Source organism: Botrytis byssoidea (genome assembly GCF_014898295.1).
Source record: "Botrytis byssoidea strain MUCL 94 chromosome Unknown BBYS_020, whole genome shotgun sequence".
Classification (NCBI taxonomy): Eukaryota; Fungi; Ascomycota; class Leotiomycetes; order Helotiales; family Sclerotiniaceae; genus Botrytis; species Botrytis byssoidea.
The window spans coordinates 515123-779532 of NW_024065861.1; the positions used below are offsets into that span (position 1 = coordinate 515123).

The window sequence follows — 264410 nt, forward strand, 5'->3', positions numbered from 1 at the left end:
CTAGGAATCAAGTGCGCTGCTTGTTGATAATGAGCTCGAGATGAGAGGGAAGTAAGGAGATTTGGAATTTGGATGATTCAGATCTGCTTAAGTCGAGTTCGTGTGATATAGTGATGTGGATTTGGATTTTAGATTTGATATTCAGATTCATGAAGAGAGCAGAGATAGGAAGGGTATCTTCTGTTTGCCTGCTAATATATCTATTTAGTACTTGTTGATTGATCTCAATTCATATTAACCTTTCTATTATTGTGGTATTCGTTACTATATTCCAATTTCGCACGAATCGGTGTATTTAAATTCTCTTTACTTTTCTCTCAAGGCTTGGGAGAAACTACGGAATCCTATCGATTTCCTTTCCCTTCCTTCTTTTCTCCTTCATTTAGAAAACATACTGATTATCCCTCCTCCACCAAGATGAGAAGGCTTGATCAAGTAATTTATGTATGCAGAAAAACACCATGATATCAATTCCTATATATGAAGTTATACTTCTCATTTGTCTCCTTCCTTCTACTCCCCCGAGCAGCTTCAATCTACTAAATCCTATCGATTTCTCTTTCTCCTTTCTCCTACCTCTCTCTTCTACAGATGAGATAGATAATTCTTAATTCCTGAGCCCTAAGATGACTCTTAGAAAGATCAAGAGGGGAAGGGAGGGCCTTCAAATATACAGATACTAAGTACCGCTATCCAGGTATATCGACTCACTCTCAACATCCTAATGCTCACATCCACATGCATTGGCAGCTCTGGATGATATCAGAGTCAATATACTGATTGATTGACTAGCTGAATACTTATTCATGATCTCTTTTTTTTATTTAATTTTATCCGTCCAGAGATTTTGATGCTTTGTTCCTGAATGTTGCGAATGGCCTTCGAGGTAACGACACCTTGGATATGAGTTCAGATGTCTAGACTCGAGATCTCATTGATATGTTGATATTTAGCATTCATTGTGTTAAAATTGGGTTGAAGAACAGATATAGATTATGTGAGATAGGACTACAAATCGAGAGCTTGTATTCGATGGCATTAAAGTGATGATTGTATTATGTAAAATAGATTCGAATGTTCAATATATGGTGTTCAAGATTCGTTCGAAGAGTGATATTCAGATAATGCCTAACACTCTTCTGTACTCTATCTACCTACCTAGTACCAAGATATCATGAAGGCTTAGAAGTTTAATACAGTCAGAGGCGAGAAGTAGAGAAGGGCTCGGTTTTATAATAGTAGAATATCTTTTGATCTTTTGATCTTCTCATCTACAAATCAAGACTCGCATCCTGAACCGTTACCTACATCTTCATCTCTATCTCCATCTCTGTTTTTATCATCTTTTCCATTTCTATTCTTATTTCCATTTTTATCTACATCTCCCATATATATCTTTATCTGCATTTCAAAACTTTCCCTCTTATACACAACATCTATCTCCCTATTGAAAATACAACTCTACAGAACAAAAGACTCAGCCCCCTCACTCCTCACTCCTCTTTACATCTATCTGAAATTATGAAGTACATTTTACCAATCAATCATATTTACTCAGATAGCTTCAAAGCAATGATGTTGGTATCACCTCGGTGGTGATTATGACGTCTTCATGATAGGTATACTGTATTGATTGACATTGTGTCTAAACTGTTCTAGGTTCTAGAGCTACGAAAGCTGGGTACATGCAATACGTGCGTGCGCTAGTGAACTAGGGCTCACATGCGTATATTCACTCGTATTGCAACAAACACAATTTCGCACAGAGAATAGATATCTATTTGTCTAAATTCGATTTCATCTTTCCGCTAAGAACTAGCCTTGAAAATGATACAGTATCTGAGCGTACCTCGATACTACTTTCGAGATTCAATAATAGATCTGAATATAACCGAGATAGGAGGCCATTTTCTAAACTTCAAGGCTTAAGGCTCTAGAGAGTTGTATATATACAGAAATGATAACACTGTACATCTTTTCTCACTCTTCATCTCTCTCTCAGGAATGAAAACTTAAAGAGATGAAAGACAGGTTCCGTATTAGTATACTTACACTTGTTTCGATATCACATACTTCTTCCTCCTATCTAGTTTTTATATTACCATAACCCCCCGCTACATAATATAAGCTTGATACCACATTACATTTGGAAGAAAAGTAATAAGTGCACACATCATCCCTCAACCATTCAACCCCTATAAACTCCCAAACTTCTAATCCACTCCAACTCACCTTTCGAACTCAGATTCATTTTCAATCGTGCCTGCAAACGAAAACTGAAGAGAAAAGTCCTCTAACACCTTCCCTCTCCCTCTTCGCTTCTCTCTTCTACTGTAATTCCATCTATCTTATAGACATCTTGTAAGGAATCTCTCTCCCCCAACCTTCTCCCTCTCCACCATTCAAGAATCCAATCTTATACATAATACATCATACATCAGCACCACAATCAACAAACATCTACAACTATTGGAGTAGACACTTTATGACCTTCCTGCATCTCGACCCTACAACATATAATTTTATTTCATCTTCATATCTCTCATCCCCTTAGCAAAATCTAAATAGCATGAATCATATCCAGTACCATATTATCTTCACTAACCCGTAATATAGTGATATCAAATACCAACAACAACATTCCAACAATCATCAATCATCAAGCATCAACTAACTGACCGATTAAGTGTTTAATCTCAATATCTTCATATGCGTGAATAAATAAGTAAGTAGATATTCTATAATTATATACAGTAAATATGGAATAACTTAACTCACCAGCCCACTTATTTATTCATCCACCGAGCTACCTATCCCTTTCTCCAGCATTCTCAGCCTCCTCTTTCTTTCCTTACAAGCACTAAACTAAACTAAACTCACCAGCTAAACCGAGCGATTCTCAGTCCTCCCCCTCCCCCTCCCACACTCAAGCCCTAAGCACAAAACCCCTTCTCTTTCCGCACAAATATCACATCTACACCATCAAAATTCAAGACTAGACCGTCAAGTTCAAGATATATATAGTATTGATACTAGTATGTAGACATCTAATTTCCATCTCCAGCTATCTCTCGAGCACATATACATAATACATACATATATCAAGATTTTCATATCTCATCTCATCTTATATTGTATCAATAGACCAAACCGTTTGAAGTGGTATATCATGTATTAGATATTCGATAATCAAGAACCATCTATCATCCATTATTCAATGTCTACCATCCATCTCACACCTCACACCTTAAACCTCAGCTTTAATCTCAATCTCAACCTCACACCTTAATCCCTACTTCTCAACCTTAAACCCTAATCCCAACCCTAACCCTAAGCACAAGAATTAGCACTTCTATATCCCTACCTATGTACCTATGTACCTATCTACCCCGTCAAATGACTTTATTTAGATAGAAAGAAGACTTTGAATGTCTCTATTAAGCAATCAACCAATCAATCAATTTCAATTATCTAACTCCATTCCCCTACCTAAATACTTAATTAATAACCAACCAGCCAGTCAATCAACCAACCAACCAATCATTCGTTCCTCCATTCCTCATTCCCTCCCTCCCTCCCTCCATCTAATCTACTCTTCCCTCCAAGGATTCAATCATTCATTTACTCACAGAATATGAAATATATATGAATATAAACACACACACACACATTCACAAACACAACCACAAACTGTCATCAAAAATAATCAGAATCAAATATCAAATATCGCATTCAACTTCAACTTCAACTTCAAAAACTTCACCATCATCAACATAAAGCATAAGCATACATACATATATATATATACATACCCCCTTGCGCCCCCCAGCAGATTTCATTAGTAACATAATCGACAATCGAAATTCACGCTAAAGCTAGGTAGGTATCTCGCAAGAGACTCTCAATCAGTTAAATCGAAGACAAAAGAACCTTATGGTAAACTGTAGGTAGGTAGGTAGTAGACTAATTTGCTTTTCTCGAGTCATATAAAGACTCCTATCGATCCTGCGACTGAAACAGTGACAGTGAGAATACCAAAATAAAAGATCGCCCATGGATGCTATGATGCTAAAAGTACAGAAGGTGTAGTATTTTGTGTGACGAGGAAGAAAAACTTCGCTTTGTAAATGAATTTTGGAATTACATCAGTTTGTGAGTAATGAGTACTAAGGGAGATAAGTAAGGACCTTGAGAAAGGATCGTGGTGATAATTTCGGTATGTTGATGAACTATCTACCAGGCGCCGACTTCGAAATTTTCCTTGACGAAGGTTAGCAATGTCTTGAATGAAAAAGAAAAAAGTGCAGAATTACCTCTGGGAAGTATGTAGTAACGACTGTACGATCTGCGAATTTCCTACCCGCGAGGGCCTTGAGAGCCTTTCCTGCTGAGTCTGGTGTGTCAAACTTCACAAAGATCTTACCAACCCCAGTTGACTGTCTACTGCCACCAGTTGGTCTTGGGACTTTCATTTCCAGAACTTTGCCATATTTCTCGCATTCTTCCTTTACATCTTCGCAGATTTCTAAGTGATTGATCAGTAAACATTCAAATAGATGAACAATTAAAACTTACCCTCGTAATCTTCATTATCAATGAGTTCTTCAGGAGTAACCATGTTGAGTAATTGTAACACTCTGCCATTTTCGAGATCCTGTGATGTAGTACCAGCAAGCATAGACATAGCATTGACGCTCATCTCCAAACCAGATACTTGGGTGTTACCAATGCTAGCTCTCTGAACTTTGAGATGCTTATCACCAAGTTCCATACCATTAAGACCCTCAACAGCAATATCTGTTGCAGCAGGATCCACATATTCACAGAAAGCAATTCCCTAAACCATGTTAGTATCTGGTTGAGAACATATAATAGTAAACTTACTCGTGATTCATCTGTATTGCTATCTTTGACCAAGACGAAAGCCTTCAACTCTCCGAAAGATACCAATAGCTCTGTAACTTGCTCATCATTCAAATATTGAGGAATATTAGTAACACTGATTTTGTTTTGAGTATCAGCTACAACATTAGAAATTACACCTGGCTCGAATGGTGTTTCATCAGTAACTGCTGGTACAATGTAATCTTTTGGACGACGAATGGAAAGACCTCGGGTATCTGCGGAGCCATTTCCTGTTTCCATATGGTCATTGCCATCCATGGTAATTCCGTCCAATGCTAAAGCAACAGTAGCATCAGATTGTGTTTTGAATTCAAGTAAAGCAAATGAGCCATCTTTCGAAACTTGTGCTGAGATTAAAGGATCAGAACCCTCTATGACGTTCAATCCATTAAGCTGAAGATTGAAGAAACTAACAATAGTCTCTTCCTTGGTATCAGCAGGAATGTTATGAACAAGGAGACGTTTTGATTGTCTGGAGTTTGAAGGTTTGAGGGCTGCGTTAGTGACTTGTCCACTAGGTTGTGCCATGAAAGCTTGTAGCTTGCTTGGATCCATGGGTTGTTGTCGTGGTGCTCCTGGAAGTGGGAACATGCCCGAAAGTTTAGCTTGCTCAGCAGTAACATTCTCATATCCTGGCGGTTTGATATCCCATTGTGTCAATCTCCTCTTGCGCTCCAAAACTGACACAACATCCGTCAAATCTGGTGTGGGCTCTCTCTTCTTTGGTGGGGGGGTTGGACTCTTGTCTCGCTTTGCGGCTCGTTGAGCTGCGAATCCTCCGTCGGCATCTCCACGATCTCCACGATCTCTTCGGTCGCCTCGATCACCACCCCTTCTACCACCTCCGCCACCACGTCTATCGTCGAATAAATCTCTGTTGTCTCTGCGCGGCGGTCTTTCATCATCGTCCCTTCTAGCATCTCGTCTTGCTGCTCCACGATCTCTATCCCACTCTCTCTCGCCACCACCACCTCTTCTTTCCCTGCCGGAATACCTATCTTCACGTTCCCGCTCTCTGTATTCGCGACTCGTTGAGTAAGAATCCGCACCCCGTGAATCTAATTCTCCATCGCGGCGAGAATTTCTGGAGCCTCGATGTCCTGGAGAGCGCGAGCGTCTTCGATCTCTATCACCACCACGTCGGTCATCTCGGGACTTTATTTTCCATATGTTAGATAAATTGACCTTGAAATAATTGATGAAGCATTCTTACATGATAATCTCTAGACGAACCATGTCGATCTGTTGATGCTTTCTTGTCAGTAGTAGCTCCATCTTCCCGTTTAGGTTTTGTCGTTGAAGGTGCCATGCCTCTTGATGAATAAGTATCGCCGTTCATATTGTTAATTGCGATCCAGAATATTTTTTCGGAAAAAAATTGAATGCGTGCGATTTTGATTGTGGTTGATTGACAAGCTCAAATCCGAGGTGGAATTTTTGTAGAAGCTGTCGCGAATCTCATTCGAATTTCGCGCTAAGATTAGAAACGTTGCTCCTGTAAAGCGCGCCAAGGTGGATTTCACCCAACCCCCATGAAATCACAATCGCTTTCTCACAATGGGCAATTTAAGGATCTCAGAATGGAGGAAGCTTCCAGTGAGTTTGGCAGAGCTTTGTATAGATACTACATTACGTTGTGGACAATCTTTTCGGTGGAAGAAAGCTGTAGGTGAAGATCATTGGTACGTGACTCTCCTTCTTGTACTGTAGTTGAAAGAAAGGGGGTTAATGTCGAGTAGGTTTTGTACACTACATGGCCGTATAATATCTCTTAAACAGGACTCAACTCATCTTCACTATCGCACAATATTTCCTGAGATCAAAGTTGCTTTGAATCATCAGCCTTTAGTAAAGAAGGAAAAGCTTGAAGATGAGGATGACACAGAATCTTTACTTCGGCATTACTTGAACCTTTCACCAAACTTGACTGAATTGTATGAACAATGGTCTTTAGTCGATCCAAATTTCAAGAAAAGAGCACCTAAGTTTACAGGAGTTCGTATTCTCAAACAAGATGCTTGGGAGGCTTTGGTAGGTTTTATTTGCAGCAGCAACAATAATATTATAAGAATTTCTCAAATGGTATGTTTCTGATCTCAGGATTTCGATGATCTTATTAATCATTCTAATTTAGGTCAATAATTTGTGTTTACATTATGGCCCCCTAATAGGACATATTGATGATCAGCCATTCCATGACTTCCCACAACCTGAAGCCTTAATTGGTCCTGGAGTAGAGTCACATCTCCGCGTTCTAGGCTTTGGGTATCGAGCAAAGTACATTGCCCAAACAGCATCAATTGTGGCATCGAAGCCAAAAGGCTGGCTCGAAAGTCTTCGCAATCCAGAGACTTTTGACGTACCCTTTGAAGGGAAACTTCCCGCAGGAGGACGTCCTGGGTATAGAAAAGCACATGAAGAGCTTCTCGAGCTTCAAGGTGTGGGTCCAAAAGTAGCTGATTGCGTTTGCTTGATGGGCTTGGGGTGGGGAGAGGCGGTCCCTGTGGACACTCACGTTTGGCAAATTGCTCAAAGGGACTACAAATTTGGAAAAGGAAAACATAAGAGTCTTACCAAAGCTACATACGATGCGATTGGTGATCATTTTAGAGGGTTGTGGGGTAAAGAGGCTGGCTGGGCGCACTCAGTCTTGTTCGCGGCGGATTTGAAAGCATTTTCTGATAAACTTGTCAGCAAGGTCGAAGTTAAAGTTGATGAGCTTGAGATCAAGCAGGAGAATGGGGATGTGCTGGAGAAGAAAGTGACAGTCAAGCGAGAGTATCCACCAGAAGAGATGGATTTGAAAGAGGAAGAGAAAGTAGTGATCAAGCGCGAAGGAGTTACGGAGGAACTCGAAATCAAGGATGAAGTAAAAGTTTTTGAGCCATCGGCAAGAAGTGTCAGAGCGAAGAGGAGGAAATTGTAAGCATTCGGAAGCTGTATAATTTGTACAACAAATGTAAACCATATCAGATTGGACACAGATACTTTTCATTAGATTAAGGAACTTTGCTATAGAAATTCAGCACACATAAACACAGTCCAACTATCAATTCGTTGTTTCAGAAGCTCTTGGACATTTCCAAGGTCGTCTGCTAGCTCACAATGGCCTTTCATCTGATAACTTTTTGCGTGTTTGTTTGAATATCAATGTCACTTTTTTTCCCGAAGCTCGGATCATAAATGACCCCTGTCTCAGCATTGAGCAGCAGCAGCAACCTCCCCACTTCCACATCATTTCCAGACTGGTACTGCCCGCCGACACTATGGGATGGCTAGATTTTTCTTCAAAATCCAAGAAGGAAGAAAAAAATGACACTCGGTCCTCCTTCTCATGGGGCGACAATCTCAATGCCACGGACTGGCAGCATTACACGGATCCGCGAACCTTGATACCGACCATTTTGTTGACCACCACCATTTTAGTTTCCACGCGCTTCTATCGCTCTTATTTACGTCGCATTCCTGAAGCTGCATATATTCGACCCGGATTCTTCAGGAAGAGGAGTTTATTTGGAACGGTCACGAGAGTGGGCGATGCGGATAATTTTCACCTTTTTCACACGCCTGGTGGGAGGCTGGCGGGCTGGGGATGGATGCCCGGCCGCAAGCAGTTACCCGAGGGAAAGGATTTGAAGAACAAGACGGTAGGATTCACACACTGTTGTGTTGGCGTATCGCAATTTTCACGAGCTAACCAATCCTCAGATCCACGTTCGAATCGCCGGCATCGACGCACCCGAAGGAGCGCATTTTGGGAAACCGGCGCAACCTTTTTCCGCCGAAGCGCTGATCTGGCTGCGGAAATATATTCAGAATCGACGCGTGCGCGCGTACATTTACAAACGCGACCAGTATGATCGGGTGGTGGCTACAGTGTGGGTGCGGCGATTTCTCGTGCGCAAGGATGTGGGAAGGGAGATGTTGCGGGCGGGCATGGCTACGGTGTATGAGGCGAAGATGGGAGCGGAATTCGGAGACTTCGAGGCACAGTATCGCGCGATTGAAGAAGAGGCCAAGAGGAAGAAACTGGGTATGTGGTCGGGGAAGAAAAAGGATTACGAAAGCCCAAGAGATTATAAGACCCGCACGGCGGATGCAGCAAATATGATGAAATGAAAGAGGGAGGGAGGGAAGGAAGAAGCATGATAGATTATTATAGATACCCCGTATATTGTTTATTCATCGGTTTATTGAGAAGATGAATGAATGAAAGAAATTTGAGTTTTGGTATTATTGTTATCATTACCTAGTATTAATAGTAGACAATTGATATAGATGTTGAGATGGATATTGTAGAATGTTCTTTTAAAGGGGTAAAATGATTAATGGAATGAATGAATGAATGAATGAATGATTGACAGAACAAAGGTAAAGGTTGAAATAAATACCTACCAACCTAGTACATGACATTTAATTTTGAAGGATGATTTATTGGGAAGGGATAAACCTGAACCATCATAAGATTCTTTATGCGTAGGTCGTAGGTAGTAGGTATCATCTGAGAAGTATTTATCCTCAGGCAGGCAGGCAATGTTTGTAACAAGCATTGGAGACAGTTTTATATCTATTGATGTTTGAGAAGTTGGGGATCTATTTGGTTGCTGGGTAGGAAGAGAGAGGGAAATTCCAGCATTCCATTCTTAAGAATAGATCCATAGCAACCTGACTAATAATAATAATAATAAGTGAAGAATGTAAGATCTTACTACTGCACAGCATAACATAATGTGTTGTGAGTACCTACTACTGCATGCCTCACACGTGCCTAGGTAATCAACAGTATCATACAGTATCATACAGTATCACACAGTAGATTCATGCGGAAGCAATTAAATGTTTCTCACACAAATCAATGTTGCATATCTTCATAAATGGTGACGACCTAGATCTTTATTTAATCTATTCATAGTTCTCTTCGTAGTTTCTCATTATACGATATTACGAGTTCAGTGGAGAATCAAATCAATCCAATAAATCAAAAGCAAAAGCTTATTGAAGAAGTGTCTCCCCAATCACACGGAGCATTTGAATCCCTTTTAGGAAAGTAGAGAGATGGGATGTGCCTTGATAGTTTCATCATCATCTGAAAATGTACAATAATGAGATCCCTAGTCATAATAATAATAATCAGTGCTATGCTCAGCATCCAAGCCATTCAGACTCTGTGCTCATCCATCCATCCATCTCCCTCGTCTTCTCATCTTCCCACCATTCCCCAAATGTTCTTTTACTCCTAAGTGGTACCAACCATCAGAAAAAAGTCAACTCTGTCAATTTCTATTTTCCGTACACTCACGCCCACACTCACACTCACTCACACTCACTTTAGTCGTCACTCGTTTTTTCTCATTCTGCAAATCAGAAACACTGTCTTTTCTTATCAGAACTCTCTTTTCTCGCGTGTCGTGTTTTTAATCAATCGATCTTGTTGTTCTTGATCCTGTCCTATCCTGTCCTATCCTGTCCTGTCCTGTCCTGTCACTGCTGGCTGCCCAAACATTGTACGATACCGGTACGTGTCACAATTTCTGCCCCTGTTTATGCCTGGCCCGTTTGCCCAAAAATGCAGTGCTGCGCTTTATTCACATTCACATATGCAAGAGAAAAGGAAAAAGAGACACCGAGAACCAGGGTCCAAGATGGAGATAGGATACCTAGCTACAACAGAACTAACTTCTCTCTCTCTTCTATTTTGAAGCACAACAGAATCTCAAGTATCAAGTTCAATCAATTCATCGTCAACCATACACTCATTTTTCAACATACACCATACACTTCACATACACCTTCACGTATACACGCAGTCGATCGTAACGGTATTCATCCAGTACACTTTTCTTTTTAACGTTTTTAACCGTTCTCGTATCATCCACCCACCAGATTCACCCACCACCATTGGATTCAAATCCGCCATCAATCAGCCTTCAATTTGAACAACCAATCTCAATCTCGCTTGGCATCCTTTACACAGCAATTCTGCCCCAAGACAACACTCCACCAAACTTCCCAACTAGTTTCACAGACTGCGCAATCCAATCGAGCGATAATAATACCGGCATATGCCACCAACCACATAACATCATTCAAAAAAAGAAAGAAACAGACGTTTGATAGATCATCTCCCTCCCTTACAGACTGATCTCTAAATTTTCACGCACAATCGTTGAGAAAGAGATTGATTTTATCAACGACCACCGACCAAGGAGGATTATCCTAACAATAACCGCCCGTTTATTAGTTTGAAATTGGTTCCTGGTTCCTGAACACCCGAGGCTCACCATTCACAAAGCTGGTACAAAAAAAAAAGTTAATCCCATACTTAATCTCTCTCATTAGCCCAATACGCGAATCTAGTCTCATCCAATCAAGTCGACTTACCTTTTCTGTCTGTGAGTGAGATTACTGTCTATCACTTTAGATTCCTTCGACTCCATTCCACCTTTAAACACCAACACAACACAACACAACCCTACGCTCGTTATATGCTTTGATAGACGGAATATCAATTCTCTAATATATCCACGCAAGAAGAATTTTCCATTGATTTATACACCATACCAGAGGACAATTAAATGGCTTAAGCGTTGCGCGTCAAGTCAATGCAATTATTCACGAAAGTGGAGGAGGAGAAGCCATCGAGCTTTTAATTCTCACGATTTTTGCGACACGAATAATCACTTATTAATAACTTTTAGAGGGGAACAGCAATGAGGTTCTCATCATGGCTGAATCCATCAGCTAGGAATTCGCCATCCATAATAGCCTTCTCTTCTTTACTGACCTTAACGCCATTAACGACTGCCATCACTTTTCAACCGGCTCCATCCGCCAACCTCGATCTTTCGAATTTGGGACGTGTAGGACTGGGTGGAGATTTTGATGGTATTTCGCTATACAAATACGTCGGTCAAAACGAAGATGGCTACAATACTACCACCCAATCCGTTATGGTACGCTTTCCAACGGGTGAATTCGATTCCTTGGCATCGGCCGACGCTTCAATCGCAGCCATGTGTCCGTACGTCAAATCGGATGGGACACTCATGGGGGTAGTAATTGGAGGTAACTTTACGAGCTTAGGAAATGTGGAATCGCAAGGTATTGCATTGTTCAATTCAAATACATCGGCAATCACTGCACTCCCTGGATTATCGGGGTCAGTTTCGGCACTCTTATGCGACGAGACCACAAATGCAGTCTACATTGGAGGTTACTTTGATTCTACAAATTCTTCAAACGTAATCAAGTTGGTGGACAACACCTTGGTCGCCCTACCTTTCTCTGGATTTAACGGTCGGGTCAATTCGATCTCGAAGGCGTCGAACGGAAACATCATCTTTGGGGGAACTTTCACAGGACTTGGAAATTCTACTGCAACTATTACCAGCAAACCTAGTAATGCAACTGATCAGCAAATTGTCAACATTTCTGGCGCCAACATCACAAGCAGTGGCACAGCCACAACTACGGGCTTTGACGATCCAACAAACATTGTTTGCAAGACTAATGGTGTCGATGGCTCTGGAAATACTTGGTTATTGGAGGATGATACTGCTGGCTGGTGGAAAGCTACGTTTGGTTTTGGCTTCCAGCCTACCAAGTTGAGACTACGGAATACGCACCAAGGTGGTCGAGGTACCAAAACTTGGAGATATACGGCTCAGCCAATAAACGGTATCATGAACTTTACTTACATCGATCCAGCTACAGGTGCTAATGCAACATGTACATCGGAATGCCCTTTGAGCAACAATGCTAGTATTCCATATCAGGACTTTCACTTTGTGAATTCGGTTGGTATGGATGCTTTTCAGATTGATATCTCTGCTTGGTACGGCAGTGGAGGTGGCCTGAATGGCATTGAGTTATTCCAGGATGACATTTTTTCCTATGCTATTAACGATTTCAATGAGCCTACCTGTGCTTCTTTATCAACTGCGTCAAACACAACATCGACCGGCCCTTGGACCATCAGTCCCTCATTTCAAAGTGATGCAGAGTACCTCACTGGAAAATTTACAGCAGATACAGCAAGCTCAGCTTCTGTGGTATTCTACCCTGATATCAGAGAGTCGGGCAACTACACAGTGAAAATGTACACCCCTGGATGCATTCAAGATAGTACATGTACAAGCAGAGGCTCTGTTGTTGTAAATGGAAGTGTGGCTAGTGACGCTTCTAGCACTTCCGCAACCTTCGGCTCGCCCATTACCCTCTTCCAATCTAATGACTACGACAAGTATGATCAAGTATACTCTGGTTACATCGAAGCTGCTAGTAATACCTTCCGCCCTTCAATCACCCTCACTCCAAGTGGTCAGATCCCTGGAAATTCAGAGAACTTTACTATTGTAGCTCAGCGAGTTGGCTTCATCTTGAACAACGCGACTAGCACAGGATTAAATGGTCTTTTCGAATTCGACCCAAGCCAAAGTGTCATCAATACTTCCGATTTCCACAACAATACGATCGATCAAGCTGGTATGAAGCTCAATACCGGTGCTGAGGTCAACGTTGTTGTAACTTCTGGCGACACTATCTTCGTTGGTGGTAATTTTTCCACAACAGGATACGAAAACGTATTCTCAATTTCAGACTCTGGTCCTAACTCATTAGATTCTAGAGGATTAAACGGAGAGGTCCTTACTATGCTCCTTGAAGACTCAACCCTATACGTTGCAGGAAACTTCAGCAGTAACTCAGGCTCAACGACTACTGCAGGTTTGAACAACATCGCCGCTTATGATATCAAGCAGAATAAATGGAGTGCACTAGGAGCCGGTGTCAATGGAAAGGTCACATCGGTGGTACCAATATCATTGAATATTACCGCTAACAAACCCGAGAATGTCATTACCTTGACTGGAGATTTTAACCAGCTCATTGCATTTGGAAGCAATTCTTCAGTTTCAGTTTCTGGTTTTGTCATTTGGGTACCCTCACATGACAATTGGTTACAAAATCTTGATATTGCGGCAATGTCTATTAACGGTCAACTCACCGCCGCGGTAAATGCTTCCGGCGACGCCATCTTTGCTGGTTCGCTCTCATCTTCGCAACTCAGCGCCAATGGAATAGTTTCTCTCGCATCAGGACTAAGCCCGTTCCCCGTCAAAATTCAAGCAACTCAAGCGCAGTCTACATCGACCTTATCGAAAAGAAACACTGCTAGCCAAAATGTTAGTGGTGTTGTGACTGGACTCTTCTACGAGAATGGCTCACGCAATGTTACAATTCTCGGTGGTCATTTCACAGCAACTTCTACCAATGGTACCGACGTTAATAACCTTGTCTTCATTGATGGCGCGAATGACAACACTGTCACTGGACTCGGATCTCAAATCGACGCAGATTCTACCTTCCGTGCATTGGCTATAAAAGATGACATGCTTTATGCTGGGGGCTCTGTTACCGGGACTGTTAATGGAGGACAAATTAATGGTCTTATCTCATACAATCTCAAGACTTCGACATTTTCATCACAGACACCAGCTCTCGGCGGAAACTCGGTTGTTGTCAACGACATCGCGGTGAGGACGAAGACTGGTGATTTATATGTTGGTGGAAGTTTCACTCGAGCCGGATCATTAGATTGCCCAGGTGTTTGCCTATTCACAGCGTCTGCATCTCAATGGAATCGACCAGGAACAAATCTTGAAGGTACTGTCAATACTATGCTCTGGGCTAGCGATACCTCTCTTATTGTAGGCGGGTCATTGTCAGTCGACGGCGCCAATGTATCCGTAGCGATTTACGACACCAAGGCTCAAACATGGGCCACCGCTACTGGCGCAGAGAATATTCCAGGCACAGTAACATCTCTTGTCCCAGCCACTAGTGACATTTCAGAGTATTGGGTAGCTGGTACTGCAAAAAATGGCTCAGCTTTCATTATGAAATATGATGGTAAAAACTGGCTCTCGGTTGGGGACGTATTTGAAAGTGGTTCAGTCATTCGTGGTCTTCAAATGATGCCTCTTTCATCAAATCATGACAGCTCTGATCTTGTTCCTTCCAATCAGATTTTGATGCTTACAGGTGCTATGGTGTTACCAACCTTTGGTAATGTCTCGGCAGTTCTCTTCAATGGAACCACCTTTCAACCTTTTGCTCTCACAAGCAGTACCTCGAATACCGGAGGTAGTCTGTCACATATTTTCTCACAAGAAAATAACTTCTTCAAATCATCAGGTAAGTAATGACGATGAAAATTTATTGGACAAATTTCTAACACCATTTTAGGCGGTCACCTTGCAGTTGGCTTGGTCGTACTTATCGCTTTAGCGATTTCTCTCGCATTAATATTCCTTATAGTTGTTGCAGGTGTACTTGCAGAACGTATCAGAAGAAAACGTGAGGGTTACATGCCTGCACCAACAAATAGTTACGACCGAAATAATGGAATGTCAAGAATTCCTCCACAACAACTATTCAGTTCCCTTGGTCAAGGTCGAACCGCAGCCGAAAAAGCACCCATGATTTGAGATGACAGTATTATGACGGCGTCAATGGGAGGGAAGGGGCTTGGTTTAAAGGCGTTCTGGATAGGCTAATATGCCTTTCATTATTTTTCTTTCATTGTTCATTGTTTCAGCATACCCATTTGGAGTTTTACATATCAAAGTGATGCATTTATTGCTCCATGGAGCGATCCGCTTTGCTTTCTTAATTTTTCGGCAATTATGCAAATCCAGCGGCGTCACCCGTTTCTTTCTATTTTCGCATTACAGCCAAGCTTAATGTTTTTACACCAAAACTCTTCGGACATATCACAACACAACTCGAAATCTTTTTCTCATTACTCCTACTTTGTACAAAGATAAAAGAAAACAACAAAATCTGCAGTCACCGACACAAAGGCTGCGAGAAATGGAATTAGCGTGGAATTGATTTTTTTTATTTCTTTTGAAGAATAGCAAGCGAGATTGTTGAAGCAAATCTTGATACCTTTCTACGTGGTTACAAGCGCCTAGTGTATGGACTTTTCATTTCGCATGTGTAGAGGCGAAAATGAGGAAGCAACATACATAAGGCTTGATAGTAATGTTTTAAAATTATACCTTTTTATTTTCCTTTTTTACTTTGTTTTTTTTTCGGTGAGAAGTGGAAGATGAAATGAAGGAATTGATTTCCCAGGAAAGAGAATCAGGGAGGGAAGCGATGAATTTAAGGAGAGAGAAGAGGAGAACCGAAAGAAAAGTTGATGAAGATAGCGAAGATAGTGAAGAAATAAAAATCATATAATTATGAAATTTTCATGAATGAATGGTGATGGTTGTGAATAGTAGTTATGTCGTTGGTAATTGCGCATGTGCTCTGATTGCTTGGTATATGTATGTATATATGTATGTAAAAATGCATAAAGTATTGAGTTCTTTGAACTTTTGTTATAGATTTGATGGGGTGGATGGGGTGGAAGATGGAACTCTGTTGTGGTTTTTGTTGTGTTGATTTAGTGTTTGGGTTGGAGAGGGTAGTTGGAGTTTGATTAGAGGTTAGTGGGTTATTGTATAATTGTTATATAAATGAGTAGATGAATAGATAAGTAGGTAGATAGATAAATAAATAGATAGATAGAAAAGTAAATAGAAAAATAGATAGAAAGATAGATGAATAAATAGATGAGTAGATAGGTGGATAAATAGATAGATAGGTGAGTAGATTGTTTTTTATTTGATATTTTGGAATAGGTAGGTCTATGTTTGTGTTTGTAATTGAGGTTGAGGTTGAGGTTATTTGGGAAGAGAAGGGAGAGTGAGGGGAGGGGATATGAAAGGAAAGGAAAGTGGTATGTATAAGGAAGGGAGAGTAAGGGAGGGGAAGGGAGGGGATGGGGGAGAGGAAGTAAATATAAGTCTGTTAGATAGGTTTTGGTGAGGAGAGAGATGAGAGAGATGAGAGAGAAAGAGATTTCAACTAGTAAACTCAATGATAAATTTAATAATAATTATATTATATGGTTGACCTCTTCTTCTTCTTCTTCTTCTTCTTTGTTATAATATAGTATAGCAACGGACTTGAAAAATAAATAATTAGGAAAGGAGAAAGGGGGGCCGGAGGGGGGATGTAAAGATTAGTGTAGTAATCTTAAAGAATAGAATAGTGCAGTATATAGGTAGTTATAATAGACAACGGTTATAATATAATATAATCACATTATATTCATAGCTATAATATATATATAAAACAAATTAGATAAATACCTATCTTTTGGGGGGGGGGAGCGAGTTTTTTGCGAACTTTTGTTGAGGAGGAGGAGGGGGAGGAGGAGGATGCGATGCTTGTGATGCGCTTGCTGTTTGTGGGGTTGTGGGGTTGTGGTGGATGGTGGATGTGGGAGTTGGGAATTGGGAGTTGGAAGTGGATGCTGGATGTTGGGAGTTGGATGCTGGATGGTGTGGGTTGATTGATAGAAAAATACTTGTCTTTACAGGTGAAAAGTGTTGGTTTTCGTAGAGGATTGGAGGGGGCTGTTTGAAGGAATGATTGCTTCTGTATGGGTATGTATGTATATATCTGTATATAGTATCATAACCCCTCTTCTCAAATTCCGAACCAAGAAAAATATCTCAAAGTGCGCTCACTCACTTTCTTCTTTCTCAGTATTCGTGATAATAGAATCCACAGGCGCCACATAACGCATAGTCAACTTCATCTCATTCTGTATCTGTCTTTTTAATACTTGCTAGTTTTAATTAGGTAGTGAAAGTAAGGTTATAGTTTTTGCTGGGGTGGGAATGGGAAGATGGTATAGATATGGCGGATCTGGGGATGGATGTATAGATAGATGTGATGATGTAATGATGTTTTTGGTGATGGTATCGCGTGGATATTTTGGAAAGGGGTTGTAGGTTTATTGCTTGGATGATGTTTTTGGGCGGGCGGGCTTTCGGGTTTGTTTGTTTGTTTGTTTGTTTTGTGGATTGGATTGAATAGGTGTACATGAGTTTATGGGAGGGATTGTAGAATTCATGTGATAGTATATATCCATCTTAGGAGGAATATTATATATATACCCTCCTATTTCCTTTTCGTAGTGATAAGCGACAAGTCAAAGAAGACAAGCAGAACCCACACTCGATACTGAAATCTTCACAAAATGATTTTCACCACGGGTATAACATTCGTGAAATCTAATATTGAATCTCGAATGTTTAAATCAAAGCTATATAATGGGTGTTGAATTGCTGAACGCAGGCAGAATCTACATTGATGTTAAATGCCGAACATCCGGCACATCTCAGTGATCGGGCTGTGATATGATATGAGTGAGCCCATCGGATATGCTATAGAATATCTGAATACCTAGATACTGTAGAATAAACTCTAATTAGATGCTTCCAATCTACAAAAAATGAAGATAGCAATAGCCATTTTCCCCCTAGGAAGCTCTTGAGTTTGAAATATCGACGAAATCAAACTTCTCATTTCAATATCTGAAGATTGCACACTCGCAAAAAAAACATGAGTGAGTAAACTCTTCCTCTGGTTCTTGTAGTAAAATGCTGCCTTTACTTTTGTTCTTGATAAATTTCATAGAACACATACATGGTGGCCCATTTTAACGCGCATCTTGAGAGTCATCTTGAGAGTCATCTTGAGAGTCATCTTGAGAGTCATCTTGAGACTGATCGTCCTTGCTTGGAAAGAATGATGGTAAAAATTCGATTTACAATATCTATCTTGGTAATCAAAATGAAAATTTTCGATAGTCCAAGATATTCTATCCCGATGTACTGTTTTCAACTTTCTCCCCTGTAGGAGAGATAGATCCTCCGAGCGACTCCCGATTCATCCACGAGATTTCCTTGCTTCCCTCCATTTCTAACAGCTGAAGACGAAATGTAGCCCGAACCAAAATAATCGAATCTAGCGGTTTACTATCCAAAGTGATTCACGACAAGTTCATTAAAAGCGATTCAATAAGCTTGAATTCCGAGGAGTCGTCGTATTTCTACAGAAGGTATTTAAGTTCTACTCCGGAAGAGCCAGATTCTAGACATGCAGAGAACAAATATTTCTCAAATCTAACAGTGTCGGGTTTTCAATATTTTGAACGGAATTCTAGTTTCTCATGGAAGCTATCCTGACTGATTCTGATACTATTTGAGGGTCAAAGTTTTCATTACCACCATAGATAGATTTAGCTACGTTATATCTTCATCATGTTATAGGCTTCTATTCTATTCTTCTGTCCGAAAAGATGCAATTAATGGTGAAGGTAAATGAGAGAATTTGAAAGTATCTATTAGGCACTAAAAAGACTTTTCCTAATTGCCTTCGCCTTCAAATAATGACGATACAATCATTCCTTCGAGGATAGGATCTACACCCTACTGTCACACAGAGAAACAAACTCATTTTATGACTTGAAGTGATCAATTTGACTTTTCGCAATGTGGGAGAGATTCCCTGATATTTGCCAGTCCACCAAAAACTAGCTGGCCTCCTATAATTTTGACCTCCGGGTAACAGTGTTCGTGAACATGAGAACAATACACCGTCTGGAGTCTGGAGAATTGAATTGGAAAGTCGATGAATATATAGGTATCGGAAGCATGATGCTGGTATTTATCGCATATTCAGATACTCGATAAATGCGGAAAACCAGCGTTCAATCTTGTATTTTTGGTGAAGATTAGACAGTTAATAATTGGTTGTGAGTAGGTAGTTGAACGTGTATATATCAGCCTGTAATTGCTATGAGCGAAAGAAAGTATCTCCACGCTACGCTTTTCATGAGACTGTGTGAACAGAACCATGCTTCTCAGTACCTCCACTAAAGGGTTTCATAGTGATCGAAAAGTAAATTATGCATACTGTTTATTTTGGTAATGGTTCGACACAAGTAAGGCCTTTGAAAATAATAACCAGAATGTGTGGAATATCACTCCCATCATTGCACAGTCCCAACCCTTTTCTCATCAAGTTCGAAGGTGTTGGCTATCATAGGAATGAGTTTTGTTACTTCAGAGCTACAAAGTGTAAACTCCTCAAACTTTAGTCTCGTTCACATCAAAAACGAATTTGATAGGCAGTGAACACCTTATAATGACAGAGGAATAAACACAGCTCGCTGCTCGAAGACTGAGGTTTGGTATATTGTTATGCAATTCGCACGACCAAGCGGGCGGCATTCCATGCAACCTGCCAACGTTTCGGTAATTGTGAGGCTCTTGTATTATGCTATTCATAGAATATATGAATATGTGCCTTCCGAAAATGTTACTGTGGAGGTTATAAGAGCATATTCAACAATCTACAAAGATCACAGGTTACTTCGTGTGCCCAAAGTATGGTTTTAAGTAAGATGAAAGATTCAATGAATTATGCTATGCTGCTACAGCCAAAAGAAATCCCTGTAATCTGCAGCGCAAGATGAAGTAAAGAAAGTCTCAGGTTGTAAGCGCTTCCAATTACTATTGACAAGTGCTTTCTCTCTGGATGGTGAGTTTCAGATATCATGCTATGAGGAAAGATAGAATTTTGGCAGTGCATTTCACCTCAATACATCACCCTCTATGTCCGGTATAGTAATTTTACGCAAAAAAAAAAAGATTTTGCTGACTACCACTATCCATTGCATGAACGTCGCTTCACTTCAAATGCAACGTTAACTATTACATAAACGTCAAATTCGCCGGACACAGTCTGGAGTACTTTCAGTCTCGGATACCAAGCAATCCGACAACCGCAATTGCAATCTAACAGCAATAGTTTATGCATTATCAATACTAGCTGACGACGCCTGCTCTCGTATGGCCCCTTTCCCAACATGTGCCAACCCCTCTTGAGGAGAAGTACCTTCTCTATGTATGTATGCATGTATGTATGAAATTGTTCTACAGTTCTCAAATACCATGCACTGAGGCATTGGAGAGTATACTTGAGGATTGTATATAATTGAAGCACATAAACTAATATCAATGCAGAAAGTGCATTTGTACAATATGTAACCTTCAATTCTGAAACAAAGTTGGAGTCTGACAGCAATGTTCTGGAAGAAAGGAAACGGGAGGATAAAACCAGTCGGTACAATGGAAATGGATGAACGGATGGAGGAAAGGCTCTTCCGCCCTTCACGGCATCCCCGCACTCAGGATGCATTCACCCCAAATTTTCATTTACCAATAAACTTGGGTAGCATTTGCATTTATTATTCGACCCAGCAAAAGAGCACCAAGACTTCTCTCCAGAGAAAACAAAAAAAGAAGCGAATGCGCATCGTGCCACTTGCACTGTTGAAATTTTACTTGGTATCGAACACAGAGACTACCCGAATGACGTTGAATAACGGCCTGCAAACCAAATGCCAAATACTAACTGAAAACCCGACGATCGGGTGATCCCTAGGTCTCCTTCTGAGATGTATTCGGACCTTCTGCTGTTGTGTAACATACTAGGCAGTTGGTACTGGGTATTGTTATTGGTATGCCATTGCCATAAAGCGAATCAATTTGTAAATTACCCATCCGAATTCAAGTTCAACCAACAAACATGCGAGAGAAGCTTCCAAAAGTCGCCTTGTTTATGGAGCACAAGGACTGCTGGTAAAAGAAACAAGACAGGGAAATCGCAAACGAGTTTATTCCCCACAAAACGACCGTATTCTAATAACGTCCCGTCCGAAGGAAGAGAAGTTTGGGGTTCAAAGCACAAGGTTACAGTATAGTGTCAACCGTAGATGGTTAATGATCCGTCCCGAATATTCTCGAAGGATCCTATACCTTCATTTTTTGGGGGGATTGTAACATGAATTCGGCAATTGCGCTCCAAAGGAATTTGTTGTTGTTTTTCTCCAGCTCCCGTCGTACGTACAATTTTTAGATGAAAGCCACCCATTACGATGAGATGGGACATAGGCAAAAAAAAAATCAAAAAAAAATCGTGGGGACATGTACGCAGTGAATTTTGGCCAATTGATGAATGATATCTGCAGTGCGTCTATCTGCATCTCAAATATTATATCGGACGGCACAAAATGAAGCTTACATTCGGCGTGAGCACACTTATGCAGGAACACCTTGGTGATTGAGACGTACTGCGAGTCATCCAATCAAATTGCAGATGATGCACAGTGTACATGAAAACAATAATAAAGAACTTCATAGGTGGTAACACCTTTGCTGCTGTATTGTATGTAGGCCGTATCACCAACATTTGGATCGAGTAACTTTTCCTCAACGAACTCAGTCAACTCATTGTAACGTGAGATGAAGGATGAAGGATACTTATATGCCAAGACTCGAAACAGGAAAGTTTCCAGAAGCAGTAACAAAAACGCGTAATCAATTCATGGATTTCCCACACCTGAAGAGATGCACATCGATCACATTCTCCAAGTATCTTGGTACCTATCAATCCACCGCGCCCATCTGCAGTTTTCACGCGGAGCACACACAGTAGCTTCTATGCAAACATTCGGAGACTGTAAGATTATCATCCTATGCATATCTCACCTTAGTACCCGCCTCCGGATTCAATTCATTTCAAATTCCAAGCCCGCCCAGGGGCAAATAGACCAGCTTACACGGGTCGGTGGTAAGGCTAGAATGGTAACTTCCATCCGGCATTGACGTGCCTGTAGCCTATAAATATGGAATACTACCACACCACACGCAATCGCAAAAATATGCGAAGCCTTCAGAGCTTAGTGTTGTAAGGGTTTCAGGCATGAAAAGGTGGGAATGTTACATACGAATGTACGATGTAGTAGATAATGTATACAGAGTATGATTGAAACGAAGTTGAACGATAACATTGGTAGCGATAGCAATATTCGGTCTTAATTCGGTTAGTCTCATTGTAAGGTTACTAGCTCTCTGGCTTGAGACAACTTCACACAACAGCATTGAAATCGTCCACTGTCTAAACCCCAGCTTGCTGTACAATGTTTTTGGATTGCATCTAGATTCTAGATTCCACCCATCCCAGATGACATAACATAACACTACAAACTATCCATCTACCCCTCTTCCTTCGCCCCGTAACCCGTTTCCCCCGTTTTCTTCTTCTCGGGGAAAACAGGCAAAGAACCCACAGCCTACAAACTACCAACAAACAAACAAATAAACGATAACAGTAAGCTGACTTTACAACGGTATCTACCGTCCGTAGCCGTAAGTCCGGGGTTTCGCACTGGTTCTTCCGGTCATACTGTTAGAATTTCCCCTGATTCCTGACACAGATGAGTACCAATGAAATGTCGCATAACGCATTATCGTTTACAGATGATGAAAAGAAGGAAAATAGAGCGAGAAGTATCTACGAGGCTGACTGATATGTACATACCTCGAAGTATAAAAAAGCCTCGCACAAGACGTGGTGTAATTTTCGGTAGCGATTGATAGATATACGAATATTCCTGGTGATATGATCTGACGGTCACAGCTGGGGTCACAGCTAACACTGACAGGCAGATACTATATGAAAGCCATGCATGAATGAACGTGGAAATCACGACATAAACGAACACTTGGGTCCAGCTCATGGCGTCTGGCTACATCGCATTCCAGCACGACGAGCAAGCACCCACGACAGGCCTCATACGTACGAACCTGCCGTTCGTCTCACTCGCATCATTCTAGTATCATAAGATTTTCGCATGTTCGAGTCAAATACCATGGCGAAGAAGACAATGTTTACCTCACCAGTTCAGAAACGCTTCACGTAGTGAGTTCGCGTGCAGTGAATGTAACCTTAAAATTCTCCTGTTTATCCGCTTGAGACGCTATTTTCTCACCTTCCTAGGTATATTCTCACCTAAACCATCCTAGTGGATATATCTGCACGATCCCTGAGATCTATATCACCTTCAGGGAATAGTGTTAGCTCTCGCCTGTTCAGGATATATTCTCTACAAATGTGTGACTTTGTACCGAGACTTATGTATGGCGTGAGGGATTGATAAATTTGGATGTACTAACGTATATACCTAGTAATAGATTCGAGTCTCGAGCCGTTCCAAGCAGTCGGGTCGGAGTCTCGGTCGTGATCTTGATTTCTGGACAGAGCTGCAGAGTACATATTTACATATGTATCATTTGGGATGTTATCCGATGCAATGCGGATGATGTTATGTTGGAATTGATGGTGAAGCCAGAATGAGATAGATATAGGAGGTCAGTGCGTCTGTCATATCTCATTTTGAATCCTGATACAATGACAGCATAAACCTTTAGCGGTCATTCAACTGGTTTGTTGGTTTGTAACATGGAGTGAGGCATCAAAAGGAATTTGAGCCTAAGCGTTGTTATAGTTAGTCTTCAAATCCGTAGGGCTTAGCTGTTACAACGGCTGTGTGATATGTTCTAAAAAAACATTGCTTCTAGAAGTGGGAGGTTGTAGATACTCCGTAGACGAGGAACTGGTTCGTGAACTTTCAGTATAATAGCGAGAAATCGTCATCTAGCGGAAAGGTGAAGCAAAATCAGTTTGAAATACTTATGATTCAGGAATATCGATGAAGAGCAATTATGGAGTTAGGCTGAAGATGCAGAGGGAGTTTCTGCACTGTTTTTTTCTTCCATCAGACAGTGGGTTAGCGCATTTTCCTTGATAGTAGAAATTACTCTTCATTCTCAGTTCGCGATTGGGAGGATAATAACAATCTTATACACAGAAAGCTAGCATGACATTCGGAGGAAGGCTGAGGGGGCACAGTCTAGATAGGCGAAGATAAAATTGCCGCGAGAACGTTGTAGGCAAGAAAATCGAGTTCCTGTAAAATTAGCAATGTAAATATTACCAAATATTATGGTATATCGTCACAGTGCTCAAAGGGTCTTATGAAGGTTCTGTAGCGTGAGGGCCGATGTGATGTGTCTGAAACTACCTATTGATACAAGCCGGCGAGAATTTGATCCGTGAGAAATCTTCATGAGCTTCTATTGCATGAACAATGTCCATGTTTCCAAAAGAACGAGGATGACGAAAATCACGAAAATCACACATGAACGATAGATCACCGCGTAAGACAAAGAAGGTCAAACCAAGGGAGTCTCCACTACCACGTGCTCGTGACGAGCGTGTACAATTCCTGTTCATCCTACAAGCTTTAATGGGATTTTTATAGACAGATAAGAATGAGTGGTATGACAATCAAGGGGAGTTTGTACCCAAGAAGTTTATTTGCAATGCAAAAAAGTATGGGGTATTGCAGGAAACCAGGTACCTACTCGTAGCACAGATATTAATTCTGTACTTGCAGTTGTTTTGCGCTGGGATTAAACGAGCTGGTTTTGAGGGCCATCTAAGCGGCGATGTACGCAGTGACCACACCTGTTTTTTTTGTATGCGAAATGAGCATTTATCAAAACCTGAAGCCGATATGCGACGTAGAGATTCAGAATTCAGCCAGACAGAGATTCAATCTGCCTTGCATCAAATAACTTCCTCAAATATAAATCAAAATTTTGGAAAATGACTTTCTATTCGAGTCAAGATTGATAAACATAATCGAGGACCGGCCCCGCAGCATAGATTCCCAAAGTGGATGACGGTATAAAAAGGAGGATCTTTTCGGAGATGTTGGACGATCATTGCCACTTAAAACAGATCCCTCTGCAGGTGCTTGATGGATTAGTTGACACTACGGATCCAGAATTCAAGAGTAATCCCTTCGCGGCAGCAATATCATTCATGCTATTACGCTTGTACGATGGCTAACAGACGTCAGCTTCGGCGTCAAAGTCACAACCAACAGTACATTGAATATGAGATGTCGTTGTGATATCAACTTTGGCGGATAGAGGCGTGGGGATGGTCGTAAAGAATTCAGCCTCTCAGCATGCTGAACAGCAATTTTTCCAAAGCAGCGGGGTTCTCCGGTACCTGGTATGACGGACTGGACTATTTCATTTACATTAGCTTCAAACCAATCATTAGCTTCAGGGCACTGTGGGACCGTAAGCAACAGTTTGCTTGCCTCCACTACTTTTCCAGACCCGATCCTGCCGATGTGCAGATGATTATGTAAATGTAAACATAAACGAGAGCACTTCCTTTTTCGACTTTGTCGATTTTCTATCCTTTGGATGAGACTTGACGTTGATGTGTTTGCATGGTGGATGGCTGGCTGATAATTTATGATTTCATTATGACTGACTTTGCCTCTCCGTCGTTTTGCATGATACTTAAGCCACTCTGCCCAGCCTCATTGCGTGGACAAAAAGTGGAAGTTTGTGGCAAGATCGCGGGTCGATTCCAACAAAATGTACACGAATTCTAGGGGGACTAGAAAAATACGGTACAGTAATTAAGAGTGACCTTTCGTATGGTGTGTTTGAGTGAGACGGCACGATATTGTGCCAAATATCAAATGTACCTAGCCTGTTTTGGTACATCATGTTCTAGTACGCACTACACGGTGGCTTCTTTGCTTCCATACATATTAAATTCGCCGGTAGAAGAAATCCATGGGAAGACGTGACTTTGACAATACAAGGAACTCTTGCCATATATATCGCCGGGCTTGAACCTTCCGTTCTCGTTGGCGTTGTTTCCAATTGGGAAGTCCAATCGCATGATTTCAGACCCACCTGTCAACATTAAGTCAACAGCTTTCGAATCGACATTGCCTTCAGGTATCTAGGTTATCCAAGTCTTCTCGTGTTTATTAGATACTTTACGGTCTTAGTACAAAGTATGATATATTCGAGTATCAAAGTTTTAAAATCGTCGGATCCTCAATTCCAAATTAAAAATTCGAGGTCGCGACTCGCTTCTTGTTCAGTGGACCTTTGGGGTAGCACGATCTCCCAAACTTTGTTTAAGCAAATATGATCTTTTTCTTTCCGAGCCAAGACCACATCTACTGCATTAGAATTCTCCTACAGTAGATCATCGATCGGATAACCTATAACAAAACTGTTGTGATATTGATCAAGGGTTGTAACATAAATGATGATGAAATACGACCTTACGCGCGACCTTTGGACCTGCATATATGTTTACACATCTGCAATTAGTTGAGGCAATGTGTGTGGGTGGGCAAGTGAGTGAGTGGACTGCGGAATACGTTAGTTGGTATCTAGCAAATTTGTGTAGGCCTAGTTGTAAGCTTGTGCCTGTAAGCGAAAAGGGTGTATTACCTCCTAGCAAATTGCGGAGTTCTAATTGAGGGGGAAGAGGGGGCCACGGCTCGGTATAGGAAAGACGAAAAGAAAATTGAAATCAGTTGTTGATGATGACTACCTATAAACAGCGCAATTTGGAATACATAGTCAAGTAAACAACGCCTCCCCCTCGCAAATCCTTGTGGTGGCTTTCTTTATCAACGCTCTTCTGGTTCGGTTGGGTTGGGTTGGATTCAATTGAATTCAATTCAATTCATTTTCTTTCTTGGGCATTTCTTCCTCGCCCGTGCCAATTATAACTTATATCTTAGAACAGTCAACAATAAACCAATAACCTGATCATCCAATGGTATCAATTAGCCATGGAGAAAAGACCTAATGTGGATAAGTCAGGAGTGGATCCCCCGGAGACGCAAGTTGCAAGGTGACCTGGTCATCGTATCCATGCAAAGGCAATCAACTTACCACACTCTCACACCCAATGATTCAGCTTGTTGGCCGAGATTTTCTTAGACACAGGGAAAAAAATACCCATCACCAGTATTTCTCCAAAACTTTCTCAACCACTCTTCAGCTTGCCAATTGGCAACCTCCTCCCAAATGTATCCTTTCTCTCCGATAACCCAGGAATACTATATCCCTTGTTTAAATATTGTAATATCGTGCCTTTACACGCAAATCTTTTCTTCCAATCAAATCTGCAAGGTGGATCTATATCCTAATCCGGCCAACCACTAGTTGATACTCAAGACTTCATCCGCGTCTTTTGCTGGCCGGAACACCATCTTCTCACAGGGATTCGTCCTACCGTCCCTTCAAGGAAGGCATAAGGAAAGACCAATCCTGGCTCATCGTGGAGCCAGAGGACCATCATGGGCAAGACCCTCGCGTGCGTCCCAAGCTACGAGACTCCACCTATGGTACTCAGACTGCACTTATGTCGCCTTATACATATGCAGGCTTGTATTCCCCATTCTATCCATTTGGATCGGTTTCTATTTTTCTCATCTCTGTATCATACACAAACGTTCCAGTTCCAGTTCCATTTTTGAATTCTTTCTGCTTTCTAGATATCATCTGAAGTATTGTCAAAGCACCTGGCGATGGCCTTATGAAACTCTTCCAGTACTATATATCACGGACCTACGCACCACCGAGCGTTCAAACATACTAGACTTTCCCATCACTGGTTTCGTAATATACCACATGACGATTACAAACGTTTAACTTCCAAAAGTATATGACAGCTGAAGAACGCCACAGCATATAGTGTTTTTACGCTTCCTGTCCGTCCATTGATATACGGCCGGTCCGGTGTGACAATCGGGAAAGTTCACCCACCCGGCTGCCGTCATTTTCAATCGATTTGCTGTTCCTCTATTACGATTGTTGATTCTCATCTCCATGATGAGTGGCTCTAATGCGACAGTTTTTGGCCAGGGCAGGTGTCCAGCGCCGTTCCTTGACGCAGATCTCTTCCCATCGACGGGTGGTTGTACGTCTTGCATGTTCTCCGGTCCATTTCACCATGCTGACAACATATAGTTACCGATGGGAGATTTTGCTCTCCCACCTTGGGGGTCTTTTGCTGCTTGCCATGTCCACAGACTGAATGGCTTTACGGTGAAAGCATCAACACCCTCACCAACTCTGCAAATTGGGTCAGTGTAGCGGCGATGGTATGTTCTATATACTTGTTGATATGCTTCGCATTTCTGCCAGTCGAGAAGACCCATAGGCACTACCTCAGTATCTGCTTGGTCATTGCTACAGTTTTGATGCAGGTGAGTCACTAGTCCCCGTGCCTTCTATCAGCCATTTCCTAACATATGTCGCCAAAAGTTGGGTTTCATTATACCATTAAGCGCAAAACCCGATCAATGCTATAACGCGATTACCCCGAACGATATGAGCACTAACTTTACTTGTGCAATCTCCGGCGCATTCATAATGGCTGGAGGCTGGTGTGGTGTAATGTGGGTCTTCTTAAGGTCCCTCGCCTTACATCTCCAGATCTGTTGGCAGGTGATAATTGGAAAGTCATTTATGTGGGGAGCTCTTGCTACTGGATGGGGGATACCGGCCATTGCATTATGTTTTGGAATGATCTTTAGTGGTGTTTCCTTCCGATTTGGAGATACTTGCCATATAAATCACGAGAACAGTTTAGCGGACTTCTGGATTCCTCTTCTAATATTCTCTGGCGCCACCGTTATCATCCAGTTCGTTACTTTCGGTTACTGCATCAAAGTGTATCTTTCATCCCTCGCAGACAGTTCCAACACCACGGAAAATTCAGGAGTTCTGCCTTCGTACACTAACAGTGTACGCACTGTCTCACCACGACAAGCATATCGCCGAGTTCGCCGAGTGATTGAGTTACAATGGAGAGGTATCGCTATTGTACTAGTGATTATCGCCGATGTCGCATTCTTTGCGATCGTGTTTGTCTTCATGGATAATTTGCAAACAAATATCCTCAAGGATCCTACCGATGCCGAGAAGCAGTGGTTAACTTGTTTGGTGCAAACTGGTGGAGGTAAAGAAGAGTGTTTACCTTTAACAAAATCTCTAGTTGTGAACGAGGCCGCCGTTGGTGCGGTCCTTGTCATGCTATCCGTAAGTTCTCCCCATTGCCATCGTTATTTTACTCAAGTGCTAATATGACTTAGTTCAATGGCTTCTGGGCAGCAATATTCTTGGGAAGAAAGGCAATGATTACAGGCTGGTATGAAATGTACCGTGGAAAGATAAAGCCCAACAATGAATTCGTCAGCGCCGATGTTCACGCCTTTAAAGATCCCAGGTCATACGAAATGCTTAGCAAGGATCGGGATCAACGTGATAGCAAAAACATGGAGGCATGCGAAACTCCAGACGCCGTCACTCCAATTTCACCCGTTCGAAAAAGTGGTCGAGAAACACCAGACTACTTTGGCAGAGAAGCAAGATATAAATCACCGTCACGTTCATTTTCCAAACCCCATCCACCACAATCATGGGATTCAACCACAACATATGCTCCACCAATGAATTCAAACACGAACAAATTCTGATATGGGTTTGACATTTATATTTTATTTATTTTCAAGCATTTTTTGGCGATGTTTCATACAGTCCCTTGCGAAGGGTCAAACAGGAGTTTGGTGGCTTGGCGACTCGGCGGCTTTGCTAGGCCATGGAGCTAGAAGAAATAGAGAGCTCGGCTCGTCACCCACCCCACGCGGGATGAAAAGACTTTGGATAGTCACCCACATGAATCAAGTCAGAATACAAAAAGGACGAAACCTGGAACAAAACCTTTTTCCTTTGTCCAAGAAAAGGCCGGTCGGGTACGAAAGGGCTCCGGCCGGGTGGATAGAATCATGGAGGGGGATGGGGTATAATGTGTTTACAATACCCATATACCCATTCATAAGCCGAAATGGCCATCGAACTTACTGATTCGAGGGTACTAATACTGCTGCAGTTGTAGTAGGTATACATAGAGATCTCGGATTAGGCATGGGATATATCCCGCCTATGTAATGACGATCTGTACTTTATTAGTAGTGTTTGTATGTATTATGATGACATCAAATAGAAAATATCTAAACCAATTATCTGACTATTTCATTCCTGTTTGTACTGTGCTGGATCATGATGTGTATGTATTCTTCTGATGGCGCTGGGTATCCCTGGTGAAGTCAAGTCCACAACATCCAATAGGAGCCAAATATCTTTAAGCTCGTGGTTTGCTTAAGTCGCTAGATACTGTTGAACCATAGCATCATCAGTATTCGTACAACTTCCCTAATTCTTGAGTCCCACAAGACCCTAGGTCTTCACACATATAAGCCTCCACTCTCCTTAGCATGTCATTTCCATATAAGAGAGGAGCTAGTCCAAGCCCGATATCATCAGAAACCAGATGATGGATCTTGTTTGCATTTCATAACGAGGGTTCAGTACTGGCCAATCACGAGAGACAGTGAGTAGTGCAGATGAAAAGAAAATCTTGATCATATACTTGAGTATAACCTATGCAGACCCGTCTTTTCGTGGTTTTCTAGCGAAAATCCCGCTTCCGCATCAAGATTCATAGCAGCACATCTACGATTCCTTTAGATATCTTAAGGTGGGTTTAGATTCTTTGAAATTGTATTCTAAGCAAGGATTTCTTCTCAAGGCTCAGAAGTTGGAGTTTGATTCCTCATTTCTAATAGACTTTGCTGTACCCACGTGCCTGATCAGGAGAGTCCGAAAGCCTTGAATCAAGCTTGAGATTGTAATGATCGGTGCCTCGGAATGGATACTATATCTATCTACTATCTACTTGGAATTTTCGCCTTTGTCTCCGCTCTAGACTCAATAGATAACAATGTCAATTTTTCAATTGGAAACTTGACTTACGTCCTCATACAACCAGAAAATTCACAATCACACAAGATCCTCATTCTCACCAGTCAGATACTCCCTCCATTCCCCTACCCCCTTCTTCTACATTGCCCAGTCTAACCCCCCTCACAAAGTCCGTCAACCCATTCGCTTATTCAAAATGCGACCTGAGTCCAAAAGAACATACTTCGCATCCAAACTCGAGCTACTCTAATCTGTATCTATACGCTTCTTTCTTTGTCAATATAGGTAGTGATAACAAGAGCATTATTCAGAAAGAATCAACTGATGTTACTGTAGATGCGTAGATGAAGAGATCTGCAACAAGTGAGTGGGACACACATGATTAGCTTCTTATTTTGCTGGAGGGACGTGGGCAATCTTGAAGTGAAGAAAGGCCAAATGATTTGGCCATGGTGTGTTAGAAATAGAAATGTGTTGAAATATCATGATATGTCGAAAAATTACTACGCGAGAGTATCTTAAAGGGTTCAATCGATGTGAAAAGGTATGAATTAACCTCTTTCTCCATTTACTCATCTATTCTCACACCCACTAGATCCTCAAATTTACCTTCTTGAGATCTGGCCTTATGCTGAATTATTTCTCTCTCGCATTCAATACTCCATTAGGCTAAAACAGAAAGATTTTAAAAGTGCTCTTGACGGAAGCGCTCCTTGCAGGTCTTTATAATTCGCGGGGTTGGCTGACGAATCGAATTCGTTGGTAATTTTTTTTATACAAAATTATCGATGTTGAGAATTAGCATCAGGAGAACTAGAAGGAAATCAAGGAAAGGGTGTCATGGAAGATAGAGCGGAGGAAGGTTAGGAGAAGGGAGGTCACTATTTGGTTATGAAGTGTGTGACTGTGTTAGATTGGGAAGGTAACCTGAGAAGAGAGTTGTTGCCAGGACGAACAATTGACAAATTAGGGAACGGGTTTGTTGGCTGAATGTGATGACTTTAAAGTAATCACTCGTGAACATGATCTGCACTGATGAAAAGGTCCAACAAGCTTATAAAAGTGCTCACGCAGATATCTATTAGAACCTTGATAGAAATATATGAAGGTTGCACGCAAACGATCTGGTAGGATACAACACTGTGACTAGGTACTGAATGAAATTGCTTGGTTGACGGCGAGAGAATTCCACACCAATCAGATTGATTCCATACACTCCAATGAAGTCATGCGGGATGAAGTGAAGCAAATCACTGAATCGAGAAAGATCACACATGACGATAAAATAGATAGATAGCATCGCAAGCCATTGAAAAACAGTATTGTATTCTATATAAAAGAGGATAGGAGTTTTTCCTCTTGCCAACTAAGCATCACGCCACTTGGAGAAGTACACTATTCTTAATATCCAAATCCATTTCGTAAACCTACCTATACCGTGAGTGAATAGCATGACTAGCAATATCACATGTAAAATGTCATCAATCTAGGCTGAGCATGGTCGTGGGATTGGATTGGCACATTGCTGCTGGACGAAAATAAAATCTTTCATAGGCATCTCTGATATCCACCAGACCTGACATGCTTCCCAAGATTGTCGACTTTTGCGATGCGAAAAATTGGTTTATGAGAAAGTGTTCTATTTTAAGGTTAGTTACGGATCGTATATAAATATAAGATATCATAAAAAAGTAACAACCGAGAAGGTTATTCAGATGTTCAGTTAGTTCATTGTCCCCTCCGCAGAGGGTCCTAAAACAAGAGGTACCAGAAAAATAGTAAAAAGAAATATCATCATTGTGTCTTCTCGGTCGATTGTAAATGGAAAGGGAATCTCTTACATTTAAATAATAGCGCAACACCATTGAATGTTCCAATAGATAGTACAAAAGATGAGGCTGATCCCCAATCAGTTATGATGATTTGATCATGACTTCTGTTGGTGAATCAAAATTGTTGTCGGGAAAGATAAAAAGCTCTGAACTTAAGAAATTTCTTATGATGTCCAGATTGCGCTAGTCAATATTAAGTCTAGCATAGAAAACATCAGCTCTTAGCGTAAGCTAAGCGACGAACAATCCACACACATAATTTTGCGACGACGGAACATTTTCAAATCTTTAACACCTCTCGACAATCTCAATCTAACGACCAGTTTAATCACCGTCGACAAATACCGCAAAAATGGGTCGTCTTCACTCCAACGGAAAGGGAATATCTTCCTCTGCTCTCCCATACTCCCGCGCTCCTCCTTCGTGGCTCAAGACCACCCCAGAGCAAGTCGTTGACCAAATCTGCAAGCTTGCCAAGAAGGGTGCTGCTCCTTCCCAAATCGGTGTTGTCTTGAGAGATTCTCACGGTATTGCTCAAGTCAAGGTTGTTACTGGTATGTTAATTTCCTCGTTCTGCAATTGATGCGGGCTGGATTTTTGTTCAAGAGAAATACGAATGCTAACATTTTTACTTCTACAGGTAACAAGATTCTTAGAATCCTCAAGTCCAACGGTACGATATCCAATATTACATGAATAGTTCCATATATGCCATCATTGGATTATAGTACATCCTTGATGTGTCAATTTATATCTTTACAAACGCCTCTGCTTGGTCATAGACTGACAGAGTGACAAAATAGGCCTTGCCCCAGAGATCCCAGAGGACCTTTACATGTTGATCAAGAAGGTTCGTTCAATTCTATCCTCGTAGCTGACGTTAAGTTATACTAATCCATTAAATCTAGGCCGTCGCTGTCCGCAAGCATCTCGAGCGTAACCGCAAGGACAAGGACTCCAAGTTCCGTTTGATTCTCATTGAATCCCGTATCCACCGTCTCTCCCGTTACTACAAGACCGTTGGTGTTCTCCCACCAACCTGGAGATACGAGAGTGCCACTGCCAGCACCATGGTCGCATAAAAAGTCTCATCATGACAAAATGGATATGGAGTTGGGGTGTGGACATAATTGCATCACGAATTATACTACTTTCTTGAGAAGGAGTACTGCTATATTGGCATAAAAACTAAATAGCAAATTAAATATTAAGAAATACTTCCAGCGCCAGCCTTGTTCTCAATTATTGTCCAATTATTTTAACGTGATATTTCACTCCTTGAACGCCCATCTTAACATGATTTTGATGTGCCTAGGGGTATTGTATCTAAAGTCCATCTATTTTTAATTCCCTCCTTCCAACTCCTTAGATTTTGATAATAAAAATTCTCCTAATACTCGTAAAGGATCTTTTGGTCTATTAAGAAATGATTGTTAGTTTATACGCACCGTGAGAGATTCCTGTCGGGCAGCAGATTCAAGGTACATACTGGTCCTTGGCTAATAGTTTCATGCCCTCTAATAAACTTCCCGTAACAGTCTGATTCAAATAAACCCGTGCCGGCGCTCCATGCACACTTGCTTCAGTTGGCAACGATGGCCCCGTATCAGGATGTTGGCTAGTAGCTCTCGAAGAATTTTCCTTCTCTGCATTCCCATTTACCTTCGGTACTGGCGTACTTGTACGCGCAGGAACGGGCGCTGGAGAAGCTGTTTCGCGATTTACGTTCGCAGACGAAGTGGAAGCTTGATGCGAGGGAGGTAAAATGGGTGAATGAGAATGTATTTGCGATTGAGTTTGAGCAGTGGGTGGAAGAATTGCAGCGGCTGGAGACTGTGAAAGAGTTGTATGAGTAAGTATAGAGAATTCTAGGGCAGAAGACAGTCGCGAGAGGAAACGTCCAATTGAATCTGAAGCATGGGAGGAAGGAGAAAATGGAGGGATGGGTGGAGGATAAGGGTCTGGGGGAAGTATAAGGCATACTGCAGGTCTATGAAGAGGCGCATCTTCCATAACCACATCGCGTGTTGCGCCCGGCATTTGGAGGACGCCGGAGGATGTGGATGAGGGAGGTGTTGAGGACGATTGTGTTTGCATCGCGAGTTGATAGGTATGCGCGGCTGAACTGATGCTGGGTGTGCTATGAGGGTTGATTTCGGATGATGGCGTTTCGGGTTGCGACATGCTGGATGTGGAGTTAGGTGTGGATTTATGAAGGTTTGGGTATAGGTTTATGTCGCTATGATTGGATTGTGTAATTGGGTAGAGGAGAATTGCTTTCTGCCAAAGCGGTGAATGACGTACCGTAGCTGGTAACGTGCTCAGGCGTATATTGGAATGGTTGACGCGCTTGAAGACGCGGATGTAAGATACGTTCTTGCCATAAAATTATATGGGATGGATGAAGTACTTCTGTATACAAAACGTTCGGTATAATGGCACTCGAAGAAATTAAGAACACTAATCGCAACGTTATGCTACATCGAAAAACTCAACGTAAGATACCGCAAGACTTTAAAGATAAATTGTTGCCACCTTCAAAGCGTTTGAAAACTGCGGAGAGTATAGATGGTGATGATCTTAGTTCTCGGTGTCCTTCGGATGAAGATGAATCATTACCTTTATCCCCACGAATCCGAAGTCCAATTCAATTCAGAAGTACGGAAATTCCTGATTCGGAAGATGAAGCGGAAGATGAAGCAGATCAGATTGTGGCTCCCAGAGTGACGGAATTGGAGAGTGCGTTGCCACCAGTTGTTATTAGTAAGAATGCAATTGCTGAATATGAAGCAATGCGTGCCGAAAATGAAAATCTTCCAGATGATCTCAAAGTGAGGTTGGCTGGGAGGACTTGGGAGAGGGGTAAAAGTAGTATTTATAGTGATGCTTTCAATCTTGCACTGGAAACTGTGTTAGAGGATGAAGGGCATCTATTCGATGAGAAGGAAATGGAAGTTTTCAAGGAATGGAGAGAATTGGAATATGAAGCTCAATATTTGTAAGGCCCGATTATTATCTCTAAATTATAACTTTTGAGAGCTAACGAACATAGGTATGTACGTCTTTTCTTACGAAAAACTTCAGCATGGCATCGTATAAACCGTTTGGGTTATCATGGAGATTTGACGGATGTTTCTGCAGCTTCGAAAGTTCTGCAATCTACCCGAGTATTACCAGTATCAACCGCAACAATTCAAGTCAATCCAGCAGAGTTGGGACCTCCCGAAGGAACTGTCCTTGGAGACTCGTTGACTTTTGCTGATTCGTCAGAAGATCAGATCAAAACCTTAGATGAGGCATTATCCCTATTGAACCTTGATGAACTAAAGAGCTTAGCAAAAGAACTCAAGGTTCAAGGAAAAAATAAAGCTGATATACTAAAAGCACTTCGCGAAACAAGTCAAAGGCAGGCTGGACTCGGTTATGTTGGGTTGAAAAGAGCCGACAGTGCTTCTAAATCAAACCCTACGACTCCAGATGGATCGATTCCCGAGGAAGAAGATGACAGTCTTGATCATATGAACAGAGATGTTCATTTTCTCAGAAAGATCATGGCTATCACAGGACCTTGTATACGACTTTCACTACCAGCTTTAAACTTATTCGAACGAGTCCATCTCGTCTTCTACAGATCAACTGAATGGACCGATAAATCTCTAACCACCATCATTCTTGCCAGAATATCCCGCCGTAATTTCCCCTCCTATATTGTCTCACGATCAACCAACATCTTTCCCACCCGCTCCACCCTCCTCGAATTTGAAGCCTCAATTCGAACGCAGTACCGCGTCGACAACATTCTCGATGGACATCCACGCAAGTCCGACCTAGACCGAGTTCTTGAAACTTTCGAAGCCATATATCCCCGTTGGAAAATTCTCCTGGCAGAAGAACAACGCAAAGAAGACTCCATATATGAAAGTGGAGAGGGTGGCTACCTTCGTCGATTTTCTCCAGCATGGGTCTATACACGCATTGTGCATAAAGCCCTCTACGTACTCGGACGATTCAAGTCCCACGAGAAGGAATACGCTTTACTCATTGAACTCCTTTCTCAAAAGCTTTTTCATTCAGCACGAAGGGGTGCGTGGTATCAACGCAAAGCTCTTCTAGAAGAACACTATATGTATACTCTCCTCCCAACCCCAGGAATCAAGAATCCAGAACAGCAAAAACGTCATTGGAAACGCATTTCGCTCAAAACATGTGAGCAAGGTCTTCAAGATCGACATTGTCATACTATCTACCACTACGACTTACAGAAACGTATCCGTAAACTCGAGAAGACACTCAAGATCCCTAAGAGAGAAAAGCACGATTTTGAGCATGTTCTTCTCTCTAAACCCATCGAAACAACTATTCAAGGAATTCAGATCAAAAAGTCGTATCTCACACCTACAACTCTCCGACGTAAATCTAGCGCACCCAATGGATTTGAAGAGAGACAACGCAGTACCAAAACCATTTGGTTAGATGAATATGAATCACTATCAAACGCATCCGAATGTTCCGTTGAACAATTAACTCTAAGTTACTATCGCAGCCTCGGGTTTCGCGGCTATCACTCTGAAGGTGGCATTCTACGCACTTTATTCGCATACCTCTTTTTCGACATCCTATTTCTTTACATCCCCAATGTATTTCAGACAGAATACCAAACTTGCCCTCTAGACCTACACACCGAGTCATTCTATGAAGCTCGAGCGTCGGAAATCAATCATCGAATTGTGGAGATTGAGAATGGAATGGCAGCAGATATCATAAGGAGGGTTTGGGAGAGGGAAGGGGAGAGAAAGACGTGTGTAGTGGGTTTGAAGTGGGAGTTCGAGAGGCAGGACTTGGAGGGGATCGTGGAGGCTTTTGGGAGTGGGTTGGGGAAGGTGATGAGGGTTATGGCGGAGGAGTATCGGGTAAGAGGGGGTGGAGTACCGGATTTGTTTTTATGGGATGATGGAGTGGAGGATGAGTCAACGCAACAAGAGCCGGTGAAAAAGGAACTAGAAGAAGAGCAAGATATCAAGATCGAAGACCCTGAAAATGTTGGGGAGGAAAAGAAAGAGCCGCAAGTGGAGAATGAGTCCAAAAATGAGCCACAAGACACCATCAAAAGGAGAAGAAAACAAGAAGTACTCTTCGTAGAAGTCAAAAGCGAGAATGATAGACTAAGCGATACGCAAAGAATGTGGATACATGTACTTCTAGGGGCGGGGATCAGGGTTGAGCTTTGCAATGTGGTCGCGAGGGAGGTGAGGGTCATTGATGCTGAATAAGGGATAAGGAGGAGTAAGGAATTGATTTGGTCTGGTTTTGACGGGGTGAACTGGACGAATGGGATGGATAGAATGGACGGTAGTTGGTGAAAATTTAGTAGGTTCAGGCGGTATAATACCTAGCTAATGTGATTTCAATTGAAGATTTGCCTTCTTAGTGTTCCTGTTCTGACGAATCAAGCCTGGTATCACGTATCTCGGATTCTTTCACTACTATCTATAGTCTCTCATACCTCAGTACTAATTAACGTGGCGTTTCCGTAATAGTTTCCACCTACATCTCCTTTGTCTTCTGTAAGTGCAGTCTACGTATTACTCCATACTTAAAAAGTACACTGAAAAGTCTTCAGGTCGCGGATGGAGCCTGTTATATTATTATTGTGGATTTTTTTGGCCAGGAATTTGGTTCGGAAATTGGCAGACCAGGCGATCAATGGGAAGATCTTATTGACGCACTGGAAGATGAAGGAGAAAATGAAAACAAGCTCTCTATACATACCTCTAACAAACATATTATTATCGGAAGCGTTCTACACAACATGACTTTCTTTCGTCCATAATTGAAATATGCTGATCTGTTGACTCTACCGAGTACTTTAAGAGGAATCAGACGAAGTAAAATCTGAGTAGGATACATCTTGCTCTAGTACAATTCAATCACGTGCAAAATGTACTCAGAACTTTCTCTAAACATCCAATTCATCCTGCACCAATTTAATTCTCACCCCATTCCCATTCTCCACCGCCATCCTAAACTGTTCCGTCCAAGGTCTCGAATCCCGACTTTCCATTTTCGAGGACTTCTGCATTACTCTCACAATAATATATGCCGAGTCAATAAAAACCATCTGCTGAGCAGGGCAAATGCGCGGCCCCCCTGAAAATGGAAGGTATTCCCAAGTTGGTTGCAAGGTCTCCCATCTCTCGGGACGAAAATTATCGACATCGTTGCCCCAGTAGCTTTTGTCGCGATGTAATGCGTGGATATCACATGTAATATTACTACTCTTTCTGATCAGGAAGGGGGCCTTACCGTCAGGGCCACCGCCAAGTGGTAAAACGGTGTCTTTGTGGCACACTCGTCGTAGAAATCCTGCGGTGGGGTGAAGACGGAGACCTGGTGAAGATGATTGATTAGACTGGATCTTACGTTGCTAGAAAATAGCAAGAATCTGGGAATCTTTGAACGACACCAAGCAAGAAACAAATATACATACTTTCATTAAACACGTATCGTAAGTTCTTCATTGACTTAAGAATTTCGAAGCTCAGCGCCTGTCCGGTCGTCGCAGCGAGTACTTCTCTCCGCAGTTTATCCCATCGATGCGCATCACGAGCCAGATGAAGAAAGATATCGCTAACAGCTATCCCCGTCGCATCGTGAGCGGGAATAAATACATGGAAAAGTTGATAGCGTAAATCCACCGGATCTTGTGTCTCCTTTGCCATTTCGTTCAAGAGTACATAATGTTTTTGAGCGGTACTCTCATTTTCCTCTTCCGTATTCTCTGCACTCTTCTGACTCTCCAGAACCCGAGAGACGTGTTTGTCAATATAGGCATGCACTTTCCCGAAAGCCTTTTTCCACTCGATATCTCGACCGCGAATGAATTTCAGCTTGCCGAGCATCATTTGTGCGCCGAGACCACGCATGGTCATATCGAATGCATTGAGGAATTCTCGAGCATCGAAGGGGGCATTTGGGGATTGAGATTCTACCGATTCACCGAACAGGAATTCGGTGGAGACATCCAGAAACTTGGAAATAGTCAGTCAAACCAAGCAGATAATGGTAAGCCGACCATGACAAAACGAACAATAACAAGGAAATATGCACCATACCAAATTCTTCGTAAGCGGTTGCAAATCAACCGTCGAGTCATCACGCGGAAGAAGATCCAAAAACCGCGCGACGTGTTTCTCCAGAGCGGCAAAATTAGAAATCTCAGTCCTCGCAAACGTGGGTCTTACGAGCGAACGCGAGCGTTGCCATATCTTCCCATCCGCGGTAAAGATTCCCTGAGCCTCCAGCGATCCACCCCCTTTCTCCGGCTTAACCTTCACCTTTCCGAAACTCCCAAACGAAAGCGCGAGGACCGTTTTGATGTTTTCGGATTCGCAGGTGTGAATAACCGGTGTTCCCCAGGAGTTGCTCTGGAAGGTTTTCCCATACGTGGCGTATAGCTCTCGGTTTGTCTGGAGCACTTTTCCAGTTTTCATCGCTGCGCCCATCTTGAAGAACAAATCGAGGCCGAGAAGCGGATCCTTGTGTGGATATATCCTTGGCTGCATGCAGCCATTTTTGCGTTCGAGGTCTGTAATGGTAAGATATTCAGAGAGTTTCTTGTATAGATACACGGTGATCAATATTCCTGTAGTCACTAGAGCTAGATAGGTGGTAGTCCTCATGATTAGGACTGTTCATTGAGAGTTTGATGGTGAGACGATTTCAATATCAAGTCTTGAGAGAACTTTGTGGATGACAAGTTTAAAGTTCCTTCGCCTTGCTTTATCGCCATCATGATATGATCTACCAACATGTTGGAATTATATTAATGTTAGGAAGGATTCGTCCTATCTTATCTAAGGACTTTGGATCATTGGGCTGCGGCACATGTTGAGAGCGGTTGGAACTGCTTTTTTCGATAAAAGGGGATTGATACTTGCTATTGGACTGATGGACAAGCAAGCTCAGCCCTTTTATGTTTCGCGCTACAAGTTGGCATTGGCATGCAGAGTTTTAAAGCACACAAATCTAGCACAGTGAATCTCTATCTATGCTCGAGCTGTCTTAGTGCCTTTGGCTCAACGGGATGATAGAATTCGCGGTGTAGCCTGCATAAGCGACACAGGTCGACAACGGCGGGCAAGCCTTCAAGATCACGATTTTGTGTTGCAAATCAAACAATAACGAGAAATTTTCCACAGAAATAAATCTTTATATATTATTCAAGGACGTGAATCCGAATCCGGTACGTGACCATTACTTCATATAGGAAAGGCCTGACCAGTCATCCAACATCCTGCTAACCCCATAATTTTATCATCATATCCAAGCACTCGTGGTATCAAAACGACCAAAAAAGTAACCAATCCAAAAACAAAAACGTCAAAAATCCCCAATATTTAAGCCACAACCCCAGTATCCCTACCTCCTCTTTCCTCAAACGCCTCTCTCGCTTTGACATTTGCCACTGCGCTCTGGAACGCACTCGTAAGGTCGACGTGGAATAATGGTCTATTGAGACCGGTAACGACAGCCGTTCTCGACCTCGTGACGTTTTTCGACACAGCTTTCAAATCACTACCACTTCCACTCTCACTATCACCTCTAATTTGATTTCCATTTCTCAGATCCCGTTCGCGCGTTCGCTGTTCCTTGATTTCTTTTTCGTTGGTTTCAGCTTCTGCTGCTGCTGCCGCACTATCTTGACCTCCCATTTCCGCAACCGAGAAAATCGGCTTCCAACGGTGTGATCCTTCTTCCTCGGGAGTTGGGTATCCGAATCCAGCGGCAACGAGAGCACGCTTGGTCCAGCGGTTATTGATAGAGGTGAAATGCCAGTCTACGACTGAAGGGGATGCATAAGTATCCAGTTGATTGCGGACATCGATGAGTTGTTGGATGGAGGTTATATCGACATTGTTAACGGAGCTGAAGTCGAGGATGATAGCTTTGAGGGTAGGGCGGTCGCTATGATCTTCAGGAGCTTTACCGCGGCGTGGACCGGGGTCATTCCATGGGCGATCACCAGGACGAGCGTAATGGTTAGGGTTGGTTCGACGGGTTGTTGCGAAGATTGTATTGGTAAGGTGGTCGAGATAGTGATTGGCGTTTGGATAGTTAAATCCTTCTGAGAATCGATATATGAAGATGCCAGGATAAGGTGTTTGAACATCAACTTCTGGATTAGTTCCATCACCGTGGTCAAAAGGAAGGAAGACTGTTCGAGATCCAGAATCTTCGAATTGAGTGGCATCAGATTTTGGGAAAGTGCCATTGTCGACCAAAGGTGCTGATCTATATTCGGCAATTTCACCCCCGATCGAAGTAACCTTGACTTTACCAAGAAAGCGTCCTCTAGCCTTAATAATTCGGAAAATGAGAACGGCGAATGAAACGCAAATGGTTACGTAGATACCATCTTCAATAGTGGTAAAAACGGTAACAATGACACCTGCGAAGAAAATCGGAACCTCGAGAGGGGATACACGCCAGAATTGATAGACAGTATTTGGGGGTGTGATGAGATCTCCGACAGCGTGAATAATGACTGCAGACAAAGCTGCACTTGGAATGTAAAAGAAGACTGCCGTAAGTGCGTAGATAGCAAGAAGAACGATGACAGCGGTTATGACACCAGCGAATGGAGTTCTGACACCAGCCTTCGATTTGATAGCTGTACGAGAGAAAGAACCAGTAACTGGATAACCACCAAGAAAAGCGCCAAAGATGTTGGTGACACCAATAGCTACCATCTCCTGAGATGGGTTGATAACATAGTTGTTGACACGTCCGAAAGATTTCGAAATTGCGATGTGCTCGATAAGGAGAACGATGACAGTGGCTGGTAAATCCCCTACAAAGACGTTGATGATCGAAGAGTTGACTTCTGGCACGGCAGCATTTTGAAATCCTCGTGGAACTTTACCGAGAATTTTGAAGAGTGGCTTTTTGCGATGATGCATGTTTACAAGCCAACTAACCAATGTGTATAACAAAATAACAAATACGGTTCGAAGAGTTGCGGCGAAGAAAAATGTTCTTTTGTGGTTTGGGAACTTCTTAGCTCCATAATTACAAGCCTAAAAATGATAATTAGTAATGATCAAGGTGTTAGCAGAGGTTCACAACTTACAGCTCTAAGCGCATATAACAGGAAAAGGGCTGTCAAGCCGATGGCTGCATCAAGTTTTGTATTGGGAAGACCCTTCAATGTGTTGATCACAACCTTATAGGTTGAAGCTCTAGAGCTGAAGCCTGTGATACCCATCAACGTTGGAACTTGTCCAACAGCAATGTTGATAGCGGAGCCAGTCATGAATGCCGAAATTGAAGTAAGGGAAATCAAATCAACAATCCAACCGCATCGAATAAGTCCGATAAAAGCAATGATGCAACCAGCAATTACAGCCAAACAAGATGCAATGACATGGCCAGGAACGTCAGGGTGAGTGACAGCAGCTTTCACCAAGATTTGACCAACGAGAGTCGACATGACAGCAACAGGTCCGATAGTGATATCCTTTGACGTAGCGAAAAACCAGTAAACAAGAACTCCCATGAAAGATGAGTAAAGACCAAATTGAGGTTCGAGCTCAGCGAGGGTAGCATAAGCCATACCCTGAGGTACGACGACAGCACCGATAGTAATACCTGATCAACGTTAACAATCAGACCCATTGGAAAGTACTCGGTACTACTCACCAGCTACCAAATCTCCAAATAACCATTGCAAATTATAGCATCCAATCCAACTTAAAAATGGAAATAGCGAGCGGCCATAAGCGGCGAGATCGTGTCGGTTTGGAAGGGTATCCTGGATCCATTCTAAACTTCGAGGTTCTTCCTCTACGAATGTATCGGCTGTTTGAATGGAAAAGACTGACTCTCCTCGTAAAATCTCCTGATTGTTGAGTTCATCGCGATAGTTGAGTTTGATACCGAGGACCTTAGCCAGTCCATGGCCAACTTTGGTAGCAGCCATTGTGGTAAAAAGCAACTTGGCTGTGAAACCTGAGATAGCGGAAGATTAAGTGGACAAAAAAGGCTATTCCGCAAAGGGTGGGTGTCAGTAGATCTGACCTGACAGATATGACAAGGCGATCTGCAAGTTACTCCCAGATGGTTATCCAAGAATCTGTAACTTTATGAGCGGATGCAGGGCTGATATAGCCGTATCTGCTCCCAGAAAGCCGGGTCGATATCAGATGATTTTGTATCTGACAATTGAAGAAAAATGTGATTTAATAAAAAGTAAAACTGTCTGACATCGGAACTATTCAAATGCAGGTCGAGAGCTGGAATAGATAGTGCAGCTTCTAATTGTAAAAAAGAGGCTTTTGTTCTCGAAAGACTTGAAAAGGTAAGACGTGATCCAAGAGTGGCATTCAGCAATTGACCTCTTTGAAATTTGGGGGTGCGCCACCAATGTATTGCGTGCTCGTGGATGAATAAGATGGAAGAGAGAAGAGCAAAGGAAACGACCAGGTAAATAAGTGAATCCCTGTGTGTAACCTTAGGCTGATCCGGAATTTGGAGCCTTTTGAATTGAAATACTTTGGTAGTAGACGTCAAGCCAAGTATAACGGGCTTGCAAATTCTTCGAATTTGGGGGTTTTAATATTGTACTACTGTGAAGCTAGAAAGACTTGCGGGAGATTTGTCTCGAAATGGAAGAGGATATTCGTGGTGACGGGATCGTGCTGGAGAGATGACATTAGTTGACAAGGGTACAATATAAAGTGGTTTGATGGATGTATATCTAAAAATGGTGAGAGTATCTACTTATGGTAATACTCCAATAATAATTATTAAGAATGGGTTTGGTATGTATTTTAATTGGTATTCTCTAAATTTCTAGAATTCGATTTTCTGGTTATGGGGACGTGGAGATGGCAGTCGCGGATGGCTACTCTTTCTTGATACAACAGGGTAGGGAGTATCCTACATACAACTTTGAGATGTATCGAGACTCAAGATTCAAGATTCGAAAAGAGGTACTGTAGGTACTCTGAACTCTAGAAAAAGCCCTTCAATCTCCAAGGGACCAAGGGTATACGTTCGAACCTCAATTCACAATCAAATGTCTTAAATTGATTTGGGTGTAAACGTAACCACACTTATTCGGTGTACGAATAATATGGGGAAGTCATTTATCAGGGGGATTAGAAATACACTCTGGCCATTTCTCTAGCCATCTCTTTACCTATTTCTTCTCAGAGCGGAGTTCTTCTCTACTATAAAATTCTTTTCTTTTCATAGGCAGTCTCGGTAGTATACTTGGTACTGTCCTGTCAGTCTATTTCATGGCAAAGTTGATCTAGTGTTACATGTACCACATTTTAGTGGATATGTCATCATCATTACCATTGTTACCATAATTATGCTTTCTTTACCCCGATCCTAATTTGGTTGAACACAGAGTTTCCGCCTAGATCTTCCGTTCAAAACCCCAAGCAGAGCAAGGAACCAAGGGAGACCAAGGGAAATGGGGACAGCTCTTTGTGAATCCGGAACAAAATAAATGGACTTGTAGTGGATGAAGTGGGCGAGGTGGGAATATTTTCAACATGTCGACGTATTTGCCGAGCACGCAATTCGCTAAAATTGATCTAGTTTTTCGAAATTATAAATTAGTGTCAAGCGAAGATGAAGGAGATAGATCTCCAGGGACCAAAAGAAGACAAAGGAAAACATTAAAAAAAAGCTTTCTTTATATCTGGAATCTTGGAAATTCGAACAGCTGAAAACTCTATTGCATACATTATCCAATCATTGGCGGCAAGGAATAAAGAGAAAAGGGGTAGATTGAATGAACAAATGAACAAATGAACAAATGACCCATTGATATGGCGTTTCTCATTGATTTCCTTGTGAGGCTATTGTATAGTATAGGGAATAGAAAAAGATCAGCTCTTCAGGATTTTTGATAATTTCACAAAGCTGTCCCTTTCAAGCAGTAGATTCGGCTATGGCCACGCAAGGGTAGCTCAAACCTTGTTCATGCAAGTTGCAGCACGCGGATTATCCATTGGGAAATCTCCACCCAATGACCGTTTTGCTTCATGATGCAATGGGAGGGATGAAGATCGCAATCCGATAAGATGCGATAAGAATGAAAAGAGGCTTGAAAAGCTCCGAGACATCATAATAATTTCAAGATTTTGGAGGCTTGAAAGGCTTGGAGGCTTAAAAGCTAATGTTTCTGAGCTGAGATCTATGTTGTAAATGGGATGGAGTGCAAAATTGTATTTTGATTATTGAAGATTGAGACCACCAGACTGGAGATAGTATCTTTCTTTCCCTTACCAACAAGAACCCGCGGAGATGAGGATGAAGGAACCTCCCGTCAGCCAAATGTCTTGGGAAATACAATATGAGTTAGTCCTGACAATAGGGACTGCGCATGGAGCGTTTGAAGCGTTTGGAGCTGATAAAAAAGTATTCACTGCGTCGATGAGAGATTATTGTCGAGAAAGATTTCAAAATCCGATCAAGCTCCTTCTTCTTGCCTCCAGATTTCCAAGATTTGAGGACTCGCGTCGAAGTGGAGAATTGATTGAATATCACATGATATGATCACGTGCTAGTATTTGCATGCGGCCTTGCGCGGTCCTCCATCCCTTGTCGACATGTTGTTGGCTTGAAGTTTAAGCAGAAAGACGTTGAGAAGGATATCATTGTCATTCTACTTCAATCAACATCTGAACAAAGTGTTGACAATATCGTTGCAGGTTTGTACATTAGGTAGGTAGCTTTTTTATGGTTGTCGTAAGTTATGTACCTGTGTACCTGTGTTATCACGAAAATTCGCGGTTTACCAGCCACGGCTTCACTTGAACCACACTTCACACTTCATTCACCCTTCACCCTTCACTTCATTCTTCATCCTTCACATTTCAAACTTCGCTCAGACTTCTGCTGACATGACAACAACTCAATTTGATAATCTGATAACAGACAGTACAATAGAAAATAGAACGATACCATACCTAGGTACTTCATGCGATTGATTGTATTCACATAATCATATTCACCATTTTGGATCTCAAGAACAAATAATCGAATTTATTTATTACTATCACTCCATCCGTATCCTTAAATCCCAATTCAACAAATAATGCGATAGCAAAATGGCATCTTCATCCCCCACCAAAGACGCATTTCAATTTCCTACGCTGGCCCCTCCTAATCATTCTGTCCTCAATCCGCCAGCATCTCCCCGCCGAGCTTTAAGAAGATTACAGTCCGCGCACACTCTAGGTTCATCATTCAATCAACCATCCCTGATCTCACAGCAACATAAGCAAGCTTTGCAAAAGATTATTCCGCCCGTGCCAAAAGATGCCACACAATCTTCAACTACAACTCATTCCAGAGCAAGATCCAATAGTGATGTCACGAATATAGTCCCAGTCCCAACTTCTTCGATGAGGCGCCCTACATCAAACAGAAAACTTACCGCGACAGAAAGTATGTCGTTAGACCGTCTACTTAGAGAGGGCCCCCCCGATGGAGATATAATTGGAAGTTTGGAGAGTATGAGATTGAAGATATTGGATCAAGGGGTTAAGAGTGATAGCGATGGAATGGTTTGTCAATTCCTCCCTCTACTCTACCACTTCTGCTAATAGATACTTATTTGTCAATAGTCCTCTTTGCGCATCTACATCTGGCTCATATTACTCAATGCACCTACTCTTGAAACCGACGCATATCTCTCTCTGATCCATCGCGGTGCATCTCCCGCATATTCCAAAATTCGAAATGATACCTTTCGAACTCTAGCCACCGATCCTCTTTTTCGACGTCGAGTCAGTGAAGCAAGCTTAATCCGACTTTTAAATGCAGTAGCATGGAGATTACACGATGCGAAAGAGGCGCGAGCAGAATACCGAAATATACAGAATAGGCAGATTATGGAGGCGGCTATTCAAGGTTCTCCGGAACGAGGCCCATCATCACCCAGTATGAGATCTAGAGCTCGTGCTCTGACTTTAACAACGGAAGGTTCTGATGTCGGGGCTGGGGAACCGGGTACATATGTTCAAGGCATGAATGTACTCGCTGCACCCTTTCTCTATGCTGCTCGTAGCGAATCTGAAGCATTTGCTGCTTTTCATCGCTTCATAACAACCGAAGTTCCTGGTTATGTGAGAGGTGCTATGGATGGTGTTCATAAAGGACTCGCATTAGTGGATAAAGTTCTAGCTATTGTTGATCCAAAATTGAGTCTGTATCTGATTGGAAAGGGTATGAGTGCAGAAATTTATGCTTTCCCTTCAGTACTCACTCTATGCGCATGTACCCCTCCATTACCCGAGGTACTTCGTCTTTGGGATTTCTTATTTGCTTATGGTGCTCACCTCAATATTCTTTGTATTGTGGCACAACTTGTTATTCTCAGGCATTCAATAATGAGTTCTCCTAGGTAAGTTCTGGGTTTTGCTTCTACTAGACATGAATTCAACTAACAAAAATCAAAGTCCTACAAAGATTCTCAGATCTTTCCCTCCTTTACAAGCGGATACCATTAAAGAAGTTACACTTACTATCATCAAGAAAATTCCGGATGATGTTTATGCGGAAATCGTTTCGCATGCTAAATGATTTATTCACATGCATGGCTGGCGGCGTTGTACATTGCATTGGATGACAAAAGTGAAAGTTTGAGATGAGCTGAATGATTGCTATATGTACGAATGATATCATGATATAGCTATGTTTTGAGAAGCAAATGATCAATTGGTTGGATTGGATTGCATGAGGCTGGTTTGGGGTTGCTCGGTCTAGGGGGTTCTGGGTTGGATGAATGGGTACGAATATAAATACGGATATGAATTAATGATATTGGAGGGGAAGTAATTTTCTCAAGTATATCAAGCTTGAGTGTAATATGTTTAATTGTATACCTACCTCTGTTTGAAATTTTATTGATGGGGTGATCTTCGTTTTTCTCCTATTTGAAACCCTGTCCCTGGTGGCTATGCGAATGTACAATGTAGCTTCTTCAAAACTCATCCTCCTTCCCTTACCCAATAACTCATATTCGACTTTGAGATTTCCAGAGTGGAAGATTGAGTGAGTGATATTGAATATGGATATTGAATATGGGAGGATGTGTTGAATTGTATGAACTGCATTATTATGCAGAGAAATGTGTTCATCCGCATCACATACTCATGCATTTTTAAATGCTACATGGAACTGATATATATAAGTCAGCCATCTCCTCTCTCGACTCTGCAATACTTTTCTCATATTCCTCTTCTCACAATCCCATCCCATCCCATCTTATCGTCTCCAGAAGACCAGAAGCAAAAAAGAAGAACAATGCAAACAAACTCACCATGTCAGCCCCACTCGTCCCCTTTCTCAAAAACCCTATACTGTCCGCAAATTCCTTCGTCTCTCTAAATGCCTAAGTTTCAAATCTCACATTAGCCCCAAAATTCTTCCATCTCCCTCCCCATCTATAGACTCCCACCGGTGTATCAAAATCGGCCTCAATTTTCCAAGACCAGGAAAGGAAACAATAAAGCAACAAATGAATACCCACCATATGAGCCTCCTTACTCTCCCACCCTAACATTATAATCAAAGCTCTCCCCTTTTCTTCCTCCATCGCCTCTTTATTCTTAGCGATCTTCTCAATTACCTCTCCCGAATCTATCACGCCAAGAAATCCTGCAATTTTTTTTTCTGAGTGAAGTTTGCGGATTGCTGTTTTGAAGTTTTCTACTCCCTGTTTGCTTTTCTTAGTCCTCTACTTGATCTACTTCTCATTCTCTCATTCTCTCATCCTCGCTCTTCTTTCAATTTGTCGAAAATTGGATTTAGATTTGGATGGAGACAACAAATGTTACATGTAACAAAAAACACCACATACCTCAAGAAAAACATCCTCCACATTAAAAAACGTAGCGACTTCCATGACACCCCCCTTCTGCCCCGCACTTCCTTTTGCAATAGCGTCCACGACATCCAATTTACTTGCGTGTATGATTTCCACACTTCCCATAATCGGCTGCAGATTTTCTAAAAAGGCGGGGTAGGCTGGCGAATCCATAAAGGCTTTGTGGGGAGCGAGGGATGTCCAGTCTTTGGATTGGGGGTTAGTATAGATATATGTATATAGATTTGGACGTGTGTACGAAGATTATGGGAAATTCGAGTGGAAGGGATAGATATGCAGAAAATGAAGAGCAAACAGCAAGTGAAAGGAAAATTCCCAACACAGTTAAAATCAGTAAAAGAATCAATAATAGGGGGAGTCAAACCAATACACCAAATCAACACTCCATCATCCTCCAATGTACCGCCATAGTAAGAATTTGTACATCCTTTTTGGGCCGCAATTGTATCTAGAGTTTCACGCCCTATATTGATTATATCTGATTAGTCTTGTTCTTTGAACTCCATCCGTCCGTCCTTCCATTCGCCCCTTCATCCATCTATCCGTTCCATCAAGCCGAATTCAAACTGTGAAAAGTGTGAATCCAAGAAAGCCCGCAGACTCAATTGTTTCCCCTCCTATCTTTATCCCTATTCCTCTCATTCCAAACCGGATTCAACACACTCGTGATCACTCATCTCTCATACTTAGATCCACCCCCATCCACAACCAGCTGTGCAGGTATTTCATCCCCAATACCATCCCCAACTCCAACCCCCACCCCAAGCAAAAGAAAAGACACTTACAAATCCTCGCCGCCTCTTCCGCCTCTTCCGCTTCTCCCTCCCCCTCCCCTTCCAAATCCCCTCCCCCTATCTCCCCTCTCAACCCAATCCTCACCATTTCCGTGACCGGCCCATCAAACTCAGGCCCACTAACCACCGACCGCATAGCCATTTCGACACTACTTCCTTATTCCCTAACTTACGTATCTACAATTGAACCTGCTATATCCCCAACACGTTTATCCACAAACCCTCTCGTACTCGTCTGTATGTATATCCCAGGTCGTCCAAGTCGTCCAGGTAATCCAAGTGAAGACAAAGTATCGGAATCGAAATCGAACCCGAAATAGAAATCAGGAATAAGGACAGAATTTTGTACTCAATATATCTATACCAGGAGTTATACGATAGATAACAAATGATAAATAGCTATAGTGAGAGACGAACCACCAACTAACATAGGTATTTGAAGTCTTCCCTTACCTAGCCTAGGTACCTACCTAGGTACTTGCTTACCCCACCCAACACGAACACGGCACTTATGATGTCAGCCAGCAGCTCAGATCACATAAACTCCTAAACTTTGATTTCCAAACTCACTCACTATCTCCTAAAGCTTCACAGTAGCTCCCACAAATCAACATCTTATTGTCAAATCATCAAGTCGATGGATGCTATTGCATACGGCAAAATATCACACACGAGTTCACTAAACTAAATACAACACAGCACAGCACACAATTAGTAATCCAAACATCACCAAATCACAAATCCATCCCCAGCTATGTATAAATCATCATCATTCCATCTCACCTGACCTCACCTCAATTTCAAATGCGTCTCCAATCCCACAAATACAATCAAAAGAACCTCAAATCATAAAATAACAATTTTTCACAATTCATATCACCTTAGCCTATCATGCATCATGCATCGTGATTTTCCTTGCATACCAATTTTCCCTATTAGCATCTCTCCCATCATTCTCGTTTCCATGCACTTGATTTCCCATACCAATCGCGGGTCAGATTCCCATCAATCAATCAATCAGGATCTCATTCTCCCGTCATTAACTTTCTTTTATCAATTGCCTAGAGAGATCTTTTCACTCCTAAGGGAAATATACGCCATGAAAAAGCAAGCAAGCCACCATTCCGCCAACCAGGCCACTAACATCCATAAAAAGATTCATTTCTGATTGTTAATAACACATATTGCCAAAGGAATTCCTTTCCCTTGCCCATATCTAAACCTTTCCATATATCAATTTAAATTTAGCTTGAAGCTCTGTGACGTTCACTCTCTAGCCTTGAGTAGAGCATGTATCTATTCATGTATTAGTAATATGAAAATAAGGTTGAAAAAAGAGGAAACTTACAAAGCCATCTGATTACACTCTGCTGTTCCTGTAATTGTAACCAGTCTCTCATTTGAATTATCTTGAGGCTCATTGATCTTAATGACACTACCACTGAGTTGTCTGATTTCATTAATCTTGGCACCACCTTTACCAATTATAGCTCCAACCATATCATTTGGAATGAAGATTTGTTGTGTTAAGGGTTGACCCGGGATAGCACCTGGCATAGGTTGACCTTGTGGGCCAGTAGCACCATGTGGTTGAGGAACAGCGTGGCCAGCTTGTGGTTGTTGTGGACCCACTCCACCATACCCGCCAACGGCTGGAGAAGCGTGTCCACCGTAATGTGCAGCAGCAGCTGGCTGTTGGTGAGGTGCTTGCCCTTGACCGTATGGTTGGGCATAGCTGTTTCCAGGAGTATGGTGAGATCCACGGTCAGAACGACGATGGTTGTCAGGGTGACCATAGTTTCCACCAGCTGGTTGTGGAACATATGGAACAACCTGCATACCACCTGGGACCACACCTGCAGGTCCACCGCTTCTTGATGCATAGGCAGATGCAGCGGGACCGCCAAATCTCTCTGTCAATTGTTCAAACAATGTGCTTCCCACATAATAGGTTGCAATGTGGACGGCATCTGCGACGCCAAGAACAACAAGTGATCTCTCGGTTGAAAGTGGAAGGTACGAATCGGAAGCATTCAAACGAGCCCCTGAAGCTTCTTGGATCTCTTTGATCCGAACACCACCTTTACCAATTATAGAACCAATCAAAATATGTGGAATAAGAAGGCGAAGAGGGTATGTCTTCGAGGTTGAGTCCGAAGGAGCTTCGAGAGGTTCATTGTTCAATGTTCGAATTATCAAACCAAATGCCTACAAATAATTAGTCATATTTCTCCAAATGTCAAAACGGGCAAACGTACCTTAGCTACTGCATCAACAACACCACTGACAGTCAAAATTCTTTCCACTGCTCCCTTTTGATAATCGCTGACTGTACATTTTGCACCAGAAAGCTTTCGGACCAAGGAAACATTTTCCCCTCCCTTGCCAATGACGGTAGCAGCTTCGGCACTTGTAATAACGGATCGAACGTGTATCCATCCACTTTCGTCGTGTGGGAGAGCATTTCCAGAGGAAGTGCCTTCGGTTTTAGTAGGAACCGTTGTTTGGATTGGTTGTGTTGCTTCAGTAGTAGGAGCGTCAACGACCTCGGTATCTCCCTGAGCATCCTTTACTTCTTCTTTTATTCCATTGGCTTCATCAGGTTTCGCATCTCCATTTGGATTGGTGAGGACTGGGAGCTCAGTTTCAATGACAGATGGTTTCTTTTCTGAATCATCTTCACCCTTTACAATCTTATCTAAAGCAGGACGCTTGGCATCTGGTTGATCGCTTGGTGCAGAAGGGGATGATGGGTCCTCGAGAGGACGTTTTGTGGATTGTGTAGGAGCTGTTGTAGGTGAGGCCGACATTTTCGTTTGCTATTTGGTTAATCTCTTCTCTTGTATTTGTTTCACTTTGAGTTGAATAGTGATCGGAACGGGATTGGAAGATAAGTCAAATGACTATTTGGATTGATCGCTGTTTTATGTACACCAGAAGAGTCTTCGAAGGAAAACGTGCTGGTGTTGGGGTCGGAGGAAGCAGGGAATGGAGCGTGTGCTTTGACGGGGACTGCGAATAAGAGAAGATGTGTCGATAGGGGAGGAAGCAGATGTGGTGTAAAACAACAACTTGTAATAGATCTGCAAACTCTGGAAAGGGATTTTCTTGGAAGTTGGAAGGAGGGCGAGTAGTTTCTGTGATTGTGATGGATGTGAGGGCTTTGGAGGTGAAGATAACTGATTTTGAAGAATCCTCTTATTTTTGGGGAAGAAAAAAGCAGTATTAGGGACCTATCCTCAAACCTTAAGCTTTTCCACCAACGATTCCAAGTTATCGTTGTCTTAATGCTTTTTTTTTTAAAGTACTGGTTTGCGTTCCCAGTTTTCAATTCCGATGATTGTTTAGTTTGCTGCGTGTTGATCGGAAGTTGCAGGAGACGGAAATGGTGATGGAGATGGAGAAGCGACAAAGAGTAGATGGAGGTGAAATTCGAAGAGGTTGAAAATCGCGTAGATCTTTATTTCCCGAGGATGGTGGTTTACGTAGATAGCTTGAGCGACTTAATTGAAGAAGTCGTTCTGATGATGAAGAGGATGATATTTCAATGAAGAAAAGGAAGGGGAAGGAGAAGATGATGTCTTTAAAATACCTAGGTAGATAATTCAAAAGAAAGTAGCAAGCAAGAAAGAACCTTACGCGGTACTGGGGCGGTAGATCTGATGCGAGGGAAGCTCCACTAGCGTAAAAAAGTTGTGCTGCTTGGTCTGAGGCCTTTTTGGTGAGGAGGTCTCACGTGGGTACCTTAGGTAGGTAGGTATGAATGAATGCTTGCACAAAAAAATATGTATTTATGTATTTATGCCTGAGGTTCAATTTTGATATTTTCAAGGTTCCAAGGTTACCTACCTCTACCCAGGTATGTATATCAATCAACCTTACATCAACTTCATACGTAGCAGAATTTATAGTAATGCGGCAGTAACTTCACCTCATTCATAAAATTGCAAGAAACAATACAATTTGATATTCAGCTGGTTTACGAGTCAAGACTTCAATCTATTAACCAAGTAATACTTCACTCCTGCATCTTTGACATAATTCAATTACCCTTTTCGGCCCGCTCCTTTTCTTCAAAATAGAAACTGGTCTGCTTGTCACGTCTTAATATATCCGTGCACATATAAAATCAAAGCAATGCACGTGTTTTTTGGCTGTCAAATCGAAACACGCTACATTTCAATCTCTGCTCCTTGTCTCAAGTTGCTGTCGATCGAGAATTGAATGAGATAGTTCAAATGACCAATTAAGACAAGGTCAATAACTTGTCAAGATTCAAACTCACCACCCTTTACCCACTCCATTTACCATGGATATCGATCAAGACCCTCCTCGAATCTCCGCTGCATATACAACGCGTCTCGACCAAACTCTCCAAGATCTTCAAGATCGAGTCAAGGAGCAAGAAGCCGCACTTGCAAAGGTGAGTTTCCACTCCCTACCATATCGAGTTTCTAAAAATCTCCAGCTAATCATCCACCTTAGCTCCGAGCAAAAACCTCAATCCACATATCTTCCGGCCCATCACCAGACCCCAAAACCCACCTCCACCAACTCCGTGCTCTGAAACACGCCTACGATACCCTCTCCACCACATCCCCCTACCTCCCACCTCCCAAATCCGTCCTTCCCGCTCTCCTCGCCCACCGCACCACCACATCCTGCATCCAAGAAACCCAAGAATGCATAACCACCAGCTCACATGACCTCTCCACCACCACCATGCTCCTCCAAAAGGAAAAATCCGACCACCAAGATGTCCTCTCCATCCAGTCCGCGCTCCAATCGCGCATTTCCGCCCTCACAACCCAACTCACGCAACAAACGCAGAAATCCCCCTCCCAAATCTTTTCCGAGTTGCAATCCTCCTTCCAAACAGGCAAAACACACTACGACACCGAAACCGGCAATCTAATCCGCGCATTCAATTCCTTCATTGATGCATACCTCGCATCCATGCTCGCCGCCGAAGAACTCGGCGGCCCCATCGTAGGGGAAATGCTCTCCATCACTCCACAAACCCTCATCGCCGGTTTTAGCACGCAGGGAAAACCCAAAAAGCCAAAGGAAAACCCGAACATGGATAAACGCCAGCGTCGCATCGATGAAATCTGGGGTCCCAAACCTCCTCTCGACCAAGATGACGACGAGGAAGAAGAAGAAGAATGGGACGAAACACGTGCCGCCGCAGCTGAAATGCGTGAATTGGCCGAACAGCTGTTGAACGGATTATTAGAAGCCGATGAGAATGGCTCGGATGGATATGTCACGCTCGAGAGAGATAGTGCAGCGGCGAGATTCTTGGTCAGAAGCAAAGTTGCGCAGTATCATTTCAAGGATGCGAGGAAATTGAAGCTGATCGATTTCGAAAAGGATATTGTTTGAATGGTTATCTTTCTAGTAGTATAGATACCCATCCTTATTTAGATTACTAAATTACTACCTCACCTCGCCAATCTCATACCTACCTACTTACGTAGGTATCTACCCTTCGATCATGATAGATAATCTATTCTATTCTATCATATTCCCTCTCGCTTCTCACGTCTTACTTCTCACTTCTCACATCCCGCCTATGGCCTCTCGCCTCTCAAAACCAACAACAAATGGTCAGAAAAATGAATGAAGAGATGAATGAATAGATGAATAGATAGATGAATAGATAGATGAATAATTAAGTAGATAGAAGTTTGATAAGAAAGAGTTGTCCATTCGTAGGATCTGATAAATCACTTTTGATGATTAAGATACACATTTCTACTAGTTTGATAGTATTAGTTCACAGCAACATTAAGAAGTACTGAGTGGAATTGTTTGATATCTATCTAAAACCAGACCTTGATATACTTCTTCTTATCTCTTCTTATCCATCAAGAGCACTAACTGTAATAAACCAAAATGGGTATCTGTATTTAACTCCACTCTAACTTCCCATACTCCATATTCATTATTTGTATTTCATATCATCGTAGAGACATTTACCTCTCAATTTTGCTCCGAGCCCATCACTCCCTTTCTTCTAGTTCTTCTACTTCATCCCCTCAAATTCATAAAACTCTACTGTTTCTCCTGGACACCAAAACTTTTCCACATACGTGGAAGAAGATCTCTATCTCTGTAGTCCGAGTAAATCAGCTCTCTACATTTCTCAGTGTTGGTATCCCACTTCAACTTATCCACGTCAAAAGCTGCATCCCATTCTCGAATTAATTTCTGGACCTCCGCTTTGTGTTTTTGAACGCAGCTTTCGTGATCAGAAGATGATTTGTCCGCTGTAGCTGATTGTATATTTTGAAGACCGCGTACTGCTGATAACCAAAAATTGAAAGGCTCTATACAAGTATTGGCATATTGGTTGTGGAAAGCCGAACCACGGTCATTCAAGATCCTATAAACTTGATTCTCGCCAGTCTTGTCCGCGCCAATCAGCAGTTTGATTTCGCTTTTTGGCGCTCCATATATCGTATCGAGAAGGATGTCAAAATAGTCGGGATATGTATCTGCTAGCTTCATCACTGTTGCTAAATCAGTTAGATGTGCCGATTGATTTCGTCTCTTTCTGATGTTTTCCATCCACGATGGCACAGATATCTTCTGCCTGGTGCTCTCCATGATACACGCCATCTTCCACAGTTTCTTTCTCATATTGATTGTCTCTCCCTCATATCTTGACGCCTTCTCTGTTTCCAATCTCTCTGTCTTCAGAAGACAGAGATTCAAGTCTCTTCTCAACTCTTCTGAGTTTCTTTTTGACTCTTGTGAGTCTCTTTTTGACTCTTCTGAGTCTCTTTTTGACTTCTCAATATCTGCTTTCATGCTGTTTATTTTTTCTTCGAATGTGAGGTTCTTTTTCTCGTAAAGGATGGGATTGTTTGTGATTATCTTCTCGTGTGTGATGGTATCTCTGTGCTCAACCAATTCCATCATATCTATTTGTTCCTTGACCTTTGGGTTGATCGATTCAAAACGACCCTTTCCAAATAGTCCGAGGTCTTCGTGGCCGAGAGGAATGCTTCCTAGGAGATGATAGTTTACATCTGTTTGATCCTACAACTATTGTTAGCGAAGTACAACTTGTGTGATTATACAGCAAAGTTGATCTTTGCTGAATATAGAATTCGAGGGGTTTGTGCTAAGTGAGTATCAAAGATTTTCATTGGAGAATCATAGAGAGGTACCAACATGTTTAAGATTGGATCGTCTTTGTGTATTGTGGAAACCATTGAAAAGTGGTCTACAACTGATGACTGATTTGTTGAAGAGTGCACCCGAGATGGATGAACTCCAAAGATTTTTTCGGATCATCCTTTTGATACAGGAATGAGGAAAGCACTGGTCTAGAATGTATAATCTAGAAACAGAGGGTGACGATGAGGCAGTGGTGTTTTTGGAATACTGGTGATGGTAATGGTAATAGTAATAAGTGTAAGTGATCCTGATGAAATATTCAAGTTCTTTATTTGGAAGGTAAAGGTTGATCTAGACCCTTCAAAACTCTCGAGCCATCCATGAGGCTGAGCCTTTAGCCGACAAGCACGCTAGGGAGGTACTGTATCTTATCAAACTACCTACCTAGGCTCGCTAGGTACTCATCAAACCGTAGTAAACAAAGCTGCGTATATTATGCAAGTCCCCTCTTATTATCGACCTATAAGAAACATTTATTAACAGCCCTCCAAAAATTGGGTATATGTAAAGAAACTGTATCCTGCATGAACCTTTCACTGATGGCAAGATACATGTCAACTTTCAGATCTATTGGTTTGCTCTAATATCTGGGTAAAGGACGGAATGTACGTCAAGGAGTCTCTTTATCAATACGACAAGACAAGCGTTGATGCAAGATTGTTGATAACGAAATGGATGTCACCTTCGGGATTTATCTGTCTCCAGCTTCAGATTGGATAATATATCCGATGGTATTGCATGATAATTGGAGAAGAAGTTCTCTACAAGCTTGTCTGTGTTTTATTCTGATTCTAGTACTAGATTTGAGCATCCTGTCTTCTCGCTCTCGATACATATACATACCTCAGGGGTGTGGGATCCCCTCGTGTTCTTTTATTTTGTCCTCGTCGCTTTATTAGGATTCTGATTCTATATAAGTACCATCTCCTCGTTTGTACTGATCGAGCATATACTCCAGGCCCTTGATGATATTTAGACTAGCTATATTTTGGGCACCTTATACTCTTCATCATAATATTTCAAGTGTTTGTACGTTACACATCTTGTATTTAGATGTACTTCCTCTAGTACTTCCAGGACTTCTGGTGTAAAGCGAAAATACAGCTATGTTAATAACAATGCCTTTCCAATCATTGGCTCGAAATATTCTATCAGAGTACTAGATATTGCTTCCAGTAACATTGAATCAAACTTCTGAGGTTGATTATGTGTGGCTGAAACCTTTCGGATGTGTAACTAGTCGAATTAAGAATGAGTCGATAGACGCAATAATTCTTTTGGAACTGCAAAATAACATCTCCATTGGGCATCAAACCCCGTAATAAATTCTGATGTATCATGGATTTTATAAAGAACGAAGAGTCACAACATCACAACAATCTAGTGGTAGAGATCTACACACATGTATTTCCAAATTCGGTTCCTTGAAATGACGTCAAACTGGCTCGGCAATCTAATCCCAATCGGTGAGATGAGATGTGCAACAAATCCATCCAGAACCAAGCCTAAGCTCCCGAAACTCCCTACCCAGCCTCGAGCTAGCCTAGATACCGGTAGGTTTGCAGTCGAGAAAGTAGCAGAAAGAACATACATATTTGAAAGTGGATTAATAAATGCAATTCAATTCTTGCCCTCAAATCTAACAAAGAACGCCCAAAATCTTTGCATGACTTCACAATCCATATATACTAAGGCAGAGTTCTCTGCGAGTACTAAACTGCCTTGATTCTCGCCAATGATCTTAATCTTCCTGGATCCATGATAGTTGTAGCCTATATCAGCCAGCTGCCCTAAGAACTGACTAATCCATGATGCCTCCATGGCAGCTTTGCACAAACCGTAGTACTCTGACACAGTGAATCTCAACCTTCATGCCAGGTTTGTAACACCATGTTGTGTTTTCATTCGTTTGTCCATAAGTCGAACTGCCTTCTTTGCACCTCCTTTTCCTCGTGTGTAAATATTGTGCGCTTACGAATGTCTTCGCCTGTAAATAATATCACATATTTGTAATTATCGAAATCTGTTGGGTGAATGTTGATGATGTAAACATTTATATATTCGAAAGGGTGTGTTGTGTGATTATTGATTGTCTTTCTCTTTGTTTGATGGGATTCCAGCTCGTATGGTTCGCAGATCTCAGGCTCCTCCTTACAGCAATCTGCCAAATCCTTTTCAGGAAGACATCTAATAAGATTTTGTATCTTTTTAATATTCCTAGACGAAAAATAACCGAATAAATGATACTAAGCCTTCATTGGCTCTGTAGTTGTAATTGTTACATATGGGATGGCGTGGAAATATAATCTATATCTTTAATACGTCTTGCATTTGAGTGAAAAGACTGTGACCAATTTGGAACAGAATATCTTTGTTCTTATTGTATGCAAAGCTTGTATTGTTATTATCATCCTCGCTTAATTAGATGTACCAACTGCTTTTTTAGAATTTAGAATCAAAGTACAACTTGATAAAAAGATCAGCGAAATGAAGAATTTCAAGTAGTAGTATAACAGGGTTAACCGAGTCGTTTAACGGTATACATTCCAACACAACGGATCTCATTCCAATAAGTACGATCAGCTCATTTGTAGATATAAGTATAAGACCATTTGCTTATCTAGAAGACAATATTTAATGAGTCATAAAATCGTCTTTGTCTACATATAGTGTGCCTATGCACCTGTATTGTAGAATCATGTACAGCGTTGACGAAGATACCAAACCCCTCTTCGTGCCGCGATCTTCTCATCAGTTACAGCGGTTGAATTTTGAGTTGTAGATGTAATATTTCCAAGTGCTGTTCATATGTGTATTATAGAATCCCTCGCGACAATGGCGACGATTATATCTCCACAACGGTGATCGAAATCTTGGGGTTACATCGATCAGGTGATGGACGGTGTAACGGATATCAATGTTGACGTGGAAGATTATAAAGTGTGAAGTGTGAAAGCACTACTTACTATTCCAAGACAATCAAATCTCATCACAGGCTTCTTATATTATCAACACAAAATGTCGCTAGGAAATCAAGTAGTCTATTAAAAAGATAATGAACTCGAAGTATTGGAAAGGCAAAAGTAAGAGCTAGATATAAAGATTAAAAGATATAAACAGAGACAAGCTGTCAAAATATACAAACGAAAATCTGGAGCAAAACAGAGTAAAGAGAAAAGATTGGAAATTAATCGAAAACAATGATATACTCGCCTCATCCAAAAAGCCCCCAAAAAGTTCCTCAATGCCCCACAATTATCAGACGATGCGATCAAATGTTTACGCAGAAGATTTGAGAGTCGAATAATAGAGTTGGATACATATCAAACACGAATAGCGAAAGTTGGCCTTGATATATTGGATTGAGGTACAATTATAAGAGGTTCTACATCGAACAAACAAGATGAAGTAGCCCTTTTTTTGAATCCTGATACTTTTGCTGTATGGTTGAACAACAATGATATAAACTCCTTGAGAACAATCGTTCTGAGGGGTTTTAGTTTATATGAATTCCCAAATCGCGAAAACTTCCGGTAAAGACTTTCAGTTCTGACTACGACAGATCAGAAAGAGATCAAGATCGATGTCCAAGTTACAGACCCCGAAGGACATCTAATAACGAAGCCACTATAATGGGAGATTGTAAAACAGCTCTATCAGAAAAGTATAGTCGATGAAGCAGCAGAACTCATAAATATGCCGAATTTGTCGACTCCAATTCATGACGTAATTCGATTACCATCAAAGATCCAGTCTCGCATGGGCTTTCTCTCTGAAGTTATCGATCTAGCAGATCTTAAGAGACGGGGGAGCAATGTGATGGAATACCATGCGGACATTGAATGCGATCTCAACTTTACGATCCACGCTTCGCCGGGCTCAATATCGGCATGACATATGGAAAGAATGGGTTACATAAGTATTTTTTTGATGCAAGGCAATCCAGGGGATTACAAATTGTGGTCAATTGCAGAAATTGGACATCTGAGCCCGGAAAGGCAGAAGGCTATTTGGGAAGACTTTGGTCGGTCAGGAGCAGGATGGCAGCCGCCGTCAGATGTAAAGATCATGGTATATGAGCTGCAACCGAATGATGCTATACTCATGATGCCAGGAACTATACATGCTCCCATGACTCCTACGCTTTGTCTGCTATCCGGAATGATATGTTATCACGAGAAGCTATTGGCTCGATCGTTTGAGGTGATAGATTTCCTGAATCGCTATCCGGATGCTACAAATGAGGATCTACCTATACAATATCTAGAGATTATTCCTATTATATTGAGTTTGGTTAAAAAAGAACCTGAAATATACAGAATTTCGGATCTCAATGACTTCAAACGAATCTGTTCCGAAACTATTGCTCGGATTAGGAAGCATTCGAAACATTAGATTGAAATCTAGTGGGAATTTGAAGTGAGTTGGCGTGGAAAGCTGCGAAGTCCTTCCCCCAACCCAATCCAGATCTTCCCCTCCTCTCCTCTCCTCTCCTCTCCCAGACCCCAAAATTCATCATTTCCGAAAAAAAAAAAGGTATCCTTGATTTCGCGAGGAACTCCACCCACGCCAGACACTCGGATTTTGAGCTGAACAATATGAGCCTTCGGAAGCAAAAGCAATAGAGTAGGATCTACAGGAGACGTCGGTAGATATACCGTATGCGGCTTCGATATAAAAACATTGTCAACATCGTCAACATCGGTGCTTTTATATGGTGTTTCGGGGTGGGGGAAAGCATACCGAGGGAAAAGTACACAGCAGAATGTACACGACATCGACTACTATCTAATAATTCGAATGATAAAACAAAAGCGAAATTTGAATTCAATAAGAAATTCTTGAAAATATTAGGTAATCTATTAACAACAAGTCTGAAGAAGTAATATTCAATGAAATCAGCCTCACGCTAACGTTCGACACATATGTATATACATACATATATACGATATATAAATGGTACACAGTACACAGAACACACACAAGATCCATACATCTGGACTACACTAAACTACACTACACCCACTACACCCACTCCACCGACCCCCCTTCACCCCATCCACTCTATCCAGCGATCCCTCCAGCCCCCTCCTATTTTCAAATTTTCCTCCTTTCAAACCATCCATTGAGAGGAATCCCAAACCTAACCTGAACGCCTAGCCCGCCCATATAATGAATCAGACTACTAGAAGTGGTATGTGCAACAAACGCCTTACATGAAACGAAACACGAACGAGTAAAGCAGAATCATTAATGTACCAACAGTCCCCTTTTCCCTAGGTATTTTCACTTTTCTCCGCCGTGAAGAAGCAGAAAAAAAGACAGACACAAGAAATGCTTAAAAGAAGATGAAGAAGATGAAGAAGAAGAAGAAGAAGAAGAAGAAGAAAGAAGAAAAAAAAAAACTCAAAGAAAACCCCTCAAATATTTATCTTGCCTCCATGGAAGCCTTTCCCTAAATATCAACAGTATCCATACCAAGCTCCACTAGCACTTCATATCTTTCCATGAATCTCACTTAGTCCTCCCGAAAATATGTCTCTTATGACCCTCCTTTCCACCCTTTTTTCCATTTGGCGAACCACTGACATCGTCCTTTCCATCATCATTGTATTTGGATTTGTAGATCCTGTTTTGCGTTAGACATGTTCAATATTTGATCAACTTTAAGTCCAATATCTTTGTGCTTGCACCCGCAGATATCGCATTTTAGATGTGGAGGAGAAGAAACATACCAACTATTCCCAATCATACTAATCCCCTTACTTTCCGCTGCCCGATAAAATTTGGCACTCTTCTTAAGGTCCTTTTTACACCCCACTCCCTGCGCGTAACAAAATCCCGCCTCAGCTAAAGCATCGCCATCACCCCAAGCTATTCAAAATATTAGTACCTTGTCTCAAATTCTCCTTGCACCACCTCAAAACCGGGATAAAACTCACATCCAGCAATCTCAAAGCATCTCAAAGCGAGGACTTTGTCCTGTTCAATACCCCAACCATTCATATGACTGACTCCCAATTCATAAATACTCAGCGCAAATTGGGCCTTTCTAGTTTTCCTTTCCAAAACATCGACGGCTTTTCCATCCTTTGCCGTATCCTCATCATCAGCAACCTCAAGGCTAGCCGAATCCGCAGCTTTTCTCAACCAAGCTACACCTTCTCTCTGATTAGGTCGCATACCCCAACCATGTCTACAAGCGAGTGCATAGAGAAGCATACCCGTAGGGTGATTCTGCCTGGCTGCAAGACGTAGATGATAGGTCGATTTGGTAAGAGAACCAGCTTCATGATACTCGATAGCTTTCGCAACATGTTCTTCTCCAGACATTTCAGCCGATGGAGCCAGTGAATGTTGCGATCGAGCTTTTATTGTAGTATTTGAAGAGGCAATTGATGGTGCGCGGTTGTCCTTGTGCGCTTTATCTTTATGTAAGGTAGGGGGTGCGTCGAATGGTGATGGAAGATGACTAGGATCTGTTAAACTTCTTCCTCTCTCGGCCAATGTTGTGGGTTCCGAGCCTTGCTCTAGGGAAGGACGTAACTGTGAGATATCCGGTCTGGAAGAAGTCGATGGTCGAGATGGAGGTGATGGCGGAGGTCCACCTTCAATCGGTTGATTATTGCCCAGGAATGCAGGGGGTTGTTGCTCAAAGACGAATTGAGCTTGTGGTTGACCTTCTTGAAAAATTGCCGAATTTCTTTGTAACATCTTGCCTCTAGGTAAATTAAACGTCGAGTATACATAAGATGGTGCAGCTCCCTCACTAAGAAGGTTGTGATCCGGAAATCCTTCACTATGCATACTCACAGGAGTATGAGCAGTATCGTCCGTAAGAATAAATGAGGGCTGGCTGTCAGAAGATGCCTGTCGGGAAGGTATTGTTGGTTTGTCTTCCATTGGGTGATTACTAGATCTACTAATTGGCCGAGAGAAGTTGAATGCAGGTCTGGGTAGGTGTGTATGGTCTACAGAATAGTCGGAGCTCACAGATGGAGATCGTGGTACTGAGGAGTTGAAAGAAGGTGAGTTTGGTGTACTCGACATGGCACTTGTTGAAGATAGTTTGCGTTGAGGAGAGTCGTGGGATAGTGAGTGGTCATCATCTGAGCTCTCCATTGACATAGATCTGGAACTAGGAGCTCTTTGCGCGAATGGTGCTCGTGGTGGTGCCAAAGCTCTTGGACCATAACCGCCTACAGCTAACGAGCCGTCGGGGCCTCTAAGTGCTCGCTGGCGCATCGATTCTTGGCTAGGTCGAGATGGGGCATCGGAGGGAGATCGGCCGGGTCTGGGTGAACGTGGCCCTCTATATGGACCGTCTGAAGGAGATCGACCTGGCCTACCCATACGTTGCTGAGGAGCAGAGGGCGAACGTTCAGGCCTAAGTGCTCGATCATTGTGAGGGCCAGATGGTGAACGACCCGGTCTAGGTGATCTTCCAGGCCCATTTTGGGGAGCAGAAGGAGAACGCTCTGGTCTAAGATTGTTACGCCCCTGATGTGGAGCTGAAGGCGAACGAGATGGCTGCGGAGACAAACGTCCCCGATACGGGGCATCAGATGGTGACCTTCCAGGTCTGTGTTGAAGTTGACGAGGATCTTGATCCATGGGCGCTGGCGAAAGATCCCTCCTAGCTCCAAACATGCTCTGTGGTTCCTTCGGAGTCGGACTTGGGGGCGGTCTTCTGCCTCGAAATCCTTCTTCCTTCTCTGGAATTACATCGAATGCTGGAGTATCTGGAATCTTTCCCACCTCAGGATGCACCGAAATTGGCCTAAACATGGGTGCCTCGACCTCTGTTAATTGTTGTCCCGGGCCAGCAGAAGCAGGTGATTCTGTAGGAGACAATTGGGCCAGAGGAGAATCTGCAAGTCTTTCGGCAGAGGCAGATCGTAAACTTCCGAGTCGAGATTGGCCGAGAGAGTTCGCGATTGTCAGTGGTGGCAGACGACTTATGCGCTTTCCTCCATTCGTACTTTCGTTCAACTGTCTGGCCAAGAGTCGACTTTGCGCCGCGAATGCATCCAAGGGTGAAAGTTCGGGTGGAATATCTCCAGCTACGTGTAAACGGGGAGAAGGTAATGAGCGCAGTGACGGGGATGGTAACCCATTACTGCTACTACCCATTGCCCCATACGATTGTGACCGGAGGTCAATGAAATTGGGTCTGCTAGCCATATCGCCGGTTGGTGGATGACTTCCTATGTCCAAATTGTTCTATCCTTCCCATGAGTTTGTAGATAATTTCCAGAAATCTTGTGTTGTATTTTGTAATCAATGTGCGATCCTTTGTTGGTATTGTATTGTTGATTCACAGTAGCGAAGACGTTGTGGCTGCAGTAGAGGTGATCAAGGGAACATCAAACGTTTGAGAGATGTTAGTGAATGAGGAGGAGGCGCAGTCAAAGTTCTCGTAAAATGTTGGGTCTGGAGCTGGTAGATGTGGATTCGAATATATGCGATAATGTAAGGAGATGGTGACGGGCCGTGTACGATAAGTTTTGGAAGTTCCAAAGAATCCAATGTTTGAGAGTCGAAAGTCGAAAGTTGAAAGTCGAAAGTTGAAAGTCGAAAGAGCGAAGTCGTTAAGAAAAAGTTCAGAAATGACAAATGGTATTGTATTGAATGGGTATGTAGGTATTGAAGTGAACCGAATTGAATTGAATTGAATTGAATTGAATCGTACCAGTAAAATGAAGGAGTGAATTAGCGTTTATGATTTGGACGTAACGCAAGTTAAAATGAATGTATTTCGAATGAGCAAATTTGAGATCTGAGATCTGAGATTGGAGATTGGAGGCTGGAGGTTGGATTGATTGATTGATTGATTGATTGATTGATTGATTGACTGAATGAATGAATGGGGATCTTGTTGTCTTTTATTATTATTGATAAACTTTTGGCGATAGTATTCAACAACGAGAGAGAGAGAGAGAAAGAGAGAGAGAGAGAGATGTTGCAGAATGAATGATTAGAATAGATACGATAATAATGTATGTAATAATTCTTTCTCGCTGCAGTTTCGAACAAGCATCATTTGTAGAATCCTCTTGCCGTTGGTAATTTCCTCTTTTTTTTTTCTTCTTTTTTTTTCTTTCTTTGGGGTTTCCCTATTATCCCCCCTCAATCTGTTGTGATCCCCGATATGCACGAAAGAATTGACCAAATAGATTGCTGGCCTTTAAGGGATATTGTATTGTGGAGTTGCCCCTTGATGAAGAAGACTTTGATGATATGTGGAAGATGCAAATAACAACATAAAAATCAAAGTTAATGGCGAATTGAGGAAAAGAAGATAGAAGAGAAAAGAGAGAAGAGGGTCCAATGATCAAACGAATCTTTCTCGTATCACGATGATTAGTCGCCGTGAGGGTAAGATATGTTCTTACTATGGCTAGAAGAGTAGATGGAATGAAAAGAAGTAGAAGAAGGTATTGGCCAGGCCATTCATAGCAACGCTTGGCAGATCATAAAAGAACAAAAGATATGTATGGATGTATGGATGTATGGATGTATGGATGTATGGATGTATGGATGTATGGATGTATGGGTGGATGGGTGGATGAACGTGTGTGACGGTAAAGAGTGAAAGGTACGAGTCGAAGGGTAGAAGATTCAAGAAGGGTGGAGGGAATACGGATAAAATGCAAGGCAAGGTAAGGAAGGTCAGGTCAGGTCAGGTCAGGTCAGGTAGGTCGAGTAAGATACTAGAAAGCCAAGCCAAGGGAAAGAGAAAGAAATTTCCCATATAGCAACAAACGGGAATCTCTCTCCTTTCCTCGACTTTTACTGGCGTTGATGTATGTAGGTGGTCATAATAATCAAATAATCACACAGTCACGATGAGAAGGAAAAATTAAAGGATATCACGAGAACGAGAAGGACGAAAAGAAAAAGAAAAAGGAAAAGAAGAAAAAAAAGAAAGCGATGCCAGGAACAGAAAGTTCACATATAAGTTATAACCTCCCTCCCATCTAGGTCTTTATATTAAATCGATCCACTTCATCTACCCGCTGTTACTTTAAAACCTAGGGAACTGTGAACTAGAAGGAGATGATGCTAATAATAAAACAAATCATCACTCTCTCCCCCCCCATCAGACATCTCATTCCGTCGTTCCCATTCGTCACATTTCCCCTAGCTGGAGGTCCATGATCCAATCATCTACTCAATTCAATATCGAATCACCTTAAATTTCTAACATGTGGAGTTGAAACTACGACTACCTACCTAGCTATCTAGTATCTACTGAGTACCATCTCCGCCACATACATAGTACACTGTACACACGCAGGGAAGAGCTATAGAGGTCTGAAGAAACTGATTTAATCATGATCATAATAAGGGGGTCACGACTGGGGAATCAATACTCACGAGGAAGCTCACGAGGAGATTCACAAGGATGACTAATGCTCACTAGGAACAATGGTAGAAAAACGCCATAGCATAGGGGTTAAAAGCTTTTTGATGTGCAGTTTCTATACCTACCTACCTAGCACGTGCCTAGGTGCATACCACACACAATAATATATCGTATCGTATCTGTACCGGAGTATTTATCTAGCGAGCTGCAGTTTTTTTTCTCTGGCACCATATCGTACATATCTCGTATTCATACCAGAGTTTTCTGATTTCATTACTTTGGTATACTTGTAACGTCCATTAGCCACCCATCTAATTCTTCACTAGAGCTTCAGATACGATATGATATGTGTCTAGACTCTGGAGCTGTAAATACGATACGATACGATGCGATATCCATCCAGAACTTCAAATACAATCACCGACTTCAAACCAATAGAATTATTCTGCCCATACCAATTGATCCGAGCTAACGAAGGCGGTATAACATAACTTATTCCATGGACCATTGTAAAACGATATGTCAGATCTTACTACCTAGGTAGTTCAATACTCCATCCATGCCAAAACTTCAAATACGATATCATCGACTATAAACCAGATATCCATAGAAACACCCATCTAATTCTTCACCACACTTCAGATACGACACCATATCTCTTATCCTATCACAACATCCCCAATCCCATTTCCATCCCTATTCATATATATCACACACATACTCCCATAAATCATCCCCATTATATCATCAATCCCATCTCATCCCATCTCATCTCACTCCGAATCTCATACCTCCTTCTCGCACTTCCCCAATTTCTATGTATAAAATTATAGATATACATTACATTACATTAATCTATTACTAGGTACATCCGTCTGTTTTCTTCTCTACTACATATACATATACCTAGTAGATACCTATATATACACACAGTATAACCTATCAACCCATCATCCATCATCCATCATCCATCAACCATCCATTTCCCCAGATTCAGGGCCCATCCTTCCATCCATCCAATCACAATCATCTCACACCAATCCCACAATCCCTGTCCTGTGCAAATATAACACAACACCAGATAACATATTATATCATTAATACCAAACCGCTCTCCTTTCCAATACTCCAATACCACAATATCACAAAACTACAAATTGAAAGTTATAACTAACAGCCTTCCCATTATCCCCCGCCCATCATGCATCATCCATTATCCATTATCCTCTTCCACCTACCTACCTACTTCCCCAACCTCAACCTCAAACCCCAGAATCTCGCACCCATAACCCTCATACTTCATATCACATCACCTCACTCCAGAACCCCGTATTAAAAGTCTACTGACTGATTGACTGACTGTCCTGACTGACTACCTACTACATAAACATAAACATAAACATAAACAGAGAGCTACCTGCTACCTATTACCTATTATCAATATACACTCACTATACACACAATTCACTATCCACTCACTTAACTCAACTCAGCTGACTATAATTAAAACCTCTCCCCTTCCCCCTTTCCACAAAAAGAGGGCGAAAGGGGGGGGAAGGGGAAGGGGAAGGGGAGGAGTGCAGAAAACAAAAACAAGAAGAAATAGAAAAATAGCAATAGAATTGAGGATTACAAATCAAATCAAATCACTGGGTAATATCTCAGAATCAATCGTTATTGCTATCATCTATCTATCTATCTATATCTATATCTATATCTATATCTAAATACACACTCTCTCTCCAATCCAATCCAATCCAATCCAATCCCAATCCACTCTACCCTTTAGATACTACCTACCTATCTATCAGACAAATAGAAACCTACCCGCACAAACAATAAAACAAATACGCATCTATCAGAAGCCATCCATCTTACCTCATCCCACTTCATCCCCCCCCATCCCCTCTCCCCATCCTGAAACCCATCAACAATATCACACCCAAACCCAACCCCAACCCAAACCCTTCCATTTCCAATATCTGATACATACCTACACATACACGCATACGCATCCATACACCACACATCCACAAACTCCACCCAAGAACCGGGTTTCTTCCCCGTCCCGTCCCGTACCTCCCCTCCCCTCCCGTACGTTTCAAAATTCAAGCCAGCCATTCATAAAACTTCACATGCATCCACAATATAATATCTCCTCAAAATCTCACAAACAATGATGGAAGAATTTTAATATTCGCTGCCTCCAAAAAAAAAAAGTAAAAAAGATAGTAATTGCCTATATTCAATGTACATAGCCTCTCTCCCATCCCTCTAAACTCCAATACCCGATGCCCAGCTCCCAAGAACGCAAAAATAGTCACAGATCTCCGACTACAGATTCTTTGATTGCATCTTTCTTAATCTAGTGGCGCCTTCATATACACCACGGTCTACGGCCGCCGCGACGGTTAATGTACCTCCGACAATTGCACAGAGACCTGTCAAGAAGCCTGCTAATGTCTTGGTTCGCTCTTCCTTATTGATGACCTTCATGGGTGAGATATCCTGGGTATAATCAGTAGCTGAGTGGATTAACATATCATGGAGAACTTACATATGAAAAGAAAACACCTGGGATTCCACCACGTGCATGTAACTTTTCCTTGTGGCCTTCAGCGGAATCATCACCACCATTGAGACTTCGGCGATGGCTAGTAACAGAGTACTGATGAGTTTCAACACTTCCGTCTTCAGAATGTCCATAAGCTCCAATATCCACGCTTGCGTCATGTGGTCTGCTATTGTAGTTGGTTTCCCAGCCAAGAGGAAGGTATGAAGTTGAAACAACCTTTACAAAGTACATGAAGTTGTAAGCAGCCTCGTGGGTAATTTGTTCCGTGTTGTCGAGAGGGTTCAAGTGATGATTGGTCCATGGGATAATAGAATCTGAGCCCAACTTCTTGAAAACTTCTTCTGGAAGCTCTGGTCCAAATCTAAGAGAATGGATTTGATGAGAAAATACGTGACCCCCGGGGACAGGTGTATCGAAGAAATTGTTGAGGTCGTGAACATGCATATTTCCGTTGGTAAAACTGCGACCAGGAGCAATGTGGAAATTTCCAATGACCTTGTTTACCCGGAGACCACCTTCAATGCGACATCCTTCTTTGCGTTGCGAATCCAAGCGTTCGCCATAATGTTCACGCTCACATTGTTCGACATTTTCTCCTCGGCCAAAAGCCCATGAAACTGACGCATATGCTTCTCGTACTTCGTCACATGTATTACAGCAGCCTGGCTTTTGCGCATTTGAAGGAGGGGTAGCACCGTAACATGGACCGCAGTAATTCGGATCAAGATGAGTTGCTGAATCTTCGGCATTATGGCTACATGATATCAGTCATGACTCAGGAGTTACGATGGTGAAATACATACAGATCCAAGGCTTTGATATCAATGACTTTACCTCCTTCTTCTTGGGGACCCAGTCGAACCTTCTTAACTCCGTGCATAACACCAACTTGCTGTTCTCCGGAAACATCCATTACGTCCAGCGTGAGAAGTTCGCAAGGAATTTTTGGAAAAGTAATGTTCAAATGAATTTCCATCTTTTCACCTGCAGAGAGAAATAATGATTAGTTTCCATTTCATGGATCTCACAAATCTCAAGTATAACACACCTCTTCCCTTGTCAACTACAAGCTCAGGATGTACTGTTATCCTCCTGTAATCCGCCCATTCTCCAAATGCCAGATACAAGACGATTAGCAATGAAGCTATCGTTACAATTCCTCCTGAAGTTGTGCGCACTCTTGCTTCATCGACCGTTTTAGTAAAGGCATCTAGCCTTGTAAACCTAGATTTCGCAGGCATTTTCGCTGGATGTTGTAAAAAGTTGTATTATTGTTGTGTTGGGCGGAGTAGCCTTGCGGCGTGGGAAATTGAGTTTGGAGGATCTTTCAGAAATACATAAATCAAGTAGATGATTCGAATAATTTTCAATTAGAGTGTAGGAACGCAAAAACGAATGAAGGATCGATCATATAAGAGCTTCTTTTTTCAAAAAGGCCACCGGCAAAAGCATCCAATGTGATTTCAGAGAGAATATGTAAGTAAGAAGTTATTTTTAATTTTGGAAAACTCTCAGTCCTTCAAGTCTCAGTCAATCAATCGCATTTTCAATTGAGGACAGCTTTCCATTGAATGGATTGCTCTCGGTCGGGTTGTTTTAGTCCGGCCCCTCTTGTGTGCACTTTCAAATCTAACCCATGTTCATGCAGGGAAAACTACGCGTAACACAGACACAATTATGGTTCAAAGCTTTGAAAGGTCAATTCGAGAATTGTCTGGGAGAATTGTCTGAGTCAAATGCACAGATATAGAAAGAGAGAGAATGCAAAAAATACGATATGATACTGGGTATGTTTGATATGAACTTATTAGTATGATACCTTTCTCTTCTCAGATAACGGAATCATGACCACCTAATATGTTCTACGGGTACCTGCTGGATTGAGATACCTACTTCGTAGATAGTTGTCGCCTGAGGCATAATATGTGCGGCCGCATGTGGCAGCTTCAGCATCAGTAGTTTTATGAAATTTTGGGTGAGGCTGAGTTATAAATAGAGGGGTCAAATAATGAAGCATTCTTGTATCGAATTGAACGAATGTTGAATATCTACAGAAGTATTTTCTATGAAGAAACTTGTTTCAGAGTAAATAGTAATAAGACCAGTACGGTTGATATCAGTAGGTACTGACTCATCACTCACGAATCATCTGTACACTTGCAGTATTACCTTCCCAGGTACCTAGTAGGCAGAACCTTAAATCAAGGCTGGGCAGCAAATCCACGATTTGTGACTTCAGCCCTGCTTATGTCATCATTGAAGAACTTCTTAATCTTCTTCTTGCTAGCAACTTCTCTTTATCCCAACAAACCTTCTTTCTTTGAATATCACCATCAACTTCAACCAGAATTATTTAAAACAATAGAACCGAGATTCCTTTAGACCGTCGTTTCTACTGAATCAAATCGATTGCGATAAATCTTCATCCCTTCTACGAAACATCCACCACTCTTTAGAAAAAAATCGCATCTTCAAGATACGTCATAACAATTAGCAACAATCTTCTTGCACACTTTGCGACTTCTAATATTTAACCAACATTGCAAATTCAAATACGACTCTTATAATCATAACGACTTCGAGATGATGAACCGAACATCAGCGCCTCCTAGAGGTCCGCGGAACTCATCTTCAAGTACACGAGGTGGTGGTCGCGTGGGTGGTGGTGGTATCACAAAGCGACGAGCTGGTCCTATTCGAGTCGATAAAGATGGAGACTTAGATATGGATACTACGACAGGCGCAAACGGTCGCAAAGGGGGGAAGGGTGCTATCGGAAGCTCTGTTCCAACTGGACCACGCGGACATGGACGAGGAGGTGCAAGAAATACTGGCCGTGGCGGCGGAAGACTCGACGTCACACGAAATCCGCAGGCCATCCTTCGAGGAATGGGATCGCAATCGCAACAAGCCAACGTATTGGTTACTCTCTGGATCAAAGGATTGAAGGGAAGTAAAGCAGCTTCAAATAGTGACCAAGGCCTTTCGTCCCTAGTATCATTTCTCGAACGCAAGGCCACAGCATTGGACTCCAAATCGAAGAGAAGTATAAGAGTTAAAAAGGTACGTTTTTATCGCCATGATTTCGGGATCACGAGTTCCACTGCGCTGTCGCCGTAATTTTTCGCTCTTGTCATGTCAAGTTCACTACAACGAGTCGAGAATTGACACTTTCGCTTTACCACCTCATGATCCCGGTCGACTTCAAGGTTATCTATACTTTGCTAACCCTCGAATAGTCACACAAGAAAGGTGACATCGTTGTTATCTCAGTTGCGCCGGAGGACGTAGCCTCTATTATGAAGTTGGATGGTTTCGCATTTGCTGGATCGACAATTGGCGTACAAGATAGCGAGCCATCGAAGACATCGGAGAAGGCAGAGTCTGAGGAGGCTCGGTTGACTCGAGAGAAGATCCAAGGAATTCTTGCAGCTCGATACGATCCCAACCTTAAGCTTTTAAATCTCTCGGCTTTGGGACAAGACGAGCAGTTGAAGCAGATGGGAATGTTTGAAGATAACACTCTTGTCTCGAAGCTTTTCCCAGTTTTGATGGTCATCTGCGACAAATTATTCACCACTCCACAAGCTAAGAAGGATGCCATAGTAAGTGTCACTTTGACCGACAACTCATTGGTTGATCTTTCAAACGTCACCTCTTTAGCTTCAACATTTCCAGACTTAAAGAACCTGGATCTTTCCAGAAATCAGTTTGCCGATCTGGAATCCCTGAGATTATGGCGCTGGAAATTCCGTCACCTTGAAAACCTAGTCTTGTCGGGAAATCCTATAGAAACCCTGGTTCCAGATTACGCAACCGATATTGTACGCTGGTTCCCAGAACTTCAACAGTTGAGTGGTGTTCAGGTCAGAAGTGTTGCTCAAGTCCACGCAGATCTTGAGGCTATTAAATCACCATTTCCAATCGCTAGCCCATCTTTCCGAGATGTCGCACAAGTTGGGGAAAACTTTATAAGACAATTTTTCGGAGCATACGATAACGATCGCAATGCTCTACTCACTAATTTCTACGATGCCGAATCTTCTTTCTCACTATCTGTCAATATGTCAGCAGTTCGAGATCGCAATCATTCATTGCCTGTCCCACCTTGGGCAGCATACAACAAATTCAATCGAAATCTTGTCAAATATACACATTTATCTACTAGGTTATCTCGAAAATCTACTGGATCTCAAGCAATTCAAGCCGTCTGGAACGATTTACCTAAAACAATTCACCCCGAGATCGCCACCCGGCCCGAGCTATATCTTGTCGAATGTCAACCCCTTCCAGGTCTTCCTGATCCTTCTGGGCAGAGTGCCGCTGGGGTTGACGGTCTTCTCATCGACGTACACGGTGAATTTGAGGAGAATATTCCTAATTTTGAAGGCAAAGCTCTCCGTAGCTTTTCGCGATACTTCATACTCGGACCCGGAGGGCCTAATGGACCCCCTATTAGGGTTCTTAGCGATATGCTTGCGCTAAGGGCTTGGAGTCCTTTGGCTCAGACGACTGCAGTTCAAGGACCTCAGCCGGTTCCAGTACTTCCAAATGTTCCCCAGGTTCCTATTATCGATGCTTCACTCACGCCGGAGCAACAACAAAAGATATGCGCCGAGAAACTTTCCGCTGAGACAGGCATGAATTTACAATATTCGGCCATGTGCTTAGCAGAGACAGGATGGAATTTGGAACAGGCCTATATTGCTTTCCAAGCCAACAAGGCAAATTTACCAGCGGAGGCTTATCAAAAGCCATAAGTCGAAGGAAGGATGGAAGGGGGGGAGGAAGGAACGCAAAAAGAGTTCATTAGCACCGGCGTTTTTTTATGTTTTTCTGTTTTTTGTGAATCAAGATAATAAAAGAGAAATGGGTGGCGAGCATTTTGCACGAAATGGAGGTTACGGCAGCATTATATGGAGTTTTTCCTCAGGGTTTTTTGGTCTTATCAGATTTGCACCCAGCAATTCTCAGCGTAAATGGAGTTTTGGGAATACATACATACAGTTGTAAAAACGTATGTTTAGCGGAATTAAAGGGGAGGGATGCATATGAATCATTACACGCAAATCAAATTTTGGACGATATTCTCGGTGCTCTGTGTGCTCAGCGTCTTCAGGAAGGACACGAGGAATTTGTAGATAGAATGGACGGATGAATGAATGGATGGACTTGTCCGAATTATGATAATTGGTACTGTACTGTACTGTATTATAGATACCATGTCCTCTATAGCGGATTATACAGGCTTTTATTCTTGATTCTTGACTCTTGGGATGACTTCTTGCTTTTTTGTTGTGTTGTGTTGTTGTGTTGTGTTTATATATGTGATTTGGTATGGTTGTGTGAGAGGAAAGAGGAGATGGAGGAGATATACTATCTATAAACCCATCCATGTTTACTCTCTCATATCGTGTTTATCCTATCATACATATCATATCATATCATATCACATCATGACCGTTTTACCACTTAATATTTATGTTATTTACCTAGGTAGGTAGGCTCGAAATTTAATTGTGGCATCTTTAAACCAGCAGTTCCAGTACCATACCTCGAGGCTAAAGTAGAAGAGTATTTTTTCCATTGAACTTTTGAATTTATATCTGTTCATCTTTTACAATCTATCTCCATAAGCTTCTAGTAATAGATAGGAAGTTGTTAGTTGCAAGTGAGAGGAATGGGGGCAATAGTGTGATCAAATTTATTTCCACGAGTACGATATCAAAAATCGAATACCACAATTAATTATTAGATTTCTTATTATGATATCATTTGTATCGCTACATAAATCAATCACTTTCATCTGATTCGCTATGCTCCAACCCTTCCATATATCAAATACTATGTGTTCCCACCCGCCTGTCTTAACGGATGCGCCTCGGTATTCAACACCCACTCATCCAAACTCACTACTCCTGGCTCGCTAAACAACAAGTAGAAATACTTCAGCGTCTCTGCCAACCAGAAGCTTTCCATCGAATCTTCCTTGTCTGGTTTTTGCTCCATCACATTTTTGATTCTCGCATTGGCTAGAGGTGTATGCGTATGTTTCACAATGGCCTTGAACATTTTCCAGCCCGTTTCCTGCCAAGCGCGATCACCCGTTAATCTGTACATGATGAAGACGGATTCGATGGCTTCAGGGCGGAGTTGGTATGATGGGTCGTCGACGCGGATATATCCGGTATCTGAGCTGGAGCCGGAGAAAGTACAGGAAGATGTATTGGTGCAAGGGTTGACGTGGAAGATTTCAGGCATGATTCCCGAAGGTGTGTGTTCGTATGCCCAAACGCAACCTTTGGTGAGTTTGATGGCGGTTTCCATTTCTGATGGGGATTGGGATATCCGGGAGCCAAGACCTATCATACCTCCTGTGAAACAACCAAGATGTTGGATCTGAGCGGTTAGGAGTGGTTTACCGGAATTGATGTTCACTGTGCCCGTGAAAAGAATATCGGGATCACCTGGGAGATTGGGACGGAAAACTAGGTGTTTATTTATGGTTGATAATGCAGTACGATACATTTTCAGGTATTGATCAGCAGAAGAGGATTTCGGAAGAAGTAAATGAGTCTTTGGAAGATATTCAAAAGCGGAATCTTTGATTGTATACGTTAGTGAAGGAATGAGATATGAGAAACATCGATTGACGCACCGGCAAAAGCTCCCAAAGTAAAAGAACGACTCCCAAATGACAACTCAGAGCCCATGCAGTTTGCTTGGGATGGCCACATTCCTGGTAGTGCTGTAGTGTTCTGAGTAGCTTCCAGTTGATCCGTAATTTTCTGTATTGCATTTGCATATTTTTGGTCACCAGTGACTTGACTCAGACGAATGAATTCGAGTGACAGACTTGCGATTTGGGCGACTAGAACACTATTTTCGCCCGCTATTTTGTCTCCTTTGGAAAGTTCTTTTTCCCACCAATAATATGGAGTAGGGATACCACTCTCGGTATTAAACGCCCTGAACAATAAATCCCCGAGCTGTTTTGCTTTCTCAAGCAAAATAGGATATTGATGACCACTGATATCCCAAGCCCCCAGCAACCCACCGAGATACCGAATGGTAGTTTCGAAAACAGGTACACGCTCAGCATTGGGTTTAGAAAAGTCGATGTTCTTAAGAGACTCCAAGGCTTCTTCAAATTCCTCCTTCAGTCCCATTATGTAAAGTGTGTCCAGGGAATCCACCAATGTCGCAGCCCAACCCACAAATGTATCTTTTTGACCACCTGAAAGTGGCATCACCTCATCATGCATCCATGCATTCTTTTTATATCCGTTCCATGCATGTATAAATTCCTCTCTCACTTTCTTCTGCCTCATTAATCGTCCTGCTTTGGCAGGTCTGGATTCTCTTGGAAATGTGGTTGCTTGTATGCTATATCGACCAGTATGAGGCAGTGGTAGATCTATCGAAGGATGAAAAGATAAGAATCCATATCGACTGTTTAGTGAGAAGCGGTTGGTTGTGGAAAAGATGTAGACGCATATTAAGAGTACAACGGTAATGGGTATGAACCGTTTTTGAAATCTTGTTCGTTGTGATCCTGGATACGATCGTGGGGTTAGGAGAGCTTTCTCCTTATATTCGAGAATCATTCTTTAAAATTGTTCGTGTATATTTCTTCTTATGACTCTAGGTCAATGTGGATTCTCTAGATTTCATCAATTGAGGGTGATATCTCAAGATTGTGGATAGGACAAGCAAGAAGAGAAAGGGAACAAAGAAGGAAAAGGGTATCAAGGCGGAGTGAGAGTAAGTGAGTCAATCACTATTCGGGTAGATCAAAGTGAATAGAAAATACTTATGGTTGTTTGAAAGACCTATATACCTAACTACAAACACTCTTCTCCAGCTGTCAACGTTTGACATAACCGGGGTGCTTGTTCATCTTTTCGAAACTCTTGGGAGGAAAGAGCGAGCTATGGTTAATCGTTACATCTCTCTTCATGAATATCATCATGTATCATGAGATATAATTGGGCGATGAGTCGCACATGCCCATAATATATGGAAACTCAGTTGCTTCTCGATTCAAAGATGTTTCGGAACCAAAACTTGAGCGGGGACCTCAAAATCGAGAGTTAAGCTTCATTGGGTTAGACCGATCTGTAGATCTGCGGGTGTACCTATTCCTTGGGCCCATTTTCAATCCTACTAACCCACAAATTGACCACCCAAGCCACATACCTTGATTGGATCTTCATATTTAATTTTCTTTCTCGAAGATCCAATGATGACATTGTTGATTGTTCTACGATAATCCCCTACCACAATATCTCTGGCTTGTCTGGGTAATGATAAGATTCATGGATGGCATAAGATCAACATAAGAACTTCGACAGGAATCCTCGGCTTTCCGTGTTCAGCTTGGCTGTGTCTGTTTGACTCAAAATAGCACGGACAAGAGCATACTCAGCCAGCAAACTCATGTATCATGTCCTACAAAGGTATCTTCAACAGATGCATGAAGACAAGTACTTGTTGTCTTGATTAATTGTTAAGTTGAAGTTTTGGAAGCGAAAGCCGAATGGTACGATGGATGCCACCCCAAAGCAATCCCGACGTCGAAATCCTATGTATATAAATCGAGAATGACTCAACCTCGTTTGTCGTTCGTTCGTTTGTTGAATCAATGGCATGAAGTCATGGTATTCACTTAATCTCATGCAGCATATGTGAGGGAGTTTGAGAGTTTGAGGTGCTCGATATCAGCATGATTATGTTCTAGATTCCCTCACCGACTTCCTGTCTTCAAATATGAAATTAAAATGGACCCGAATATCAATCTGATCATGCGATCGTTTGTGTGATGCAGCCACCCCGCTGTTACACAACGACACCTACTTTGATTCCATTCTTACTACTTGCAACTCCGGTCATTAGTTCCACCCACTCCATGACCTCGTCCTTACAGTTTATTTCTCTCCATTCTTGTGCCATCCTCGCTAGTACATACGCCGTTTCCGTCAAAGCCAAATTCTGACCAGGACACATCCTCGGTCCTCCTATAAAGGGAAGATAGTTCCACCCTGGTCGCACCGTCTCCCATCTCTCTGGTCGAAAGATAGCTGGGTCGGGTTGGAAGCAAGGTGCTAGCATGTGAAGGGCATGGAAAGATGCAAAAACTATCTGACCCTTTTTCACGAAGATAGGTGAGGTGCCTTGCGGACCGCCTCCAGTAGGCAGTATAGTGTCTTGCAAGGCAATTCGCGTATCTGTGGGAGCAACGGGATGTAGATGTAAGGCTAGTAGCGTGGATTTAGTGATGGTTCAAGTAGGCAAGTAGTTACCACAACTTACTTTCCTTGATGACAAACTGCAGATATTGAAGATCCTTCAGCGATTCAAATGTGAATGGCTTGTCACCTTCTGAAAGAATTTCAGACCTAAGCTTCTTCCACATCTCGGGGTTTCGACAAAGATGGAAGATCGCGTTGCCAATCGTGATAGCGGAAGATTCATGACCTACTAACAAGACATGGAGGATTTGGTTTTGAAGATCATCACGACTACCTGTCTGTTTTGCCATCTCATGCAACAATACATGGCGATGATTACTATTGTCGTCATTTTCTTCTGAATCCGAATCTTCTACCTTTTCTTTTTCTCTCCCTTCCCGCGCATCCAAATAGCTGCGCCGAAACTCCATGGCTTTGTCTACATATCGATCCGCAAATGAATGGGTGATCTTTATTGATTTGTACCATTTTTTGTCCCAATACAGGAATCTCAGACTACCTAGTTGGAAGCGAATCCCCATGCCTCTTATAGCATAGTCAAAAGCTGCGATGCACTCTTCTGTTTGGAATGTGGTCTCTGGCGATAGTGTATCCATGGAATCTCCGAAAAGAAACTCCGTCGATGTGTCGAAAATCTTGATATATGTCAACACTGAGATTGCAGTCAAATCGATATAGCTAAAGAAACAAGCAGCCATACCAGTTTATTTAAAAGTGGCTTCAGATTGACCTTGGTTCCATCTGTTGGAACCAACGCAAGAAATTTTTGAAAATGAACTTCGAACGCCGGAAGGTTGGCAACATTTGACTTGGTAAAAGTAGGTCGAATCAAGGCTCTGGAGTGTTCCCAAAATGGACCATCCATAGTGAACACCCCCTCACCAAGAAATGGCAAAGTAGGAGGTTGAAGCAAGGGCTGAACACCATAATGAGTAAAGTTTAGGGCATGAACGGTTTGCAGATTCTTTGCATCGACGGTACAGATAGCATGTTTTGTTTGAACTTTCGCCGAGAATGTATTCCCGTAAGTCTGGAAGCGATTTACCCAGGTATTAAGTAGATTCGATTTGATCATTCGACGGAAATTGTCGATGAAAAGATCAAGTCCAAGAATCAGATCTTTGTTGGGATATCTAGGAGGCGATTGACAGCCATGTTTCTTCGATTCCTGTCGTATATGCCATTTCGATACAAGTGTCTCAAAGATATAGTAGGAAAATAATAAAGCAATGATAGTACCACCAATTTCAATTCTGTATTCCATCCTCGCACTACAATAAAGTGGTACAAAAGATAAAATTCGTGTTTGTGAAGAGACGGGACGAAGAGAAACTACTCAAACTCATATAAGCATTCCATAGTTCCAACGAGTTGGTACCCCGAGGTACGCCTCGATCATGCATGAGATATAAATTTCTCGGAAGTTACATCGCATTACGTAGTAACTGGAGAGGAAGACAACCACAAATCTCTCTTCAATTGGGATTTAGTAAGGGTTAAGTTGTCGTCCATCAATTATCTGTAAATGTCATCCAACTTTCCAACCCAACACCGGCATACCGTGTCACGAAGTTCCCTCTTTGGTTGTTAGCATAGGAAACTTACTTGTCTCTTTCCTCTTCCTGTATCTATTGCTTTGATATATAGACATGAATCGAGATTAGAATCCTTGAATCTGGATTTGGATTAGGATTAGAATTTGGATGGGGGGATGATATTCATCATGACTATGATAATGTAGTAACCGTTACGACTTGACAACTTCAAGACACAGATAGTTATGTGTAACACACAACCTAAACGTATCGAGATCTATAGGGTAAAAAGAGTTACAGATACCAAAACATTTTTTTGTGATAATCGAAGACTACAGAACTCGAACTGATTAAGAGATTCAGCGAGCGATGATAAGTCATTATCTGGTTTTTATTCGCGAGACAAAACGTTTGAATAAAATCTCTTTTCTTCACTGTTTAAATATATATCAGGGATTGACCATACCTGCTTGCTTCTAATATATAATAAATACCTAGATACCCAAATGTATCATACAAAAATCAGATACGGTACAAAAAATCAATATCTTCAAAAGAAAATCAGACGAGTTTATTAATGTACTTCTCTTAATTCAGATCCTTAGATAAGGCACTTTCAAGGTATTCAAACAACTGCAGATAGAAAGCGGGTATAATTTACATCTCCATCTCCATCTCCATCTTCCTTTCATCGACCTCACTGTCACGAATTTCCTCGCCCATCACCCATCACCCATCACGCGACAAAAACCCTTTCACTCCTGACATTATTCGCGTTCTTCCCATTTCCCCCTCCATTCTTCTTATTCCCATTACCATTACCATTCCCGTTTCCGTTTCCATTTCCGTTCCCATTCCCATTTCCTCCATTCTTTTTAGCAGCCGCAGTAGTAGTCGCCTTAGTTGCCGCTGACGCAGTAGTACTCGTAGCAATTGCTGTTAAAGAAGAGCTGAGAAGTGCTTCGACGGCGAATATTCCTTGTTCGTTAAGTGTTGCTTCAGAATTGGCTTTCATGGCGGCAGGAAGATCTTTGTTGTTTCTGGAGTGGGTGATGGTTAGTGGATTTGTATGCGATGCATGTTTCTAAGTGATAGATATAGAAGAGTAATAGGAATATCGGAATCATGGAACTTACTGTAATACCTGAGCTTCAACACCTTCTAATGTCTGCGCTGTAGCAATCGTACCGGGTGTATTCTTGCTAGCTGTCTCATCTGTCTGCATTACCGCAAAGCAACCGCCGAATGGACCAGCTTTTGCTGCGTTGAAACAGCGAATTGTACAGATATTTCCCGTTGAGGCTAATTTTGTGTTAGTTGCATTTGGTAGCTGAAGACCTTGGGTTATGGGTATATAAAGAGAGGGGGGAAGGAGAAGGGGACGAAATACATACCACCAATACAACTCATATTACTGGGCATAGTAACCGCCAATTTAATATTCCCATCCGTTCCATCCGTTTCCTTAACGGTCAACTTCGTCTGACCGGAGCCCAGTGCATTACTCGTCTGATCCATATCACATGTATACGGCCCTGCTCCATTCGTACCTCCTTGCTGCATCACCACATTGACTGTACTCCCTTTCGTAACTGATGTTACGGTTTTATTGGCTAATTGAGTCTCAGTATTTTCACCAATATCGATGTTGCCATTGAGAAGAGTACGCCCACATTCGTTGACGACGTTTGTGCTAATTTCGGTGGGGTTTATTATGTTGGCGTCGTTGGCGTTAAGTACGACTTGAAGGGGGAGAGATGCGGGAGAGCCTTTGGTACCTTGGGCTGAAAGAAGAACGCCTTGGGCATGGACTGAGACGAGGAGAGAGGAAGTCAATAGGAGGAGTTGTTTGAGCGAAGGCATTTTGACTTGTTTGATGGTAGAATATAAAAGTATATAATTATGCACAGCACTGTGGCAATATGAAGAATGGAAATAGTCTAGATGAATCAGGAGAAAATCAGACCTGCTGAGGATAAGATTATAATGAATGATGAAAGAAGATAGAATAAGTGAATGAGACCAACGACAGTGAGAAGCAGAATTCCTTCAAGCCCGTGGTATGAGGATCATTTTCATCTTATACAGATGTAAAACTAAACATACTTCTCCACCTACGTAGCATTACGACGATTTTTCATACATGAGGCGATTTTTCAACGTCTCAAACGTAGGAGTCAAAGATCAGATGCGACGGCCATACATCAAAAATACCACTTGGAACAGATTCCGTCGCGAGGGTGTGGAGCGGAATCAGCAGAATAGCCAAAAGTGACCTCTCATGATTGAGGTGAGCGAAAGTGGAGCCGTGTCAGGGATGATTCTAGCCGCTTGGCATGTCCCATGGTGCGAGAAGTGGAGAAAACTTCTGCAAGATCAATGATATGAGACGAAGCAGAAATGTATGGATGATGAACAACTCGATGAATGGACGATTGACAGGGCTATTTTTATACTCCAAAACCCATTCATGCTTTAAAAATGGTAGATCATAGACAGACAAGAGATGTATGAGGACAGATACATAATACATGAGCGTGCATATCTGTATAGTAATGTACGCGAGTGACATATTGTGAAGATGGAAAACATATTCAATGGTGATAAAAACATTTTTATTCTCATCTGAACTTTGAGATTGAGATGACAGTCTCTCTTTTCTCAATCACTCTTCGCTTCTTGCCTTGAGTATGCTGGAACATCTTCTCCTGCTTTCCAGAAGTACTTTGATCCAGGATGTGACTCTGAAAGTCTGCTTTGACCTTTGACACCCAAATAATTTTCTCTTAATGTACCGCCAGGGACAGCGTAGTCGTCCCAAAACAATCCCCTCTTCCGTAATTCAGGAAGTAAATACTCTATCATGTCGTCAAATGTCTCTGGAATGCTAGCATAACTGAAATTGAATCCGTCGACATCAGAGACCTCTACCCACCTTTCTAATTCGTCTGCAACTGTCTTTGCATTTCCGATAAGCTTCGCGCCATTTCCTCCCAGAATGAGATGTTCGGCAATGGTCTTTTTGTTCCAGGTTAAACCCTGTGGGGAAACAGATGCCCAGTGATTTACCATACTCCTTACTGCAGGCGGAGCGCTTTCAATAAACCGAAAATCTTCATCGTCACCATACGAGCTTAGATCATATCCAGACCAACCTCCGAATAACGATAGGGCTCCTTCTCGATCGCCGTAACTTGCAAGCTTCTCAAATTTTTCTTGTGCCTTTTCATCGGTCTCAGCAACAATAACCAAAAGCCCAGCGACAATCTTGATACTAGCCGGATCTCTTCCCAATTCCTTAGCTTGCGAGCGAATCGAGTCTACCGACGGGCGAATAAGCTCTGGGGTATGTGCATTCAAGAAAATGGCTTCAGCATGGGTTGCAGCAAATTTCTTTCCCGCTGAGGATGTTCCAGCTTGGAATAGAAATGGGGTTCTTTGGGGAGAAGGTTCACACAAATATGGGCCTGGTACATTAAAGTATTTTCCCTTATGGTTGATCTGCCTTACACCCTTTGGATCCGCATATGAACTCGATCCTGGGGGTTGCACAGCATCATCTCTCCAAGATGCCTCCCAAAGCTTATATGTAACGTCGAGGTATTCATGGGCAATCTTATATCGCTCATCGTGTTCGATTTGAGTATCGAGGCCAAGATTTCGAGCTGCAGAGTCGAGATATGATGTAACTATGTTCCATGCAATTCGCCCATCACTAAGGTGATCTACTGTCGAGAACCTGCGAGCAAGCAGATAAGGCTGTTCGTAGGTTGTTGAAGCAGTCACACCAAATCCAATACTTTTTGTAGCTGCAGCCTTTTTTCTCAGGTCAGGTATTGCTTTGTAGCGAGCCATAATTCTTCAAGAAAGGACTTACCATGGCAGGAATGCTATATAATGGATCATTAATTGGGAATTGAGATGCGGCAGGTATTGTCGGTTCAAGATTGGCAGGTCCTTTGTAAACATCATAACCTCCCAGAACATCTGCGAAGAATATGGCATGGAATTTGGCCTTTTCGAGTTTCTCGGCAAGCGCAATCCATGATTTGATATTCTTGTATTCCGAGCCTTGATCACCAGGATATTTGAAGAGACCCGGGTTGAGATGGCCGGGTGCTTGCATGGCAAATGCATTGAGAATGAGCTGTTTCTTGGTGGAAGACATATTGAATATGCGGATTAAAGTTATCGGACAGAAAAAAACTGATTTGAACAGAGACAATGAATGCTTCCAAGCTTACAGTTTATCTTCCAAATGTAATGAGAGGGGGGGGCGCGCGAGCAGTAAAGGAAACCCAGACTTACAATCTATACTCTAAACCTTAGGTAATGGCATTATCTCAATCAATTGTAGATAGCTGCCAGTGCCGGTACCATGCACATGAAATGACGAGAATATAAGTTCCATCGTGCCATCGTTCGCTGAAGGTTAAAATGCAGCATGATGAAGAGGACTCTCGTTTGATTGAGTATTGATGGCGTCTTATTCCTTGCAAAAGCACAAATACGCTAACCCCGCACGTGCCCCGCCAATGAACTCACATGAAGCTCAACATCAGCTAATCAAGCCAATACATACTAATTCTGGCATGGACTAGTACCGAAGAATGAAGTCGACAACCCCCCATGTAATCACATAATAATTATCCAGATTTTGCCAATCCTATCAATCTTCTTTCCAGTGCCTGTTCCTTCCGAACTGTACCGCATATTTCGTCATGTCGTGCATCAAATAGATGCTCAGATAACCAGAATCGTTACGATTGCAACCCCAACTTACCCCTCCATGTCCAGGGTTGCATGTCTATTTGCGATGAACGGGAGAATAGAGAGTACTCTAATGATAAGGATCTCGAGTTGAGTCTCCTCAGTCCGAAAGCTAAGAGAAAATATGGGTCTAAAAGTCCATGTTGATACAGTTCGTGGATGCTGCAATGAGACACCATAATATCGTGATTGATAGTATCAATTACCTACGTGGAGTGGGTTTGTAATGTGTTTTACTGTTGCCATCTCTTTTGTTTTCAGCCTCGACGTGATACTTTTCAATTGTCATTCTCGTTGTTTAGAAGTCCTAGATAGGAACATAGAGATTTTACTTTACTTACCTAGACATTCATCAAAAATCAACTATTAACAAACCATGTCGTCTTCTGCGGTCGCTTTGGAAACACAGGGAATCGATGCTGCTTCAAACCCCAAAATAGTGTCTTCATCTTCATCGTTTGCGGAGGCGCCAGCTTCAACGACCATCGATGTTAAGGCAAATGGCGATGGCTTGACTCAAAACAAATCTTCTTTACCATTCAGACCTACTCCTCAGCCCTCTTTCGAGATAGAAGACCACCCAGTCGATATTGTTAAACCTCTGAAGGTCTGTGAATATCTTAATTCATGTCTCTAAACGGTACACTAATCAATAACCTAATAGGTTGCAGTTATTGGTGCTGGCCTTGCTGGAATCAATGCAGGTATTCTTTTACCTGCTAAGGTGCCTGGAATCCAACTTACAATTTTCGAGAAGAATGCCGATGTCGGTGGGACTTGGTTTGAAAATATCTATCCAGGAGTTCGTTGCGACATACCTGCAAACGTATATCAATCAACATTTGAGCCTAATACACAATGGTCCGAAGAATATGCACAAGGGAAGGAAATTAGAGAATACTGGCAGAAGGTTGCAAGAAAGCACAATGTATACAATTACCTCAAATTTAATCGCAAGATTGCTGGAGCAGTCTGGGATGAGGAGAATGCACAATGGACGTTGAGTATCGAGAATGTTGAGAACGGAGATATAACGGAAGAGAAATTCGAAGTAGTTATTACGGCAATCGGTAGATTCAATGCTTGGAAACTCCCGGAGTACCCTGGTATCGGCAATTATAAGGGACATCTTCGACATTCTTCAAATTGGGACCCAGACTTTGATCCCACAGGTAAAACTGTCGCGGTCCTTGGAAATGGTGCTAGCGGCTTGCAAGTGGTTCCAAATCTTCAAAAAGTTGTGAAGCATTTAGACCATTATGCACGTAGCAAGACTTGGATTGCGGGATCTTTCGGTGGTGAAGGTGAAGGTAGAAGACTGGAACCAAACTATTTTCCTCCAGATCTCCTCAAATCATTCGAGGATCCAGAAACTTATCAAAAATTTCGAAAAGAGCTTGAGGGAAAGTTCTATGGCCGATTTGCCGCTCTATTTAAAGGGACAGAAGATAACAAGAAACTCGAAGAAGATTTCCGAAAGTTGATGGCAGAACGTTTAAAAAAGAAGCCAGAGTTATTGGACGCTATTGTTCCGGACTTCGCGCCAAATTGTCGTCGTTTGACGCCTGGACCTGGCTATCTAGAGGCTTTGACTGAAGAAAACGTCTCTTTTATTCAAACTCCTATCGAGAGATTTACCGAGGAAGGTATTGTTACAATTGATGGTGTCGAAAGAAAGGTCGATGCAGTGATATGCTCCACAGGAGCAAATATTGATATGCGACCACCATTTCCAATTGTTGCATTTGGTCATAATCTACGCGACGCATGGAATCCTGACCCTCTTACGTATCTTGGAGTCGCAGCACCGTCCTTTCCTAACCTTCTTTTTGTCTCCGGACCCAATGCTCATGGGACAAGTGGCACAGTTCCAAACCAAACTGAAACACAAATAACTTACTTGGCCAAGATACTCCGAAAGGTCAGCCAGCAGAGTATTAAAACCTTTGTCCCAACCAAGGAGGCGACAAATGATTTCATCGCTTACAGTGATGCATTCTTTCCCCGAACTGTATGGACAGATAATTGTAAATCTTGGGCAAACTCTGGCAGACCGGGAGGACGAATTCATGGTCACTGGCCTGGAAGTGCATCTCATGTTAATTTTATAAGAAAGGATCCCAGGTGGGAAGACTGGGAATATACCTATAAATCCAAAACAGGAAATAGATTTGCATATCTAGGAAATGGTTGGACGGTAAAGGAGACGATTGCGGGTAGTGACTTGACTCCATATCTCAAACGCCCAGATCAAATTGATTTGAGAAGCTATCATGAAGAATGGTTTGAAGGCTTATAGAATAGATTGTGTCAGATAATATCGATTTTCTAATATTACACAGATTTATACCACAATCTTCGCGACATGTCAAGGGCCTGTTGGACACAAAACTCTGCTGCTTAACTTTTTCGGGCTCTGAAACTGTTAATTCTGAATTTCCAAAACCCCCATCTTCTAATTAGATCCAGCTATTTGATTCAGACCAGGAGGTTCGAGATTTGACTTTTCTTTCCAGAAGAGAAGTCTAGATGAATTCAACCTACAAGACACCTCGCAAAAAAGATTTAAACATTTTCGCAACGGATCTGATAGAAGAATGTAGACAAGCGTATCTGCTTATCTTTTGCCAAAGCCCCATAATGCATTTTTAGTTCGAGTACGGTGTTCGTAATGTCAAGGTTTCGATTTCGTGCTCGTCACGCCATGTAAACGAGGCGGGAAATACATGTGTACCGACACTTGAGCTCAACATGAGTACCGTGCATGCACATCTGAGAAAAACTTGGATAAATAAAACGGTCTAGGACCCCAGTATCGAATTTTTGCTTCTATGTTGCGCAGTTTGACTTATTTTCCACTTCATTGAGAATCATGGCGTCGGATAAATCAGCAGCAGTCGATACTTCGTTGTCTTCGGATAATGAAGCTCTACCTGTAGTCCGGGAAAAGCATCCAGGTACTTCTTATTCATCCTTCTTATATTTCCTTTCCTGTGTATGCAAAGCTGACAAAATAACAGTAAAATGGTACCGTTCTACTCTCTATAATTCCATAATTCTTGGAATCTGTAACTTCCTGGCCCCAGGTATCTGGGGTGCCATGAATAGTCTCGGCGCTGGTGGTGAAGAGTCTCCTCATCTAGTCAATGCCGCTAATGCTCTCACTTTCTGCCTGATGGTACTATCCTGCTTCTTCTCCTCCGTTCTCGTTAAATATATCGGTATCAAGGCCGCTCTCATTTTCGGTACCATCGGCTATGCCCCTTATGCGGCTGGTCTCTACTGCAATAATCGATATGGAAACGAATGGCTTGTACTTCTCGGCGCCGCCCTCTGCGGTATTTCCGCAGGTGTATTCTGGATGGCTGAAGCAGCCATCGCGTTGAGTTACCCGGAGCCAGAGAACCAGGGAAGGTTTCTGGGTCTGTGGTTGAGTTTTCGTGTTGCCGGACAGGTACTTGGAGGAGTGATTAACCTTGCTCTTAATGCAGATAATTCGCGCAAAGGAAAGGTGTCCTATAATGTATATCTTGTCTTCATCGCTCTACAAGCCCTCGGGCCCTTCGCAGCACTTCTCCTCACATCACCCGACAAGGTTCAACGAACGGATAGAGTGACACCCAATCTCCGCATTTCTGAATCAAGCTGGAGAGAAATAAAACTTACATCGAAGTTATTCATCAGCAAATATTTTTTGTTGTTGGTGCCAGTTATCGCGCAAGGTGTTTACAGTGAGGCGGTCATGTTTACGTACGAATCTGTTTGGCTCAGTGTTGGAGGAAGAGCATTAGGCTCGTTTCTTTCGGGTATTGTGGCAATGATTTCTGGCAACTTATTGGGTGCATTTTTGGATCGGGAGAAGTGGTCTCTGAAGAAGAGAGCGAGGTGGGCTTTTATTGTTATCTTGGGATTGCAGGGTGTAAGTACCGTCCGCTCTTTGATTTCAAGCATCTTGTTACTGATTCCTATATTATAGGTATGGTGGATATGGGGAACCGTCCTGGTCACAAATTACTGGGGACAAAATCCGCTGCCAGTATATGATTGGACCGATGGTGGAGCATTCGTTAGAACCTTTTTATTATTTTTAGGATGGGTCTCTGGCTTTCAGCTGAATTATCTGTTCTTGTAAGTTTCTTCTCACTAAAATCTAGTCTCTATCCATACAGAAACACTTCTCGATGGCTAAACACTAACAACGATTAGATACTTCCTCGTGGGAAACCTCGCCAAAACGCCTGAAGAAGTAGTAAGAATCGCAGCACTACTTCGAGGAACCGAATCAGCTGTTCAGGCTGTTAGTGTAAGTTCGCCCTTTTAATTTTGAAATTCTCGTCCCTACAGTTTTATAACTAACAAAATACATAGTACGGTTTGAACAGTGTTACAGTGATGGGTGATATCGGGGGTATATATCTCAATTTTGGTCTTTGGGGATTAGCGCTGATCCCTGGATGGTTACTGGTAAAAGAGATTGGAGTGAGTCTTGGAGATAGTAAGATTGCGAGGGAGAGGGAGGTGATTGAGAGGTCGTGAAGAGAGAAACAGCAGAGTGATTTATTGTTAGGTGAAGTAGGATTTAATTTTTAGATCATAGACAGTTTCGGTTAATATTATGGATTCGGAGCTCATGGCTTTAGTAATGTAAGATTAACATTCATTATTCTTATGAAACCTTACATATTCTCTGATCAACAGTTTTCCCAAGTGGGACTCAATGCATCATGCGTTTGGCTTTTGATGGACGAGGGTGCATGCAAGGTCTGCTAGATGAGAGATATGGGACTAACGGCTCATTCTACATCATCTCTGTGCCAAGATAATATCACAATATTAATTCATTCACTACCTATCCTCTACTTCATTGTATGCTAGAATAGATGTGCCACTTTCAAACCCAATTTTAATTGGTAAAGCGGATTCTGGGATTGCCAAGAACTCAATCCCGTTCGCTTAACCGTGCCATTGGATGATAGTATAGGGGAAGATTTGTAAAAATAGATTTCCTTTCGTAATTAGTTTTCGTTTGCAAGCTAAATTGTATTATTTAATAATATTGCGTTTCATGGGCAGGTTATCAAAGATCGGCTAATCCATAATCTAGAAAAGATAGAGGAATCGGCGAGTTTGGACAATAGGTAGTAATAAAGAAAATGATGCATTTTCACAGACGGCAAGGGTGTTACGCTCGCTAAGATCTGTGTGTGAGATGAGATTGGCTCAGAATCTGGAGAGTCTGAATGAGATGTCTCTTTCGGATAATTAGGAGGAATTCATTGGCAGTAGCAGTAATTGCCTTTTGGATTTCTTTTCTTTCTTCGAATTCTTAGATTGTCACTTCTAGGATTTTGATGATGTGATGATCCTCATGACTACATAGGGATCAGTTTTCTCGGTCGTTTTTTCCAATGAGAAAGCCGCGATTAGTGCCGAACCTATCATTTCAAGTGAAATCTACCATTCATCAACCTTCTCGAAATTCAAACATGTCATCTGATCTCTCCTCATCGAATAACTAGTCAACGTGAAGAATATGCAGAATCGTACTCGGTGATGTTCCAATCGATACTTCTCGCGCAACCGCCATACAACAAGCTTCATGTGGAGGTGCAACGTACTTTTACTCGGCGTGACGCACAATTTGGGACATTTTCTCTCCCAAATAAGATGAGTGGTGTTGAATTGGCAGGTTATTGGTTTTTACTCATGAACTAATCGAGCATAACTGAGTTTGAAATTAAATCCATGTCATTCTGAATCACAAATACCTCGCAATTCTGTGTGGCATGAAGGATATAGGTTTTGCTAAGGCTGACTCGTCTTGTCGAAGTAACTTTTGCGTCCGGGAGAGCATCATCAGGAATGTCAGGTTCTCAAGATATCAAGCCACAATTAACATTGAATGGGCATTTTGATATAGCTCAATCTAAGCTTCGTGTAATGATATACCTAATTCTTCTCGGCATTTCTGATAAATACCATCTAATATGGCTGTGCCGCGTTGCTAGTGGTTATATCCGACTGATCATTAAAGAGAGATGGCACCATCCCATTCACTGTGCCGCCTCCACACTGCATGTCGAGTATCCCAAGCGAGACATGGATCTGTTTCCGATCGTTTAGTTGTCTATATCTACATTCTTACCATTGACTACGAAATATTTCGAAACTTCAACAAACGCAATCCCCAGAGAATCTCACAAAACTCATATACCAGCATAAAACTCATCACTAGAAACAACATAACCATGACTTTCCGCACTCGAAAAATCGATACCCTCTCATCTATTACAAAACGAGAACGTGACATGCAAGTTCTCTGTCTGGGACTTTCTCGTACTTCCACAATGTGTTGGTCTCACAATTACTATATCTATAATTTGAAAATCTAACTGTCTCCAGCACTTCAAGAAGCGCTCAATAAATTAGGCTACGGAACATATCACTGTCGAGTTGCCGCACCCACAGAGGGACATATTCCTTTATGGCTCGAAGGATTCGATGCGAAGTTGAATGGAAACGGGAAGTCTTTTGGTCGCGAGGAGTTCGATAAGATACTTACTGGATTTAGTGTATGTTACATTTTTAAAAATGTCTTGTATTTGAATGCATGCTGAATAAGTTGCCAGACATGCCAGCTGTGAATTTTTCAGAAGAACTTCTCATCGCGTATCCTGATGCGAAAGTCATCTTGACAACCAGAGATCCAGATAAATGGATCGGATCGGTTGAGAGGTCAATCTATGCGATCATACATTCACGTCTCTGGTTCATTCTCAAGATTGTCTTACCAGTATGTAAACCCTCAGCGTCAGCAAACATGGAGCAATAATACAATTACTTTCCACTAATCAAATCATATAGGAAGCTCTCCCATTCCGTCAACTCCTTCTCACCGCACTCATAGACTGGTCCAATGGCAATCTGGAAGATCGCACTGCTCTTCGTACAGGATTTATCTCTCACAACGAGAAAATCCGAAAGCTTGCTCGGGGAAGACTTCTTGAGTTCTCGCCCAGAGATGAATGGGGGACCCTCTATGTGCATTTTTGGATAAACCTGTTCCAAAGACACCATATCCTTATGTGAATGCGGGGGGTAATACATATAGGTTATTTGTGATATCTATGGTGCTTTACTTTTTTATCAGGTGGGCTAAGCGAATCGGTGCCATAATCGTGGCATTGGTGACCTACAAATGGTTAAAGCACTGAGATATTGCATTCCTCTCGTATCACGGTTATGCAATGATAGAGAGATATGGGGTGATGCTCGTAGCATGAATATTGATTTCCGTTTATTTTGAATAAATTGCATGGCTAGCTCGGCTGTGATTTCCCCTTTTCACAACGACTCGATCTTACTATCGAAAATACTAGAAGAAACGTCGATACCAAAATCACGGCCCAATCTTCGAGCTTGAAATATCACACTCGCGACTTCATTCATATATACCAATCCGATATATCCCGCTGTAGATGAAATATATTGACGGCATCCATCCCCATCTCCTCCTTAGAAACGACAAATATCACCATCCTCGCAACCCCTTAAAAATAATTTAATGCCTAAATAGAAAATACCATAATCCCCACAACATGAAGAATAAAAACAAAGATTCAACAACCCCAAGCATAAAACATGCAGTCCTATTTCCACAATACAACACGACCACGAAAAACGTTATAATTCCTTCTCCAACACCCACAAAAAAACACTCAAAACTAAAAGATCGTAACCATCACCGGCGCAAGCCATTTGAACATAAGAATACACATAAAATTTTCAAGACGATAGAACAATCAATTATCATACCAAGCCAAAGCAATGACAAAGATAAAGATTTCCCCGCTATCATTCTATTATTGGTTAAGCATCGAAACAATACATCATACCTACCTACCCACCTATCCAGTGATCCCAAGGCCTTACAGAAGAATATCTAAACCAACTCATTTCATTCCATTGCATTGATAAATACTAAGGAAATCAATCCCTCTACCTGCCTAGATACTATAAGCCAAAGTTCTTAATTTAATACTTCACTGACTATAAGAGCTTAACAAGCTCGGTAAATATATACATACAAGCTGATATGTTATCTAGATCAGGTAGACAACCAGCGTAAGTAAATCGACATGGGTCACCGACTCAAGTGCTTTAATATTTAAAATCCCACCATCCCTATATTGTTCAATTTCCTAACCAATATCCTAGAACGCATAGAAATACTCAATACTTCGATAATCTCTACATTGAAGAAACTTAAAAAGTTCATTCAAATATTAAATCTAATTTTCGACTCCTGTTAGACTACGAGAAGAGCAAAGAAGACAAAATCACACCTTCACTATCAATCAATGCAAATCAATGCAAATCACGACACCTCACCCAAAAAATTCAATCAAGCTCCCACACTCCCTTCCCTCTCTCTATGTCAAAACCCAAGCATTCATTCCCTTCAGATGATTCACGAACCCCTATCCCGCCGCCCTGACCAACTCCCCAAACCTACTCCCCTCTTCTCGGGCCAAAACCTCCGGATTCCCCACTTCCACCACCATCCCCCGATCCATCACCACCACCCTCCCATAATCCATCACCATCTCCAACCGATGACTAACCGCCACCACCGTATACCCCTTAAACTCCTGACGGATGACCCCCGCCATGACTCTCTCCGTCTGCAGATCCACACTCGAGCTCACCTCATCTAGTAACAAAATGCCCTTATCATCTCCCCCTCCTCCAATCCCCAAATTCCCAGCACGAATCCTCCTCCGCAGAAGCGCGCGACCTAGAGAAAAGAATTGTCGCTGTCCCGCGCTGAGCGTCGACGCATTCATACCCGCGTCCAAACCACCGCGTTCCTGGATAAAAGACCAGAGATCCACGGTTTCGAGGACGGCGCGACATTCTGCGGGGGTGGAGATGTGGGAGGGATCAAGATTAGTTTGGAAGGTGGTGCCGTCGGGGAGGAAGACTGCTTCTTGAGGAACGGCAATGATGCGCTGGCGGAGAGCTTCGCGGTTGATGTTGCGAAGTGGTATGTTATCGATGATGGCATTTGCGGCGGTTTCGTAAGTGGGGTCGAGCAGTTTGAGGAGGAGCGCGATTAGACTCGATTTTCCGCTGCCGGTGCGGCCACAAATCGCAATTTTCTCGCCGGATTCGATGGTGAGATTGATGTCGCGAAGAGCTAAACTAGCTGTGCTATCAGTTGCATCTTCCACACTGTTAAAGGTATTAGCTTTACTCAATAATAGTTATTGGAAACCTCATCTCTTACTCGTAACCTGCAGATATGCCCTTCAATTCAACCATACCACCATGAGGCCACTGTTCAGGAGGAACAATATCCTCTTCATCCTTATCCTCGGGCTTAACATTCTCATTAAACATCTTCAATCGAGCGATTGCTCCAATCGAAGTTTCCAGCTTAGTGTAATAAGTGACAATACCCGAAAGATTCTCCCCAAAACTAATAAGTGTGTATAAAGAAGCACCGGCAAACCCAGAATCGGAGTGAAGTCGAACGGCAAGTGTTGTCACCACTACCGCCATTGCCATGACTACAAGATCCAGAACAAGGTTGAGCCATTCTTGAATCATGAGCAGGAAATAGGCGGGTCGTTGACTAGCGTTGATTAGACGAGCATTCTTTTGAACATCATCGGAAACAAAACCTGTTTAATTTAAGCGTCAGCAACTACGTCTTTCCTCAACATAGAATATCACTGCAAAACTATTGAAAATGCGATTTTGTCTCAAAAAGTTAAACATTACTCACCAAAAGCTCTCAGTGTAGCAATACCCCTAAGAGTATCAAGGAAATGCGTGCTACACAACCACAAATTAGCATGAGCATAACAACCTATCGAGCAACAATATTTTGGCGCCAAACTTACTACAAAGGACTTTTTGCCTCAAGATCCAGCAACCTGAGCTGTCGAGACGTTCGCAGGTAAAATCGCTGCACGACATAAAGCAAAGCGCCCAGAAGCGGGTAGCTTATAGCCAAGTACGCAGACGAAGTAAGCATAACAGCCATTTGTCCGATCGCTTGAAACACCTGAAACATCCGCGTTAGACTACAGCACATATGAATTCCCTTCCGAGGGTTTTGACGACGTCAAGATTATGAAAAACTCACACAAAACAAAGTGTTCAGTGTTGCATTTGGCAACTCGGTATCTATAAGATTTAGATCTTGAGAAAAGAGGTTCGTTACAACACCGGTATCCGTCTTGGTAAAAAATCCTAGTGGTGCTCGGATAAGTGTTCGCAAAGCATCGTGATGAAGTTTAGCACCTGCTCTTTTAACAGAAACGATGAAAAGCGTGATGCCAAGAAGAAGTAATGAGAAGAGGCCGCTTATTTGAAGCAAAGCGTATATTCCAGCGTAGTAAGCGTGTGATTTAGAAAAAGTGTTGTCGGTCCAATAATCGAGCCCTGTGATTCGTGACATTAGTCCTATGGAGCTTTGCGGTTTGATTAAGATTCCAATGATCTAGCTCAACATGGCAAGTTGATCGAAACCTCACTATCCATGAGTAGAATCAACTTACAAATTGTAGGAAAATTAGTGAAGAAGCCCCAAAGAGCAGCAAAGAACAAACTACAAACTGCTGAAAACCAGCCCATACTCAAAAAGTAGTGCTTGTATACCGTTCCATCACCCATTTGATGATATTTATCCGCTTCCGGTGCAAGTGACGACGTTTCAGCTGTCTTTGTCGTCTCTAGCACATGTGGCTCTGATCGACCAACATTTTCCTTCGGCGTTATATCCTCCAACGAAACCTCGCTATCAGAAGAACTCTTCAATCCTAAACGTCGAACATAACCTTGTCTTCTCATCAACTCATTGAAATTACCTTGCTCTACAATGGTGCCTTCTCCAAGCGTGATAATGTAGTCTGCTGCTGGTAAATGTCTCACGCTATGAGTGCAAAGCACGACCGTACAGCGGCGTTTTCGTAGTAGTCCATTAGCACCAAAGACCTGCTGGAATACTTTTTCCTCGGTATCCGCATCTAGACCACTGAATACATCGTCTAGCACCAGTAGGTCGGACTGCAAATATAGAGCTCGTGCAAGAGAAACACGTTGCTTCTGACCTCCTGACAAGATTATTCCATCGGATCCAATATTTGTTTGGTCTCCGAGTGGGAGTGTTGCTAGATCAAAGACTAGTGAGGTAGCATTGATAACTTCAGCATACCTCTCACTATTAAAAGGAGAAAACCCTATGATATTTTCCCTAACCGTCCCGTTATAGAGAAAAGCTGCTTGTTCACAGAATCCAACGTGGGGAAATCTGGTGCTCAAAGACACATTACCTTCGCTAAAAGGAATTTCTCCAAGAAGTGCTTTGCAGAGTGTCGATTTTCCAGACCCAATAGGTCCAACGACAATAGTGAGTGAGGATTTTGGTACTTTAGCATTCACGTCTCGTAGAACAAAGTTATCTTCTTCCCATCCAAACTTTCCATTTTGGATGACAATAGGAGGCTTCAAGTCTTGTTCCGAGTCTAGGGAAGCTACAGTATCAGTTCTAGTCTTCTCTGCGTCCAACTTCCTATCAATTAGTACTTTTCGGAAATCGTGACGATTTTGGCACTCCAAAAACGCCTGAATACGCCCGAGACAGGCTATCCCAGAGATAAGCTCCGGAGTAGATTGAAATATATCAGAGAGCGGAACCGTGAGAAGCGTAAGAAAAGAAAGACTCGTAAAAACCTTCGAAGCATTCAATGTTTCCGAAGTAAATGCAAAGGTTAGCGGTGGACCAATCAACAGTGGAATGAAACCAAAAAGCGCCGCAATGATGAAAATTTTGCGAAATCGTGCTCCGGCTGCAAGTTCCTCAACTCGAAGTTTTTGTACAAAGTCACTGACGGTGCCAGAGAGTCCAGAGATCTTTAAGTTCTTCACGCTCGCGATGACGGTAGCCGTTAAGCCTACACGTTTCTGGACGCCCGACATCCAAGTCCTCTGCGAATCTCCAGCAAAATTCATTAGGATTGCCAAGCCGAAAAAACAAACTATAACAAGTCCCATTGGTGCAATGAACACCAGACCAAGTCGAGTGTATAACATCCACCCTGCGATTGCGGCCTGGACAATGCTGGCCCAAACTTCGTGCAAATTTCTCATACCCATCTTGATTCGCTCTATATCAGTGCTCATCAAAGTAAGTGCGGCGCTGTCGTCACCAGCTCCAATACGAGCTTTTGTGACATTAAGGTAAGTTTCTGTGGCCAGTATTGATCTTGCCATAGTGCGTGTTCGATGATGAAGGTACCTATAAATAAGTATTAGTGATCAATATCATAGATTTTAACCAATGATTTGCAACATACCAATAGAAGGCTCTTGAAATAGCAATTCCAGAGTAGATTAATAAACTGGCGCCAATAAATCCATACCCAACATTCGCATCAATTTCAGGCTGAGCTAGGGTTTCCAACAGCCTTTCGATAAAAAGAGGTTGACAAAACGTGAAGGCAATAAGTGCTAGGCGCAACGGTATAGGAAATAAAAGAGGGACTTTCAATGAGTGAATGAGCACCTTCAAAAGACCAAACTTATCGCCCTTCAATTTGGAATAATCCATATTTTTGGAGAACTCATCGTGCAGTGATTTCGCATCAAAGGAGCTATCTAAAGGATAAAGATCTTCAATTGCTAAAACCTTGTTATATCCCATCAAGAACATCTTATTGAGCCAGAAGAAGACACCGAGCGAGAATATACCACTCGTCTCTTCCGGACTATGCTCTTTCTGATTCCAGGTTACCCATTTGGACTTTTTCCGTGATTCCAAGAGCAGGATTATACATTTGAGAGCCAGAGCGGTTATGAAGATACTGCTGTAAACAAGCCCGGACTTGTTGTCCGATGACAGGAATAGTGTTCTTGCTTGAGCCGCATCTAACAGAAGAGTAAAAAACAAGTAACTATTCAACACTACTGATGGCCTTGGACTTCTGCTATGATCAATAACACTTAGGGGTATCATGCACAGGGCAGCTACCAACTTGAGAGCCGACGCCGCTACGAACATGCTAGATACATGCAAAGATGCAACCGCTCCCAAAATGAGAAGTGAGAGTTCCAGAGCAACATATATCACAATAGCAGCCTACGACACTTCAATCAGCACATGTCCATCATCCCTCTAAATCCTCGAGCTCGAATCAAAATAAAACAACATACCACTTTGACAAGTTGAAACCCCGGCGCATGTACAACCGTAGGCTTCCGAGCCTGAGAAACCATCCGCCAACATGCTATCACGATGAACAAAGCAGAGGGTATAATGGAGAAGAACAACTGCTCAAACTGTATGCTGAAATCAAACTTCGCCTGATTCATTTGGAGTAGATTCTCCCCTCCATTGAAGAAAGGCATTCTGCATGCCGAAAATCCTGACTGCTTCAGTCCAAGTCGATTTTGCCGTCGAGGCAAGCAATATCCAGTTTTATTTCAGGACGCTGGAAGTATTAGTTGCGTTGTTGTGACCCGATCTCAGGATGACCAAGTTGATAAAACAAGCAAGCACAAGAGTCCATAGGGCTAGCTACTTTAAATAGAGCTTGTTAAATTGGAGCAAAAGAGACGACATCACGGAGGCTCGGAGGATGACACGCAAGTAAGTCTGTGCTTCATAAGCTTATCTAGGTACTTGGGGGTTAGCGAAAGCTATTAATCCCTGGCGATGACAATGACCAAATTAGGAAGGTCGTTATATGACGATAGCCTAGGATACCTTCAAGTGGAGGGTATATATCAAAGAATTCGTAGAGTCGAACCAACCATTCTCCATTGTGCAAGATCATAGCATCCCAGTATTCCCAACAAAATACATGACCGTCAGCACTAGCCTGCTTGTCTTTCAATCGTACGACGGTTTCCTCTAAACGATGATGAATGAAATCACTTAATAGCCATGAACACTTCATAGCCTGGTATCAATAATATTTTATTTTTGCATTCGCATGCCTATTTGATGTCAAGAGTAATGATCAGAGTACAAAACCCCTAGGAATGATAAAACTCCAGCCCAATCCCCTAATTATCAACATGTGAGAGCTAAACGTGATGTACATGTCAATTTTATCAACATCATTAAATTCTCTCTCTGTGAGAGTCCCTTCACACCCCTCTCACTGTTTTACTTCTCGAATCCCCCCCTATTACCCACCACCACAACCACCAAACTCGTCACCATCAATGCACCTGTAATCATTGCCACAAGCGCGATACTTCCCCTACTAGCTGGGAACTTTCCTCTAATAATATAAAACTGCCCTTCAAAGTATCGATGAAAACCTACTGAGAGCATGAGAATCGATATTCCTACGAAAGTGGCGCCCAAGGGTTTGCCAAGGTGGCGGAGACTGCTTTTAGGCTCTGGTGGGGCGGGGGTAGTGGAGCTTGAAGTATTGAGGCGGAATCTAGGGAGATAGAAGGTTAATAGGGAGTGAGGAGGTGGGGACGGAAAGGGACGTACAGTTGAGTGATTGCAATCCCGATACTAGCGAAGGCGAGGGAAGTTCGCAACCAAGCTAAAAATGTTCTTTCTATCCACACCCCATAGTCAGCAACATAGCAAATCAATACATATCCATCCTCAGACGTGTGACAAACGAGTCGTGTGATCTGAAATTTAGCGAGAAAGAAACCACATACCAAGTGCCAAATGATCCCTCGCAACACTGCCCTTATTTTCCAACTCAATACTTCCATACTCATCCATCATTCTCTTCCACCATTTTCCTATCCTTCCGCTTCGCTTCGTCCTACTCCCATCTTCAGTAACTACCCCCTCAGCTTCGGACCCTGAGGATCCTCTCCCTCTTCCCGTCCCCCATACTCCTCTCTTGTTTGGGTCCTTTGCTCCAAGTTTCCTCTTCGTGCTGTTATCTCCATTATTCATATCTGCGGTGATCGCTGGAGTTCCACCACTGACGCCTCCATAGTTCATGTCGGGTCCGCGTCTCAATACACTCGTTTCTTCATCTGCGCTACTTTCCCCTCTGCTTTCTTTACCATTTGTATGTCCATGTCCATGTCCATTCCCAATCTCATTCTCATATCCATCTACCCCCCTCCCAGGACTCTGACTCTCCTCCACATCACCAGGAGTATCCATTGCAATCTTCCTATTCCTCGCTTCTCCCAAGATACTATCAATCCTCTGTCCCTTCCCCTCTTTAATTCTCTGGCTCCCTTGGGCACTAACACTCCCACTCCTGCTTCCACTCCTGCTACCTGTTCGCGGACTCGGACTCTGCCCTTGATGTATATTGGAGCTCGATCCAAACTCGATATTCGCCTTCGGAGTATTCGGTCTCAATTGTAATGTATCTGTCGAGCGCGCATTCTCATTCGCATACGATCGTATCCTATTCAAATCCGTCTGCGAACTCGAATTCGTCGCACTTATATCCAACGAAACCTGCGACTGCGAATTTATCCTCCCCTCGATGCCATCCGATCTCTTTGTACTCTCCATTGTACCCCCAACACAACGTCCCTGGCACCTACTATCTCGTCCTATCCCAGCACGCACACTACACTATCCCACCGCGCAATTTCTCCGCTTGCAGATAGATTTAGCTGCAGCCTCTCAATCAACCAATTACCGCAATCGCTATCGTGCAACCCGAGTGCAATTGTCCAATCAATCGATCTAGAGACTCCAACCTGGTACAAAGCAAAGCCGCCTCTTCCCTACCTCTCGCACTGCGTCTTGCAGCCAAACTCGGAGACGAACCCTTGGACCAAGGGAAACTCAGCGCACGTATATCTCTCGGCGAATTGCGTGCTTCCCTCTCACTCTCCTCTTCTAAACTCGATGATAAACCTATTTATGTAATCACGATTAATCCAAAGTAATGATTGAAAACCAAGCAGAAACGAAAGTCTCTGAAATAAATACTAAGAGCTCCTTTCAGCTCTTGCAGCTGTTAAATAACTAGCTTAATGCCGAGGGCGGAGAACATTTAAAAGGAATCTAGCCTAGAAGTCGGTGGTGTGTGGGGTTCCGGGTTTCTTTGCGTAGGTAGGTTAGTCTTTGCTGTAGGGTGAAAATTAAGCACAACATTAACCTTTAACTCCCCAACAGTAATAAATCTCCTTACAAAGAACCAACCAGAGCTGCTGCCACAGTATTTTGATACTTAGACAAGCAAATGAAAACGAAGATGTTATAGCATATTCTTCAACAGATAAACCATTCTTCCACCTATAATAGTATAGAAGGGATTTCATGAAATTACTACCAGATGGATGGCTGAATCATGTGTCGAAAGAAGTAGGTACTAGATAAGTAGGTATCGAAAAAAGGGGGATCTCAGGCATTTGATGGATCAGTAACGGTAGGGCTCAATGTATCTACTGGCATTACTGATCTAAGCATCAATGATAATCTACAGGTTCACGACATTGATCAAAGGTAGGGCCATCATTCACGTTTACATTCACACTCACAGGTTCAGAAAGACAGTCATATATGAACATCATCAGGAAAGAAAAGTGAAGAAATTTATAAGAAACCCTAAGAGATTTTAATTTGTATACACGAAAAAGGCCACACACTTCATCTGAATGTTCTATTTACTTGTTTTTTTTTTTGATTTTTCTGTTCTCAAAAATATCTCAACATCTTTCTTGAAAAGGTAGAATAATTAGAGTGTAACTGATCTCCCTTTCCATGTCTGTGTTGTGCCGACTAGACTACTTTATATTGATACATGTACCATACTCTGCAGCCTCTGCCGTCAAATTTTCCATTCACATCCACATGAAACAAGTGTTATAGCTCTCTACCACATCTTCTTGGGAGTGAGATATGGTGGTAATTTCTGTTTCGTATGCGCGCTCCGTCCAAACATTGGTAGCCAGTATGAAAACATATGCAAGAGTGCCTGCGGCAAATTGATAAAAAGGCCGTAGGGATAAAGGGACACTCTGTACTAGGAGCACGTCTCCTTCAAAATGCGTAACGGATACATAGAAGAGTTAACCAAGGTGATTGCTTCAAGGAAAGAGGGCTTTCCCATTCGTCATATGAACATTCATCTGCTGAGAACACAACTTTTTTTCGACCAACAGCCCCAACCCCCTCAAGAAATCCATCCATGCTTATAACAACCATCTGGAACGTGGTATTCCAACGGCCAGATATCTCCCACTTCAATAATGTAAAAACATTAGCGACATTTATTACAAAGGAAAAGTTACCACACGAAGTACATTCAGAGATCGGATGGAGGGGGTATCTTATTGACAAATTTGTTTGAACATTGCAAGTCGAGCGTGAGTTCGAACATCCGAGACTTAGAATGACTTGAGGGCGTGTAAAGAAAAAAAGTGACTACAACGATCATAAGCCGCAATTGTGGATATGCGCGCGGAAAGAAAACAACAATGTGCACCGGAAATTTTGTAAAGGGAAAATTGAGAAACACAAGCGCCTATGATGAGAAGACGTATGTAGCGGTTCCGCCCGAGAGAATGGAGACCTAAAGGATTTGTTAGTTTATTCCCCCACACCTTATAAATAGACCGGTGAACTTACGGTGCAACCTGTTGGGGACTCAACACCATTGTTGTAGTATGTTCCAGATGAGTACGAACATTTTCCGGAGACATCACCCTCGATAGTGATGGTGAAGTTCAAGGTGCCATATGTGTTGGTTGGGGTGTTGGGGATGATTGACAACCAAGTGGTACCAGAGGCATCTCTTCCAACACCAGCATTGACAGGAGCCCAGTTACCAAGGTTTCCACCTGAAGTACCCCAAACACAAGCTTCAGAGGTAGACGCTCCTTGTGGATTGATGTAGTATTGTGCAGAAGTTGGAAGTCCTTCCCATGAGTAGTAGTTACTGGCATCTGGGCAAGTCAAGTCATAGGTTTGGCCAGGGGAAGTTGCCAATGGGACGGTCTCAGCCTCGAGACCAGGGTAATCAGTACGGCAAACAGCAACAGTGCTGTCGAGCTTGTTCTCAACCTTGACAGATCCAGATCCAGCAGTGCAAAGTTGCTTAGTGGTAGTTCGGGACAATTCGAGCATGCCGTTGGAGTTGCAGTAAAGACCACCGATGGACTCACCAGTGCTTCCTTGTGCGGTAGGCCATTGAGATTTCTGGTATCCCGCTGGGCAGGCGTACGAGCAGAAGGCGCCCTTGACACATCCGCCGCTGGTAAGTGTGTTGATAGTAACGATCGAGGAAGCAGAGGTGGTGTAACCAGGGGTGCTTTGAATACCGATCCATCCATCTAACCCGAGGTAATCGACAGCAACTGGGCCATACTTGGATGGGAAAGTGGAACAAGGGATTTTGCCACTTGGGAAGTCTTCCCAGCTGCCGGAGCTGCTGGAGGAAGTGGAGCTATCAGAAGAACTGTAGCTACTGGCCGAGGAGGAGGCAGCAGCCGCACTGGTAGAGGCCACAGAGGCGACAGAGGCGACAGAGCTTGATGCTGAAGTGGATGATGCAGCGCTTGATTTCGGGGTGTATGCAGCCTTGGTGGAAGAGGCAGATGAGGAAACCTCAATGAATTCCGCGGCAGCCTTGACGATCGAGCTCACGGAAGTCGCTGCTGGAGTGGTTGAAGCAGCAGCTGATGTAGAGGCGACAGATGGGGATCCGGTGTACCAGTTAGTAGCAGAAGGGGCATCTTCGACAGCATCTCCAACCAAAATGTATTTTCCAGATTTCAATCCGTCTTGAACTTCGGCCAAAGAGATATCCTTTCCATTGAGCATGTAGACCGTCTCGACTGGACCTGGCATAACCTCTGTCACGGAGACAACGGTATTTTCGCGTGCGACCTTGTTTGCTCTAGCTGGGTGACGGTGTTGATGGTTGTGTGGTTGCGCAATTGCAACACCGGCAACGCTGAGAAGCGCAACAGAAACTGGGGTGAACTTCATTGTGAAGAAGTGAACTCTTGCGATATGGATAGACGAAAGGTTTCTTGATTCGGAACTTCAAAGGCTCTTAATATATCGACTGAATTGGACGGAGTAAACGAGTGAGGTTGACTTCAAAGTAGAAGAGAAGATATTAGCATTCCGATTTCAGATGCGACGAATTGAGTATGCTAAATCGAAAGGCGAGGCGAAGTTGAATAGCAATAGCAATGGCAATGGGCGAACGAGCGAGTCGACAGGGAAATGAGATTTAAATGGAGAATGGCGGGACGGTGAATAAATGAAAACACGAGAACTCGCAGTACATACCTTGGCTATGGGTCTTTCTGACTTAATCTGAAAGATTCACTCTAAATGAAAGGTCTGTTGCTAGGGGATGGAGAATAATTTGTAAGAGGGAGAGATGAACAAATTAAGTGTTGATGTAAAACAGCGTCGCTTGGGGGAGAGAGAGAGGGAGGGATTGTAAAGGATAATTGAGGATGTGTATTTTGATTTGATTTTTGATTTGATAATTGAATTTTTGCAGGACGAGAGAAGGATCTGATTGTTTTGAGATAAAAGTCGCTGTTCCAAATGAATGTGGTAGAGAGTTGGTTATTTTGGGGGGGGGATGATAACAACTCTCAGTTGGGAGGGAATGCTTTGAGAGGGGGAAAAGAGGGTTGATGAGGTTTGAAGGAGTGAGGTGGTTAAAGGGAGAAGTATCACGAATAAGATGAGAAGTCTTTTCCAAGGTAATCACAGAATAGCACGGAGTATAAGAAAACAGAGGAGGACCAGGAGACGGACGTGGCTCAGGGAATGAAAGCAAGAAGGGGTGAACAAGGGTGCCAGACCATTCAGAGCCAAGCATTGAAATTAGATTCAGGTACAAAACAATTACATGAACCAATGAAAAGATCACGAATGGACGACGCTAAGGGGAGTATCCTAGCTTGGGCCGGCTCTCATCCCTACTCACCTTGTCACCTTGTCAGTACTAGCGTGTGGGCTAACCACATTTGGTAGCATATAATATAAGAGATGAACTCCAAAACATTGAGATTCATTTTGATTTCGGGATTTGCAGCATGGGGGGCAATGGGAGATATTGGGTCTGCCCAGGTGATAATTGATCATTGTGATGCTTCCGTCTTCCGCTTCCTCCCAAATACTTTTTATACTTTGATTACCGTCTGTGATAGGGTCATCGATGGCTCAGATGAAGGTCAAATTTGAAGATTCTGTTTATTTTTTTTTTTCCCTATAGATGGTGAATTTAGAGGCTTGGCTGGACGGGCAAGAGATATTTATGGGGTAGGAGTAGGGATGAAGATGGGAGAGATGGAAGACAGACAACTGCAGTTTGGAGTCTGGACAGGATAGTGGACTCTGATGGAGATGTGAGTGTAGAAGCAGCCCAAATTGGTGGAGGAAGTTAAGATGGAAGTTAAGATGGAAGTTAAGAGAGAAGATCAGTACAGTACATACCGGTACCTATGTACCTCGTAGGTAGATATACTTACTCTCGAGTTACTTACACATACGTATAATACAGTAAGTGTACACTAAGTATACACTTACTTATTGTACTTGCCTACTGTATGTACTATACCCACTATACACCACTCCGAAAAATGGTCTTTCAATTAGAAGGAGTCGGGTTAAATAAGGTCTACCAAAAGAATCAATGATATCCTCTCACAAATTTTAAAAAAAGGTCTAACCATTGTATATTCGTGGCTATGATAATATTGTAAGTAGATACATACCTATGTTCTCATCGTTAAAGCTTTTAAGCTTGATATTTTGATCAAAACCGATAACAAAGTATGATAGTACTTCCTAGTAGCCACCTAGTAACGAAGTGTCAATTGTCATTACCATTGAATACCCAAGTAAGATCCCTCTATGACTAAGATAAATCCTTTGGATGAATGATAAAATCTGATGTAAAATGATATCTATAACGTGGTTTAACACTGAGTGCACCATATCACTGAATACACCACTTTTACCTCAATTTGTGCTTTCTAATTTATATTATTCAATAACAATTGAATCAATTAATTAAAATTATTAAAAATCTAATAATCTAGAATCTATTATATTATTTTGATAAGTTCTTAATTTATAATCTGGTTTTTTATATTTATTATAGTATTGATTAAAAAATACTTTCTTATTAGGATTTCCCTTATTTTAACACTCATCACATTAAATCTAAATATCAACCTTTTATTAAAATAATATATCAAAAATCTTTTATTTAATAAATACTTTTTTTAATGTAATTAAGTTTTATATATATATCGATATTTACTTAATATTTTATTTGCTTTTCAAAATATATAAATTTCTATATTCAAAAATATATTCTTATAAGCTAATCTTTTTATACCTTTAACTGAAGCTAATATAATCTTGAATATAAATATAAAAGAATTTAATTAATAATAGATTATTTAAGATTTAATTAATATTAATTAAGAAAGAGTTTTTATAGAATTCTGAGATATTTAAGAAATTTAGAGATTTAAATCAAAAAAAGGGGAAATAGATATATAAATTCAAATATTCAATTTAAAAAGTACAGTTTCAGAATTAAATAGAATTAATCCTACTTTTTGAAATCTAATTCTCATATTTTGATTTATAATTAATTATTGATATATAATTTTAAAAGTTATAAAGAATTTGATTTTTGAGATATAATAAATATATGCTTTTATAAATTTTTCAATTTGAATATTATATTTTTATTTTAAGATATTAAAATATTCAATATCAAAAGATTGAATTAAATAACTTGAATATAATAGTAAACATAACGTGTTTTATTAGTGAGTAGGTTATATCAGTGAATAGATCACTTATTTTATATACAAAATTTGTTTGTATATAACCGTACACTTTCTTTATTTATAGATATAATTTTCTAAAAATTTGATATAAAATATTTCAATATATAAGAATATTAAAAATCTTATTAGTTTTAAGAAATTTGAATTTATAAAATTGTTATTATAAAAATAGATTTTTTGTAACAAAAATCGTGATAATTTCCTTTTCTTTTTAGGATATAATAAAATTATTTTATAAAAATTAGATTAATAAAAAACCTAGATTTTAATTATTTTTTGAAATCTTTTATTTAAGAAAATAATAATTAATTATTAAAATATTAATATTTTAAAAAGCTTGATTTAAATGATTTTCGAAATGATCCATTCACTGATATAACCCACTCACTGATAAACCACGTTATATGTTTAATATTATTCTTTTATAATAATTCTAGAATAATATTAATTCATAATTCTTATACCTATTTAGTATTAGTATTCTATATTTACTTTTAATTCGATTTTTTATATATTTATCAAAATATTTTAATTATTTTAATCTTGTCTTATTATTTATTTATCCATTAGATATAGATTTAATAGCTTAATTCATAGGAAAATCGATTTTAGTATATTAATTAAAAAAATATATTTATTCTTGAATTATTAGAAATAAAGATATAATATCCCCCTCACTATTACTATATATAATTACTATTATTCATTCTCAATTGCCCAGTTATATTGCTTTTTTTTATCATTTCGTTTAATATTAATTATAACCATTCCGGGATATATTATACCTATCACAAAACTAATTTTGTTGAAATTATAAAAATCACAATCAAGAATATTATATTTCACCTATATATTCGAAATTATACAAAACCAGTCTTTAATAAACATAGAATCTTTATAAAGAGTTTTTTGAAAATTATAAATATAATTAAAATGTGTTTTTAATTTCATATAATATTTTACAAATCAATAAGCCCAAAGCTTTCCAACCTTTTTTGCTCTTTACAATTAAAGAATATAATTCGCCATATCTTTTATATCATTTAATTTAAATAAAAATCTTTTATTATTTATATCAATTATATATTGAATAAATATCTCCTCTTCTAAATTAATTATTTTATAATTATTTACTTGAATTTCTGTATAAAAAAGTAAATTATTTATTCTATAGAAAAATATTATATATATTATATTATATAGTTTGGTAGTCTTTTGAATACTAAATTTTTCATCTTTTTGAATAGCTTTAATAACTAAAAGTATTTAAGTTTTTTTTCTGTTTGATTACATAATAAATAATTAATAAATCGTATATTAAAATTAAAGAATACAAATTGAGATAAAAGTGGTGTATTTGGTGATATGGTGCACTCAATGTTAAACCACGTTATATCTAATTATAGTATTATTTATTATCTACCAGGTATTATCGATGTATTATCTATGTAATATCTTTGTAATATCTATCATCTATGATATACTACCGATCCATATAGTACATACCTCCTGATCCTACCAATCTACACATTCTAATTAGACCTTACCATCTGACAATCAATTCTCCAATGCTCCAATGCTCCAATTCACCTCTCCATAAATCATTCAATCCATTTGCCCTTCATCCCATTAACAACGCCCATTTTCATTCTTACCACTCACAATTCACCTACCACTCCCATCCCATAATCACTGCAATAAATCAATTCCCATCTTTCAAGAGAATTCCGTCCCTTCCCACCGAAACATCTCCACTTCATTGAACCAGAAGGAAACATTTCTACATTTGGTCTTTTCTTCCAAACCTCTAATTTCGGCTACGCCACTGGATGTGAGATGAAGAGCACGTAATCAAATAACCTCCAGCAGTAAAATATCTCCAACATCTCCACTGATTCTTCCCATTTCTGGAGTAGAGACCTAGAGATCTGGAAAAGCTTGGAGAAGATGGTCGGAGATCTTTCAATATTCGGTCTCGGGATATTGTCCAACCCTAGAAGTTAGAACAGAGTCCCGTGCCCTAGTTTCATCTTACCCAAGGCCAATCCCTCGATAGATATCAGGGAGGCACTTCAGGGACTACGGGCGAGAATTTGTTCAAGTTTTACCGCTGAGCCTGTGAGTGAGTGAGTGAGTGAGTGACTGAGTGAGTGACTGAGTGACTGAGTGACTGAGTGACTGAGTGACTGAGTGACTGAGTGACTGAGTGACTGAGTGACTGAGTGACTGAGTGACTGAGTGACTGAGTGACTGAGTGACTGAGTGACTGAGTGACTGAGTGACTGAGTGACTGAGTGACTGAGTGACTGAGTGACTGAGTGACTGAGTGACTGAGTGACTGAGTGACTGAGTGACTGAGTGACTGAGGTACGCAGTAGCGTGAGCTTGTCGTTCATCTTCATCCCCATGCAAATTTCTATCGTGTCGTCCCAAGGTACGTTTTCTGATACTTGATTCCCTAGGAAGTGGTGGAATCGAGACCGTTCACAAACTCAGGGGTATCGTTTCAACATCCATCCTATCTAAAGTTCTCAACGGCTGGGCTGGAGACGGTCCTCGTGATTTTGACAAGTCTCCTATTCAAGCTTGATGGGTCAAGATAACAATCACGATAGATAATTTTTCCATGTCGTGATCTGTGATCTGGGGATTTGGGAGTTATTGATTTCAGTCGTGGTTCATGACGAGTCTCAAATTTTAATCTCACAACAGCATGGTAATAGTTTGTTTTCACAGTGGGGTAACAGCATGATGAATCCATGATAAATCCATGATCATGCTGTTTTCATCATGGGCCACATAGCATGGCATGGCATGGCATGGCATGGCATGACATTGCAGTGAGGGATTTGGGGGTCCAGTAGTGACAGCTTGGGAATGCGTGGTAGGTAGAATTGTTGAAAGGCTGACGAGGAAAATTCCCTCAAGAATTCCGATATCCATCCTGTTTCGTGCCACTCAGAATCCAGATGACCCAGCTTCAACTGCCACCACACAAATGTCCTACAGCAGAGCAGGATTCTCCAGTTACACTGTATTAATCGTGGATACTGGGTAATGCTCACACGGTCAAATCATAACTTGTGGAGAAGCATGACTGACTACCATTCGATTCAATCCTCGTTGGTTGTTCCTTGCTTCAAGGTTGCGCAGCCATTGAAGTATACGAAATCAAGATATTTCCACGTTGCCATCACAACTTCCAACTGTTTTCACCCGCCTGATGATGTGCGACTTTAACTTCCACATTCATCCCACATCCAACGTGGGCCAGCTAAACAGATAATACGAATGCAGTAACTCTAAATATATCTCACCACAAACCCCCCAAGAAGTTAAGAACATCCAGACCAAATCAATTCAAAATCAGATCGACAACAACCCAATCTCAATCGCTCGTATGAGTCGTATCCTCATCTTTCATTTCCTTCATCTCAATCATTCATAATAAATCTCAACCTCTAAGACCGCGCACTACTCTAATGACCACCCATCATCAATCACTGGCTCTGGTTTTAGAAGAAAACCAACGCAAAACGATACGATAGAATCGACCTAATAGAGATACGGGCTGAGCCATCCATCTCCTTTATGCCGTTAACAAACTGTTTCCACCGCCGCTCCTTGGCATACTTTACCCCTGACTAAATCAAGGTACCGCATTGCCATTCGTTGCTTGCATTACCACCTTTATTTATCCTATTTGTTATGCCTATTCATCCTTGCATTGTCTGTATAAAGTTTATGCTACTACTCCAAAGTAGCACACTTGCGAGGTATCTACAGGATCATGCCTCAAAACAAGCAAGAATTACCTATGAAGTCATAGTCGTCGATATGTTTGATGTAAGGAACAGATTCAGCCTCAAGTTAATTAATGAGTCGCTTGATTGTTTGGGCTTTGAAAAAAGAATTCAAATATTTCAAACATCGGATACGACGGACCAATGGCTGGAGGTTGTGCAAATCCGATCGGCCCGCTCACGTGTTCACTTTTCTTCCTAAACGATGCGGCATTCTTGAGATGCTCTTCCACATCACGAAAGCTTCATCACATCATAATTCTGCTCGTCGACAGCTAAGATAAGAATACGCAAGTGCACTGTTTTTCTTCGTCTTGCCACCAGCTGTTGTAACAAGGTTTCTCATGGGAATAGCCCAGCGGAAATACTCCAGCGAACTTACTCTGGGAATACATTACGCTGCAATGGGCTTGCTGCTACCAACAGTAGTCTATTCGGTACGCACCTTGCCGAAACCTACTTTATGTCATCATAATTTGTCTTACTTAACTTGGGGGGTCTAGTGGTGTTCAAATAGTCCTTTAAGCGTCACGGGATTTATACTCATGTTTGGTTATACATCACGAATTTCCACCTGAAGTATGTTCCTTCAGCTGCAGGGCCCATACTGCTAGTGAAGTGTATGACAAAAACCCAGCCTAGAGATAGAACCATCATCGTCACTTGAATCTGGAATTGAGTGATTAGTCTTTCACTATCTACATGATACACCAATTGATACTTTACTACCATCCTCAAGAGAGTAAGAAACGTGCGAGAACGTTTTGTCTTATAGATAACACATATCACTCTTGTAAAGGAGCTACGTTATCTCTTCGATACAAGTTCAACTAAAGCAAATACTCAATAAGGAGCAACTTATTCGACCAAAGTCAAAAATAGAAAAGAACTAAAATCCAAGAGATAAGTTTCAGATTTAGATTTGAACGAAGCGAAGTCTAATGGCTTAGCTAAACCTTGTATTTGACTCTCATGTGTACCATTCCTTTTCGATTTATTTGTTTTCTATTTTTAATTTTCAATCTTATCAGAAATAGTTCTTCACATTAGGTGTTTGCTTCCGTTGATACTCTACACTTCTCTGATCAGAGCAGTAAACAATTTTTTCTTACTTTTGCGCTGGATTGGATTGAATTGAATTGAATGCGAAGAAATTTGAAAAATAAAGTATGATTATTCGACAGTAGATTCTTTTTACTATTCTACAAAACTTTATTGCGTTAGGTACATACATACTCTATCTTTATTGCAGAAGAAAGAGGGTACTCCTGTAGTTGTAGAAAACGTACACCCCTGACGATGAAAAGTTACCTATTCTAGGGTCGCGCGAGGATCCGATAACCGTCCACATTCCAGTAGGTATATATCGATTTGGTTCAACATTCCTATCTCGAATGTTTGTTTATGTTACGGTGTAGATGGTTTGTCTATCTAGTGGTGAAATGATAAACACAAAATATTTGTGCGGGTAAATTCCAACGAATCAGGGTTTGGGGGAATTGGTGAAGAGATTATTGTGACGGTGTTTGGTTTGATAAGGCTGCATGAATAATAAACTTAAATACGCTTGGATCACAGCCAACCCGGGTTCTCGGTATTGTGGCGGTTTCTTGTTTGATAAGATGGGGATGTGGTGTATGTTTTTTGTCGTTGTTTGCAGGTAATGCAGGGTGAAGGTTTCATTCGTGGGTGGCTGCGGGTTTTAGAAGAGGTTTGTGTTGGTGGATGGATAGACTGTGGTTTTAAATGTGTGTATGTGGGTTTTTTGGTGCTGTGTCGTGCTGTGTTGGGGTTTGCATATCTGACCTATCCACTCGAGTATATGAATCACAAGGAAGAAGGCAATATGGATAGCAATAGAAAGGAAAATCACGGGGTAGGAGGATTCACTGAGCTATCAATCAATTAAGACAAATACTTGCTGAATCCATGGATTTCTCGTCGTGCAGATTGATGCTTAGGGAACGTGGAATTTTCGATTAGTATTGTTATGAAATAGGTACTTGTTTATGGTCACGTTCTTTAATGCTTCGCGATGTTCATAGGAGATTCATATCTAAGAGAAGGAGCGAGGTTAGACTAGACTAGATCTGCTATGTTTGGTGTTGGAAGATTGGAGATGTGATGTGATATCTGCAGTGAGGTATTACGGGGTGGTTATTCGCTAGTTGTCTACTGTCTGGAAGAGATGGAACTCGCATTTCCACATGTGTGGTAACTTGTTCATCTAGATGTAGTAGTGTCATATTCACACAGAATCACATTCGACACCAAGCATCATCTCGATTCCTCTAGATTTTGGATCGAAGATTCGGGAACCAGTTTGTCTCTGGGAGAAACACTTTACTTTTCCTCTGGGTTTCATGCTAGTAGTCCACCAAGGTGACCATTTGATTCCTGGACTGTTTCATTTAGTCTTTTGGATTATTTATTTACTTCTCGTATGTATGGATGGATGGAAATTGCATTTCGCAAAACAAACTATCGAGATTGGTAGGATTGGATAAGTTATGCGTTTCGAGGATGATGATGAGATGATGGATTGCGGGGATGGATATGTATGTATTTCATCCATGATCGTTCGTCTCGATGATGTCTGACATTTATTAGGAGGAATCGTTTTTCACTGCTGTTGAATGGCCTTCTCAACAATCTACATGGCTTTCGCATTCCAAACCGTTGGTTCGCAGACCGGCTGTGTCTGGCTTCCCGGATGTGGAAGAGAGTTCTTCATGGTTTGGGGGGGATATTTATACTAGGCCGCTTGTTCTCAGGCCTGCTATATCCGGTGTCTTGGATGCTGAAAGGGCTTCTTCACAAGTCGTGTGGGGAAATCGTACTAAGTCGCTTGTCCTCAGACCAGCAGTACCCTGTGTCCCGGCTACTGAAGAGGCTTCTCCACAGGCTATACAGAAAACTCGTATGAAGTCACTTTGTTATAGGCCTGCGATACGTAGAAATCCCAAGCGACATGATATTGCAGAAGAGGCGCGAATCAGGCAACTACAATCCACACTTCCTTATCGACCTCGAGTGAATGATAAGTCTCACGATTCAAGACGGAGATATAAAGAAGTTGTGAGGAAGTGGACGGAACGCAAGAGAGAACGCGAAGAAATAGAAAGACGGAAACAAAGCGAAAGCCGAGGAAGTGATCGATTTGGAGATTCACATCATGAGATCGATCCAGCTATCATCAAACAAGAAATCCAGGACATACCTGCAGGTATTCATCGCGCGGTTGGTAATGATGAACACGAAACGCTTCGAGCATGTATTCTGCCTAGTAATGAGTGGCCCAGACTCAAGCCGATTTCAGAAACCAAAATTTCGACTGATACACTGACCTCAGCCCTTGTGGCCGAAATCATGAAAGAAAGGCAACATGTAGATGAGGTAAAGGATTTTGTGAACAAGAAGCATAGCCTTGAAGAGTGGCAGAATTGGGGTAAAATCCTAGCGGAGCGAATAGATAAGGGGAGAAAAAACTGGGAAGAGTATAAGGAGATGAAGAAGAAAGAAGAGTCGAGGGACCATGGAGGCCAAAAATCAGACGAATCAACGAGGGGAGAATTGGCACGGGGGCCTCTTGTAATTCAATCGGTTTACTATTGTCTAGAAAAGCTTGACAGGGCCCTTGAAGAAGCAGAGAATCGTTTGCTCAAGACTCATTGCGAATCGAAGGAAGCTGAGAAGGAAAGTGCGGAGCAAAGGGCGGCCAAGCTCCGGAAAGAACAGTTTGTAAAGAGACGTGTGCGGGACTACGTTGACTCTGACTCTGATAACCCGTCGGCTATGGGGCCGGCAAAGCGCAAGCAATTACCCCTCCGGCAGAAAAATACACAAAACAGTCACGCGCGTTGATTCTGGCGATAGGAATATGTTAGTTGGTTGGGCCGAGTATTGAGAATTTCAAGAATCCTGATGAAGAGCGCAAGCACAGTTTATGGATGGGGGGTACTAGGGCTTGGAAACAAAAATCACGAGGTCTGCTGGGAGACATGAAAGGTTGTAAATGAACAGCCGAGGATCAGGTGTGAAGATAGATTCAACACTTAAAATTTCTACTAGATGTAGAAACAAGAAAATTTTTCAGGTGTGGCTTGCCACGAATAACTTGGGTCAACGACCGAGATTGAACCGTCTCTTTCTTGGAATAGAATCAACTCGAAGTTCAATTTAGAATTATGATAGAAACCACGTTGTGCCTTCTCCGATGATCCTTCAGATCTTCTGCGTGAGCATTCCATTCTGGTCTTCATCCCCTCCCACAAGTTTATCTAGAAGCTGCTGGAAGATTGAACTTGCTACCAATTCCAAAGTCTGAAACAAAATCAATGGCAAATCTCGAAGGCTCAAAATCAGCTTCCACTATTCTCTCATCGAAATCGTTTCTTAATACTCACTACATCTTGATCACTTCCCCCAATATTTCGCCCATAGCATCTCAATCCAAACCTCTCTTCCAAAATGACATTGCGTCCCGCCCAAACCTGGTCCCCATCATTCAACGACATGCAGCCAAATCCCTCCTCACCTTTCAGCACTCCTACCCTCCAAATCCTCGATATCCCTTTGAATTCTCAAGAAATGCACTATAGAGAAATCTGCGGCATGTTAAAATATACCCAAGACAACACGAGACAAGTCACGAAAGACAAGAAGAAATACTCTCGAGAACTCCATGTCGCATTGATGAGATTAGACGTGGGAGGAGGAAAGGGAAGAGATGGAAGAGAAAGAATGAGGAAAGTGGCTGTGTTGCGAAAAGTAGTACGGTCACATCAGGATTATAAGAAGAATTTGAGGGCCTGTGAGGGTGTGTTGTGGAGGAAGGAAAATGAGTTGAAGAGAGCGTTGAGGTTGCAGGTGAGGGAGAATGGGAATGCGGATTATTATGAGGGGAGAAATTGGTGGTTTGTGGCGGGGGAAGAGGAAAGTGATGAAGAGGATGAAGAGGATGATGAGGATGAAGAGAATGATGAGGATGATGAGGATTTGGATATGGAAATGGAAGGATGAGGTACATTTTACATTTTATGGATAATTGAGCAGTATGAACGTGGCCATAACTATCATGTTTGGACATGGAAACTTTTCTTTCATCCATCGCCCACGTCTAGTATCAACTAAATTTATCGTGGACAATCATACAGGAAATTGACTCAAATTTCGAGGCTCTCGTCAAATATCGTCTTCTGTAACTCTCAAACAGATGATCTAAAGAAGTGGGGTATCTCATGATGCGAAGCGAGGACATCGGGAAGGAAGGGAATATTTACGAATTAATTGGAGCTACAACATGTCTAGAAACAAATATGCATGGATAAATTTCATGAAAAATATTTCAATCCATGGTATACTGTCAAGTCTTGGATATACCGCAAAATATGTGATACCAAGTCAAAGCAGTCTTGTTTTTGGTCGCTTCATTCACTCCATGACACTTGACAATTAAAGACATTTTTTGAGATTTTTTGGACAGCTCAGCGTACTAGCAAAATCTTTGTATCCGGAAAGCAAAGGTTTTCAAATTTGGGTAAAGTAAAGAAACATAAACGCGGCAAAATTTGAAGCGCGACAAGAACCGCGAAGCGAGACGACGACAACGACACCACAACTCGCATCCAATCAAACAACCTCAATTCACCACCTCAACCAACACGGCCCCACCCACTCTATCCTCGCTGCGCCAAAAATTCCAAAAATCCAGCATCAAAAATAGCAAAACATAGATTCTCAGTGTGAGCACTGAGTACGGTAACAAGCCGTAGGTGGCTGCCCCTCTTCCTAGGGCGGAGTTCCCGTTGGAAGAGTAATTAGTTCTTCTGGTATTTGCCTGCGGGGACCTTCTGTGTGAATGCGTTGCACGATGTTGAATCGTCAAGAGTGGAATCAAACCACTGCACCACACCACTTTGCAATTCCCATGCATACGCCTAATGTGTTGGAACGAAGCTTTTCGAAATATATATAGTAGAAGCGAGAGCGGTGAATAGGTGAATGCTTGGGTGGATGAATATTGTATTGCCTCAGGGTTGTGGGCTCATCGCTTTGTCATTGTGCGATATACCACTGCGCAAATTCTCGCAGGGTGTAGTATCATAAAGTTCATGGTCTGCTGTATCGTACTGGCATATCATCCGTTGATTCCAGCAAGGTCACAAAATCTGCTACTGCCTCGTGAGTTTCACTATTGTAAAAGATAGCAACAATTGACGACCTCTCATATTAAGTCACAGTGTATACCAAATCGATGGCGTTCGACAAGCCACGGCACAGTATAATGACCTCATCGAATGGCAACGATACAAAAGCGCCTATATATACTCGACATCAGAGTCAGTGCTCTTTCTTTCAAGCATTCTTCAACAAACTAAAGAAATCATCAAGGATATTGTAGCGCAAAGAAGATTCGTATTGAATAAAGTTATACTTATGGCATCAGAAGGGTATGATTGAGAAGCTAAGCATCATTTGACTCATCCACTTACGATTGTCTTGTTAGTTTTCCTGCGGAACTTCTTTACCATCCAATAATGGAATACTCGCAAACCTTCTCCATACTCGCGAATCTTTTCTATTTCCCAAACTGCGCCTCACTTGTATGCGATATCTTGCGGATTTTGTTCTCCGCTCTTGAATCGTTAAACCTCCTTTTACGTTATGGAAGCGCATTCAGATGGGTCAGATTATGACTGAGGTTGGTATTATACGCGGTGTTTGCGCAGTTAAAACGGGTATTCGAAGTTGATTTGTGCGATAGGAGTTGTTTATTCGATAGGTACGATGTTTTTGTTTAATACAGACTGCGTGCTTTTGATCTACAGTCAGCATCGTTTTCAACAGGGCATGATGTTTTCAGGATTTTGATATGGGCGCGTTATATTTTGTCTCTTGGGCTACTAATGAAGTGGATTTGAAGCTTGAACTGCTTGTGCCACAACTAGAAGATTTGGCCTCTAAATTGGGTAGGTATCATCTATCATCCAAAAATATTTAGCTTGAGAGGGGAACGGAAGTCAAAGATTACTTCACCAAATGAAATATTCCAGTAGATTTTCCTGTCGAGAAATATTCCTATTCTTTCACCGCCCAATTTATGGGTTTTAAAAACTTCATTGCCTCATTGACGCTTTTCGTCGATTAATATTTTCAAATGCTTCAATGAAAGTCAGTCTCACAGGCGTTGCAGCTGTCACTTCGTAAGATTAAGCTCAAGACCGTGATAGAATAATCATTACCACATATCTTCCCATCCTTCCTCTTTAACACTTCTTGCGTTGAGGAATCCCAACTAATCACCTCTCAATATCACCTAAGAGTCATCAACTATCCTCAATATCCTTTCCCGACTCTTCTGCCTTTCCTGTCCTAAATTTCAATTTCTCCACCATTTCACTCAGATCTTCCAGCTTGCCAATAACTTCCTCCACTCCTTCTAGACCATTGTTCTTGAGCAGCTCTTCATACTTTGCCAACTTCTTCTGAGCCTTTTCACACAGTATTTTCTCTTTCATGCGCTGTGATATCTGTGCCTGGCATGCTTCCAACATCGCGTCTTTACTCTTGATTGTTTCGAGAAGCGCATTGCGCTCCTCGATGGCACTGAACAGGGCTGCCACGACGGTTAAGTCGTGTGGTTGCGTCGCCATTTTTGGAGAATGTATGATATTGGAAGCTAAAAGTTAGCCAAGGCCTGGGGTACTTATAATAATATTAAGTATTGTTATTTACCAAATTGTTCTCAAGGTTTGCGTGAGGACAACTAAGATTGAATGCTGTAATATTTCGAGCAGCTTGTGACGCCTCCCAATGATCATTTTCTCTTTGTGTCAAGTTTGCATTATTCTTTTTCTTTCCTTTCAACATCCCAGCATCTTCTAGCGATTATTGGAATAAGAGAATCTTCACGAAATGCTAAATGATGCCATGAATATGCTCGAACATGCTTCACGCAGTTTCCATCACTACTGGAAAGGTAGTATAAAGTCCCAAATAGCTTTAGATTTTCGTTCGTTTTTTTTTTCTTTAAGATAATCACCAGTCTCCACAAACAAATCAGAAGTGATCACCTAGAAGAGCAATCAGCAGAATCCAAACATGACATCATCTAACGACACAAAGGTACGTTACGATCTTATAATAAGATCGTTCTCATAATCATGTCTAGTGTTAATTGTTTCATATCCAAAAATTTCATCAGCAATAACTGACATTCATTCTAGTCCACATCCGCCCCACAAAAAGACGAGACCCCCTCCAACCTCCTCAATGACCCCTCACACAAACTGGAAGATGCACCACCCAAGATCAGTGACAATACCGATCCTGGCACCCCAGAAAAAATCCAATCGCCGGCTCAGAGAATCTATCAACGCGTATTGTATGTAAGAGCAGTCATGGATTATCTGAAGCAATCCGATTCGGTCAGCGACTATGAAAAGCAGACTAACCGTTTTGAAATCCAAATCGAGTCTCTAGATGAGCAATTAGTTCGCATTCAGGAGCTCCGCGGAAGAACATCGTCTCCCGAGTTGCGCGGCAAGTGTGAGGAGGCTATTGCAACCACGGAAAAATTCAAAGATGTTCTTGAGACGGGAAAGAAGATGTTGTGTTTAACTCTGAGGTCGAAGAATGTGGATTCTGAGATCCATCACTTATTGGCCGAGAGTCAGTTGACGGTAGGTAAAATAAGCCACTTGAAACGCAGACTTGATGGGTTTGAATTGGAGGGGGGTGAGCAGTGAGAGAGACATTACTTCTTATTGAGCTCACTATGATTGAGGCAGTCTCACTAGTGACTAGACTTCCCAATCAAGCCTAAGGCATCATCTCATATATTTATCAATTGCCCTGATTTGAGCAGAGTATTCTCGAGCATCTATTATTCATCAAAGGTATTCGTGAAATAGTAGTTTCCTAGGAATATCGTGAAGGGAATAAGATTCCACTGGCGGTAACCTTTCTCTGAGGTGGTGATCCGGGACCGTGTACCCTCACCATTATTCCTTTATTATTCCATATGCACTTCCTTCTTTCCGAATCCCATCATAACTTTTACTTCCTCCCAGAACGATATGTGCTTTTCAGCCACAGTCGCTTCGTAGGCATCGATAATTGGTCTTTCCCATACAAGATCTGCCTCTTCTGGTTGTACAACTTTGGTCTTCTTGACAATTTTCCATCCCCCATAGAGAAATGGACAGACGAATACCATGGTATAATAAGAGAAAAATGTTTCGGTATCCCACCCTATTATTTGTCAGTTTTGTTTCCAGATTTCGAATATTTAGCATGCAGGAGAGAGGGTGCAAAGAGAACTCACATCCTGGCAAAAACGTAGTGTATCCATAACACGCCACTGTGAAAATCATTGCCGCGAGTCCTGCCCAGGCACAATAAGGTTGATACCAACCTACATAAGGCAGTGTACTTCTATCAATACCCTGAGCCTTCAATGCTCTATAGAAGAATATATAGATAACACACATGCAAATGTAATCTATGATTTGCGAGGCTTCGGTAAGATTTGCGAGCCATGTGATGACTTGGGCCGAACTATTGCCCACGGCAAGGAAACTTAAAAAGGGAAAGATCATGGTGACGCAAAAGCAGTAGATGGGGACACCAGACTTGGTGCATTTGCGGAGGAAACGTGGGGCGTGTCCGTCGAGCGAGAGACTGTACAATGTACGACATGCACAGTAGCTTTGGTGTTGTCAGTATCTTCTGGGACATCATTGCGTAGGGGATGAGGGCAACATACACATAGGAGTTACCGGCGGAAACGATACTCGTCACAAGTAAGGCATTTGTAATATGCGGAAGTACGCCAATCCCCAAATTTTGCATAGCAAGAACGTAGGGACTGGAAGCTGCAGTTCCAGTCTCCGAGCCACCACTCGAAAGGATAGCAATTAACTTCTTATCGTTGTATGGAATGACTATTCCGCATGCTAGAGCTCCTCCAATGAAAAAGACTCCAAATCTCCAGTAGATCGTCTTGAAAGCTCGCTTGAGGTTTTTGCGGGGATGCGAGGCTTCACCCGACATCATGGCAATGTATTCTAGAGAATTGTTAGGGCTAAATGTTTTGTACATTTCTCCGTATAACCTCAGCATGATTTAACGTACCAGGGCCAACAATGGTAAAGGCTGCTTTCCATAGTGCGGCAAGAAACCCTTCAAATCTACCCAAAGATCCCGTGGTGACGTATTCGGCAAATGCACCCTACACATCATTGATTAGGACGAAGGAAAACTCAAAAAATGCGAGGAACTTACAGGCTCTTTCCAATAACGGAACCCATACGCATCATGTTTTGGATTTCCTCCAACCATTGTGATAAATGTGAAGGAAAATATCATAGCGATCAACACTACCTTGCCACCAGACAGCCAAAACTCACTTTCTCCATACCATTTAACAGCAAAGAGATTGATAACACTACTCTAGTCAGAAATGATACCTGGGGATTGAGATAGAAACTTACCCATAAAGAAAGATACATCCAGCGCAGACAGCTGCTAAGGGTATATTATCACTGTCCTATTGCGTTAGATGTGTCCACATGTGATGCTTGTTTGGAAAAAGGAGCTAAAGATACATACCTCCAAAAAGTCAACACCAAATTTAACGCACTAATCTCCCATGGAATTAATATAGCCTCTAGATTCAGATCCCCATTAGTACTTGTCAACATACTTCGTAACTTCTCAGACACAATTGAACACTACTCACCATAAAGGAAGAAATTCCACCCCAGCATAAATCCGAAGGCTTCGTCAACCCATTTACTCCCCATCCTCACAAAACTTCCACTAACCGGCATGAAGATTGACATCTCCGCCATACAATTATTGACCAATCCAAGAAAACAACTGTATAACATGAAGGCAATGAGTAGAGATCCCGGTCCACCTTGTGTAAGTCCCGATCCAATGGATACGAACAAAGCTGTACCAATTGAACCACCAATGGTTACCATTTGAATTTGTCTTCCTGAAAGTTCTCGTTTGAGACCATCGATATTTTCGAATATAAGGCCTTCTGTTGGGATATCATTGCCATTGTAGTTTGGAAGAGCTTTTTCGCCATAACCTGTGGACTCTTCAGGATAGCTTGTCACAGGACCGTGACTAGACTTCTCTTCCATACTGAATAGTAGTCCTCCGCAATTTACCTCAATAAAGAACAAAACTAACAGGTATGAAGTCGAGAAAATCAAAGAGAGAAGGAAGTAGATATTATACTCATTCTTAGGAACACCTCTACCTCTATAGGTAAAGAAAAAAGCATCCTCGCATTCAAGGTAGTACTTGGATCTTGGCCGTTCGTAGATTTAATCGAATCACATCCTTTAGATTTAGACTTCAAGCGGAGACCCCGAACCTATAATTTCCTCATTAGGAATACCTGCACGACACAAGGTTTAGATGATTACTGCAGTAAACACGGCTAGTCGATTGGCCGATAGTGGTCGAGATATTAACGAAACTGGGGAGGAAACTGGGTTCGGTCAAGCAACATTGATACGCGGCTCGATAAAGAATCCCATTTTACGTTTACGTTACATGCGGTCATTCGATTCCTAGAATATTGCAGTACTCGATCCTTAGTTTTCCTATGGTAGAGATTCTATTTGTATTTAACCATTGCTAGTCCTTTCCAAACGTATCTTTCGAGGTATCATTGCCAAGATTGACGGGCAAATTGATCCTCCATTTTTTTTTCTCAACCCCGCGAGTTTCTATACGGAGGGGCCCGTGGGGAACGTGCAATTCGCCTTTCCGCTCTTTTAGTTCCTCCGGCAATTAATCTACTTGACTCCTCGGGGAATTTTCTTTCCACTCCACCGCTCCCCTCAGCTCTTATAATCTTACCTAATGAACACTACTTGTGCTGCCAGAAAGTATGCAACTCCGAAGCTAGATACACATACCACAAGATGGTAAACTACAGGGGGACTAACTTGGTTTTCTTAGCGGCGGAGTTGTATACCTAGGTACTTTCTAGCTGCACGAGGATTGTCTTCTACCTATTTGTCACTCGATATAAGCAAAACTTCAGTGTTCTAATTGATACGAAAAGTAGGACCTCACTATCACATTTCATTTTGTAAGAGTTGTAGCCTCAGCTTATCGCACACTAAGCGAAAACACACCAAAAACCCTTATTTCTTCAACTTTTGAATTATATATTATTTCAATCAAAAAATGAAATAAATTTTTTTAATAAATATTTACAATAGTGATTTAATAAAATAATTTAAAAAAATGAATGGAATATTTTTAATAATTTTTTTGAAGAAGTTATAGATCTTTGAAATCAAAACTTTCAAAAATTTCAAAAAAATCGATTTTTTTGTATGGTAAAAGTGTTATATATAATAATTTTTGAAAAATTTCAATTTTAAAAGTTAACAACTTTTCTAAAAAAATTATTAAAAATATTCTATTTATTTTTTTAGATTTAAAATACTAATATCTTTTATATATCAATTTTTCAAATCAATAATTCAATATTTAATGAAATAATTAAAGAAATTAATTTATATAAAAAAAACAGCTTTTTTGCAGGGATTTTGTCACGAAATAAGATGGTGTGCGATAAGCTGAGGCCACAACTCTTACATTCAAACATCCTTGTTCCAAAATTATTATATTAAGTCTAATGTCTTCAATCGATCACAATGCCTCCAGCACCCGCTGGTCTTCTCTCACTTTCTAGCAACCAAGCTCCGCCCTGCGGTCCACTAGCATCTAAACTCATAGTCGTCTTCCTAGCATCACTTATAATTCTAATGGTTTCGCCGGTATTCTTACAGTCAGTTTCGCAAGTTACAGGCCGTGATTTATTCTTCACGCCTTCCTCTCCACCGCCCGATGATCCTGGCCTGATACTTCTTGTAGCAGGAAGTGGTTTGATCTCTATAGTAGGGTATTGTAAAAACCCCTCCCGAAGAGGGATCAGCACGATAGGGAAAGCCAATTTATGATTCCCTCCATCTACAGCTCTAGGGACTTTGAAGTGACCTTTTCGCCTACCACCAATAAGCCATGTATCTGACGGACCCGTGACCTCGTATACAAATTCTATATCTTCCCCTGGGCTTGTAGCATCATCATGAGATGCAGTATCCCAGTTCCTCGTTGATATAAGGTGCAACGATGCTGGTATTGGCTCGTTTGCTGCTGCTACAGCACTACTAGAAGCTACTGATGCTGTTTGAAGTAGCCGTAGGTCAGCAGTATGCACCACCATCACCGAAGGGACATCCACGGGGATTACAATCGATCGGCTTTTTGAGATTGCAGCCCCGTCGACGGATAGGAGCGGTAAAGGGATCACGGGATTTTGCTTCTGCCATTCCTGAAGTATGTTGCAAATGAGCAGAGCAGTGTCTTGGTCTTGTTCAATAGAATTTCCCAGTCCCGAAAAATGGTCATGCCATCTGATGTTGAGGATAGCTGAAGTAGGTATCTCACCAAGAATGGCGGCCCTCTCAAAATCGTATGGCGAGAAATTTGATCGAAGTTCCGAAAGGACAACAGGTACAATCAGGCGAGTGTATGGTCGCAAGGAGTTGCTCCTGAGAAAGTCTCCCAGAACTTGAGCCACAACATCATAAACCTCTTCATCAAGACAGATATAATGTAAGATGAGAGATAAAGTTCTCGGCCTGTGAGACTTCCGTCGAGTAATTGGGGAAGAAGGTGAATCGGTCTTTGTGATTTTGTACAGTAGAGACGCTGGTTGACGAGGAAATATGGTGAGAGGTCGTGTTAGGCCAAGTCCAGAATGCGCCTCAAATATTTCGGACTTTTCCAACTTAGAACTAAGGAGTCTAAGTGGGCTATTTGTGGATGTTGAGATGGTGAATTTTGAAAACAATGCTTTATGCTTGAATACGTCCTGGACATTGACACCCAATGGGAGCATGATTGATACCGAAGAAGTGGTAGCAAAGAAAAAGTCTCCATCTTTCGTTGTGTACGATATTTCAAGTCGAAGTGTGACCTCGTTCACCTCGTGTTCGAGATTGAACGGCACTCGTATTCTTGCAATGCTCTCGGCTTCCATCGCACCAAAGTGAACAACCCCTGCCTCTTTCTTTTTGGAAATGTCGAGTTGTCCGTCGATAATCGCCACCTCACTCGTTTGAAGCCGCAGCCCAGCTGTTGCCGCACGAATTTGAAGTTGGCCATTTCTGACATCATTCCACCCAGACGATAGCTCAATTTCTAAAGACCGATTTTGGTCTAGATGCATGCATCTAGAGGAAAAGAGTTTGGCGTTGAAGGCTTCTGCGCGGTGGTAAAGGAGTAGTTTCGGACATTTGAAGAAACCGCTTCCTCTTGTAGATAGATGTCCAATACTGTCGTGTGAATACTCCATGATAATTTTGCTACTGTGGAGAATGACATGTGTAACTTGATAAGAGCCAGGGATTATGATCTATAACCGTAAGAACATATTCAAATTAAGAGTGTTATCTTCACTTACATTACTCTGAACGTATAGTTCATTCCACCCTTTTTTGTATAAACGTGCATCATTTGTTTCGAGCCAAATTTCCCGGCCAGGGCCGCCCAATAACGGAATAACCCTTACTCGGGCCTTATCGACGTTCAAGTCTTCCTTTAGCAAATATTGAAGTCGAAGCTGTAAGCCGAAACTATCCTGACCAGAATGATATTGAGGAGTTCCGTCTACTTCAATCTTACTAAAATAATCCTGCAGTGGGACGTGAACATCACGGGACAAGGTTGGTGTTATCAGCAACAATTCATTCAGGTATTTGTCACTGAGAATAATATCTCCTTCGTCAAACGTACTCATTTGGCCGATCTTGAAAGCTGATTTTCTGGTAAGTCTGTCTTTCTCCATCATGGCCACTCTCGCAAGAAGCTTCAATACGACTTTGACATATTCATCGTTACGACTTAACTCTTTGAGGCACTTAGCGTACATTACTAATAGCGACACTTCGACTTGTGTCCATGAAGCATCCCCGTAAAAAGGAGTAATGCGATAAAAATAGGAGGCAGCAGCAGCATAGTCCCCCAGATGATATTTGAGAATAGCCAGATCTGCGATGCTAGTCTGTACAGACTGAATGCGATTTGCTACGGTATAATGCCGGAGTGCTTTATCAGTAAGAGTTTCGTAGAGACGATAAAAATCGGCCTTGTTGTCTAGTGCTGTCCGAAGCAACTTGCTGTCAATGCCGTTTAGCGAAGGCGAAAATTGAATTGGAGAAGTTGTCTGGTCTTTGTTTGATGGCGTTTCTTCATCAAGGTTAACCTCCTCCATGACTTCCATATCCTCACTTTGATGCTTATTCACATCTTCCCAGCCGGCAGTCCATCCACGCTGTTTACCAATATGTTCTAGAACACTCCGAGAGAGCAAATAGAGTTCGGCTCGGTGAGCAGCAAGGTCCTCTAACCCGTTTTTGAGGAAGGCCGACGAACTCGCACCAGGACCAGGTACGCTGGCTCTTCGACCACTAGGAAACAATCCGGGACTTGGAGGCTCTCGAGACGATGATCGGAGGGCAAGAGAAGTCGTCCTAGCAGGATGCATCATTGTTTTAGGTTCGGGGATTGAGGATTTGGGCTCCGCTCCGCCGCCGGGAGGTGCCAGTGTCGAAGCTGGGATAGGCAATGCTTTTGTAGAAGTCTGTGCAAGTATCTGCTGAGCAAGAGAAAATGTGAAGGAGGAAACAACATTTTCAATTACTTGATTCATCACGGGATCTGATTTAAAATCCGATTTTGCCTTCTCGTAGGAAATCTCTTTTTGAGAATGGAAATAAGCACTCCAGATATCCTCACGCATGATATTTGATATAGCACCGATAAAATCCATTGCTCGCTTACAGACTTCACCAAGCACAGCAAGATTTTCAGTGTCATCTGAAGGTTGTGAAGCTGGAAGTCTAGCAGCTACTCCAAGTAAACTTGATTCTCGTTGTTCTTTGAGCTTTGCGAGTAATTCTTCTTGTGTAAACCATGCATTTGCCAATCGCAGTAAGAGAGTTAATTGACGAGCAAATAAATAGCACCGAAAATCAAATATTGAAACATCGTTCGCAAGAATGAGTTCCCGATACCTTTTCCTCGATGCGTCAATGGTGATCTCATCCTCCTCCTCGGAAGTACCACCCGTGGACTGCAGATCAATCGGTTCCTCTGAGTCTGATCCTGCGCCCTCCAAGCCTATGTCTTTCAGAATTGCCTCTCTAGCCCGCTCTGCCTGCACTTTAAGTTCTTCGGTGTAAGGCAAGAAAGAGCCGCCGTGCTGAATGCCAGGCTCTGCAGCAGCTTGGTCTCTAACAATTGTGTCCAAGCCAATGGAAAGCTCATCATACCCCACCAAGGCATCTTCGATCAAACCAACGCTCTCAAATCCTCTTGCCAGACCCTCTTTGAGTACAAAAAATGTACAGAAGTTCCAGCCAGGCAAAGTTCTTTGACTATCCTTTTCCCGAATGTTCTCTTCATATTGAGTTACCCGCATGTCAAATGACTGCAATATCAAGAATTTGAGCTTCGAAATCAGATCAATCCAGGCATTCTCATTTTCTTGTGGTGTTTCCGTATAGGATCCAGGGATCGCCGGTACAACACGAGGAAGCATGTTATAAGGAACATCGTTGATGCCAATGCGAATTTGAGCAATCCGATCAACACCAGACTTCGTTGAGCCATTGAAGTCTGCTCTCAATTTCTCGAGAATGGTAGATGATCCACCGCCTCTCCAACGTGCCGTAGATTTCTCACTTGTAGATCCAGAACTACCATCTGCACTTTTCCCACTCGTAGGAGGCTGAGTAGCCGCTGCAGTATTCGGAACGATTACATGAACAATAAGGAATTCAAAATTGTCGTGGTTTTCCTGTGAAGTGGATTTGCTTGTTGATGATGGAGTGTGCTCCTTTATCCACTCTCGAACCTGCTTCCGACCCTGAGACTTGTATGTATCATTATCATCACACCGCAGAAATAGAATCTTCAAGTACGGTGTCTGTCTTAATCCGGGAATTTGGTGTCTGCGGCCCTTCACGGCCGAGTTCGTACTGGATCGGGAGAGTGCAGGGGGCCTGTCGGCAGCTTGGCCAATTGCCTGTGTGCGAAATCCATCATCTGCGCTGATGCCAGAGTCTGTACTTCTCACCCTTGAGAGATCGGATGCACTCGAATTAAGGGGCACTGATGGTGCGCTTAGTCCGGAGTCTGGATTGTGTTTGATGAGGTCGACATGAAGGGAGGATATGGAACGGAGCGGACCAGCGTGTGATTCCCAGTGTAAGTTTCGTAGAGGAAGTCGAGGTAGAAGTCCTGGCGATAAGAGTGGATATACATTATCAGGGTCGAAATATTCCACTTTATTGTTCTTAGTAAATGTAACGGCATAGGGCATTGAGAGTATGTTACCTGTAACCTTTGAGCTTGACGATGGTTGTTCCATGGTCAATTGACCTATTGTATTGGTTTATTGTTTCTAGAAAGGACCAAACGCTACTGACTATCAGCTCCCACAAATCATGACAATCATAAAATTCATTAATTAAGTAAAGGTCGTGACACTTCATTCAAGACATCGCATCTTCCATTCTGTGCTGTGAACATTATTTCGCGGTGCTCAAGGGACAGTTCAGATTCTGCCACAGTTGCGATCTTATTAGGTTAGTGTATGGAAAAGCGGTGTACACTTCAACCTCTGAGTGAGCTTGGTGCAGGGAATTTGAATTGAAACGAATAGACCAACTGCAGAAAAACAAGCCCAACATCTACTAGGTAGACATCGTGTAAATGATTTGTTCCGAGAACTTCTTTCATCACGAAATCTGTGACGGACTTTAGCAAGTCAGTTATAGATGATTGTCATACCGTAATCCACCGATTACGTGAGGCTGATGGTATTGGATAGTTGCGATACTGGGCTGCAAGTGAATTTACTCGAGAATCTGAGAATTCAAGTGAACACCATACATTTCCCTACTTTCCCGGCATTGAATCATACGTTGGCACGGTGGTTGGCATCTGAGGTAGTATCCAACATTCAGCAAAGTTGCTGTAGTTCGATTAAGACATAAAGATTATTGTCGATGTTTGCACGATGGGACATGTCATGAATGCGGATGACCACAATAAGTCAAACTTCGGTTGAGATAGCCGGCCGAGTTCCACGGAAGACTAGCTCTCATAAGGAAAGAGTAATTCGAAAGCCGTCACTTCAATTGTCTCTTCTGCTCGTATGAAAGTTTCGGCTACTTAGACAGGACAACCGATACTAGGTTTGGTCACCATAAATTCGTCCACTGTTCCCAAATTTTCAGCTACGAGAGGTACTTCAATGCAATAGTTTTTGCGTAAAAACAACCAGGAAGGCATGCGAGAACTATAATCGGTAATGTCATGTTCGTTCATATCGTGACTGCGCGAGACGAATTCAGCGTACCAGAGAATTGCGTACTTTGCAAGTACTAGCAAATCCGCGATTTTATCACATCTCTTTGAGTTCTTTCACACACTGGTATCCTTGGTAGTTGCTTGCATACTTTCCCGGTCACTCATCTTAGTTCCAATAGTTCAAAATCTGAGACATCTTCAATTTTCATGCGTCTCTTGCTTAATAACAAGTGTAAACTTTTCTTTTAAAATGCTTATTCAGCCTTTGCTATGCAGTTTACGGAGCATACGGAGCCATTCCGTACCACTGATTCGAGGGAGGAAACTATCAATATTGATTGAGCTGAACTTTGATTGTCCAACCCTAGCCTTAGACCCATGGACTTTCCAAGTCACTAGCAATAGTTATAAATGCGGTTTGACAAATTGAAAAATATAAGTTTGGGTATGTCCTACCTGTGAAACAGTTCAATTGTGTTCCTGTCACTCCAGTTACCTTGAATTTTCTTCCACATTCACAAGATGCGCTGTGTTTATCACATCACAGGTCTCTTGATCACAACTTTGTTCTCTCTCGCTAGCACCACACCTCTAACAAAATCTTCGGCCGCGTCTCTTCCACTTCCTGTCACCGAGCTTCAATTTCTCGGAGACAAAACCTGGGCCGAGAACATTGCCGTCCGTTCTAACGGCCAACTACTCATTACCCGTCTCGATACACCGATCCTCCAACTCCTTGACCCTTCCAACCAAACGGCTCCTATAACCCTTCATACTTTCAATACAACAACCTACATCGGACGTATGCATCTTGTCTCACATTGTACCCCTCAGTCACCCTGTCTATATTAATATTACGTTTTATATGTCTTCTCGATTCCCCTACGAGAACCTAAATTCCCAATTCTCCTCAAAAGCCTTTCTACAAGGGCAAATATTGACTTCACAGCTCTACAGTCCTAGGTATTACTGAAATTACACCCTTCTCGGATGTCTTCTATGTCGCTGTCCAAACACCTTACACAGATGTTTTCACAAAGGCTACGAATTACTCTAATGCCATCTACAAAGTGGACTTGAACACTTTCTCTTCCAAAGCTGGTATCTTAACTTCCGCTCCAACAGTATCCCACATAGTCGATCTTCCAGAATCTGTTTTGTTGAACGGCATGGATACTCTAGATCCAGAACACATTCTTATAAGTGATTCAATCCTTGGTCAAATCTACAACGTCAATGTCGCAACCTCCTCTTATACCATTCCCCTTAGGCTCTCGTCTATGGCCATCCCACCAAGTTCAGAAGCACATCTCGGAATCAACGGTATTCATTACCGCTCCCCATATCTCTATTTCGACAATCTCGGCGCAAGCACCTTCAACCGCGTACCTATCGCTCCGATCACTGCGGCACCAACGAATGATAGCGTATTACTAGTAAATGTAACGAGTCCAGATGATTTCATTATTCGTGAAGACGGTACAATCTTCCTGTGTGGCAATGATCAAGATACGCTATTCATGTGGAAACAGGGCATGAGTGAGGTTGTAGCTGTAGCTGGTAGTAACACATCTACAGTACTGGCTGGTGTTACGGCGGGCGCATTTGAGAGAGTCGGAGGAAAGGAAGGGAAGAGATTGTGGTTAACAACTAGTGGCGGTAAGTTTTCTCTTTATACTCTCGGAGGTTATGAGGGCAAGAGGGTAACTCAATGAATGCTAATACACATACACCCATAGCCCAAGCGCAGGCTATCAATGGCACGATAACTACAGGGGCTACGGTATCATATGTTGATACTGATTGCATCTAGAGCGCAATTGCGGTACACAGAAATGAGGATGGCGTTTTTATGTTAACGAATTTCAGAGGACCAGAGGTTAGGATGGTCTGCGGTGGAAGCTACATTTAAAGGTTTATTATTCATCTGTTCTCTACGGAACATCAGCCAATCTCAACGAAACACCGTCAAGCAAATTGGCAAATTGAAAACTCCCCGGAGTAAAGAGAGTGATGATGCCTACAGTTCAATTTAACATTTTGTTGGCTAATCAGTGCCTGTTACATTTACACTGCACCTGATTCAGCTTTGGATGGATAATTATTCTCCGAGATATCACCCTATGATATTGATTTGGGTTAAAGTACTATGCAGTGTCCCTACTGGACAGTACCAACCAGATTGCCCCGATTCTCACTTTCAAGCACAAGTCATCATCCAACAAAAACGCAAATCCAATGTGATAGCTGCCTATACATTATCTTTCTGTATTTTTGGTTCAAAAAAAGCACTTAGTCAATCAATCGCGCCAAATACTATTTGTCCTCTCCGTTCGACCCCACCCCCTCTTCTCCCGCCCTATTCCCACCCACCACCCACCTGATCTCAATTTATTTCGCCATCTCACCATCCCACCATCCCTTCACCCCTTCACCCCTTCACATCCGAACAATCCTCCCACAAACTCAATCTTCGACCTTTACTAGTTTCTCCAACTTGTCAGAAAGCACAGGGCTAAACCTAGCAACAACCACTCTGCTATATTCGAGTAATTAACTCTCACTCAACCAGTCTACATCACACCCATCCTTTCCACCATGGCATCCATGTATGAAGATGCCGTGGTAGTCCACACATCGCCTTATCAGCCGCCTCCTTCAACACGCCACATGCGCAATTTATCAATTTCCTAAAGACTAGTTCATGCTTTAGGATCGATTACCAAACATAGTGGTGTTGCTAAGCGCAGCTTGGTATCTTACCCCGTAGCTAATGAATCTATGATTCAGCTACTGTGATTAGTTTGTGCATGCACATGTATGCTTAAATCTGCACCTTTATTGCCAATTTCTATCCGTTAATGGTCTGGTAACCTAAAGTCTAACTCGGATTCTGTTAAGACTTCATCCCACTCACCACGGACACTCGACAGATGACTTCCACTCAGCTTTTAATTTCAACAATATGCACTACTCTCCATGCAAGCAAACACCAATCATTGGGCATTGTAAAAATCAAAGATTCGCAGGTGAGTACGATTTGGGCAGCAAGCTAATTTCTAGTCTCCCCTAGTTGCCCTAGTAAAGTAATATCAAATATCCATACACACGCCTGATTGGTCCAGATAATATAAATCCCCTCCCATTACCCACAGCTCGCTCCCAAAGGGGAGAACGGAGTTCTCCGACTTTCTTTCCTTCCCCATTAAAAATCTTGAGACGTGACCTCGTGAGTTATAGGTAAAGTAAGATTACCCGAATCTGCCCTACAAAGATGTGAAATAATGTATGAATATCTTTTTCCGAGGTGCTTTCCCATGTTGAATGAGATTTCGATATTGACCATCGTATCTTTAGTGCATTGATTGGGCTGTAGCCATCGGTTCGGGGGGTTGTTTGAGGGGGTTAAGAGACTAGGAGAGCACTAAACAAAGCAAACGAAGGTAATGTGGTATCAATAGAGAAACACCAGTACTACGGATCTACACTCCATATTTGTATTCGTAGAATCTACCATCCTTCAACACTCCTTCTCCTTACATGTTGTTCAACTTACTAGGAATATAAGTTTCCTCCCTCCATACTCTTAGATTCCAACACACTCCGACACCGCCGAATCATTTCTACCAAAAAAAGCGCCCCCCTTACGAATTCCACCGTCCTCTTACCCCAAACTGCACCCGCTAACCATGTTGCCGAGGAACCTTCTTCAATCACTTCACTAATGGCACGTATGTTTTAGTACTTTCAAGGTACGGCCTAGTTTCCGTCTTCCGTCTTTTTCCGCCAGTCGGTCCAAACTAATTAAGGTTAATGGTAGTGAACGAATCGTGCTATATCGTACTAATTATGAGAGTCATTGAAGAAAAGAGCCCTATATTCATTTTTTAGACATAGCGTTATGCAGAAGGAAGGATCGTGGAAGTTTGGAAGGCAAGCACGTTCAATATAATAGGAATTGCATACCGAATTCGATATGTGCTGCATTTAAATGCCCTGATATCAACCCCAGGCATTAGAACACCACAAAATTTCTTGATTTCCAAATTCAAAGTTGACCAATTAAATAGCTTGTCAAGCTTTTTTTCTTGCACATTCCATCGTGTGGCAAGTTTTGCTCATCGAATCCTCAAGTTTGACATAGAAATACTCATCAAATCATCAAAATGAAATAACTAATTGATCATCTCAAACCTCCTACTCATCCTCGACAATCCGACGCAAATATTTCAGGGTCCTTCCGCCACCTACGCTGAACGTTACATAACCAATATAGCCAAATCGTCATTTCCACGTGGTATGCCTGCTCAGTCTTGTAAATATTCATGCTGTACCACATAGTTGCCTTGCGCACCTGCGTGAGATATAGTCAGGATTGTGTAATTGCGCTGCCGTTCCTCACCTCATTCAAGTGCGTACAAACAAATAAAGTAGTAAATCCATCTGATCAAGCCCTCTTTGTGTGAAGGGTAATAATAGGCTGCAAATACACCGATATTGGGCAAATCAATTCTCAGCCTCAAAAGTTGGATGAGAAGAAGAGGTCGTGTGAACAAAACAAGCTCTCAGCCCCTTCATCCACGTTCGCTAATCCGCTTACGATTTGGAGTGTTAGGGAAGCGACGATTAGGAGAATAACGAATAATGCAGTCAGATGGTTATCAAAAATCCCACTCACAAAAAGTAGAAGAATGGATACATGCCAGCGGGGAACTTCACGACACTTTGATTACACATTCTTGAATCTTTGAATGTCCCCTCTATTGACCCATGACCTCCGACGAAGTGTGTATCCGGGGAATACTGTGCATCAAATCCGATGTACGGCTTATTTTGTTTCCCACCCACGAAGATAAACCAAAGAAAGTGCCGCTCTGCACAGATGATAGTAAGAAGCTGATCTTTCTTATGGTTCAACAGTTACAAAGATTTTCAGCAAATGATTTTCCAAACTCTCGCACCTCACCGCTATGTTGATTATTGTTTATTTACTTGTTGATCCATCCCGTGGTGCTCACTTTGACGGTTTGGTGGTTTGTGCTTTTTTGCTACTTCAAGGATCAATCGCAGTTCACAGTCCGTATTTTAGTGGAAGTAAAATCACGAAATCTTGGGACAATAATATTGGAGTACATATGACCGACAATTGTCGGACCACCCACTCCGAAAAATGACCGATGTTTGTGGTTCGCCCAAGCTTCTCATAATCTCATTCGTGAATCATAATAGATGGACATTCTGGGATGTTCTGGTTTGTGCAAGAGGCGATTTCGCTGACAGGTCTTCTTGATGCGGCTGAATCTTTTCGGGTTTGATAATTCGAATGATGAATCACAAGGCTGTGCTGGCGATACGAAGAATTAGACTTTGAAGCACGAGGAAACGCAACGACTATGTTGTGGCGATACTCGTAAGTGATCTTGTTAATAAGTAAATGCTTATTGTAGTGAGGTAGGAGGTATCTTGACTTGTTAAATTGTATCCCTGATCCTGTAGGCCAAGGCATTAAGGCAGAGAAAAAAGATCAACATGTTCAACATCATCATCGCTGCACCACTGCTGTCATCATACTGATAATAGCCTCCAATAGGATGGTATAAGGTTTATCACCACTTTATGTTGTCTTAAATGGATAGTAGAGCCAGGGGTTGTTTTCAGGGTCCTCTGCATTTAGTAATTCGTTTTAAATCGTCGAGGAAGATTTTGCAGGGAAGTATTTCTATGGGATCGGCAACGTGAGAAAGGCGGAACATCATGGGGACACAGAATTTGTTTGATGAGCATTGAGCTTGGATAATGTATGTTCCGAGGTTTGGAAATCATGTTCGAGGAGGGGTTAACAACTGACAGCGAACCCGAGTGAACTTGTCAAATTGTTAGGACTTGAAAGCTGTATGGCTTCATTGAGTGTTAACTTTTGACGCTTTGAAGAAGCGATCCGATTAGAATTTGACATGAAACTTGAACAGAGGGATTGGAGCGCCTCTTCCTACTTCCGAGGAGTCGTAAACGCTCGGCATCGGAAACAGTTTCATGATTTGTATCCTTAGTTTGTTGATCTGATCTTCCAACGTCTTATTATGCCGCTGTAAATGGAAATGATGATGAGCGGGGAAAATCTCACGATACTTGTGACTCGCAAGTAGTATTTGGTAGGATAGGATACGTAGGGATTCTTATATCGGTACGTACGGCACTGCCAGTCATGTCGTTGGGACCCGTACCAAATCAAAATCCCGGCGCTTCAAGAGATTAGCGGTCTTGTCTACCTTATTTGTATACCTCCTCTATCACTCGTTACTACTATAAGGGGCAAAAATGGTCGTTGATCTTCTCGAGTTGAGTGCTTAATTGAGTATAGTAATCATGAAATGCTTGAAAGCCCTTGATGTTTTTGATGCTTAATGCTTGTGGAAGAGAGTGGCTTTGATTGATCCCGTGCGTAATTACATCATGGCGACGTGGGTCCCTTTTTGTGAGTTCGGAGTTTCTAAATTTCTTAACCTACCGTTGAAAAAGTGTGTTGTTATAGTGAAACCTTTTGAGAAGATTTGAGATTTTAGTTCAGGGGTACTCGTACACAAATACACTTTCGTACATTTATGTATAGGATCCCATAGAAAAGAGAGGAGAATCGAAAGCAGGAGAAGGGGTCAAGGTTTTAATTTTGCTGGAAATGCTGGGTATATTATATGACGGACAGCAGTTTTAAGTATGAAATGACAATGATGTTCACGATAACCTCAGAATGAATAGGATCGTCTTACAAGTTACAAGCCGAGTAGGATTATGGTGTGATTTGTATTGGCAGATCTTAAAGAGGCTATTATCAATATGTTCTTGCAAGATGAAGTGTTGATTTTGGTAAAACTATTTCGATATCAGTTTGAATTCGCTTGACCTTTCATAAATAATTATGACCACTGACTTGATTAGACTACTTTACTAGGTCTTCACTTACGCCGCCCGCATAAGAATAAGTAAGGAGGAATGAAAATATATCATCTGAAATGTCAACAACTAACTTCACTTGAACTAAGTGCATATAAACGTTGTCAGACTCTCCATAATTCCATAATTCCTTTACGAAGTTCTTCTTGTTTTGATCTTTGCATTGGGTCTCGCAGCATCCTACTCTATCCGATCTCTCCATATGTGCGTGTAGTGTAAGTATCGCTGATTCATCGTAATGCTGGTGACATAATGGTGTTTCCATAATATTTCTTCATAGCCTTGTGATTATATACTAGTATATCCAATATAACACTGGAAATGTTCATTTCTACTTCCCAGCAGTTTAACAAAGTCAAAGTGACACACAGTTGACTACGCGTGAACACTGAACTCTTGACTAATAAAACGTCGAACTCACCGAGACGAGCGAGCAAATTACAATCAAGTACCGAGTGCTCTTGATCTGTGTGTGCTCAAAGTCCACTGGAAAGGAAACAGGACACCCACAATAAATCCAACCCATGAAGGGATAAGCCAATTTAACCTAACCCCCCCCCACTCAACTCTTTTAGGAAGACTCCCAAAATTTGCATCGACAAAAAGATTTTTTTGAACCCCTTCATCCATGATTCCTTAACCCGACTATCTGGATATCACAACTAAGGAAGCCTTTTAACTCTTGCATACAGGAAGCGGACGACGGCCGGCGTTACGGCACGTTGCATCTACCTAGGAACGTCTTAACGATCCTTCCATTGCATTTTCCTCTTTACTTTGCATGATGAGGTGGATACTTAGACATGTACACTATTTTATATTCAAGTATGATCATTGGTGACACTCCGTAGGTGGAAAAGTTGTTCCTTGAGTAACACGCACGTTCTGAACACATCAACATTTCCCTCAGTACACTTCATTTACATCGCTGTAGTTTCAAATTACTTCGTAATAATGGGCATGCTGTAGTGTCACTCACAACTGCTAGCCATGATGATTTAATAATTTGAACAATAATATCTACCGATTGTGCCGTATTGTGCTACGTCTCTATACTCCACCTAAAATGTGCTCCTTTTGATTAAATAACAGATAGGGTTGCTAAGTCACAACCAGCAATGCAATATTCTTTTCAATACACACACGCACACACACACACACTCTCTCTCTCTCTCTCCGTTTTCAAAAAGTAAGGTTCTGACCGTTGTGTCAAGAGGTCCGGGATCATTCTCGGTCAGGGGTGGATCAAGCATAATTTGTTGTGGCATAATTGGCACTTCGGAATCTACCAGAGAAGTAAAGCGTCACATAATCACAGGTGTTAAGATCTGCAGCGACGTATCCTAGTGCTTGACGGCTTTATCAGGGTCCACTACAACTTGCAAAAAGAGAGCATGGGAGCCAAGCTAGGGAGAGACACCGGGCATGGCAAGTTGGAAAAAGCTGGGAGGGGGAGAAAAAGTAGAGAAGGATGCTGCCCGCCGCCCCCTCGGCTTAAGTACTTTTTTACTTCTTTCTATTGAATATGTGAATACGTGAATATATAAAGCAGACGAATGAATAAATTTTATTACATAGATCTATGTGAATTTAATGTATATAGCATCGAATCTCTCTGTATTCGATGTTCAAGATTCAACAGTCAGTAGATGTCACTAAAAATAAGAATCTAACTCGTCATTAAAGGAACTCTACCTCGCAGAATGATTCAGAATATGATTCTTTACCATGTGGTGTATCAATCTCCTCAATATGGAAAGTGTAGGGATATACTTGAGTACGTACCATACTGAAGTAATAAGAATTATGAGAGTGATATAATCGGGGTTACTCGAAGCTACCCCTTCATTACAACCTCACTTGAATTAGCTTTGTGCATACTACACAAGTACATCTAAGCTTTATGTTATTCAAGTTCTATATATCATCTACTGATTCAAGTCATTTCATGATGTCGTGACAGGAAGTAGTTCCAAGTACCGGTACGTATCTAATATCGACGACATACCTCCTATGTGAAACGAAGAAGAGATCATCTAGCTATTCAACAACCTCATCACGCACCGTTTGATATTCATCTAATTGCTTTACTGGTTTATACACCATCACCATATCTACCTGAACCCTTCCCTTCAGTCTGTCCGTACAAATAGTCCATGTCATCCAACCATATTGTGAACAAATGAAAATTATTCATTTCCGGATTGATACACCTCGTCTCGAAGTTGTATCCTCTTTGGTCTTAGCTTTCCACATTTATCCTCTCCTCCATCGTACATTTATTTCCCTGAACCAAGTTAGTGATAGTAAAAGGATACCGATACTCTTTTACTACACTGGGCTGGCAAATCTTTTGGTGTCACGGCGGATTTTTTGAATGGATACATTACACAACACTAAAAGTAACCCCAATATACTCGAACCTTCCCAACCATAACCTACCACACATTGCACCACACACCTTTTCCCACTGTTTTCCACCAAAAATCTCTCTTTCGGAAGAAAAAAAAGAGAGAGAAAAAGAAGAAAGATTCCTTTTTACAAAACATTAAAAAAAGAAGAGATTCGATGCAAATTATTTTTGCTCGTAGCTCTTCTGAGCTTTCATCCTAAAAGAAAAGAAGAAGAAGGAAAAAAAAAACAATCAAACTCCTATCAAAAAGTTTCAATTTTATTCGATTTCTCTTCTATTAGCAAAAGATACCCCATTATTATATTTTTGTACTACTACTGCTGCTGCTACTACTACTACCACCATCACCATCTCTTCGAATCCAATCACGAACATTCTCTCGGAGCCAATACCCATCGCTTTCTTTTTGGCAACGCCATCTCATTACATTACCATACAATACCACATCAGGTCTGCCAGTAAGACATCCAACTCGGCTTAAGAAGTTGTTGGCAAGAAACTTGACGTTCTGTTTAAAGCTGTACATTTCAGCCTAGTCGAGCATCCAGCTCACACCTCACGACTCCCTTTAATCATGGCTTCACCAACTGAAGCAACGGTTCCCGCCATCCCACCAACGTCCTCCTTGGAACCCAGTACCGCCAATCCATCACTGGCCGACTCTCCATTAACAAACGATTCATCAAGCACATCTTCGTCCGATGCAAATGGAGGAAGCACGCCAGCAAACACCTCTGCTAGTCGTACACCTTCGATCAAGAGGCCAAAGCTTGGTACTAGAAAGTCTAGCGGTACCATAATAGTACCGCGCGAACACCCGCGCGTGGAATTAAAAGAAGGGGACGAGGTTTTCGACGAGGATGATGCAAGAGCAATGAGTCCAAGGAGGAACAGTGAGGATTTGGAGAAGATGAGTCAAGATGCCAGAGCGCAACTCAACGAGTATGTTATCCTCCCTTCTCACCCGTGAATACCACAGTCCATAAGGAACATCAAACAATACTAACTCGGTACCTACCATAAAGACACGCTAAACTTCTTCAACAATCTCTCCTCGAAATATTTAATCGAATCGAAGCTGTCAAAGAGGAGCACGATAAACTTGATAACAACAACAAATTCTTACAGAAGTACATCGGAGACTTAATGTCCACGTCTAAGATTACATCTACTGGTGCTGGGGGCAGAAAGAAATAGCCACTAGCCGTGGAAACCAAGGAAATAGAGGAGGCATGTCGGAAAAGGAAAGCATCGCGGCATCAAGGCTGGTCAAGTCGAAAAAAGAACAAACATACCAAAGAGGACCGAGAGGTATGACATGATGCGCGGGACCAGGAAAAAGGCGAACCAAATATTGATACCCCTCAACTACACACGATCACACACATCCCGCTTTCATTTACGACTCATGATTTTTCTCCATAATGATCATTGCAAAGAGCTTGCAAAGAGATCACAAGAAAGATCACTTCCACCTTACTACTTTACGACATTATCCACTCATTTCCTGGTCTCCACACAAACACATACGTCCCATCTTAAATAACACAGCTGGCTGTACATCAACACCGGCATCAAATATCTGCTGCAACGACGACGACCAAGCGACTCAGGGGACGAAGATGAGGAGGCATTACAACGGCGTACTTTTCGGTTTGGGGTTTCTGGTTCAATCTAATTCATCGAACATTCCGGGAGCTTTATCTCAGAACCTCCTTTTTTTATTACTCGGTTTGGGCACTTGCTTTCGTTTTTGGCAATGGGGGGTAGGCTCCATCATGGCATTATTGGCATGGCTTGGCATTTGTGATTTTTCTTTTTGGCTTCTATGATGACACTGCATTTGGAACTGGCTTTGGCATCACTTTCATCATTTATCATCATCAGCGACAGGCGTTTAATTTCTTTTTTGAATTCAAATTCTTTCGTTCCTCATTTGGTATCCTCAATTCGACGAACACATACAAATCACACATACTTTTTACGGGAGAGCAAAATCAGCAATGCTTATCCTCTGGTTCTGTGGACAAAGTCGCGATACAACACGATACCACACCATACGCTCGGAGTAAACATTAGACTGGGATGCACAGGATGGATCGACCGAAACCCGGAGAAGTGGAGAGGGAGGTGAAAGAAACTGAGCTGATTCGAAGAACATTCGTATTGTTATTCATGAATAATCAGTGGGGATAGGAGGTGCAATCATGTTTTGGGGAGTAAATGGAATGGTTGGGGTTCGGGATAGGGTTTTGGAAAGTGGTTGCTTGAGGAGGAGCAGAGAGGGAAGAGAAAGTGTGTATTATAGATGCAGTACAATACAACACAACAATACAAATTTATGGTTTAATGCAATTGTGAGCTGTGGAATGTAAGTTGTGATGTTGGGTCTGAGTTTGACGAGAGATGAGTAGGAGCCCGGATTCTATTGTTTCTGGAATGCGTATAGTATAACATATGATATTGAGATGGCTATTATCCTGATGCATGCCACATGAAGGTACTTCTTCAGAATATTAACCCATCACCCTCCACCGAACCAGGTGTACGTACGCTCGTCTAACTAGATTTGATTTCCTTTGGCCAACGAGACGTGCCAGCCTACGGCGAAGTGAAATGAAGGTCTTTAAGTATCATGAACACATATAAGCACTACACCTCCTGATCTCCTCACTTTCGACCATCATAAGGATTAGATGGGTTGCGATAAGATGGGTAAGATATGATTATGAATACCCACTTGACATCACACACACACATTGTATACTAGGTGCTTGAAGCTGTGACCGAGATATTGCAAGGAGACGTATTCTTTCTTGGGTTCCACCATATCATCCTATCCTATCCTATCCTATCTCATCTCAACTCAACTTTCTGTCAAATTTTCCCGAGCACTTTTCTTTTCGTCTTTCAACCACGCTCAAATCCCACTGCCGTCCAAGGTAAATCCTCAACTTCTCCTTTCTAACCTCCAATCTCCAATCCATTTCCCTCACCCACTTCCCCTTCTTAAAATATTCCTTCCTCTCCTTCTGCAATCTCCTCCTCATATGTCCTCTCATATCCTCTTCCATGCCCTTTTCAATGTTCAATTCCCGTACAATTCCCTCACGTCATGTTCCTTTCATCCTTCACATAGCGAGTACCCATAATCCCACCTCTACCAATGATTTCCACACATGAAGTATACACATCCTCATCTACTACCATTTTTCTTCATAATACACAACAAGCCACATATACCCTCACTTTTATCCTTATAAGTCAACTACCCCACTTTCCGACCACCCCCTGTTTCCGACCACCTAAAAAAATCATGTTATCTATACTTAAAACTTTAATAACTCAATAATTATTGAACTTTAATAAAATCACCTATAAAATCACTTTCTATAATATTAAAACTATTATTTCCTTTAATTTTATAATCTTCTATTTCAATTTATATATACTTTATAATTCTAATCTTTATAAATTTTGAATTTAAAGATATTATAATCTTTTACCTTTTTCTAAATAATACTTTATTTAATTGATATTTTAACTTTCTAATTTTATTCTTTATCTCTAAAAATTTATAATTCTTAATATCAAATTCTTTTATAATTTTACAAAATAATAATCTTTATATTAATAAATCGATTTTTTTTTCTTGAATTATTATATTTCTATATTTTCTAATATCAACTTTTTTTAAGGGGTTTTTTATTAAATAAATAATGAATATATATTTTATTAAAAAATAAAATTATTATTAGATTTAGGATTAAATAATAAAATCTTTTTATTATTATTTTCAAGTAAAAGTCAATTTATAAGAGATTTAGTTATATTTTTGAGCCAAAGATTATTAATTTGCTATTTAAACTTGATATTTTGAATAATTAAATCTTTTATTCTAACCTTTTAATAGCAAAAAAGAAAATTATATTTTTTAATTAATAAGAAATCAGATAATAAACTTAATTTATTAAATTCAATTTGATATATACTTTTTAGAAATAAGAATACAGATAAATCAAATGATTATAATATATATAATATATATAATAAAAGAAATAAGAGATATATATTATTATTAAAGTATTCTAATATAAATATTATAGTTTTATAGCTTTTATATTTATCCAAAATAAGAAGTTTTGAATTTTCTAATTAAATAAAAATAGTTTAAGGAATATAAATCTTTTTCAATTATTCTAAAACTATAGTATTTATAATTTATTTATTTTTTATAACAATAAAGTTCTAATCCTTAAATAGAGTTAAATTAATTGGAAATTATTATTATTGAATTGATTTTCCTTTATATATTATAAGGAAAGTAATACTTTTTTTATTAATTAAAATGCATTTTATAAAAGAGATCCAAATTCGAGATTTAGATTACTTTTTTTGAATAAATCTTTGATTAATACTTTTTACTATTAATCTATTAAAATCCTAATTCTTTATTATATTTATTTTATTCATATTTTATTTATTGGTTAATTTAATAGTTTTAATTTCAGGGATTATGAGATTCTAAAATCATTTCTTAATAATATTAGATATAATACTTAAAACTTGTATAGAATTGATTTGATATTACTTTTTAATTTTAATATTAAAATATCTTCGAAAAAAGCTATATATTTATTTCTTTTTAAATAAGGGATTCTCTCTTTATATAATAAAAAGATATTCTGTTATCTCTTTGATTTAATAATATATAAAACTAATATCAAGAGCTTTTTATATTAATATTTATTCTACTAATCGATTCTTCTGAATTGAAAATAATTTTTGAAGTATTTAAATATCTTTTTAATATGAAATTTTATTATATATTTAATTATAAAATGTAATATATAAAATACTATAATCCAAGCTAGCTTTTTATATACTTACTTTATTTATAATTACTCTAAAAATCTTTGTAATATCTTTTTTAATATATTTATTCTTTATATTATAATTATAATAATATCAAAATTTCAAATTAATTGATTAAAGTATTATTGAGTTATTCAAAGTATAAATTTTATAATTACTTAAAGCGATGTGGTTTTTGAGGTGGTCGAAAAGAGGGGGTGGTCGGAAAGTGGGGTAGTTGACTTAGTATATAGAATATAACATAACAATCACATATCACTCTAAGAACTTGCCAATAATATTGAAAAATTATTGATTATTGCCGGGTATACTGCCATTCCTACTTTCACTCAACTAATCGAATCAACTGAATAAACAAGTTCGAATCTCCGCTGAAAAGAAAATAATAACAATCAGGCAAAGAAAACAACGACGATATTAACAATGATAGCAATAATTGTATGACAAGAAATCAACGCATCAGAACCTCACGCCATGATTGGAAAAAACAAAAACAAATGAATGCTAAGCAATACTCAGTCCACCAGTGCCCAAGTCTCTTGGGGTCCTCCCTCAAACATGATATAAACTCGAACTTTGGGCTACACATCATCCCCACGTCCTCTCCATGGTTCGTTGATGGCCTTAAGCATTATCAACGGCACTCAAAACTCTTCTTTCAATATCCTTTCCCCTCCCATTCCCACTGGCATTCGATTGCCTCGAGACCTTTCTCAACGAGGGAGAGGATCTTGGCTCATCCTCATCATCAATCGCCTTTGAAGATGCGGGAGTAACGTTCCTTTGTCTTTTAGTGCCAATTACATTGGTGGATGTAAAAAGATTAGACGTTCTTCTAGATGAGCCATCGCTTGCAGTTCGCTGATTGTTAGGGCCAGTGATTTCCGATGGGGCTGCTGGACTTCGACTTTCATTTTCCTTGTTGGCGCAACTCATCGAAGAAGAGCTCATTCTTCTGGAGTCACGGAGTCGAGCCTCTTCAATTTGAGATACTAGTCCTTCGGGTGCATCCAGTGCACCGATTGCGCGTGGTATTGGTACACGATCGCCGGGGCCGACTCTGCTAGATCCCCTTTGCAAAGATGACTGTCGAAGTGAAACTGTGTTTGCCGACGTCATTTCAGATTCATTCTGTGGTGTGTTAACAGGTACAGGTGGCAATAATGCTTCACAGAGAGATTCGTATGCGCCGATACTCTGCATGTCATTATTTCGAGATGCCTTCTCGATTATCATAGGATCTGATACATTTCGAATACTACCTGCCTGTCCACTAGAATCACTTGAAAGATCTGGCATAGAAGTATCGGTTGAGACTCCTTGACGACGCCAGCCTGCAAAGGCAGGACGTGCTGAGTCAGAAGTGAATGGGTCGAAACTTGGAGGTTTTGAGAATGGTGCCGCTGGTGGTGGCATACAGTTGGACTGCGAAGACAAGAAACCAATGTTTTGTGACTTCCGTGGAGAATGGGCATGAGCCTCGTGATCCTCTTCAACCCTTTTTGGCGATGGATGCTGATTGTAGATAGGTGCAACAAGAGATACCTGACGCCACATGGTCGCATTTGGCCATGCGATTGAAGAAGCTTCCAAGACGTCTAAGAGTTGTTAGGTTGATAATCTGTCATGATCGAAATGACAATTAATGGATATACCTAATGGAGCATGTTGAAACGAGAAAGCTACTAAGTTCTTGATACGCTCGTATGGCATAGAAATATTATCTCTTGGAATACCTTCCGATACCACTACCTTTACACGCCCGAGGTCGTCTCCCGGGTTCCAATAACTTTGCGATAGAAGTTCTCGATGGAAGGCAGGAAACTCGAGTTTTTTGCAATCTCCCTGTTTATCGAGCTCTATAGGTTGTTAGATGATGCTGGCTCTCGATCATTCCAGTATGCTTGTACTAGGTACGGGTGAGAAAGAAGAATGATTTTATTACCAACACTAGTTTCGAGAACTGTTGGCCAGGGGCCGTTTCGATGAAAGAGCTTGGTACTTAAGACTAGTCAATACATCTACTTGCCTATGATAAACGGTTGAGGCCTACCCAGCGATCTGTCCATCCACAAATACACGAGCTTCAAACATAACATGTTCCGCATTTCTATTGCTGATGTGTTGTACATAACGGCTGGCTTCGGGATTTTGCCAAGAATGGATAGAGATTCGGAAGGGCTCTCCAGCAGCCAAGCTTGGAATGAAACAGGTAACCGTAGGCATTAGTAGAGCAGTGCTCTGAGAATAATGGACTTCTGCGATTGCATCAGTCTGGAAGACATTGGCCTCCAGTTTGGAAGCAAGTACTTACCGTGGTCCTGAACAACTTGACAGGAAGTTTTAAACTCTTGCATTGGGATCTTGCATAATTCATGTGGAAACATGAGAACATCCCAATTCTGATAACGCATTTTGAATGGATTTTAATCACTAAGAATCAAATATAAGCTGATAGGTTATGGCATAACCACAAGCAAGTATTGAAGCAAATTTTGAAAGAAAGAGAAAGAAGGGCAGCAGTAATAAGTTCTTAGATCTGAGGATAGAGCAAAAATCACGCAAGCTTTATCCAAGTAAGGAATCTGGCTAGAGAAAAGATGATTTGGTAAGAACATCGCGTTTGATTGATTGAGGAGGAAGGAACGACCTAACGACCTAAATACCAGTGATTCTTATCCCCCTGTTTGATATGTCCACCAGATTTCATCAAGCTGGATATAACATCCCACGCCCTTACCCGAGAGGAAAATTCACTACACTATCTCAAAATACTTTAAGAAAGGCACAATTTGCCATGATCGTAACTACTATGAGAAAAGGGCTTGGAGTTGATGAAGGTTGAAAACATATATTGCTTCACAATGAATGTCCCTCAGAACTTGCTCAAATTGATATTCATATGTACATAGCCGCCTTCCTTTACAATGGATCGCCAGCAGCTCTTGCCTGTTCTTCGTGTCAGTAAAAAGCAACTTGTGGGACTCGCAAATATCGTAACTCACCCTAACTGCAGTTGGGCCACCCAACTCTCTCTCAAGTCCACCCTCAAATTCTCTTGGAGCGGATTGCTTATCTGGGTACATCATGCCCACGACTGTGCAAAGTCCCAACACAGATAAAATAAAAAGGCCAAATTGAAATCCAGCCGTTCCAACCTTTTGATGTGTGTATTCTTCTGGTGAAAATATGCCCAAGATGTCATTATCCTCATGAACTGGCTCTCCGTAATTTCTTCGCTCTTGCTTATCCCACCAGTCGGCATTAGGGTCACGGAATTGACGCTTGATTCTGGGTGGGTTGATATATCCTCCGTTCTTTATGCTGTGTTAGTCTCCATTTCAGAAATCGAAGTCGGACTGCACTAACCATGTTAGGATCTTCAATATCGGTCTTCAGCCTACTTTGTCAGTCTATGCTTCCCCCGAAACAAACAGCTGCGATCAAGCAGACTGACCAATGGTAGAACTGGGCCGCTGTGGGCAGCTGCCTGGCTGGCACATCTTTGTGATATGAGGGTTGTTTGACGTGGGATGATGGAAGCTCGCAGTGGTCGCGCTGCCGCAATTCGTCGGGAAAACATCTGGGAGTTATTAATCAATAAGTCGGGGTTAATATAATTAGGGTAACATGTATATGGCGTACCTTGAATGAGCCTCCGCAGTTGATCGCAATTGTTCTTGGAGGTCGTCTTCTGTCACTTGTAATCAGAGGTCGACGGGATGTTACTCGTTCGGTTAAACGTTAAACTAGTGGCAGTTGGACGGAATCTCGACGCGAAGAAGGTGTAGTTTCTTCGTACTTCCTTCTTCAGCACGTAATTTTTGTACAGCGAACGATAAAAGCATCTGGGTATGCTCAAATTTTATATGAAGGATCCTTATGATGTACGGAACCTTACGAAGTAGTTTTACGATTTCAAATGAAAAGTTCATGAAGTTCAAGGTAGTGTCTAGCCTCCCCTCTCGTAAAAAGTATGACAACCGCGTCAGAAGCTCCCGAGAGTGAAAAAATCTTTGGTAAGGGCAATAATTGAAAATCTTCTCAACAACTTAAAATTAACATTTTTGATATCAGATATACCTCCAATTGAAGATGTGCTACAAACCCCGAAAGCGAATGGACATGCGATTGAAAATGGAGATGGAGAAGCACCACCGAGCAAGAGGCGGCGACTCAGTAGCGAGACAAAGACTATACAGAAGCGCAAACCCGAATCGCCTCCCTGGAAAAAAGTCTTAGCAGAAGGTCCAACTTCTTTTACTGTCGATGGAAAACGCAAATCAGGCCGTGTGAATCAGATACCATTGGAGCTACAACCTCCGTCCGAGAAGAGGACAACGCGGGGTGCGGCGCAAAAGGCTGTCACCTCGAAAAGTAAACATGGAAATGGGAATGGTATTCACTCCTCTCTAAATCGAGATACATCCACACCCGGAACCTCTCAAGCTTCCAAAAAGTCCACCAGCCAAAATGTATTGAAATGCCCAGTCAAACTATCAACATCGCCAAAGCGCTCGCATCGAAAGTCCATACCTTCGGAGCAGAATTCGACACAAATACGATCCAGCAGCAAAAAATCTACCATTTCTAAAGAACCACAGTCAACGCCTTCAAATTCGAGGTTGCGCCGATCAGGTCGAGCTTCTGAAGTAATTCAGAATGACCTTACGAATTCATCGCCAGCAATAGAAGCAGAGAGTATGGCAGATCAAACCCCAAAATCCACACCAACAAAAATTAGACTTCGAGTCAAGCCAGCGGCCGTCCCTGTGGTACATCCAAGGTCGCTTCCGGTACCGTCAAAATTTGGGTCTTTCGATGAGTTCTGGGAGCAGGGTCAAAATATACCAGTAGAAGCAGGTGGCTTGTATAGCGCCGAAGATGCGGTGATTTTCACCGAGGAAGATGCCAAGAAAGAAGCCCATACAATTATACAGCTTGAGGATGCGGTGGAACGTGGTGTTTTGGGGACTTCATTAAATCGTCCTGAGAAACAAGACCCCATGCCACCGCAGTATGCCCACCAAGATCATCTTGTAAGAGCTGCCCTACACTTCAGGATGCTCATGATCAGGGAACAAAAAGAGCATTTGAGGCTCGCGAAACAACTGGCTGAGGCATGCAGAGATGAATGGACCCGACGACAACCAAAATCTCATGAACAACTGGAGGCAGAGGAAAGAAGGGCGTCTGAAGTGCGTTATAAAAGCGTCCTCAAGAGTCTTTTGGGTACCTGGGAAAATGTTAAAGCAGAGGTCAATCGGCGGCGCCTAGTTGAATGGGAGGCACAGGAACAAGCTCGGGTACGGAAAGCCCTCAACGAGGCTGTGGATATTTCTACGCAAAAGCTTCAGGCTCGTAGAGCGCAACAGGATTCGGATGAAGACACTGAAGAAGAAGATAATGAAGACGGGGATGCAAATGATGATTCCGATAATGATGACAATCTAGATTCTGACCCTAGTGACGACGAAGATAATATGTCCTCTTCGGAGTCGGAGGCCGACGAAGGGAATACCAAACACGAGGATGAGCAACTTACTGTCGATGAATTGCGCGAAAAATACGCCGCCCTACCAGATATTGTGCCAGCCAGCGATGACAAAGAAATGGCTGGAAACGGCAGCGAAGATGAAGACATGGAAAGCGATCCTTCTATAGACATGGACGACGACACGGATTCCAGCGACGAAGAGGATGATAGTGATGAGGAAGAGGACAATGACGTGGATGAAGGGAGCCGTGCTGATCTTCTTGGATTTCTTTTGCCTTCCGATATCAAAGATCTTGAAACGAGGCAAGCTAAGTTGGGGCCCGTTGCAGAAGTAGTGGAAGCTATGGACGAAGGTTCAACTCCAGTCGTACCAGAAGACGCAATGGATTTAGATACCGAGGATAGTGAAGTCCCCTCCATACCCAATGGAGAATCTGTACCGCCTTTAATGAATGGAACATCCAAAAAATCATCTCTGATCGAAGAACTGTCCACAAGTGAGCATCATGATTCATCTAGCAAGGTAAATGAATTGTTATCTGCACATCAGCCACAAGAGGTTTCAGCGATGAGTCCCGATCGAAGCAGCCAGCCCACTCCTAGAACAACCGAGACTAAGCCTTCAGAGGTGGATTCGGCATCATCTGTGGATCTTCACCAGAGTAGTCGCCGCAATACACAAAGCGCAACTCCTCAACCTGCAAACGGACTGAAGACTCCGGTTCCTTTTCTCCTGCGTGGTACCCTTAGAGAATACCAACACTATGGTTTGGATTGGCTTGCCGGTCTTTATGCGAACAACACAAACGGTATCCTAGCGGATGAGATGGGATTGGGGAAAACAATCCAGACCATAGCCTTATTAGCTCATTTGGCGTGCGAACACCAAGTCTGGGGCCCGCATCTTGTCATTGTACCCACAAGTGTTATGCTCAACTGGGAAATGGAATTCAAGAAATGGTGTCCAGGTTTCAAAATCCTAACCTACTATGGGAATCAAGAAGAGAGAAAACGCAAACGTGCTGGCTGGAAGGATGATGATGCTTGGAATGTATGCATTACATCATACCAGCTTGTCATTCAGGATCAGCAAGTGTTCAAGCGACGACAATGGCACTACATGATTCTTGATGAAGCTCACAACATCAAGAATTTCCAATCTCAAAGATGGCAAACTATGTTGAATTTCAACACTCGAGCGCGGCTGTTACTGACCGGTACTCCTTTGCAAAATAACTTGACGGAATTGTGGTCCTTACTCTACTTCTTGATGCCCTCGGATGGAAGCGAGCAAGGTGTTGGTGGTTTTGCAAATTTGAAAGAATTCCAGGACTGGTTTAAGAAGCCAACAGAGCAAATCTTGGAGCATGGCAGGGAGCAAATGGATGATGAATCGAAGGCAATCATTAGCAAACTGCACAAGGTTCTTAGACCTTACCTTCTCAGGCGATTGAAAGCAGATGTCGAAAAACAAATGCCCGGAAAGTACGAGCACGTTGAATTCTGCCGTTTGTCCAAAAGGCAACGTGAGCTTTACGATAGCTTTCTAAGTCGAAATGATACCAGAGATACCCTTGCATCAGGTAATTATCTTTCCATCATCAATTGCCTGATGCAACTGCGAAAGGTTTGTAATCATCCAGATCTCTTCCTAGATCGACCTATTATGACTTCTTTTCCAATGGAAAAGTCTGCAATCACCGACTTTGAGATCAAGGACCTTTTAGTTCGCAGAAAAATGTTCCGCCAAGAACCTATGTCTAGAGTTAGCTTGGATTTCTTGAATCTCGTGCCCGTGAAGCATGAATACTTGCCTGGCATCTTGGCCTCCGAAATCAACAGACTCAGTGCCCGACGTGCCCTGGAAGTGATGAGGGAGGCTCAGCGTGCAAGAGCCCAGAATGCATTTACCAACCTCGACCCTTCAACAGTCAAATCAAATCTGGTGTATTTGGAAAGTGCTTCCAGGTGGGGACGATTCGAAGAGCTTCAGCATTGCGTATATCTCAATGCACTCCGGCGACAACAGAAACCTATCTATGGTAGTTCCCTCATTGCACGTCTAGATCTTCGTCTTGATCAGCGTCCACTACAAGCGAAGCCTAGGCGACGAACCAAGTTGATAGAATGGTTGGAGGAGTCTTCGCCGATTATGCGTTCAATGGTTCCGACGTTTACCTCACGTTCTCAAGACCTACATACAACCATACAAAAATTTGCTTGTGTAACTCCACCGGTAGTGGCGCGAGACATGAACTCAGTTATGTTCACACCCAAAGGTGTAAGTAACTTTCAAAGCACCGTCGCCACTCGAGAAACAGATCCATTTCATGAGGCACGCATGAGACTATCCATTCAATTTCCGGATAAGCGTCTTTTGCAATATGATTGCGGTAAATTACAAACTCTGGACAAGTTATTGCGCAAACTGCAGGCCGGCGGGCACAGAGCACTAATATTCACTCAAATGACAAAGGTGCTTGATATTCTTGAGCAATTTCTCAATATTCACGGACACAAATACCTACGACTTGATGGAGCTACCAAGATTGAGCAACGACAAATTCTTACGGATCGCTTCAATAACGATACTCGGATTCTTGCTTTCATTTTATCCAGTCGCTCGGGCGGTCTAGGCATCAATTTAACGGGTGCGGATACTGTTATCTTCTATGATTTGGATTGGAATCCAGCCATGGACAAGCAATGTCAAGATCGTTGCCATCGTATTGGACAGACACGCGATGTTCACATTTATCGTCTAGTCTCAGAACATACTATCGAAGCCAACATTTTACGCAAAGCAAATCAAAAGCGTATGCTTGACGATGTCGTTATCCAAGAAGGAGAGTTTACCACGGATTACTTCAACAAGATGAATGTACGAGATGTCATTGGAGAGGAAGAATCTAGTCTTATGGATGGTGATGCAGCAGCTAATGCAGCCATGGATCGAGTATTGGGTGGCCCTGATAATGACAAAGATGTTCGACGTGTTTTCGCTCAAGCCGAAGATCGCGAGGATGTCGCTGCAGCTAGAGTCGCCGAACGAGAAATTGTTCAGACCGACGCAGCTGATTTCGATGAGAACGCAGCTACAGCATCTGCTACTCCCGGTGGCACGGGAACTCCTGCAGAAGGTGGCCCAACTCCTGGTGCCGATGGAGCACCCACCGTTGAGGACCTCATGGAGATTGATGAAGACGAACTCAATGCTTGGAGCCAGCCCGTGAAAGCAGTGGATGAATACATGCTGAAATTCATGTCTGTTCAACTAGCAAATGCGCCCATAGAGTTGCCAAAGGATAAGAAGAAGGGCAAGAGGGGCAAAGACCATCGAGATCGCCATAGACGAAGGTGAGGAGTTTGTTCACTTTGGGACGATTCCAATGAAAAGTAAACAAACTACTTTGTAATTTATTGATTTACCAAATATTCATAAGCGCGTGTTTTACTAGAACAGGATTCAATTTCTATATGAGGAAAAGGACGGCGTTGCAGTGAAATGGAAAGAAAGTTTTAGTTTATTTTATTTTATTTCAAGGTAGCAATGGCATTTTATGCATGAGATGGAGTTTTATAGCGGATGTTATCATGGCACAGCTTCGGTTTCACTGATTTGATATGGGAGGATTGGAATTGCACAAGGGAGGAAGGAGGGGTCAGTGGATGATGAAGAAAGAATGAGGTGTTGTATGTAAAATTAAATTATACGTGGTGCTCACCTCACATTTGAGATGATAGGAATAGAGAAGAACTCAACTTTGAAGTTGTAATCATGATGATCAAGTAATAGTAAAAGTACCTAGGTAGATGGATGGGTAGGTTGATATGATATGTAACTAGTTCAGATGAGTAATCAATAAATCAATGGATCAATGGATCAATGGATCTGTGCAATGTAGATCGCGATGACTTTATCGGATCGGATATAAGACGCTTAAACGGAAGGCAGACTGGCATAGGTATGGTATGTAAAGTATGTAACTAGGCGTGCCATGTAGCTTTTGATCCCAACCTCTTTTCTTTTCCTTCTCTATTGGGATCTCCTCTGACTCTCTGAGCCAATCATTTTTATTGATTCTGACGGGATATCGTACTATCATCGAATTCTTCATCGGACTAATGCCGGTACACAGATACGTAGGTGGGAGGGGAGAACATTATCTAATCATTTGAGAGTAAGTGAAATATCTTCTCTTAATCATAAGTATACATACATACATATACAAATACATACATCCATACATCATATCACATCATATCAATTACATACCCGTCCTTCAATTCGGCTTCCACTCCCATCCTCGCTCTCCTTCCTTCCTTCCGTTGTGTTGCACGGAGATATCTCCGCTTCCATAACCTTGAAAGTCCCCATCCGAACATTCCGATTTCTTTGGGCGTCGATTGAGCTGAAATTGGAGTAAATAAACTTCATTGCAACTACCAGTACAGGATTGATTATATATGATTTTTCATTCATTGGTAGTTCTTCAAAGCTATCAAGATATCATTATACCATACTACTTCTATCATATCTACTATATCGTCTCACATATTCAACAAACTTTCTCTGCAGATTGGCTGAGACTTCGAATACATATCTCTCGAACCTTGCTTAACTTTGACATACACCCCAAAAAAAAGATCACGAGACATCAGTATTTTATCTCAACTCAATTATATATCAAACTTACTTCTACAATCTATATAACTGTCCCTGTAAAGGGACTATATAAATCATTCCAAATTCTACTCGAATAAGGAACAAAATGAACGCAACATCCTCTCTCAATTTCCCACTTCCAACCACCATTTCTCCAGCATTCGAAAAATGGAGTCACGAGACCATTAGAGCTACTGCTTTCTTTCTCATACCCACCGAGATTCTCTATTTCTCCATTTATTTCTTGCTCAAGGGGCAATATGGGAAGTACAAGAAATTATCGGCGGTATCTTTAGTTACATTTTGGTTGAGTAGTTGGATGAATCCGATTTCTTGTGGCCCAGTAGCTGCGCTGAGGAATTTCGCTGGTTCGTATCTCCCATCTTCACAAAATCGTGAGAAACCCAACAAAACTACAATGTGCTGATTTCGTCTAGTTGCAATTGCGACCCTCAGACTCTTGGATATATATGCTCGACACCGCTCACTTCCTCAACTCAGGAACGATCCGCCAACATGGAAACACGCACTTCTTCTCCTGACGGAAATGCGCTATGAATCCTTTACTCCAAATTTCGTTCGTGTTCCTCGATCTCAGGAAACTTTCAATGAACCGTTGCAATTCGCAATCCACGGTGCCATTTTCTGTGCTTTGCAAGCGTTACCACAGGATTGGGCATTGGTTCTGGCGTTTGAAGTTCAATTAAGTATTTACATTATCTGGACAGCCATTCAGTTATTAGTAAGGTACAAAGGTAGCCCTGCCCTTTTTGGAAGATTGTATGCTGTAGAAAGTTTAGGGGATTTCTGGTATGTCATCCAATTTCCAAATTTGGAAACTTTGAAGTAGGAACATAAAACTAATAACCCCAGGTCGAAAACATGGCACAATGTATTTTCCGCCCCCTGTGCCTCTCTCGCCTATGATCCCATTCGTCAGACTCTCCCAAAACTAGGTGTTTCGATCCCAATTGCTCGATCGATGGGCATCTTAGCTGCTTTTTCACTAATGGCCGCTTTTCATGTATATGCTTTAGCTCCTATGTTAACAGATAAAGCACTTTTCCGCATCGGAACATTTTTTGTGCTGAATGGCTTTGCGACGGTGGGAGAAGCGATGGTTTGGGGAAGAAAAGAGAGTTGGGTCAAGACTGGATTGGCGTGGGTGACGGAAATGAGTTTAGCAGCCTGGACGGCAGATGCGTTGGGCATTCCAAGGGGGGTACATGGTATCAAGTGGAGGGACATTTGTGAGGTGAAGATTTAGTGGATTGTTGGGTTGGGGTCGACGGAAGAGTATCTTGATGAAATGATGAAGTATCATCCTTGGAATTGTCTTTGGATGATAATGCGGTTGGGATGGAAAATGCAACGTAATGAACATGAATAACAACACAGATATGAATACGTAAACATGATTTTATAAGTTCCTAACCATCTTCTCAGCGATAAATTTCTTCTCACTGCTTACCATCCCCGAAATCCACGCTAAGAAATAAGAATCCCCTCACCTCACAATCCCCCAGCTCTTCTCTCACTCTCCTCCCACCCTCCTCTCCACACCTCAAGTTCCCGCTCCAGATTCCCCATCTTCTCTTCCATCTCCTGACTTTTCCTCTCGGCTTCTTGTCTTTTCGTCTCCGCCTCAGAAATCTCGCGCTCTTGCGTCTCGATTAGTGATCGATACCAGGTTGTGGCATCTATGATTTTTTCGAGGGCGCGAGTTAGTTTTTGGAGGGAGGCGATGGTGGATTCTTGTTCGTCCCTGTTTTCGCGGTAGAGGGTGTGCGGAGTGAGGAGGCGTGCGGTTTGGTCGCGGTTGGATGAGGTGGGGTGGGTGGTTTGGTGGAGGTGGTGGGTGAGGGTGGGAGTGCAGGTGCAGGTGCAGGTTTTCTGGGAGGTTGAGGAGGGGGAAGTGATGGTGCGGGTGGAGGGGGAGGGGGAGTGGCTTGGAGTGTTTTCCTGTGGGCGATTGTAGCTTGTGGGGATGTGGGAGATGATGGGTTTAGAAGGGGTAAGGGGTGGGAGAAGGGATCTTTTGGATGGTGGGGTTCTTCGGGGAGTAATTCCGGGATGGAGGTTGAAGGATGTAGGGGATTGTGGAGGGGTAGGGGGAGAGATGGGTTTCTTGTTGACGAAATTGGGGTCTAATAGGAGAGACTCGTTGAAGAAAAAGGTGAAAGGTGGAGTGCTGGCGCGAGGGAGCGGATTGCTAAATTGGCTATTGGGTTTGGTTGTTGAAGAAGAGGTTTTTGATGATGAGGCTGACTTGCTCTGCAGTGAGGAGATTGGATTAGTTATTCATTTCTTGGATATATGAGAGAAAGGGAGAGGAACGAGAAGGAGAAGGGGTAAATACCTCACTCTCAGAACTACTATCGTCTTCTCCATAACTAAACTGATATCGTGCCATTTCGCACACAATCTCGTATATGAGAATTGATAATTTAGTGGTAATCTCTGTATCCTCCGACGTATAATAACATAAGCCACGATCAATGATAGGTATGAAGATCTGAGAGGAGGAGAAGGGGATTATATACACTATGGAAAGTTACAGAAGATGGATATAGAAGAAGAAAGAATATCGATTTGTAGAGTGTGTATTTTTGTCTATAAATAGGTATATTCCGCTTGGTACTTTTTGATGCGCCTAGGGATGAGGAGGAGATCGAACGGGATACTTCTAGATTACTATTCTATTGTCTTACGCTTTGAGAAGTTTATTGGATATTTTGGTTTCATCTTGAGATATATGGAGTGACTTTTGGTGTGTGGGGATGAGAACTGGAGGGAAGTTTGTGGATACGGGTTTATTGATGAACTGATGTATCTCGCGTTGTCCTATCGCTTTTTGAGGTTTTAAATACGATGATTACATCCATGCTGTGAATCAGATGAGATGCATTGAGTTTACTTATATGTGATGAGATGTATACAGGTCCTGTAATAGAGAGTAGAGATTTAATCACGCGAATTCATAGTATCCAAGCGAAATGCATACTATGTAATAGACGAAATAACTCGTAAATGGTATATCATGAATTGCATCAACGAATGTTAATTTCCAAATCGAATGGGGAAAATCTCGAGCTTCATTGGATGCGACACTCCAAAAACTTGATTGACGATGACTCATCATCTCCACCCACTTCTCTGCCTGCCCACTTCTTAAGACCATTGTTTCCTCTAGACCCCCTTCACACATTCCCTTCCATCACATCCAAATCCCCAATCTCCCAAACTTCCGACCGCAAAGAGAAAAACACATCCTAAAATGTCCACTCCCACTCCCACTCCCCCGCACCCCCGCATCGGCGTCGGGATCTTCCTCTTGCACCCCACTCACCCCTCTTTCACTCCCGCCTCGCCCATCTTCCTCATGGGTCAACGACTCGGCTCGCACGGTGCAGGCCTGTGGGCTCATCCGGGAGGGCATCTTGAATTTGGGGAGGAACTTGAAGAATGCGCTATACGCGAAGTGGAAGAAGAGACAGGATTGCGTTTGAGGAAGGAAGATGTAAAGTTTTTAACCGCGACGAACAGTTTTTTTTGGCGGGGAGGGGAAGGAGGGACAGAAGGAAAGGAAACATTACGTGACGATTTGGATGGTGGGGAGATGGGATGGGAAAGGAGAGGGTCCGAGGAATGTGGAGCCGGAGAAGTGCGCGGGCTGGGAATGGGTGCGCTGGGAGGATATGAAACGATATGCAGAGGGAAATGGGGAGAGGACATTATTTTCGCCTGTGAGCGATCTTTTGAGGACGAGGGGGGAGGTGTTACCTCCTAGTTTTGAGTGAGGGGTCGAGGTTGAAGTTTGAGATGATATGTCTCTACCGCAAGCCTCTGGATTATGAAAACGATCCTACGGATATCGAGGAAAATTTAGTCTGGAAGGAAAGCAAAATCAGACATAACGTAACGCAACATAGAAATACTGATTTCTAGAATCTAAATAATATCAACTGATACGCTGCAAACACACACCCAACGAGAATTGGGTGGATAAAAAGACTGTTTCGAACATTTCTGTCAGTCCAAGATGTCAATCCTGATGAGTAAGTATCCGAGCCTGTGATGACATTCAATCAGAATAAGTTATGTAGAAACAAATCTCTTATATACAGTAAAAAACTAACCAAGGATCCCAATGATATTTCGAGCAACATCTAGGGATTCTTTGTTGAGTGAAGAATATTCCGTCAATTAAGTAGATTGAGTTTGCTTCTGAATTCAGAAACCACGAAGAAAATGGCAAATAGCAAACAAAGGTGATGTGACGTTTCAAAACACCCAGATTAATTTTCGAGACTTTCCGACATCCTGATGCATTGTTGTAGACTATCTTAGATTCTTCTAGCAATATCGGCAACGTCCTTGGCATTCTCGATATCCCAGCAAGCATCGCTCGCTTCCTCCACGGATTCGCCTAAAATACCGGTGCACTGGTCTACGAACTTCTGCTGTAGCATTTGATCATCCATTGGTACCTCCACACTTCCAATTGCATGCTTGACATGTTTTTGAAGCACTTTCCCATTCTCGTATATGATCGTTATTATTGCTTCGTCAGCAGCCAAACTGCTGTCGGCTACAGCATTGACTCTATCGCGGATAGAAATAACTTCTTGGCTTTGAACTACGTGGTCCTTGTATTGACTCGGAGTTCCTTTTCCGAATAAAAGACCTATGGCAGCTCCGTGATAAACGCTGAACTTGCCTTCCAGTCCATCTCGGGGCTTCTTTTTTCCAGTAAGTTCTAATACAAGAGGATGAACTTTCGCTTCAATAGATTTGATATCCTTAGCACTCAACTTAGCACCTTCCACGTCGAGCTTGAGCTGAGAGCAAGCATCAATAATAGGATGAATCACAATCCCACATGGGAATGGTTTGAAGCTATTTCTTAGAATCTCCCACCTTCCAGGGTGTTCTGTAGTGGGCAGACCAAACGCATCATTAGTTCCCAACCACTTCGCCAGATTCTCCCCGATATCTGGCTTTGTAACACCAACAACGTTAGCCCAGCCTCTCTTAGCTTCTAGAGCTTGTTCACTACTAGTGTAACCACCTTGGGCCAACACCGCAGCCATGAGACCATTTTGAGCTGCACGGCCGGGATGAAAAGCCTTGGTGTGCGACCCAAACATTTCTCTCAAGCCAACGACTTGTGTTGCGGCGATTCCCAATGCATGCGTTGTCTGATCAATAGGAAGATTTAGTAATTTTGCAACAGCTGCTGCAGCCCCGATGGAGCCTGTCGTGGATGTAATGTGCCACCCTGCATCGTAATGTTCAGGCCAGACTGCCAGACCAACTTTACATTCCGCTTCAATGCCCACGATCAATGCGAGTAGAAATTCTTTTCCCGAGAAGCTACCTTTCCATTCTGCAACTGCAAGAAGTGCACTAGCAACAGGACCTGTGGGATGGATAATCGTATCGAGATGCGTATCATCGTAATCGTGCACGTGAGATGCTATTCCGTTCAACAAAGCTGCATGCTGTGCATCGACACGACGAGATCCTTTGTGGCCAAGCAACGACGCCGAGGGAGTACCAAAGAATGGAGACAGAGAAGTATACTTTCATTGAGATTCAGTACACTGAATACGTGGAATCATGGAAGCTAGAGATGGAAACTTACCGCTATAGTAGTTGCTGGATGATCACTTCCACCGATGGCGCATCCTGCCCAGTTATAGAAACTTCGCACAGCAGCTCGGATGACATCAGGTGGTAAATCGGAATATTTTAGACCATGTGCCCAAGATGCCAAATATGCTGTAGCCATTTGATCCGATCTTCTCAAAACGAATGGCGGAGATGCTTCGGAGATAAAAGGATGAGGTACTCAGTATCACTCGAAGAGCAGATCTAATATCCTAGACTAGTATGTGTATACTGAAATGGCCAAGAAACTAATGATTGGAAAATTAGAGATGTATGGTTAGATATTTTGTCAAAGCTCGGTTGGAAAGATGCATGAAGGCTGTTTCTTAAAGTAGTTGTTAGAAATAGACGGAAGAACAGTTCCGTATGGTTCAAAGGTGGATAGGCAAACCCTTGAAGCTTGTGGCCAAAGTGACGTCTTCTCAACTAGGATTAGTCGCCCCGCGTTGACACGCGGAGAAGTTATCGAAATGGTGGGTGCCCCCACTCCACAACATAATCGAGGAGGAAAGTGTGAAATGCTTTCTTTCCAAGCTTTGTACTTGCTTTACAATGGTTTACATGTTGTATACATATTATTCAACACCCGCTACTTCAACAGTATCAATACCATTGGCCGCATGAGCTCCAAATGTATTATTTGTGATAGACAGAACCTGATGTGTTTCAGACCCAATGTAAAATCCCTCAAGATATAAAGTGCGGGGTTAAACTTGCATATGGAAAGAAGTCCCCTTGACTTTTCAGAAATAAAATATGATACGAGGTAGAACATCAAGAGAATTAACAGGTATTCCCACACCAATGTAGTGTTTGAGATCTGCCTTTGTGTGTGAATCCTTTCACTAGATATATGTTTGATGATCAGGACGTTACGTAGCTTCCTAGTAAGCAGGTTATCGGCTGTAAGTAAGCGACAACAAAAGGTTATCACTATAAGATGACCATTTAGGAAGGGTCGACACTTGAAGGACAAAATATCATCGTCAAAGCTAGGTGACGATTGGAATCTTGCCGACCTACATAAACATCCCTCTTACCTACGCTATCATTACCCTACCATCCCATTGAGTCTATAACTTGTATCACTTGTCATTTCCTGGAAATATGACAAAATTCTTTGGTCTCCGAGGTCAGGCACTTCATCGAGTAATGATTTGGGCCGTCATCATGCCTGCTTACATCCTGTGAGTACAGAGCAAATTTAGAATGAAAGCTAAATTACATTACCTAACATTGCTAAAATGTAGATTTGGGTACAACAATGCTGTGAGTGCTGCTATTCTCCATTAAAACATCAAGCTTCGGACAAAAACATGGCATACCAATGCTGAACCGTTTAGGTCGCCGGTGGACTACTTAGTCTACCCGCCTGGATCGAAACTTTTCCAGAGCTCAACACTCTTACTGTCATAGGCACTCAGAAAACCAACAATTCTTGGTTACAGGTAAATAAAGACAAATACTTCTCATACCTTGACTTTCCCATTGACTTTTTCAAGGGAACTGTCGTTGCTCTCTATACTCTTGGATGCTTTTTTGGCGCCTTGTCCTGTATCAAAATAGGTGATACTCTAGGTCGCAAACGAACAATCATGCTTGGAGCAGCAATCAACATAATCGGCGCTATCCTTCAATCTTCATCTTATTCCCTAGGCCAATTAATCGTTGGACGTCTTGTTTCCGGCTTAGGTTTTGGTGCTTTGACAGCAACCGCTCCGAATTGGCAATCAGAATGTTCTAAAGCACATCATCGCGGCTCGGTGGTGCTTCTTGAAGGTTTGTTCATAAGTGCAGGTTTAGCAACGGCTGCTGTTGGTCACCCTTTCATCTTTTTCGCGACATTTATTTTAATCCTCAATCATCACTGGCTAGAGAAGCAACAAAAGCTGACTTCAATCAGTGGGTAAACTTTGGAATATCTCATTTATCCGGAGGAGTCACTTAGAGATTTCCGCTAGCACTCTCCATGGTATAGTCCATTTTCGTACTGATTGCCACGCCACATATGCCAGAGTCTCCTCGTTGGCTTGTCAAGAAAGGGCGAACGGACGAAGCACGGGAAGTTGTGTCAGCATTGGACGATAAGCCTATAGACTCAGCTCAAGTACAGGCTGATATAGCAGAGATTGAAGAAGGACTTGCGATCACTGGAAATGACTCATTCCGTGATATTTTTTGCATGGGCGATGAACGTCTTTTCCACAGAGCTTGTCTTGCTGTATGCGGACAAATGTTCCAGCAAATGAGTGGTATAAACGCTCTCGCTTTCTATCAAGCTACCATTTTTGAGAATGGTCTCGGATTATCAGCACAAACTTCTCGTGTTCTGAGTGCTTCCGTCTTCACTTGGCAGACTTTTTGTTCCCCGATAGGAGTTTTAACAGTTGATCGATTCGGAAGGAGAAAGCTGATGATGTTTGCCGCGTTTGGAATGGGTTCCTACATGACGATTATTGCTGGAACATTTTCCCAAATTACTAACACCTCATGTGTCATCGTCGCGGCAGTATTCATTTTTATGTTTTCGTTATTTTTCCCTACCGGATTTCTAGGACTGACTTTCCTCTATGCTTCGGAGGTTGCACCGCTGAGTGTTCGAGTTCCTATCACTGCCATGTCAACAGGTATTCATCTGATAGTAACCATCCTTTGCATTTGTATTGACTGAATGTTGTAGGAAGTGCATGGATCTTCAATTTCATTGTCGCAGAAATAACACCGGTGGGATTCGCTACTATAGGATGGAGATACTACATTATATATGCTTGTATTAACCTCTTCTTGATACTCCTAGGTGAGTAACCGCCCGATTGATGGAGGATAGAGGCATACATTGCTGACTCTGCTGATAGGTGTATACCTCTTCTTTCCCGAAACCAATGGCCGTCATCTCGAAGAGGTTGATCAAATATTTCTCAGGAGCAAAAGCATTATCGACACGGTACGAGTGTCCAAATACATGCCCAGGGGATCTGTTAGCTCTACCTCCACTGGTGGGACCGAAAAGAATGAAGTGATCCAGGTTGAAAATGTGGAAGAAGCTGTTTGAGGTCGTTATGCTTGGCGCCAAGTATCACAACAGCTCTTGAGAAACGTCCAGCTGGTTTGTCAAATAGGTGTAACACTGCCGGTAGCAGATACTTGAGAATTTGTATGATAAGAACCTGAATATTATCCTTGAACATCTGGTACACAAGTCCACTTAGACTTTGATTGAGATTGGTCGAATAAAGCATGAGATGAATGAACGAATGGATGTAGATTTCCTGCTTTGATGTACTGTCCAAGATCCCTCGTATTTGTCTGCTGCAGGATTTCAAGAGAGAGCTTGAAAGGTGCACAATACTGGCATCAGATGGATTGTATGATGTTTGAAAAAGATCCCTACGGACGATTTCGAGGTTTGCAGGTAGATGTAACTCTTTACAACTGAAACTACCACGCGTAGCTACGAAGTATTTGAGCTTTTGGCCTCTAACTTTTTCCCTTATGTTTGCTGTGCAACTTGCGAATTCTGTGCATTGCATGCAAAAGTGATACACCACGATATATATTATTAGACAATGTTTCTGATATACTAGTAGAAACTTGTAATGATGGATCAATATATATTCCGATTATTATTCATCATAGAAGCTTTAGTTCTTCTAACCTCAATCGCAAGGCATTCAATTATTCACTTTGTCTTGTCTTAGGTGTGACCCAAAAAAAGCCGAGAACAGGCAGAATAGAGGGGCGTCGCGTTGTCAAGCTTCTGAATGATACATACAACTTGCATTATTTTATTTCTTCACAACTTCAACTTCTCAGAAACGATAAATCTGTCCCTTTGAAAGTTTTCTCCAGGCTACAAGAATCTTAGGATACGTGGTCGTGAAATATCCAGCAAAATCATCCAAGGTGTGCGTCATTTCGTCTGAAGCAGGAAGGTGAGGGGTATTATAAATAGGTGAATGCCATCCCACTAATCACTCTGATATCTAGTATCTCGACATCTCCGCAACACATATCCTTCTCTGAAAGATCTCTCTATCCGTTTTATTGTTTACTACGAGCTACGAAAGCTACTCCTCTGCCAAGAGAGTAAAATCAGTATAAGAAATAGAAATAGCCAGTCATGGCATCGGAATTCCTCGTTTCCCTTTGGGAATCCATCTTCACACCTGGTCCAACTCCCGTCCTCCTTGTTGCAACCAATGCCACGTTCGCAGCCCTACAGCTTGTGTTCTTATCCCTCTTGATCGCTACATATAGTATCCATTTCGTGATTCTATCGTTTCTTTGTGGCGGATTGTGGTGGGCTATAAACTGGTTCGCCGCAGAGTTGAGGATGGTGAAAGAGCAAGAGGAAGCACGGAAGAAGACAGAAGCGGGAGCGGGAGGAGACGCTAGTGATACGGATGTAGAGACTGTTGTTGATGACGATGGTCCGCCAGGAAGCAAGGAGGTCGAGGTTTTGGAAGCCAAGGGGGAGTTGAAGAGTAGAGCACATTCTACGGGAGGAGGAAATAAGAGTGAGCCCAGTACCGAGGATGAGTGGGAGAAAGTCAGTGAGAACGAAAAGGATAAATAAACATCGCAGAGGGTAGTTGTTGGAAATGATGGCACAATGTCCGATGGAAATGATGGGAGCTTGAGGAAATACCCGGTTACTTAGATGATCATTGAATGTCGGTGTACCTGAAGTACAATGTTTGAAACTTATACAAAAAATTATGGATACCCCCAAAGTATACTACAATGGATATTATTTTCCACTATTTGAATTACTTAGATAGAAATTTGTCTTTCGTTCAACCCCCTCCAAATCCGAGCTAGATGCACCAGCTTTGCACATGGAAAATATAGCCTTAGATATCAGGCCCCAAAACCATTTCGAACCTCGCGATAAAAGCTTCAAATGCTTTATTTATGTAGAGGCCCATCAATCGTCCTCACGATCCACTATCAACCTTCGATATACATCAACAATAAAACCGTCATTATGAAGCTCGTCAGGTAAGCATATCCCTCTTACTACAAGGCGTTTTAATTGGCACGCGCTGAGCTCAAATTCTTTCTCAAGGCTCCCATCTAAATCTCCTGACTGACTTTCTCCTTCTATGGTAGGTTCCTCATGAAATGCGCGAACGAAACGGTCACTATTGAGCTTAAAAATGGTATGAATTTTATCCGCAATTCCCAAGCTCCGGGCGCTGCCAGATAGCTGTCTATTAACAAGCATACTAGGCACAATCATCCACGGTACCATAACTTCAGTATCTCCTCAAATGAACACAGCTCTCCGCACCGTCAAGATGACGCCAAAGAATGGCACATCTCTCACCCTTGATACCATTAATCTACGAGGTTCCACGATTCGTTATTACATTCTGCCTGATTCGTTACCGCTCGACACATTGTTGATAGACGATGCACCAAAGCCAAAGAACAAGGCGAGAAAGGAAGTTGCAGGCACTACCGATACTAGAGGCGGTAGAGGTGGTAGAGGCGGACCTAGAGGTGGACGAGGTGGAGGACGAGGAGGCGGTGGTGGATTCAGAGGAGGGCGAGGACGAGGCGGTGGAAGAGGATTCTAAGGATTGCATACAAAGGGCAGATGGGATATTCGATGATCATTATGACGTTAATGGCGGCAAGTCGAGAATTTGGAACGGGGAGATTATATTAAGAATGTTTGCTCTACTTGACTATACAGACGGGAGATGATCAAGGGAGAAAGAGAGTGTCGTGCATGCACAGCTTGTGGGAATATTGGCGTTTCGAGTGGCATATGAAAAGCAGCTAAATCGATCACTTACGAACGAACAATGGGATGCCTTATCCATGGGCTTTGAAATACACATGCGCTTTTTTGACCGCATCAGAACAATATGGACGAGTGCTGGTTACGTTGATTTCAGGTAGTGTTAGGTGGCATGCGCCAAATCCTAACAATTTGCAATTTTTCCCATCCCCCAACCTTTCCACTATTACTAACGGTTTCCGCTTTCCACTCTTCTCCAAAACCACGTATTCGTTGTTTGACATCCTCGGGTTTGTTCTGCGCGCAGAGCAAGATGTACGCACAACCTCTCTCCTGGTTCAGAACGTCCGGCAAAGCATCGATTAGCCGATCCGTAATCTCCATACCATCCACTCCACCCGCATACGACAAAGCTAGTAATTTTGAGTCCCCTTCATATGACAATGACCCGTCCTCGTTACCTGCCCCAGAAAGCTCTGGTATAGGCACATCCGGACTTGGCACATATGGCGGATTAAAAATCAATACATCTGTCATTCCAGGCTTTAAAGAAGTTCCTAAATTTCCCACCATATTCCCTAGATACGACCCGTGTGATATGTTTTGTGAAGCCTGGTCCTTCTCCGCTACTCTCACTGTTTCCTGTGTAGCCTCGCATGCATAGCGATTGACATCGACGCCCGCTGTAAGAATATCCGCTCTGCCAAATATAATTTCTGTATGTGCATGTACGAAGGAGAGAACAACTCCAGATCCAGTACCAATCTCTACTACCAATGGAGAGGGCGATAACGAGCTCAGTCCTCTTTGAGGAAATCGTTGGCGCAGAAATTCTTTTTCACTCACGGAGGATAGGGTGTCGAGGAGCAGGAAGGAATCTTCGGCAGGTTCGTAGATTCTATCAAACGACACATGTGAGGTATCGGGAGTCGGAAGCATTTCTACCTTGTTCGCGCAACAGACTGCGTGTAAGTGAATGCGAGAAGGCTGTAACTGGGATGGAAGCAAGAGGAGCCGCGAAAAGCTCAAAACGCCCTTTGTCGGAAAAGCTATATTTTTCTTTGAAAATCACTGGGACAGTTTCCTTTTTCGAGATCGCAGAAGCTTCCTCTTTGCAAATCTGTATTTAAATTTAAACTTTCCCTATACAGTTCCGGATTTTGAAAGTTCCCTCAGATGCGCAACAGATCTTTTGATTGTGTGAGAAGCGGATGAGTGACAAGGCTGATAAATTAATTTTTGGCGGGGAAATAGATTGCCGAAAGTCATCATGGATCGATGACTTCACGAGCTCTCATGCCTCATTCCCCAGATTTTACAATTAACACCCACATTTCAAAATGAAGCTTTCACCACGCTTGTTAATGGCATCGCCTTCGGCGGCAGGTACTGGAAAGGGATTGAGACCTGCACCTTTAGCTTTACTGCCACCGATTCCTCTATATCGGAGGTTATTTAGAGCGCATAGGAAACATTTACCGAGAGAAATGAGGTTATTGGGGGATGAGTATATCAAGAGCGAGTTTAGACAACATAGGGAGGTGGAGAACCCGGTGCATATTGTGAGTTTCGTGCTTTGGAAAATGAATGGAGAGGATTGGGATTCACGAGAGCTAATTGAGGGATAGATTGGCTTTTTAACGGAGTGGCAGATGTATGCACAGAAACTTGAGGGAGAAAGTTGGATTGGGGAGCGTATGGATAAAGAGAAGATTGACAAGATGAGTGGTATGCATTTTGCCATAATTTGATGATACCAAATGCTAACAGAGAGTTCAGATCAACAATTAGGGCAATTGTATGAGCTCATGCAAGCAATACGAAAGAAACAAGTGGAGGAAAGTAGCGAAGAGAACCCCGGGCCTGAACAGTTATAAAGCTATAAACGGTTGGACTTGTATGATATGTACATATTTACATGGGATGTGCGGAGTTTGGAATGGGGTATTGCATCGGAGGACTAGCGTTACTTCTCAATGGATGATGAGATATACCTACCCATACGGTCACAATGACTCTCGTCTGAGGAAATTCGATGTAATACGAGTATCAGCCTTATCATTCACTTTTCGTTCTTTCCTACCACATGTGAATCATTGCGAGAAAAAAGAGGTTTAGAGCTTTTTATATGTATTCCGTCGATTCACTCACACCTGCATGGTTTCTCCTTCAACTCGCATTTCTCAAGAGCGCCGTCGGATTCACATCACCAAGTAGAAGAAAGTATCCAGCGATTTGTTACTCCGCTACAGATTTCAAGCCACATTCAAACCATCCACTAATTAACATCTACCGAAATGTGCAAATATACCTTTCACCAATCCTTCACCTGCCACGAGCACCAGGACCCCAACGGTCATTCTCATACTCGTTCTCATCATCACCAATCCCACTCCTCTTCCCCCAAATCCAAAGACAAAAACGCTCCTCACCAGCCCTGCCAATGGATACAAATCGCCCAACCCTGCAATTGGGGCATGGGCCTCCTCACCTGTCCAATATTCGCCTCTAGTTCCTTAAGAATCGAAGGACCGATGATTGTAAGAGTGGTGAAAAATATGTGTCCGACGCATGATTTCAGGGGGGTGTATGACAGAAACTTGGTTAAGATGGTTGAGGAGAGGAAGACGGGTGGATCGGTGAGTTTGCTTGGGTTGTGGGTAGGGAAAGCGAGGGAAAGGGTTAGAAGACTGAGGTAGTTGAGATGATGAAAGAAGCTGATACTGTGCATGAGAATAGTGGTTTGGTCCGCCTGATCTGACGCCAGAGCCGAGGAAGAAGAAAGTGGAGAAGAAGCAAAGGATTCAGAGGAAGGATAATATTAAGCTCTGTGTTATTATGTGAGGAAGTAAGACGATGCGAGTACGGATGGAGGGAGAAAATGCAATTGAGAGTATGTCGAAATAACTTCGGTCCAGGAAAGTCACTAATCGCCTTTCTAGACAGATATTTGCCCCATGCATGCGTTTCCCAACGTGCGATGGCTCAAAACGAGTGGAGTGTTAGAGCTTCGTTATTTTGAATGAACGCACATACTGGAAGGGCAATGTTTGAAGCAAATTGAAGACTTTAGCTTGATATGTTCAGTAATTCATTTTGGTCATCGATGACTCTACGCTGTCTATAATGATATTGCCATTTCACAAGATCTATTCTGCATCCAGTGGTGCAACAGGAGCCTGATCATTGACCTGAATGCCACCTCTCTTCTTCTCGTTCGAATCATGGAACGGTAGTTTCCATCCTCCCTCACTCTCCGGTGTCGCCAGCCATAGTCTCATAAGATGCCTTCTTGGTGCTGGTGGTGCATGATCTTTATATGCAGTACGAGCATGAAGTACGTGTTCGTTACTCAAGAATTGGATATCACCAATCTCGAGAATCATGTGCAATCTCAATCGGTGACAAGTCTCTTCCAGAACCTTAGCAGCCTCAACCTGTTCGGGTGACAAAGGTGGAATGACTCCTGCGTCCGAAAATCGAGTGAGAGACTTCACGTAGTATGGATCCCATTTTGAGTATACACGACCATTGGGGCCGGTCTCGAGATAAAAGACAGAGGTCTTGATGTATGGTTCTTCACCAACACTGACTTCTCCCTTTCTATCAAAGTACCAGATAGGTTTGGTAAGTGTTTCTGCTACATCAGGGCGTTCTTTTTGCAAAGTGTTCCAAACGTGGTGCGAAGAAACGATATCGGATTCTCCGCCTTCGAGCGCTCTTGCGATGCACAGAAGGCCGACAATATCAGAGTCATCGGCGTGGAAGAATTGTCTAATTTTGTTAGCTTTTCAACACAGAATAATAACAAGATAGAGACTTACCTGGCGTTGGTTCTATAAATTCTAACTTTATCAATTTGTGTTGAATCCTCGCCAAGATCCTTAACGTGTCCAAGAACATGACCTCGACCATTTTGACTAACAAAATATCCAAGGTAGGTTCCTAATCCCATATATGCAACGGCAGATTTATGATTCCCCCATTTCTCGACTGGAAATCCTTTGAAAAGGATAAAGCCCTTTCCGTTCAAAGTTTCCGCTCGAATTGATGCTAGTAGAGTAGAAACTTTTGAGAGGCGGAAGGTATCCTGGTTGGAATTAGTCAAGGAATCCTTTAATTCGTACTTGGACGACATTCGAGTGTTGCACCACATACTTGAGAAATACCCGTCAGAGGGATTTTATCCGCGATGAACTTATCCGCTACAGCACTCAGTTCTGCGATTTCCTCCTCATTGAAAACATGAACCCATCTTTCTGGGTTATTGATATAATCTTCTGCTTTCCACACTGTTTCTCCGGTGATTTCTTTTGGAAAATCAGAGTAAGGTCTCAATTGATCGTAAAGTGGTGGATGTTGACCCGAAGTTTTGATACCATCTGGGAAGACTTTGCGATCAATGGTTTTTTGGGATGGAGAGGAAATTTGATGGGGTGCTATAGGCTGGGTATCAAGAAGTGAAGGAGCCATTTTCACAGTTTCTTCGATGTTAAATGGTAAATGAAATAAGTGAAGATATTCGAAAGTATCAAAAATGTGATTTGATATAGAAGGATAGAAAGAGAGGGATTTCGAAAGAGGGGGGTGATAGCTACTTATTACTATTATTATTTATCTTATCTCATACTTGATAATTGCGTATGTCACTCCATCTTTTCTCATAATGACGGAAGTTTAGGTTCGGTTTCATTTGTAGATCTACTTTCTTTGGTCAATTGCGTGATATCTATATAGATATGGCGAAATCGCTGGTTCGTTCCAGATTGCTGGGGTTATTGGCCGAGGGCGTCCGGCCAGGGTGATGTGGGGCAGATTTCCCCTCTTTGTGGCCGAATAGGGATGAGCATGGGAAAAGAAGCTATCAATAATTCGTCCAACTCAACTCAATGAACAAGAACATTGCTCAAATAGTTCTAAATGATGGATGTAATGTACAGTTTACAGAACAGAACGAAGAAGGAAAATAACAAACGTATTTAACATTGATAAACATCAAAATGTTTCTATATCGTACCAAAATTATAAGCCAATACCTGTGTTCGAAAAAGAGAAATTGTGAACGTCGAGCTCTGATTGTTGATCTGGTGGAAATAGTGCATCGAATGCATCCTGCAGTAGAATTAGCAACAACGTATATTAGATAGCTGGAAGAACATACCCAGTCTATGTCAGCCATAATATCGTCGTTGACACTTGATGATTGAGATACTATCTGCTGCCCCATTGTGCTAGCTGGACTGCTTACTTCACTAGTCCGCCCAGTTGGATAAGTCCCGACGTGTTCATCGTTTGAAACACTCGAGATTATTGCATCTGAGTCAGAAAGGGGCATTTTACCGAGTAAATATGGTACGGGATTCGGTACGGGACCCGTTGCACGACCTTCTTCCGAAGTTGGCTTAGGAGGCCGCTGGCCAACAAGTTTGTTCATAGTCACCGGTGCTCGCATGCCTCTCATACTTTGATATACAGCCGTCTTCTGTTGCAATTCAGAAAGAATCTTTCTTGCTTTGGTGAGTCGCGGCAGGTGAGGGTCACACTCAAAGACATAATCGAGGCACGACCAGATATGGTTTGCCTCCTTTCTCTGGGGATGAACATATACTTCCATCAGAAGAAGAAAGGCTGTATGATATTGTTGAAATGCCCCTCCATACCATTCCCAGTTGTGGAGCGCTGGTGTAGTCTCTAGAGCTATTGCACTTTCCATAGAATGGAGGCCATTAGTGATCATAATGTTCCGTAGACGGTCGGGCATTCGGTAATGTGTAGAACTATGATAGCTATGAAGTAGCATGACATGCATTCGAGAAAGCAGAACAGATTTGACAAGCTTTGCGCACTTTTGGATGGGCACTCTATCATCCATAAGCTTGTCATACTTGGTCATGTTTTGCCGAAATGTCTCTATCTTACTAAGAACGGCTGTGAGACTAATCTTCCGCATTTGAATTCGAGGTCGGTCAACCCAGATTATTCTATACATTTCGTTGATTTCGAATCTGATGATTGAGAAAGTGGCATCTGTCCAACGATCTGCAGTCTCAGGTGGTTTTCCAGTAGCATGGAGATCAATATCGTCAACATTCAGTGGTAACTTTGTATCAAAATCATCTCGACGAATAGTAGGCCGTGGGCCTTGAGCTTCACAAGTTCTGATATCAAGAAAGCATAGCTGATGCCAAATAAGCCGACGTACGTGGGTCTCTAATGGTGATAGCCCATAGAACTCTCCATCACGATGGAGACCCATACATTCGGCCATACGAATGGCCGCTCCAACAAGTACAGAATGGGCTCTGGAGACCTCCGCTCTACAAAGAGGTATCTATGTGGCCTGATTAGTATGGTAAGCATGACTATAAGAGGCTTAGACAAACCAAATATAAAACAAAAGCTTGGAGTGTTTCAATTTTGGTTGTTCGTAGAAAATTGGCACGACCAAGAGCTGTTTCCGTACCCAGTCTAAAGTTATCAATCAAACTTGGTTTTGCGACACCAAAGTCACGAATAACTTCTGAGGGAACCATGCTAACAACACCAGCAAACATGACTGCAAATACCATAGCTTGGACAGGATTAGGAGGCTCGATGCCTAATGAGACTTCGTCCCAGAATGTGTCGTATTCTTTCTCGAATGATGGCCGATGCAAAATTTGTGCGATGGGATAGACAGCTATAAAGAATTGTTTGACAAGCCTATCGGCAGCAAGTCGAGATGGAAGAAAGTCTATGAGGGATGCTGGTTGTCCTGTCTGTCCAAAGAAGAAACCTGACGAAGGAGCAATATAAGCTAGCCCAGGCTTCAGCCATTCCTGAGCAGGAGGTAAGGTGTGGATGCCGATCGAATCATCCTCCTTTCCCCAAACATATGGGTCTTTTATTGCATGCTCAAGCTACGAGGAATTTAGCGATGTCTTCCCAATTACAGCTTGGTGTGTTATTAAGGTATAAAAATCCTAGGAGTATCACAATAGGTAGGGGAACAGAATATTAACTGATGAACCCAGCGACTTTTGAGGTTCGCGGTAACGCCGGTGTAATCCAGTGCTCCTGTGATTAACCAAAAAGCCCATTGTCAAACAGGTTATGATCAACAGACTATTGCAAGCCAATCTGTCACTCAGATAAAGAAAGGGTGTTCTGGGGATGGCAAGAGTATAATCATCAAGGGATCTTACCTCTTGGCTGATCTTAGGACGGAAAAATCCTCCAATTCGTTCTGTAATCCTCATCTTACCCATTTGAATTCCAAGATCAAGAAGGTCATCGTCGTCTCCGTCAACCTCATAGACCGCATCTACTGATGCGAGTGGCGACGGCTCTAGATCCTATTGTGGTTCAGTCAATGACTGTGAAAACGGGGCGCGTATCACAGAATAGAGTGTACCTTTTCATCCTCATTTGGAGGTAGATTATCATCTGCATCATCAGGCAATGCCATGCGCTGGTTAGAAGATAAATGATTTGAATGCTTTGCTACATCGCGTTCTAGTAATCGTTCCAGGGAGCCAACTTTCTCCTTGATCTCGGTAAGCTTAAGTTGACTTGCCTGGTCAAGCGCTGGTGCAAGAAACACACAATCTCGAGTAAATTTCAAACAGTTACTGCATGGTTGTGATTTGTTACACTTGAGCTTTCGTCGTCGGCATTCAAGACATGATGTAATCATACGATTCCTTCTTCGAATCCGTGGGGCGGGTCCCGTCGATGTATTTGCATTGCTTGAAGCCGTCGGTGGGACGGGCGATACAGAACCTAGATTATTAGAGGGGGGGAGAAGAGATGGAGTAGTATCAGCCGTGTCAGGACTTTGCTTTTGTTGATCGGATGGCTTAGAGTAGTTTGGAATGTTCGTATTTGAGTCATTGAAATAATGCATGATTTTGAAGTCGTGACTCGGGAGTTTCCCGGGCCTAGAAATCTCACTACGTCCGTAAATCACATCAACCTCGAGATCTTTATCTCAAGAAGAGTTTAACGAAGTGGAAACGGCCGTTTCATTACTCTGGTAGGGATACAGAGCGACCGTTCAGTGGACATTTTGGGGTATGTAAGCGCTAGCGGGGTAGCGGCTCGCTCTTTATTCCATCTATCTATTTACTAGGAATGGTATCAGTCCATTGTCTGTCACCTTAAGGCTTAAACTACAATTGGAATCATCAATATAAAAAAATCGGTTTAATATGATGCAGCCTTAGCTCCCATCGTATATTTCATTATAACGTGAACGCATTCTCCTCAAGCTACATGATATTTGTGATGCGCCTTTCCTTGAATTTAGTCTTTTGATACAAGTAGAGACCCCGTCCTAGACAACCTTCTATCCTCAAGCATCAATATCCATTTTCTCCCCTAGCGCAGCCTCACCTTCAATCTCATGTACTGTGACATATTTACTAATCTCCTCCCTTGTAATGATCTTTTCGTTGAGAACAGCCGTTGTTCCTCTAGGGAAAACATAACTTTTTTGCTTTTTGCTTCTCTCATTTGGCTTGACGAAGCCTCTCTTCAATGTTGTCTTATCTTTTGTGATAATTGCCACATCCACGTTCGATCCGGAACCCAAATCGTTAAAGATACCAGCTTGAATAGCATTTGATGCCAACTGGACAGCCTCATCCTCTGTCATCTTAGATTTCCATTGTGTCTCAAACACAGACATCGCAGCAAGTGAACCACTTCCCATGGTAACATATGGCAACTTGTCTGTACTTCCGTGCGCATGTACTGTGAACAATCCAACACCTGTAGGATCAACACCTGCCACTACAAGATATGCTCCAATGTGACCTTGGTGTCTGAACAAGTGTTGTTTAAGCATAGTCATGCAAGTGACGACGCGAGGTTTGCGCCCTGTTGATAACGAGTGGAGCTCGAGTTGTGAAGAGATGAGGGCGGTTGTGAATTCGGTATCGGCAGCTGTACCTGCACCTGCACACCAGATTTGAGGAGCAATGTAATGGAGTTTCTCGCAATTCTAATGGCAATAAGTATTGCATCAACAGTTGTAATATTATACTGATCGTACCTTGTCTGCTACTATGGGTCCGCTGGTAGCTCTGGTATCTGCTGCGATCTGGATAAGGTCTGATCAGCATCGTAGTTTGTGTGTAATTTTGAAATGACGAGGCATTTAAATTATTTATAGATGGCAGAATAATGAATGTAACTCACAACTACGCCTCCTTCAAAGATACATCCTACGATCGTAGTTCCGGTGCTGGTAGCTTTTGGTAATGGAACACCTCTGGCGTGCAACGCAGCATTGCGAGTATGGTTGGAGAAGTCGAAACCAGGCATTGTATCAACAAAGCTCAACGAGCGGAATTATATGTGAGACTAAGGTATTGGAATGGGTTTAGACGGAGTAGAATTCTGGGAGAAATTCGAAATATTCGTAAATGTGTTGAAATGATTGTTTTGCTGAGCTTCAAACGGAACTTTGATAATCCCAGGTTGCTGTCGCTGACGAGGACCTTTGGGCGCCTGGAGCTTGAGCTTGTGCTTTCGCGATTTAACACGTGATCTACAAAAACGCGAGCGGAGAGCGAATCGAGCTTTATTATTATTTTGAAGTGGAAAGCTAGAACCATTTGCCTTCTTTAATCGTCTCTTTTACCACCGCAGATTTACAAAGCTTGGGTATTCGATACAGCTCCTCGAATTAACTTTTCCGATTTCACTTGCTGTCGATCTCAGTTCACGTCTATTTCTTTCTTCCTTTCGCAAAATTATTCGGTATACTTACTTCATGCGCCGAGCTCTGTAATGAATTGCCAATCCACTTAGTATTCTGGGGCATCTTTTGAGATCATGGCATTCAGCTTTGGTAACCCAGGGGGTGGTAGTCTTGGTGCAGGCCCTGCTGGTGGTGCGACAGGACGTAGTGCACAATTGGGTCCCGAGTTGGAGGACATACAAACGACGGTATATACATTATTCTAGTGTCTGGCAGGGTGATTACAGTGGTTAATACAAGCATAGGCCCTTCACTTTCATGCTCTCGCGGGCGAATCTAAATTACAATTACTTCCTTCAGCATGGCCAGCCGATAACCCTCCTCCTCCAACATCCTCGTTACTGAGCATATCTTCCCGCCGTGGATTGCTGGCAGCGGCCGGTCCAGACGCTATAGTTGTTGCAAGGACGGCATCAGTGGAAAAGGCATTTGAGGGACCTGGCAGTGGAAATTTCAAAACTTTCCAGCCTGAGCTCAGAATTCCTATGCCCATGAGGGTATCACAGCTTGCCTTTTCAGCGGACGACGCTTATTTGATTCTATCTGCGGAGACTGGTGGTGGGCTGGCTGTCTACGATGTTGACGCTCTTCTCAATGGATCTACACAAACAGCTTTCGAAGTACCTACAAATGGCGAATCTTTGCGAGCTCTTGTGCCAAATCCCACCAGGGAGAAAGGCGAGCTTCTGGCGGTTGTGACCGGGGATGGAAACCTTATGATGGCGAACCTTAAAGATCGCGCGTTCAAACCAGGACCCAATGGTCAGGTCTTAAGGAGTGGCGTCAGCTGCGTTTCGTGGTCCACTAAAGGAAAACAATTGGTAGCTGGGCTAGGCGATGGCAGTGCTGTGCAAATGACACCGGAGGGGGAAATCAAAGCAGAAATCCCAAAGCCGCCCGGCTTAAATGATGGTGATCATGGTAAGTCTTCTTTGTTGTTTCCTATCACAGGAAAAAACTAACACGCCGAAGTATCATCCATTACTTGGCTCGAAAACAACGTATTCTTGCTTGTGCATACACCATCAAACTTCGACCCTAGCAATGCTCCCGAGTCCAAATTCCATCTGGCTACGAGGCAACCACCTGCGATCTTCACGTTCCAGAAACTTACCGATCCTGCTCCACCGTATGGTCTCAATCGTTCACCACCGCATCACTTCTTGCTTCGTTTGAAAGACTTTCCCCCAAGCATACAGGATTTACTGGTAGTAGGCTCGACGGCATCCACGGACATCAATCTCTTCACCAAATCGAGCGTACCGCTAACTACCGATAAACCCTCAGACAGAATAACAGGGGTATTCACGATGACAGAAATGGCCGACGACTCTTTTAGAGCTCAGCTTCCTGCAACATCAGGTGGAGGGTTCGGTGATACCTCTCCCATTGGTTTTGCGCTTGATCTATCAAGCACTACGAAGATCTGGAAGCCGATTCCCGGCGATGAAGAGATCGATGAATCACCTTACCCCGCGCCTGCTCTTATGGTTCTGAACAACGAAGGCGTCCTGGCTTCTTGGTGGATCATCTACAACGACTCGATTCGGCAGAAAACTATATATCCAGGTCTAGTTGCTGCTGAAGGGGTAGCGCCTTCGCAACAGGCTACCACAGCAGCACCTGCCTTTGCCAGTACTTCAAGTCAATCTTTCGGAAGCCAAGCTCCTACCAACTCGGCATTTGGGAAACCAGCAGTTCCTGCTGGGACAGGTGCGTTCGGGTCGTCCTCTGCTATGGGCAAGACACAGTCGCCATGGGGTGCCCAGGGTGGTCAGACCGGTCAAGCATTTGGAACGCCAAGTTTTGGTACTCCATCAATGGCCCCTCCTGCAGCACAAGCAGGTCCAGCTTTCGGCGCGCCAGCCTTCGGTACACCATCCGCCCCAGCATTCGGACAATCGGGTTTGCCAGGGCGACAATCAGTATGGGGTTCTACGAATACTACTGCGCCAAGCACAGGCACAGCTTTTGGTCAATCAAGTGCTTTGGGGGCATCTCAACCTGTATTTGGCTCAAGTGCTGCTACTGGAAGCAAGCCTCAAGCGTCTGGAGGATTTGCTAATTTTGCAAATCAAGGTGGTTTCGCAGCTGCAGCTACCCCAGCCACCGGAGGAAGCATATTTGGTTCTAAACCTGCCGCATTGCCCGCCAGTGGAGGTGGCATTTTTGGTTCTACTAACAACAACGCTCCAAGTACTAGTGGCGGGATATTCGGTTCAAGCAATACTAGCAATACAGCGCAATCTAGCAGTCTCTTCGGGGGTGCCAATAAAACTGAGCAACAGTCTTCGTCAAGTACTTTCGGAGGCGGTAAGTTTGTCATTGGTTCCACGTTCAAGGCCGATACTTCTAAAGAATCCGAGCCAGATAACACGACTGCAACAAAGAATTCGTTCTTTGGAGGTGGAGCCTTTGGTAACGCTTTGAAAGAGGCAGAGAAGACCCCCGCTGTGCAACCACCTGTTTCGAAAGATGCAGATATGGACGCTCCAGAAGCAGAAGATCAAACAAAACCTCAATCCGTAACTCCAAGTTCAACTCCTGCCCCGGCAAAGTCTTCATTTTTTAACACAACAGCCCCCGCTACTGGTGGTGGACTTTTTGGTTCTGCTTCTGGATCCACAAAACCTAACCCTTTCGCGAGCACCGAAGTAAAGGCGGCTCCAAATCCTTTCGCAGCCCCGGCTAAAGCCACCCCAAATCCCTTCGCCGCGGCTATACCTACTAAGCCAGCTCCAGCTTCTTCTTCACTACCTGTGAAGATCAAACAAGAACCAAGCGATAGAATGCCTGAAGCTCCTCTGCCCCCAGATCCAACGAGTAAATCCAGCTACACTGTCGGGGAAACGTCTGCCTCTGCAAATGATGCACCACTTCCTCCGGATTTCACACCTAAACCTAAACCCGTTGCTAAAGATATTCCTACCTTTGAAAAAGAGAATGATGCGCCCTTACCACCCGATTTTGTCCTAAAACCTAAACCAACTCAAACCGAAATACCACCTCCAATCAAAAAAGACTCTCAGTCGCCGGCTCAAGCACCTGCACCTGAAGCCCCAACAGACGATATACCTGGAGGCCCGGATGATGAAGGTGATGATTCCGACTTCCTTACAGAAGATGAAGACGACGATCAGAGCAAAGAGCCGAGTGAAGAGGGAAGCGGAGAGGATCTCGGAAAGCTAGATAGTCCAACATCTGAGGATAACGTCACGCCAAGCCCAACACCTCAGAGCTCCTTCGGAGGCAACCAGAAAGCGAAAGCAGATATCGGTCCTTTCACAAAAGTACAAAAGCCCCCCTCGTTTGGACAATCGAGGGGTCTCTTCGGAGAGACTAGTGCTGCCCCCAAACTACCGCCGCCAACAGGCCCTATAATTCCTCCATCACCTCGGTCACCCAGTCCCGTGAGAACGGCTGTTCCGCCGCGAATGATGCGTCCCGATGCGTCCCGGTCTGCCAGCGCGCCAGGATTCGCATCACATCTACTGAACGCGCAAAAGCCACCAGGACGAGCAATTACGCCTACGCAAAGCACTTTTGCGACATCTGTTGAACAAGAGAGGGCACAGGAACAGCGTCGTCTTGAGGCTAGAGCAAGAAAGGAGGCAGAGGAGACTAGATCGCTCGTCGATGATGAAGATGATAAGATGCAGAAATTCCTCACAGAGGACATTGAAGCCACGAGGACTTTAGATGAATTTGTCGCTTATTCAGATGTCAAATCGCCTGAAAAGGGTGATAGTATTCCGGCTCAGGTAGAAATTTTGTACCGCGATATCAATTCTATGATTGACACTCTTGGTTTAAATGCAAAGGCTTTGAAATCCTTTATCAAGGGCCACACAGAGCAACTCAAAGAAGACAGGGGCAGAAAGGATCTTGAAGATGATGAGTCATGGTGCCTAGATGAAATAAAAGCACTTTCCTATATCGTGGAAAAGGACCTAGCGCGCGAACTCGAAATGGGTAAAATTCAAGATGTGGATGGCAAAATCGAAACTTGCGAAAACCTCGAGAAGGAAACTGTCAAATTAAGACAAAGATTCGAAGAAGTCAAAAAGACAGTTCAATCACATATACACCCTGACCAAGTAGCGATAGCTCGAGCACAACCACTTAATGCCGAGCAAGCCGCACAGCAACACGATCTTCGTCGAGATTACTTGAACTTCCAAAAACTCCTTTCTGAAGCCGAAGAAGGCCTCACGGTTCTCAGAGCTAAAATTGCATCTCAGGATTCCATCGGGAATGCAAAAAACGCAGCTCCCACCGTTGAAGCGATCATGCGTACCATCACCAAAATGACTTCAATGGCGGAGAAACGCAGCGGCGATGTCGATGTACTCGAAAACCAGATGCGCAAAATGAGATTCAATACTACTAGTCGAGAATCATCGCCCTCCTTGAGAACACCGCAGAAGAGTACAAATAGATTAAGTATGAGAGTCAATACACCTGGTACCTCGAACTCAAGTAGACTTTTCTACACACCGGAAAGTCAGTTTAAGGGTTCTGCCTCGAGAAGATTAGGCGGTTCGACTCTCATGATGAGTGGTTCGGGTTCGATTTATGGAAGTCCCAGTCCGAGGAAGAAGGTCAGCGGGTACAGTGCTGAAGAAAAATCGGAATTGAGTGAAGCGGCGAAGAGGAAGAGAGAAGCGAGGGATAAATTGAGAAAGGCAGTTAAGGGGGCTGGAATTAAGGTCAAGCCTTTTGAGGATGAGTGAATCAGAGTCGAGAAGGTGGATGAGGGATGGACGTATAATTTTTTGTATGGTCTAGCATATGCTTTAAAGAGATATTCTGAGGTGAGAAAAAGATGAGAGGAGGCGTTTATAATGTTTATGTCGATGGGATGGGATGAAGGATGGAGAATACTTTTAGGAACTTAGTCATGCATGGATGGATATGAGAACGAAGAAGTTGCATGAGAATTTGATAGATGGATGCTTGTGTGTAACAATACCATTACTGATACCAGTACCGTAGTTAGTAGTTAGTGCCTCGTTTTAATGAATATAATTGAACGAGATTTATGAGTTCATGGATTTGTATGTGTCTGAAATATTTTAGGGTCCCTCCTTTTCCTTCGGCTAAAGAGTATGGGTCGGGTACATAGGTCACAGCATTAGATTCACGACCAGGAAATTATCAAGGGCATCTACAAATTGACGTACATGTCACCTCGCAGTAAAGCAACATATCACATAATCATGCCATCCACAAAACACAAACAATGATTCATAATCTGCTTCTTTTTCCTACATGCTATCTATCCCAGCTGTCTAAACGCCATATTAAGATAAGAGATCATCAGCCAGAGGTTCTCGGATGTATTGATTCCATCAATTCTGATTTCATCTTGATCTGAGATCGTATGAAACTCTTAGAAAAGATGCTCCGTTCATTTCATAATGTATGATTCTCATGTTCTCATAAGAAAATTAGGGTCCGCACCATTCATGCACATCGAGTTGTCCAAAGGCTCTTAGCCCCTTCGTTCTTCCGAGCCCTCGTCTATTCACCCAGAAACCAAACCCGCTCATCTCGTCATTCGTGTATGCTAATGGCCAAAATTCAAGAAGCCCTTGCCTTGAAAATTTGAATGGGCCATGGTGGTATCGCACTTGAGACCATGAAGAACAAGTATAGTGTATCATATAACCGACGAAAGATGCAAAAGAGGTTGATGAAAAAATCTCTGTATGAAGAAAGAAAAGTACGAAGAAAATCCCCAGGCCAAACGCCAATACTACTATGAATTTATTGAGAAGCACATTGGACACGTTCGCCACCTTGGCCATCTTCATCGTCCTCGTCCATGGCACCGGCACCTGAGGCTCTAGCTTGCTGACTGGCATCGACATCCTCGAGATCGGCAACTTCGGTCATCGCATCGGTAGGTGGTGTAATGCCTTCTGGCGCGGGTGGAAGAATGGTCTTGAGGGCCTCGAACGCTGCAGGATCGGTGGTCCAGTTCTTCTCTGGGAATTTGACATCAAATTGGATGTACAAGTTTCCGTGATCGTGGTGACGATATGAAGGCATACCCTGGCCACGAATCATCTTGACACTTCCTATAAAAACTGTTAAACTAATTCAATGTGGGCGCAGTGGAATGCATTGCTTACCTGGGCTGATAACCTCTCCTGGAAGAATTTCAACACTCAACCATCGTTCATCCAAATGTTCGACAAAGATGGTTCCACCAGCAAGGGCAGTCGAAAGATCGACTTCGGCATGGAAAAACAAATCGTCGTCTTTGCGTTGGAAACGGTCGTGGGGTTTTTGCTCGATCTCGAAAACAACATCACCTGGTTGCACGCCTGGTGTTTGATCACCCTCGCCTCTGAAATCGATCTTGTGTCCACTGCGAACACCTCTGTCGACATGGACGTGCAAAACCTTTCTTTCCACAGTAGTCTTTTTACCATTGCAGCCCTTGCACTTGTCCTTCTCACGGATGATCTCTCCCTCTCCATTACAGTCAGGGCAGACAGTCTGGAAACGTTGGATCATAGGTCCCATCTGGCGCATCATTGTCTTCATACCGTGACCGTCACATCCAGCACATTTCTTAACGGCACCTTCCTTTCCACCTCGTCCCTCACACTTGGGGCAGATGACGGATTTCTGGAGAGCGAGTTTGGAGACTTTTCCGCGATAGATGTCCTCAAGCGAAACCTTGTGGACGTGATGAATGGTACGGGCCTTTGGTGGGCCACGTTGTTGCATGCCACCACCACCACCGAACATACCGCCGAATCCACCACCACCAAATGCAGAACCACCACCAAAGAATTGTGAGAATAGATCTTCGGCATTCATTCCACCGGCTCCTCCACCACCCTCCAATCCTTCTTCGCCATATTGATCATAGATTTGGCGCTTTTGAGGATCCGAAAGAATTTCGTATGCTCTGGAGATTTCCTTGAATTTTTCCTCGGCGTCAGGGTTGTGTTGATTCTTGTCTATTGGCCGGATGTCAGAATCACGTCTCGGAAGTGAGAGAAAGGAGAAAAGAACAAAAAGAGGGAAGAATCTGGGGGATCACTAACCTGGATGATGTTTCAGAGCCCCGACTTTGTATGCTTTCTTGAGTTCTGCTTCAGTGGCAGTTGGTGCAACCTATTTTTGGAGTTGAGCATTGTTCTCTGAATCACAGAGAGGGATGGAGCCTTACACTCAACAGATCGTATAACTTGGTATCCTTGACCATCTTGTATATTGGTGTAGAGAAAAGATCTCTTTAAGGTTGATTTCCTTTATGTGTTTGAGTTTGTGTTTCTGGTCGACGAGAGACTTTAAATACAATGTCCGACTAGGCTCTTGTGTATTCTAGAAGTAGTGGTAGAAGAAGTGTTAGCAATCCGAGAATCGCATCAAAGTAAACCAACCAACCAGTGTCATGATGGGCCCGTAGAATCACATAGATAAGTATGCCAATACAACTCATCATGGTACAGTAGCACATATTGAGATACTACCATAGACAGGCTACATGACTAGAATTGTGGAAACCGTGAATTACTTACGACTTGGTACTGTTCACGACTCGGCGCACAAGAAGGGAAAGTTTGAGGGAAGAACAAGTAAAAGTTCTTTATTTTGTTTGTTTCTCGAGGGAATAGATCTCAGACTCAAGAAAGTATTTTCAGAGTGTATGTAGCTTGATAAACTTTGACAGACTTTAATTGTCGAAATAATTAAGAGTGGAAGATGGTGGGAGGAGATGGATTGCAGATGGGCGATAGATGAATTCGAAGGGGAAAGAAAGTTTAAGTAAGTAAGTAAGATTTTTCTGAATGGACTAAATAAATAAATAAGTAGTAGGTATGGTAGTGTGTACCCAGCCAGATGTGAATGAGATTCTTATTCTTATTCTTATTATTACCTAGTAGTTTCGCCTTGCCTGACATTTATTTAGTAATAAGGAGGAAGGGAAGACAGAAGACAGAAGCAGGAAGAAGCGGCGGGCAAAATATTTTAGAATCTGAAAGAAGGGTCTCGAAAATGGACAAGGATTGGGAATGTATTCTTTGGGGGGAAATCAGGAAAATCTGCCCCTCCGAGGACCCTCAGGTTGAATTTTATATAGATGTATAAATATTCATTTAATTTATATACTTAAAGTAGGTAGGTAGCTATATATAGGTGTAAATTGTTATAAATAAAGGGTATTCTCATTCATCGATACTAGCTAGGTGTTTAGATATATACATATCATTTCACAATGAATACCCAGTAGTACATGTAATCAATGGATGCTTTCAGTCTTCAGCTTCCCAATTCTTGTCTCACCTGTCTGTCTGTGTCTGTGTCTGTATTCATTTCTTTCCACACCATCCTTCCCTTTGCTTATTCCGATACAAGGCTAAGCTAGACTATATTGAGACTAACACTGTAATGGCTGGCTCAAACTTCAAAGGTGGGTTTCTTATCGATAAGCTGTTGATAATTCTTCCACTTTTTGGCATCGGAACAGATCCCAGGTAGGTAGAGTAGGCACACTCGAGGCACAGTTATGTACAGAATGCCTACCTAGGCATAGAAGATGTACCGCTGAGGTATGGAATTCACAATTTCGTGAATAAAATAAGTCGAATTTGTCAGAGAAACATCCTTGAGCATTCCATTGCTCATCTTGTACAGTAAAATACGTACCTAGTATATATATATCTAGAATCAGAGATTTGACTTTTGTCTACTACCCCTCATTCTTCCTTTCACCCCCATCAAACCGCATCAAAAACCACCTGGCACTTATTACATTTAGTCATGACTTCCTTGAGCGATCAAGAAGCCTTTGCAATTGCAGTTGAAGAAGCCAAGATTGGATATGAAGAAGGTGGTGTACCTGTACGAATCTCCAAAATCATTTCTACCACAAATCTCTGCCCATTTCTAATCAAGATGCCATCATTGTCAGATTGGTGCAGCTTTAGTCTCAAGAGATGGGAAGCTGTTGGGCCGTGGCCATAATATGAGAGTCCAGAAAGGGAGTGCTATTCATCATGTAAGACTTGGTATTGTTTTGTTGCTTGCGAATGAGGAAGTGCTGATGCAACTTAGGGAGAGACATCCGCTTTAGAGAATTCAGGTCGCCTCCCTGCCTCAGCTTATAAGGGATCCACCATGTACACAACGTATGTCAAGAGAAAACCTCGCCATCAAACAGATTCCCATATTTAAGAAGACAAAACTAACAAATTACGGGTAGATTGTCTCCATGTGATATGTGGTATGTTTGATATTCATATGAATGACCTGGAATATGCTAATCACGATGGAAAGTACGGGAGCATGTATTTTGTACGGAATATCACGAGTCGTCGTGGGTGAGAACAATACTTTCCTCGGCGGTGAAGCATATTTGAAGCAAAGAGGAATTGAAGTTGTCAACATGCAGAGCAAAGAGTGCCAGGAATTGATGGAGAAGTTCATCAGCGAGAAGCCAGAATTGTGGTATGTTATACATTCTAATCCCAAAGGACTATCTTTGACTCAATACTTCCCACAGGAACGAAGATATTGGTGTCGAGAAGAGGGTTCACACCAAGGAATGATCGATACGCTTAATGATTTTTGGCATCACTTGGTCAATCGGTGAATCTCTTGGAAATAGAATTTCAAATCCTCGGGGTTGACGAATGGCGTGATACCTGTGAGAAGAAAATGGATTAGTTGAGAAAAAGCAGTCGAATAGGAAATACCAACCATGACCGAGATTTGCAATCCATCCTTGTTTTCCTCCACCGAAACCATTTACCATTTCCTCGACTACCCGAGTGATTTCGGAGCGAGTTCCATATAGAACTCCTGGGTCTGCATTGCCTTGGAAGACAACTGGGCGGTCTCCTCGTATCCGAACGGCCTCCGCGGGGTCTTGTAACCAGTCCAAGCCTACTACCTGGTATCCTAAATCACACAAAGAATCTAAGGCATACCAAGCTCCCTTTGCAAACGCAACCATTGGGACTTGCTCGAGACCGAGCTCCTTTAAGCGTTTTGGTAGATTTTCCGATATATAGGCAAGATATGGTCGTGAGAACTCCTTGAAAGAAGATGGGGATAATTCCGCAGCCCACGAGTCGAAAACTTGAATCAACTGATATAACCATTAATTCCGACCAAGTACAGTCGTAAGCAGCTCATGAACTTACCTGTGCGCCAGCCTTTACTTGCAAAGCCAAATACTCTACACACACTTCTGCGATCTTCTGAAGAAGAGCCTTGCTTGCTTCTGGATACCTGTAAACCCAAGTCTTGGTCTTCACAAACAACTTGCTTCCGCCACCTTCCACCATGTAACATAACAGGGTCCATGGAGCACCACAAAATCCAAATAATGGTACTCTTCCCTTTAACTTATGTCTGGTTAAAGTGATTGCCTTGTAAACATAGTCCAATTCTGCCGCGACATCTACCTTCTTGTTCAAAACTCGCTCGTATTGGCCGTCCTCAGGTGACTCCAGAGGTTCGGGAAAATGAGGTCCTTTCTTGTCAACCATCTCTACGGTCATCCCCATAGCTTGAGGAATCACGAGAATATCGGAAAATATAATGGCTGCGTCGACAAGTCCGGCGAAACGTTCAATGGGTTGGAGAGTTAATGTCGATGCGATCTCCGGAGAGCGGCAGCATTCAAAGAAGTCATTCTTTCCTTTTGCTTCGTGGTATTCAGGCAGGTAACGTCCAGCTGTGAGATTTCCAGATGTTAGCTATCTCTATCTCATCAATTTCATTGACTTTAAACATTGGCCATACCTTGACGCATCACCCACATTGGTGGACGTTCAACCTTCTGACCTGGACTTCGTTAGCACTCAGCATTCTGAAGATTTAGGAATCATTGTATTTACCCCATGCTGTTCTAAGGATGAGATCATTCTGCAATGGTTCAAATTGATGCTCCATAGTGTACTAATTTGTATCTCAAACCAAATGAGGGGACTCTTTTGCTGGAAAAACACCACAAATGTGCGAGATATAAACGTCTGAGATTGCGTCAGACAATAAGGTTGACAATAAATCCGATGAGAAGTTAGGAGGAAATCTCATTCCAAGTATAAGGTTTATATGAACCTTGGTCTATTTATTTTCTTACTATTACCATTGCCTAATTCCCATGGTCCCTTCGGGGTTTCATTTTCACCCCACCAAACGTGAGCTTCAAGATCCACAAAATTAAGAGGGACGAGGGAGCTCTGGAAAAACTGTTGATCCGTTACATTTCAATTATTATTCGCTATGTACGAATTAATGATACGCAAACTCTCCAGTGATAAAGCTTCCGCTGAAGTCATTCTCGCTGTACGATATCTTGCGCATGAAGAATATAGAGCATGCCATTCTGCTCCAAAAAGACCTGAATTCAATACCTCACCAATGTCGAATCGCAAAGCATTAACGCGGCTGGCATATTTTTCAACGAGCGATGCTCCCTCGCCCATCGACTTCCTGTCGAAGGCTCAAACATCTCACAACATCCTTTGAATGTGTATGGGTCTCTGAGGAGGATCTTTGCAATGCATTCCAACGCTTCTGCGGTGCCTCGAATACAATACGTCGACATGGGAGCTCGGTGCCTGGCCCGCTGGAAAGCAGGAGGAGATTGGGGAGGAGAAGAATGGCATATGTCACAGAGATGACACAAGCTTCAATGTACGATCCGGGGGCTTTGTGGTGCTCATCATGGGGGCCAGAGAAGATTGAATCGCAATGGGAGGCTCCAACACCTCGAATCACGGAACAATCAAAGCATCCGCCAGCTTTACCATCTTGGTTGACCAATTGGACCCCCATGCCCGAAGAACCTGCGAACGCTTCTATGGAGTCTGTAATTGTGGAAGACTCGAGTGAGAAAGGCTATGATATCTTACGACAGGAAAGGCATATCCAAGACCATTTTCATGATTTTAAAATGGCAATAGAGGTCAATCATCGAGAATCTATCGAGTTGAAAGGGGATTGGAATACGGAAAAGGAGAAGGGTTGGCATCAACAGTTGGTCGGACCGAAGAAAGCTTTAAAGCGTTGCGTATCTTTTGGGAAAAGACTGCAACAGAGTCTTGCTCTTGGACTAGTTAATAGCGATCTGCTGTCTAACTCACTTCGAACTGTTACAAATTTTCTCGTGGATATTCATAGCCCTTCTTACTCCAACGCTAGAGGATCTAGCAGACAAAATCCCAAGGCGGAAGATTCTTTTCGTGGAGGAGATGCTGGAGCAGCTAAAAAACTGCTTGCTTTCTATAGACAAGTCTGGGGTGGCATTGTGTCTTGTAAAGTTCTCACGCCCGCCGATTTTGATTCGAAAGTCATAGCAGAATATCTGTCGTTGATTGCAGATCTCCCAAGCACCAACGAAACACAACTTCTGGTTTCTGAAATACTTCCTTCATTATCTGCAGCTCAATTGGGTAGTAATGTAGACAATATTTTGTCTATATTCAATAAGTGGTCATTAAGCTGGCTCCAAAAAATGACTGCTCCAACAAGCAGACATAAACTCTTGACGAAATCAGAGACATCTCTAATATCCTCACAACGAAGTATTAATCGGCTCCGAATGCTAATGTGGTCGAATCGAGGCGAGGAAACTCCTGAATTGTTGAAACGCGTTCGAGAAATTCTAATTCAAGCATCTACAAATCTTTCCACTGCCAGCACAGAATTGTGGGCTGCGGAAAACATGTTTTTGCCTCACAGTCACTCCATTGATGTAATGAGCCGAACTCTAACCAATTTACCTAAAGAAATAACTTCTGTTCTGATCAGATCTCATTCGGGCGTTATCTGTTCCGCAACTTTCTGGGACCAGAAGAGTGTTTCAGGGCTCAAACACTACCTAGCTCAATCCCACAGGACACGATTAAATTGGCTTTCTGTGCTTTCCAGATTGAAAAACATCGATGATTCCATGTTCACAGAAACATTCAAAACATTGCAGCAACAAGATCTTAGCCCGTTCAATCTGAGCACCAAGGAATATACTTTGACATGGCGCCAGATGTCTGAGCTTGTTCTGACCCGTTGGGTAAGTCAGGGCGCTTTAACAAACGGCAGCGTAATCATCGACACCTTCAAGATCAAGACCCTTCATTCTTCCTCATCCTTTGGGTGGCTTTTGTGGACTTTAAAAGAGTATGGACAGTTGAGCGACGAGAAGATACAAGATCTATTTAGTTTTCTCCGAGATATACAAGCGTTCGGCCATATACACGCAGTGCTAAGGCAATCAAAAATGTTCAACTTGCGGATAAGTTCCAATGTTCTAGCAGATCTCGTCAACACAACGACTTTCGTAGATCTCGAAGCTGCGTATAATATATACATGCAACATTGCATAGGCGAGATCGAGCCCGAGAAGTGTGCGTCTTTGTTTGCTACAATGGTATATCACGGAAGCGAGGGAATCTGGGCCGCATTGGATGCTCCAATCTACGCAGCAATGCCAAAGTGGAAAAGAAAAGCCCCATCACCAGAGATCCTTTCACAAGCACGAATTGAACTTATACACGAAATGGCAACAGCGTTTGCACAACAAAATGTCGAGCATCCCAGGCAAGCTCTTCGTAATGTTACACAATGTTGGCACTATCTTCGTGCGCATAAGGTTAAACCGACGTCGGAAATCTCAAGGGCGATTACACAGGTGGGCATCATTGCGGATGTAAGAGATGAAAAGTGGGGTCGAACAGAAAGAGTGAGATGGGTTCTGGACGTTATTGAAGAGGCAGAAGGCCCAGAGATTGCGGACGCAGTAAGAAAGGCGGTGGCTAAATGGAGGCAAAAACTAAAAATCAGACTTGAGAAAAAGAAAGAAGGCTATGTTGAGTAGTATTTAAGGCTTTGTCAATTCAATAGAGTTATACTCCGGAGTCTGTAGACGTCCTAAACCATTTTGTAGATAATCAAGAGTTCACATCAAACTACCCAACATCTTAATACCATACCGAAATGGCATATGCCAATATCATTCCCCATTCCGATTATTAACAATAATCTAAACCTTGTCGCTCCTTGAATGCCACATCTAACCGTCGTACCCAATCCCCAGCATCCAACTCACCCCAACCAAAACTACATATCATGCCATGGAAACATCACACTATACTTTCATCCATCCATTCACCATTCACCAATCTACCCATCATACAAATATCCTGATCTCCAACTTCCCTCATCAAACATCTCATCGTACGACCTGGCGCAGTGGTCTACACTACTGACTTATATACACCGCGTTTTAACCATCTCCGGATGGGTGGGATGTTTGATAGATTACGGACAGAATTGACCCCATTTCGAAGGGTTCTGCTAGTAATAAAATCCTCATATCAGAGAGGATTTTCCCATGTTCAACATGGTTTTTTGCCTTTTTGGTTGTTGGATGAATTGAGGTTTTTGTGGGGAGGGGAGGAGTGAATCTCACGAGTGATGGTGACTTGACTTTGTTTTTGGACAAAAGTTCTGTGTTTTTGTGGGGAGGAGGGAAGTGAATCTATGGAATATGGATTTTGATGTCAGTGGGAGGGTGGCAGATTATTGTTATTGTCTTTGGCCTGATTGTGTATGATGTGAAGATATGGCTTGGGTATTTTTCCATTCAATTGATCAGCTAGCTAGCTAACAAACATGCGTGAATTCATTCCTCATCCTCCATTTTTCTCAAATTTCCAATATTATACAAGAGACCACCCAGTTTGTTCTTCTTCTCCGCATCCAAAACACCCTCACTATCTTGCGATACAAATCCTTCCAATTGCACATTAGCGAATTTCTCATTTTCGTATTTGAAGAATTGTAGAGGGTTTGCGACGGTTGAATTATCGTCCTTTACTACGGTGATGGAGCCTGATTCGTGGATGTTGTCGATGGAGATTATGAGGGAGAATGGAGATGACGGGGTAGGATTTCTGAGGGTGCAAGAGAGCGCATTTCCTGGTAAGGTGATGGTTTGGGTATGTATGAGTTGGTTGGAAGGCGTGAGAGTATAGACGAAGGCGGCAGGAACACTGAGACTTTGTTAGCTTGAGTTCAATTTGGGCACTTGGTGCGTAGGTTAATAGAACTTGCCCTTCAGATGTAGCTACCACGATATCTCGATCAGATGTTTCATCTCTAGCGTGATAGATACCCGTTACTGCAACCTTCTTAGACTCGGTCTCGGCTTCGTCTTTGGTGGCTTCTGGGCCAAATGCTTCAATCTGATACTTGAGATTCATTTTCGATAGTAGGGATCCGTCGAGCCAGTTCCAAATGTGTAGGTCGTCATCTCCACCACCAGAAATAAGAATTTCTGGTCTTGTAGAAGGGATACATAAACGGCTAACATATTCAACGTGTCCGAGACAGAATCCCTCAATGACGTGCGATTGAGGAATTCCGCGACTAACACGAATATGCTCATCACGATCAGCTGTAAGAATGTAGTGACGGCCTGTCACAGACGCCGTCACGATATCCGTCAACATGGAAACATGTCCAAGTAAAAGTTTGTGCTCAAAATCTGGACCAGTTTTCTCAGACACTTTGTTGGTCTGTTTCTTTTGAGCCTCAAGAGCTTTTAAGTTGCGTACGGAATGCACTGTCAAGGCACTGGCTGAAGGCTGGAACTTCTTTGGAGCTTGCTTCTCGGTAGAAACATCTTCTTTAGCGGATGGAACTGAAGGAGATGGGATGAGAGGAAGAGAATACACATCTCCAAATTTATCAGCGCTGATTATGGTACTGCAGTCATCGGTAGTGGCAAGAGCACAGGGCCGTTTAGGCATAGTACTAAATTTGTCAGTCAGAGTCATTTATTGAGAGCAAAAAGTCCCTACCGATCACTAATCTGTTTTAATTCTTTGCCTACTTTATCCTCCCATGCCAATACTCTAATAGTTTTGTCCTCGCCGGTAACTGCAACCACGTGCTGGAGGTCTTTTGTGATGGTCAAAGCAGTAATGGGTGAAGGTTCAACAATCTTAGGTGGTGTAATCTTCGCCTTTTTCTTCAATTGCTGTACGACAACAATCTTCTCCTCCTTCTCCTCCTTTTCCTCGCCAACGGATAACTTTCGTCTCTTTGCTGGCGGGGTTTGCGATTCCAATGGGGCATCTTGAGTAGAAGTTTCTGGGTTCTGCTCCTCACTTTTGGTTTGCGTCTCTTCTCCAGTTGTCTTCAATGCATTTGTACTTTCTGGCACTGGAGACTTCCATGTTGAAAGGTATGAACCATCTTTAATGTCAAAGGTATCTATGCTTGAGCCTCGAGCTGCTACAAGATAGTTACCACATTGTTTGAGGCATTGGTATGGTGTTCTGAGTTTCGACATCTTTTTTGATAGACTGACTTGGCCTCCCGATCAAGTAAATAGATTCTAAACGGGAATACAGTTATTTCCTTGGAGTGGCTATTCGTATATTGAAATACCAATAAATACACCAAAAAATATAAAACATTTATCCAGATATCTCGAATTTATTTATCAACAAGGGTCTGAGCGTCTGAACCAATCAAAATATTTCTTCGCATGCCAGGTTGCGCTAAGCACTAGCGGCTCCCACATTCTAGCAATTCGTCAAACTCATCAAATGGAACTTTTTTCTAATCTTAATTTACTTCGCGACAATCACAATTCTTCCACGAAGAACAAATCCTCAATTCCAACATAATAAATTTGTCCTTAAATCACCTAACTTCACAAATAAGAAGATATGGGGGGCAAATCCGAAAACAAGGCCGGCTACTTCGATAAGCTCAAGGGTTTACTCGAGGAGTACAAGTCCATCTTCATCGTCACCGTCGACAATGTCAGCTCTCAACAAATGCACGAGATCCGTGGATCTCTCCGTGGTGAGGGTGTTGTCTTGATGGGAAAGAACACCATGGTACGTTTACTCGAGATCGATGGATTCTGCTATGTTGGCGCGCTCGGAAAGCTAATTTTTGTGATTGAATAGGTCCGCCGTGCCGTCAAGGGCTTCGTCGGTGACAACCCAGAATACGAGCGTCTCCTTCCTTTCGTCAAGGGTAACGTCGGTTTCGTTTTCACCAACCAAGACCTCAAGACCATCCGTGACAAAATTCTCGACAACAAGGTCGCTGCTCCAGCCAGAGCTGGTGCCGTTGCCCCAGCTGATGTCTACGTCCCAGCCGGTAACACCGGTATGGAACCAGGAAAGACCTCTTTCTTCCAAGCTCTCGGTGTCCCAACCAAGATTGCCCGTGGTACCATTGAAATTACCGCAGACTTGAAGCTCGTTGAGGCTGGTTCCAAGGTCGGAGCTTCCGAGGCTACCCTTCTTAACATGTTGAACATCTCTCCGTTCACATACGGTATGGGTATCTCCCAAGTTTACGATGCTGGTAACACTTTCCCACCAAGTGTTCTCGACATCGAGGAGTCCCAACTTCTTAAGGCTTTCAGCAGTGCTATCACCACAATCGCTGCTATCTCCTTGGCTGCCAACTTCCCAACCCTTCCATCTGTTATGCACTCTGTTGTTAACAGCTACAAGAAGGTTTTGGCTGTTGCCATCTCAACCGACTACAGCTGGTCTGAGATTGATGAGTTGAAGGACCGAATTGCCAACCCAGAGGCCTACGCCAGTGCCGGACCTGTCGCTACTGAGGCTGCCCCAGCTGCTGCTGCTGCTGAGGAGGCCAAGAAGGAGGAGTCCGAGGCTGAGGATTCCGCTGATGAGGGATTCGGAGGAATGTTCGACTAAATTGGCCAATGATATATCTGAAATGAATTCTCTGTATGTCTGAGAGGATATATAGGAACATCAAGATTATCTAGTTGTCATCCAAGTATCTTGACTCTGGAAAATTGAAAAAACTTAACAAGCCCAAGCATGCGTATCGTGGTATGAAAATGAAATGTGATGTGAAAATCACAAATCTATCAACTCCAAAAGGTTCGTCGTTTTTTCTTCACATACCCCATAATTTTCTCAAGCTTTGTGATGAATAAATCATAGCTTTTTAACCCCGAGTGCATGCGCACATTGAAGATTAAAAACAACAACACTCTAATTTTTTCCTGAATGCTTTCAATATTTATCATTATGCCATACAAACACTCATATTCGTGATCAATTACTGACTATCTATTTAGGACTTGCACCTTTTTCCAATACCTGCCTAGCAACCTCAATAGCTTCCCTCGGCAATCCAGCCAATTTAGCAACCTTGAGAGCGTGACTCTGTCTGTTGATACCCTCCTTCAATCTATACATATACCTAAATGCTCCATCTGTGTTTCCATCTTCTTCCACATCCGTACAATAAAAGCCCACTGCGTCCATATTGTTCTTTTCTATTAAGTCCACCAATGCATGGAAATGTGTCGCGAACAATGCCCTACATTTATTCACATGATAAAGATGGTGCAAACATGCAAAGGCCACGGCCACACCGTCAGTTGGTGTTGTTCCTCTACCAATTTCATCCATGATGACGAATGATCGTGAAGTCGCATTTTTAAGGATCGTCGCACTCTCCAACATCTCCACCATGAATGTCGATTGATCTCGGTAGAGATTATCTGCAGACCCAACACGACTGAATATATGATCTACAATCCCCAACTCTGCATATTCAGCAGGTACATATGATCCGACTTGTGCAAGAACCGTAAGCAATGCATTTTGACGCAGAAAAGTACTCTTGCCAGCCATATTTGGTCCTGTGAGTAGCCATGCTTTATGAACGTCTCCCACCAGACAATCATTGGAAATAAAACTTCGACCTTCTTCCTCTAAACCAGTCTCGACGGTAGGATGTCTCCCGCCAATAATTTTGTGCGCAGAACTTGTATTGAGGATAGGACGAGTCCAACCTCTTCCATTCGCCAATGAAGCAAATGAACACGTGATATCAATTTCGTCCAGTACAGCTGCGTTACGACGAAGTTTCACGAGATTGGTAATAGCCAGTTCGCGAAGCTTGTAAAACAATCGCTGTTCTTCGGCTCGAACGTGGATGCGACATTGATCGATTTCTTGGCCCAGGAGTGACCATTCGGGATGGTGAAGAGAACGGGTACTTTTGCTTGAGCTGATGGTGCGGGCTTCGGGCATGTCCAGAGTTATATCTCTTCCTTTAACGTGGCAGATGTGACCGAGGCCGGGGGTAAAGCGAAGGGTGAGACTTGTTGCGCCGAGACGGTCGCAGAGGGAAGCTGCCAGGGCGGTCTTTTGATTTGCTAGAGAAGATAGTTCTGTGTGGAGACGTTTGAGGGTTGGCGTGGCGCTTGGTTTCATGATCCAGGCTTCACTCCCTTGGTTATAATATTCGCGAAGGCTGGTAGATTTCTTGCGACTGCTCTTCCGAAGGATGGATGTTTCTTCTGTGGTTCCTTCCGAGGCGACAATTGCTTCGGCCAATGCTTGCATCTCTCCACTCTCACCTTCTTTAATGCGATGCTGCTGAACTAGACCTTCTTCGTCGATGGCTTCTGTGATTGCTTGAGCGAGTTCCATTGGGTCTTTGAGGTGAATACGATTAAGCAATTCTTGTATGCAAGGCTTGGGCATCGCATTATGACCTTCGAGTGCGAATGTCAAATCTCGAGTAGCATGTATCGTAGTAGCTAAATCTAAAAGATCATCGCCATCTCCTCTGCCAAACGCAAACTTTTGCAGCAGACGATGGGAATCATGGCTACGTTTCAGGAGAGTGGTCACTTGGTCTCGAAGATTCTCATTCTCAAGCATGTATGTCACGAGATCGAGCCGAGAGTTTATCACATCCAGAGATGTTGAAGGTGATGCTATTCACGTCAGCCTCTGACAATCACCCAAATTATTAAGAGAAACAAAACTTACCAAGCCAGTTCTCCAACAGTCTTGCACCTCCTTTTGTAACTGTACGTCGGATTGTGTGCAACAGACTACCACTGAAGACGTCTTCCTTGATGGTCTTCTTGATCTCTAGAGCTCTCATAGTATTCTTATCGATTCCCATAACATTCAATTGACGTACAGGAGGTTGAAGTTTCATGTTCGTACTTTGTAACCTTGTTTCAACATAATGAAGTAAGCAACTGCCAGCCGATATCTCTTCCTCCGTGAAGGTATCTACCGAGGATGGTGAAACTGCCGATTCTAGCATGGGGGTCCACTCGGATATAGGCTTCACTCGTGAAAGCGTTGCATAAGTAATCATATGTTGTTCGTCGGTGAGAATGGCAAATATTTCGTGGCTTTTCATAGATTGCATCTCTTCATTCAATACAATTTCGCGTGGAGCTATACGGGCCAGGAAGGAAGGAAGTTGTGAAAGCGATGATTTTTGGGTGAAGAAATGGCCAGTTGATAGATCCAGCCAAGCCAAACCGATTGATTTATGATGCCTCTCATATTCAATAGTATCAGTGGTGTTGCCGTGCTGTATGTGTATTGCAAGTACATAGTTGTTCGAGAGAGGGTCCATGAAACCTTCATCGATGAGAGTGCCAGGTGTAACAACACGTGAGACTCTTCGATCATGCATCAGCCCTCCAGATTTTACCTTGTCCGACATATCATTTGGGAATTCTTCCGATATAGCAACATATCGATTCAAATCTTGAACAAGTATCTTCAAATAACGATCGAGTTGATGAAAAGGAAACCCAGCCTATCTACCGTTATTACATAATAGGATGATATCATGACGAAGACTTACCAGTGACACAGGCCCAGCATTTGTTTTCTTCTGGGAAACCTTAAGACCCAGAAGCGGACCAAATTCATCTGCATGCTCAAAATATAATTCATAGAAACCTCCAACGCGTGTGATAACCACGCAGTTCTCAAACTTGAGCATATTGTTACGGGCCTGCATGATCACGGTTGGATATGGTGGTGGTTCATTCTCAATCTCCAATGGCTCCAGAGGAAGTAATCCTTGGGGAAGTTCTAATTCACCTGATGCTTTGGCTTTTTTAGAAATTTTCTCGCTTGTTGACGAAGATGGAGTAACTTGTGATTCTTGTATCTCTGAGGATTCGGAGTCAAGAACGATCAAACCTTGGGGCAAACCCTCTATACGCCTGGTTCTTCTTGATGGTTTTACTTTCTCTGTGTCGTCTTCAACATCATCTGAAGTTGCGGGAATTTCCCGTTCTTCAGATTCAGTTGTGGCTGGCTCTGGCTCTGGCTCTTGAAGTAAATCTTGAACATCTTCAAAAAATTCCAAGGAAACTCTCTCTGGAGATTTATCCTTAATAAGTGATTGCTCCAAATTCAAAGATTCCAGGGGCCTCAAATCTAGACCATGTGGGAGATCATTGAAATTAAAAGTAGATTTCGTTTTCTTTCCCCGATGAAAAAGTTGAGGCCTGAAATAAATGACATGATTGCGAGCAGATGATGACAGAATAAAACGAGACGAAAAATTGGCAATGCATCTTCTAGTACTTAAGGAAGGGAAGGGAATAATAGCATTGTATCTGCGAAAGTTCCTCGCATTAAAGAATGATATGTGCATTGGGCGATTTTCGAAAATTCGACATTCCAATTGACATGTAGGTTGGTAAGTAAGATTACGTTAACCAAATTGAGAAAGCGTGATGAAGGTGATAGACGTGAGGGGGTCAATGCAGCGGGATTACTTAAGCCTTGGACAGTTTTGCTGGCAGATGCAAACGGGGAAAAACTCAGTAATTGTGATTAATCAGAAGGATGGATTCAAGTACTTGGATACGTAAAGGGAAAGTCGAAAGAGAAGTATGAATTTGCTTTATATACATAGTAAACATTATCTATTTACGTGATTTCCCGGTTGCGTTACGATTATCTCTAAATTACATGTAAATAATAATTCTACGTATTTTTTTTTTTAGAAAGACAAAAAATATAACGTTACGTATATTATCACAAAACACAAAACACAAAACACATAGACATCAAATATTGAATACTTAAAATACTACCCTCCCTACCCTGGTAATGAGGTATTTGTAAAGAGAGAAAGAACCTTTATCATCCATCGGTAATATACTCGAGGATCTGGTAAGTTAACCTTTTACCAATTGCTTACTTAAAGCTATGGTAATGTTTTCATAATCGACAACCAATCTAAATCTAAATCTAAATTCTCCTTGCGTGCTTCAATATGCCAAGTGGTGATTAACCAACCACTTATTAAAGCATCTGTAATCAACTCACTAATGCGTTTTGGGAAATCTCAATATCTTCCGAGGTGCATTTCCCTCATGGAACCCTAGTAATGCATCAGAAGTACGAGTATCTAGATACTTGGTAGGTATCTCTAACCCCTCCATTGCTTCTTTGACTTTACCCCAACCGAAAGTCAATATTGATGATGAATGAATGAATGAATGAATCGAGTGATGTATGAATGCATATAAGAAGGGAGAGACATTCCCATCTATCCAATTCTTTTCTCTATTCCTCATCATTCAATCTTCAATCTTCTCTCTGTCCAAGTCTCTCTCATACCATACTCATACTCTTCATATCAATCTTCCTTTTCCCAATTAATTCTCTATCAAAACTCTCATCATGGCTCCTAAAGTAGCTATCGTTTTCGTAAGTACTTCTCTATATCATTCCAATTATTGCATGGAACGAACCCATACGTATAGAATATTCACACACTACATTCCACATGAACCCGTCTTTTATAATATTTCAAATCCATTCCACCCAAGCAAATGCCATGATACTAACCACCATGTCTCCCACAGTACTCCATGTATGGCCACATCCAAAAGCTTGCCGAGGCCGAACAAGCAGGTCTCAAGAAAGCCGGAATTGAAGCCGATCTCTTCCAGTAAGTTTCCAACTATCATGTTTGAAGGAAATCAAACTCCCTCAATACTAATAATTCACCAAATAGAGTTCCAGAGACTCTTCCTCAAGAGGTCTTGGCTAAGATGCACGCTCCTGCAAAATCCGACATTCCAGTCATCGACCCAAAGACTCTTGCAGATTATGTAAGTCTTACCATTCCACTGTTAACCCCACAAACCACACTCACCCCAAGCTTTGAATCTCCTCCTATCCCTACACCCCATACCCACCCAGCTGACACAGCCCAGGACGCATTTCTCTTCGGTATCCCAACCAGATATGGCAACTTCCCCGCTCAATGGAAGGCCTTCTGGGACGCTACCGGCAGCCAATGGCAAACCGGAGGCTACTGGGGAAAATTCGCCGGAATTTTTGTTTCCACCGGCACTCCAGGTGGTGGACAAGAAAGCACTGTTCTTGCTTCTCTCTCAACATTAGCTCATCACGGTATCATTTATGTTCCATTGGGTTATGCAAAGTCGTTCCCACAACTCGCAAATTTGGAAGAGGTTAGAGGTGGTTCCCCATGGGGTGCCGGAACCTTCGCTGTAAGTCTTTTTTTATTAATCTGTTTGAGAGGATCATGTAGCGGTGTACTGCCTGCGTGAGGATATAGGACTGATATTCTATAGGGCGCCGATGGATCTCGATCACCCTCTGCACTCGAGTTAGAACTTGCCACCATTCAAGGCGAGGAATTTGGAAAGACCATTAGCAAAGTCAGCTTCGCGTGACTAGATGTAAGTGAGCCCGAAGACAATAGTCAACGATTACAATTGATTCAAACTGCTAACCTTCATTAATAGGGTTCCGTCACAAACAATGGAGAAGTAAAGTCAGATTCAATTTTGGCAGATAGCCATGGAGAAACCAAAAATATCCAACAAGCAAACCATAAAGCAAGCCATAAAGCAGACACAGGAGAAACCGGGGCTAAAGACAAGGAAGGCCCATGTGGCCTGCCTGCCAAGTGCACCATTCAATAATTTAAAACTTTTTAATAGCAAAATTTACAACATTCAGATGTAATCTTTAGAACCTCATGACGAGTGTTTATCGAATGGCGTGATATAAATGACATGGTTGCAAGCGACATAAACACCCTGGTCACAAATTATCCATAATGCATTGCATTCAAAATTTTGGTACATTACATTTTTCACGAAACTAACTCTTCATACAAGGGATGTACATATAGTTGTTTATATGTATGGCATCCTTTGTAGAACACCATCCTGTTGTTGAATCAGTCGACTCACGTTGCCATGACCGATTCTAATTTCCCACCTCGGTCAGTGTGCAATAATCTATTTTACATTGTGTTTGTCTCAAACGCCACGCTCATGAAAGAAGATGTGACCTCCATAAAACGCCTTAAGTTAAACATTGGAATCATACAATACATGAAAGAGATAAATGTAAACATGTAACGGAAGTGTGACAAAAGACGTAAGTACTATGCATGCTTGTATGACTACTCTGCCCTTTCTTTAAGAGAGTAAATTTGCTAGTGATGGACTCGCGCTTGCTCCCCCATTGACCTGATTGTTGTTCGGTCTCACACCATTTAACGGAGGAAGACCATTCGGCGGAGGAAGACCATTGGGTGGGGGAGGCAGTCCATTCAGTTGCCGGTTGAGCTGTGGACTACCGTGTTGTGGTCCGTGTTGTGGTCCGTGTGGCGGTCCATGTGGTGCACCATACGGACGAGAATGCATCGGCGCACTGTGTTGCGAGAAAGGATGCTCCGGGGCACGAGGAGGCGGTCCTCCATTTGTCAAATGATGAGGAGGGGGTCTATTAGAAGCATATGATCCGTAGCTTCCATTTTGCATATGCATGGGCGGAGGTCCAGGAAGTCGATGAGGAGAGGGTGGATAACCGTTGGGCAAACGTCCATTCTGATGAGGGGATGGCTGTAGACCTTGCACAGGCTGACGATTGTGAGGTTGCCCTCCCAGTTGTAGCGCAACTCCAGGCATCCTTGGTGAATGATTGCCATTGACTTGATGTACGGCAGCGACATTCGTTGGGACTGGAGATTGACGAAGCCAGTTGTTGTACGGGGTGTTGGACGGATACGATGGAGGTTGGGGCGGCCATGGGTATTGATGCGGCGTATGATTGCGCTCAAGCTCGGGCGGAGGAATACTTGCAATGATAGGTGTAGAAGTCGGTATAGAAAGGGGCGCGGGAGGTCTAGAAACCTCGCGATCGCTTACCGTGGGTATAGGCATAGGTGGAGGCGTCGGTATTGGTGTAGGTTGCTTTCGAATTTTCTTCCAATGGCACTGATGGCATTGAAACTCCGTAGGTAAAGGGGCCGGCTTTTTGGTATTTTGATCCAAGGCTGCGGCGGCGAGTGCGACATGAACTCCACTTCTTTCGCCTGTTGGGGCACTAGGTAAATGGCCATTGGCGAGTCCAGGGCTGTCCGATTTGGTAGGATCGTGATCCAGTATAGCGTTCAAGGGAGCTGCAGGACTACTGGTTGCAACAGTATTTTCAATCATCGGCCACCATTTAGGGCTGATATCAACACTACAAGTGGCACATGTTCTTTCTGCGTCGCGCACCGAAAGTGAATTACTCAATGGTGAATCCTCAACTTTGACCAATGCTAAAGAAGCACGTCTATTTGTTGTAGGAGTCGATATAGGAGCCCCCGTAGATGTCCGACGATTTTGGGGTGTTGGGTTATTGACAGCACTGACGGCTCTGGTAGATTGGTTGACGAGGTTCGCTTTACGAACTGTGCCAGTCAGTGCCAAATCTGCCTGCTTGAAGTTTTGTACATAGAGTTGTAAAGCATTAAGACCCGTTTCGTCAACGATGTCGTGCATGCGATGCACAATAGTCTTGGTTGGTACATGTTCTTTGCACCAGATAGCGGCAGACATGGCTCCATTCTCACCATTGATGTTCACAATGTTGTGCTGGTCGCGACGAGAACCCTTCACCGGAGCGATATCGAAACCTAGAATGTACCCATTCTGGTGCGCACATTCCACGTGCACTGCAATGCTAATTAGCAACATGACAACTAGGGTATGTGACTAGAATCTTACCTGGTGCTCGACAGAAGTGGCAATTTACACAGGCACCGCCTTTCTTCTTGCATGCTTTGCAAACCTCATCATATCTACTCGAAGGGATCGATGGAATCCCTTCAGATGGAACTAGAGCTTTCGCGTCTCCGAACTTCACTTCGGGCGTAAATACAGCACAAGTGACGTGTACCCAATTGTTATTAGCTGTGCGCTTCAATGGCTCCCGAGGATTGACAGGCTTATTGTATTCTTCCTGCTTCTTTCGAAAGTAGTCTGCAGCTTTCAGCGCATTTTCTCTCTCCACGCGATCTCGCTCCCGCTCCTTTTCAGATTTCTTCTTGTGAGAAATCCGGGGCGGTTCCACAAAATCATGCTCTGTAAACTCTATAGGACAAAGCATGCATTTATATTGCTAACATCGTGAGTGAAAGAACAAATACAATCAAGAACTCGAATGAACTTACAATTGATACTTTAGGGTCTTTATCGTTCTGACACATGTCACAGGTCCATTTGCTGGGGCTTCGGGTATCGACAACGCCATAGCAGTTTCGATGCACAGCCATTCTACAATCTTTGCAGGAAAGGTGCTGATCTCCTAATGGTTCCAACTGGGCGCAAACAGCACATGGAAGAAGTTTCGGCTTGGGAACTTCTGGAGGCGGAGGCGGAGGCGGAGGAGGTTTTTCTACTATTGGCTTCTTCTTTGGTTGTGCAGGTGCTACTATATTACCGTTCTCAAGCGCAGAATCTGAAACTTCCTTGTTATCTGGATTGGTTTTGACTTTCTTCTTAGGCGGTTCTGACGCTGCTGGCACTAGAGGTGCAGGTACAGGTGTGCTGGCAGTCGAGACAGGTGCTGTAGTGGGGAGAGCATCTGTTTGACCAAACCCTTCGTTTGCAGCTTTGAGTTCTCTGAGATATTCTTCATCCATTTTGCGTTTAGAAGCTCGTCCTCCCGAGGCCGCCATCTTTTTGGCTACTTCATCAACGTCTTCATACTGTATCGCATAACGGCGCCAAAGTTCTGCACATCTTTGACATAACGCCAACACAAGTTGGTTACCTTTCTCCTTTGCAGCTCCTTTGCTATTTGAATTTTCAGGGACAGTAGCACCCACAGGGGTATTGGGAGCTCGTCTCCATCTCTGCGAGCTTCTTACGGAACAAAATTTGCACTGAAATCCCTTCTTCTTCTGTAAAACTTTGTCGTTGTCAAAAGCTGAATCGTCGTGTTCATCGGCAACGTCATCCTGTAACTTTCCCAAGGCCGCTTCTGCTCTTTTGGCCTCCTTTTTGCCTTTTCGCCCTGAATAATTACCCCATATCTGCTTTCCCCTATCCGTCTTTTTCCAGGTGTAATAAAATCGTACCACGTCAGCAGGGCTCATTGTCTTCACATGCCTTTTAATGCTAAGCCACTCAGACCCAAATTTGGTAACGCCGTCCTCGAATTTTTTAAGCTCGGCGGGACTAAGCTCTGGCTCCTTAAACGTCTTCTTTTCTGTTTTTGAAAGTGCATCAAGTGCTTTGTCTACATCAAATTTGTTTGAATAGAGTAATTGTAGGGCTACATCGAGTAGATTCGTTGAAAATTCGGGCAGGCCTAGCGGCTTCGCCATTGCTTTTGCACGAATCATGTAATCATTGACCAGTTGCTCATACGCGGGAACATCCAAGGATGAAACTCTGTCGTCCGTTCCCCGTTCAGAATTGCTAGAAGCTTCCCCAACTTCTGGAATTTTAAACTGCAACGTCGCCGTATTTTTGGGATCATCATTACTTGCATCCTCACCCCGATTGATGTAGCCATTCGGCTCATCCATTACCCAAATTGGACGCTTTTCTCGAGCAATTTTGTCGGCTTCTAATGCGGCTATAGTTTCTTTCGATAACTTTGCATCCTTTCTGTGGCTACTGCTTCCTCCCTTGATGTATTTCTTCTTTATCTCTACGGCCTTAACATACTCCACAGGTCTACCATGCCAAGCTGTAACATTGGCTTGATGACGATTTCCAATCCGAGAGCTGGCCCTTGGATAGATACGATCGTCATAATCCAGTGCATCTTCAACTTTGCAGTGTATACCCAAGTACCGAAAGAGCCATAGGCTTGCTTGATGAACCTGTTCCGCTGTACCTGGGTGAATAGACATTTCGACATCCTGAGAGCCTGATGAGGTGTTCCCGTTCGTATCAAGTGCATCACCTACTGCTGCGGGCAGATCATCCTCGTCTTCGTTCATTTCGTCGTCTTCGGCGTCGATGATTCCATCTGTAATATTGGGGGTGTTACGAGCCTCGAGTTTCTTTTCTTGGGCTTTGCTGCAAGGTCCACAAGCCCAAGCAAAGCCACGCGAGGGTTTCTTCAACAATGGTGGATTTACACAACTCATGTGGTAGGTGTTCAAACAAACCGCACAGTCAACAGAGTCGTTGCTATGAAAATGTTAGCTAAATTCGATACTTAAGAATCCAGAAATACACACCTTGCACTGTATCTGCAGCAACGTTTACAAGTCTTCACGGCGCTGGTAAATTCTTTGCCGCGCCCCACCTCCACAATAATGTATTTCCACCTTTCATCAAGGACTTTTTTGACTGAAACAGGTACATTTATGACCTGGAAAACGGGTATAACATCGTAATATCGATGGATGTAACGATCGTACAATTTATCGTACCAGAAGCTGTCCTTCGTCGTTCTCAAAACATCGAGCTTCTCGACTTCGGCCTTGTGCTTGATCTGGCATTTTCCACGTAAAGCTGTGAGAGGACTGATATCGGAATGCATGGAAGCGAACACTTGACGCGTATCGCTGACCTTCTTTCCAATTTCTTTAGGTCGATAATACCAGTTGAGTCGTAGTGCGTCAATGGGCTCCTTGACGTCATTATTGATATGTAAGAATTCCATGATCCGACCAAGATAGTATGGCTCACCGGGAGGTTCACAAACAAGATACACGTGATCTGACAATGCGTTAGTATTTGAACAGGATTGGAAAAACGGCTGGTAGATCCATGGCCTCAGGATGCGTACCATTGGCTGATAGAACAGTGCCATCATCTGCTATAAGTTTGTCGTCCTTTAAACGTGCCCCACAGTTATCGAAGCTCAACATGTTAGAATCATGCACAGCCATGCTGACTCTGGGGGCACTTGTATGTACTGACGAACCATTTTGTACGACATTTTGTGCTGAAGATGCAGTTGCAGTTGCGGCAGTTTGGGCAGGAGGTTTCTTTTTCTTGGAGTTCTGAGTCGTTGGTACAGATGGGTTTGCAGAGAACGTAGAGGTCCCGGGGATAGGTTCCTTATTATTGTTTTGTGCCGTTGCGACAGGCTCTGGTTCTGGAACGGTTGCCTTCTTTGCAGTAGTTGTCGGTGGCGCATTGTCCGCAGATGTTGAAGGGCGAGAGTCGTTGACCCGAGCGGCCTTGCGCCCCTCTTTCATAGCCGCTGCAATTTCAATATCCACGTCCATCTCCTTGTCCTCTGCATAATTGATCCTTGATGTACCTGTTCGATTGCGCGATCGAGTGCCGTAAGCTGCACCACCGACTCCGTTGGCTCCAGCATCCTTATTCGAACGATTGGAGGACGTTGAATTGGTCGCGGTCATAGGCTGAGATTCGAAATCGCGAAGAGCTAATAATTCCTTCTCCAATCCTTTCCCCGGCGCAGCAGTCGAAGCCTTACTTTCAGGCACAATTTCCATCGCATTTACAGCCGGCGAGTCGTGGGCAGCGGATACATTCTCAACCACATTGCTCTCTTGAGGCGGGAGGTTTTTGGATGAGCCTTCGACGCTGGTGCCAGCATTAATTTCTTTGGTCATGACGATTGTGTCGCGAACAAATTCGTGGCTTGGACAATCGAATCTCAGATTGTGAATTGGAGCGCTTCCCGCGAGAACGAGGTGCGAGAAGCGCTATATACGAGGCTGTCGGACGATTTTTGCGAGGTCTCGACCCATCAGAGACGTTCGAGATTATGAAATTGCTTAGATATGAATCGATTTGAAAGATTGAGAACAATATAGTTGGGGTGTGAATTTTTTGGTATCGTAGAAAGGGTGGATGCGGAAGGACCCCAGGATGACAATGAGTAAAACTAAAGACGAGGCTATTTGTGAGATCTCAAGAACATATACCTGTATTAACTGGAGAGATGCACCAACCCTGGCCAAATGATCTAAAATGGGTAATATATTGCCCTTCGCAGTCGGAGGATGTGATAAGTTGATGTTGAAGTGAATTAAAAAGTTCCGTAAGTGTGAGCTCAAAGGAAGTATAAAGTTTTGGATGAATGATTTGGTAGATGTTTGAGGTTTTGGGTGAAAGTAAATGTGAAATGGGTGGAGGAGACTTGGGTGTAATGGTTGTAAAAGGTGGTTCTATACCTTGCCGTATATTTGAAAAGAGAGATATTAGGTAGGTAATAAGTAAGTACCAGGAAGATATTTAAGTTGGTAAGAATAGATGGGGTGGGTTGCACGGATATGGGTAAGCTTTTGGAAGAGGTAGGTAGTTCAGTCTATTCCAGTCTATTCCAGTCCAGTTCTAGTCCATAGACTCTTTTTCCGGATTTCAATGTTCAAGGAGGAGAAGCGATCCAGTGGTAGTAATCAGCAAGCACTCTCCAAGGACATTGACTGAAGCAATGATAAATAATCGATGTAACAAATGGTGATGGTGATGGCGATGGCGATGGCGATGGTGATCACTGGTGGTTGATGAAGACAGGCGTGAGGCATGAAGCGATGCTAGTAAGTAGGTAGTATGTATGTGTATGTATGTGTATGTATGTAGGTAAAAAACAATGGGAATGGGAATGAGAACGGGAATGGAAATGGAAATGGAAATGGGAGTTTTTTGTTGGCAAACAAAACGATATGGTGCGGCGCTAATTGGTGCCTGCATAGAATTCACAACCCTTTCTTCCCTTTCTTCCCTCTCCCGCTGGGTATGTATGGGAGCAAAAGGCGGGAGGCGACTTGAAGAATTCCATTCCTGGCATGGTACGAGATAGATATGTGACAGACTGTAGGTAGGTGGGTAGGTAAACAGAGTTGCTTCACAAATCCGATAATCAAAATCGCATGTATATAGGTAGGAGGGGATGGGTGGGTGGGTAGATAGGTAGGTAAGAATATATTGATAACATTGAGATTACCTAGATACTGACTGATATATATCACTTTTCTCATCTTGATTCTCGTTGACGTCCTAGGTAGGTAGGTATATCCAAATCAGATACCTGGTAGATACCTACCTAGTATGCATATATATAATATAATATACATATAATATACATATAATATACATATAATATACATATAATATACATATAATATATACACCTGGGCACCCACGCACACATGCACACAACACATTTTACATCATTCCACCAAAAGGGTGGAAAGTATAATTGATGTGTGTATTATATACGAGTATATACATATAGATAATTAATGACTTTGACAATATAATCCGACACATACAAAGTCACTCACTCGATATCTCACATCCTAAAATACTGACTCCATATTCCAATGCCAACAATTGATTGCTCGAGTCATAGCTGTGCGTACTAGGTCAATTTGGTGTCACAGAACCATCAGGTAGAACAATGTACAGAGTAACATCCACTAGATAGATCCATCCATCAATCGAACTTTTTTTGATCTCGAACTTCCAAAATGCTTGAAGTCTCCACTTTACAAGCGGGGGTAGTGAGAGACATCCTTGCTAGCTCGGATTTGGAAGCCCCGGTACACCGATGGCTGGCTTGCTTCAATCACGTGTAGTTTTTTCAACTCTCCCCACCATTCAGGTTGCATCAATTGATGGACCTCCCTCCATCCATTGATTGAGCCTTCCATCCCATCGCCAGCCATTCATTGTGTTGCCAGTGATCAACATCAAAAACAAAAAGAAACCCCTTCTCACCGGCCAACTGGGTATCATAGAGCAAAGGTTGGAAGAAGTCAAATTTCACAAAGATATATCTATATCATCATTCACTGACTGACTCATTCTTTTGCTTGCTTACAAATAACTAATCCTTCCAATTGGATGCATTGCTCCGTACCAATTGCAAGTCACAATCAATTTGGCCATTCACGCAAATAAAAGTCACAGAAAGTTCTTCGGGACCTAGAATTACATAGGTACCCTACCTACTTTCGGTACATGGATACTTCCAGTATTTTGCTACAGTACAACCTGGCGTCAAAAGTTCACTTTTCTGTACGCTTCTCCAACTACCTACCCACGTCTATCATTTTAATGGTCGCCTTCTATCTTTCCTTTTGGTTTGCGTCTTAATGGCTTATTGCTTTCTTCATGTTTTTTTTGCAGAACATCTTCGATTCACTTGACCTCAATCCAACGTGGAAATGAAGAAGTCTAACGCAACACGGTCTGACCTGTATCACAAAACTACCATAGATACAACAAGAGTTGCGTCTACAACAATTTCCCGCGTTGCTGTGAAAAGGGCATTTGATGAGTTGAATGATTCCAAAGAATCATGGGAAACACCATCTTCCGCTAATCATCCCCATACCGAAACTGACCTCACTAGGCAGAGAGATTTTAAGCGCCCAAATCTCATAAATACACGTCCCGGTGCTTTAAAAGCAAGTGAAATTGATAATGTTACTGTTCAGAATAATTCTGAGTATTCGCAAAGAAGGCAACTGGCTTTGACGCCAACCCCTACACTGAATCCCTTGCTTGATCTATCACACCCTGCATATCAATTACCAAATCAACTAGTCGAAAATTTTGCTGCCGTGGGAATCAAATCTATATACCCATGGCAATCCGAATGTCTCCTTCGTAGTGGTGCCCTTGCTGGACAACGCAACTTGGTCTATACTGCTCCTACGGGGGGCGGAAAGTCACTTGTTGCAGACGTCCTCATGCTCAAAAAGATTACACAAAACCCGGGGAAGAAAGCCCTATTGGTATTACCTTATGTTGCATTGGTTCAAGAGAAACTTCGATGGCTCCGAAGAATTGTCCAGGGGATCTGCAAAGAGACCTCTGTGCGGGAATCAAAATGGCCATCCATGTGGCGAAACCGAGGGGATGAAGACTCCATTAGGGTCACAGGCTTCTATGGTGGCAGCAAGTCAAACGCAACATGGGCTGATATGGATATTGCTGTGTGCACCATCGAGAAGGTGCGTCGATACAAATACTTTCGGCTCACAGTCATTGACTAATAATTATAGGCAAACTCGCTTATCAACGCGGCCATTGACGACTGCTCCATTGGAAGTCTTGGTGTTGTAGTCATGGACGAGATACATTTCATAAATGATGAAAGCCGTGGATACATATTGGAGTTGATGGCTACAAAACTCCTTAGTTTAGAACAAGGCGTACAGATCGTCAGTATGAGCGCGACACTCGACGTAAGTCTAACACTTCCTTTGTGTTTGTGGTTCTCTCATGGGAAGAGCTGTCTGACCAAACAAAGAATGCAGACTTGCTCGCTAAATGGCTCAATAATGCCAAATTTTACATTTCCAACTATAGGGCTGTTCCTGTTGAAGAGCACCTTGTCTTTGAAAATGCTATATATCCGGCTTCCAGTTCGAACAGGTTCTACAAGACGGCTTCGCAACTGAATTCTCAGAACTCGGGCAACTTGATACAGGCACTTCCGGGTCCTCATAGACGAATACAGAGCTCACGGCATAAAGAGCTGAGCAATCCCTTGATAAACTCTGTCGTTGCTTTAGCCAATGAAACCGCCAGAAGTGGCTACGGTGTGCTAGTATTTTGCAGTAGTAAGTTGTTCCGTTTGTCTGCTCTACCGTATCGTAATACTAAGTCTACCGAATAACAGGTCGACTGGGTTGTGAAAGGGACGCGCTTCTGATAAGCCAAGTGCTCCCTTCGATGGATGCTATTGACCCGCTCTTGATGAACAGACGACGCAATCTCTTAAATGACCTAAGGGACACAAGTAGCGGTCTTGATCAAGTGCTTGAAAAGACAGTCTTAATGGGCGTGGCCTTTCATCGTATGTATTTTCCATCCTCTAATCTCTGGAAACCTCTGATGCCCACCCGCAGATGCTGGTCTGACCACAGAGGAACGCGACTTGGTCGCAGCTGCCTACGATGAAGGCGTATTGAAAGTCATGGTAGCGACCTGCAGTCTTGCGGCCGGCATCAATCTTCCCGCCCGTGAGTTATCTTTTGGTTCCAAGAAGTTTCTGATAGTTTCAAGAAAATCTGCATTTGTTAATCCAAACGTTCTACGGAGACTGACAATTCATTAGGGCGGGTTATACTGCATGGCACTAGAATGGGATCTGATCTAGTTGGTCCCTCAATGCTGTGAGTACCTAGCTTGTCACAACTAATTATAAATGCTAATCATGGCAGTCGACAGATGAGAGGTAGAGCTGGACGCAAAGGAAAGGATGAAATTGGCGAAACATATCTCTGTTGTCAAAAGTCTGACCTTGAGGCCGTCGCGGAGCTCATGGAAGCCGAAATACCGTCAGTGGAGAGCTGCCTGGTGCCAGGCAAGCGAGGTATAAAACGGTAAAATCCCTCAAGTAAATCTTCATTAGGTATTGATATTAATAGTTAGACAGAGCCTTACTTGAAGTAATAACTACAAAATTAGCTACAAGTAACGAATCGATCGACGACTACGTAAAAAAAACTCTCCTCTGTCATACGATTGATCAAGAGGAGTTGAAGTCGATGGTTGAAATAACCCTTAAAAATTTACTCGAAAGTAAACTCGTAGAACAGACAAAAAACTATTCATACGAAGCTACACACCTGGGTCAAGCTGTTGTGGCCTCTTCTCTGGCTCCTGAGGATGGCTTGTTCGTCCATAAAGAACTACGAAGATCTCTTGAAGCCTTTGTACTAGATGGCGAAATGCATGTGCTTTACACCTTCACGCCTGTTCAGACTATGCAGGGCAATATCAACTGGCAAATTTTCCGTAACGAAGTTGATATGCTTGATGAAAGTAACTTGAGAGTTCTTGGTTTCGTTGGACTCAAGCCGTCATTGATCAATAAAATGTAAGTTCATTCACTGCTATAAGCTTATCTGTTGCTCAACATTTGACTTTTCTTAGGGCGCAAGGGGGGTCGATGAGAGAGTCTACGCCAGAAGAAATCGAGATCGCAAGGGTATACAAGAGATTCTACACTGCTTTACAACTACGAGATCTTTGTAACGAGATGCCAGTTCATGCTGTTGCTCGGAAATACGACTTACCACGAGGAATCATACAGAATTTGGCGCAAACGTGCCATGGCTTTGCTGCAGGAATGATAAAGTTCTGTGAGAAGATGGATTGGGGAGCACTAGCTGCGGTGCTTGATCACTTCTCCGATCGTCTAAAAGCCGGTATGTCCTTCATTTATCACAATAACTGTGTAAATAATTTAGATTAAAAATTTCTGGTTTTCCAAATGTTCTTACTCGCTTCACCTAACAAGCAATAGGCGCGAAGTCCGACCTACTCGCTCTAGCGGAAATCACATTCATCAAAAGTCGAACAGCAAGGATCTTCTGGGACAATGGCTATAAAACAGTTGGGGCGGTTGCAAGTGCAGACTCGAGGGAACTAATACCAGTACTCCTGATGGCCCAGCCGAAAAAGTTGCGGCTGGCGTCCGATGATGAGGAAAAGTTCCATGCCAAACTATTTGCGAAAGCGACAAAGATTGTTAAGTCAGCGAATCGAATTTGGGAACGACAGATGCAACAGGAGATCTATGAAGAAGATTAACACAATCGACTAGAAAATACTTATTGGGATACTCCAGGATATTTACACCATACATAGGTACATAGAGTGTTACCAGGGGTTAGATGGACATGTCAAACCTGTCATAATTCAATTTGAGTTAATTACCAGTGCCAAAATCCCAACGAGATAGATTCAATGGTATCATTATGACGCAAGACCCTTAAGATCTCAAAGCTTCATATTGTAATGTGTGATTCAGTATCAGTATTTCTTGATGTTAATAAGGCATATGATTTACACAAACGTTGATTTGAGGGGGAAACATGTTCATAGTGTATAAAATTTTCGTAAGAACATCAGTACAGTAACGCTCTCGCGGTTCCGTAATATTTCCAAGTGCCTCTCGTGTATCATATGCTACGATATGCCGCTCTATCTAGAAGGGAGGTCCGTCCACTCTCTAACGTCCTGAAAGTCCATAATTTCATTTGGTCCCCCGAATCTTCCTTGTAAATCCTTCCAGTTCCTATTCACTGCCGTTTCAGGCCGCCATCGGAAGGCGTTCTTCAGCTTTGGATCTAGTACCCCTTCCATCAAATCGGCAACAAATCCTCCAACTGAAGTAATGTGCATAAAGCCGTGCCCGCTTCCGCCAACCGCCAGAGTTAGCGAAGCGTATCCCGGAGGGATATCGATGAGAAAAGCCCGGTCAGGGGTATCAGCGCACCAACATATTCGAGCAAAGGATAACGGACGATCTGCAAGATGAGGCATGGTTTCTAGCAGAAATTGCCGAATTCTCTTGGACGAATCCATAGGGATCTGTTGTTTCGAAAATGGAATGCTCCTGGTTTTGCCATCTGGCCCTGTGATCTAAGACATAATTCGTTAGCCTTCACTACCATGTTGAATTTGGAGGTGTTGATTTTAGCTGAAGCTGTTTCAAGACTAGAAGAAAAGGTCGAAAGCCAAGCTTGCATATCTCTAACGTGCAACGCTGTTCAAAACGCCATGCACATCACTCTTTCAAACGCCGATTCAAATCTGAGAGATCAATTTTTTTGAACCCTCACCTGCAGGTGCAAAAATTCAAACCCCTTCCAAGCTTCCTTTTCTGGTGTTCTGGACTTTTCTCGACACAACAAGAGTAGGCAAGAAATGAACTTACCCAGTTGCAATAGCCAGGATGCTCATCACATATCTTGAGCTCGTGCTTGTCCTCGTCCGGTTCCATGAAAAACCCTTTCTCTATATTGAAGAGCACTGGCAGGTTCTTGTACAATTTTGTCTCATCCTCCGACATCTTGATATGTCCTAGAGTCCAGGCTGTAGGCCGAAGCTGATCCTTGAAGTCGAAAAGCGCATCAGCTCCAGCACCAGCAGCAAGTATTGTCCTATCACCCCGATGTTCCTTTCCATCAGCAGTCTTTACACCCAGTACATCTCCCTCTTCATAAACGAGACTAGTGATAGCACCTGCAGGTGAACCGGTAATGAAATTTACCCCAAGCCTATCAGCCTCTTTTGCTGCACTTTCCAATGCTTTACGGGCATGTACCCAGCCAGCGCCTGAAGACTTGAACACACCTTTCCAGCCGGGAAAGTCACCCGTTAACACCCCGGGAGGCATCGTCTTTCTGAAGTCCTCCGCGGTCTTTAGTCTTACAAACCCAGACTTTGAATCGGGCAGCTCTCGCTTTTCAACCTGCTCCAATGCAGCCGGCGTATCTGCAGCTACGATATACCCAGTAGGATGGTAGTAAGGTTTGAATACTGGATCATATAACCAGCCTTCCGTCGCTTTGTTAAGCAAAATCATAGAAACATCATCTTCGCCCTCTGTGAAAGAGCCTATGTATGTCAGTGAATCTTCTATGCATTCATAAAACCCCATTGCGGCAGTCACCTTGTTCTACAATCTTGTTGACATCATTCCCAGCGGATATTGGGGATGGTATTGGATATGCATCGAGTATTGTAACATCTACATAACCTCGACGAGCTAGGTGGAGAGCTGTAGATACAGCCCAAGTCCCACCTCCCACAATGAGGATTTGAGATGATTTGGTAAGTTCGGTTGGCATGATTAGAACAAGGAAGTATTTCACCAGGTCACATTTTCTTCGATTGAGAGATTGGTATACTATTATGTATCTAAATTGATACTCTCATGAAAATATCTTGAATGGAGGTGATAGGTAGGATAAAGACAACTGCATGCCACTTCGCTTGGACCTTCCCACCCACTTTCGATCTAAGGTTATCTATCTTTACTCTACCCCACCCTACCTCGCCCACCACTGAGCGGCCACTACAAACATAATCTTACAAATAATTTGGGTAATGGTATATGTTCCGGTGTGTCTACCCAGTATCCTGCATCAAATATTTCCTGATTCTCTTAATAGTCTAATCAATTGATCGTTTGGCTTTGATTGAGATCCACTGTACATGTAATCGTCCTGTCTCTGCTCGACGACCACCGCCAGAGATTCAACAGCTTCCTATATCTACGTTGCTACAAGGACGAATTGTTTGCAACCTTACACCAATGCTCGGCGAAACTTATAAGCCGCTATCTCTTTATCACATTTTCGAAGATTTTTCTCCACTTCCTTCACTTCCTCCGCCTCCTTCATCTCGATGCTCGACGTAAATCATGCCACAACGTAAATCTCCTGACACGGGTAAATGTAAGGCCTCTCATACCAGAAGCCTGGGTGGATGCAATACCTGCCGAAGAAGGAAAGTTAAATGCGGAGAAGAAAGGCCCAAATGTCAACGATGCGCTAGTGCTGGATATGATTGCAAATACAACCTTGTCTTGAAATGGCAGGAGGAATTTGCTAGAAGAGGTGCAGCCTTTGGTCGATCCGGCGTATGGAAGAAACTTGACCACCAAAGATCGACTTCGGATGTTCATCATTCTCCTGCTGACAATCTCTCGTCTGGAATGGTTACACAGCGCTGCATCCCGCACATATCACATCATCATTTTGTAAACGGAACCGTCGAGAACTTTCACAGGATGCTGTCATGTGATCAAGACGACCAAGCCGGCATTGAACGTGAACTAATGGATTATGCCGTCGAACTCACCACTCTTACTTCTCCTAGATCGAAGTATATCACAGCCTTTACAGCAGTCCCTCCTAGATACTTTGCCCCATCTCCTATCATCCCATCGTTTCCTCCTGAGGATGACATAAATACAACTCTTCTGTTCCAATATTATGTAAACCGTCTGTGTCCGCTAGCAACCCCCAATCAGTCCACAGACTCACCATTCGCGACAATAGTTCTCCCTTTTGCATTGAGTGCATCGCAATCTACCCTGCGATCTCTTTTAGCACTTTCGGCGTGTCATAAGAGCAAAACGGATGCATCCTGGGGACCGGTTGCCATGCAGCTTAAGGCGCGGACTCTTCATTTTTTGCGAGGGAGACTCAGCCAAGGAGACTCCGTAGAGATATCAAGAGACCCCGAAATTATTACTATAAGTATGATCATGTGCTTGTATGAAATCATCAGTACATGCGATGAACAGTGGGTAGTCTACCTTCGAGGCGCGCGCGATATCATCCGGATCCGAAAACAATTTCCACTACTGGCCACTGAAAAAAGCCAATGGCAGCCCCTCCTTTCATTCTCAGAACGCTTCTTCGCATACCAGGATGTCCTGGGACGAACAGCATGTGCCGGTGTACCAAATTTCAAGAGTTGCGCTTGGACATCTAAAGCTCACGAAATCGATATATCGATGGGCTGTTCCCCAAAACTCTTCCATATATTAGAGTCAATCACAGATCTGATCAAGCTGAAACGCAAAGACCCTATGTGTGCTTCCGAGGAGTCATTCATCAACAAAGCGGCAGTTCTGGAGCAACGACTCGATGGTCTCGTCCAGACCGTGCATCAGGATGACGATCGTGTAATTTTGCACTCGGCAGAACTGAAGCGTCAGGCGGCTATCTTATATCTTCACTGCACTTTGTACGACGCATCACCCAGCACAGTTTTGGTTGTCAGGCGAATTCCTGAAATTCTACAAAGCATTTCGCTATGCTTAGACAGTGGCCTTGTAACAAGTCTGACATGGCCTGTTTTCGTTGCAGCAGTGGAACTCAATCCACTAGATGACATGATCATTGTTAACAATAGATCTGTGTCTGGGAGAGCGTTCATTCTCAGTACATTAGCAGTAATGTCAACCTGTACCATTGCGAACCTCGAGAGGACTAGATCAGTCATTGTTGATGTTTGGCAACGCAGAGATTTGTCTCCGTTGGTAAACACAATGCAAGGCATTACAAGCGACTGGGAGAAGTATGTTGAGCCTGTTAGTATAAACTTAAGTCTTGGGTGATGAAAGACACTATACTTGGTAAAGTCCTTTCATTGGGAAATTGGTTTTAAAGTCCCTTCCCGACAAACTGAACACTGATAGGCAAGACACGCAATGACTCCGAGCTGGTCACACGAGAATACATGGTAATTGTGACTGGCATATCTGAAAAAGTATTGAAAACACTCATCGATAATTTTCTTCGGTTCGAAGAACAACAATCCTTGATTTCCACATTTGAAATGAACGATGCAACATATATAGTCCAGCCAAATCTGGATGGCTATTTCCTGATCAGATTCGGATGACATAGAGCAAACAGGAGTGTATTATATGCATAAAGAAAGGTATTCAGAGCGGTAGCTGTCCCTAGATTCCTATTCCCAGACTCGAGCCGAACAATTCTCTTATCATGGTTCCCGAAAGACGGGTCAATCGCACATTCTTATCATTTGGGGCCAACGTTGGGAGCGGATCTAAGCTACCCCCACCTTGGGTAGTTAATGGAACTCTGAAGCAAGCCCCCACTTTTTACATCAAGGTCAGATGCGGAATAAAGCTCGCTTCTCGCCTGGACCTTCATTACGTAGCCACGCTAGATGATCATCCATTCATTTTGTATTCTATTATCGATTATTGGGATACGTGAGATATGGCTGATTCGAAGATCGGCAAGCGACAGACGACAGGTTCATATATATAAAAATGCCCTCCTTTGTCAGCAATGTACTTTGTAAACAGGTCTACACCGAATATGTCTCAAGGTACAATCGAAGATGTTCCAGGTACCGAATATCTTATCGACGGTAACCACCTCACCATTTCACTGCCTTTTCAATCGCTCACTGAATATATAGTTGATCACCCAGTGGTTCATTCTCACCCCGGAGGGGTTTCATCCAATATTGTTATGATTCCTCGGCCCACAGCCTGTAGTGGAGATCCCCTGGTATGATTTTGTGTTGAAATAGGACTGTCGTTGCTTTGCTGACACTAATCAAGCTTTGGCCGCGATGGAAGAAATACTACCAATTGTTCCTTGTTGCGTGAGTTTCTTACTTGGCTAGAGATTCGTAAGCCGAAGTATATTCAACTAACTTATGATTAGACTGTATGCTTGTGCATTCAGTTTCGGATAAAACACCCTCGGAGGTACATAAAGGAAGTTTCGATCATTTGGTCTACATTCACTGACGTGAAACACCAGCTGCTTGGGAGGCCATATCCAAGGATACAAATGTTAGCCTCACTAACATGAATGGCGGTTCGGCTCTCAACTACTTACTACTGGTTGGTTTTGCAATCAAAAGTGTCATTTGGCTCTCTTTCTAAAATAATTTACAGGGCTTCTGTAATATTTTCTGGATACCTGCAGCTAAAAGACTTGGTAACAGGTTTGTGTTTCTGACTACGACCCTAATTTGCATGTGTGCCGGTATTTGGCTAGGTAAATTCCAAGGTACTGGAGAGTGGATGGGTGCCATGATCTTGAATGGTTTGGGTACATCGGCGTATCAGGCTGTAATTCAATTAACCATATTTAACATGTTTTTTGTTCACGAACGTGGCCGAATGCTTGCAGTTTATCTGTTCGGGCAACAACTTGGGTCCATGTAGGTTTTGTAGATATCATAAATAAGACGAGGACTAAAGCTCACCGTTTCACAGCCTTGGCCTCATCTCTGGAGGTTCCATCGCCGATGGCCCTGGATGGAGATGGAGTCAGTACATTGTGGGCATTATCGATGGCGTTTTATTCTTGCTCCTGTTTTTTTCCTTGGAAGAGACAACATTCCCGCGCTTTCTATTCTCCTCCACAGGCACAGAACGAAATCGAACTGTTGTAGCAACAACCTCTGGCACGGGCAAGGAAGATCTGGAGATGTCAAATACGAGGCTATCGCACGGTTCCACTCCGGCAGAATTGCCGTCTTCGTTGTTTCCAAGAAGGACCTACCTCAAAATCCTCACGCTGTGGGTATACCAGTCAGAAGATTCGACCACATACTGGGACTACTTCAAACGTCCCTTCTTCCTGTGGTCGTTTCCTACAGCTGTTATTCCGGGGTTCATCTTTGCTTTTGGATGCACAGCTGGAATAGTATCCTTCAATACTGTATCAGAGATCTTTTCCTCTGATCCATATGAATTCTCATCAACGACCGTTGGTTTTATTTGTTTCGCAACTCTCATCGGATCTACTATCGGTTACTTCACTGGAGTGTTATCTGATCATATTGTTGTTTTCCTCGCCCGCCGCAACAAAGGAGTCAAAGAGCCTGAAATGCGTCTTTGGACCCTTACCACAAGTTTCGTATATGCGGCTGTTGGGTACATGCTCTATGGCTGGGGTGCTCAGACGCAGGCAAGCTGGGTCGCGGTTTCGATTGGCTTGGGAGCTCTAATTGCTCAGCAAGTGAGCGCCTGCACAATCGCCACCGCATATGCAATGGAATGTTTCCCCGGTCTTGCCGGTGAACTAGTAGTTATATTGGCAATGTGCAGCTCCATGGTCAATTTTGCAATTTCATACAGTGTGCAGCCCTTCATCAATGCTACAGGATACGGCTGGGCATTTTTCTTTTTTGGAATGTGCGTTCTAGCTAGTATATCTGGTGGAGTGCTTCTTGTGGCCAACGGAAAGAATTGGAGAAGGAAATGTGCTCCAAGATATCGTCAGTATATAAACGAGACAGCCATACCGGTCTCTTAAATCGAATATACACGGAATAAAACTTATGAGCGCTCAGTTTCTCATCTACCAGAATATGCCTTTTAGGAGTGAGGCAACCCCTTGAGCAACTAGGTTGTGAACGATCTGGCTAGGATGATAATCATTCCACCATAAACAGCTAACGCCGTCCGCATTGATACAAGTGGCATCGGCCGAGCCGTATGCTGTAGGGTTGTTGATTGCTTTTAAGAAAGGAACTTGGGTATCATATACCCAAATGTTAGATCCAGCATTTGCAGCTTTGAATGCTGTTACGCGTGAAACTAAAGCCGCATTGTATTGAGATATGGCGGTCGCTATGGAAGCTTGCACAGCTTTCCCTTCAGCTATGAAAAGAGGGCTATCTTGTGTTGCTTTGTGTACCATCAGTTTTTGGTATTTCTCCTTTCAATCTGAATGAAGAAGGGGACTCACGCGGAACGGTTAAAAATAGAAAATTCCGGCCTCCCACATTGTAGAGTCGCTGAATCTCTGCAAAGTAGGAATCCATGATCTGACCGAGTACCGTCGTATAGTTTGAAAGATACCACGCGTTTCCAACATCATTAACACCCATCCAGACGCCAAAAAGCGTATTGCCAGAGGACCAGGGCCCGGATGGAATGTATTGAACAAACTGATCTACTTGATCAATGAAGGATAATACGGTGGTTGCAAATGGTGCAACAAGCGATGCATTAGTAGTTGCTCCTCCCGAAGCAAAGTTGTATGACAACATAAGCGTATTGTTATAAGTTTCAGCGAGATACCCGACCTACATGGTTCGTATCAGCGGATATATTTTTTCAAGTTTTTTGGGTTACATACCCAATTGAACCCGCCAGTGGTCGTGTAGCCTTGAAGATTGGGATTTCCAAGGGGATTATCAGCAGCTGGCTGGGTCAGGGTCGGATCAAAGCCTGTTTGGGAGTATGAGTCGCCACTGAATTGAATTTAGTGGGGTTCGATTTCGGATGTATGAATGATTGAATGCTTACAAGGTTATGAAATACTCTACGGCTGCAGTCGATATGGGGCCTAAGCAAGTCATTTATAAGCTCATGTAGGGGTTGGATAACTGGAACAACACGCATGTGTCAGGATCTCACTTTTTGTAATAGAGGTCGAGGTTGAAGACGCTTTTGTTGTTAATGTTGTAGACGTTTTCGAGGTTATTGGAGCACTTGTTGTGGTTTTCGAGGTTGAAGTACTGCTGACTGCTCCCGGAAGACACTGGCCTAGAGAGAACAATGAGCACGAGGTGATGCAATATAGTCTGGGAAAACACTACTATAGTATGCGTTCTGGTAAACACAAGTGCTTCCTATAGCACAAGTTTTTGCACCCGTCCAGCTCGAACCTCCGCATTGACCATACACGGCCTGCTGCGCGGCCGCTGTAGCTACACATAGGAGTAGAGGAAGAATCATTTGTGCAATCAGATTGAAATATATAGCATCGAATTCATAGATACAACGCAGATAAATACACAAAGATCTCGAAGACAGCACTCGTGTTTATAGATGGTCTTCAACAATAAGCCTAGATAATGATACGTGTCTTGATAGAAATTGAGTAATAGTCCCACCAGTACCATTAAATCAATTCCACAGAAACCGGATGAATTATTTCAATCTAAGTTACGACTTGTTGAAGTAGAGTTCCGTCCAATAGAGATAGTCAGAAAGTCGGCTATGAGGGGCGAGAGCCGTCGATACCGGATTCTCGGTCCGGTCACTATAATAAGATTCGTTAAACTTCGTAAACACTAAAATGAAGGAAAAGTTTAACCTTCAAATCAAATGTCTCTAGACTAGCCATTGGGAAACCCGAATTTTCAGACTATAAGTTCGGATGAGGGCTCATTTGATTACAAAATCCACGCTAAATCCACACTTTATATTACGCTCTTTATGTTACTACAGATTCTATAATAATAATAATTTATTTCAAAAAGAACAAATTAACAACTTACAACTTCATAAATTGTATATCAAATTTACTATAAAATTCATGAAAAAGAAAAAAATATATATATTAAAAAAATAATTCGAATTTTTAACCTATCATTATAATCTGCATAATCAAACAAATAGATGTAGAAATGAATCTTTTTGATTTAACTTAAAACTTACATATAAATATGAACTCTGATTAAAGAGAAGCTCAAAACCCTATGATTTTAAAACACATTTATTAGAATTTTAGACTAAATAGACTTATAGTAAGTTGAAAAAACACAAATTATTTGATATAATAAAAGTAAAGACTACTTTTTTAATTGTTGTTTTCAGTCAACACTTTTTATTTTCTTATGTAAATTTTTAAAACATTATAAATTAGAATGCAAATCGAATTTAAGGTTTGAAAAGGTCTGCAAAATGATTTATTGATTTATGAAATGTTACACAAGATTCGTGTTTTCAAATGTTTTACATTCAAATATAAATTCGAAATACATCGAATAATTCACTCTTGAAAAGCGGATAATTTAACATATTCAGAGCAGATTTGTATATAGAAACCAGCCCTTGTAAACTTTTCTTTTTTCATGTCTTTGAAGATTAAAAGTAATAACAAATTCACACAAATTCTCTATCATTATTCTTGAATATCTTTTAAAATACACGTCTTCATTTAAATTATTTGATTCTGGATATACTAAATTTTAAGAAGGCTCTTGTCAATAAATTATGAAATCTGAAAACGCATAAGGATAGAAAGCTTTTGATAAGAAAAGTTCATATATCAACCTGAATCAAATATTCAAAATGTATGAAAAAGATGTCAACTAAGATTTAAATCCGAGCTTGAATGATAAATGTAACTATATATTAAATGCTGTACATTTCGCATTTTCTGACTTTATATGTGAATAAAACTGTCGAGGGTGCTATTTTTCTAAAAATTCCAGGAAATCTTTGATAAAACGATAGGTTTTTAAACTTGTAAATCTCAGATTTTAGAAATCTAGAAATCTATAAATCTGTAAGTTCATAGTAAGACTTTTCTTCTTTTTATGCTGGTCAGATTTTGATATCAATCAAAAGAATCGAACCAATAATTTCGTTTTAGATAATTCAAAAACTCAATCAAAATCTGATTTTGATTGATTTCTTAACTGAGTAATCTTCGTTAGATCTCTCAAAATCCATAAGACTTTTGATTTATATGATTAACCAGTATATGTTTTCAACCGTTTTGATTAAATGTTTGATATCGATGTATTTGATTTATATAAAAGTTGAAATTTAATGTTGAGAATTTAGATACTTTTTTTATATAATTGATTCTTAATTAAAAATATTTTTCTAGGATATTAATATTAAGAAGATTTCTTTATAAAATTACTACTTCATACTCAAATCAATTTTGTTATTAAGAACTTTATTATTCTCTCGTAAAATGATAGATATACTCAGAGTTCTGAGTCTTTCAGTTTTACTTTTGGTTTCAGACTTCTATCTATAAAATCAGGAATTATAATCAAACTTAATAAGCTAAGATTTATAGTATCATATTTCGATGACTGTTGCACGAAGGGAGATGAATTTAGTGTAAGAATTGCAAACTGGAGTATATCGAGATAGTTAAATGGATAAACAGTGAATAGAATTAAGTTATTTGTAAAATTGAAAAATTGAAGAGGAAGTAAATTGATAAACTTTCGATGAAATCACGGATCCATCATGTATCAAAAAGTGTGGTTCAAAACAATGTAGTTGTATTACTTGTTGTTCTATATATAGGCAGGTATAATTGTATATTATATATATATATCAAGATCGAAAATTCAAGAATCGTTAAGTGATTATATCAAAGACATTCATTTATAAGAATTTGTTGTTCACAAGCTTTTTTCGGCTTTTTATAGCTAAACATGATAATAGATTCACTAGCACTTTCTATAATTATTTTTTATATCATTCAAAATCTTGATCTGTACACATACTATACAAATTCTAGAATCCTTAAAATAAATAAGAATTTTATTTCTATAATTTATCAAAACATCAATTTTGAATTTTTTCAGAGATTATAGACTTTTTAAAATAGTAATCTATATATAAATTCAAATGAGACGACTTCAACCATTGATTTTAAATCATAATAATCTAGTTATTTATAATCTTCATTGGCCTCTCGCTTTTGATTTGTATAAGATCAGTATAAACGCCATTAAGCCCTAACATATCTAATAAATCCGATAAATTTGATAAGAATAATAAGAATTAAAATTAGAATTAAAATCAATATGTTATGTTGTATCAGGGTTTGTTATCGGAAGAAAAGTATTTGAAGTTCACGAATCCGTAAGGTTTCAAAATTACTATAATAACTAGAAATAGAAAAGAAATTCTATAAACCCGTAGTCTGAAAACTCTTTGTCCATGATAGCTAGCCACAGTGGTTTACATCTAACCCTTGATTGGAGTCTGATTAAGAATAAAAGTGGATTCAATTTGTTTGTGTATGTATAATAATATGATCATATATCTATGTATACTTGCTAGAATGTTTTAATTTTTATAGTCATGAAGATATCGACTATTTTTGGTTTGAGAATATTAATAGTAACATTAGTTCTTTCATATAATAATAAAAAAATGGTTAAATGCGTTAAGCTCATTTTTTCAATAGAAAATATAAGATTGCTATTTTCGTACTCTATCAAAGTAACACATCTATTATACTTGATTTTAAATCAATCAAAATGATTAGTATACCTTGACAATATGACATAATAAGTATTGATTAGAGATTGGAGTGTATATCTTTTGGTATTGTTACGATGAATTTAGAAAATATTATAGATATAATCAATAGAAAAGTAACACTTCCAATATTACTCATCATAGTAAACTATGACAAGGTCATCATGGATAAATTTGAAACAGTTTTCAAAAAATGTATGTATTCATATATATAACAAGAACTTATTCTATCTAATTAAAAAAAAATTGAAAATCTTTTGTTAATAACTTTTTTCATTACCTAATTAAGATATTCGATATAAATTTTACATCTATTGATTTAAATATAGATTTTACAAAAATAGGAGTTTCATTAATTATGATTATTCTATTCTCACCTAGATTTATATCGATTGAATACCTAGGTAGATGCAGCTTTCATTTAGTGAAGCTACAGGTTCATAGTTAAATATATTCTAAATTTTGTTGATTTTAATCTTGTTTATGATATTAGATCTGAATTTTTCCATGAAAGTTCAAGGATTAACAAAAAGTTTAACATGAATAGATAGTTAAATATCGATATTCAGAGAAATGAAGCAAACAAGAATACTTATGAAAATAATCATGATTATGGAATAAATCATGGATCTTGAAGTTTCTTTGTAAATGACATATTGAGGAAATCTTTTATAAAATAATATACAAAACATATTAATGATTACAGTAGGCTACTTTGATACCACTAAAGGTGATTTAAAATTATTCTCGTGCTATTTAGACTTTATGATTATCAGATTCTATAACTTTCATATTAGAATCTATATTATCTAAAATTAGAATTCATAATATATAAGAATCAGAATCTATATTTTGGGCTTAATTATCAGAATAGAAATAAAGAATTTATATCTAATAAACTAGGTTCTATAAATAGAAGCTAGAATCTATATATTTAAGAACTAGAATCTAAGTAATACGAAAATAAATTGATAAAAATTTCAATAGCATAAGAATAATATTTTGCACTTTAGTAGCACGAGAGTAATTTACTGATGAAATGAAATATATAATGGTCATGTATGTGTTTGTTTCTGATATAATGTTTCGAAGTGTTGAATTGCTTTTTGAGCCATCTTTTCACATTAGATTTGACAAGTTTAATGTTCTTATTTAGAAATAGACAATCAACAGAAATTTCGGCAAATTACTCTCTTACTCGCGAAAAGTGATTTAATTGTTCTAATTTCTCTAAGGCTGAAGGGTGATCTACCTGTAAAATATAGATTTTATACAGATTCCATTTCAATAAAAGAAGATTCGAACGAAAAGAAGTGATAGATCTATAGAATCTTGTTTGAATAGGCTAGAATTTATCTTTTATCGTGGAATCTAATTTAAGATAACCAAATTTCATGACATAATCTAAGAGACAAAAGAATAGAATGAACACGATTTTTCGGATATTAAAGTGATAATAGAATATTTGGAGGACATAAAAAAAACTGGCTGTAAAAATCTGTATATACTCAATTCAGGTTCTATCAAGCCGATTCCGAGAATTTTAAAATTTCACAAATTTCCTGGACTGAAACTTAAAGATTTTAAATACCTATGAATTCTCCGAATTTTTATACAATCTATATGAAAACATTTGAGGAAATTCGATCATTTAAGCTTTGTGTGAGATAGTATTGGAAAATAACTACGAAGTTTTATTACGAATCTTTGGAAGCTCTGTTACACACTATATACAAGGTTTAGAACATATTATTGATATTTTTTGAATACATATTAATAAAACTATTCTTTAGATTATGGAGATTGTCAATGTCTGCTTAAATTGTGTTTTGAAATTGTTCTTTTTTTGATATCCTTCCTGAAAATTTACCTACAATAACCTCAATAAAGTTCGTGCGAAATTGATTATTCGAACAAACTGAACAACTTTAATAAATAATTAAAAATCATTAATTTCATATATCTTTTTCATAATCTAAAATTATATAAATAATCAATCAAATTATATAACATTAAAGAATTTATAATATTAAAAAATATTTTGATAGAATTATTTTTAATTATATTATAAAGTAAAAATATTAATTTCTTGATTTTAAATGAATATTAATTTTTATAAATTAAATATTTCATAATACATTTTATAATTGTAAAATCGGAATTAATCAAATCTTTTATTATTATAATTTTGTAATTCTGATTTTTTGATTAATATTATATATAAATTTGAAATAGAATATTTCTTGGAAATCAATTTTTATATCAAGATTAAGTAGATTCCATAACTTTTTTAAAAATTCCAATTTCAAAGTTTCTTTCAATCAAAATAAAAGTCAATAAAAATAATTTATACATTTTTCATTAATATTTTAATAAACTTCTATAAAACTTTCAATTTTGATATAATTAAAACAAAGGGTTGATTTTTAGTTTTATTTTGAATAAGATGAGTTTTGGTGGAAAGAGGCCTTTTGCGCACACTTAATGTATAGTATCGTATGTAAATTTGAATGTAAACCTTCGAAAAAGAAATATGATTTTCTTTTGAAACTCATTATGAAAAGGTTGCTCAAATGTTCTGAAAGTATTGAATCTGTATAAAATTCTTTTACAAATCCAATTATCCATATTTTGAAGTTTCAGAGATCAACTTACAAATTTCTCAGAAACCTTAAATGGCTAGGTAGAATAACTTTAAAACAATCTAAATTATATGTACATATACAAACCCATAATAGATTTTATCTGCAATTAAGAAGATAAAAAAATCATCTTTTAGGGGGTGTTGAAAACGAAGAATCAGATCAACACAAAATCCCGAAATTGAAGTATTTTCGGAAATTTGATTTTAAATTTATGAAAATCGGTTCCTATATTTCTCTAAACTCTTTCATGTACTTTAGTAAGTGCTTTCATAATAATATCATCAGATAATATACTCAAGATCCTAAATGTTTGGATCCAATATTAAAACTTTGAAGTTTCACATAGAAAAGATTTATAATTTTCTATCAATATCCATATTGTATACATAGAAAATGATGAAAAAGCAAAACTAAATAAATGGTTATGTATTTTTATCTCTCGAAACTAATCACTATAATAAAATTGGTTGGATATAACACTATTTCAGATATGTAAACTATCATCAGGAAAAAAAACCAATATACTTGAATTTAATATCACAAATCTCATAATCTTATATAATTCTTAAAAAATATTTTCTATAAGTATTTTAGATATAGAATTTATAAAGAAAGTTGTGAACTCTATAATTAAATTTATAATTTTTATAATCTTTATGATATTAATATTCTTCTACATATTGTTTATTATATTATATTTATTATTGATTTTAAAATCTTTATAGAAACAATAAATTTTTTGAAAAAAAAAGTCTATCTTAGAAATGTTATAATTTTTCATAAAATTTGAATTGTATCATCTAAAAAATCTTTTTGGAACCTCATATAAAAACAAGTTTCATCATAATTCAAATTGAGTATCAAAATGAACAATCATTTCTTGAATACAAAATTATTATTTATTTAATAGATTCTTTTTGAAGATGGCCTATAAAAATCACGAACAATCTCTTTCTAATTGATATTCTGAATATGATATTTATAATCATAGGTCAAACTTTGATTTTAACAAATAGCAATATTTGTAATTTACTTCTTGATAAATACAATTAATGAAAGGTCTTTTAAATATTGATTGATCTATTTTTAATTGTATTCAAAATCTGATATAATTACATACCTACTTAGAAAAAAAATTCTTTTCTTTGAAATCTGAATTATGAAGTAATAACAAAGAAAAGTTTCTTTCTTTAATAAAGTTTATATATATGTCAAGAAATACTTGATTCATTTTAAATTTAATTGTAAAGTGAATAAAGATATTGAGATTATTTCAGTTATCAAAATACCTAGTTTAATTCTTTACATTTTTTAACATTGATAGATCTTTAAATTTATGAAGAGAGAATATACTATATTCTAATATAATGTAGCATATCGAAGATATCATTCTTTAATGGGATGTCAACGTATCTCCTTTTCAATTTATTATAATGTTGAAATGAAGAAATACATAAATCTAGTTAGCATTGATTATATTTTATTCTTATAATCAATATAAAATTGATTAGGTATAATGGATATTCGATTATTTATTAAAATCAATTTAAAGTTATGGTAAATTACTTTCATGCTATTAAAAGCCCAAAATATTACTCTTATATTACTAAAAGTGTTCCGAACTTACTTTCATACTGTTTAGATTCTAGCCTTTTAAAATTAGAATTTATATATAGAATCTATAGTTTAAAGCTAACATTCATATTATAAAGCTAGAATCTATAGTTTAGAGCTAGAATCCAATTTATTGAATTTATAATTCGATTTTGAAATACAGATTTTAGCTTTATAGTATAAATGTTAGCTTTATAGTATAGACTCTAGCTTTCGAATTTTATCAATTATAGATTTTAGCTTGAAAACTATAGAATCTAGCTTTTATAAAATCTAAATAGCACGAGAAAAAATTTAGATTAATTTTAGTGGTATGAGTGTAAATAAATTCACTTTTAGTGGCATTGGAGTAATTTACTGTTAAAGTTATTTATAATATAAAAGATATATAATATGAAGTGATTAATAAAATTGTTTATTTCCAAAATATACACACTTCATACTTGTGTAACTATAAAACATGCCATGAAAAACAAATACAATCAAGTCATTACTGTATATAAGTAAACTAGTTTTTCTTACAATGTTAATTAAATTTCAGCTGAAAATCAAAATCAAGTTTTTTTTTTAAATTCTGATTCGAAGATTGTTTCATTTGTTCAAAAGTCTATAAAAGTCTTTAAAAAAAGAATAATTTTTTCTATATCAAATTTGTTCAATTAATTCTATAACATAACCTTTAGATTTGTTAAATCAATATTAATATAAATACTTTCATATAAATTATTAATTACCTAGGTATTTCTTAACTTTTAGTAAATCTATATTATGTATATTCGAAAAGTTGAAACAACTTTTAATACATAAGCATACGAATATTCGAATTAAAATTGCTATATTTCAACTTAATGAATCCTAAAGAGTTTAATCATCTCTGAATTGTAATATATATATATATACATAGAAGCACTCGTCTACATATATAATAATACAGATTTAATCATAATAAGAGCCTTTTTTAAAATCATAAAAATAATAATATTATACTTAATTTATATTACAAATTGAATATAAGTAAAGTGATGGATTACATATCTCACCTTTTCCCATCAACATAATCTAAGAAAAATTATTTTAATATTTGATATTATGTATTTGAACAAGAAATTGAATCAAAACACACAGATTTAAATCTTATGTATTGATTGAGTGATAATAATACAGATTTTACAGATGTTTTTGGTATTTTAATTTATAAAACCAATTGTGATATTGGTTTTATCTTTTTGAATATTTTTTCCATTCCAAGCTTGAATAATTTTATCATTCAAACAATATACCTAGGTATATAATAATCCAAATTACAAATTACAATCATTATTATATCAAAATAAGATATAACCCTATTATAATAATATTACTATGAAATCTTAAAAAAACAATTAAATAAACTTTCTATATCAAAACAAATAATACCAGGGGCCTGTGAGCCCCCGGATCCCTTGCTTTTCAAGAAAGTATAATTTAATTATAACTATTGTTACAAAATTTGAGAGGAAAGTTTATGTAAAGCTTACAAAGTAAGTCAACTGATTATTGATAATGAAACATCAATAGGATTTCTTTTTATGAAAGTTATGTTTTTGGAGGTATTCAGTTACATTTTATCATGTAATAAAGTATATCATTTTTCATGTCAAATCAATAATAGTATTATTGTGTTATAAAAGCTATAATAGTCGGCTCTTCTAAGCGGCCGACTAGTTCCTAGTCGGGGAAAGCAATTGTCCCTGTTCAAATCCTCGAAATCTATATATTATATATTATTTTAAATAATTTATTAATAAAAACATTAATATATTCAAGATTTATTTTGGATTAAAAGTTACTATAATTATAAGATATAGTTATTTTACAAAATTTATTGATAATAATCTAAATGAATATTATTATTATTATTATTATCTTCAATATTTAATCCAATCCTTTTATTATTATGATCTTCACCTTTTTCAAATTGAAATTCATTATATAAAAAAGGAATATAATTCTATTAAAAATTCAATTCTATATTATCCTATATATTTATTATAAAAGTATCATTATTATTATTATTATTATTATCATTATCATTATTAATATTCATTATCGAAATTCTATTCTTTTTTGTTTTTTCTATTTTTTTTACTTCTTTTATTTTTAATTATATAATATTTATGTATTTCCATTTTATATTTAAATCTATTATTAAAATAGTTAAATAATAAGATATTAGGGTATTATGTTTTTGAAAATCTTTTAGTTTTTTATTCCTTAATCTCTTTTTTTTTCTAATAACTTTATTCTTTTTTATAATATCATTTTATTTAATATATTATAAAATTAGAAATAGTTTATAATCTTCATTCTAAATTATATTATTTGTCTTATTTGCTATATTCTTTTTTATTTTTATAAAATCTTTTAATATTAATCCTTTTGAAGTAATTGCTATAAGAATTTTGAGTTGTTTTTATAAAATTTAAGATATTTCAAAACTTTCTATTTTTTTTATATAATAAATAATAATCTTAATTTCTATTAAAATAAAATCTATTTAAATATTTTATATATTATTAATAAATATTTCAATTAAAATTAATTCTTTTAATCTTATAGTTTTAATAATCTAAATCTCTAAATATTTGTATTAATCAAACTAATATAGTATAGGGAGATAATTCTGAATCTTTTTTAATAATTAATAAAACTTTAGAATAATTAAACTTTTTGATATTAATAATATAATTCTTTGAATTAATAAATTATAATTCTAAATTTCTTTATATAGATTTTATATTTATAGATATAAATATTTTGAATCTAATCCTCTTTATATTCTATAAAAAGTATTTGATATTATATTTAATAATAAATTCTATTAATATTTATAAATTTAAAATATATTTATATTAAGTAATTATATATAATATATAAGATATAAAATAAAATAAAAGAATTATATATAATTTTTATTTATTAATTCGATAAAATTAAATTATAAATAAAAGTTGTAATTATTTATTAAAAAAGTCTTTTATTCTATATTTAATTTATTATTAGAATATTATATATAATATTCTAAATATATTATAATAATCTTATTAATAATAAAATCTGATATTGAAGATATAATTTGTATATCAAATAATAAAGTCGTTAGGAATTAGCTTTATATTAAATCTTTTTCTTTTACTATAATTAAAGAGGGGAAAAATAGATTATTAATAATATTAATATATTTGAATATTATAATAGAATATTAATCTTTAAAATTGATAAAATAGGACTACTTAATTGACTTTATTTTATAATATTAAATATATAAAATATATCTTTAATATATTATCTGGAATCAGAATCTTTTGATTTTTTATATAATCTATTCTAAATCTAAATTTATTAAAGTTTATAATCTATATTTTCTTTATAATATCTAATTCCTTTAAATAATTATAATAATTCTTAAACTACTATTTCATAATTTTCTCACTTTATCTTTAAATATATTATTTAATAATAAATTTAAATATAATTATATATAACTTTATTTTTCTTTAGAAATCTTTAAATCATTATTTTGAAAGAGATTTTGATTAAGAATTCTTTATAATTTTGATATATATATTAATATTAGATATAAATTTATAAAAAAATAATATATTATAATTTAAAAGATTTTTAGTAAATTTTTTAATATATTCAATTTATTTTTTAATTAATATTCTATTATATTCTCTAAGTTTTTTAATATTGATCTTTTCAGTTAACATAACATATGGGGAACTCGGACATATAAGGAATTCGAACACTTTTTTAATTATTTTATATATAATCTTATTCTATAAATTATATGATTCTTTAATTCTAATTCTAAATCACTTAAATTATTCTTTAGCTTTTTTTCTTTAATCTCTTTTTCTAATTCTTTAATTGAATATTTATATAATTATTTTTATAGCTTTTTCTTTTTCAATTTTTATTTTATTTTATATATTATTTTCAATATTTCCTTAATATTAAAAACAAACTGATCTTATAATTTGATTTTTTTATTTTTAATTTTTGGAATCTCAATTATTTTTTAAATATTAAAAAGCTATTTCTGAAATAGAATTATTTCAGTATTTTGAGATTCTATAAATCTAATTATTTTCTTAATATATTAACAAATTAATAATATAAGAGAATTATTATTTATTAATGTTATATTAAAGATTTGATTTATTTATTTTAATTTTATTTTATTTAAAAAAAAATTCCTAAATATAAATGAATCTAGATTTTAATTAAAGATTCTTATTTATAGAATAAAAAATTATTAGAAAAAATTAAATAATAATAAATCAAGTATTTTTTATAAAATAAAAAATATTAAATTAGTTTCTTTTTAGTCAATTTTAATATTAGAAGAATTCAATAATTTTTTTCTAATATTTTGAAAAAATTCTATTCATTCAATTCTTTGAATTTGTTTTATATTAGTTCAAAAATATTAATTGATTTTTAAAGTATAATATTGTTTTATTAGCTTATATATTATAATATTAAATGGTTAAAGTAAATAAAAGTAATAAAGAAATAGTATAAGTAAATCGATATTATTCTCTATATAAAAAACAATAAAGCTATTTATAATATAATTTGAATAATTATTTATAATCAAAAGTCGAGATTAGTTATTTAATACTTTTTTGAATTTTAATTCGAAAATCTTTTTTAATTATTCTAATTTATAATTATTTAAGATTTATTTCTTTATATTAATAAAAGACTATTAGCTTTAAAATATATCCTTTAGAATCCATATAGAATTTGTATTTTGAACTTTGAAAATAATTATAAATAATAAAATATTTCTAATTATATTAATATATTTAAATATAATTATTCATTCTTATTTACTAATTATAACTTTCCAATTCAATTTTTGAATAGAATTAACTATAATATACATACTTTGAATATTTCCAATTCCAAATCCGATTTTATTTATATTATATATATTATCTAATTTATACTTTCATTTAATAAGATATATACAAAACAAATTAAATTAAGCCTAAATATTCTCTGGAATTATTTTTTTAATCCAATTAAACTCTAATTAATATAAATAATATATTTTAAATTTTAAATATTGTTTTTGGAATCTATAAATTCATTTGTAGTTTATAAATAGAATTTCGAAATAATATAATTCAAATGTATCAAAAACGAATTTTGTTAATTATTTCCTTCATTAATATAAATATAATAAGGAATCTAGTAATAATAAATTGTGAAATCTATTATATAAATTCTTTTTTTAAATATTTAAATTATTTATAATATTTATTAAGATAATATATTCTGTAAATTATATATATAAAATTATCTAAATAATCCAAATAATATTAAATAGCTTTATTATATTTGTATTTTTTATTATCAAATATAAATCGTATATTAAATAAATAATAAAGATTAATATTTAATAAATTCTAATATAATTTAATATTATAATGTTTTTTCGATTTGGATGGGGACAATTGCTTTCCCCGACTAGGAACTAGTCGGCCGCTTAGAAGAGCCGACTATTAATGTTAAGAAAGTTCTGTTAACAATATTTCTATCAAATCATATATGAATCTTCATAAGTAATTATATTTAATAAATTTCAATTCTTGATATGAATTTTAAAGTTGAAGGTAGTATTATATGAAAAAGACTTTTCGAAAGACCTTGGCTCATTCTATATAATTACTACTCTTTTTTTGTTAATTTAAATCAAACAATTTCATCAAAAAAGATCAATTCTGTTTGTTGACTTAATAATATACTACAATACTAAGAATGTTAAAAAAGACCTCTAGCGATTTTAATTATAATTATTGAACGAAAGTTCTCATTTTTGTATACATATAGTATTATAATTTTCATGAATAATAAGGTTATTAGGACAATGAACTCATGATAACATATAATATTAATGTAAAAATCGATATATAAAATCTAAATAATTCAATTCTTATAGGTTATTCATAAATTATATATGTAATAGTATCTCAAACTTATAAAACTTATTAAATTTTCATTGAACCTTTAATATGATAAATAATAAAATTATTTATAGATCGATGAATAATCAAGCTATCTATAATATTATTTTTGAATATCCCAATGGAATAAGTAGGGATATAAAATGGTGGAAGTATGGTATTAATATTAACAGAGTAGTAATTCCATAGTTCTAGTGGTATCAGTACTAAGGGAATAGTATTTCTATGGTTCTCTAGTCTCTGAACAGTACTCGAATCCCTTAACAGTACTAGTACTAATGAAGTAGTGTTTCTATAGTTTTTGAATCCCTAGGTATACAATACTAATACTGTACACAATCAGAGACTAAAAAGAAATCAAAACCTATTAAATTTTATATTTAATTAGGTATATAATATAAAGTAGATTGAAGCTTTTATTATTGTTTCTAATAATTATTAATCAAATCACTTAATATTATTATTATATTAAGAAAACGAATTATAATAATGATATTCCAATATTATAATAAAGCCAAAAAAATTCAATATTATAAAAAGATTTCTTATATTCTGTATTTTCTTTTTATAAGGAAAAATATCATTATAAAATAAAGAATTCTTTATTCAAAAAGAATTCCTTTATTAATTCTTTATTCGAAATAACAATCCATTATTTTGAAAATTTTGAAAAATCACATGAAAGCTAGTCCAAATGCCGAATGATAAATACAATTTTGATTTTTTTTGGTTACAATATTGATTTGAAATCAAGAAAGAAAATGATTTCAAATCAAAAAATTGATTTCGAATGAGAATTTTCATATATACTATCTATATACTATAGGCTATATAGAGGGCTGGAAAAAGCATAAATAAGTGGCTTAGGTTCCTATATCGAGAACTTTTTCTAATACTCACTTTTATATATATACAATATTATATAATATAATATCAATTCAAGCTTCAATAATAGTGATTCTATATATACATTCTATAAGTCTAAGCTTTTCATATAGTACTATTATAGTAAGAGTTGAGGCCCCGGCTTATCGCACACCACCCATTTTTCGGTCTAATTTTTTAAAATTTAATAATAAATCAATTATACAATATAATCTTATAAAACTTGAATATTATATTAATGAATAATAGCTAATCCTTATACTTTAATTATATCTTTAATTTTGCAAATTAATCTCTTAGTATATAATCTGAAATCTAAGGAATCCATTCTATTCTAGAGAGCTTGTAATTCATATCTCAATTTTTTTATATAAATAAATATAAATAATAGCTTTTTTAATTCCTCTTTTATTTATTACTATATTTTCTTAATTAAATTAAGATTCGAAAAGAAGGGTAATCAATTAAAGCTTTATATACTATATTTCAATTAAGCTTTATGAGCATACCTAGAATGTATTTTAAAATCATTCTTTATAAATATATATTCAGATTCTAGTTTATTAAATAATAGAAATATAATAGATTTAAGAACTTATTATATATATACTTTAAAAATAATATCTTTATTATTCTTAAATCTCTTTAAGAAAATCAATAGAGATTTATAATTTTAGTTAATTATATTCTATATTATTATCAATATTTTTTAATTAATATATCTCTTTTTATTAATATATTTAATAATTTATATTCTATTCGCTTTTCCTAATTTGAAAATGCTTTTATTTAATTATATAACTAACCTTCAATCCTTTTCTTCTGATTTAATAACAATAATATTATTAGTTTTCTATTAATAATATTTATATATAAAATCTAATCTCTTTTTTACTTATATTTTTAGAATAAAAAACCTAGAATATACTATATACTTTCTATATCTATATTAATATAATTCCTTTTGAATTATATATATTAAAGTTTTAATGCTAAGTATATTTTTAATTTATTTAAAAGTTATTCTTTTTTTATTTCAATTTTTAGTAATTATTTTTATAATTTAATGAATCTCTTTAATAATTATTATAGATTTTTAATAAATCTTTCTTTTTCAAATTCTTTTAATCAAATTAAACTTAACTATATTTCTTACAATAAATTATAATATACCTAAATTTGAGGTAATCTATTCCTAGGATTTTCTATCAATTCTAATTTGAATAACTTTAAAATATTAAGGAGTATATCAATTTTGATAAAATTTATGATTATTATTTTTGTAATCATATTCAATATCCGTTTTGAATTTGAGTTGAAAATAATGAATTTTAGAATAATAATTGAATTTTTAAAATAAGATGTGCGAAATTAGGTGGCTACCCTAATCTTGCTTAAATGTGCGATAAGCCAGGGCCTCAACTCTTACTATCCCCAATCAAGCTTAGTTTATTCCCTGCTAAGCGCATAACCTACAATATTTTTATTATTAACCTATTATATATTTTGTAATATTGATAACAAAACTAAAAGTTTAATATTTTATTCAATAACAACCATGTACCCCAATAATTCGATTTATAAAATTATTTCTGAAATTAATATTTACATTTTGAATTTTTTTATCCTTATAAACTACATGTTTATAAGACTATACTTATATTCCCTAGAGTGCGTCAAATATGGTCCGAAAATGATCTGTGCGTCGAATAAGAATATTCGTTACTTTATAGATTACATTAAAATTAAGAACATCGATAGATGTACTATATACACTAATTCTATTAAAATAATTTCAAATGATAAAGAATTTGATGCAAGGGATGTAGGAATATTATATTCAGATATTACTTCTATTTCAAAAGTAGAGAGTATTCCAAACTTATTTTAAATTTATAGAATATATTGATTTCAACTAAAACTCCTTTTGTAAATCAATTTTAGATCTTTCGATTTACTTATTCTATTTTAATTTTTTTGGTTGTTAAGATTTTAAAATCGATTATAAAATGAACAGATTTGTATATATTGATATCAAAATATGAAGAATTCTAAAGATTATGGATATGTTTATGATATCTTATAATAATAAATAAATTTCATTTTCATTTAGAAATTTGTTTTTATATAATCATATATTGAGAATCTATAATTAAAAATAATCGGAATTACATGAATGAACTTAATAGATATATTTTTATATGTTTTATATCAAAGAAAAAGTTTTTAAAAATTTATATAAGATTCTATGTTGTATTTCCCAACATATGTGATATTTTAAAAAAAACATGATAACATTAATTTATCAATTCGAAATTTATATACTAATGAATTTCTTTATAGATAGATTCATTGTCAAATGATATTCAAGATATCAATCTCTTAATAAGTATGGAGGTTTCAAAATCGAATTTTAATCAACGACTATATTATATAGTTTTTCAGTTGAACAAATTTTCTTCATATTATAAAAAAATGAGTTGATAAAAATAAAAATAAAAATAAATCGAGACTTTTTTATGATATAAAATCAATACGAAATAGAAAAAGTAAGTGGTTTCGTGGGTGTGAATTTCTCAAAAAAAATTGATAAAAACAAAAAATATGACATTTTTACGTTATTTTGGAAGATTAGGGGAGTCATAATCGAATTACAAAAAACAAATGTTATTAAGATTATTGAATTGAATGTAAAAAACTTTTATCGCCCCAATTTTTTCAATTCCTAACAATTAATTTGATCATGTTATCTTGAAAATTGTTCAAATTGTTAATATTATTGAAATCGCTAGCTCTATTAGACATATAGGATTTGAAATGTCAATAAGGGTTATTTTGTTTATTTGACTCGTAAGATTTGTTAGATCTATGAGATCTATGAGATTTTTGAGATTTTTGAGATTTATTAGATTTATTAGATTCATTAGATTTATTAGGCTTACTAGGCTTATTAGATCTATTAGATTTGTAGAATCTGTTTTATTTATTTTATTTATCATTTCTATTGAATTCGGGAAAGTTATCAGAATCATTAGATTCATTAAAGTCATTAGACTTGTTCGATTTATCAATTTTATCAGACTTGCTAGATTGACGAATATATCAGATCCATTTTATAATAAGATTGTTGGAGAATAGAATATCTAATTAAATAGACATTTCCTTCGAATACGATTCCTATTCTCATCTGAACAAGACAATTAGCGATAAAATACAGCGGAAATACAATACTAGCAATAATCAAGCAATAGTCCTACTGCACTAGTAATAAACACAAGGTCCCTGAATTCGTAAAAGATATGCAAGTTTCTAAGGAATATTACTACGAGTACTAATATATTTGTACTTCTATAATTCTAGCACCAAGGGTAGTATGTTTATCATTCTTCAACACCTTAAAGGTTCTAGCATTTTACCTATTGAAGAAATCATCGAAAAAAGCTTTCATTGGGTGAAAACTTATGAGAATTAGTACACAATTAGATTAATGCCCTGAAAACTATATTGAAGTCTTTCTGCTTTTAGAATACGATGGACCTTATAAAACTGAACAGAAAAGTAGACAGCTGCATTAATATTATATAAAGCAATCGTGAATGATAATCCTACATTATCTCTTTATCTATTATATAACACAGTAATAGTATAAATGAAAGAGCTAAGCAATACTCTTGGAGTTTCCCCGTATTATATCACAGTCAATCGGGTTACAGTATTTGAAATATGCTTCTGATTAAATAAAGTATACTATCCCAATACAAAATATTATTGATAAATCACTCACAGTTTTTCTATAGTTATATTTTATGAATATTAGGTATGATTACAGACTCAAGTTTCTGTTATAATTATACACTTAAGCTTCTGTAATTGAAATTCATATAACCTATAATTTGAATCTTAAATAAAATAAGAGATTTATAGACTTTTAGTACACAAACATCAATAATTTCATGAGATGAAACCAAATTTAGAAAGCTGATATTACATAATCAAAGAAACTACTTTAACGGGACAAACAGAGATATAAAACAGAAGTACAATATTAATACTAATAGAATAGTATTTCCATAATTATAGTAATACTAGTATTAATAGAATAATATCTCTACAATATTTGTATCCAGGAATAATACTAAAACTAAGAGAATAACACTTCTATCATTTCCGAATTTCTAAATAGTATTCAAATCTCTATATAATACTAGTACTACCTATCCTCGATCAGACATTGAAAAATTAAAAATCTATTAAATTTGTCCTTTTAGTAATTATATGATATAAACTGTATTTAGTATCTTTTATATTACTAGAATATCATTTCATAATATTCAAAGAAAAGTAGAATATATTACATTTTATATTTTCATAATCACATCTGAAATAGTATTTGAAAAATTGATATGCATATTTTAAATTCTTTAATTACCAGGGGCCTGCGAGCCCCCAAACCCCTTGCTTTATGAGAAAGTATAATATGATTATATTTACCAATATAAAAATCTAAAGAAAAAGAAATTTTATTGAAAACTCACAAACGAAATTATTTTATTATCTTATGATATTACTTTTTTCTGCATATTTTTTTTTCATATTTTGTGGTTTTTTTTATATTTAAATGTATCACTTTCATATTAGATCAACAATTAAACTATTGAACTATAAAGACTATAATATTAAAATAATTTTCATTAATAATAAACCAACTATATTCAATATAACTCTCTTTCAATTGATTATATAGACTTCAATTTTATTTATGTTATTGAAACTTTGGGTTTTTAGAAAAACACTAATTTTAAAAGTAACAATATAAAAATTTTATCATTTGAAAGCCTGAATCTCTGATATATAATCATTACTTTTTTTTTCTTTATTCAATTTATATTGATTCAAATAGACTAAATTAATTAGAAAAACCTAGGGGATTGTATTATAATCACCATATTAAAAATATTACAAAAAACTTATGATTAAGCAAATAGCCAGGATCGCAATTCATTTCAAACCGACAGTTTCCGAATCGAATTTTTTGTATATATATAGCTTTCAGTCCTTGCAAACAGCAAGATTGTTAAGGAGGTAAACCTCCAATTAGAAATTGTATATTTCTAAGATCATTTTCAAATAAAAAAATTCGAATTTATAAATTTCGTTATATATTTAATCACGCTTCGATATAATATATCATATTATGATATAAGCTTTGATCAACTATTAGATATTTGTTAGATTTCTTAAACATGTTTTTCGATTTTGTTCGATAAATAGTTTTTTTTATTTGAATTTGTATCAAAATTCATTAAACATTTTAAATTATAAATCTCTAGACTTTTCAAAAAGATTTTATTATACAATGTAAAAGAATTCATGAAAACTGATTATAAAAATTTGAATTTATAAGTTAAAGATTTATATAATGTGATTATAAAAGCTAATTATTTGGATTTGAATGGTATAATTCATAAAAATTCCATAAAATAAGAAGATTGTATAGAAATTCCATTTATTTCCTTAAATTATATTCGAAAATTATAATAAGATTTGATCATAAATAAGATTTTCTTATTAAATAATTTTGATATTTATTATATCAAACCATTTTTGGTAAAAAGAGTACCTAGGTAAATTTTTTTTTTAAAACTCTTGAATAGATATATTTTAATCGATATATAACAACTATGAATTTTAGCACTTCTATATATATATATGTATGAATCTTTAAAATAATATTAGAACTTAAATATTAGTACCTAGGTAATAAAAAATATAATTTAAAAAGTATTCCGTTTTTGATAGGTATTGTATTCTTTTCTCTTTTATTATTATATTTGTAAAATACTAATAAAAGATCAATTCTATTTTTTTCATTCAATGATGAATGAAATTTGAATGATAATAAAAATGATATTGAATTTTAATCTTCTAAATATTTTAAAATCATTTTTCAAACCTTTTTGAGAAGTGTTTGAATATATATACCTATTGATTTATTTATTATAATCAAAGTAGTTTTATGAACAAAGATTAACTAATCTTTTTATAAATATTATTACTAATCAATATCAAATCAATAGTATTTGAGCATTACAAAAATTAAATATAATTTCCAAAAATAAATAAATAAATATATCAAAAGAAAATACATTTTTTAATCCTTTTATTATTATTTAATAATTTTTAAAAAAATTAAGTTTTCATTTAAAAAACCCTAAAAAAATGAAAATAATTGTATTTAAAAAAATTTCAATTTAAATCTAAATTACTCTTAGAAATATAATTATTATATATATTTAGAATATATAATAAAGGATTTATATATTATTAAGATATTTAAAATAATAATTTTATATTTTTGAAATTGGTTTAAATATATTTGTATTTTATTCAAATTTTATAATAATAAAAGCTTGAAGTTTTTAATCTTTAATTTATATTATTTGTAATGAGAATTTGTAATGTGTAAAAATCAGATTTTCTATTTTAATATTAAAAATTATAATAAAAATATAAAATATTAATCTGAAAAATTATAATATATAAAAAATGATTAAGATTTATATTTAATAAATCAAATTTATAATATCAATTCTAGATTTTATTTATGAATTTTAAATATAAAATTTTCTTTCTAATGATTCTATTGATTAAAGAATAATACTTTAGATTTTTAAAAGTATAAATATAGTTTATTAAAAAAAAAATCTATTTAAAGAATTTTATGGAAATAGAAATTTATTATAATATTAAAATATCTAAACAAAATATATGTAATATTTGAGTTATATTTTGAATCAAATATTATATATATATTCAATATTACGAAATTATTAATTAAATATAATATATCAATATTTAAAATTATATTTTATAAATTCGAATCTATAAGTTCCAATCTTCACACTTATTAAGAAATTAATAATATGAGATAATCAATAATTTCCTAGATTTTTTTTATATAAAGAAATTATTATTATATATTTTTATCTTAAAAAATTGAATCTTTTTGATTAATTGAACTCCTGTATCTTATATTATGATATCAAGTTTTAACAAAAATTCTATTATTATTATCTTATTAAAAAACTAAATCTTTTTTATTATTAAATCTTTATCCCTAATCTGTTTTTTGAAGGCTTTTTTAAAACTTTTATTTATTTTATACCTATTTATATGGAAATGTATATTCAATATAAAAGCAAAAATATAAAAGTTAATTTATAAAATATATTTAAATCTCAAATTTTTCATAGAGAATTTAATCTATCAAATATATATTTTAAATTTTCTATATAAAATTTAATTATTGAAATGTAAATATAATATTTTTATTATAATTTTTAATCTTAATTTTAGAATATAGATTCTAATAAATTCCAATTATAAACAAAATAAATTTCAATCTCAAAAATCAAGAATCTGATTATTATAGAATTTAAACGATATTAAGATGAATTTATATTATTATTTATAGCATTAGAATAATTTATTAAAAAAGAATTTAAATTCAACATAATTATATAAATAAAGTTTATATATAAATAGTCTATAATATTCTAAAAAACTATATTATATATATTTATTATAATAACAATGTTATAAATTAAATTATAGAAATATCATTTCTTTTTTTAAACTTAAAAAATTTCAAATATTATAAGAATATTGAAATTTAATAGTATTTATATATTATATAAAAAGCAATAAATTAATTTAATATCAAAAATGAATTTATTTACTTTTATCTTATAAAATTTAATTCAAATTGATTTTATCATTATTTCGATTTTTAAAAAACTATATTTTGGATTCAAAACTTAGATTTTGATTTCTAAATATAGATACTATATAATCAATTTTAAATTCTAATTTTGAAAACTAAAATTTATTTTTTCAATTTCAAATTGTATTTATTCGGTTTCAAATTCCAATTTTTAATTCTAGACTTTATATTATTAATTCTCAATTTATATATAAATTCTGGTTTTTGAAAATTAAAATCTAAATAATATAAAAATAAATTTAGAATAATCTTATATAATAATATAAGAATAAATTTTGTATTTTTAATAGTGTAAGAGTAATTTATTATATAAAAAATTTCATTCAAATTTTAATGTTATCTTATAAAGAGATTTGGTTATTAAAATCCTGGTTCAATATAGTATTAATATTATACAAAGATTTCAATATTATTCAGGAATTTGAAAACTATAAAAATACTATCCTATTCAGGCTAATAGTACTTAGAGATTTGAATATTATATTGAGATTCAGAAATCATAGAAGTATGTTTAACACTATAGGAATACCGCTCTATCAATATCAATACTATACTTTCACTTTGTTATATCCCTGCTTGTTTAGTTATGGTAATTATTGAAAGAACTTTCTAATTGAAATTAATATTCTATGATATAATATCAAGTCTTTAAAGATCTTTCGATGAGCATAAAAAATACTTCAGATTTACATTTCAATCTTTTAAAAATTTATAATAGCATAAAAAGTCTTTATATCTTGAATATATTAGTAAATCTTAATACAATGTCATTTATAATTGATTTAGCCTTAGAGTAAGTCTTATGATATAAAAAGTTTTATTATTTTTGTAGAACCCGGATATAATGGATTATTGATTCTATTATTATAAGTTTTCTTAAGAAAAATCAACTTTTAGCTGTAATATTGATTTTATCAATGAAAGGCTGTAATGCAAGTCACTGATTTCAAACAAGTTCATGAAAATCAGAGTTCATGGATAAAATATAAATTATCTTCATTACTTTATTTCTAAGCTGTCTAAGAATCAACTGATTTTGACTTTAAAAATTCATATGATAATTCAATAAACATAAAAGATCCATTAAAAAATATTAAATTTGTTGCTATATAACTGCTAAATTATCAACACACTGTTCATGGAAAACTATAGGAATTAACAATTAAATGAAGAAATTCTAAAAATATTTTTAGAATATATACAAAAAAATGTAGCAACTCTCAATAGTTGTGTAGTAATGATCTCAGAAATGGAATTAATTAAATCAAAGTCTGCAACTTCTTATTATTTTATTGAATCATGAACTTAGGTATTGATATTCAATTTTTATTTCTATTTTTTATTCATTCGTCGATCAAAACAAAATCAAACTATCTTCTTATCAATACTGCTATTTGAACTGACTTTATATTCGCAGAAGTAAATATGGAGCTTATGAGATAAATGAAATAATATCGGAAAATAGAATTTTCAGACATCGAAGGCTTATTTGCGAAATCTTTTGATAACTAATTTCCCTATTTTTGGAAATAAAAAAAAGAACATGTTAAAATTTTCAACATGAGGAGTATTTATTATCTACGGCAAATTATTCTTCTACCTCCCACAATCCATTCAATTACTCTCATACCTCTCAGGTCTTATTGTAAAATCTATTCGTATCAAGCAAGAATCTTAGATCTTATTATAAAACCTATCCGTTTTAAAGTAAGTTCTAGCCATCCTAAATTAGCTATATAGAGCAAGAGACTGGATTCTAGAGGAGAAGGATGAATCAATTCTATAGAAACAAAATAGATATTATAAAAGGGGGGTAGATTTTTAAAGGGAATCATGGAAGGTGGGTTCTATAAAAAGGAACTAAATTCTTTGACAGAAAGTTAGATTTCATAGAAAGAAATCAAATTCTATCAAAAATAAAGTAGATTCTATAGAAAGAGAATTTATTTTATGAAGAAAGGATAGATCTTATAAAATAATAGATTCTATGAAGGAAGCAAAAATTCCAGCTATTTTAAAAATATTCTATAGGTATTATCTCTCTTCTTTTCAAAGTTCATTTTATCAATTTTTTTTGCAGGATGAATTCTAAAAAGATTCCACATATTTCTATATAATATCTATATTAGAATTTTAAAGACATAAAAGTAAACTACCTTTCAATGTAGAGTATGAGAGTGATTCACCGTATCATATACTGAATTTTAATTTTACTGCAGATGATATTAATGAAAGAAATTTTCGAATTGCCAAAAAAAAAAGGGAAAAAAAAATAGTTTTCTGTATACAAGACTTACATTCAACTACAAGAATATATATTTATTTCAATACCTTACTAGACAATTTTATTAAAAAAACATAAGATAGTCAGTTATATCTTGAAATAAATCCTTGAATATTTCGAATACGTTATATTCTTTTTATAATCATGATTATTAAAATTATGATAAGAAGTAAACTATATTCTCTCTATAGGATATTTTATTTTATAAAACTAATTTGATTAATTTCTTTTCTTGAAGATCTTCATATGAATTAGAATGTTAGAATTTAAAAATCTTAGGGTTCATTGTAGATGTAAATTATTCATATATCCAAAAGAGAGTTCAATAACCCATGAACCTAATTCGGCTAGATATAATGTATGAAATATCAGGCAAAAATAAGAGCTTTACAAGATTATATATTGATTAGAAATTATGGAATGCTTTAACTCCAATTAAATAAATTAAGCAAAAGCAAAAGAGCTTGCTTATTATAAAACAATTAAAGATTCATTCTTGTTAATGTTTATCTTGATAATTATCATTAAAGAAGTAGTTTGAAGGGTTTTTAAATGTTCATAATAATTATAACAGTTTTTAATTTCAACAAAGAAAATGGTTTTTATTTTAGAAAAGAAATATAGTATTGAATTTTTCATTATTTAATAAAGTTTTGATTAAATTATGAACTAAAATTTCTTTTCAATACTAATAATAATATTAATATGATAATATGATAATATGAATGAGAATTATATACGATACCGCACACTATACATCATCTAATTGAAATACGATATATAAACTTTACTCCTGGATAAATGCTGTCCACGTTCTAGGTATCATAGAAGTACTATCAAGGTATAATCAATTAATAATTATAATTATCTTCTATAAATTTTGAAATTATAGGCTCGAATCTTTGAAGTTAGTCGATATAATATTTATAATTTGAATCTCAAAAAAAATCTAAAAACTTGAAGTATAAAATGATTCTTAATTATTTGAAATAGACTTGAAAACAAGTTACTGATATTTACAAAAACAAAAAATGTTTTTGAAAATTATAATAAATATTAATTAACGATTCAATTTTATATGATAATACTATTTATTATACTAGAACTTCGAATGAAAACATAATATTTTTTTTTGAATTAGAGATCGTTTTATAGATACAATCTCATAAATATAGGACTTATAGTATTTCGAAGGAGTTGAATATTTGAAATAATATGATAAATCACTCTAATTTTATGAAAAGTGAATTTATTTATTCTCCCCCTATCAGAATGAATTTAAGTTTACTCTTATACTATAGAGATCCTATAGTATTTAAATTAGAATCTATAATTTTGAAATTTTGAAATCCACACCTATATTATGAAGTTAGTATTTATATTAGATTCTAGCTTCTAACTATGAATTCTATACATTAAACCCTCATTTCTAAGTACTAATCATAAATTCTATATTTCAAAACCCAAATTTTAATTTCTGACTCTAAATTTTATATTTCAAACCCTCAATTCTATATATAGATTTAAACTTTCAAAAACTAAAATCCAAATAACATAAAAATGAATTTAGAACTCTGTTCACGACATAAGGATAATATTTTGGACTTCTAGTAGTACAAGAGTAATTTACCGAATATAATATTATAAATTGAATGACAGGTATATTAAACTATTTGTGAATAAAAGATAATTTTTATTATTTCTCTTATTAATATCATAAGTTTATGAAAATTGATTCCTATTAGAGTTTATATAATAGGTATGTTCATATTGAATAATCAATTAAATATTAATTGTACCTTAACGATACAAACAAGGATATAAAACAGTGGAAGTACGGTGCTAGTACTAATGAAGTAGTACCACTATGGTACTAGTGGTTCTAGTACTAATAGAGTGGTACTTCTACAATTCCTAAACCCCTCAACAATACTCAAAATCCTAAATAATACTAGTACTAATGAAGTAAATTTCCATAATTCCTGAACCCCTATATAATAATAATACTATACCCAATTAAAAACTTAAAATTTATAAAATTATATTTTATAATATTAAAAAAAAAGTATAAAAAACTATATTTTATTTGATAATAGTTTTATATCCTTATAAACCAACTTATGACATTATTTTAAAAATTAATATATATAATATAAATTCTTTCAATATTATAAATTATATATTTATAAGATTTTACTCATATAATGATTTCAAATTTATAGAATTCATTATCTTCCAAATAAAACTTTAATATAATATATAAAGCCTAATTACTATTTACTAATTGAATTTTTTTAATTTTTTTTTAAGTAAAATTTTTGTTTTTATTGTTTTCCATTAAAAATAATGTAATAAATATATAATTTTGAATATATATATAATAATTCTATATTCACATAATCCACTAATAACAAATTTTATAACCAACTTTTATAATTATTATCTATAAGCTTTCGAAAACAGATTATAAATAAGGAATATAAAAGGGAGCTTTATTTCGAAGGAATAATTAAATTAGAAAGAAATCTATGGAAAATTGATAAAAATAGAAAACTAAATTAGAATAAAAAGAATATAAAACAGGGGTTTTTTCCTATTAAATATAGAATAAGAAAGTGAATATTAATATATAGATTTATAAATATTATATATTTTTATTACTTTATACTTTAAAATAATTTATAAGCTTAATATTTTATAGATATAATTAAATATACAGTACTAGACAACTTCTATTTAATCACCGAATTTCACCCAGAATTCATTCTCAACCACATTATCTTTATAATCAATTATTAAATCAATCTATCAATATTTTAAAATAAAATTCGAATCATTTATTGATGTTGATATATAATTTAATACAAAATTAAAAAAAATATATAATATCTCTTAAAACCTTAATATTTTGTATGCCATCTATCAACCACAATATATACCTCTATTCTCCTTAATATACTAGCTCCCAAATTAATAAATAAACAATTATTTAATATATCCCAAGTTATTTGTAAAACATTTTTTAGCCTTTGCCTAACATAATCCAATATACTTTTATTTTGTATGATATTAGAAAATATTTCAAAAATATATACTTTTAGGTACCACCAGATATACTCCATAGAATTAAAATCGGGATTATAAGGAAATTCAAAATCAATTAAAAAAAAATACCCTTTTCCTGAAATCAAACTAATACCTTACAAACTCGATATACAAAAGTATCATTCTATATAAATTAATATCTCCAATTCAATCTTTTCCAAAAAGGAGCTACTTTTTTATTAAAAACCTCAAAATAAGAATTAACTGTTGGTTCGAGAAGGATACAGAAGACATAGCATCCACGTATTGTAGGTCCTATATATCTAATTGCATTCTATTTAAAGAGCTAATTATATAGAAAAATAGTAGATTTTATATAAGTACCACTGAAAGAGCTAGTCTCTTTTGTATTCGCTTAATCTCTTTAATATAATAGCCATTGTATTGAAGTTATTCCTTTGAAGTGAATACTCTTGTTCACACATTAATATTATACTCAAACTTTTTATTTTCGAAATCTCTATTTATCAAATAAAATTTACTTCTCTCAATATTATAAAAGCCTTTTTATATTATAATCTTTATATTCTCATATATAGAATAAATTTGAACCATTTCCCGTTCCCATTTCCGATTTGGAGATCAAAATATCTATTTTTGCTTTTTCCACCTTTCCCACCTTATGAAGCATTTATTCAATTAAAAGATTAGTCCTCATTCCTTTATTATCCATCCCCTATAATTCATACATCAAATTAGCCTTTTAATCACATATTCTTTTATAAATTCAAATCTTTTTCTAATTTTTCAATTAACTATATTATATTCAACTAGAATTCTCTTAATAATTAGAATACTAAATTTAAGCTTATATACTATTTTACTCTCTTTATAGATTGATTTTGAAAAAATATATATAAAATATAATAAATATTATTCATCTCAATTAATATATACTTTATTTCTAAATTTTCAAGATATAGAATTTCCGTTATAATACAATCAATTTTTTAATATAATATATATAACTATGGATTTGTAAATTCCAAGATTCTTTATAATCAATTTATAATAAACACTCTCTTCTATCTTTTCTATTATTCTATTACAATTATAAAAACTAAATTCCATATAGAAAACATTATTATAATCGATTAATCTTAATAAAATATATTATAACAATATATTTAATAAAATAAAATATTAAAAAAAAAGAGAACGTATCAAGAATTTAAAAAGTCGCGTTCCGACTAAATATAAGTGCACGGTTGCTGTAAGTTTATATATAATAATATTTAATTTGAAAAAATAAGAAAAAGATTATAAGAATTGAAAATGATTAAAAGAATACCCGAAATTCAAATATTTGTTAAATTGTATTTGAAATTTCTTGAACTAATATATATTTATTTAATTCAAATATTATATATTTTATCTAAATATATATATATGCTAATACAAGTATATATCAATTCCAAATCTTTATTTGAACTCTTAGCCTATATATTGATATTAATAGTATATTTTACCAAAATAATATTATATTTGATTACTCTAAATATGTTGTATTAATATTACATATTATTAGATATATAATAGTTCTTTTACTATATATTAATAAATATAATAGAATTAAATATCATATTCTACTTCAATTATAAAACTAATTATTAAGTTATTTATATATTTATCGTAGGTCATAGGCTAGTAGTATTATATGGAAGCTAGCTCAGTTTAACAACTAAAATGGATTATATAAGCAGTGTAATATGTGATATTAAAGAATCTGTATATCGATATTCAATTTCTTATTTTTTATTTAATAGGGAAAGAGCCTTATTTTATGCTTTTTCTTATTAATCTAGCTTTTCTGCTTTTGTTAATCTTTTGCAGATCTTTTCCTAATCTAATTATTCTTTTGAAATAAAGCTCTTTTTCTTATTCTTTATTTTATAATCTATTTTCGGATTTATAGCCGTTTTTGTATTTATAATTATTTTCAGAAGCTTATAATCGATGATCATATAATTTGATTATATAATATGCTTATATTAGATTGAATACTTTCAAAAGATATATATATTATATTATTTTTATTAAAACAATAATCCCCTTTAATATATATTATCTATTTTGTATATATTATACTAATCTTATTAAAAACCTTTTTATTTTTAAAAGAAAAAAAAAATACTAATATTATTAATTTTAATAATAATTATTAAAATTTAAATCATTTTTATAAATCTTAATAATTTGATTCTATTTAATAGCTTAATCAATCTATTAACTAATTGGTTTCTTATAGAAATTTATATTAAATCTAAATATCCTTTATTTATAATATCTTTTATATAATAATATTTTATATCAATATACTTATTTTTATTATAATATATAGGATTATTCAATATAGTTTTAGCCGATATATTATCTATATATAATAGGAATTTATTTTGATTATATTGATTTAATTTCTGTAATATATATTTTAAATATATAGCTTTTTTAATAACTAAATTTATAACAATTAGCTCGGATTCTGTTATATTTTGTATTATGATATAATGTAATTTAATCCTTTAATTGATTAAACTATTTATATATATAAATATATAGCTATTAATGGATTTAGTCAAGCTTTTATTTCTTATATAATCTATATTATAAATTCTTTTGATATATTTATTATTATCTTTTTTATATATAGTTTTAAATGTTTTAAATCCTTTTAAATATTGAAATATTCTTTTTATAATGATTATATAATTTTTATTAGAATTAAATATATATCTTATTAATTTTAATATAAAGTAAACAATATTCTATTTAATTCCTAATACTAAATATAATAATTTTCCTATTACTTTTTAAACCCATTTTATTTTATTTAAATTAGCTTTATTTGAATTTATTTTTATACTATTTTTAGTAATTATAGATATAGCTATAAAAATATAATCTTCTAGTTTTAGGTTTTTTAAACATTTACTTATATATTCTTTTTAATATAATTCAATATAATCTTTATTTAAATTAATTTGAATATTTAAATAACCTTTTATTAAATTTAGATCTTTTAGATCTAAATAGTTTTTAAGATTTCTAATAAAATCTTTAATTAGAATTTCGTTAGAGTTTATAATAATAATATTATTAATAAATATATTCAATATTAATCCCAAATATTTATTTATAAATATATATTTATCTGATTTTATATTAATAAAATTTAATTTATTTAATATACTTTTTAATATAGTATATCAGATTCCAGCAAATTGTTTTAATTTATATAGAACTTTATTTAGCTTTAATATAATATTATTTTTATAATATATTTCAAAGGTTTTAACATATATATTTTTATTGCTTTTTCTTTATACAAAAGCTACAATTCTTTTTATTTTGTATATATATCACTCTTTATATATTATTAATATAAATACCGATTTCCAGACTATTGGCTTTATTATATTAGCAAAAATATTTAAATAATCTAATTTATATAATTATTCAAACTCTTTAGCTATATATTTATTTTTAAATTCAAGATTATCATTAAATAAGTATTTCATTTTATAAATCTATTTTGTTTTTAAAATATTTAATTCTTTTATATTATCATTCTTTTTAATAATATTCTAAGTATTATTCTTTTCCAGCGTTTTTATTTTATAATTTAAAGCTTTTTCCTAGTTTTTCTTTTTAATTAAAATTTATAGCTTATAAATATATTTCAGGAATTATTAAATTTTCATTATAAAGCTTTTTATTATCACATCTTTTTGAATAAAATTTTTATTATTATTATTATTATAATATAATATATCGTCTTTAATAATAAAATTGTTAGAATTCATTATTTTATTCCTATTTGATATAATATAACTTATAGGGAACTCGGATATATAGGGAACTCGAATACTTTTAGCCCATTATCAATTTAAAATTATAATAACTTTTATTATATATATTTAATTGTTTTCTATATTTATTCAAATTAAAAAGAAGTTTCAAAAGATTATAATTATATTTTAATTAAAAAAATTTAAATTAATTAGAAAGATTATAAAATATTTTGTAATCTTTAAATCGATTTTAATGAATAAATTGATTAAAAAGAAAATATATTTTCAAATTTATAAAATAATTTGAATTCTTTTAAATATAAAAAAATATTCTTATATAATAGATTTTATAATTTATTATTATCAAATTCCCTATTATATTCATATTAAAAAAAAATAATTAATAAAATTTGTTTTCGATATATTTAAAATATATTATTTTGAAATTCTATTTTAATCAAAATTTTATTTATGAATTACAAATAAATCTATAGATTTCAAAAATAATATTTAATATTTAAAATATATTATTTATATTAATTGAAGTTTAATTAAATTAAAAAAATAATTTCAAAGAATATTCAAATTTGATTTAATATATTTTGCATATATTTTATTAAATAAAAATATAAATTAAATAATGTATATAATATAAATAAAACTAGATTTAGAATATGAAATATTCAAAATATATATATTGTAATTAATATTATTTAGAAATCGAATTAAAAAACTATAATTGATAAGCAAAAATAAATAATTATATTTGAATATATGAATATAATTAAAAATATTTTATTATTTATAATTATTTTCAAGATTTAAAATATAAATTTTATATAAATTTTGAAGAATATATTTCAAAATCAATAGTTTTTTATTAATATAAAAAAATAAATCTCAAATAATTATAAATTAAAATAATTAAAAAAGAATTTTAAATCAAAATTCAAGAGAATATTAAATAACTAATTTCAATTTGAATTATAAATAATTATTCAAATTATATTATTAATAGCTTTATTGCTTTTTATATTAAAAATAATATCAATTTACTTATATTATCTTTTTATTACTTTTATTTATTTTAATTATTTAATATTATAATATATAAATTAATAAAATAATATTATACTTTAGAGATTAAATAATATTCTTAAATTAATATAAAATGAATTCAAAAAACTAAATAAATAAAACTCTTTTAAAATATTAGAAAAAAATATTGAATTCTTTTAATATTAAAATTAATTAAAGAAAAACCAATTTAATATTTTTTATTTTATAAAAAATACTTGATTCATTATTATTTAATTTCTTTTAATAATCTTTTATTTTATAAAAAATACTTGATTTATTATTATTTAATTTCTTTTAATAATCTTTTATTTTATAAAAAATACTTGATTTATTATTATTTAATTTCTTTTAATAATCTTTTATTTTATAAATAAAATTTTTTAATTAAAATCTAGATTTATTTATATTTAGAAATTCTTTTTTAAATTAAATAGAATTAAAATAAATAAATAAAATCTTTAATATAATTTCAATAAATAATGATTTTTTTATATTATTAATTTGTTAATATATTAAAAAAATAATTAAATTTATAGAATCTCAAAATGCTAAGATAATTCTATTTTGGAAATAATTTTCTAATATTCAAAAAATAATTGAAATTTGAAAAAAAACAGTTAAAAATAAAAGAATTAAATTATAAGATTAATTTGTTTTCAGTATTAAAAAAATATTGAAAATAATATATAAAATAAAATAAAAACTAAAGAAAAAAAAGTTATAGAAATAGTTATATAAATATTTAATTAAAGAATTAAAAGAAAAGATTAAAAAGAAAAGCTAAAAAATAATTCAAATGATTCAGAATTGAAATTGAAGGATTATATAGTTTATAGAATAAGATTATATATAAAATAATTGAAAAAGTGTTTGAATTCCTCATATATCCGAGTTCCCCATACATTACATTATATCAAAAAGAGTAATTAGATTATTTATAATTTTATTAGATTTTGATAAAATTAAATAATTAATTAAATTATTATCTAAAAATTTAATAAAAGATTTAATAAAAGATTTAACTTGAGTTTTATATTAAATTTAATGAAAAAATTAATTTATTTTATAAATATAAATAATTTTATCTTATTAATCTAATATTCTAAAAATTATTTCTTAATTCAATTATAATATCTTTTATATAAAAATATTTTAATAAAAGTATTTTTAATATTTAAACTGAAATTAATATATACTTTATAATATTATAAAAATCTCTAGGAATTATATAATATTAATTTATTAATATTTTTGATTTAGAATTATTAAATAATTTCGAAATTATATATAATTATTTTCTAAAAGAATATATTAGTAATTTTTGTTTTTGAATACATAGTAATTCTAAATTGAAAATAACTATTAATATAATATTCAATTATAAATTGAAATATAAACTCTTTATAGAATTATTTGGTTATAAAAAATCCTTTAAAAAGAAATAATTCTAGGATTCCTTTTTAAACTTTGTATTCCTAAATTATCCTTTTCTTTATTTAAGGAACTTTGATTTCTAAAAGTATAATTTTATTATAATAAAAATAAGAAAAAGCATTATTTGATTTTTTATAAAGTTTATAATCATTGTCTTATAGTAAATCAGTATTAGCAATATCATTATAAACTTTTATAATTATAGGTATAAATAAATCAGATTACTCATCTAATGGGTTTACTTAAGATATTATAATATTAATAATAAAAACAAAAAAGTAAGAATAAAAAAAATAAAAAGGTTTTTTGAATAATTAGTTTTAAGTAATTTATAATATTACTAATTAATATTAATTTGAAAAGGATATAGAAAATATAGCACCCATATGCTATAAATTCTATATATTTAATTATATTTATTTAAAAAGCTAGTTATATAGGAACATAATAGGTTTTATATAGACACTACTGAAAGAGCTAGTCTCTTTCACATTCGCTTAATCCCTTTGATATAGTAGCCATTATATTAAAGTCATTCCTTTAAAGTAAATACACTTGTTCATACATTAATGAACATCTATTATCCTCTTTATCTTATTTTTGAAATTTTATATAATAATAGAAACGATAATAATATTAGTTGATATCTAGAGAAAGCATTTCAAAAGATATTAAATATAGTAAATTGAAAATTTTAAATGACGCACTATTCACTAAAGAACTTAAAAATTATAAGAGAAAAAAGAGTTTCTTTGATAGAAAAATAGTCTCAAGTTTCTAGTTCTGTAATATCGCAATTCTATTATTTATTATAAAAAGCACTTTAAAGTCTAATGTATTTGGGTTTATTATTGCTCTTAAAATATAACTATGATTTCCATTGATACAGCTTTTCTTTTTCATTCAAAACTAATATTAATAAATTTGAATAATTGAAAACTTCAAATAATCCGGTTTCTCAGCAAATTTTAAATTCAGATTCTAATATCCCTGCAAATCACAAACTTGAAAAATACTTTACATTCAAAATATTCCCTCACACCCCCTTCCCAATACATCTATTTTTAACTATCCAACACCTATCAGCTCCATTAATTGAAAATCGGGTTTATACCATATAAGAATACCTTAAGGGGATAAGTGGGAATTCTGTACGGTACCCCCACGATACCCCACGCTGTACGATTACTAATCGGGATATGGTGTCTGAGCTGTACTCCTGATTGGGTACAGCACACACACCCCTGATACAATGGAAGTATCGTCAAAGTACGACTAATTAACTCCTGTAGCCAACCCCTATAGGCCCTGAAATAATAGACTCAGACCCCTATAGCTGTACCCTATTAGACCTATAATTAAAGTCTAAAAAGATAAATAAATTTATAAACTTGAATTGAAGAATAACCAATAATCTTTTTAATAGATTACAATAAAAAAGCTATTATTATATAAAAAAAAGAAAATAATATATAGAAAAATAGAATTTAATTACTAATTAAATTCTATATGTTATATTTATTAATTATATTGCAACATTATTCGAAATTTAAAGAATTTTATAAATTCAAAATTATTATATGAATCGAGTTGTATAAATATATAATTTATAATATTCAAAGAATTTTAATTATATATATTAATCTTTGAAATGATATTATAAATCGAATTATAGGAATATAAAACTACTATTAAATAAAATATAATTTTTTCTGTTTTCTTTTATCAATATTATAAAGTATATAATATTTTAATAATAAAAAAGTTCTAAAACATATTTTATATTATATAATTTATCAAAAATTCATTTAAATATAACTTTATAAATGTCTTTTCTTCTCTAGATTCTTGATTGGGCACAGTATTGGTATTGTATAGAGGTTTGGGAACTATTGAAGTATCATTTTATTAATATTAGTATTGCTCAGGATTTCGAGTACCGTTTAGGATTTCGAGTATTGTAAAAATACCACTCTATTAGTACTTGCACCGTACTTCCACCGTTTTATATCCCTGCTTGTTCTGTTAAGGTTAGGAAGAGAACATTTTTTGTGGGTTGCAAAAAAAATGATATTGAAGAAGGGGTTGTTACGATAGAAGTTTTACCTTTGTTCTTTATGATCGCGTTTCAAGTTTCCTTAAATCTATATCCATCCATAAATCATATAAATCTTGAAAGTTTATAATTAATAAGCTTAATACGTTTCTATTCTCGTTATATATACACATCAAAGTTACTCAGAGATTTGAAATTCCAACACTCTCATTTGTATTTCGATTTAAATAAAGTTGGTTTAATCTTGTCTCTTATTAAGTCATATTGACAGCTTGCAATAAGTTAAATGTTGATCAGATTAATAATAATGAATTCAATAATTATGAAATTCATGTTAAGAAGTTCCCGTAGTATTACTTTTGGTTGTGTCAATTTTAACTGAAATATAAGGGTCCATGCAGCTTGATATCCATCACTTCTAGCTGAAGCAAGCATCAATCACAAAACGTTATCAATTCCATTGATCTTATTAAATCTTTAAATCTATGAATCTATTAGTCTTATCAAATCTATAAATCCATAATTTCTTAGTCTTATTAAATCTATAAATTCAAAAAGAAAACTGATTATTTTACATAAAAAAATAATGAAGCTCAATAACTAATCAAACTTTACATAACCTTAATTATTATTTATTGAATGCTAACGAAATATAACGAATTGTACAAACTCCAAATCATCATACGAATATGAATTTATCAACACTTGATTTATATGACTTCAGGAATTCGTACTATTTATATAAACGGCAAATTACCCTCATATGTTTAAAAGTTCGAGATATAATTTTCCCACCATTGAAATTCTTACAAGTTTACCTTTATATTATTCATATCCTAATACTCTATATCTAGAATTTGTATATAGAATTCAAAATTTGAAGTACAAAATCTAATACATTAAAGATGAATTTCAATGCTTATATATAAGTTCTGACTATCTATAGAATCTCGTCTATTAAAGATGAAGTCGAGTTTTTATACAAAGCTTCTAGCTTATATTCATAAAATCTAGCTTCTGTTTTTCGAACTTAGTTTTTATTTGTAGAATCTGGTTTATTTTATATAGGTTTTAGCTTTTGTATATAGAATTCAATTTATTGAATCTAGACTCTTTATCTTACTATAAGCATTAGTCTCGTTAGAACATAGATTTTAATTCAAAAGCTACCTAAGTATAGAGTCTTGTTATCACAAAATGGGATTGAAACGAGAGCAAATTGGGATCAATTTTAGTGGTGTGAAGTAAATAAATCCACTTTTAGTAGTATCAGAGTAGTTCCCCGTTATACAAATCATTGAAGTGAAATGAAACATTGGATTTCAATAGTACAAAACGACCTTTAGAAAACTCTTTTGATTTCATATTTTCCATCATGAAAGTTATAAAAATCGACTTCCAAAAGAACGTGTAATATAGGTAGCCTTTACTATAGACCAGACCGAAACTAAATTTCATAAATTTTCAATAAATGATCACTTTTTCTCTGCCCACCAGTGGGTGCACATACTGACAGGACTTTTGAAAAAAAAAAGCAAAATTCACACCAAAAGAAGCAATTTCAATAATTCGATCAAAATTCAAATAATAGATATTTTTTGGGGGGAAATAATCTTTAAAATATCAGAATTTAAAGATCTTATCAACAAAAACTTAATATTGATGAAATAAAGATTTGAATTTATATAATCAATTATATAAGTTTCCATTAAAAATATTTCGATAGGAAAATATATTATTAAATTTTAAAGCCTAATATTCTGTTTAAAATTCAATTTTTTGAAATTATATGACTCTTATATTTGAATAATGTTAGGTAAGATTTCGAATTTTGATTGAATTTTGAAGTCAATAAATTTGAATGTGAAATTGTACTTCCTCTCACATTGCCCTTTGAGTCTATGCATCTACTAGTGATCCTTGATTGATCACTAAAAGTTATAAGCTCTTTTAAAACATTTAGATTATTTTTGATAAGTAATTCAGAAAGTACTGAATATTTAACGATTTTAGTTTGTTGATCTATTTTTCTATTCCAATAATATCGGTTTCCAATTTTAAAAGATACAATATCAATATTCAAACTAATAGAATTTTTGATTACATTAATAAGATTTCCATCATATAAACTTAATTATTTAAATATGTTTGAAGATCCAGGACTCTATCTAAAGATTTTGATATGAGTATTATATAGTTTTTTTATTAAAAATTATGAGAATCTAATTCATAGCTTTCTAAATTAAATATATCATTTAAATTATAATCAAAAATTTTTGGGGGATTATTTAATGATTATGACAGAAAATCTAGCTTTTGAAATATATAGATTGAATCTTGATTAACTACAATATAAAGTTAAAAATTGAATAAGATTTCAGAGTCACTTTTATAAAGTAATCAACCGTTGAGTTACTTTAATAATTTCTTTTTGAAAACGTTTCCGGAATTAGATTGAATCTGTAGTAATATGTTGACGCGTAATTGTAATCCTTTTCAGATACAAAAAAAGTTATGAAAGAAATTATGAAAGAATCCGATATATCATATTAGGATTTCTTTTGTTTTATAAGGTTTTATAAAAAAAGTTATTCCTTTATGATTGAATTGGTTAAAGTAAATTGAATGAAAGTTGAATGATTTTTATATTAAATTAAACTTTAGGTAAAATTAAGAAATTTAATAATTGATTTTATCTAAAGTATAAAGTGATAGTTGATAGTAAAAAGAGTTTATTGTATAAATATTTTTATTATTAATTGTATTCTAGGTCGATTATCTTACGTATATTCTCTTTTTTTAATATAAAAATAATTGATTATATCATATGTCTAATAATATAGAATATCAATATAACGTTTAATACAAAATCTCAAGGGAGTTTAACCAATAATTCTTAAATAGAATTATAGATTTGTAATTCATTAAAAAGCTATAGTACAAAATAAAATAAAGATGTTGCTTATGATTTCATAAATCAAGAAAGCCTTTATTATATATATATAAATAGATATAATCAGATGCTATGCATATGCCATAAGCATGCCAAGAGCAGAAGCTCAACATAACTTGAGTAATAAAAAGCTCCAAATAGTCTAGATCTCTTTCAAACAAGCCCTAAATCTTTATTCTAGCATCCTTACAAACCACAAATCCTGAAAATTTAAACAATCCCCCCTTCACATCCGAGAGGTTCCTTTCTACCCCCTTTCCAGCACTCCTTTTACTCCATTAGTAATAGTACTGTACTTCAATTGTTTTTTATCCCTGCCGGTTCCATCAAGGCAATTATAAAACTAATTATAAAATCTATGAATTCCTTTATATATCCTGCATCAAAAGTATTTATATACCACATTATAAACGAATTGAATACGATTATAGAGATTCAACAATTATACAGTTGTTTTGAATATTATATTTAGAAGTATTGAATTTATCTTCGATGATATTCGATATATTTGAAATAATGTAAGAATTGTTTGTATTATGATAATTAATTCCAAAAAATATAAATATGTAGATGTTTATTCTGTTTTGAGTTTTTTTATCATATATGTATTAGTGATATTGATTAAAGATTGTAAAGTTTTTGAATATAGAAATCTAAAATTTTGTAATTAGAAAGAATAATTTGAAGTTTGATTGTTTAATAGTGTCATTATAAAAGTAATTTCTAAATTGAATAAAAAAGTTTAGAGGAATATAAAGAGTATCTTTGTGAGTTTTAAAATCAAATTCTGAAGATATTTCAATTTTAGGATATTGTGTATAACTTATCATAGCAAACTCCACAAAAAAAGATAGTAAGGGCTAGTTTGAATGTACAAATCCGCGCTAAATCCGCTGAATATTCCATGCTTTTTAAAAGCGGATTCTGAATTTATATTTGGATATCAAATTGCGGATTCTATTAAATAATCTATATTCCAATAAATTTAATTTATTTTGAAATAGAGAAAAAATAGATTATTCTAAAATAATATTAAATAATCCATATTTTTTAATAAATTTGTATAGAAAAATGAAAATATAAATTGAAAATAAAAATTAGAAAAAGCTAATTTTATTAAATATATTAAAATAATCTATTCTCTTTATAAATCTTTATAAACTTTAAAGTTTAAAGTTTTAATATATAAAATCTAAAGTTATAATAAATAAAGTTTAAAGCTATAGATTTATTTTGAATTAGAGTTTATAATTATATATAAATTTAAATAAAGCTACTTCTATATTTGTTTATTTAATTATTTAAATAGTAATAATATATTGAAAATTTGAATTATTTTATTTAGTTTATATATATATTATATATATATTCTATTTTCTTTTATTTTAATAAATCATTTAATAGATTTGATATATAAATTATAAAATTATAAATCAATAATTCACTCTTTTTGAAGCGGATTACTGCTATTATAAAATCTGTGGTGGTATAAAGAACGGATTATTTCAGCGAATTCAGCGCGGATTTTGCAATCAAACGAGCCCTAATATTATTGAAATTGAAATATCAATCATAGTGGAAGGAATATGGTTTCTCTTGGAACTTATTAATTTCTATTTTAATTCTATTCAAAAATTGTTTAAGAATTATTCAGAGATTATCAAATGCTTGCGAGCCTCCGAGCCCCTTACTCTTCAAGTAAATTTAATAATAAAGCTTTACTCTTCACAAGCTTCTTACTCTTGATTTTGTTTCAATTTTTTTCAATTAGATTTCTTAGATTTCTTAAATCTAAAAAAATAATCATTTCTTCTACACATTAAGCAATTTTTTGTTTAATCTTTTAATTACTTCCAATTTTTTTAAATATATATTTTAATTCATATTTCAATTCCAATTCTAAAATCGCCAAACATCCAAGGCAAATATGCCTTAGTTCTCTCTTCAAGTACACATTACCTAGGTGGCCAATCAATTTGAATTTCAATTAATTGGTTCTACTGTTAGTTAAGAGCTTATTCTCAAAGTAATTTATATATTCAGAAAGCCTAAAATTATCTTGATTCGATTATTTCTTTTTCGATTATCTCTCCACGGGTTTAGAACTATATATCAAAATGAAATCATTCCCTGAAGCTTCCTGTACACTCTTTATTTTAATTAGAAAACTAAAGCTTTGATTGAATGAAAGTTCCATATTACTTATAACTAACCAGAAAGGGGCTTTTAGATATACAAATAAGAAAAATAATCTTATCATAGGAATACATAATCGTACCATCACTTGATTTGCTTCTACGGATTCATTATAATTTTCATTGTAATCGTTATTATAAAATTTCTTTAGAAGGAAATTTCATTGGAAGCTTATAAGGCAAGTTGGTTTACTATTAATTGTGGAACTTGTAAGCAATTTGAGTCAATTCAACTCAATTTACTTATGTGCGAAGGGAAAACATTCAATATCTATTTATAATGCCCTTTATAAACCCATAGTTCCTTCACTAGAGTTTTACAAGTTAAGAACAAATTATCATTATTTCTAGTACTTCATAGATTGCATTAATCCTTTTTCTTTTGGCCTTTTTTTATATTTTTTATTTTTTTATATAGAAATCTAGTCATTATTTCATGAATCTTTTCAATCTTTTTATATAATATGAGATTGATTTTATAAATTCTAGAGAGGGTAACATATAATAGAAAGAAACAAGTATTGGAGAGGGGGTGGAAAGAAATCTTTTGAATATAAACAAAGAATTCCTCGAACTTTTTAGGATTTGTAATTTATGTCGATATCAGTTCAAAGACTTGAAATTTATTTTTAAAAAAATGGATTATTTAAAGCTATTCAGTATTCAAAATGAAATATTTCGATTTTAGATAATACAGAAGGATTGTATAAACAATAGTTATAGTCATGTACAAAAAGTGATCATTAATTATATATAACACAATTCGAAATGCTTTTTACTATACATAAATATTTTAAATATTATAGCATTAGGGATTTAGAATTATTTATAAATAAATCCTATTTCCTTTTCATTATTTCTGGATCTTTTAGTAAATAATATATTGTTTTAGACCCTTAGTTCAGTATATTTTAACATCCTTTGGGAGGTCTCTTTAGATGAAAATCAACATTACTACTACCATTTACATGGAACTTTTCCTCAATTATTTTAATTCTAGAACATTATGTTTTATTATGCAATAAAGTTGAATTATCTTCACGTGAAAGTATGAACTGTATCATTATATTACGAAAATTCTAGTATTGAAATAAATTCTTTCGATGGAGTTTTCATTATATCTAATATAATTTTTGCTCGATTGATTATGGAAGAATGACAAATTTTGTATCGTACAAACTTTAATTCCTTATAAAACTCTTAATTTTGAAACTAGTATTATAAGGAATATAAGATTTCCAGAACTTACTCATAATACATATAATGCTTTTATGATTAGAATATGAGAATCTTCATCTTTTTATATCATAATTTTTTCATTACAGTAGATCAAAAGATTCACAATTATTGAAAAAAGGGGGAAAAAACATACCATCTGTTTTTAAATATCTGTATAATGATATTTTTCAAAAGTGAAAATTGAAATCTAAAAAAAAAGTCTGAAAATCCACTTACTTTGTATAGGAAAACTATTACAGATTTAAAATTTTGAACTTTTTCAATCGAAAACTTGTATAAAGTTTCAACAAATTTTTTTTTGAAAAATATCCCATTTTTTTCATATAGATAACAATTCGAATCAGTAATATGAAGCTTTTATAATTCAGTATCAATAATTACAAAAATTATATGATATTTTACTTTATGAAAAAAAAAAACATGAATTTTACAGGGATTGTATCATAAAACACTAAGATATACAGTGAATAGGTTCTAGATCTTTTACCATTTAATCTTTTAGTTCATTCTAGATAATCATCAATTTTCTCTTTTCCTTTCGATTAAATCTTCAGTACCAAATCATGTTGAGAATGATTATTTATATTTACTGACCGTCGGGAACTTTTTTTTCCAACCCACGGATTCGTGGAATATCTTGCTTCTTTTTGATTACTATAATAATTTCGAAACCCTATGAATTCGTAGACTTCAAATTCTTTCTCCCCGATGGCTAGTATCAATAAAGTTAATAAACTATAATTTTAATTCTAATTATATAATATATATAAAGGTCAGCTCCTAAGCTTCTGATTTCGCTACACTCGAGTTTAAATCTTTAAATTCAATTAAATTATTATTCTTCTTATTCTTCTTATTAGATTTATAGTAATAGAATAATATAATAATAGAATGATAATTTTTTATTCTATTATGTAATAGAACAATTATTTCTTAATTAGTCTCTTAATTTGCTTTTTATTCAATTTCTTATTTAGTTTCTTTTTATAGATTCTTATATATGAATTCTAATTCGAATTCTGATATCGAAGAATATCTAAAACAACTATACCTCAAATTTTCACACCCCTCCCTACTTACAAATAAATAAACTTTCTAATAAACCTCAATTGATGCTTCTAATTCAACTCATTCAATCCATTATTATTATAAAACCTTTTCTGAATCTAATTATGACATTTAAAACCCTTTAATTATTTCAACCCAATTGTTTTTTTCTAATCATTTTATGAATTCATTTAAAATTATATATTAAATTCAAATAGTTTTATAAACATTCAGCTCCCTTGTTAGTCAAAATAACTCTACTCTAATATTAACAATAACTCACAATCAACCAAAAGGAGCTTTATATATATTAATCAACAAATTTAATATACTTATAAATGTATAATTGTAGAATATATAGAATACAGTTTACTCTTACTAAATTCTCCGAATCCCTTAGCTTCATACTATATTTCAATATCAATGAAATCTAAAATCTATTATGACTAATTAGATTACTTCAATCGAATCTCATCAATCAAGAGTTTTTATTTCTTGTATATATAAGGTATTAATTCTTATACATAGTAAGAATATTAAGAAGGTATAAACCTTTAATAATAAATATTATATTTAACAACAAATCACTCTCATACCCCTCAAAAGTGATTTAATTATTTTTATACTCTAAAATTGAAAGTTGATTTACTTTTATACCCTTTAAGATCTATATACCGTGGTTTATCAGCATATGGCCTATATCAGTATATAGCCCATTTTCATCTCAATTTACACCTTTCTTTTTCAATACGTGTTTTATTAATAA

The 264410-nt window shown here is 38.9% G+C and overlaps 66 protein-coding genes across 66 annotated transcripts; 32 read left to right on the plus strand and 34 right to left on the minus strand.

Annotated features, from left to right (window-relative positions):
- Nucleotides 1-4233: 4233 nt before the first annotated feature.
- EAE97_009099 (uncharacterized protein) lies at nt 4234-6244 on the minus strand (the record flags this gene model as incomplete). The annotated part of the gene is made up of 6 exons (XM_038879614.1): nt 4234-4260; nt 4314-4525; nt 4576-4837; nt 4885-6060; nt 6119-6147; nt 6217-6244. 6 exons carry the CDS (start codon nt 6242-6244, stop codon nt 4234-4236), a joined length of 1734 nt encoding a protein of 577 aa, XP_038729627.1.
- A 218-nt stretch (nt 6245-6462) lies between these two features.
- EAE97_009100 (uncharacterized protein) lies at nt 6463-9024 on the plus strand (the record flags this gene model as incomplete). The annotated part of the gene is made up of 5 exons (XM_038879615.1): nt 6463-6587; nt 6645-6987; nt 7040-7827; nt 8105-8552; nt 8614-9024. 5 exons carry the CDS (start codon nt 6463-6465, stop codon nt 9022-9024), a joined length of 2115 nt encoding a protein of 704 aa, XP_038729628.1.
- Nucleotides 9025-11615: 2591 nt separating this feature from the next.
- On the plus strand, nt 11616-15392 carry EAE97_009101 (uncharacterized protein; the record flags this gene model as incomplete). The annotated part of the gene is made up of 2 exons (XM_038879616.1): nt 11616-15099; nt 15151-15392. 2 exons carry the CDS (start codon nt 11616-11618, stop codon nt 15390-15392), a joined length of 3726 nt encoding a protein of 1241 aa, XP_038729629.1.
- A 12999-nt stretch (nt 15393-28391) lies between these two features.
- EAE97_009102 (uncharacterized protein) lies at nt 28392-30040 on the plus strand (the record flags this gene model as incomplete). Its single annotated transcript, XM_038879617.1, has 4 exons — nt 28392-28479; nt 28530-28768; nt 28827-29603; nt 29657-30040. 4 exons carry the CDS (start codon nt 28392-28394, stop codon nt 30038-30040), a joined length of 1488 nt encoding a protein of 495 aa, XP_038729630.1.
- Nucleotides 30041-33509: 3469 nt separating this feature from the next.
- EAE97_009103 (uncharacterized protein) lies at nt 33510-34239 on the plus strand (the record flags this gene model as incomplete). Its single annotated transcript, XM_038879618.1, has 4 exons — nt 33510-33711; nt 33798-33830; nt 33961-34007; nt 34066-34239. 4 exons carry the CDS (start codon nt 33510-33512, stop codon nt 34237-34239), a joined length of 456 nt encoding a protein of 151 aa, XP_038729631.1.
- Nucleotides 34240-34500: 261 nt separating this feature from the next.
- On the minus strand, nt 34501-35341 carry EAE97_009104 (uncharacterized protein; the record flags this gene model as incomplete). Its single annotated transcript, XM_038879619.1, has 3 exons — nt 34501-34573; nt 34647-34990; nt 35141-35341. 3 exons carry the CDS (start codon nt 35339-35341, stop codon nt 34501-34503), a joined length of 618 nt encoding a protein of 205 aa, XP_038729632.1.
- Nucleotides 35342-35559: 218 nt separating this feature from the next.
- On the plus strand, nt 35560-38427 carry EAE97_009105 (uncharacterized protein; the record flags this gene model as incomplete). Its single annotated transcript, XM_038879620.1, has 2 exons — nt 35560-36155; nt 36210-38427. Exons 1-2 carry the CDS (start codon nt 35593-35595, stop codon nt 38425-38427), a joined length of 2781 nt encoding a protein of 926 aa, XP_038729633.1. The 5' UTR covers nt 35560-35592.
- A 686-nt stretch (nt 38428-39113) lies between these two features.
- Nucleotides 39114-40836, minus strand: EAE97_009106 (uncharacterized protein; the record flags this gene model as incomplete). Its single annotated transcript, XM_038879621.1, has 3 exons — nt 39114-39544; nt 39645-40185; nt 40270-40836. The coding sequence occupies 3 exons, from the start codon at nt 40834-40836 to the stop codon at nt 39114-39116; spliced, it is 1539 nt and encodes a 512-aa protein (XP_038729634.1).
- Nucleotides 40837-41553: 717 nt separating this feature from the next.
- On the minus strand, nt 41554-44135 carry EAE97_009107 (uncharacterized protein; the record flags this gene model as incomplete). The annotated part of the gene is made up of 3 exons (XM_038879622.1): nt 41554-43233; nt 43287-43804; nt 43856-44135. 3 exons carry the CDS (start codon nt 44133-44135, stop codon nt 41554-41556), a joined length of 2478 nt encoding a protein of 825 aa, XP_038729635.1.
- A 3148-nt stretch (nt 44136-47283) lies between these two features.
- Nucleotides 47284-48760, plus strand: EAE97_009108 (uncharacterized protein; the record flags this gene model as incomplete). Its single annotated transcript, XM_038879623.1, has 3 exons — nt 47284-47742; nt 47803-48581; nt 48637-48760. The coding sequence occupies 3 exons, from the start codon at nt 47284-47286 to the stop codon at nt 48758-48760; spliced, it is 1362 nt and encodes a 453-aa protein (XP_038729636.1).
- A 570-nt stretch (nt 48761-49330) lies between these two features.
- EAE97_009109 (uncharacterized protein) lies at nt 49331-51002 on the minus strand (the record flags this gene model as incomplete). Its single annotated transcript, XM_038879624.1, has 6 exons — nt 49331-49357; nt 49500-49571; nt 49710-49895; nt 50040-50251; nt 50431-50529; nt 50852-51002. 6 exons carry the CDS (start codon nt 51000-51002, stop codon nt 49331-49333), a joined length of 747 nt encoding a protein of 248 aa, XP_038729637.1.
- Nucleotides 51003-52104: 1102 nt separating this feature from the next.
- Nucleotides 52105-53670, minus strand: EAE97_009110 (uncharacterized protein; the record flags this gene model as incomplete). Its single annotated transcript, XM_038879625.1, has 3 exons — nt 52105-52156; nt 52209-53068; nt 53119-53670. 3 exons carry the CDS (start codon nt 53668-53670, stop codon nt 52105-52107), a joined length of 1464 nt encoding a protein of 487 aa, XP_038729638.1.
- A 1106-nt stretch (nt 53671-54776) lies between these two features.
- Nucleotides 54777-56564, plus strand: EAE97_009111 (uncharacterized protein). Its single transcript, XM_038879626.1, has 2 exons — nt 54777-55283; nt 55346-56564. Exons 1-2 carry the CDS (start codon nt 55170-55172, stop codon nt 56243-56245), a joined length of 1014 nt encoding a protein of 337 aa, XP_038729639.1. The 5' UTR covers nt 54777-55169; the 3' UTR covers nt 56246-56564.
- Nucleotides 56565-56917: 353 nt separating this feature from the next.
- Nucleotides 56918-58044, minus strand: EAE97_009112 (uncharacterized protein; the record flags this gene model as incomplete). Its single annotated transcript, XM_038879627.1, has 2 exons — nt 56918-57907; nt 57949-58044. 2 exons carry the CDS (start codon nt 58042-58044, stop codon nt 56918-56920), a joined length of 1086 nt encoding a protein of 361 aa, XP_038729640.1.
- Nucleotides 58045-61744: 3700 nt separating this feature from the next.
- On the plus strand, nt 61745-62019 carry EAE97_009113 (uncharacterized protein; the record flags this gene model as incomplete). Its single annotated transcript, XM_038879628.1, has 1 exon — nt 61745-62019. One exon carries the CDS (start codon nt 61745-61747, stop codon nt 61940-61942), a length of 198 nt encoding a protein of 65 aa, XP_038729641.1. The 3' UTR covers nt 61943-62019.
- A 1060-nt stretch (nt 62020-63079) lies between these two features.
- EAE97_009114 (uncharacterized protein) lies at nt 63080-66639 on the minus strand. The gene is made up of 3 exons (XM_038879629.1): nt 63991-66639; nt 63784-63922; nt 63080-63677 (listed from the first exon to the last, which is right to left on the minus strand). The coding sequence occupies exons 1-3, from the start codon at nt 66230-66232 to the stop codon at nt 63563-63565; spliced, it is 2496 nt and encodes an 831-aa protein (XP_038729642.1). The 5' UTR covers nt 66233-66639; the 3' UTR covers nt 63080-63562.
- A 3983-nt stretch (nt 66640-70622) lies between these two features.
- Nucleotides 70623-72589, minus strand: EAE97_009115 (uncharacterized protein). The gene is made up of 4 exons (XM_038879630.1): nt 72041-72589; nt 71796-71976; nt 70975-71746; nt 70623-70925 (listed from the first exon to the last, which is right to left on the minus strand). The coding sequence occupies exons 1-4, from the start codon at nt 72231-72233 to the stop codon at nt 70752-70754; spliced, it is 1320 nt and encodes a 439-aa protein (XP_038729643.1). The 5' UTR covers nt 72234-72589; the 3' UTR covers nt 70623-70751.
- A 738-nt stretch (nt 72590-73327) lies between these two features.
- EAE97_009116 (uncharacterized protein) lies at nt 73328-76251 on the plus strand. The gene is made up of 2 exons (XM_038879631.1): nt 73328-74055; nt 74232-76251. Exons 1-2 carry the CDS (start codon nt 73576-73578, stop codon nt 75750-75752), a joined length of 2001 nt encoding a protein of 666 aa, XP_038729644.1. The 5' UTR covers nt 73328-73575; the 3' UTR covers nt 75753-76251.
- Nucleotides 76252-76836: 585 nt separating this feature from the next.
- EAE97_009117 (uncharacterized protein) lies at nt 76837-78599 on the minus strand (the record flags this gene model as incomplete). Its single annotated transcript, XM_038879632.1, has 2 exons — nt 76837-77594; nt 77651-78599. The coding sequence occupies 2 exons, from the start codon at nt 78597-78599 to the stop codon at nt 76837-76839; spliced, it is 1707 nt and encodes a 568-aa protein (XP_038729645.1).
- A 1231-nt stretch (nt 78600-79830) lies between these two features.
- EAE97_009118 (uncharacterized protein) lies at nt 79831-81507 on the minus strand (the record flags this gene model as incomplete). Its single annotated transcript, XM_038879633.1, has 3 exons — nt 79831-80249; nt 80305-80878; nt 80944-81507. The coding sequence occupies 3 exons, from the start codon at nt 81505-81507 to the stop codon at nt 79831-79833; spliced, it is 1557 nt and encodes a 518-aa protein (XP_038729646.1).
- Nucleotides 81508-82514: 1007 nt separating this feature from the next.
- Nucleotides 82515-83641, minus strand: EAE97_009119 (uncharacterized protein; the record flags this gene model as incomplete). Its single annotated transcript, XM_038879634.1, has 3 exons — nt 82515-82818; nt 82915-83080; nt 83173-83641. The coding sequence occupies 3 exons, from the start codon at nt 83639-83641 to the stop codon at nt 82515-82517; spliced, it is 939 nt and encodes a 312-aa protein (XP_038729647.1).
- A 798-nt stretch (nt 83642-84439) lies between these two features.
- On the minus strand, nt 84440-85946 carry EAE97_009120 (uncharacterized protein; the record flags this gene model as incomplete). Its single annotated transcript, XM_038879635.1, has 2 exons — nt 84440-85594; nt 85656-85946. The coding sequence occupies 2 exons, from the start codon at nt 85944-85946 to the stop codon at nt 84440-84442; spliced, it is 1446 nt and encodes a 481-aa protein (XP_038729648.1).
- A 604-nt stretch (nt 85947-86550) lies between these two features.
- EAE97_009121 (uncharacterized protein) lies at nt 86551-89196 on the plus strand. The gene is made up of 2 exons (XM_038879636.1): nt 86551-87155; nt 87213-89196. Exons 1-2 carry the CDS (start codon nt 86925-86927, stop codon nt 88845-88847), a joined length of 1866 nt encoding a protein of 621 aa, XP_038729649.1. The 5' UTR covers nt 86551-86924; the 3' UTR covers nt 88848-89196.
- Nucleotides 89197-89420: 224 nt separating this feature from the next.
- On the plus strand, nt 89421-91084 carry EAE97_009122 (uncharacterized protein; the record flags this gene model as incomplete). The annotated part of the gene is made up of 5 exons (XM_038879637.1): nt 89421-89505; nt 89569-90467; nt 90525-90676; nt 90755-90851; nt 90917-91084. The coding sequence occupies 5 exons, from the start codon at nt 89421-89423 to the stop codon at nt 91082-91084; spliced, it is 1401 nt and encodes a 466-aa protein (XP_038729650.1).
- Nucleotides 91085-92796: 1712 nt separating this feature from the next.
- EAE97_009123 (uncharacterized protein) lies at nt 92797-93637 on the plus strand (the record flags this gene model as incomplete). Its single annotated transcript, XM_038879638.1, has 4 exons — nt 92797-92899; nt 92951-93120; nt 93171-93341; nt 93413-93637. The coding sequence occupies 4 exons, from the start codon at nt 92797-92799 to the stop codon at nt 93635-93637; spliced, it is 669 nt and encodes a 222-aa protein (XP_038729651.1).
- An 876-nt stretch (nt 93638-94513) lies between these two features.
- Nucleotides 94514-100132, minus strand: EAE97_009124 (uncharacterized protein). Its single transcript, XM_038879639.1, has 8 exons — nt 99770-100132; nt 98914-99695; nt 97117-98855; nt 96702-97000; nt 96457-96620; nt 96339-96388; nt 95838-96234; nt 94514-95782 (listed from the first exon to the last, which is right to left on the minus strand). Exons 1-8 carry the CDS (start codon nt 99962-99964, stop codon nt 95029-95031), a joined length of 4380 nt encoding a protein of 1459 aa, XP_038729652.1. The 5' UTR covers nt 99965-100132; the 3' UTR covers nt 94514-95028.
- Nucleotides 100133-100727: 595 nt separating this feature from the next.
- EAE97_009125 (uncharacterized protein) lies at nt 100728-102071 on the minus strand (the record flags this gene model as incomplete). The annotated part of the gene is made up of 3 exons (XM_038879640.1): nt 100728-101010; nt 101067-101136; nt 101246-102071. 3 exons carry the CDS (start codon nt 102069-102071, stop codon nt 100728-100730), a joined length of 1179 nt encoding a protein of 392 aa, XP_038729653.1.
- Nucleotides 102072-102949: 878 nt separating this feature from the next.
- EAE97_009126 (uncharacterized protein) lies at nt 102950-106362 on the minus strand. The gene is made up of 3 exons (XM_038879641.1): nt 105810-106362; nt 104139-105611; nt 102950-104082 (listed from the first exon to the last, which is right to left on the minus strand). Exons 2-3 carry the CDS (start codon nt 105498-105500, stop codon nt 104035-104037), a joined length of 1410 nt encoding a protein of 469 aa, XP_038729654.1. The 5' UTR covers nt 105501-105611; nt 105810-106362; the 3' UTR covers nt 102950-104034.
- Nucleotides 106363-114659: 8297 nt separating this feature from the next.
- Nucleotides 114660-116013, plus strand: EAE97_009127 (uncharacterized protein; the record flags this gene model as incomplete). Its single annotated transcript, XM_038879642.1, has 2 exons — nt 114660-114707; nt 114760-116013. 2 exons carry the CDS (start codon nt 114660-114662, stop codon nt 116011-116013), a joined length of 1302 nt encoding a protein of 433 aa, XP_038729655.1.
- Nucleotides 116014-116619: 606 nt separating this feature from the next.
- On the plus strand, nt 116620-117171 carry EAE97_009128 (uncharacterized protein; the record flags this gene model as incomplete). The annotated part of the gene is made up of 1 exon (XM_038879643.1): nt 116620-117171. The coding sequence occupies one exon, from the start codon at nt 116620-116622 to the stop codon at nt 117169-117171; it is 552 nt and encodes a 183-aa protein (XP_038729656.1).
- A 2306-nt stretch (nt 117172-119477) lies between these two features.
- EAE97_009129 (uncharacterized protein) lies at nt 119478-119804 on the minus strand (the record flags this gene model as incomplete). The annotated part of the gene is made up of 1 exon (XM_038879644.1): nt 119478-119804. One exon carries the CDS (start codon nt 119802-119804, stop codon nt 119478-119480), a length of 327 nt encoding a protein of 108 aa, XP_038729657.1.
- Nucleotides 119805-120252: 448 nt separating this feature from the next.
- On the plus strand, nt 120253-120899 carry EAE97_009130 (uncharacterized protein; the record flags this gene model as incomplete). The annotated part of the gene is made up of 2 exons (XM_038879645.1): nt 120253-120276; nt 120378-120899. 2 exons carry the CDS (start codon nt 120253-120255, stop codon nt 120897-120899), a joined length of 546 nt encoding a protein of 181 aa, XP_038729658.1.
- A 266-nt stretch (nt 120900-121165) lies between these two features.
- On the minus strand, nt 121166-123308 carry EAE97_009131 (uncharacterized protein; the record flags this gene model as incomplete). The annotated part of the gene is made up of 8 exons (XM_038879646.1): nt 121166-121404; nt 121478-121860; nt 121919-122219; nt 122287-122383; nt 122437-122599; nt 122646-122696; nt 122764-122821; nt 122894-123308. The coding sequence occupies 8 exons, from the start codon at nt 123306-123308 to the stop codon at nt 121166-121168; spliced, it is 1707 nt and encodes a 568-aa protein (XP_038729659.1).
- Nucleotides 123309-124878: 1570 nt separating this feature from the next.
- On the minus strand, nt 124879-129628 carry EAE97_009132 (uncharacterized protein; the record flags this gene model as incomplete). Its single annotated transcript, XM_038879647.1, has 4 exons — nt 124879-124907; nt 124978-126610; nt 126659-129543; nt 129595-129628. The coding sequence occupies 4 exons, from the start codon at nt 129626-129628 to the stop codon at nt 124879-124881; spliced, it is 4581 nt and encodes a 1526-aa protein (XP_038729660.1).
- A 1466-nt stretch (nt 129629-131094) lies between these two features.
- On the plus strand, nt 131095-132385 carry EAE97_009133 (uncharacterized protein; the record flags this gene model as incomplete). Its single annotated transcript, XM_038879648.1, has 3 exons — nt 131095-131374; nt 131530-132231; nt 132312-132385. The coding sequence occupies 3 exons, from the start codon at nt 131095-131097 to the stop codon at nt 132383-132385; spliced, it is 1056 nt and encodes a 351-aa protein (XP_038729661.1).
- A 7190-nt stretch (nt 132386-139575) lies between these two features.
- On the plus strand, nt 139576-142381 carry EAE97_009134 (uncharacterized protein). The gene is made up of 2 exons (XM_038879649.1): nt 139576-140878; nt 140962-142381. Exons 1-2 carry the CDS (start codon nt 140511-140513, stop codon nt 141131-141133), a joined length of 540 nt encoding a protein of 179 aa, XP_038729662.1. The 5' UTR covers nt 139576-140510; the 3' UTR covers nt 141134-142381.
- A 3054-nt stretch (nt 142382-145435) lies between these two features.
- On the minus strand, nt 145436-147225 carry EAE97_009135 (uncharacterized protein; the record flags this gene model as incomplete). Its single annotated transcript, XM_038879650.1, has 5 exons — nt 145436-146409; nt 146467-146670; nt 146757-146812; nt 146865-147069; nt 147126-147225. 5 exons carry the CDS (start codon nt 147223-147225, stop codon nt 145436-145438), a joined length of 1539 nt encoding a protein of 512 aa, XP_038729663.1.
- Nucleotides 147226-147733: 508 nt separating this feature from the next.
- EAE97_009136 (uncharacterized protein) lies at nt 147734-148659 on the minus strand (the record flags this gene model as incomplete). The annotated part of the gene is made up of 6 exons (XM_038879651.1): nt 147734-147760; nt 147817-148128; nt 148181-148204; nt 148269-148394; nt 148457-148505; nt 148577-148659. The coding sequence occupies 6 exons, from the start codon at nt 148657-148659 to the stop codon at nt 147734-147736; spliced, it is 621 nt and encodes a 206-aa protein (XP_038729664.1).
- Nucleotides 148660-148787: 128 nt separating this feature from the next.
- On the plus strand, nt 148788-153669 carry EAE97_009137 (uncharacterized protein; the record flags this gene model as incomplete). Its single annotated transcript, XM_038879652.1, has 2 exons — nt 148788-148830; nt 148889-153669. The coding sequence occupies 2 exons, from the start codon at nt 148788-148790 to the stop codon at nt 153667-153669; spliced, it is 4824 nt and encodes a 1607-aa protein (XP_038729665.1).
- Nucleotides 153670-154477: 808 nt separating this feature from the next.
- On the plus strand, nt 154478-156442 carry EAE97_009138 (uncharacterized protein). Its single transcript, XM_038879653.1, has 3 exons — nt 154478-155342; nt 155412-155784; nt 155848-156442. Exons 1-3 carry the CDS (start codon nt 155081-155083, stop codon nt 156239-156241), a joined length of 1029 nt encoding a protein of 342 aa, XP_038729666.1. The 5' UTR covers nt 154478-155080; the 3' UTR covers nt 156242-156442.
- A 44-nt stretch (nt 156443-156486) lies between these two features.
- EAE97_009139 (uncharacterized protein) lies at nt 156487-157387 on the minus strand (the record flags this gene model as incomplete). The annotated part of the gene is made up of 2 exons (XM_038879654.1): nt 156487-157248; nt 157334-157387. 2 exons carry the CDS (start codon nt 157385-157387, stop codon nt 156487-156489), a joined length of 816 nt encoding a protein of 271 aa, XP_038729667.1.
- Nucleotides 157388-158251: 864 nt separating this feature from the next.
- On the plus strand, nt 158252-158764 carry EAE97_009140 (uncharacterized protein; the record flags this gene model as incomplete). The annotated part of the gene is made up of 1 exon (XM_038879655.1): nt 158252-158764. The coding sequence occupies one exon, from the start codon at nt 158252-158254 to the stop codon at nt 158762-158764; it is 513 nt and encodes a 170-aa protein (XP_038729668.1).
- A 556-nt stretch (nt 158765-159320) lies between these two features.
- Nucleotides 159321-161014, minus strand: EAE97_009141 (uncharacterized protein; the record flags this gene model as incomplete). The annotated part of the gene is made up of 2 exons (XM_038879656.1): nt 160622-161014; nt 159321-160559 (listed from the first exon to the last, which is right to left on the minus strand). Exons 1-2 carry the CDS (start codon nt 160766-160768, stop codon nt 159321-159323), a joined length of 1386 nt encoding a protein of 461 aa, XP_038729669.1. The 5' UTR covers nt 160769-161014.
- A 740-nt stretch (nt 161015-161754) lies between these two features.
- EAE97_009142 (uncharacterized protein) lies at nt 161755-163699 on the plus strand (the record flags this gene model as incomplete). The annotated part of the gene is made up of 6 exons (XM_038879657.1): nt 161755-161834; nt 161898-161916; nt 161991-162461; nt 162626-163274; nt 163328-163444; nt 163503-163699. The coding sequence occupies 6 exons, from the start codon at nt 161755-161757 to the stop codon at nt 163697-163699; spliced, it is 1533 nt and encodes a 510-aa protein (XP_038729670.1).
- A 1068-nt stretch (nt 163700-164767) lies between these two features.
- Nucleotides 164768-165223, plus strand: EAE97_009143 (uncharacterized protein; the record flags this gene model as incomplete). Its single annotated transcript, XM_038879658.1, has 1 exon — nt 164768-165223. One exon carries the CDS (start codon nt 164768-164770, stop codon nt 165221-165223), a length of 456 nt encoding a protein of 151 aa, XP_038729671.1.
- Nucleotides 165224-165634: 411 nt separating this feature from the next.
- Nucleotides 165635-166229, plus strand: EAE97_009144 (uncharacterized protein; the record flags this gene model as incomplete). Its single annotated transcript, XM_038879659.1, has 3 exons — nt 165635-165648; nt 165760-165809; nt 165880-166229. 3 exons carry the CDS (start codon nt 165635-165637, stop codon nt 166227-166229), a joined length of 414 nt encoding a protein of 137 aa, XP_038729672.1.
- A 320-nt stretch (nt 166230-166549) lies between these two features.
- Nucleotides 166550-167335, minus strand: EAE97_009145 (uncharacterized protein; the record flags this gene model as incomplete). Its single annotated transcript, XM_038879660.1, has 1 exon — nt 166550-167335. The coding sequence occupies one exon, from the start codon at nt 167333-167335 to the stop codon at nt 166550-166552; it is 786 nt and encodes a 261-aa protein (XP_038729673.1).
- A 401-nt stretch (nt 167336-167736) lies between these two features.
- On the plus strand, nt 167737-168273 carry EAE97_009146 (uncharacterized protein; the record flags this gene model as incomplete). The annotated part of the gene is made up of 3 exons (XM_038879661.1): nt 167737-167958; nt 168025-168124; nt 168176-168273. 3 exons carry the CDS (start codon nt 167737-167739, stop codon nt 168271-168273), a joined length of 420 nt encoding a protein of 139 aa, XP_038729674.1.
- A 1272-nt stretch (nt 168274-169545) lies between these two features.
- EAE97_009147 (uncharacterized protein) lies at nt 169546-170869 on the minus strand (the record flags this gene model as incomplete). The annotated part of the gene is made up of 3 exons (XM_038879662.1): nt 169546-170170; nt 170221-170486; nt 170555-170869. 3 exons carry the CDS (start codon nt 170867-170869, stop codon nt 169546-169548), a joined length of 1206 nt encoding a protein of 401 aa, XP_038729675.1.
- Nucleotides 170870-171418: 549 nt separating this feature from the next.
- EAE97_009148 (uncharacterized protein) lies at nt 171419-174281 on the minus strand (the record flags this gene model as incomplete). Its single annotated transcript, XM_038879663.1, has 5 exons — nt 171419-171508; nt 171558-172727; nt 172780-173295; nt 173581-173730; nt 173790-174281. 5 exons carry the CDS (start codon nt 174279-174281, stop codon nt 171419-171421), a joined length of 2418 nt encoding a protein of 805 aa, XP_038729676.1.
- Nucleotides 174282-174728: 447 nt separating this feature from the next.
- EAE97_009149 (uncharacterized protein) lies at nt 174729-175702 on the minus strand (the record flags this gene model as incomplete). Its single annotated transcript, XM_038879664.1, has 3 exons — nt 174729-175379; nt 175431-175478; nt 175577-175702. The coding sequence occupies 3 exons, from the start codon at nt 175700-175702 to the stop codon at nt 174729-174731; spliced, it is 825 nt and encodes a 274-aa protein (XP_038729677.1).
- A 513-nt stretch (nt 175703-176215) lies between these two features.
- On the plus strand, nt 176216-180874 carry EAE97_009150 (uncharacterized protein; the record flags this gene model as incomplete). The annotated part of the gene is made up of 3 exons (XM_038879665.1): nt 176216-176329; nt 176387-177062; nt 177114-180874. The coding sequence occupies 3 exons, from the start codon at nt 176216-176218 to the stop codon at nt 180872-180874; spliced, it is 4551 nt and encodes a 1516-aa protein (XP_038729678.1).
- Nucleotides 180875-181910: 1036 nt separating this feature from the next.
- On the minus strand, nt 181911-183366 carry EAE97_009151 (uncharacterized protein; the record flags this gene model as incomplete). The annotated part of the gene is made up of 4 exons (XM_038879666.1): nt 181911-182224; nt 182279-183118; nt 183206-183275; nt 183331-183366. 4 exons carry the CDS (start codon nt 183364-183366, stop codon nt 181911-181913), a joined length of 1260 nt encoding a protein of 419 aa, XP_038729679.1.
- A 1559-nt stretch (nt 183367-184925) lies between these two features.
- EAE97_009152 (uncharacterized protein) lies at nt 184926-185713 on the plus strand (the record flags this gene model as incomplete). Its single annotated transcript, XM_038879667.1, has 6 exons — nt 184926-185006; nt 185077-185163; nt 185220-185293; nt 185368-185388; nt 185442-185612; nt 185668-185713. 6 exons carry the CDS (start codon nt 184926-184928, stop codon nt 185711-185713), a joined length of 480 nt encoding a protein of 159 aa, XP_038729680.1.
- Nucleotides 185714-185738: 25 nt separating this feature from the next.
- On the minus strand, nt 185739-187064 carry EAE97_009153 (uncharacterized protein; the record flags this gene model as incomplete). Its single annotated transcript, XM_038879668.1, has 5 exons — nt 185739-185809; nt 185865-186255; nt 186311-186846; nt 186915-186956; nt 187010-187064. The coding sequence occupies 5 exons, from the start codon at nt 187062-187064 to the stop codon at nt 185739-185741; spliced, it is 1095 nt and encodes a 364-aa protein (XP_038729681.1).
- A 520-nt stretch (nt 187065-187584) lies between these two features.
- On the plus strand, nt 187585-189990 carry EAE97_009154 (uncharacterized protein; the record flags this gene model as incomplete). The annotated part of the gene is made up of 1 exon (XM_038879669.1): nt 187585-189990. One exon carries the CDS (start codon nt 187585-187587, stop codon nt 189988-189990), a length of 2406 nt encoding a protein of 801 aa, XP_038729682.1.
- Nucleotides 189991-190797: 807 nt separating this feature from the next.
- Nucleotides 190798-192471, minus strand: EAE97_009155 (uncharacterized protein; the record flags this gene model as incomplete). Its single annotated transcript, XM_038879670.1, has 3 exons — nt 190798-191167; nt 191229-191930; nt 191978-192471. The coding sequence occupies 3 exons, from the start codon at nt 192469-192471 to the stop codon at nt 190798-190800; spliced, it is 1566 nt and encodes a 521-aa protein (XP_038729683.1).
- A 382-nt stretch (nt 192472-192853) lies between these two features.
- EAE97_009156 (uncharacterized protein) lies at nt 192854-193867 on the plus strand (the record flags this gene model as incomplete). Its single annotated transcript, XM_038879671.1, has 2 exons — nt 192854-193027; nt 193100-193867. The coding sequence occupies 2 exons, from the start codon at nt 192854-192856 to the stop codon at nt 193865-193867; spliced, it is 942 nt and encodes a 313-aa protein (XP_038729684.1).
- Nucleotides 193868-194251: 384 nt separating this feature from the next.
- On the minus strand, nt 194252-197615 carry EAE97_009157 (uncharacterized protein; the record flags this gene model as incomplete). Its single annotated transcript, XM_038879672.1, has 3 exons — nt 194252-195915; nt 195971-196763; nt 196812-197615. The coding sequence occupies 3 exons, from the start codon at nt 197613-197615 to the stop codon at nt 194252-194254; spliced, it is 3261 nt and encodes a 1086-aa protein (XP_038729685.1).
- An 874-nt stretch (nt 197616-198489) lies between these two features.
- Nucleotides 198490-199972, plus strand: EAE97_009158 (uncharacterized protein). The gene is made up of 5 exons (XM_038879673.1): nt 198490-198679; nt 198838-198923; nt 198990-199491; nt 199576-199662; nt 199750-199972. Exons 1-5 carry the CDS (start codon nt 198653-198655, stop codon nt 199927-199929), a joined length of 882 nt encoding a protein of 293 aa, XP_038729686.1. The 5' UTR covers nt 198490-198652; the 3' UTR covers nt 199930-199972.
- Nucleotides 199973-200047: 75 nt separating this feature from the next.
- EAE97_009159 (uncharacterized protein) lies at nt 200048-207115 on the minus strand. Its single transcript, XM_038879674.1, has 6 exons — nt 206178-207115; nt 205037-206110; nt 204483-204966; nt 202458-204432; nt 202012-202405; nt 200048-201959 (listed from the first exon to the last, which is right to left on the minus strand). Exons 2-6 carry the CDS (start codon nt 205833-205835, stop codon nt 200434-200436), a joined length of 5178 nt encoding a protein of 1725 aa, XP_038729687.1. The 5' UTR covers nt 205836-206110; nt 206178-207115; the 3' UTR covers nt 200048-200433.
- Nucleotides 207116-208397: 1282 nt separating this feature from the next.
- On the plus strand, nt 208398-211779 carry EAE97_009160 (uncharacterized protein; the record flags this gene model as incomplete). The annotated part of the gene is made up of 10 exons (XM_038879675.1): nt 208398-209189; nt 209241-209423; nt 209489-209801; nt 209861-210037; nt 210090-210203; nt 210299-210356; nt 210405-210566; nt 210620-211063; nt 211120-211394; nt 211493-211779. 10 exons carry the CDS (start codon nt 208398-208400, stop codon nt 211777-211779), a joined length of 2805 nt encoding a protein of 934 aa, XP_038729688.1.
- A 275-nt stretch (nt 211780-212054) lies between these two features.
- EAE97_009161 (uncharacterized protein) lies at nt 212055-213824 on the minus strand (the record flags this gene model as incomplete). The annotated part of the gene is made up of 3 exons (XM_038879676.1): nt 212055-212613; nt 212909-213591; nt 213647-213824. 3 exons carry the CDS (start codon nt 213822-213824, stop codon nt 212173-212175), a joined length of 1302 nt encoding a protein of 433 aa, XP_038729689.1. The 3' UTR covers nt 212055-212172.
- Nucleotides 213825-214399: 575 nt separating this feature from the next.
- On the plus strand, nt 214400-216106 carry EAE97_009162 (uncharacterized protein; the record flags this gene model as incomplete). Its single annotated transcript, XM_038879677.1, has 1 exon — nt 214400-216106. One exon carries the CDS (start codon nt 214400-214402, stop codon nt 216104-216106), a length of 1707 nt encoding a protein of 568 aa, XP_038729690.1.
- A 733-nt stretch (nt 216107-216839) lies between these two features.
- Nucleotides 216840-218798, plus strand: EAE97_009163 (uncharacterized protein; the record flags this gene model as incomplete). The annotated part of the gene is made up of 7 exons (XM_038879678.1): nt 216840-216891; nt 216943-217034; nt 217088-217131; nt 217194-217213; nt 217293-217375; nt 217430-217698; nt 217754-218798. 7 exons carry the CDS (start codon nt 216840-216842, stop codon nt 218796-218798), a joined length of 1605 nt encoding a protein of 534 aa, XP_038729691.1.
- Nucleotides 218799-218843: 45 nt separating this feature from the next.
- On the minus strand, nt 218844-220228 carry EAE97_009164 (uncharacterized protein; the record flags this gene model as incomplete). Its single annotated transcript, XM_038879679.1, has 6 exons — nt 218844-219172; nt 219234-219573; nt 219627-219741; nt 219797-219836; nt 219908-220036; nt 220090-220228. The coding sequence occupies 6 exons, from the start codon at nt 220226-220228 to the stop codon at nt 218844-218846; spliced, it is 1092 nt and encodes a 363-aa protein (XP_038729692.1).
- Nucleotides 220229-264410: the final 44182 nt, after the last annotated feature.

Bases quoted from the DNA above. Each gene is read 5' to 3' on its own strand.
- EAE97_009121 (XM_038879636.1), top strand. From the start codon at position 86,925: ATGTCGTCTTCTGCGGTCGCTTTGGAAACACAGGGAATCGATGCTGCT. The intron at 87,156-87,212 runs GTCTGTGAATAT...ATAACCTAATAG, and splicing joins ATATTGTTAAACCTCTGAAG to GTTGCAGTTATTGGTGCTGG.
- EAE97_009124 (XM_038879639.1), bottom strand. From the start codon at position 99,964: ATGCCTTTCTTCAATGGAGGGGAGAATCTACTCCAAATGAATCAGGCG. The intron at 96,621-96,701 runs GTGAGTTTTTCA...CGGATGTTTCAG, and splicing joins CACTGAACACTTTGTTTTGT to GTGTTTCAAGCGATCGGACA. The intron at 96,235-96,338 runs GTGAGTAATGTT...TAAATTAAACAG, and splicing joins TGCTACACTGAGAGCTTTTG to GTTTTGTTTCCGATGATGTT.
- EAE97_009126 (XM_038879641.1), bottom strand. From the start codon at position 105,500: ATGAAGTTCACCCCAGTTTCTGTTGCGCTTCTCAGCGTTGCCGGTGTT. The intron at 104,083-104,138 runs GTAAGTTCACCG...CAAATCCTTTAG, and splicing joins AGTCCCCAACAGGTTGCACC to GTCTCCATTCTCTCGGGCGG.
- EAE97_009115 (XM_038879630.1), bottom strand. From the start codon at position 72,233: ATGCCTGCGAAATCTAGGTTTACAAGGCTAGATGCCTTTACTAAAACG. The intron at 71,977-72,040 runs GTGTGTTATACT...TTCTCTCTGCAG, and splicing joins TGTAGTTGACAAGGGAAGAG to GTGAAAAGATGGAAATTCAT. The intron at 71,747-71,795 runs GTATGTATTTCA...GATATCATGTAG, and splicing joins GATATCAAAGCCTTGGATCT to CCATAATGCCGAAGATTCAG.
- EAE97_009114 (XM_038879629.1), bottom strand. From the start codon at position 66,232: ATGGCTAGCAGACCCAATTTCATTGACCTCCGGTCACAATCGTATGGG. The intron at 63,923-63,990 runs GTGAGTTTTATC...TATTTTGAATAG, and splicing joins ATGCTTTGAGATTGCTGGAT to CTTGGGGTGATGGCGATGCT. The intron at 63,678-63,783 runs GTATGTTTCTTC...AACGCAAAACAG, and splicing joins AGTATGATTGGGAATAGTTG to GATCTACAAATCCAAATACA.
- EAE97_009158 (XM_038879673.1), top strand. From the start codon at position 198,653: ATGGCTCCTAAAGTAGCTATCGTTTTC. The intron at 198,924-198,989 runs GTAAGTTTCCAA...TTCACCAAATAG, and splicing joins ATTGAAGCCGATCTCTTCCA to AGTTCCAGAGACTCTTCCTC. The intron at 199,492-199,575 runs GTAAGTCTTTTT...GATATTCTATAG, and splicing joins GGGGTGCCGGAACCTTCGCT to GGCGCCGATGGATCTCGATC.
- EAE97_009116 (XM_038879631.1), top strand. From the start codon at position 73,576: ATGATGAACCGAACATCAGCGCCTCCTAGAGGTCCGCGGAACTCATCT. The intron at 74,056-74,231 runs GTACGTTTTTAT...ACCCTCGAATAG, and splicing joins GAAGTATAAGAGTTAAAAAG to TCACACAAGAAAGGTGACAT.
- EAE97_009138 (XM_038879653.1), top strand. From the start codon at position 155,081: ATGAACGCAACATCCTCTCTCAATTTCCCACTTCCAACCACCATTTCT. The intron at 155,343-155,411 runs GTTCGTATCTCC...GATTTCGTCTAG, and splicing joins TGCGCTGAGGAATTTCGCTG to TTGCAATTGCGACCCTCAGA. The intron at 155,785-155,847 runs GTATGTCATCCA...TAATAACCCCAG, and splicing joins GAAAGTTTAGGGGATTTCTG to GTCGAAAACATGGCACAATG.
- EAE97_009134 (XM_038879649.1), top strand. From the start codon at position 140,511: ATGGCTTCACCAACTGAAGCAACGGTTCCCGCCATCCCACCAACGTCC. The intron at 140,879-140,961 runs GTATGTTATCCT...CCTACCATAAAG, and splicing joins GCCAGAGCGCAACTCAACGA to ACACGCTAAACTTCTTCAAC.
- EAE97_009159 (XM_038879674.1), bottom strand. From the start codon at position 205,835: ATGACCAAAGAAATTAATGCTGGCACCAGCGTCGAAGGCTCATCCAAA. The intron at 204,433-204,482 runs GTGTGTATTTCT...ACATTTTCATAG, and splicing joins TGCTGCAGATACAGTGCAAG to CAACGACTCTGTTGACTGTG. The intron at 202,406-202,457 runs GTAAGTTCATTC...TCACGATGTTAG, and splicing joins AAGACCCTAAAGTATCAATT to CAATATAAATGCATGCTTTG.
- EAE97_009111 (XM_038879626.1), top strand. From the start codon at position 55,170: ATGGATATCGATCAAGACCCTCCTCGAATCTCCGCTGCATATACAACG. The intron at 55,284-55,345 runs GTGAGTTTCCAC...CATCCACCTTAG, and splicing joins AAGAAGCCGCACTTGCAAAG to CTCCGAGCAAAAACCTCAAT.